This window comes from Lampetra planeri, chromosome 6, assembly GCF_965212315.1.
Source record: "Lampetra planeri chromosome 6, kcLamPlan1.2.h2, whole genome shotgun sequence".
NCBI lineage: Eukaryota > Metazoa > Chordata > Hyperoartia > Petromyzontiformes > Petromyzontidae > Lampetra > Lampetra planeri.
In genome coordinates this window covers 4,801,196-5,028,432 of record NC_136112.1, presented here as the reverse complement: position 1 = coordinate 5,028,432, position 227,237 = coordinate 4,801,196, and the positions used below count along the sequence as shown (strand labels likewise).

Sequence of the window (227,237 nt, the reverse complement as noted above, 5' to 3'; positions counted from 1 at the left end):
GAGGGGGGGGTGACTGACTTTTTGTGACGCCGTGTGACGAGGGGGGGGGTCAAAAATCGTCCAAAATCGCATGACGTCATTTATGGACGGCCCCTACTGTAATATATTAATATCACCAGCCATGGACAATCCATGCTACTGTTGGTGGGAACCCCTCCACGTAAAAGAACTCTGGACTCTATGGAACCCCTCTCGAATGTATTTGGCCTCCTCTTCCACGTCGGCCAGGCGACTTGGAAGAGGTGGGAGTCGCCACTCCAATTACGTCACCACCAAATTATAATTGCTGGGTGTTGTTGGACACGGTGATTTAAGACAGTTTCCGTTGCTTGATAATATGTTTTGCCCCTTTTTTTCTGCCAACAAAACAGGTGTTAAGATGTTAGCAAGGAATCACGTCTGCATTAACCACAATGCTTGTGGTTAGAATGCAAACAAAAAACGTACTCTGATAATAAAGGCATTGTCCTTGAAACTGATTGGTCCACACCAGAGACAGCTTTCTTTTGAGCCTCGTCTCAAACGGTGTTAGACCAAAGGACGCCAAAAGACATCTTGTGCCGCGAATGGAGATAGAACGGGAAACAGAGATTTGCACGTAGTGTACTTACTATTAAACTATAATATTTACACGATAGTTTACCCGTTGTTTTTTTATATTTGCACGATTGTGGCTGTGTGTTTCAGTCCATTCAGTTAACTTTTTTTCTTTCGAGTTCACATTTCGTTTTTGCAATCATAATAGTGAACGAGAGTGTCTGGAGTGATTAACCACTCCACATGATCTGAACAGTCAAAGGAAAAGTCTTCAGCTCTCGACCCGGTCATCACCTGCCCTAAACAAGAGAACAGGGCTGCCGATGACTCATGATAGTGCATTAGTAACCTTTGTCCTCCAATATATTTGACCCTCCTGTATCCTGTATCAAAGGCATTGTACAAAAAAGGATTGTCAGTGGGAAACATGCTGTAACAATGTGTATATGGCCGCAAGCAAGTTAGTCGTGATATACAATCCTATTCCACGGTAACATAATCCCAATAACAATGCGCCCATATGCACATCAATGAAATGGTGTTCATTTATGACACAACTGTTTATACACATTGCTTACCTTAACATGTTTTGATTCCAGGCACGGTATCTGGTTGTGTGTGTCCCGCAGAGGTGTGGACTCGAGTCATGTGACTTGGACTCGAGTCAGACTCGAGTCATGAATTTGATGACTTGCGACTCGACTTGGACTTGCATAACAATGACTTTGTCCCACCTATGAGATGTGGACTCGAGTCATGTGACTTGGACTCGAGTCAGACTCGAGTCATGAATTTGATGACTTGCGACTCGACTTGGACTTGCATAACAATGACTTTGTCCCACCTCTGGTGTCCCGTGCTGTAAATTCCGTCACCGTGAAACCACACGGCATGTGTCCCACTGCCGCACAATTCCTCTTCCGTGAAAGTGACCCATCAAAGCGTCACTGACTCTTTTTTGTTCAAGGAGGGTATTGCCAAGTTTATTGGAGCAGGGTGTGATGGGGGGGGGTTGCGATGATTACTCTATAGAGAGTACTACGCCAATTGAGTCATTTTCGGGTAAATCTTCAAACCTCCGCAAATTCGAACCGTAATTCCGGCACATCGTGGTCTCCCCCCCCCCATGCAAATGATCTTTGACATCCAGCGGCGTGATTAAATACGCCACGTGGGCAGTCGTAAAAACCGGAGTGGAAACCGCGACACGCGGGCACGCGCACGACGGCTAAAGGCCAATGCTATTGCACCTTCAAAGGTTTACCGAGCGAAAAGTTATTCCCCCTAGCACATGGAGGCGATGAAAGATTTAATATACATAGATGAGTCTTTTTGAGGCTGCTTTCCACGGTCAAGGGTAATTCCGTTATCACGGAAGCTGGCCATGGACAGGGGTGGTCCAGATGTCTCGTGACCCGCCCCCCCACCATTTAATGCTGCAAAACTTAACTTTTTTTCAAAACGGAAATTAATATGCGAAGTGAAAACCATGTGATGGCGTCAATTTATTGGGATCACAAGACATCTGGACCACGCTGTAGACGACTATAAAAAAAAACCTCAACAAACATGTCAATAACACCGTAACACGTACACAGAAGCCGTAGATGTGGACGTGAATTCGACGTTCTGAGTTGTTGTTCATCACGGGGAAGAGTCATGCCTTGACCATACAGTAGTAGAATAAGACTACGCTTGGCCAAAGGATGACTCATTCGCATGGAGATCAACTGATTGAACGCGTGGGTGTTTTTTGTCTTTTGCTACACGTTGCGGCCACGATGCGAGACGTCTCGCGACTTTCTCAAAAGTAAGAAAACATTTCGATTTAAAGCTTCTTTCGTGACTGCAGGGATTCATCTTCTTGGTTCTTTCGGTAAAGTCATCACGTAGAAGGGAAATAATAAAATAATAAAAATAAAACATAATAAAATATATTGTTATATTATTTTATTATTTTTCGGTAAAGTCACGTAGAAGGGAAATAATAAAATAATAAAAAGAAAACATTATAAAATTTCGATTTAAAGTTTTCGTGACTGCAGGGATTCATCTTCTTGGTTCTTTCGGTAAAGTCACGTAGAAGGGAAATAATAAAAATAATACATTTTTATGTTTCGATTTAAAGCTTTCGTGACTGCAGGGATTCATCTTCTTGGTTGTTTCGGTAAAGTCACGTAGAAGGGAAATAATAAAAATAATACATTTTTATGTTTCGATTTAAAGCTTTCGTGACTGCAGGGATTCATCTTCTTGGTTCTTTCGGTAAAGTCATCACGTAGAAGGGAAATAATAAAATAATAAAAATAAAAACATAATAAAATAATTCTCACGACGTTTCGGCCACAACGCAGGACGGCTGCTTGCGTTGTGGCCGAAACGTCGTGAGAATTATTTTATTATGTTTTATTTTTATTATTTTATTATTTCCCTTCTACGTGATTTTACCGAAAGAACCAAGAATAGTAAGAAAACAAAGCCAAGAAGGAAGGAGACGCGACTCAATAATTGCGAAAGCAAGATGTCAAGAGGCGACTACTGCTCTGCGCAAAACGGGGGTGGGCAGGGTTTGTTTTTTACAGTCGGACCAGTTTAACGACTCCAAAGTGCATCAGCGGAGGAAGTTGTGGCAAGAAAAAGACATCCAAGCTGTTACCGTACCGAGTGTTCGTGTTGTGTGCGCTGTTGCTTGGGGTGAATTAACGCCGCACAAATGCCCCACCGACTCCAATTCACGCCGAACCTGAGACACGAACTTGAAGTGTCATACGACAAGACACCCGTTCCATCGACCGTACGTTTATTCTCGTCGATCCGGTATTTTTATTTATACAGCAATATGCTGCTGTTTCCATAGCCGGGGGATTTTCCGCCGCCTACGAAAGCAACCCACGACGGCTTCACAAAAGCAGAACCAAAAGTGGGACACACAATGCGTGGTCGAGGGAAGTTTTAATTATATATTTTTTTAAATCGTCGCGTTTGTCACGAAAGTTCGCACACACTCACTAGCTCGTGTCTACGCGTCGCCACAACATGCAGGAGGATCACACCACCGTGAACTGATTTAAGGTCATCATACATCCATCTGTCCATCACGTATCCACGAAGAAGGGACAGCTACGAGTCGAACCCACCGCTGCCGGTTCCACCTTCAGCCCGAGCGCGTCTCGCCGGCCACACAACAACTCGAGCCAACAACGTTCGTTCAAATCACGACGAGGCCCTCGAGTCAGCGTCGTAGGGCACCGTCATGGCCATGAGATCGAACGAGCAGACGCCGTTACTGACCCGCAGGCAGCAGCTGCCGGAGAGCGGCTTCGAGGGCAGGAGGATCGCGTGCGCCGCTCTCCTCTGCGCCGAGACCCTGGAACGCATCGCTTTCTTCGCGATCACGGGCAACCTGGTGCTCTTCCTCAACGACTCCATGGACTGGGACGGAGTGCAAGCCGCTCAGAACCTCTTCATCCTCATGGGCATCACCTACCTGGCCTCCCCGCTGGGCGGCTGGCTGGCGGACGCATACCTGGGCCGCCTGAGGACCGTGGTGGTCAGCCTCGTGATCTATCTCATCGGTGCCATCTCGTTCCCCCTGCTGAGCGCGCACGGGTCCAGGAGGGCCATCTGCGGCGCGCGCGAGGGGGTCCCCATCGTGAACGCGTCGTGTGCCGACGGCGGGTGGCGGCCGGGATGCCCCGAGTTGCCGGCGCCCTACTGCAGCGCGGTGATCTACGCGGGCGTCGTGATCATGGCCCTCGGGGTGGCATCCGTCAAAGCCAACATCACGTCGTTCGGGGCAGATCAGGTGTGGTTGGTGTTGGCGGTGGTGGTGGTGTTGTTATATCGATAGGGATTTTTTTTTGCGTGCGTCTGTTGTTGTTTGGTTGGTTGGTTTGGTTGTTGTTTGTTTTTTTCGTGGAGAAGGGGAAAGTGTTTTTTTATCGACGGATGACGGAATGTGTCGCGTATTTGTGTTTGTAAAATAACCAAAAAAAACGCGTCTCGGCGTGGCGCGCATCTCGAACAGGTTGAGTTGAGTCTCGGGGTGGGGTCGATGCTTCGTGTGCGTTGGCGGATAAGAAGAGTGCCTGATCAGAAAACCTTGAGTCGTACCGTATTTTCCGGAGTTGTAAGACACCCGTTGTTGTTGTTGTGTGTGTTTGTGTGCTGCGTGTAGATCAGAGACAGAGGCGCCGAGACCTTGCAGCGTTACTTCAACTTGTTCTACTGGTGCATCAACGTGGGGGCGATCGTGTCTCTGGGTCTTATCGGTTACATCCAACAGAACGTTAGTTTTTTGATTGGCTACAACATGGCCATTGGAGCGCTCTGCCTCTCCTTGCTCATATTTGTTGCCTGCAGCCCAAAGTACATCACCACACAGCCCCACCCCAGCGCCGTGCCTTACATCTGCAAGCTGATGTGCCTCTCCTGCTTTAGCAGAAGGCGACGACGCTCTTCTGATGTTCACAGGTAAAACTCATTTCTTTAGAATTGCTTTTTGTGTTTAGTTCTTAAGTCCCCCCCCCCTCCCGTCCGCCTGCTGCACCTCCGATGAGCAACGGTTGGCTGCGTGCGGTGCGCACGAAGTTCAGCACGCGTACACCTGATAGCCGTTTTACAATTTGATTGATGATCCAGCACTCACCGATTCACTTCAGCCACCCCACAAGTGGCGGTTCCTCACTCACCTCCTTATCACTCTTCTAACGCTTACCGCCTTAGCGACTGATGATCCAGTGTAGGGCTGAACGATGAATCGATTTCAAATCGCAATTTCAAACAATGTGGTGAGCAAATCGCAAAGGCTGTGATTCTTTGCGATTTTAAAAGTCCTTTTATTACTTCTTTTTGGAATTGTTTTATTTTATTTTGTTATAATAACTTTATTTATTTAACTTAACAATTGTTCTATGTTTGATTGTTCTATTTCAATGAAAACATTTTAATAATACACGTTGGAAGCCATTCATATATTTTAAGTTATCATCCTTGCATTAGAATATATAGAGCAGTTCATATTTTGATGGTATCATGTGGTAATAATGCTCCATCACATCTTTTAAATCTATTACACAGTGAATACTGAACTGAAGCTTGACTTAATTTTGTTTTTATCGCAAATCAAATCGCACTCACAATATCTGTCAGAAAAAGCGCAATTAGATATTTCCCCCAAATCATTCAGCCCTAATCCAGTAAACTTCACTCTTTGATTCCTCGACCCACGCATGTTGAGGACTCGTTGTCTTACCAGACTGACTTTAAGCCTCGTCCACACTCTGTTCGACCACCACGGGGCAGGTCACAACACTCCTATGTCTGCTTCGTCTCATGCCAATGCTCAGTATTGGAATCCAGCTCCCATCGTCTGTTTCACCAAGTTCGCACGACCTAGCCTCAATAAAAAAATATAAACAAATTATCGTTAAAGGTTATTTATTGCAATTTAAACAGTGTTCTTTTGTTGGTCTGGGAAGACTTTGATCCAGCAGTGGATTGATAATGGCTGGTGATGATGAAGATGATCATCACTGCCAGGAAAATTTGAGTAGTGGCGAATTTGTGAAACATTTATTCCAGACCAGTTAATCCAGTTTTGAATTAAGGATAACAGAGCCTGGTCAATAAATTGTGTTTACAGCTGCATTACCATCACAAGGTTAAATGCCGACTTTTACATACATCACTGTGAATGAACATTCAAATCGGTCTGATTTGAATCCGTGAGTGCCTCGGCATTTACATCGAGACAGCTGATCCAACGGTGTCTCAGCGGGGGAGCGAGTGGCTCACGATAGGAAGGTTGTTGGTTAAAAAAAAAGCCTGGTTTGTCAGTTTACTCCGCTCATCATCCTTCCTCCGGGGTGACTGAAATAATTTCGACTTTTGTGGGGAAGTCCTTTGGATGTACTCGCCCTTGCCATAGACACGTTGAGTTCGCACCACTGGCTCAATGCTGTAAGCGGAAGGACCCAGAACCGCCTCGATGCATATTTTTGAGAAGATATCATTGACTTATTAACACTATTCTTCGGGTTGGTTTTTGTCTCAGACCGTACTATGCGAACATAAATTAGTTAAATAATGTGCTGGTAACAAAGTTATAAGTTTTGTTAAGAAAATAAAAATATTAGTTTTATCAAGCAATTGAACAGAATTACTTGGTACTGTATATCAACGCGAATGCTTTTTGGTTACTTCCTCTATATAAAGGGTCCATGCTTTTGGAAAGTGCCAGAAAGAGTATCTTAACGAGAGTGGTCTGTACAATGTAAGACGTGTATGATACAAGTGGCGAATGGTGTCGGCAGAGCTAAATAGGTCATGGTTGAACTTTTGTTGAAATTGGATAGATTTTTCCATGGACAAAGATTCTTCCAGAACGCCTGGTACAATCTGCCCAATAGCCATAGTGCAACGTGGGTTGGAGTTTTAGATAATGCTCATTATATCAGTTCGTTTAGCCAAGTAATGGTTTGTAATTAAATCCCACGAGTAATTACCTCGTGTAGGAATCAGGAAACATACCGAGTCATTGTTTATACTGGTAGGAACCTCCTGGTTACACCAACCCACAGGGGATTATTGTGTCCGTCCATCCGTCGTGCAGGGAGGGGCTGGGTGGGGAGGGTGGGGCTGGGTGGGGAGGGGAGGGTGGGGAGGGGCTAGGTGGGGAGGGTGGGGAGGGGCTGGGTGGGGAGGGTGGGGCTGGGTGGGGAGGGAGGGGCTGGTGGGGAGGGGCTGGGTGGGGAGGGTGGGGCTGGGTGGGGTGGGAGGGGTGGGGCTGGGCAGGGAGGGGCTGATCACCCCGTGGTGCCCTTATAAAACTCAACGTTTAACCTACTCACGCCGGCTTGTGCCCGCCCTCACAGTCGGCCATATTTGCGGAATACACCACGCCGCCGTTGACCCTGGCCATTGACCGAGCAACCCAACGTTCCTACCAGCTCCCTCCGCAGGAATGTGTTATACGGCAATACAGTACTGCAGTTCAGGTTTGAGAATTGTATTCTTTTCAATTGTAAATCAAGACTGAATTGCATATGTAAGTATATATTATGTATGTATGCGTGTATTTTGTTTTACTTTCCATGTCTTATCATGCAAGGGATCAGAGGAATAATTCAATTGAAGATGTACCCGATGTGTCTGAGAACGATGTCAAGAGCCTGGGTCGTATAATTCTGGTGTTCACAGCCATGATACCCTATTGGATGGTGTACTTTCAGGTGCGTCTCACAATGTCGCACACTGCATGGCCCACGCACAACAGAGTTGTCATTGCGAATGTCATCATTCAACATTTGATTTTGTTATTTCATGTTACAGAGGCAAAAACATTTCCTCGAAGATAACCGAAAAAATACGTTCCAACATGTTTACCAATGCGAAAGGGATCTTTTTATAATCATAATTAGGTAATCCACAGGAGAATGTGTATTTACGTTATCTGAACAAATGATGGAAATTCAACGTAGACTTAACGTTTTATAATTACATAAACATTCAGTTGGGCATGAGTAAACTGTTCATCTCAGCCTTTATTTTTGAATGTTAGTGTCATTGTTAAATCACTGATCAATGCAAATATGATTGATTTACCATACGATATTAATCAGGATGTTGCATTGGTGTGATGGTTAGCATGCTGGACTTACAAACCAATGGTCACCGGTTCGATCTCCTGCCGCAAAAGTGTAGGCAATGAGCAAGTGTCTCGAATGACCTCACCTCTGTCCGCCCAGTAGTTCGAATAGGATCGCCACAGTGAGTCGATCAGCAAGGTTGTACGTAGTGGAATATAATGTGTTGACTATTCCCACGCCTTCCGAGATGTCTGACCATTGTGGAAGAGTAGGCCAAATAGCTTCTCTAGGGGGCTCTGCGGATGTCTCTTTTGTGGAGGCCCTTCCACCAGCAGTGGCATCAGTGCAGGTTCACTGAACCGCCAACGTTGTAACTGTTTGGTAATAACGATTTATTGAAGAAGGTTGTGGCTCCATTGGTACCTCATTTGCCAGTAAAAAATATGATAATTGTTTTTTTTACCCTTTTATCTGGCAACAAAACTGACATCTTTTTTTACGAGGAGTCATGTTTGCATAGACCACAATACCTGCAGTCATAATGCAAACAAAAACATAACTCTGATAATGTATGCACTGTCCTTGAAGTTGATTGGTCCACACCCGAGACAGCTTTCCTTAGAGCCTAGTCTCACATGGGTTATGTTTTTTGTTTGCATTCCGACTGCAGGTATTGTGGTCTATGCAAACATGACTCCTTGTAAAAAAGGTGTCAATTTTGTTGCCAGATAAAAGGGTAAAAAAAAACAATTATCAAGGTTGTGGCTTTATATATTAATATTTCCAAAGCAGTTTTGTTCACGTATATTGTCTCCGTAACCTCCCATGTTCTTTCTACTCAGATGCAGACAACATACCAGCTCCAGAGCCTCCATTTGCAGATCCCAAAAATCTTCAATACCACCTCTTCTGGCAACTGCTCTAGTTCACCATCGCACGTGGTAGGTACGGGTGCATATGTACGATGCTCTAGCGAAGTAATTCAAGTTTAAATCGGGGGGTGGTGGGATCTTCAATTTCTGAAGGTGAACAGAAAATGTTTGCAGTAATTTCTCTCGCTTTGCTCAGAGCAACGGCAGTGCATCAAGAAGTGCACTGGATACGTTTTAACAGCATCTTGCAACGGTGCAATTTGAGAGGAAATTGCCTTGCCAGATAGGGGGAAGCTTAATCAAGCACATATAGCCGACAATCAACTGAAACGGCTCACACTCACGTCTAACTCAGAAACATCAGCGGGGTGTCGGGCAAATCACTTTCTGAAAAGCTCTCTAAGTGTGGCTGTAGTAATAAAACTGTTTTCAGTTGATTAGAGTATAGATTTTTTTTTTACTTTTTTGAGTGGCATAGGCTAACAAAAAAAAAGTAATCAATACCACAGACAATTGTGAAGAAGCCATGACAAGCTCTATCCAAGTGTTCTTGTGTTCTCTTATCGGTTGGATTTTAACGGGTGTTTGCTGTGTGCATTAGATAGGGTGTTTGAAACACCAATGCCAAAATAACAACTTGCACTCATGCGGATACAATCTCCAAAATGCACAGGATAAATGACAATTTTTATTAAAGCAGGTGTATGTTGTACATATAATATCAGTAATTTTAAAGTATAATATGGGGAAAATAAAGTTATAACATGAGAACAGTATAATATTTTACAATACTAGCAGCACGACTTGGCTTGCCGGAGGTAAATAACACAATGTATACACCAGTACAGACCGATGTGGCATAGAATGGCAGGCACAGACAAACATGTATTTGATGAAATAAGTAATTTAGACGTATGGTAAGACATTTTATTTATTTCTTAACAGCGCATACATTTAGAATTATACACTGTATTTCATTCATAACAGCGGTACGTGATTATTTTACTCCATGACTGAGAAATACGGTGTGAGGCTTGGGTCACATTTCGCCAATTGCGGTGTCGACAGCTGCTTCAGGGGAAAATGATCGGCGAACGAGAACGTTTTGCCAAAAGTTCCCAACTAAAAAATACAAGCCGTCTAATTTATTAGACGGCTTGCTATTTACAAGCCGATGTTGTTCCATGGCGCTGCCACTAAATTGGGTGTGGCTTTGGTGGTGCCAACAAGAAGAGTTTTACTGCTGGGCAGATTTACATTCCCTCTACCACTCCTCGTTAGATGCTGCTCTCATCTAATAGTCAGCACACTGGGTTTGCCAATCTCTCAGGTCGTTGGTTCGATCGAGTGGTTGTGGTTCGATCGGCACCTCCGATTAGCACGGTTGGCTACGTACGCACGGCGCGAAAGAAGTTAAACGTACTTACATACGTGTGTGTGTGTGGCAGTTGAAACAATGGGAAAGTCAATTTCCCCTCAGTTTCTTTACGCCCAATTGGCTGAAGATATACCACGATGGATCGGCAGGCTGCGTGTGGTGGGGCATCGTGTGGGTACTCCCACTTCGTCCAATTAGTCTGGCCAGCGTGGAATAATAGCCCAAAAATACCATCTAGAGCTGCCTCGAGTGGAGTTCCTTCTGCCAGAAGTGGTGTGAGAAAGCAATTGCAGGGCTGCACCTTTGTCTTTTCATCAAGCATACCAAGGCTGCTGCTTTTGGCACGGATCTGTGTTTGGCGTTTCTCAGATGTCGGTAAGCACTGCTGAGTCATACAGTGCTTGCGTCGTCAGCTATGTAAATGGCTACATTCATTAAAATGTTGTTCAAATCGTTATATAATCCGACTGAAAATTCAAAATAATAATGGATTATTGGGGAAGAAGGAGGGCCGGCACGGGCATGGGCGGTTTAATCATATGACGCGTTTTATCTAATGCGTATTCTCAGTAACAGGAAACGCATCGTGATTTATATAATACTTTATGCACTAAGGCCTCACTCTAGTATATGGAGAAGTTACATTCCGGTTACTATACTGCCGGAAAATATTCCTGAATTGTGTGTAATGCAACAGTATTTGGCTTGGTTTCAAATATTCATAGGGCATCTGCAGACAAGTAACCAGATTTATATGACGTTTTTTTTACGACTTATAAAGATTTGGCACCCAATTCTTGAGGCATCATGACAGCTCTTTTTAAAATCACATAAAGGAACTGGAACATGTATATTTCACGATTGTCTTGTCCCGCACGAATATTTGTATAAACTGGCACAGATGTGACAACATTTCCCATCTCGTTAAATATATAGGGAAGTGGTCACATGTGTGTAATATTTTAAACTGTCTGAATATTTTAACCAACAAAAATGTTTCCTTTTTTCAGGGGAACACTACACATTGATTATAACATACAGTAGATTTGAATTGTTTGCATGGCTTACAGTTTGATCTATTAATAAATAATATAATCTAATTTGCAGGTCACAATTAAACTACTGTGTTGTTATGAAGGAATGTTGCCTCCACTAAAACTGAATAACCACTAAAACTGAATAACCACTAAAACTGAATAACTACTAAAACTGAATAACCACACAGGAATTAATCGCGCCCCGTGATTAGACCGGGTTCTCAAATGAGGCAAGTTGATGGTCTCAGCTCTTTGATCAGTGACTGCTAAAAAAACATTCATTATAAATCTGGCTTTACACTTAATTTGGCAAAAATGTCACCTCCTGAGAAAAAAAAAACTGTTTGACCGTAATATGCCAATCTCATAGTCGGGTATTGTAAGTGAAACGCTTACTGTGTATTGCTGGGCTGGGGCACATTTCCCTTGCTGAGGGCCGAATAGGACTTTTAATTATTGTACCTTTGGCGGTCAACCAAACATGAACAAACACACCTTAATTTTTATTCAATAAAAATTATAAAAATTATTTTGGTTCACCTTTACCGCACTCATGCGATTCCTGTGCCTGCTTCTCATGGACATGCTGATGAACGGGGCTGCAGTTCCCAAGTAGACACACAGCCAGTTGAGTTGTTTGCAGTAATGGACAAAAGATCATTTGCGAGCCGTTTTTAACTATTTCACTTTTAATATTTTTTCTTTTACCAAGTAAAGCCCACTGAGCTATACTGTATAGCTCTTTTTCAGAAGCGACATGGCCAAAAATGATATCTTAACGAAGTGGCTTATTGTGTGGAAATCTATAGCAGCCAAATACTCTAAATACATGTTGATTCTAAATGTGGAGGGAAAAACCGGAGGACCTGGAGAAAAATTCCACGCCACCACGGGGAGAACACGCAAACCCCAAATATACAGCGGGCGTCAGGGTCGGGATCGAACGAACGACCTCCTCTATACCAGGAGAGGAAGTTAACATCTGGCAATCGTGGTCGACCTTATGTGGGCCGGAAACCATGTGAAAGCAAGTCGTGGACCATGCTAGGCCCACAGGAGTCGTAGGTTCTCCACCTGGTATAAAGGGGGAAAAAACAACACAAATCATTTTCTTCAGAAGCCCTGTGAAACATCTCTTCCGCAGTCATTCTCAATCGCATGGGGGGTGGGGTGGGGGGTCCCACTATTATGGCAGATTTGGATCCTTCATTTCATGACACGAAACCGTTAGCACAATTGGAATAGATTGGGAAAAGAAAAACACAAAAAGGATAGCATAAAAAAATGCTCAACAGAATTAGAATTGAGACCAAGCTGAAATTTATATTGATGGTTAAAGAAAATGTCGGGGGGGGGGGGTGAAACCACATTGGGGTCATTACAGAGCTTCAGATGAAGGTAAAAAAACACTCCCCAGGCATATGAATAACAGATAAAGCGAAATATGTAATGCATTATATCAAGTCTGTGAATGTATTATCATGAATTAAATTCATTTACACTACAGACGCCTGAAAAAATCCCAGAAAATATGTTTTGAGTACGTGTATGAGCTAAATGTAAACGAATTATTTAAATTTCGATTTAAAGCTTTCGTGACTGCAGGGATTCATCTTCTTGGTTCTTTCGGTAAAGTCACGTAGAAGGGAAGTAATAAAATAATAAAATAATAAAAATAAAACATAATATTATTATGTTTTATTTTTATTATTTTATTACTTCCCTTCTACGTGACTTTACCGAAAGAACCAAGAAGATGAATTATTTAAAATTAACCCAACACGATACAGTTCTGAAAACACGTTTACCTTCAATTTCTTCCTTTGTGTCATAAAGTGCCAAAGTGCACAGATTAACAGAAAAACATATGAAAGTGAATAATATTATGATATATGTTAATGATGGAATATTTACCCGTCTCATAATACCAGGAATTTGCGTGCATCTCCCTCAGCAGATATTCAAATGTATATTTCGTGTTAGACTTAAAGATACATTTTTTTAAAATATGTAAATATGTGCCGTACAAAGTTGGAATCTTTGCAATGTTGTTGTAAAAACCTTCGTGTGGAGCAATGTCCTCTGGCTTCCTAATTATAGATCTCGCCCTGACTGTGGCAGTACGGCACGACGCAGCTGCCAAATTGGCTGTCTGCTTCACATTCTCTCTTCGGAGGAAACACTGACATGCCAAGACGTTGACAAGTGCCTCGGTCAGGGATTGAGTTAACGTGACTTATTGGACAGTACAGACTAATGGAACAGGTGTGCGTGCATAACTCAAGCCAATGTGCATCTATAGGCCCTGCGAGACGAGGAGTGTGTATTGGTGATGAATTAATTGGTAACAAGTCGCATATAAACCCAAGGACACGTAACACCAATGTGATTAAACGGGATGAAGCCGGAGCTCGTGTTTTTAATTTGAACCTGTGGATGGGCGACTTTGTTCCCGTCTGCTGAGATCTCCTGTCACTCCCTTAAAGGGCCTCAATTCATTATTCCTGATAACTGAGAGGATTCTTTAACGTTACATTTAAGCAATGTGACATTCAATTAAACACCGTCAGGTGATGGACGTCTGAGGTTGCATAGTGGCCTTTTGTATTGATAGTTTAAAAAGTTCATTTTATGCAGCTCGGCACGATGGAATTTAAATTTTCGTCGAGAATGTCGCAAATAAATTACTTGGCTCCAATAATTTTTGCAAATCTGAGATACGGCTTGGACTTTTCTAAGCATTAACGTGTTTATTCCCCTGCAGTATTTTCAGTACTTTAATACCTTCACGAAAAATATGGTGTTACATAACATACTCCTTGGGGTTTTCGGTAAAGGTAAAAAATTTAAATAAATTAACTCACGACGTTTCGGAAACAACACAAGCCTCCGTCATCAGGTGTAACTGCTCCAGTAAAATTGCTGTAGCGTATGAAGAGAGCTATTCAGAGACACGTGTTTTTTTATATAACAACTAGCAGTAGTACCCGGCGTTGCCCGGGTGAAAAATATATTTCTTAATAACCTTACATATATACACACCCTCACCACTCACCACTCACCCTCACCATTCACCCTCACCACTCTCCCTCACCACTCATCCTCACCAATCACACCCTCACCAATCACCACTCACCACTCACCCTCACCACTCACCACTCACCACTCACCCTCACCATTCACCCTCACCACTCTCCCTCACCACTCTCCCTCACCACTCTCCCTCACCACTCATCCTCACCAATCACACCCTCACCAATCACCACTCACCCTCAACACTCACCCTCACCATTCACCCTCACCACTCTCCCTCACCACTCTCCCTCACCACTCATCCTCACCAATCACACCCTCACCAATCACCACTCACCCTCACCACTCACCCTCACCACTCACCCTCACCACTCACCCTCACCACTCAACCTCCCCTCACCACTCACTAATCACCACTCACAATCGCCACTCACAACCGGCCTCACCATTATATTTTTGCCCCAGTCAACGCCGGATATTTCCCATTCGTAGCAGTTTATATCAACTCTATAAGCAACTTATATTAAACAGGAAGCGCGATCCTAAAGTAATTTACAACCTTCGATTAGTCCTTTGTGCGATTCAAAGAATCGATTCGTGGCATGTTGGGGGTTTACATTTTGAATGATAGAGTTTTATTTTCATTGTTATTTAATTTTTTAATTTTGTCAGGAGTTTTTAATTACATTTTTGCCCCGGTCAACGCCGGATATTTCCCGTTCGTAGCAGTTTATATCGACTTTAACCAACTTATAGTAAACGGGAATCGTCCGAATCTAAAGGAATCTACAACCTTCGATTCCATTGCGCGATTCAGAGAATCGATTCTTGGCGCGTCGGGTTTAAAAGTAATTACACAGTTGTTTTTTCATTGGTATGTAATGTTTGAAAGTTTTCATAAGATTTTAAATGTATTTTCCCCCCGGGCAACGCTGGGTATATCGAGTTTATACCACAAAGTCGTGGCTTGACACGGGTGGGGTGTCGAGGCCTAGTACCGTGCAGAGCCTCCGGCCTCGCCTAGATTGCCCATTCGGCTGAGGCTGGGTACCGGGGCCGTTACCCCCCCCCCCCCGCGCTACAATAATACTGTGTAATCGCTATAATTTTATTATCTACCGACCCTATAATAGTAATTGCACACATTGTTGTGGGGGGGGGGGGGGAGTGAAGAGGACGTGAAACTTTGATGAATTTACCTCAGAGTCGCGTGGTGGGTGTCGAGGCCTAGTACCGTGCAGAGCCTCCGGCCTCGCCTAAATTGCCCACCCAGCTGAGGCTGGGTACGGGTGCCATTCCCCCCCCCCCCCCCCCCGCGCTACAATAATAGTGTGTAATCGCTATAATTTTATTATCTACCGACCCTATAATAGTAATTGCACACATTGGGGTGGGAGGGGAGTGAAGAGGACGTGAAACTTTGATGAATTTACCTCAGAGTCGCGTGTTAATGCGTGCGCATATTTTTAACGGGAATTAAAAATGTCGTCCACCCGGCAGCGAATGCGTCGCTACCCGTTGCCAGGGGCAACCGCCGTCCAATGAAACTGCGTATGGTCCGGCGACACACAGACACACACACAGACAGACAGACAGATTTGCGATTTTATATATATAGATTAGGACGTGATCCATATGTAGATACCGAACTTAAATAATACAAATAAATTACAGAGAAAACCGATCCGTGAATATCCATCCACGCCACCGTCTTCCTTTGCCGTGAGTAGCCATTGCTTTTTCAGTATTAAAAAAAGAACGTCATTCGACAGCAGTGGGATATCTATAAATGGTACGCCCTGTTTGTCATGTTATACAGGCACGCGGTCGGGCCAATTGAGCACATTGGCCTCATTAGCAGTATCCACGCAAGGCATTTGGAGTGCCCACCTTGAAGATTTTGTGCACGTATAACTCCTCGCCGCAACCCTACGCGTACGTTTGCGAGTCACGTTGGCCCACTATTTTTGTTTTAAGTGATCAATTACCCTTACCAATTACCGGTTCAATTGCACAGCTATAATTGGATTGACGCGAAAATTCTCACCTCCGTTTCTGCAATGTGCCGCTGGACGAGAGGTGATGGGCAGGGCTTGGTGACATCGTGGGCAGGATGTTGGGGGCGGCCACCAGTTTTAAAGGGGTGCCAATAATCTACAACAAAATGTCAATACTATTTTTAGTGAATTAATAGAGTTAATTAATGGAATACATTAATCGAATTAATTGATGTAATGAATTAACTAAGAATTCCAGCTCTAATATGGAATTATTCTTAGTAAGTGTGGTCGAGGATTAAAAGTATGTGCTGGTGGGTTGCTCGCTGCTAAGTTGGCAGGAACAATTATTTAAGATTTAGGATTTCCACACAACTCATGCTCAACTTCAAATTTAGCACTCTTTGGAAGAACGTAATCAACCAGGTAAAGTGTTGACTGTTGTGTTAGCCGACTCTCTGTGTTGCATTGCATTACATTTATAAGTTTACTATGTTTGTTTTCTCAAACTTCCAATTTCTCTCCCCCTGCCGCTCTCATTGACATGCAAATGTTTCTGCTCCACCCCCCTCTCTTTATATAAATGCCTCGTCACAGAGGCCTTGCTTCTCTGTGGGTCTCTGTGTGTGTCTCTCTCTCTGTGTTTGTCTCTCTATGTGTCTCTCCCCCATGTGTGTCTCTCTCTCTGTGTGTCTCTCTCTGTGTGTTTGTCTCTCTCTCTCTCTGTGTCTCTCTCTCTGTGTATGTGTCTCTCTCCGTGTCTGTGTTCTCTCTCTCTCTCTGTATATGTGTCTCTCTCCGAGCTTGCATTCATTCACACCTGATGACGGTTGCTTGTGTTGCAATTGAAACGTCGTATTCTATTATTTATTTTCTTTTCTTTCTACGTGACTTTACCGAAAGAACCAAAGAGTAATTATTTAAGAAATGTCAGCTCAATGCAAGGCAGCTAGGTACCACGACAAAATAAGTGTTGGGTCTACGTAGCCATATGAATGTCACGATAATTACATTTGCCGTTTGACAGGCAACGCACATCTGTGAATTCAATGTGTGGCATTCTAAGTGGCTTTGATATTCCAGAAATCCAAGTGTTTAATTTGCCTCAATAAATGTGAGAGTCAGACTTTACTGTGTTTGAATCCAAATGCAAGTTTTGGCATGCAGACTGAACAGAAACTAGTGAATTATTTTTTCCGGAATATATCTGACGGCTGCATACTATTTACAAACATGGGATGTTAACAGCACAAAGCGGACGGTACATCATAAGTCTGTAACTGTTGGCATACACCACGATCATGGTTGGCTGCGTACGGTGCGAAAGAAGTTCAATTTACAGTACATATCAAGGATTTGTGTACAATTAAAGATATGCATATAAACTTTGCTTGAGCATACCTTGACAATATCATTAGTCATGGTCAATACACTGCCGAATGAAGGCCTCCCCAAACTGCCATCATCTCTTACGACCGTGTGATGTAAGAATCCACCTAGCACATGCACACGAGCTGATTCAATTGCTCCATCTCATCAGCGGACGACCTCTCGGATGCATTCTGTACCTTAGTTGCTGCTTCATCATTATCTCGTCTTGCATAGCGTTACACATCGCCTTAGTCCAAGGCACTTTACGATAATTATAAAAAATGTACATCAGACGATGGTGGTTAAAAATAAAGAGTGGGGTTATTAAAAGTCGTGGCGTAGCTACGGTGACAGGACAGGTGGGAGTGGTTAACGAGGGGTTGCGGTAGTGATAGGGGTAGTGATCCTGATAGGGGTAGTGATTATCGGTGGGGTAGAGATAGTGATAGGGGTAGTGATAGTGGTTGGGGTAGTGATAGGGGTAGTGACAGGGGTTGGGGTCGTGATATGGGTAGTGATAGGGGTAGTGACAGGGGTTGGGGGTAGTGATAATTGTTGGGCTAGGCCTGACCGTAGCTGGGGGGCCGGGGCAGGGAGTAGCAGTAGGACAGACAAGGGAGAAGAGATGGGTTGTCTTCAGGGAGGAACGGATGCAGGTCAGTGAAGATGATTGCTTTGTGTTCGTGCCCACCGGTCATCATCCCTTCTACTGACGTGTCCTGCCAAAACCCAAAAACTTTTTCTTCACGGTTTTAATATCTTTAACCTGCGTGTGTTCTCTAACCCACGTGTTCTTCTTTGTAGATGTAAATCCAAGCGTGCATCTCTCTCCATGCTTCTTTGCACACTCTTTAGTTTGTGTTCCATTCTATTTGTTATTCACTGTGTGTCTGACATCTTCGTCAAGCACGTATTCTGTACTAATTAACATGACCTTCTTGGCCAAAAGATGTCCATTACAGTATGTAACATAATTATACTATAAATTAGTTCCTCTGCTATTCTCATATTGTGCCATCGCGGCTGTGCATTTCTGCAGCACATTATTTCGTCATTTCACTGCATTTACGTTTTGTTTTTGCGTTCACAAAAGCGATCAACGGTGTCCCGACAGACACTGCTTCCAGAATGAGGGGTTATACACACAACTCCACATTGCCCGACGGCCGTCACAAAACATCCTGGTCACGATCCAGTCCTCACCTGGCCTGACTATAAGAGTGGCTGTGAAGTCCCTATACCCTTGTGTTAAAAAGCTTAACTTGCACCCAGATGTGCCACGGTGGCTATGAGATGTTAACTACCTCGCCTGGTATACAGGAGGTCATGGGTTCGATCCTGACCCTGACACCTGCTGTTTATTTGGAGTTTGCGTGTTTTCCCCGTGGTCGCGTGGATTTTTCTCTGAGTCCTCTGGTCTTTCCCCCCACGTTCATAAACGTGTTTAGAGTATTCGGCTGCTATAAATGTCCACATCATGATAAGCCATTTCGTTGAGCTATTATTTGTGGCCAGGTCACTTCTGAAAAAGAGCTGTATCGCTCAGTGGGCCTTACCTAGTAAAATAAAATATTTATAGTAAAGGGACTTATCACCCACCCTCGAGGAATACTTATCACTCCACATTGTGCAAAGTAAGGTATAGTAGGCCCACTCAATGCACACAGGTATCAACTTTACCATATTAACATACGTACAATGTATTGAGCGCGAGGGTGATTGATTAAGAGAGTCACTGCATCACACGCTTTCGGGTGCGCTTTCAGGTGCGCTTCTGCGGCCGTCTGAAATGCTCTTCCGATATTAGAAAGCCACTTTGAGATACGCGCTTTCAAATCTGGATCGAAAACCCATTTCTCTCGACCTAATTTTTGTATTCAGCTGTGTTGTCCTTCCACTCGCAAAAAAGTTCAATATCCGTGCAAAATACTTACAATAAGTTGGTGCGTTTTTTTCTTTCACAGTTCCCCACCGCGTGGTTCACGCTGTTTGACGCGCTGCTGCTGCTGGTGCTCATCCCAGTGGCGGACCGCGTGGTGTTTGTGTGGCTCGCACGCCGGGGATTTCGCCCCGCTCCTGTCCTCCGTATGGCTGTTGGCATGATCTTTAGCCTCAGTTCTGCTGTGGCTGCAGGTCTGTGCTGAAGCCCCTTACACCCTCCCGAAAAACCGTGCACAATGGTATACTCGTGCCGTGCTGCAACAACAACAAAAGTGGGGAGGCAGATTCATTAGTGTAGCGCAGGGACCGCTGGTAAAATTGATTTATATTTGTTTACTTATTGACTTACCAGTTTACTTGCGATTGTGCCGGAATGCTCAAGAGCACCGTATAGTGCTAATTTAAAGAACATCTTTTGCAGGTAATTGAGGGTCCATGTTACATGCTGAGGGTGGCTAATTTTGGATATTAACAGCACCTCTCAATTGCGTTCCTTTGCAGAGTGGTGTCAGATCCGCATTGCTAGTCAGAGGATGCGTGCTGCATATACACAATGTGTGATTATAGATGAACTTTAAACCATCGAATTGATTGCGAATGCTATATTCAGACCTATTATAGATCCAATCTCTTTGTTTGAAACCCTCACCTGCCATAATGCATGTTTCAAGGACAGTCTTTCCCAAAACACATGCAAAAGACATAATCAAGATATAACGACAACATATGATCTTTTCAGCATAATTGTGAGATATGAGATATGATGCATCATCGTGGAATAGAAAGACTAACGTTTTTAAACACCAATCACTACGCTGGCATTTAAGTGCAGAAGTTTGAACGATTCACGTCGACTGATATGTAACTTGCTTTCTTTTTTCACACTTTTGTTATGTATGCTAGATGTTAGTTACAAACTGCACCTCTCCATAACAAAGGCTCAGTCCTTTGTTATGCAGTCTATTCTTAGTCTTAAGCCTCACCTTACCATATTAATAAAAAGTGTGCCGTTCCTGGCCCTTCCCCCCTCAACCATTATATATACGGGGTAGTATTTCTTGTGATCTCTCATTTACTTGATACAGCTGTCGTGGCTGTGACGGTTCCACCTGAAGACGGAAGCTTGTGTTGCCTCCGAAACGTCGTGATTTTTATTTTATTTTTTATTTTATTTTATTTTTATGAATTTATATTTTTTACCTACGTGACTTTACCGAAAAAAAACCTAAGAATATGATATGTAACGGTAACTGGTATTGGATTCGAATGTGATTTTCGAGCAGTGTTATTCTCGTGTGACTTTACACCGCATGCTGCTCGAGTGCATTGCCGAGCAAACTCGAGATGCAACGCGGAAGTTGCCGGTTCAATCTCGCGGCGTGCCGGCCAAAACAAGAGGCGAGTCCGTTGAACGTCATTGCCTCCCTCCCCCAGGCAGGATTAATGGATACCACCAAAGTTCGTTGATTGGCAGGTCGCGTGCAGTGGGGTAAAACGTGGGTTCTCCCACTTCTTTTTTTTAACAAGGAGTCATGTTTGCATTGACCACAATACCTGCGGTCGGAATGCAAACAAAAAACACATAACTCTGATAATGTATGCACTGTCCTTGAAATCGATTGGTCCACACCCGAGACAGCTTTTCTTAGAGCCTAGTCTCACATGGTGTTGGACCAGATGTGTCTTGGCTGGCGTGGAAGAGTAGGCTAAAAATGCCCTCCTAGAGAGGGACGTTCTTATAGCTTCCTCGAGAGAAGTGGTTCTTAACCGTTGCTGCAGTCTTGTACCCCTTTGGTTCTCAATTGTAAAAAAAAAAAGTATAATGTTAATAAGTACATAGGTTTGATGAAACCGATGAAGCTGTGCTTACGTGCCCGTGCTTAACTTGTGTTTCGATTATTTACCTTCTAAAAAACATCTGGCCATGTCTCCCACACCCAGAAAGGGCATCTCGCACCCACCCAGGCGATGCGTAAACCCCAGGTTAAGAACCACTGCTCCAGAGAACGCCCTTCTGCCAGCAGTAGCATGAGCAAAAGGCATGTTGCAGAGCTGCACCTTCACTTTCATGTAACCATCCGACGACGTGCTTTTGCTGTGCACGCACACAGGTCTGTTGGAGTCGGAGAGGCTAAACCGTGTGTATCGCAGAGAAGTGGTGACGCAGTGTATTGGTCACTCCGAGTACGAGGCGGCCAGTCTGACCGTCTGGTGGCAGCTGCCCCAGTTCCTGTTGGTGGGACTCAGCGAGCTGCTCACCAGCATTGGAGGTACGTGCGGCATCTGGTGGAAGGTCCATCGGCGGCGTTAAGTGAAGTCAACACCGTGATGTTCCGCTCAAGTGAGCGTTTAGGTCAGTGGTCCTTAACGTGGGGTGCATGCGCAAACCCCCGCCGAGGGTGTGTCATCAAAACCTATGCATTAGCGTTATACATCTTTGTAACAAATGGGAAGCAAAGGGGTGCAAGGCTGCAGTAAATGTTAAGAATCGCCGGTCTCTGCGGTGCTCATACCCAGTTTACAGTCCCCGAGCTGGTGGTGGATATTCCACATTCCTATGGCGGGTCCACAGGACGACCGTTGTTGACCTCCCCCCCCCACCCCACAGAGTGGCACTGATGATGGGCGGAGTCAACACTCCAATCAGGACAATAATTTGACACCTTCCAATTGCAGGCCGCTTGCTCGACCTCTAAACGACCAGGTCGGACGTCGTTAATTTGTTTACAATCTGCTCTTCCGACAGTATGTGGTCAACGTGTCTTGTGTTTTTTTTGTGTGATATGCCCTTGGAACGATTTACACAGCAATTTGGATTTATGTAGCGTCCAAGGGTGGAGCACAGTGGTGAGTGCACTCTGCTACGAGTTTGTTTACTGGCAATGGGCTAAGGTCAGTGGCAAATGATATCCCCCCCCTGTCCCCCCCTCCCATTCAACAAACCTGCATTGACTAGCATGGTGAAGTATGGTCAAGCAACCCCATTGATCCAGCAGTGAATTGGCAAAGGGCGCTGTAAATATGATTACAAGGAATGTCATTCTTTGGAGGAGAGTGGTCAGCCATGTGGGGTGTGTTGGCTGTTGTGTTGGCCGGCTCTCTGTGTTGTGTTGCATTGTGTTTCTAAGTTTACTATGTTTTTTTTTTCTCATTCATTCTTACCTGATGACGGTTGCTTGTGTTGCAATCGAAACGTCGTATTCTATTATTATTTGATTTGATTTTCTACGTGACTTTTACCAAAAGAACCAAAGAGTAATTCCTGCAGTCACGAAAGCTTCGAATCTCGTTTTTACAGTTTCATGAATAAGATACCGTGGAAACATTGCAATTCATTGAAACGTCACCAATTAACATCGCATTACTCGGTAACGTGAACTCTTTTTACCATGACTAAAGATGTCACCATCAAGAGGTGCATGGCTTTAGTCGCTTTAATTACCATCACATTACCACTCGTCATCTTTACGCACGTCACCGTAACATTCAGAACCTTTCTCAAGCCTCGTACTTGTCACGTGGTCTCTGCATAAATTTGAAGAATCACTTTCGTACTTAGACTCAAAACATGAAAGTGATAACAGCAATAACTTACTTGCATGCAGTGGGCTGGTGATGTGTTTTTGTTTTTTACGCGGCAATTTAGGGAATTTTTTCGTTTCTACTCTAATCTATAATTACGATCTTAGTCCTCCTACCAAATCACCCGGAATGCACCCCATCTTGTCAGATATCAGAATCTAAGTACGATTGAGCCTGGATATTGCTTTCATGGGTGACTGCCATGGATCGAACAGGTGCTATAGGCTACTGCAGAGTTACGTTGTGTACAGCAGCAGGCAGCGCAGCAAAAAATGCATTGTTGTAATCATAATTTAAACTTGTAACGGTATTTGCTCACTCTCGAAGAAAGAGAACAAATCAGAGGTGTGAGCAATCAAAGGCAAGAAGGCAGCCAGGCTGGTGAGCCTGCGCCAACAATTTCCCAAGCTTTGGAGTCCTCTATATATATCAAGATGTTTTCAGTCAATTAATGAAGTGTAAACATGTGGGAGGAAACTGGAGCACCCGGAGAAAGCCCACACAACGCGAGGGGGTTACACGCTATCCCATACAGATGGAACAGGTGGAGTCCACATTTGGTATACCGTACTCTCCTGGCAACTCAGGCTATGGCACCTCGACGTTCACGGCAAGGTAGTTTCACAACATCTGTGTGATCCCACCCAATCCTCACATCCACAGTGCTTGGATTACAAAGCATGTGCCACCATCGCCTGGCACTCGTACTACGCTTGCCACATCTATGCTCGCCCCGCCTCCACCGACCTGCATTGAACGGCGTGGTGAAGTATGTGGTCAAATAACCCCCAAGGCGCGCACGGCGTGTGGGAGACCTCGTCCAGCAGTGGAGTGACGAAGGGGCTTTGGCCTGCACGTCTACGCCCCCTGATTGCGCTCTCTTTGTTTCACGTTGGCATCGGTGGACGGCTCTAGGTTTGGAATTTGCGTATTCCGCGGCTCCGAAGCACATGCAGAGTGCCGTGATGGGGCTGTTCTTCTTCTTCTCTGGGATCGGCTCGTTCATGGGCTCTGGCCTTCTCAGCTTGGTGTCGCTGCCGTCCATTGGCTGGATGGACAGCCACAGGGACTCTGGTAAGTTGCGATGACTTTTGTGATTTGACAAGCACGGGCACAGTTTCGTCTTTTTTTTAAGGCAGACTTCGAGCTGTGTGGGTTTAAGCAAAGAAAGGTTGATGGGTGGAAGGTCATTAAGGTTTGCAATATGAAATTGCTTTTCTGAGACACTTGCTCGAGAGTAATTATGTTACTGATATGAAAGTTCATAACAATGGAGAGTGGCTGTATTGTCCTAAGGTCACCACATGCTGTTTGGACACACTCGCCTTTTCCCTATGACAGTCGTTCAGAAAATATTGTACGAAGGGCTTGGTAGGAACAAAGTGATTTAGTGCTAGCAATCACTCAGAATTAAAACACTGGAATAGATGGATGTATGATTATACTTTTTTTGTGAATGCAGCATTTAGATAATTAGTTCATGCGGACCTTTGGCCAGAAGAATATTGAATGGGTATACAATATGTTAAGAAAATAATAAAAATAATAATAATTGTATACCATCGTGACATATTATTTAAAAAAGTTTTGCTGTCTGGCTGGCACATCGGCGGGCAAGTCCGTGATGGTGACATCATCATGCACATCTACTTGATGACGTCACCCGCATCCCATAGTGTTGGGCCGGGTTCGTGCATCACTCCTCCACCCAAACTGTGTATCCCGTGCAAATGCGAGGGCAGTACTAGTTTAGTTTAAAAGTAATTGTCACAGCGTGACATGATGGAGTATGATAGCACAAGGGCAGTTACAAAACGATGAGTCGAGATGTCCTCCTTGTATTACTCCACCTGATTTTTTTTACAAGTCAGGGTGAACCTCTGCTTTTTATGTTCAAATATGAAGATGTTGAATTTACCTTTGTATAACATACTGTCCAATGCCAATGTACCCTTTTTTTGGGGGTTTCTTTTGAATGCATCCAGATTAAATTCAGCGTACTGAAAACGGCAAGGTTATTAATGTTGTATGCTGGCGCTGAGATTGGTGGCCTGATGGCTTATTGCTCAGAGTACAGAGTCAGCACCACTGAGTTCACAACAAATGCAGCTACAGAAAACCCTGCAGCCACCCGAGATTAAGGCAGGATCCCAGCTCGGTCACCGAAGACTCCCGAAAAGAGTCGTATTAGATTTGGTCTTTCACTTAATTTGCCAAAATTCCAGCTCGCAATCAGTCATTGTCGAAGTACTCTCTTTTCAGAATATGTCTGACAGTAGCGTCGTACAAACTAGTAAAGCCGGACCAATACTCTTTTCACTTACCCAGTCATGAATATTAAACAACAATTGGCATTGGCGTGCTCTTACCTTGCAATCGAGCATTAACCGTTATTTTAAAATAATCAGCTAAAGTGCAATGCATTTTCAGTTTGTTCCACATTGTATAAAGGTAGAGTTAAAACACATGACATCCACTGATGTGTCCACTTAGGAAATCATTATTAGTATTGGGACAGTGCTAATGCACGTGCCGATTATTTAGTGTGAGGAATTATTTTAAAACATGAGTTAATGCTTAATTTATATCACCTAACTCTCTCTCTCTCTCAATAAGCACAATGTATATTGATCAACGGCTCTCTAGATGTATAAATTAATTACCGTTCCTCCCTATAACATGGTCTAAACTGGTGTTTGCAATGTTGTTTTAATCAGGCTTGGCTGACAAATGAATTGAATTAATGCAACAGCACACATGACCTGCATTACCACAAGTGAGCTAATGGAAATGACATTAACAACTGTTGTTCAATTATACCTGTAAGACATGATTATACGTCCTGTTTGTGTTCTCCAAAAGCTCAGTGTGGCAATTCTGATTCTCAGAAATGTCTATTATTTTTCCACCTTGGACTCACTACTTAGGCATCATCGCACATTTAAGTTGTCATGCAAGACAGCAAAAGTTGTTACGGAGTTCAACGCTTCAGATGTTTGGTACTACAAACACGATGGCACTTACGGTCGCCGAGTTCTTACATTTATTCATTCGTGATGTTACACTAATGGCGCTGAAAGCATTCTTTTTCATGTCAGACAGCAGCTTAGTGGTCGTGTAATTCCCTACACCGGTGTAACGCTGCAATTTTCATTTGACGACAGGGCAGCGTGACCTACTTTTGGGAGATATGGGATATTAAGTCCGAACTTGTTTCACATTCCTGCGGGGAACAGTTGCATTTCCCAATGATAACAGTAATAATGACGTCATGTAATCATACTCATAGGTTGTCTGAAAAAGTCTGCAAATGGGTCCTCCATAAACATGCATCGACTTGTTTTAGGATTCATCTTCATATGCGGCACTCGTGGTCGAATCTGGGCACCAGCTGTTATACGGCACAAGGGAGGGTAGTTTTATTCAGATAGATTAGCTTAGGGGCCGTCCATAAATGACGTCACGCACCTAGGGGGTGGGGTGGGGGTCAGACATTTGTGCCGATGTGTGACGAGAGAGGGGGGGGTTTGAGAAATGTGACGTCACGTAAAAATGCGCAACTTTAAATAAATATAGACAACACGTTCTACTTAATTAAATAGACTTTTAAATAAATGTTTTCTCCTACAACATCAGCGCCACAATGACAATAGTTTAAAGCGATTTGAAGCATTTTGTTTTAGGGAGGGGCAGAGCTTTGTGCCGTCATATTTGAGGGAGGGGGGGGGGTCTGACTTTTTGTGACGCCGTGTGACGAAGCGGGGGGGGGGTCAAAATCGTCCAAAATCGCGTGACGTCATTTATGGACGGCCCCATGGATGTCTGCGAGACCATGCGTAGCTGCTGCGATCTCTGCACCGCCATTATAACCCCGGGCGCAACTCCACCCAGACACATTATGAATTAATCAGCATTGTGACGAACTGTATGCGATGCTGTTGCGCTGTAAATGGTTTTGCAACACTGCGCTTGCGATCGGAGGTGGCCGGTTCGATACTCCCAGAGTGGCAGTGGAAAAAATTGGCAACACTTCTCAATGGGCCCCCACCTCTGTCCACCGAGCAGTGCAAACGGGTGCCCGGCAGTCGGTCGACAGGTAGCGTGCCAGAGGCGTAGCTAGGAGGGGTGCAGGGGGGTACATATGTCCCCGGGCGCCAAGGTAGAGGGGCGCCAAAATGAGGCTTACAACGTTACTTTATAACTTATTGTGGCGGGCACGGCAGCCTGAAACTACTGCACAAATCTACACCTCAACCTAAAAGTTTATATATCCCGCCACACACAGCCTACATGTCATGTAATTACATTTTGGTATGTGATTAAACGGGGGGGGGGGGGGGGGTGCCAATTTTATAGTTCGTCCCCGGGCGCAAAATATCCTAGCTACGCCTTTGTAGCGTGCGCTGGGGCAAAAGTGTCTTTCCTCCCCATCTTTTCCAAGATGGCAGAGCGGGCCAGCTACCTATTCTGAGGGGCTGTCCAGAGCTCCCTCTAGTGGAGGTCATTCCATCGGCATTGGCGTGAGCAAGCAATCGCGGGTTGCTGAACGTTGACTTGCTGCCAGGCGCTAGATTCTGTTGCAGCGATGCTTTTTTTTGTGACCGGCTGCTTGCTGATGGAGCACATTGCAAATGACGTGGAGCTCTTTGTCAGACCACTGCTGGATGACAGCATCAGAATGCCGCGTCAATCGTGGGTGCTGTTAAATCGTCCTTGACCTCGCTCGCTGGCCAGTGCGAGTTAGTGAAACAGGTTGGCGGGTGGGGGGGGGACATGACTGTCCAGCGGAGTACATTTGCGCGTTGAACTTCTTTCGCACGGTACATAGCCAACGGTGCCAATCGTGGGTGCAAATCGGAGGTGAGTGATTTGAACTCAGGTCGCCCGGTTAACGGCACAGTGCGCTAACCAACTTTAATAGAGCTCAATGCTTTCACGTACTGTATATGGAAATAGTGTAGCTGGCGAGGGTCTGTTTATGGGTGGAATTGTGATAGCCTGTCTTTGTAATTTGTGTGAATTCTCCCTGAACTGCAGTAGCAAATGGCCTACATTTTTATCAGGGTGGATATAACATCCCAAGCTACGCCACGTGCACCTCAGGCTAAGATTTGGTCTAATTGGGGAAATGAATACACACAGGGCTCTAGTGCCAAATGTAATTCATTTTCATTGAGATATTCGTGGAAATATGCCATCACCTCTTCATACCAACAATAAGGACAAATCACCAAGGCGATGGCTATCGATTGGTCATAGCATAAATTTATCTTTCGCAAAATAAATCTCACAAGTTGAAGCGTGTAACGTGTTTCACGTTTTCCAAGAGAAACAAAATAATACAAATAATGGGCATTGTTATTAACCTGCATGGTTAAAATGAAAAGGCGTTTCGATGAATGCAAACCTCCGTAGCGGGCCAATTTAAGTTTTGATAAAACTAGTACTGAGCCAAACAATTAAGCGATCAGACAGAAATAAAACAAACCTAATTTGCATTTGGACATTTTTTTTGTAGTTCTGATTAAAATTCTGCAGCTGCTAGTGTTGTTTATCATCTTGCTTCGTGATAATTGGGCATCGGTTGCAAGGTCGTTAGCACCCTGCTTTATCAGCAGGCTGGCCTGAGTTCAATTCCCGACCACGTGTATAACATCAGTGACGAAATATAATCTGAGCTGGTTCTGAGCCCCCCTACGCTTAACCAAGTCGGCATGCTGAAGTCTGACCAAACAACACCCATAACTGACACGGTGTGGGAGAGATCCTTAATCTAGCAGTAGATTGAAATAGTCATAATCAACGTTTTTGGGTTTAGATCGCGTTATTTATAAATGTGTCGTAACCCTCCACCACCCGACACGGCCAATCAGTAATTCTGGCGAATTGCCCGATGATGCTGGATGCAATTACCAGCGAAACGTCGTACTCAAATTGTAAATGTTGTGGTTTCACGCTTCAACACATCGGTGGGCTAAAGCAGTGAACTATTTGTCTTTTGTCAACGTGACACTTTTTTACTGATTGGCCGTGTCGGGTGGTGGAGGGTTACGACACATTTATAAATAACGCGATCTAAACCCAAAAACGTTGATTATGAATAATATTGGTCGCGAAAACCTACGTGTTAAACAGATTTATATAGGCCTGTAACTTATTGTTTATTGTATTGTTATTAATTCATTTGTGATACTGTGCAATTTATCACGACACACAGGTAGCATAAATCACTGCCACTTGGACTTCTACTTTTTCTTACTGGCTGGCATCCAAAGTGTGACGCTGGTCATCTTCGTCTGCATGAAGTCCTGGCACACAAGCCCTGGGAATCCCTGAGTTGCGGATGTCAGCCAATGAGGAGTCATGGACAACAAACATCAACCACACCACTTGATCCTGCTGGTCTCAGCTAATCATGTTCGGATCTCTTTGCAATTTAAATTCCTTATAAATGCTGTTTTTGTGTTATTAAAAGTATACGAGCCAAAACGTGTGTAAAACGTCAATGAAATAACGCAGTTTTGTGCATTTTCATTGTTCGGGATAACTTGTGTGCAGCATTATAGGTATGTGTTTTTTGCGGATTTTTTTTTGGCATAGATGAACAACCCATGTACGACATTAAATAATCCAATTAATTGTATTGAGACCCGGTTTCACTAACTTTTCTTTTCATACAGATTAGCTTGGCAATTCACCATTTGATCAATAATTTAAGAGCAGAACTAGACTATCAGTAATTGTATTAACTAGTTGGAGGTAAATTGTGTAATTTCATTGAGGCGTATTGCTATCGTTAATCATTGTATGACGGGGCGTTTTTAATTCATATTACTACACAAATATGAACAGATTCCTGAAAATTGTATCATTTCAATCACACATATGCAACGGCATCGTTTATATTACCAACGTTTAAGACTATTGTGTGTGTTATAGGGCAATTTTATATTAGTGCCTGTGTACAAGGGCCATTGTTAATGTAAAACGCGTTTTTATAGCAGGGCGGTAGCGGCTATACACTCCCGTGATGAATGCAGCACCATGGTCTGGCTCGACAGGAGAAGGCAATACAGCAAGTGGAATAATCGCCATATCGTTCCATGTGTACGGGGATATAGCGTTGCCCCCTTGCATGTGTGTGTGTGTTTTTCCGGGTGTGCTATGGGCTTCCTCCCACATCCTTAACAACTCATTAATTTGCTGAAAACATCTTAAAATAAAATAAAAATCCAATGCGGGACCCTCCTGAAAAGAAACGTCTGAGGTCTCAGCCTGGCTCTCCTGGTTAAGTACGTGAAGTAAAAATAAAACACAAGAATTAGGAGTTGGAATTATATGTACAAAAGTGAAGCTGTGGTGGTGGGGGAAGCAGTGGCATGTTGCTTAACGCACTGCTCTGCTAACCCGTTGATCTGACTTCAAATCTGATCAGCAGGTTTAATTTCAACTAAAATGTGAGGTTTGAACCAAGTGGCAAGGTCAACACGATTACAACGGTGTGTTCATAATAAACGGGGTGAGGTTGCGTTATTTATAAATGTGTTGTAACCCTCCACCACCCGACACGGCCAATCAGTAAAAATAAAGTGTCACGTTGACAAAAGACAAATAGTTCACTACTTTAGCCCACTGGTGTGTTGAAGAGTGAATCTACAACATTTACAATTTTTGAGTACAACGTTTCGCTGGTAATTACATCCAGCATCATGAATAATTTTGGTCGCGAAAGCCTACGTGTTAAACGGTGTGTTATGTTGCAAACCTAAAGGTGGGATTTTTGATGAAAAACTCACATCTCTTAAGTGTAACATTGAGTCGCTGTTAAATGCCAAACTAATATGCAAACATTGTAACATTTTGATTATGTATTATCACTGCTGTTTCAATTTTTAATATTATTTTTTAAGGCTTGTGTTGTATTTCATGTTTTTTTTATTTCTTGAATAAAATATTTTTTATCCTGAAATATGCATTTGAATAAAAACACAAAATGGTTTAGCCATATTAAATACAAGAATGGTGGTGGGGGTGGGTGATTTCGGCACCGGTCTTCGGCACCAACTCTCACATCAAGACTCACACTGATCGGTGAGGTTGATGAGCGTTCAAACAAACCAGCATTGAGGACGAAATGCGCGCGAGAGGCTGTCATCCAGCAGTAGATTGGGGCTGTAATCTACATTTAAATTATTTTATGGGCATGAGTCAATTCTCCACTAGTAACAGGGGGTAGGTGCGTTCACAGAAACATGTATCTCTCTCCAGAAACTGCTGGTTTAAAGGCTACCCCCCCCCCCCCCCAAAAAAAAAAAGTTCCCAATCAAAAATGTAACTAATTCACATCTGGATAGTTAATTACCAGCCGATGCTGCTGGCGAATTTCCCCACCAAAATTGGCGTGGCCTGCAGACTCCTGACTCGAACTACAATCATTCCAGCTCCTCCAGCTGGCCGTCAAAGTTTCACCCAAGGGGGGAGGGGGAATCTTAATTTTAGAACTTTCGTGACTGCAGGAATTATTTGTTTTTTTCGGTTAAGTCACGTCTAGTTGACAGGCAGGAACACAGAGAGAGCGACCACCACGTGTCCCGGAGTGACGCGGGGGGGGGTGCCGGATTAAGCTATCGCGGGGCCTGTAGCACATGTTATAAAGGGGCCCTAAATATAACAAAAACACGTAAATATTAAAACATAAAATGTTTAACTTGCATACTAGAGTAATTGTATTTTTTCATTTGCTACACAGCCAGATAATACGACAACTCGCTAACCTTAAACACCCAGTCGTTCATAAAAGTGGAAGGCAGTATAGTACTATAATAATAGAGCAAGTGCAGAATCACTGAAACCGGAATTTATAGCTTGAAAGCATTTAGCGCGGGGCCCTTGAAAGTGCGGGGCCCTTAGCATAATTATGTTACTTTTGCTACTAGGATAATCCGGCACTGGGGGGGGGGGGGGGGGTTGGGTAATTACTGGCGTTCCAGTAATTACTGGCGAAACGTCGTACTCGGATTGTAAATGTTGTGGGTTTACTCTCCCAACAACCGGTGTGCTGTACTAGTAACGAATTGGCACGTTTTGTTTACGTGACAAACCTTACTAATTGCCTGTGTAGGGTGGTGGCGGGTTTAACGACACATTTATATTTACGCAATGCTAACACTTGTGCCTCACATCAAGAAGCGCCTGGGTTCGAATCCTGATTCGGGAACTTTTCTGTGTGGAGTTGTGTTCTCTCCCCTGTTCCACAGGGCTTCCCGCAGATTATCTGGTTAAAAAAAGCAGTGTAACTGGTTTTGACCAAACATTCCAACGCTGAACAAAAATTACCTTGCAAATTTATCATTTGGGATTACACATCGTGACAAACCTCATGAAACAAATCATCTTAGGCGAATAGAAGGGGGTTCCAACTGTTCTTCTTGGAAGAGGTAACCATCACCCTTAGGATGCAACAAGGGAGACTCTCTCAGACCTGATGGAATACGTCGACATCAGGTGGGGACCAGCTCCTGAATCAAAATGTACCGAATGTATGTTGGACTTGTTTCGCGCCGTACCTAGCCAACGGTTCTAACGGGAGGTGCATAAATGAAACATTTCCATAATTTGGCAAAATTAGATTCGAGACATCATATTGACTCTTGAGGAAAAGTGGGCGTGGGGAAGACATAGAAGCGAGATGGAGTGTGTCTTCATAAGACCGCGATAAGAAATGACGATGACATGGGAATGTATGCATCATGGCCGATGATAATTTGGTCAAATGTTTTGGTGTGAAGATGTTTCCACAGGAGAGGACAAACTTAAAAAAGACACCCAAATAAGCTGAACAGAGGGACTAATTTTGGCCATTGTCTATTTTTAAATCCTTTATATTAAGTTCGCTTGCTTGCTTAGGACCGTGCAAAACTTTCAGTCGTTTTTAACCCACTTCCCGTGATCCAATCGAGCTGACATTTTCCACACAGACTCGTTGTGCGTGACAATAAATGTTCGTGAAATTTTTTTTTAATTTTTTTACACTTTTTAGGACAAAAATATTATATTTAATTACCAATTGCTTAATGGTGCAATGCAATCATCTGACCCATAGGTGGCAGCCATCTCAAGCCAGAGGACGAGAGGACTCTAGCCGCCACGCATATAAAGGATTTATAGTGAAAAACTTTGTTTTTACGGGTTATACTTATTGTGTAATTAAAATCAAGTGTCCGGAATTGCTGTGAAGACATTTGATGTGGGTATTAGTTGCACTTATGCACACAACTGCTGTGATTAAAATCGAGTTGTCTCCAATTGAAAATGTTCGCCACAGGTCAGTATATATTTGTTCTTATAATTATGCCAAGAAGGAAAGACGTCTGCATTAGGGAGGATTATTTGCTTGTGATTGAGTTTTCTAAGGGGATTTAAACATCGCTCATATGAGAAATTGGCTCTTGGGTGAAATACAACCAAGATGGGGGAAATCTGGTGAATCTTACAGTTCGAAATAAAAAAAAATATTAGAAAGTAACGGTATGCATGTAATATTCTCCGTTACAGTTGCTGTTAATGCACATCATTAGTATTAGTAAATTCAAATGGACAGGGCTGAGCGACTTTTAAGATGTGCTTTCTTATTGGATGCCAGATTTACTTTGGATCCATCCGTTGATGCACCTGCTTTCCAGACACCATAAAAGCGACGCTGCTTTTATTAAGATTAACGATGATGCTCGCCATGCACGACACAGATAGAATTAATTTAGGAGCTTTCGTGACTGCAGGAATTATTCTTTGGTTCTTTTCGGTTAAGTCACGTCTAAAAATAAAAGAATAAATTAAAATAACATATTACGACGTTTCGATTGCAACACAAGCAATCATCATCAGGCATAAAAGAAATAGCAACAAAAATCTAACTAGAAAACTATAGACAGACATACAAGCAGACAGACATCACAACGGCACACAGAGAGAGGACACAAATCGGCACAAAGAGAGGGGTCGTTTCTGTGACGGTCCCTTAAATATAGAGAGGGGGGGCGGGGACGGAGAGAGGGAGGGGGCAGAGAGAATTAGCATATCAATGAGTGTACGGCAACGTACTGCTGTTGCAAGTAAGATGACAATGTGGAACGGGCACGCAAGCTTGAAAATTAGGAGACAGGCACACGAAAATTAAATAACCTAGCAAAATATCGAAATGTGATGTAATACAACACAGAGAGTCGGTTAACACACAATTAACGCATAGCCTGGTTGATTACGTGTTTCAAAATTTGCTAAGTTAGAATTTTAAGTGTGAAAATTCCAAAGAGAGGACACAGGCAGAGAGAGCAAATAGCCAGAAAGAAAAAGGATAAGCTTAAAACTTCCCCGTAGAAGTGGTTCAATCTTAATTTAGGAGCTTTCGTGACTGCAGGAATTATTCTTTGGTTCTTTTCGGTTAAGTCACGTCTAAAAATAAAATAATAATGTGCCTGTCTCCTAATTTTCAAGCTTGCGTGCCCGTTCCACATTGTCATCTTACTTGCAACAGCAGTACGTTGCCGTACACTCATTGATATGCTAATTCTCTCTGCCCCCTCCCTCTCTCCGTCCCCGCCCCCCCTCTCTATATTTAAGGGACCGTCACAGAAACGACCCCTCTCTTTGTGCCGATTTGTGTCCTCTCTCTGTGTGCCGTTGTGATGTCTGTCTGCTTGTATGTCTGTCTATAGTTTTCTAGTTAGATTTTTGTTGCTATTTCTTTTATGCCTGATGATGATTGCTTGTGTTGCAATCTAAACGTCGTAATATGCTATTTTAATTTATTATTTTATTTTTAGACGTGACTTAACCGAAAAGAACCAAAGAACAGATAGAATTGCATAACACAATCCGGATATAAAACTTTTGTTCTAAAAGCTAACATTAATAATTACGTGGTGATAAAAATCCACACTCAAGTTGTGGGGATTTTATCCTTCAAATTAATAAGTTATTTCATAATTCCATTTCTAAAATGTTAATTATGAACATTACCTTAATCCGCGTTTCTCAAAGGATGTTATGTATAATTTAAGTTTTGAGCATCCAGTCGATGTTGACACGGATACAACTGTGCTTCCCCCCCCCAAACATTTTGTAAATTGAGTCTGAACATTGCTTTAGTTTTGCGGTACATGCACATGGGCAGCGGCCATTTTGTTAAACCTACTGCTGGATGAGGAGGCTATCTCAACGCAGTTCCCCACGCTGGTCAGTGTGGGTTAGTGCAGACTGGGAGCTTGGACGTGGAAGCATAGAAATACAGTCCAGCGATGCATTTTGCTGCACGCCCTCCATTGGTGCCTACCCACGTAGTTGCACAACCTATAACATCCTCAGTTTAACACGTAGGCTTTCGCGACCAGTATTATATTCATAATACACGTTTTTGGGTTAGATCGCGTTCTTTATAAATGTGTCGTAACCCTCCACCACCCGACACGGCCAATCAGTTAAAAAAGTGTCACGTTGACAAAAAACAAATAGTTCACTACTTTAGCCCACCGGTGTGTTGAAGAGTGAATCCACAACATTTTCAATTTTTGAGTACGAAAATAAGTTCAACATTCACACATCTGATGAGATTGGGCGCATTCTGAGTGACTTGGTTAAAGGCACTTGTATAGTAAGCTTGGTAAAAAAAAAAGAGTCCGTTCTGTTAGGACAATGCACGTGATTGTTTACTACCTTTAGCCTGCTAGTGTCTTCTGACACGAATGCCATTCTACCCTCTGAGTTGCGAGTAGTGTGCGTCAGGACAATAACTTCACTGCTATTTCTTCCCAGGCTCTCTTGCCATATATAGCATCAGAGTGCAAAATCCTTCACAGGATACGTCAGAAGACGAATCTTCCGTGCAGCTTTTCAATATCCTCATAAAACCAGACAACTGCGTAACTAGTCAGGTCGGTTTTATCTGCATTAAAGGATACAATACAGTCTTGCATATGCTTGAAAAGGAAGCCATGCAGTTTATTGTTTCATTTCCAAGAAGCGCATCATTCAGTGCCTTGGGAAAATACAATCTTACATCAGTGTTTAACTCACCCTATTGTTAACGTAAAAAAGATGAGTATGTTCATAGTAAAAAAAAAAGAAATAATGATCCACTTAATATTCGGGTCACCCCTTTGATGATACCAGCAAAATTTGATGTGATCAGAAAATAAAAAACAAACTTCGACATATTTTTCTTTTGAACACCGACGCATCTTTTTTGAACGTATGAACATTTCAACATGAAAACGTTTCTCGAGTTCATGGGGAGAACTCCCCATGAACACGCTGCCTTGGTTCTGTGATTGAATACAATACATAGAAAACACGTCAAACAGAAAACATCAAAACAGTAATGTATATTAAAAATGGTGAATTACTTTGTTTTAGGCACACTGTCTACATCAACATGATTTTTTTTATTAGGGGGTTATTATTAAATACAAGTTAAGGGGGAGGAGAGGGGGGGGGCTTATCAGAATGTGATAGCCAATGAATGGAAAACTTGTATTAAGAAGCTTGCATCTTGAATCCCTGCCTCACTTGATGCAGCAAATCTGGCTGTGACGGTCCCACCTGATGACGGAGACTTGTGTTGCCTCCGAAACGTCGTGATTTTATTATTTAAATTTTTATTAATTTTTATTTAATTTTTTACCCACGTGACTTTACCGAAAGGACCAAGAGTATGATAATGTTAGAAATTAGCATGTAAATGTAAGATCGGAGAGCGGCCTCCTCGACGAGGGCACGGAAGTGGCTATGTTAATGTTAACAGGAGTCAAGTTGAGTAAAACCGTTGAACAAATACCGTGCCGACGTCTCCATAACCAATGGGTGACCAAATCGCCGAGCCACTCCGTTCAAGTTGCGAATGTGACAACCCGAGCCTTGCGTTGCTCTTTCAAGACAGCGAAGGAAAGACTGAGCGGGAGACGGCTTTGTAACTGGACAATGTTTATTCATTAAACAAAAGCCTGTACAGAGAATATCAACTACCATCCGTGGCGTTCACAGATTTACATCACATTGATAACAAACTGTATTTGGCTTCAAAATGACAATCGTGGCAGAATAAAGTAGAATAAAAAGAGCAGTAGCTAAAAGCAAGATTAATGGTTTATAATTGCTCTAGAGTTCTGTATTTACATATTTACAACAAAAGTTTTTTTCTTTATCAAATGCATGCAGTTGACATCAGTGATTTTTGTTTAAAGTGCTTTTAGTCTCTGTTCAACGTTTACTTTTGTACACGTGTCATTTCCTGTAACGTGCGATAATAATATTAATGACATTGCCATCCATTTTTCAGGAAGTTTCGCGCACAATTTGTCGCTGGATGTTATTCTGCGTGCTACAATGACACAGGCACAGAACTATCGCACTGAGACACTTGCTAATGCATAACTTTTCCACGACCAATCTTGTTACGCACTTAAAAATGTTGCTGCATACCGCATTTGTTACTTTTTTTTCAGCAGCAATACATTGCGTTAAAAAATCCAGTAAAAATTAACAAATTTTATCTTTGTGACACAATCTTTGATAGAAGAGGTAAGGACTTCCATTTTTCCCTTCCATGACTGCATAAAAGTCTGGAATTTTTTAAATTTTCAACGATTCCTGTTTAGAAAAACCTAAAACACAGATATTTTGAACGTACATAATGTCAAGAAATTGTTGTTATTCAATAAATTGTCTGTAGACTTTTATACGTACCATTATTCTTTACAATATCAAGCCAGCAAGTTGTAAAAATAAAATTACATGTTGCAACAAGATGAACACATAGCCTTTGAATTACAAATGTATTACAAGTGCGCACAACGCAATAAGCAATTTATTCTCTACAGTGTGTCGGTTAAACTTTGAATGTAATTTCTTAGATTTTCTGGTTCCCGATAGCCTGTGTCCAAACAGATCCATTCTATTTCACGCTCCTTCGAGGGCGGCAGGGAGCTGTACGCCTCGGCTCCGTGGACTGGACTGTGCACCGTCATGAAGGTGGTGAAAGTCACGCGCTTGCGCTGCGTCGTGGGAGAGCTCACCGCCGGCTCGCCCTTAACGAGCATCCTGTCCGACTGCCTCTCCTGCCTCCGCATCCGCCCCTGCAGCCTGCCTCTGCCCGTGCCGCCACCGCCGCCGCCACCGCCGCCGCTCGTGCTGGCCGTGCTGACCTTGTCCTTGAGAACGCCACGGCCACGTCTGCCCTCCCTCACTAAGCAGCTGCCCTGCTTGGGGACGGCGGCACTGCTGTCCTGTGGTTGGACGGCGGTGTCCGCGTTTGGGTTGGTCAGCTCTATCCATTCGTGCGAATGTGTCAGGATCTCGTCCTGGCTTTGGGGAGATTGCTTCCTTTTGTACCTTACGGTGAAAACAATGCAGTTTATCAGAAACACCAGAATGGCAAGGCAGAAGACGCTGAGAAGGACGTACATGCCAATCTGAAGATCTGACAGGCCAGGTGTATTTTGGGCCTGTAGCTCCTCATCCACCCGATCAGAATCGGTGGCTGTGGGGATGTTTGTGTCAGCGGATGGTCGGCTTATATCCATGCCTATTGGCACAATCATTATTTGATTCTTATTTGTTCCAGCGGTAGACTTCACGCCGACCCCTGCTTCAGTGGTAGTGCCGAGCCCATTGGGAAGAATGTCTTTCAAGGTCACGGAGCCCTCGTCAATGATGTCGCCGCCTTCCTTGGTGCTTTCGGTGCTCTGCTCGTTGCCGCTGTAGCCACTCTCCTCCGGCCTGGAGAAGCGAACGTGCACATCGGCCACAGCCGCCACCACCGTCGTCCTCCGCCGAGTCTTCTGGCAGGCTTCGCAGATCATGAGCTCCAGGCGGATGAGGCCACCCTCTCCCTGACCCTCGGCCACGATTTGGGGCCAAGCGTCACCCTCTGGCACAGTGACGGACACCACTTTTTGGTCGAGCGAGGAGACGGTGAGGAGATACTCACGTGGGCTGAACACGTCGAGGGGCACCACGGTGTCATCGCTGTACTGCAGCCAAATCATCAGGATGGCCTCCTGAAGACACAGTGAGGGGTGAGGAATATGTCGAGACAGAGAAATAATGAAAGTGATCAATAATATCAAGGATAAAAAGGATTGTGTGTGGGCAAATGAGAGAAAGAAAAGTTGGGAACAAAAACATTTTTTGAGTAAGAGCAAGCATTTTCAGACTTTTGTCAATCTACTACGAGATGAAGGCCTTCCCATGCCATGCCACTCATGAGAGTTTATCTTTTTTTTTAACCATATTTCACCCCACTGGATAATGCAGTCTGGAGTGAAGGTGTGAGCCCAGGACTGGTTCAGGTATAACTCAACACAAATGTTAGTCATGACCGGGAATTGAACTCGAATATCTTTTTTTTCACATCAAAGTGCATCCTAGTCATGCCTGTAGATTTCTGGATTCTAAGTCTGCACCACCAGAATATTAGTTACAATAAAAACGGGTTTCCCTTCACAGGGATTGCTGGTACCTTTATTCTCCATAGCAGTGTGGGAACCTCTGCACTGTTACATCTGGTTAATTCAGAAGGCTACATGGGTGCTCCTGCTGATAGGAGAGGATTTTTTTTTCATTGGAAAGTATTCATTCCTGGCCGTTAGGGCTAATTTGCAGATATAACCAGAGTGCACCACTCATTTGCACACGCATGTAGAATATCAAAGCGCTACGGTACAGCTCCTGGGCTATTTGCCAATAGCCTGTTGCGCCACTAATGTAGCCGATCCCTTGGAGTAAATCAGTGACTCTGGATCCAGGTGATGTACTCATTTGCACATCCACGTAGAGGATCAATGGCAGCGGGTGATCAAACCTCCCGACCCTAACAAGGCGACTACCAAAATCTAGTTATGGCCGAGAGCCACATGATGCTGAGCTGATTTCGTGGGGTGGTCACTTGAGGTTGGTCACGTGTGTGATGGTCACAAGGGGGTGGTGATGTGTGGTTGTCACAAGGGAGTGAGTGGTGGTCACGCGGTCGGTTCGCTCACACTGTTGGCTGTGGAGGGTTGAAATTAGATAACTATGGGAGCGCCTCAAGATTACTCATGCCTGGCTCTCATTATTTGAGCGAGTGTCTTGGACTACTTATGTTTCCACAGATTTTTCGTATTTCAAAAAAACTTGTTACGTTTGAAAGTTCAAGATTATTCGCCTCTCCATTGAGAACTTGGCCTGGAGCCACACGCAGCTCACGAGCCGCGGTTTGGCCATCCCTGACCTATGATATTGCTTCTTGGTTGTTCTTAGTTGTTATTGTAGCGAAAATCCTAAACGAGTAAATTATTCAATCTGAACTTAATGTAATATTCTTGTAGTACAACTGGGCTAGGATTGGTGAAATTAACATCACACGCTATTCCTTTTTTTCAAAGATTGTGTTCAATACATCCAATTAAAAATAGTTCACATGTCACATACCGTACACCTCAGCAAATGATTTAGTACTAAAAAAGGTGTAATCTGGTTTTTCAAAAATACAATACAGCTTTGTGCTGCTGTGGTGTTTCCAATGTGCTGCAATATACTATTCAAATAAGTTATTTCCTTTAGAAGCAATCTCAAAGTCTGACCTACCATTTCCCATCACTGTTGACAGCTTTGGTTTATTGCATGCATTATGTGTGAAATTCAAATGAACGAAATAAACTCGGTACCTTTTTCGGATTACGTAAATCCACAGCTAAGGAAACGTGTCACAAGAAAAGTGTTTTTTTCCACTGGGGATTGTATTTATTTTGGTGCTGCTTTTTATGCAGATAATAGCAAAACCATGTTTTTATTCAAATCCTTTACGAATTTCACAATAGTGCATAAAATGTCATCAAAGTTAAAAATGTGTACATTTTACCGTAGGATATAAAAAATATATACATAAAAAAGGAATAATTAATGTTGTCGGTGCAAGTGAGGCTATATGAAATCACCTCTCGTGCAAGTACATTATTATTATTTAAAATACTGTTGTGTGCATTGCACTGGAGGCAGTTACACATCGATACATCATTGTCTTACTTAGTGCCACTGTGGAAAAGGCAATAACACTGGCTGTTAAAATCATTGTTGTCACATAAAGGTTAACACTTTCTTGAAAAAAAAAGTTTAACACACCTCAATTACTTTTTAATACCGCGTATAAAAGTTTAAAGCCAAGCATGCCAGCTGTATGGTCAACGTCAGCATGAGGGAATAATGAAATTACTTTGAAGCATACTTAATAGTTTATCTTTATTGTAAATATAACTTCACGGACAGTTCCTGAAACTCATTGTAAAGACGAACTGTAGTCGAGTTATTCGATTGACTGGCTGCACAATACAATGATTTTATGAACGCAGCATTAGTGTTTAAAAAAAAACTTGTCTTTATATAACTTGTAAATGTAATCAAACAAAAATATTATTTTCTCTGGCGTATAGAAGCGCAACTTAAATGAAATCAGACTACAGTAAAAACTCCTTTAATATGGCGCGTCCCTCTCGCCCGCAAATCTAACAAATTTTGTCGTGCCATCCCACGGTCCACCGGAGCCCCCGGAAATTCGTACGGCAAAAAAGAACTCCCCTTCAAAACGATTTGCTGAAAATCACGGGAGAGGCGCTGTACCTCTGATATGGGATGATCTACGAATGGTCATTGACGCGGATTTAGGGGAATTCACTGCCCTTACATTTTAGTTTGGAGGGGCTATTGGCACGTGTAAAGTCAGTAGGAAAAATGGTACGTGCCAAACCGACTTGGCGGCCTTGTTAGTTTTACCCACAGGAGCGGCAACTGCACGCAGCTGCAATTTCATGTAAAAAGTGCGTGCACTGCCCTCTCCAGAGATAAGCTCTGCCACCAAATAGGCCTCCTGCCGCAGTCTTCATCCTGAATGAACGATTGGTGCTCAATGGGCCTTCTGCCGTTTTGCGGCAATGGAGGGCGAGAGTTGTGGTTCAGTATTTAAATACGTAATTTGCTGCTGTTGCTACAGAAGCTGGAGAAGTGGAGTGCGGGGAATGGAAGTGCGGCGGTTAGCGCGCTGCGCCATGAATCCGGCGGTCCGAGCTCGATTCCTGCTCACAGACACCAACAATGGTGACGATTACCTGAACCTGTCTTGGACCTCCTCTAGGTCGACTCGGCCTCAAATGAGTATCTGGTGTGGTGTGTAAACATCGCCACTGGGGCGTTGTGCTGGCCACCCACCCCCTCGCGTGCTGTGTCGGCCTTCCTAGGTGCTCGCTGACAGCACCTGCCCCAACAGCCTGTGAAGGCTATACGGGGGATCTTTTGTCTTTGGTGCAAGGGATTGCCGTGTGCCAAACAGTAAGTGTCAAACTCAATCCAGCTGGCTGATTAATATGTGCGTGTGTCTGCTCGTGCCACGAGGCCGCCACGTCATGGTCAAGCCACCACCACCCACATGCTGAGTAAGATTTCAAGACGAATTTGTTCTTTATCGTAACTATTAATGAAACGCCAAATAAGGAATGTTCCATTAATTTATTGAGCATTCTTAGCTTTTGGTGGCATCGCCTAAGACGTGAGAAGCCACGAGCAGAGCATGTCGATGATCAAGGCATCTGAGGAATTCACCGATTTCATTACAGCAGACAGATATATGGCTTTAAGGATTTCTAGTGGCACAATGCACACCGATTGTATTTATTTCAATGGTTGGGGATATCGTCTAACACTTATCTGTGTTGAAACCAGATCTTGTCTTTCCTATACAAGATTAGCATAGAGCTTTACCACCTTGCGAGGCTAATGCATGCGGATTGACTGCAGGATGCCATATCCTGCCGTTCTCGGTGTGTGACCAATGTAGTGAGTTCGAGTTATCGATTTTTTTTTTAAACCTATTCATGTAATTTTGGGTAACCTCTAGGCTTTGCCCAATTTCAGGTGTATTCGAGTCTGGCTTCGAGAAGTTGTACTATATTGCTCAGTCGTAGGCAAACAACACGTGTCTCTGTGCCTCAAAAAATACTCTGGAGACAGACGGAAAACTGAAGGTAAACGTGGCCTTGGATAAAAACAAAATGGGGACTTTAAACTCGGTGATGTTCTTGGTTTAAGCAATGCAATTTAAACGCGTCTGTTTATGTCTAGGAGACAACACTGCATCGCAAATAGTAAAACATGTGCGTGCTTAATGAGCAATATCCAACCATCACATATTTCCCCTGACCAATTATCCACCCAGATCCAGTGCAGTCTTTGTACATTTTTAAAAAGATCTTTACAAATTCGACCCTTTTCACAACCAATAATGTATTCTCAATGTCGTGTACATGTGCTTGCTTCTTAAAACACAGAAGTGTGTGTCTTCGCGGATAAAGCACTATGTGTCTTATTTTTGTCCAGTAGCCTATGTGTGTATGGCGTAATCGTAATCTTCCATAGATGCTCACTTATCCGATTTTTTCACATATCCGCCGAAACTTCTGTGCCCGATGTTGTACCGTACCGTACTACGAAGTGTAGGAGTTCTGGGGATTGGGGTAGATATATTGCCTGCGACATTATTACGATTACACGTGAAATCACCCACTCCATCGCGAACACTGACGATTTCACCGCATAGAGAGTACGACTCGCTTTGGAATGCTTCTAACAGTGACAGAATAGAAGCCATCCACCGTGCCAGACCCCTTTCTCTGCGAGGGTCAATAAGGCAGTGTTTTGTGGTGAATTCTTACGGCACCCTTTCCATGATGAATATATGTGCCAGAAATGCCTCGTTTTGTGGCGTGAAATGGATCGCCATGCCCAACCGAGAGCGGCCACGCCCCTGATTTCCGAGTGCCGCGATTCCGCAAATTGAAACTCCCGTCACGGATCGTGAAATGTATTCTTCGATTTAGCATCTCCCCGCCCTGGTTCCCGCACGAACGACTCCCACTTAGACCCATTTCACCGTGGGAACCGGGACAAAATGGGAAACGCAAAAGGCACTTGGAATTACAAATAATGATTAATCATTTATATAAAATAATTAATATGAACGCGAATTAAGTTATGCAATTATGAACATCAAAATATATAACTGCTACTTGTGGAAATAAAGGCTGACATTGTGTGAATATTGCACGGGTGAAAACAATCTGTTCATGAAGTGAGGCTTAGGTCGATGTCTCCTCACTGTTAATCTACTTGTAGATTTGTTTTTAAGGTTTTTCTCGTTTTGTTTTACCCTGTGTCATTTTTTACAAGTTCCAATTATATTCATGAATTCATTATGTTCAGTATTTCCATTTTCAAAGCACGTAAACATTTCGGCAAATTGACTATGAAGACTCAAAGCCAGCAGCTCTCGGCCAGTTATTTTGTGAATGTAAAATAAAACAAATTGAACAAAAGAGTTGACACATAGGTGATTTTGCATTCACATCACGCTTTCAATGGTCAAATCGCGCACTTCAAATGTCATACACTTGTTCCAGATAGAGATGTATAACTATACTGTGAATCTGAATGAAGTACCTACAAGATGGTAGGTGATTATCTAAAATATAATGGTAAGGTATGTAATGAAAACAAGCTGGATTTGTATTTTATTTAACACGTGTGCTTTCGCGACCAATGTTATCCATAAGAGATGTTTTTCGGTTAGATTGCGTAACTATAAATGCGTCGTATTGGCGGGTTTGACCACACATATATTTACGCGATATAACCTCCCCAAAAAAAACCTCATGGATTTTTTTAGCCAGGCAATAGTAGCGCACGCCTGTAGCGCATGCCTGTAGCGCACGCCTGTAGCGCACGCCTGTAGCGCACGCCTGTAGCGCATGCCTGTAATCCAGCACTGTGGAGGCAGCAGCCAGGGTTGGTGGATCACGCAAACGTTTTGAAATTCCCTTCCCATGGGTGTCGAGGAGGCGCCGTAGCCTGGCTCACCGAGTGAATGCGGTGCAGCAAATGTGGATTTTGTTTTCCAGACCTCAATTTGCGATGGCATTGAATTAGGTCAATGAAGCGTCAAAACAAGCAGCTTCCAGTGGGAATAGATTGCTCCTGAATTGACAGTTCTTGATTTTTTTACAAAGACATTTTTCCCGTTCAAAGGGTCCCTTCCATTATGTATAAAAAAACAAAGCATGTTCACATGGCTGGAATAAAGATAATAGGTTGTAAAAAAATCCTTTCGGATCACACTAAGGTCATGAGAGGCAAGGGTTGACTGATGAGATATTCAAATGGAAAGAATAATGAAATCTTGTCATGCGTTTATATTACTGTGGCTGGAATAAAATAAGAGCAGATGTAAACATGAGCTGTAAGAAAAGCCTGTGTTCAAGAAACCAGAGCATTGGGAGTACAAGAAAAGCACACAGTTTGCACATTCAATTTTAAATACACTTTAAATAAAGAAACACATCGTAAGTGCTTATCAGAAGCTTTACAATTGTACAATTAAGGTTAAAGCCTGAAATGTCTATGATTAAAAAACTCCAAGCACTTACAATAAAATCAGAGGAAACTTAGCACGGCTCAGAACATCTGGAAAGCGAGAAATAGGGACATAGGATAATAGTAATAGGTTTTTACCCTATTACTATATTTTGCCACTGGTAAAGGAGGTCTCATAACGTAGGATAATAATAATACTAAATGGATTAAACAGCGAGGTCAGATAAATCAATAGAAATTAATGTGTGGTGTTGAGACTTCTATTAAAAAAATTACATTTGAAGAGTGTTTTTGTTTTTCACGTTGTGTGGGGAGCCGGAAATGCAATCTTTAGAGGTTGATGGTGTGGCCTCCGCGCTGTATTCCTTCCCATTGTAACCGATGAACTAGTGCAACACGCCGCAAAATCACCTGCAATGGAGCGAGGGCGCGAGTGGCGTAAAATATGATGGCATTCTAATTGTGGCGCTTCGTGTGCAAGTAAAGCGGTGGATTTACAAAACGCGTAAAAATGTTGTTGCATTCAACCAGGTGTATTTAATACGTAGTATGATTGCCGATGAAAATAATTATTATTGTTATCATTTGTTAAAATAAATAAAATAACCCTGTGCCCTGACATGTGGACCACCCTGTAAAATATATATATATATTCATTTTAAGACCATGGTATTATTGATGAATGTGTTGAGTTTCTATTCTGTTCATTGTGCTTGCGCAACGCGGGCAACGCAGCAGCAGCATCACAAAATAATGTAAAGCCTTATTTGATAAGCATCATGTAAAACCACTTTTAATAGTAATTATCAACCATGATGATTGTTTGGAAAGCCGAATCGAGTTCACAAGAAGTCACAAACACCTCATGCAAGTCCCGATGCAGAAGATCAACGGCTTCGATATGCAAAGCTTATGGGCCAGAACCCTAAACCTCATCCACATACAACAACCGCCATTCGCCACTAAGTGGCGGTGACGTCACCACGACGCTTGTGCCAGGCTGTGTGTACTTTGTGAAGTGTCGAACGCTCGCTGGCAGGAGGTCTCGGAACAGACCCAGGTAGCCATTGGTTGACTCACTGAGATGACCGGCAGATTCACGATGCTGGCAAGAATGCGGATACTTCATGCAAAGAGTGGAAGATTAAAAACTCCTCAGCAGTGTGCGACTCTGGTCACCCAGAAGACACCATGCGGAACATCACGAATCGTCGCGCAATTCACAAATACGGAGGAGGCGTCATCACAACGATGCACCACTCCATGGCCCCTGATGCAAATTATCTGGCACGAGCACCTGAATGTGAAATCAAAGTTGTTGCTGTATCTTCTTGGTTTTTTCGGTAAAGTCACGTAGAATTGAAATAATAAAATAATAATAAAACATAATAAAATAATTCTCACGACGTTTCGGCCACAAAGTAGCCGTCCTCAGGTGGAGAACAGGACGGCTACTTGCTTTGTGGCCGAAACGTCGTGAGAATTATTTTATTATGTTTTATTTTTATAATTTTATTATTTCAATTCTACGTGACTTTACCGAAAGAACCAAGAAGATGAATCCCTGCAGTCACGAAAGCTTTAAATCGAAATTGTTGCTGTATATACCAACGTCAGCCATACAAAGAAGAAGAGTGGCAATACAGCACGGGACACAGAAGTCGGCATTAATGAATATTTGCCACCACCAATTCTGCTCCAGCCCATGGACTAAGAGGGAAGGGCGGTTGTCTGGGGGAAGGTAGAAAGGCGGAATGGAAGAAAGAGTAAAGTCGCTAATGCTGCTGCCTGCTTCATGGGCACATAAAAATGGATTTGTCACTAAAACATTTTTGTTAGCTAACCAGTCCCTGTGGGAATATTGACTTTTAAGTGGCTGCATATTGCAACTGAGGCGTTGAGAGCACACAATGCACAGCGAAGAAGAGGGAGGTAGTGCTGCGTTGTGCTCGTTATAAAAAAAGAGACCAAAAGTTTCCAAGAGTGGAGAATTAAAGAATTATAAGCAAATGCATATCGCTAACAATGCACTAGTAATTATGTACGGCCAATATAAACATTTGAAGCTCACGTAAAAAAAATATATGATTTTCATACTAGGTTGGTGTGTAACTTTTGCGCAAATACAATCTTAATGTTTTTAGATGCCTCTCCTGTGCACATATTAGCAACGGTATTTGCAACAGTGCTTTATTACCCAATTGAAAATACATTTTCGAGATATGTTGAGTTCATATATATGTGTATATATTAAGACCGAATAGGAAAGGTGATAAAGAGTCACGACTCAATACGCCAAGGTGGAACGCTGCACGGCGTTAGAGTAACACAACGCTTGCAACTCGCCATTCAGGAGGTCGTCGGTTCGATTCGATCTCCCGGGCACGGCAGCTGAAACAATGGTGCGTGTCTCTTAACTCCATCCCCTCCCGCCACCCGCCCACCCGCTCGCCCGCTCACCCGCCTCTGTCCACCACAATTAGTGTTTTGTGTGGTGGGGTCAAGTGTGGGTACTTCTATCTCTTCCAGGCCATCTGCTTAACATGAAAGTGTCAGGCCAAAGAACCCCCAAAGTGGCTCTCCAGAGCTCCCCCCAGTTGGAGGACCTTTCACCCGGAGTGGCATGAGGAAGCAATTGAAGGGCTGCACATTTTTACAATTCGCGCTGGAGTGAAATAACGTTAATTGCGATGCGCGCCGCTGCGGCTCGTACCTGCTTGCTGGCCGTGAAGATGCTGAGCCCCGTGGTGCGGGCGACGACGACACTCGGCTCGCTGCTGCTCGGCCGCAGCGACAGGGAGAGGCCCGAGAGCAACGTCACGTGCAGCCCGCTCACGGAGACCTTCTCCTCGCTCACCGTCACCGCGCGCTCCCCCAGGATCGAGTCTGACAGCGGGGACAGCACCTGGGGGCAAATTGACATTAGCCTCTTTAATTCTGTTACACGTCATTGGGCTGTCACTCTGTGCTCGATGTGCGGTGGGCTCACTGCAAGAGGCGTTCGGTCTAATTCCTTGACACCGGAACGTCTTGCACACCAGTTCTCAGGAACACTGTGCATCGCATTATATTTTACACTTTACCTTACAGAATATAGATGAAGTAGCACATATTCTCAGCCCTCCGGCGTGTTTTTTCAGGTGTCACTGCTTGGTTGTTTTTCATGATATCTCGCGTTTGGCTCCAGATGCTGGGAGCTTCCTTTAGGAAATGGATCCAGTTGTCGAACGGAGCTTCCGGTAATTGGGAGTGAAACGTTTGACATTGCGCAGAACGATGCGTGGCACAAACACATCGGAGCGCAATTTAACACAACCGCAGTGGTATTACCACGTGTCTCCTGTGTCACATCTCTGGGATGTTGAGAAAGCAAATGTGTTGGGTTAATACATTGCCGCATGGAGAATTCTTATGAAGGCTCTTTATTTGGTTTAATGGTCGAAAGGCAAATATGTGGGATCACAATAAATTGGACAGTATAATGTTAGAAACTCAATTTTGCAACGTTGGCGATTCGCTGCAATTGTTTTGCCGACATAGATTTATTTAAGTAGCATTTTGCAATTGTTCTGGTAATCACAATGGATTTTAGTTCATAGCCAATAATAAACTATAATTGCATTTTAAATTGTATAAATTATAATACTACAGGTTTGTGCTAAAGTTCACAAAACGTTGCAGATGCCCCATACACTATCCACTTAATAAATATATACATGTATAAATAATACAAAAACAATTCAAATGTTGAGATTTCCAGTTCTATCTTTGGTCAAGAATGTGTACATTTTCCTTCCTGTCTCACATTTCTCCATGTATTCAACAACAAACGAATATCCGATTTAGTTCATTTATTGATGGCTTGCTTGTGGCAGTGTCTAACCAGTGTAAGGCCAATCGGGTGATGCAGCATAATTATCAAAGCTGACCTTTAGGAGTTTCATTGTATAAAAAAGAAAGAAAAAATAACCCTGATGCTTTTTTTTTTACCTTTTGAAATAGTCAATAGATGATATTTAGTACGGCAGTAAAGGTACGGATACCATAAACACGGGCACCATCTGCAAATGCGGTTTGAGGTTGAACTATTATAGACCTCGCTGAATATATATTGGTTCGCAATTCGTCTTTTTGTTAGCTAAGAGCTAAAAATGTCTTTGAAATGTAAATATTTTTTCAAAAATCTGAAGCCAGCGATGTTGTTCTCCGTCCGCACGCAGGAAAACAAAAAGAACGCCGAGCCAACCACCGCTGGTCTCCATTCAAAACGCAACGTCGCCCCTTCTCCCCGCTGTTTACACAAAGCGAGCACGTGCCAACATAATTTGCTCCAGAAGCGATGAATCAGTGCATGAATCTTTGCATAAATTTCCAGCTCAAAAAAGAATAACGACTTGATTACAAAAAACAACGGCGTGTGCGTGTATATATATATTTTATTTTTGATATTGCTCAGGCCTTTTTACGTCTCTAGGTTTGCAGGAGAGATAAGAGCCGGTGATGCATCTCCCAGCTATCAGGCTGACCCCCCCCCCACACACACACCCCACCCCCCCTATGCTATCAGGAAATCTTCAAAAGTCATATAGCACTGCTGCTGCATGAGAGAGCGACGTGACTAGCGTCCTGATGACCGCCGTGGCTGCTGCTGCTGCTGTCGTCGTCGTATCATGAGGGTTGAATACAAAGGTACTCAATGGGGGGGGGGGGGGCGCTTGCCAATGCAGTGCAGTGCGATTAGTGGTGTTGCTTAGCCTCAAGGTTTGGCATTTGTGGTATGCATAAATAACAGTGCTCTATACATTATATATGTGTAGCATTTTGCGTTGTAAAAAAAAAAAGGATATTTGAAGAAAAAAATATTTATATATTTTTGCATTGGCTCTTAAGTCTCTTAAATATTAAAATGTTAACTCTAGAAGAAAAAATGCACGTATTGCTCCGAGAAGTAACCCGTCGTTACAACAATGTTTTGCAAAAAACAACAAAAGCTCTTGGTTATATAACACGGATAACTTTTGAGGTGTGCCCAAACCTGCTCCTGCGTATCACCTTAGTAGACTTGCCAATTTTGGCAAATCAATGAACCTTTGAAAATAAAAGTCTAATTCATACAGCGACGGTAAATTGATACCGCGTGCTGACCTTTTTGTTGTCAAAAAGTAGCATGGTTGGCTACGTACGGTGCGAAATAAGTTAAACATAAATACATGCAACATTCTGCAGTGACGAGCAACGTTTGTAGGCAGAATGGAGGCACTACTGCTCTGGAAAACTTATTTCAAGATACATATTTCACGTTGAATCAACCCGAATTCCCATAGCCTGGAATTGAACCTAGACAACTGAGAAGGCAACTCAGCGATTGCGAGCCACTTCAACATTCCTAAGTGACATAGGTGCTGTCTTAGGCAGCATGCCACGTGACCTTGTGTCAACCAATCACTGAGCTGCAGGTCGCTGCTCAATTGTCAAGAGTTGCTCCTAACATGTGCAATGGGGATCAGCCTTTGACTAAAAACATATTTCAAGAAGGTAATATATATTATGAAACACATTATTTGGTGATGATGTGTTGGCAGTGGTACACACGCACACTATGACAAAAGATGCAACACATTGAACACTCGTTAAGAACATCGTCCTTAGAGAAGGCAGTGTTGTTGACAGGTATTGAGGGTGTTGACTTTTTAAAATGAGATCACAAATATTTCACATCATACATTTGGGTAGTTTTTCATTTTAGCTTCTCGTTCAATTTCACAATGCATGTCGCATAACCCGATGCTACAATTTTGTGGGAGAAAAGGGTAAAGACTCCAAACAAAGGGCACGAAGGGAAGCTGTCTCCCCGACAGACCTGGTCTTCACCTGAGGACGGCTGCTTGCGTTGTGGCCGAAACGTCGTGAGAATTATTTTATGTTTTATTTTTATTATTTTATTATTTCCCTTCTACGTGACTTTACCGAAAGAACCAAGAAGATGAATCCCTGCAGTCACGAAAGCTTTAAATCGAAATTGGGCACGATGTTTAACACGTGAAGACCTTCCTCGGCTGTCCATCGCACACGATGATGACAGCGCAGAACAGCGGAAGCATCGGCCGCCACTGGTGGGCAAGGGTTTCTCGTCTGCTGCAGGGGATTGTGTTGTGGCGTTGCCGGTGTTGATGCTGGTGGGGTTTCCCCCCCCCCCCCCCGGATTGTTTTCTTCAGGTGAAGACCACAGACTCAGTGTGCACAGAAGGGAGAGATTGTTCTCACGAAAGGAAGATATTGTTCTCGAACAACTTACGTTGAGGCTCTATAAACCGAGACACGTTGTGAGCAATGCAGACAAACCACTGCACTACGCCCCCACCGTCTATGTTCCCCGCCTACACTTACCCGCACTGACCAGTGTGGTGAAGTACGGTCAAATAACTCCCAATTTCTGTTCTTAGGTTTTTTCGGTAAAGTCACGTAGGTAAAACATTAAAATTAATAAAAGTAAAATAAAATAAATATCACGACGTTTCGGAGGCAACACAAGCTTCCGTCTTCAGGTGGAACCAGGTGGAACCGTCACAGCCACGACAGCTGTATCAAGTAAATGAGAGATTGCAGGAGCTACCACTCCAATTTCTGCACGGCATGGGGAGGCCCTCATCCAGCAGTGGATTGACAAATGGGTTGTACATGCATTATAACTGCTGTACATTGCAAGGCATCTTCACTTATGGAGGTGAAATGTAAATTTTAACAAACCCCCCCCCCCACCCCCCACGATTAAGCTTAAACCCCCCCACTGTGAGATCTTGAATATACATTTCGTTCTTAGCATGATGAAGATTTTGGATGGGCCATGACGACCCGCCCAGCACGTGGTCACGTGATTCCTGGGTCATTCCAGTTAACGACTCATGCTCTACATCAACAATACCTCATAGGCGAGCGGGTGACAAGAAGTCATTGAAAATGGATGGCTGCACTGGGAGACAATTGGGGGCTCGCGGCAGAATGAGTGTCGCCATGAGGAGGATACGTTTCTTTGTGAGAGCATCAAGACGCAACGTAGATGCATCCACGCAATTAACGGGCACAAAACGATTTGACACCTCTTCAATCAAATGTGCTATTGGATTGATAACTCATGGAATGAAAGGGCAGGAGGGACACAATATGTGATTTTTAACAATACACACTTCAATGCTGTGGACTTTTTTTTCCTTTCATAATTTTGCTTTTGCAAACAGTCACAGAAATGTCTTTTTAAGATGGAGCATAATATAAGCGATGATTTACTGTTTAAAGCCCTGAGCCAGGAGGGGGACATTCCACATTCTAATGGAGGTGACAAGTCTGTTTACATAGGACAACCACTGTTCAATCCCCACATAGTGGTAGCTATTTTATCGACCCCGAAGGTGTGATGGGCTGTCGATCCCCAACCAGGATTTGAACTCGCAACCTTCCGACTGCAAGCCGATCACTCGACTGCTGAGCCACATGGCCTTTAAAAAAAAGTTTAAATAGTTAAGTACCGTATAAAAAAAAAATACGTAACGATTTACTGTGTTTATTGTGCGTTTTTTGCACAAATATAAATACACAAGCGTAACAAAGTACTGCTTTCTTTTAAATTCATTTGCTTTGTAAACAGGTACTCCAACTCGCATCACATTGTATACGTGGCTACACATGAAGACGGTTCCTATGGAAATTATTCACCTGAACATTTCGGAGAAGTGAGAGTCATTATGCAATAATTTAAGCAATTGTGTTGCAATATATTTTAGATGTTTTTGGTAAATAACTAGCAAAACATGTTTTTGCAGTAAATGACTGTCGCCATCTCTTTGGTATACTGGTTATAATGTTCTGAAACAAACAATTACACGGTAGCGGCTAAGATATATATGTATAAGAAACCCATAGCAATCAATTGCATGTCAAAATTACAAACTGAAATCAAAATGCAGCCCAACTGCTTTCCACCTAAACATTGCATCAATGCATTTCAAACCCAACTGTTTATATATGTTCCCAATAATTACCCCACAAAATTATCTACACCAAATCGGCACGTCACAACAGGTCACATAAGGTTGGGTTAAGACATCTGCTAAGCATGGAAGAGCAGACCACATACTCTCAAGAGGAGCTCTCTGAAACTGCCTCTGGTGCCGATGTCCTTTTTGCCAGCAGAGGCCTCAGCAAGCGGTTGCAGGGCTGCACCTTTAGCGCCTTTAACCATTTTTTCTGGTTCTCTACTGATTTAAGATGTGAGTATAAATTATTCTGCCAAGCTACATATCGTGAGGTGGTTGAGTGCCTGGATACTTGCAAGACATACGTAATTATCACTGCCCGTGAAAACGCCTGTGCTCTTTGCGAAAATGTGCTTTACATGAAGTTCGTGCCAATTATATAAAACTCGGAAAGATTATTCTCTGCTACAGTTCTAAAACTTTGGAACGGTACTCCGTTATTTCATGAAATGTGCTGAGGATATCGCTATGTTCAGCAGCAAATTAAAACCACTACTTTTTCAGCTGCACTTTGTGATGTGCCACTTGACAAACCACATGAGACAAGGCGACCGTGTAATTGGTGAAGGTGATTTTCAGTTAAATTTCGATTTAAAGCTTTCGTGACTGCAGGGATTGATCTTCTTGGTTCTTTCGGTAAAGTCACGTAGAAGGGAAGTAATAAAATATAAAAAATAAAACATAATAAAATAATTCTCACGACGTTTCGGCCACAACGCAAGCAGCCGTCCTCAGGTGGAGACCAGGTCTGTCGGGGAGGTCTGTCGGGGAGACAGACCTGGTCTGTCTCCCCGTCAGACGCTGTCTCCCCGACAGACCTGGTCTGTCTCCCCGTCAGACGCTGGTCTGTCTCCCCGTCAGACGCTGTCTCCCCGACAGACCTGGTCTTCACCTGAGGACGGCTGCTTGCGTTGTGGCCGAAACGTCGTAAGAATTATTTTATTATGTTTTATTTTTATTATTTTATTACTTCCCTTCTGCGTGACTTTACCGAAAGAACCAAGAAGATGATTTTCAGTTGTTATATCTTCCACGTGGTTGCGCTGTCATGGTTTCAATACTTTTCTGTGGGTCGCCATGCCCCACGTTTACAATTAATGCAAATGCACTGAATACTCCAAAACCTATTAACCTCACATTTGGCTCAGTGAAAATGCCAATGAAAGGTCGATTTACAAGCATGCTTCAAGATGACTGGAGGGAAGTTAGTGCGTTGACAGTCGATTGCGATGCTTCATACATTTCTTTAGACATCCAAAGATGTAAGTTGCACGATTCACATATTCCGGGCTTTAAAAATGGTACTTGAAAAACACCTTTAATTTCACAGCATGTAAGACACACTCTGATAAAAAAAAATGTATTTAAGAGTAGTTACCGGCACGATGGGTTATAGCGGGTCCCAATTATTATTGTGCGTACTGCGCTGTGAACCCAGCGACCCCAAATTCCATTGCGGGCCACTGCTAACATCAGTGTTGAGTGATGCCCAAGTTGGTCCTGGCCTCCCTTCATCAACCCACACTGAATCAGCATGGTGAAGTATGTTCAAACATCCCCAATGACTGACAAGCACGGGTTGAGAAAGTGCTCGACTGTACATTACTGTGAATTATAAAAGCAATGTAATATGAACAAACACTTGCCCGGTGGAGGCCGAACACTCAAGAAATTTGATCAAACGTCTCACTGGTTCTAATCAGAATAGACCGTATTTATAATCATTATGATCAGCCGTGATCAATCCACTGCTGGATGAAGGTCTCATCAAGACTTCACCATCCCGCACTGCTCAGAGATATAATATAAAATGTATCACAGTGCTAAATTTAATTTAAAAATAAAATAATTATTTTATTTCTATGATGATGTCTGTTATTTTTTATTATTATTTATTTTTATTTTTTACCTACATGACTTTACCGAAAAAACCTAAGAGTATGAATCCTTGCAGTCACGAAAGCTTCAAATCTAGAATGCTTTCTTTTATTCACTTTAAACTAATGACCTAACGCCAACAGAAGTTGTCCTATTAGGAGACTGCCCAGTGCCATTGCAGTAAGGAGTTTCCACCACTGGCTTAAAGATGCTCATATAAAAGTAATTTCAAATGTTTGAGCAGGGAGAATAAGGTTATCTGGCACTAGGAGCTACTTTATTAAACTATGTAGAATTTATTTTTGTAATTTTTTTGCCATAAAGGGTATACTGTGTGCGGATGATGCATTGCATACTATGCAGCGCATTTAATATTGGTGTAATATCGGCATGGAGAGATGCACACTTGGAATTGCATTGAGAGACAGATTGAGGGACACATAGCCTACGTAGGCTAAAGACATTTAAACTGATAAGAAAAGTAAATGGACTTGGTCAGGGCATGTCACGAGAAAGGGTGATGGGGTGATGGCCAAGAATAATGACGGAGCGGTAGCCTAGGAAGGGAACACATTAGAGAAAATGTCCTACAGGGAGAAGATGAGGCGAAATAATGTTGTGTGCAGGCACGAGGTGGATTACTTAAATCGCAGGTTCATCAGAGGTTTACGGCGGTGGCTTGGGTAGGCCTGCATTCAGCAATGAATTGGCCATGGCTGACGACGAAGATGATATATTAAGTGAATTCTGACCCATACTCTGAGGTTTTTTCAATAAAGTCACGTAGGTAAAAATAATAATAAATGAAAATAAATCAATTAAATCACTGCGATTTGATTGAGTTATTTCATTTATTATTATTTTTTATAAATCACTGTGATTTAATTGATTATTTTTCATTTATTATTATTTTATTTTTACCTACGTGACTTTACCGAAAAACCCTAAGAGTATGAATCCTTGCAGTCACGAAAGCTCCAAATCTAGAATGAATTCTAATCCATGAAGTTCAATGCTCGAGAAACACAATTGTAGACATTTCCAACCTAAAAGTATCCAGCCTCCTTCCACTACCCAACAAAAATAGTGTTTATATTTTTTTCTCTAAATAATAATAAGAATGCAATTAAGTCTCAGGGATTTTTAAAAATATATTTAATAGAAAAAAATTCGAATGTGACATTGAAAAATTCAATCAAGTAAATATAATGAACGAATCGCTCAAGTTTCTGGTGCCCGGGTCACCTTTTGGCGATGGCTGGGTGGTTCAGAGAGTTAAAACTGTGTCAGAGACACTGAGCTGGCACTGATGGAACCTCGAGTTCGAATCTGGCTTTCGGCCAAACGTGATTAAAGTGGGTTGTCAAGTGGAGGCAGTTGATGGCTTCGGTCCAGTCACCAATGACTGCACAAAACAACCATCGGTACATTTGGCTTGGCACTAAATTCGTCTTATTCGGCTCTGGTAATTACAAAATGTCCTGTTTGATTGAAGCGCCATGAACGTTCCTCGCATGGCACGTAAAAGACATGGAGAAACAAAGAGACCTACGGAATTAACTTCAGAGGTGGTTTTGTAAAAATCGGATTTCAGGTTTTGTTCTCTTTACCAAGGTGGTGTCCGACTTCGCCGCAAGAGGTCGGATTTGGAAATGTCTTCATCACTTGATATTGCACCATTGGAACCTCCTTTGCCAGTAGCAAAATATGATAATTGGTTTTAAATAAAAGGGTAAAAACCGATTCTCATATTTTGCTACTGGCAAAGGAGGTTCCAATGGTGTAAATGCTTCACCCGAGCTCTCATACTCTGATGGTGCATTGTCTTTGAGTTGTGCGCCTTTTGGCGTCATCTGGTCCAACACCATGTGAGACTAGACTCTAAGGAAAGCTGTATCGGGTGTGGACCAATCAATTTCAAGGACAGTGCATACATTATCAGAGTTATGTTTTTTGTTTGCATTCCGACTGCAGGTATTGTGGTCAATGCAAACATGACTCCTTGTAAAAAAAGGTGTCAATTTTGTTGCCAGATAAAAGGGTAAAAAAACAATTATCACTTGATATTGGTGAAAGAAAAACAAAACACCCACTGTATTACGTATCTGCTAATTTTTTGGAAGAAAAACTAAAACATTGTTGGTCTAATCTTGATTTGAAGCTTTCGTGACTGCAGGAATCCATACTCTTTAATAATTTTATTTTATACCCACGTGACTTTACCGAAAGAACCAAAGAGTATTGTTGGTATAACATAACAATTCTAAATATACTCTCTGCAAATTGCATACAAATAAATAGAGCTACAAGTTTGCCAAAGATCAATGGGAAGAAGTATTTGATAAGTGACGGAGAATAAATAAGGAAAAGAACAGGGGTTACTGATGCAACTGTTAAAGCAAAATAAATAAAGTGGAACGGATGGGCAATGTCATGAGAATGATCGACAAAAGACAAATGTAACTACGGAATGGAGGCCTGGAGAAGCGAAGTAGGGCGAAAACAGCGGAAGAGACGGCAAGACGGAATCAAAGAGTTTGGAGGTCATTATTCGACAAGAACAATGAAGGAGGGAAAATTATCGAAGAAAATGGGGGAGGCTTTCACCCCGCAATGGGAAGTTACATGCAGACAACAACAGCTCTGTTTAACACGTAGGCTTTCGCGACCAATATTATTCATAATCAACGTTTTTGGGTTTAGATCGCGTTATTTATAAATGTGTCGTAACCCTCCACCACCCGACACGGCCAATCAGTAAAAAAGTGTCACGTTGACAAAAGACAAATAGTTCACTGCTTTAGCCCACCGATGTGTTGAAGCGTGAAACCACAACATTTACAATTTGAGTACGACGTTTCGCTGGTAATTGCATCCAGCATCAACGGGCAATTCGCCAGAATGGTGAGACTCTGCTGTGTCTCCCGTTCTTATATAGAGCAGCAGCAGGGTGACGTCATCATTGGCTCTGCTAATGCGCTAAATACAGGAGTGTGACATGCTTCGCGTGCGAGAGGAATCACCTGAATGGCAGTAGTACCAGGTTCCCTGCCGATCAGCACTTTCCCTTCATGGAGCTGGGCAATGTTCGTGTCCTCGACGGCCATGTGATCAAGCACCAGCGGCGTGACGTCTGCTGTCCAATCGGGACCCAACATCGTGGTCAGCTGACCCAACTTATCGGGGTTGGCAGCGCAGAATTGAGCCCACACTCGCAACTGGGCATGCTGGGATTGCAGGAAGCAGCCGCGTCCTTTTGGCTCGTTGTCATCTTCGACAGTCTCCAGAATTGGCCTGCAAAATGAAAATGTCACGTACATACATTTTGTAGCACCGTTGAAAAATGCATTGTTTATATTACATACATCTCAGCAAGTCTACAATCGGAGTAATAAATAATATAACATGTATTTGTTGTTTTTCGTTAAGATCAGGTTATAAGATTGACAATGTGTAGTGATGTGTTCTGCAGTGACTCAAAATAACTGTTAAGAAATGAACAAAAAATAATGCATGCTTAGAATTCACATTCAGAGACGGAATGAGGAACATATGTATTTTAGAACATAAGCAGGCGAATGACATTCAAACTGTAAAATAAGGATATTGGCTTGGGCAGTGCAAAAAGGACCGATGGCTGATTGTCCCGAATAAAGATTGAGCGGTAGCCAAGGAAAGGAACGCGTCTGAGAGGACGTTCACCGAGGAGATGGAACGATGAAACCTGCTCGTGTAGGTGGGAGCGGAAATTGTTACATCGCGGGCTCGTGAGAGATGGTGATGGCTTGGGGAGGCTTTCATCCAGCAGTGGGTTGATCATGGCCGATGATGATTATGAAACGAAGAAATTACATCACAATCAAAATTACATTTTCAAACAAGAGCAGCCATTTTTTTCCACAGAGGGTCTTTAAAAAAATAATAATCCTTCATTGATTCACAATTTTATCTGTGTCTTTATCTGTCACCTGAAGACGGACGCTTGTGTTGCGACCGAAACGTAGTTGTTTTCTTTTGTTATTTTTTTTATCCACGTGACTTGACCGAAAGAACCAGAGAGTATAATTTTATCTGTGCTTTGGAATGGTACAGCTTACAAAAGTCGTGGTTGTGTTTTTTTCCTTCCTGGGGGGATTTAACAAGTAAGCTGATGGTTTTTGTGTGTAGTGTGAACATGCTGATGGCAGACAACAAAAAGAGAAAAATAAAGATAGCCAACAAAATAATATTTCAGTCGCGGAAACAATAAAGCGGCGAGATAGTATTTTCAAAGTACATTTTCAATGAAAACATGAAAGAAAATGTGTTTGAAGGAAGCAAGAAGTGATAGGAATTACATATCCTACTTCACCATTGGCAGTGGCTTATCATCACGCTCATAAATTGTTACAAGAGATCGATTTGTCTTATTTGTTTGAATGCAATATTAAGTCTTGGCTCAGTGTAGCAGCAGCAGCAGTGAAAATGTGAGTACATCAGGATAATTCCGCAGTGTGAAGAAAAAAATTAACGTCTGCATGTCTTGGCGATCACATTACAGATACGTAGCCGTGCTGTGCGCTAGACGTCAACATGCATTCAACAAGAAGCGAAGATGCATTTTAAAGACTCCAAGATACATATTACAACGGTCTGCCCAATACAATCACGATAACATTCTCCTTCCCTATCATGCAACTTCGGGTTAATGGGAAAAACTATTTTGTTTGCAGATTATATTTAATGAAGTTGGACATCCTACTTTCCTTAACGGACTCTTCCTCTGGTATACTCTCAGTACAACAGTGATTTAGTTAAATCGTGCAGTGGACACATATGCTATTGATTCTTGGTGCTATAATCACGTTAAGAAATATGTTTTTGGTATTATCCTTTCCACTTTGTTGTTATATGTATGTAACTTATGTGCACGTGGTTTCAATTATGAAAAGATACCAACGCTGTGCCGTTATATTGCAGTTTGAGTGACTCTTGTGAACACAATTAAATCGAGGTACGTCTGTTTACATTTGTTCATTGTAAAATTTACGTCATTCAAGGTTTTTTTTACTTGACCCTGCCTGGCTTCAATGGCTGGAATGAAACGGATGAATGTAATCACATAATGCATCATACGTACATACGTACAGATGACATTGTCATTCAGACAAAATACCATAAGGGGGGGGGGGGTTGACGCGGTCCATCATGCCTCTCGGTTGATAAAATAACGTACCACTTTGTGAGCAAGGAGCAGTGCTTGCCCCGCAGATAAACACAGGCCCCACCATAGAAATGAGGAAGTTCCACCACTGGCTTGGGGCTATAAGCAGGAGACGAACGCACGCTAATTTGAGCAGAATTACAACTTTGACTAAAGCACCAAAATGAAGCTATGCCTGAAAGTTCCTTACCAGTAGGTACCGTTATTTTGCAGAGCTAAAATCATAACAAAACAAAGAGCGGCCAATATGAAAGTCATTTATGTGGAAACCCCCCCATCAAAATGTTATAGAGCATTGGAGATTTTGGGGAGGCCTTCTCAGAATGAAATGGGTTCGGACTTGATTTGAAGCTTTCGTGACTGCAGGGATTACTCTTTGGTTATTTCGGTAAAGTAACGTAGAAAGAAAATAAATTCAATAATAGAATACGACGTTTCGATTGCAACACAAGCAGTCGTCATCAGGTAGAGCTAAATTTGAGAGAGAGACAAAACACAGACACGGAGACACACAGACAGACACACAAGCAGAGAGAGACAACAGAGAGACACACAGAGAGGGACAGTGTGTCTATGTTGTGTGTTCTATTATTTAATTTATCTTCTTTCTACGTGACTTTACCGAAAGAACCAAAGAGTAATGAAATGGGTGTTTTCATATCGCTTCACTCAACTAACATTCCAGGGGTAAATGAATACCGCTCAGAAATTAACCTTTTTCATTTCACCTTAGTGTAACTGTCATACAATGTTGATTAAAGCTGTGCGTTGCGTGTGTACACAGCAAGGCAGTTGGATGCTCAGGTGGACTTGTTACAGCTGTAGGGCTGTTACAGAGAGCCCGTTATGCATGGCAGCCTATGGTAAACAAGCACAGTGGGCGGGGCTACGTCAGTGCACGGGCAGGTGCCCTCTACGACGTCCGCGCTTCGGACGTTACGATCCCCCGGGGCCCCACCCCTCAGGGAGGGGGGTGTATAAAAGGGGAATGTATCGGGGGGCTCGGGAGTGATGTTTAGCTAAAGAAGAGGAGGCGGAAGACGTCTGAGATAGAGCCCTGGACTCCCCCTGGTACGCCGTCCTTATCAGGACCGCGCAGGCTCGAGCCAGTGGCGTGGTACCAGAGCCAGAGCCAGTGCTGGTCTGGACTCTGGGTACCGGGCCCGACTGACCAGTGTCGGGCCAAGATAGCCTCCCCTAGCCCATTAGTGGAGGACTCAGAGGCAGGCTAAGGTTAGCCTAGAGGTGTGTCCTCAGATAGACGGGTGAGGGGGCCGATACCCCCTCAATTGTGTATGTCACAAAGTTGGTATTCAAATAAACAAGTGTGCCTCCAACTCCGGTGTCAACGAGTCATAAGCGTTACTACACAGCGTTAAACCACAAGCAAAAACACCTCTGGGGGCCAGGTGTGTCATCACTGCTCGAGCGAGTGGCTTGCGATCGGAAGGTTGCGAAGTTAAAATGCTGATTGGAGGTTGACTCAGCTCATCATTCCTTCGGGGTTGATAGAATGGATACCAAGTCAACAGTGCTTTTCCTCGAGATATACTCGCCCCCGCCATAAGAATGTGGAATTCCCACCACTGGTTTATCATTGTAAACAGGCGATGAGCACTGCCTGCATGCCCATTTTGAGCAGCGATTTACTTTGCCTGGACTATGATACCTACATCGTTCGTTCCATCACTTGTTTTTTTGTAATGACTTAGAATGCACTTCACCATTTGACAAAGGTGATACAAGCTCTTGTTTTTTTCAGTAAAGTCACGTAGGTAAAAAAATGAAATTAAAATTAATAGAAATAAAATAATAATAAAAATCACGACCTTGCGTAGGAACCTCCTGGTTACAGATATACTCGCCCCCGCCATAAGAATGTGGAATTCCCACCACTGGTTTATCATTGTAAACAGGCGATGAGCACTGCCTGCATGCCCATTTTGAGCAGCGATTTACTTTGCCTGGACTATGATACCTACATCGTTCGTTCCATCACTTGTTTTTTTGTAATGACTTAGAATGCACTTCACCATTTGACAAAGGTGATACAAGCTCTTGTTTTTTTCAGTAAAGTCACGTAGGTAAAAAAATGAAATTAAAATTAATAGAAATAAAATAATAATAAAAATCACGACCTTGCGTAGGAACCTCCTGGTTACACACAGCAAATCTGGCTGTGACGGTCCCACCTGATGACGGAGACTTGTGTTGCCTCCGAAACGTCGTGATTTTTATTATTATTATTTTATTTTTATTAATTTTTATTTCATTTTTTTACCTACGTGACTTTACCGAAAAAATAAGAGTATGAATCCTTGCAGTCACGAAAGCTTCAAATCTAGAAAGGTGAAACAAGTTGATGTAACTAATCGGAAGCAACGTTATCAGACTTCAGCAGTTTCAAAATCGTCCGCAAGAATATACATTGAATTGGTAAACGGAAAATAGATTGGTTTAGTTGAATACTCTTCTATTGGTTTAGTACTGGTAGGAACCTCCTGGTTACACCAGCCCACAGGGGATTATTGTGTCCGTCCGTCCGTCGTGCAGGGAGGGGCTGGGTGGGGAGGGGCTGGGTAGGGAGGGTGGGGAGGGTGAGGCTGGGTGGGGGGTGGGAGGGGTGGGGCTGGGTGGGGAGGGGCTGGTCACACCGTGGTGCCCTTATAAAACTCAACGTTTAACCTACTCACGCCGGCTTGTGCCCGCCCTCACAGTCGGGCATATTTGCGGAATACACCACGCCGCCGTTGACCCTGGCCATTGACCGAGCAACCCAACGTTCCTACCAGCTCCCTCCGCAGGAATGTGTAATACGTAGGCTTCTCCACGAATCTGGCTGTCGTCTAATGACGATGCTAATTGTAATTGCTGGCGAAACGTCGTACTCGAATTGTAAATGTTGTGGGTTTACTTTCCAACACACCAGTGTGCTGTACTCGTAACACATTTACCTGCTTTGTTTTGCGTGACAAACCTTCCTAATTGGCTGTCTGGTGGTGGCGGGTTTAACGACACGTTTATATTTACGTGATCTAACCCTAAAAAAACCCCTCTATTATGGAACATAGTTGATCTTATGAAACATGGGATAAAAAGCCAGAAATGCATCATAATAAATATTTTTGACGAATCTAATGTGACAATTGGGAATTATAAGTAATATAATTAATCGCTAATTAACATTGTGCATATAATAAGATTATGCAAAGGTTAAGTCGAAATTATGAAAACAAGAATATCTTTTTTTTCTCTAGCAAAGGAAAGAATATTGTATTTTACCCAGATGGCCTTTTAAGTCTCCAAAAAAAAAATCACCATTGATGCACTTTCTTTCCAGTAAATGGAAAACAAATACCACATTTTTAGTTTAAACTGTGATTGCCTGAGGATTTGCTTTAACAGCTCTTTTTACTGACAATCATTTAAAACACATTTATTTGCCAAGGACAATATTGAATGAAGAGACTCCACATATGTTACATTTCTGCACTGGCTGTAGCTTAATAAGAAAATCGATGCATTGTCAATACGATTGTTAAACGTGCGAAATCATGATCATCATTAACATTGCCACGAATGCGACATTTTTCCTTTGCGGATTTTCGCGAGATATGTTTGCCTCGTCTGTATTCTCATTTTCCAGTATCCAGTGCAATAATCGGAAAGACCGATCTTTCAGCTACAATTCATAGAATTATTCTTGTTGGCAGTAAGTACGCCTTAAGATAAAACAGTCTTGTCACAGGAAAAAAAGGTAATTTTAGGTCATCTCGAGTGGTTGTACTTGCAAATGATCGATTAAGCTTCATTGGCTGAGCCCCACTTAGCTTTCTGACCCTCACATTAAACGATAGAGTTTTTGCTGCATTATCACCTACATTTCTGTACTGTGCAATAACATCGATCTTTAGCATCTAGCCATATATTGGTAAGCTACATTATTTTTGTTTGAATAAGTGCCGTCCATTCGAATAAATATTATTTCTAACATTTATATGATGGATACAAATTTTAAATTTACAAGTCTTTCCCACCAAAGATTGCTGATATAAAAACCCTTCTAAGACAATTTGGCTTATTTTTCTACTCTGGCCACACACGTCTTGGCGTACTCACACTTTAACCCACCACGTGTGACCTAAAAATTGACGAACTCTGGCATACTCTTCATGTCCCTGGTGCAGTGACCAAACAAATATTATCACATTTCACAGCACACACACGTCTATGCCAGCCGTTGCCATGACAAAAAAAAGCAACAATAATTTTGTTTTCGTACAATAAGTTACTCAACATCTACGGATGAAATGGGGATTCACATACATTATTTCTCCAACGTACTAATGGGTAACATAGCAATCGTATTTTCTTTTTCCTTCAGAGGTAACGCCACGTAATTGGACGACCTGCAAGTGTAATGTTTCCTTGGATAGCTTTCGTGCCAAGTGAAGAAAACAATCACCTAACACATTCTCAAAAAAACAATCCCACCTCTCCCTCCCTATTCCGTATCTTATTTCCTTATAAAACTCGAGTGAAAACACACATTATCTACCTTTTTAAAAAGCCGTATCATTCCCCCGTACAAACGGCAGACCTCTCCTTTCGTCATTTTCACACCTTGGAAAGTGTTTCAAGTAGAAATTACGGCTGGCACAGGAAAGCCACTTGGTGGTTCATTCTTGCCAAGCCAAAATGCACCCATGTCCCCCCCACCCCACCATTGGCGTTGCCCGATCATATCTGGATTCGAATAAACGGCGTCCATTTCACGTAGATGACTAATGCAAGGATAGCGATTAAGTGCACCTCACCTTTTTCACATTCCATTTGCACTGTCCTTGAGTGACTCCCCGTGTGTTTCGTTTACTCGACCGTTAAATACCTCGTTTGCTAGCCGTGCGATATTCAGCAAGGATCTGAAGCTCTTCCTCTGCAATGAGAACCCCTCTTCACGACGGTAATTGGTTCCACGAAACCCGCCGTGAAGTGATGTGGTCGTTAATCGAGGGCAGGCCATATTCACTGCTCGACGACGCATCTATTTTTACAAATTTCTCACGTTTATCAATTATTTATTTCTTAGTTAATAATCTTTCCTCACTTGGTCGCCTTTATTCGCTAGCACTTTGGGAGCCTTAATTGTCGATTCAATTAAAGTTTCAAGCCAAAATACACCAAGAATACGAAAAGAGATGTTTACACTTCAAAGCGCAACAGACACTGAATGTAATCAATGCCCCAACGCTCATGAATGGACGTTGCTGATTGGCCGAGGCCCGGTCAGACCACGTGGGAGCTCGCCGATTGGCCGAAATTGGCAGTCGCGTGTTCGTCGTAAGCCCGCCGTTAACAGGGGAATGGTCGTTAAGCGAACACATTGAGCTTCATGGAGGCACTACACAACTATACACTGCACTACTATACACTACCCACTATACACTACACATTGGGCTCTATGGTGGCACGCCGTTAAGCGATTAGTCGTTAACAGGCGTGGTTGTTAAGAGGGGTTCTACTCTACACTACTATACACTACACTATACACTACACTACTATACACTACACTATACACAACTATACACTACACTACTATACACTACTATACACTATACTACTACACACTACTATACACTACACTACTATACACTACACTACTATACACTATACTATTATACACTACACTATACACTACACTACTATACACTACACTATACACTACACTATACACTACACTATACACTACAATATACACTACTACACACAACACTACTATACACTACACTACTATACAATACACTACTATACACTATACTATTATACACTACACTACTACATATTACACATTGGACTCTATGGAGGCCCGTCGTTAAGTGATTAGTCGTTCATCGGGGTGGTCGTTAAGAGGGGTTCTACTGCACGGACATTTTTGTCCTGGTTTCGTTTCTCGCTGTGCTCACGCACGCCGTTGGACTTTTCCCTCTTAAAATGCCGGGAGTCTGGCTAAAATGGGATCATCCATGTCACAAATTGCATAAAACCTAAACCTAGTTATGTTTAAGGTAACGTTAAAATACATCAGAGGTGGGCTGGGAGAAGGCTCATGTAAATTATATAGTAAACCACTGCAGTCTGCGCTTCTTCAGTGGAGCAGGAATAGCAAAAACTACACAAACCCTCTCATGAAGCCCTATCATGACCAGCAGACCTAGTCATTGGCATTTAGCTCCTCGATATATTTCCACAGGGAGGAATTGATGTTGGCACTCAAAACAACTTCTTCTTTCAAATGGTTTCATTGACCTAAAAACAAAACCACTGCGTAAGCTATTTTCACATCGAATAAACTCGTGTATGTATGTTGAACTTTAGCACCATCCGCAGCCAACTGTACTAAACGAAGGTGCAGAGGAAGGACAGCAACATAACACAAAAAGTACTTCTAAAGAAACTGAGCTTTCAATATCGATTTAAAAGTACGTAGCTCCAATGGCTTCCAAATATCGCAAGGAAGAGCGTTCCAGATGGCCGCAGAACCGCATATGAAAGCGCGCGACGCTATGATCGTCTTTGTCTGATGGCTAAGCCAAACTCCGTTGGCTACTGCGAGGATGACCGGAGCGTGCTGGGACAGTGGTTTTGCACGCTGCACTTTGAATGCGCTCGCCTCAGCTCAATTCCAGGCCACGGGTAACATCAGTTGCGGGGACGACATCTGAACTTGTCCGGGACCCCCCGCCCCCTTCCATCAACTCACGCTGATCAGCGACAGCTTTCTTTATGGACAAAGCCAAAAGTCGAACAGTTCTCTGGTCTGCCACTGGTGAGACGAGGCCCTAACGAAGGCTGTCTCTGGTGTAGAACAATCAGTTTCAAAGACAATGCATATATAATTACCAGAGCATGTTTGTTTGCATGTTCACCACAATCACGTGTGATTAATGCACACTTGATTCCTTGCAAAAGGTATATATTTGGTGTTTTAACATCGTAACACCTGCTTAATTGCCAGAATAGGTAAAACATATTCTTATTTTTCATACTTTGATACTGACAATAAAGGTCCCACGCTGATCAGCCTGGTAAAAAAAAACATAGCTGAAAGGTGTGGAGAGAGCTTCATCCAGCAGTGTATTGAAAAATGGTTGTGAGTTATTATTAATGTTTATAATTATCATGAAAGATAAAAAAAAAATGATTCAATGTGGTGTTGGAACCCGTGGTCACAATGTCCATCACGATGCCACTAGGGCAGACGAACACACAAAAATGAAGCAATAATGAAATGCGTTACCCTCTCTTGCCAATGTTGGGCACCCGCCAGTTCTTGATGGGGTTGAGTATGGTGTCAGAGATCTGTATTTGCAGGGGCAGCTTGGGCATCCAGACGGTCAGATCCAGGGAGGCGCGCATGTGCTCGTAGCTGACGTGAACGCGAGCCCGCGTGGAGCCCTGTCTCTCCTTGCCGTTGACGTACGCGTACTCGCAGCCTGCTGACACCTGCACAGAAATACCGACCAATCTGGCTGCGACTCTGATAAAGCAGTCTTTTTTCTGGACGTTTGTGTAGTAATGCTGAAATTAACCCACGACGAACATTAATTTTATCCCATTATAACATAAATAAAGAAACATATTTTAAAAGAAGAATTCAAGCACAGTAATATGATTATGTAGGTTTTCGCAGTCGGGATGTGCAGCTCTCCAAAGTGTTTATTCTGATTTATTAGAAATACATTAAAATAAAACAAATTACGACGTTTCAATTGCAACCCAAGCAATCATCATCAGGCGGGAAAACCACAGCAAGAATTTTTTTTGCTGAAGTGGGAGCAAAACAAATAAAAAAAATATTGCTGTGGGTTTCCCACCTGATGATGATTGCTTGTGTTGCAATCTAAACGCCGTGATTTGTTTCATTTGAATTTATTTCTAATTACGTGACTTTACCGAAAGAACCAAAGAGTATGGATTCCTGCAGTCACGACAGCTTCAAATCAAGGTTGTACCACGTGTTATTTGGCACAATGTCCGACGTTTAAATTCCTGAAGAAGTTGCCAGCTTGTTGAGTGAAACATCGGACATCATGCCGAACAATACGTGGCACAGCCTGCAAACGCATCGCGATGGATTGGAGCAGATGGCCAGACATGCCAAACGAGCGTGATGGTCAAACGTGCTTTAAATATGCACATCGAGTTGACATCTGTTGGAGAATGAAACAATCGCACCATTTTACACATCTTACTCATCGGTGGGTGTTTTTTCAAGACAAGGCAAATAAGCACACGATGCTAATTCGAACGATGCGCTGCTTTTAGGTCATCTCGAGCTGCTCAAAGTTGTGCTGCACATGCAGAACAACTCACCGTGTACTCTTCTCTGGAAGTACTATTTTCCGTGTAGCGCATTGTTTTGCTCACATTACATCATTCATTTATTGATATGTTTCTTAAACATACTTTTTTAAAGTTGTGATTTTTTTCATATTGCTTCCATGTGAAATTGTGGGGGGGGGGAGATGTCCTTCCTGGGCATGAAATTTGTTCAGGGATTAAATTATGGTCTCTGCCGCACCTTATTCTTCAGAGTCATGAATGGGCCACAAGAGGAAATGTCACCAATTCAATAGACGGTGACCGTAAAAGAATATTGCTCTCGATGGCATTTTCTCCTCCGTGTTAAGGCAACGGTAACCTTTGTTTCAAGCAATATTTACATTTTCACGGCGATACTGCTAACTTCAGCGCACGGTCGAGATTTAAAGGGATATAAAAGAATTAGCGGGTGGTAAAAGAGGAGATTTATTGAGATTATAATACAGTGGCATACTAGCCAAATACAGTTTCGTAGACCTGCGAGAGAGACCGGTTGCATGAACGAATTCTGGTGCGTGGGGCTTCGAGAAAAAAACGTGCGTTGTTGTACGTAGCAGCCGGCATGAGTTTAAAAAAAATAAAGAAACCCAATGATTGTATTCCGTGGACCCGTTACTCTTGGAAATGGCTCGGCGCGAAAAGAATGATAACTTTCGCGTTATTATTTTATGACCGTGGCCGGGGCTGGTTAATAAGGGCTTGGGCACGTGCGACTGTTTTCTGGTCAGCTCGCAACGCAGCCCTCATTTGTAACGGGACGGAGGTGGCGTGTGGGGGCAGCAAGCCTCCTCCACGCCCACCGCCACGAGAAATGGAATGGAGCTGTTTTCCAATTTTTCATTGACACCTTGATCGACGACCCCGGCTGGTCAGACGGGCGAGGTTACGTCAGGCTAAGATTATAGCTGTGTAGTAAAGGAAACAACTTGATTCGGCCATTAATTACCAACGCTTCGGAAAACACATCCATGCGTTCACACACACACACTCATTTTCTCATACACGCACGCGCGCGAAATGTCCCATTTGACGCTGCTTATGAGGTTCATTATTGCTATTTTCATCACGACATGCTATTTCTAGTTGAGCTCTGCACGTGTGCAGTGCCTTAATTACTGACATTTCCGAAAATTTGGCTTGTGGCTTACGGGATGCGAAGTAGCAGCTGCATCGCAGAAACAATTGGCACTCGTTAAACGAACTGGCTTCAGCTCTTTCAGAGGGAGGATCCCACTACATTGGAGAAGCACTGGTGTGGAGTGGGGCTGATAATACGTTACCTTGTTGAATGGTTTCAATATAGTAGATGAAAGGATGGCAAACGTTTTAAGGAAATGGGCCCAATGGGAGTGGGGGTACGGGCATTTTTGAACTCGGTATGAAAAGTCCTGTTTACGTTCCAGTTAATTGTAAGAGGGGCCCATATGTCCAATAAAGAATTGGCTAAAAGTCACAAAACATTATTTTGAGACCCCCCCCCACCCCCGTGCAGGGAGGCTCAATATTAAAGTAGCACCAGATGCAACTCATACAAAATACAAGTTGTGGGGCGACCAGTGTGTGTGGCTCTTGCATAATGGGCTAGTTCACTAGGGGATTATTGTCGACATGCCGTGTTTCACTGTCCCCTGTTTAGATCAGACTTTGTTGCATTTAGCAGATGATAAAAAAAAGATTTTTGTTTAAACCTTGGACAATACAATTCTAAGGGGGTGATACATACATATGGCGCCTTTAACCCACGGCTGAAATCGAACACTTTCCACACGTTTGAAACACAAATCACATTATAAACAAAAAAATCTTCAGAATGCGTTTTCACATCGTAAAAATGTTTGAGAACTAAAAAAACCAGCAACAAAGCCGACCTCCTTTTGTGACACGCAGTTAGTTGTTGCTTTCTTTCACGTTCATTATTACAAACAAACCACACGATCTTTAAAATGAATCGTTCGTGGCAACACGTTAGGGTGTACACATGCGGTCCATCACGCGTGTGGGATGGGACCCCCCCCCATCCCGCTCTCTCTCTCACATCGTTGTGTGTGACACGCTGACACATGCAACAAGGATTCCAGCCACTGATTAAGGAGAAATGTCACCCCGCGCTTGTAGCGTTCAGATTTTATCAGCTCAAAGCAGATTGGAATTACTCGAGTAGGCTCCAAGATCACACTCGCCCAGTAAGTGCGATATTGATATACGAGCGGACATTTTGTCGCAGATAAAATGAAATTCAAACCTGTTGCCACCCAGTGTGCCACTGCATTTTCACAGTGTATATTGTTTATATGCAGCATGAAACATTACATATTGCCAAACTGCCGGCATAAAGCCGACTTTACCCAACAGCGTAGATAGATCAAACACCAGTATATGAAATATAGGGCGCCGTGTACTTCTGCAAGCAATGCGTACGAGGTAATGTATACATGGTATGACAAGCATTACATTCCAATACATTAATTCCTCGAAGCGACATGTTTAGGTTATGAAAAGAATCAAATTTGCAACAAACCGAAGCGACCTCACAAAAATAATAATAATAAAATAAAGCATTCATATCTGCAGTATATATACATAGCAGTGATATACATTTGAATATAAATAAGAGTGAAAGATAAAATGACACATTTCTTTGCTGCTCGTGTTAATTATACAAATGAGTCATTTGTCAATTTTAATGTACACGTTTTTTTAAACTAGAAATTACGCTTGCTATGAAAGTCACAGGCATGCTGTCCGCGTGCATACGCACTCTAACACACACATACCCACTCTAACACACACATACCCACTCTAACACACACATACCCACTCTAACACACACATACCCACTCTAACACACACATACCCACTCTAACACACACATACCCACTCTAACACACACATACCCACTCTAACACACACATACCCACTCTGACACACACATACCCACTCTAACACACAGATCAAAGATCAAAGATCCCCCATATAGCCTTAACAGACTGTAGGGCAAGTGCTGTTAGCGAGCACCTATGAAGGCCAGAACGGTACACGAGGGGGTGGGTGGCCAGCACCACGCCCGACCGCCTTTGTCTCCCTAGTGGCAATGTTTACACACCGCACCAGGTACTCATTTGAGGCTGAGTCGACCTAGGGGAGGCCCGGGACCGGTTCAGATAATCGTCACTGGTGTTGGCCGTGAGCGGGAATCGAACTCGTGTCGCCAGGTTCATAGCGCAGCGCGCAAACCGCTGTACTATCGCTCCCCACACACACACATACCCACTCTAACACACACATACCCACTCTAACACACACATACCCACTCTAACACACACATACCCACTCTAACACACACAACACCCTCTAAGACACACATACGCACAGATACATATAAAGATATAACGTTTGAGTGACCAGTTGTGTTTATCGCTAATATGTTTGGCGTGTTAGTTAGGGCCGAGGCAAAGGTTATGTTGGCTATAATAGATCACGCAATTGAAAGCGTTTGTTTATTTATAACACTTTTATTTATTTAGCCCCCTGTGACATTCTATTTACGTGTTTAAACAAACACAGAAATTAAACAAATACGTGTTTCGAAGCTTTAGCTCGCCTCAAATACTGCTAAATAAATCATGCATATTTCTTATGAACATTGAATAAAGAACGATGGCCGTAGGAAGAAATACAAATTGCTTTATTATGTTTTCAGGCATCAACATTTCGTAAATGGATGTCAGGTATAAGTGCTAAGTTATGCATTAGCGAACATCAGGATTACTCACAATCAATGCTGCTGCTTGGCCTTAATCCTCAATTCTCTTCTTGGTGAAGATAATGAGATGGGTGGAATTGTCTCTTCCACAGCTGTCAGCATCCAGTCTTTTTTGTCCGCTACTTATCTTCTCAGCTTTCAATTCTAACCTATCCAGGGTCTTAAGCACACGTGACTTTAATAATCTTTCGAATATTTCGCTTTATCTTAACAATATTTGTGGAAACTGTCTCAGTCTTCGAGAGTGAAAAAGGTGTAGGCAGGCCTTACAGACCTGGGTCGCCTAGCATCTTTAAAAGCTCTCTCAGGTCAGATATGTCTTGTCATGCACAAGACTAACCTACCTTTTGTCAGGTGTGTGTTGGGTCACAGGGTTTTATCTTCCTAAGGACCATCAGATTAGAACAGGTGAGACGCCACTCTGAAACTGCTTGAGATGGCTGCACATATATACGTGTATAAGCCCGATGATTAGTGTTGCAGCATTGCACGAAACTCAAGCCAGAAGAAGGTGAATTTTAAAACCTGTTGGCAGGAGTCAATGTAGCTAATGATGTGAATACACTATTATGCTTGCATTGAAAAGTTTTATTTCTAGTTGCTGGACCAAAGAAAAACGCAGTGAGTACATGAAATTGGCCAAGCCGGTGACAAGTTATTACATTTGTTGCAAAAAAACCTGACCCTCTGGCTTCAAAGAAATCATTGGTATATTTGGTATTCATGCCTTTATTATAAAGCAGAGCTATAATAAAAGTGCTATGTTTCACATGCTATGGAGATGGATAACGTCTCCAGTAGTTTCACAATATCTGGCTTTACCCAATGAAATATTTCACGAGTAGTTTTCAAATATTGCTAATTCAGACCGTGGAGTTGGACACACACATGGCCTACTCATTTTTTATTTACGTCACGGAATCTTTAACATCTGCGGAGAGCAGACAGCGGCGTGCGTTTTGCGGTTAATACACAGCGTGCCCGCTGTATTGGGGCACCGCGGTGTGGAGATGTTGACTACCTCGCCAGGTATACAGGAGATCGTCAGTTCAATCCTGACCCTGATGCCTGTATATTTGGAGTTTGCACGTTATCCCCTTGTTCGTGGATTATTCTATGGCTCCTCGGGTTTTCCCCTCCACATTTAGAAACAACATGGGTTTAGAGTATTTGTCCGCTAGAAATGTCCACACGCGATAAGCCACTTTGTTGACCTATCATTTGTGGCCAAGTCGCCTCTGAAAAAGAGCTACATAGCGCCGTGGGCCTTATCCTGGTACAATAAACCATAGTTTAGTTCATCGAACAGCGGACCCTCGCAACGAGCGGCTCACGCTCCGCCGAACCACTATCACCGTCCGCACCTTGAGCACGTCCTCGTCGAGCGAGTAGCACTGCGCCTCCTCGGAGACGTCGGTCACGAGGCCGCTCTCCTCCACGACGAGCACTCGCAGCGGCAGCGCCACGGTGCGGCCCGTCAGCACCGCCGTGTTGAGCAGCTCCTCCGCCTGCGGGGAGCCCGGGTCGTTCACGCGTCACACGCACGCCGCCGCCGCCGTCGTCACCACCGACGCTCTACAACAAAGGTTGTCCATGCACGAGCTCCGTCTGGTCTGGCCCTCCGTGTGTGTGTCTGTATGTCTGTCTATCTGCCTGTCTGTCCATCTGGCTCTTTATCCGTCCGTCTGCCTGTCTGTCGATCTGTCTGTCCATCTGTCTGATTATCCCTCTGTCTGCCTGTCTGTCCATTTGTCTGATTGTCCAGCTATCCATCTGTCTGTCCATCTGTCTGATTATCCATCTGTCTGTTTATCCATATGTATGCCTATCTGCCTGTCTGTCTGTTTATCCGTATGGCTGCCTAGGAAAATGGGGTCACGATAACTCTCATTTGAGTTTATTTGATTTGTTACACATCCAGTTGCCCGGCTATTTTGCAAGGGGGAATGTCAACATTGCAGAGAACGAGTACAGGGTCCTTAAGGAATATTGCACATGTGCATGAACAAACAAGGAAAAACTGAATGAGAGCAAGAGACGACAAAAAAAAGTTATGTGCAGATTCACGTAATAGCTATACAGGGTACTTCAAATAAATGTGAACACTTTAGAGAATTTGCAACAATACCACGAGGAAATGTGCCTCCGGGCTCTTGGGACCACCTGGAGAAGATTCCAGGCACGTGTTGACAATGATGGCGAACAAGTGGAGACTCTTTGATTTTTGTAAGCCATTAACATTACATTTGTTATAATGTTAAAGTGTATTATCCGCTGTTTTTTCATTTAAAACGATAGTCCCATGTAAGTGTTAAAACATTTTGAAGCACCCTGAAATTTAGTCTTACCTGGATATAAGGAGTTTAACACGTAGGATTTCTCGACCAATATCATCCATAATAGAGGTTTTTGGGTTAAATCGCGTACTAGTGACGAATTGGCCACGTTCTGTTTACGTGACAGCCCTTACTAGTTGGCTGTGTCGGGTGGTGGCGGGTTTTAACGACACATTTATATATTTACGCGATCTAACCCAAAAAACCTCTATTATGGATATAAGCACATGCGAATACAAAAAAACAAATGCACAACGTGAGAACAAGAGGTGGCAGAATAAGTTAGGTGCATGTGCAAATAAGCTCTCTATTTTGGTTTAATAGGGATGTGGGAGTGATGATGATGATCAAATATGAACCAAACTTTCCGACAGACTAACGATTTTCAACGAATGTTTAAAGTGTTAATGCATGGGCTCTGCTCGTCAAGTCTTTTCGTCTGTAGCATGGGGTCACGATAACTCTCGTGACGACCCCATATCAACAAAACATCACGACGGAACACCAGCAGTTTGTTAATGATGCATTCCAACTAAGGTTTTACGCATTAGCCGTGTCTGCCTGTCAGTCTGTAATGTGGGGTCATGATAACACTCGTAACTATTATGCAATTTGAACGTACATTTTTCGTGTAAAGTTGTGTTGCTATTAGGAACTTATCCCGTTGGAAAACCATACAAATTGATCAAAGGGTCACCCAGAATTATTTGGAGACATAACCATGCAAAAAAACAAAACACTATGAAATTTGCAAATGCCTTTTCAACTGGGCTTCCTGACTGCTCGTTAAATATTTCTGAAGACAAATATATGTTTGAAAGCATGACGTAAGTCTCCGGTACGCATAACTTTTTTTCCTCTTTGTTTTATTTTATTTATCTTGCAGCAAGCAAAGGCGTTCTCGCAAGTGATTGCATATTCTGCGACGCGACCACTGCGAGGGGAACAACTGGCGTGTAATAGCCGTGGGATGGAAATCGATAAAATCACCCACTGCAGATACCAATAACGGACACCTGAGAACAATAGGAATGCGGTGATTTCATTACGCGCTTAATGTTTGAAGTCTGCAGTGGCAATCTGCAAAGTTATCATGTTCCTGTCTGAAAATGTTCTTTTCCCTGATTACGTTTTCGACAAAACCAATATGCATTTGTTATTGTCTGGGGATTATGGACAATTTCTGAGTGCTATTATGCATTTGCCGAAAAGACTATGCGATGCATTTAAAATGTTTTCAATGGTTTCTTGTCACAAGCAGAGTTCACATCTTATGATAAACAAAACAGTATAATACTCCCACGGCTAATCTTTACTGGAATTGTTCGCAACGGTCAAGAATTATATATATATAAAAAAAAAACTAAATCCCGAGAGGCAAACTGTTACAACACATTACAGTAATTTAATATGCAGCAAATAAAATTAGGCCAAGTCAAATTATGGCAATTCCTTTGTGGGACGTGGGACATTTACGGGAAAGGAACGAGTGCAGATGCATCTAATTTGTGAGGGCGTTTCACTTGTTCGCTTGACCGTCAGGCAAAAGTGAACACAACAACGCACTTCAGATAAATTAGTCGCTGAGAGAAATACAATGTGCAATCATTAAAATGTCTATTAACAAAAGTGTTTCCATTTGATTTTTCATGATAATAAAATGATGTGCCTAGCATTATTGCTCGTAGATCTACAGTACACAACTATCTGCTTCTGAGAATGTGTTAGCAATCTATGGTATTGCTCTACTCATGTACAAAGTTATAGCATTTATCATACATGCCTTTCTTTGTACCAGTATTAAACAAAATGTAGTATTCTAATCCTGAGAGACGACGAGTTGTAATAGCTATAAAATGTTTGAAAACATTTTTGAAATAAAATGATATATTTGGCTGACATGATAAATATCCCATATAGTCTTAATCATAAAAAATACAAAAACATTACAAATTATACATCGGCACTAGTGATGGATCAATTTCAAGTAAATACTACATGCTGGCATTGATCGTAACGGTAGAATACCATTGCATTGGTAAAGTGGGTTTCCAAATGACGCTGCCTTGTATGTGTTGATTAACGGTAATTAAGCGGTTCTTACAAAGTTAGATAACAATTGACCATAACGAGGAGCACATTAAAAGTGATTTGAGGAAATGTCAGGTCTAATGCCGCTAATGACGTCTTTCAGGTCAGTGTTCAGGTAGAATTAAAATTGTCCATTTTTAATGAGTAGTACAGCCTCTACAAGTGATCGGCACTGAATGCTAATGAATGTTTCGAGAGAAAAAAAGGCACTGAAAGTACAATTGTATTCTTTGTTTCAACGATGCATGTAAATTCGCGTTCAATTGCTGGCCCAAAAACAATGTATATAATAATTTTAATAATTTAAAGGAAGAAACATCGTAACAATGAAACGCGATTCATCTCAAACTTTACAAATGGTCAGGGACATAATTAAGAGAGCCTTACATCAGTTAATTAACTCCAATAAGATTCAAATTTTCAATGGATAAAGCATGCGCGTGGAAGAATTATTATTGTATAATAAACCTATAATATAAATAAATTATCCCATTTCAGAAACACATTAACACTAATCAGCTTAAAGCAAATGTGCAAAGGATGGTATAACAGGTCCTGCTATTTAGTGGAGTGTGTGATCTATACAGCTAACCTGATAGCGTAGCATTAATGCCGATACAAACCCTCACCACGTGCCACTGATTTGTGTGCAAATGATCTTTAAAAAAGTATTAATTTTATGGTTTGACAGATTACAATGGACAACGTTTACCAAACCACCAGTGTGATTATTGATGCGACTGTAATTGCATTGATAGAAAAGCATTCCAATTTTAAATCATGTCTCGTTAAATATTCGAAATAAATCAGTCTGGCAGATCAAATTTGATGTTGCATAGTGATTACATTTATTGGTGACCTTAAATAAGTGGTGAAAATATAAAAAAAAAATGTCTTAGTCGTGTTGTAGAGGAGTCAGTATTTGCATCCTTAGAAAATTAATTGTTGACTTTTTATATCCTGCTACACAGGGGGATGATATTATTACGAGCATTGTTATGCAAGTCCAAGTCATTGTTATGCAAGTCCAAGTCGAGTCGCAAGTCATCAAATTCATAACTCGAGTCTGACTCGAGTCCAAGTCACATGACTCGAGTCCACATCTCATAGGTGGGACAAAGTCATTGTTATGCAAGTCCAAGTCGAGTCGCAAGTCATCAAATTCATGACTCGAGTCTGACTCGAGTCCAAGTCACATGACTCGAGTCCACATCTCATAGGTGGGACAAAGTCATTGTTATGCAAGTCCAAGTCGAGTCGCAAGTCATCAAATTCATGACTCGAGTCTGACTCGAGTCCAAGTCACATGACTCGAGTCCACACCTCAGAGGTGGGACAAAGTCATTGTTATGCAAGTCCAAGTCGAGTCGCAAGTCATCAAATTCATGACTCGAGTCTGACTCGAGTCCAAGTCACATGACTCGAGTCCACACCTCAGAGGTGGGACAAAGTCATTGTTATGCAAGTCCAAGTCGAGTCGCAAGTCATCAAATTCATGACTCGAGTCTGACTCGAGTCCAAGTCACATGACTCGAGTCCACACCTCAGAGGTGGGACAAAGTCATTGTTATGCAAGTCCAAGTCGAGTCGCAAGTCATCAAATTCATGACTCGAGTCTGACTCGAGTCCAAGTCACATGACTCGAGTCCACATCTCATAGGTGGGACAAAGTCATTGTTATGCAAGTCCAAGTCGAGTCGCAAGTCATCAAATTCATGACTCGAGTCTGACTCGAGTCCAAGTCACATGACTCGAGTCCACATCTCATAGGTGGGACAAAGTCATTGTTATGCAAGTCCAAGTCGAGTCGCAAGTCATCAAATTCATGACTCGAGTCTGACTCGAGTCCAAGTCACATGACTCGAGTCCACATCTCATAGGTGGGACAAAGTCATTGTTATGCAAGTCCAAGTCGAGTCGCAAGTCATCAAATTCATGACTCGAGTCTGACTCGAGTCCAAGTCACATGACTCGAGTCCACATCTCATAGGTGGGACAAAGTCATTGTTATGCAAGTCCAAGTCGAGTCGCAAGTCATCAAATTCATGACTCGAGTCTGACTCGAGTCCAAGTCACATGACTCGAGTCCACATCTCATAGGTGGGACAAAGTCATTGTTATGCAAGTCCAAGTCGAGTCGCAAGTCATCAAATTCATGACTCGAGTCTGACTCGAGTCCAAGTCACATGACTCGAGTCCACACCTCAGAGGTGGGACAAAGTCATTGTTATGCAAGTCCAAGTCGAGTCGCAAGTCATCAAATTCATGACTCGAGTCTGACTCGAGTCCAAGTCACATGACTCGAGTCCACATCTCATAGGTGGGACAAAGTCATTGTTATGCAAGTCCAAGTCGAGTCGCAAGTCATCAAATTCATGACTCGAGTCTGACTCGAGTCCAAGTCACATGACTCGAGTCCACATCTCATAGGTGGGACAAAGTCATTGTTATGCAAGTCCAAGTCGAGTCGCAAGTCATCAAATTCATGACTCGAGTCTGACTCGAGTCCAAGTCACATGACTCGAGTCCACACCTCTGATTACGAGGATAATTATAATGGAATAAGTAATATTCCGGACCAGGATCTGAACTCGTGATATTTCAACTTTATTGAATCACTGCGAATATCGCTGCTTCAATACTGCAGATGTTGCTAGATTGCAATAACTAATAGTTTCACCAATATGCTGTCGCTAAGCCCAGGTCACGTGTTTAGAAATGTTACACAAAAGCCTGCTCACGCGGTCTCTGCCAAACGGCAGCGGTATCTGAGCCACACGAGAGAATACAACATTGTTGGACCAATATTACAAAAATCTGCTCAAAAATCATCTTTTGGCTCAAAGGACCATGTAAATGCACAGACTGTTATCAACTCAGCTACGTAAGCTACCTAATTGGATTGCTCAATAAACAAGACCCCTAAACATTCTTTGGCGATGTCAAAGATGATCCTATTTTAAGATGGATTCCACGTTCGAGCTACGCATGCCTATATGGCCTGAATGGCAATGTGAGCGAATGGTTCTTACGCACATTGAGAAATGCAAAGTAATGGCTCTCCTCTCTCCCTGCACGAGAAAGAACAGGCTGCAAGCACATTGAGCATAATTTAGCATGGGAAGTCACCGAGCTGAAAGGCAGCCGCCACTCAGGCTGAGGTTTGCTTTGGGGGTCGATGCAACGACGCTCATATTTGCGACGAAGCCAGATTAATATGTGCGTGCACGCATCTCCTCTTGCACGCCTCAACACATCCTACCAAATAAACCGGGGAAATGGGGGTAAGCAGGTTGCTACACCCGGGATACAGCGGCTACCAATTGAATGGATGATTGACAAATTAGAGGGTTAGCCAATTTACCATCCGAGCCGACACGCAAACTACTGTACGTGAATACGCTGCACTGTTTTACAATCTCACACCTCTAGAGGGATTAACTTAATCACCTATTTAGTCAGGAGATTAAAAACGAAATGTAGTGTGTGTTCGTCGTCTTTATAAGGGCAGAGCTGTTCCTATCAGCAACGGATGGGTCCCGATCGTGTTTCCTGGCTCGCACCCTACGTGGTTTCGGCACAATGTTCCGACGTTCCGTTCCACGTTGTTGGGAAGCTTATTCAGGAGCAACACGCGGTAGAACACAGAGCGCGCATCAGGGAAAGCGCGTACAGCACCTCCGATTAGCACGGTTTTGGCTACGTATGGTGCGAAAGAAGTCCAACGGTATATTAGACTTTGAATATTTATACTGGAGGAATCCGATGAGCTCTGAAGCTCTTTGCACATATGTTCAGTATCCATTAAAACCTATGCAGGTAGTAACACAGTCTCTATTTTGTTTCTTCTCAAGGAAATATTTGTGGAGTCAAAGCTCCCCCTCTCTCTGCGGAAAATTGACAACTCCGCCGTACTGTGCTCCATCAATGCGTGTTTGCATTTGGATTGTGTGAGCAATGATGTGCACGCTGGTCATCAATAAACAATAACACCCTTAACCGTAGTTGGTTAATAGGATAAATAAAATAAAGTCAGGTATTTATTGGTTCTAAAGTAAATCTAAAAAAAATAGTTGTCTTAAAGTATATAAATAAGTAAATAGAAATTACACGCCTTCGTTCAATGAAAAATATTTGCCAATATTTGTTGTAACTAATGTTTCGTACGACGTCATTAATAAAATGGTTAGGCTATTGAAAAAAAACCAAGTCCACCCATTTCATTGTGGTTGATGAGATCAGTTCTATCTTACTGTCACTGAAAGGGTTTTTTAATTGAAATTCATTAGGAGGTATTGATGTCATTAAGATAGTTCACGACAGTCCGCTATCAGGCCGCTATGTAAACACATTGTCTCATTTATAAAGCATTTTACTTGCCACCTGACCCATGAAGAACTAATTTTATTGTCTGGTTATGGATGAATTTATATAAAAAAAGCCACCATTTCAATTGGACGGTGTGTGGAATAATTTACAATTCCTCAAAATGAGGGGATGCAAGATATGCGATAAAAATACATCCTTGCAAGTATTTGCAAATGACTTATTACAATAGATGGGTTTCAAGGCATGCAATTAATGTGGGCAATTAATTCGAAAACGACAAAAGGATTAGGACAACGTAACAATGCACAGCAATTATGTAACTTTCGGAACACGGGACGCCCTTGCAAAAGAGGCGATGTTTCACGTGTCTCAGCCGGTTTATTTCATCTCATAGCTTATCAGATTAAGTACAAATCTTCGTGTGTGCAGTCATTGGTTACCAGCCTGAGAAAATCAAATCGCGAGACTTAAGGACGTGACATAATCGCGGGCAGCTGCTAGGATTCAAATCCAGAATATGAGCTGTGCCTGGTTTAGTGCTCTGGCCACAGAGCCACCCGGAACCACCTCTCGTTTTGTGTAGGTCCAGAGACAGTTTTGAAAATTCCCCATTGTAGTTGCTAACATTAATATCCCCATAAGATAAGGCCGTAGCCATGGAGTCAACATTGGGGGGGATCAAATCTTCCAGGGTGTCTGGGGGTCCCAACCCAGAAAAATATCTAAATTTGAAAACTAATTTCCTGCCTAAAATATTACAAAATTTACGAACACATGGTATGGACTTTTTTTTTTTTACAATGTCTAATAGTGTATTGTATTACATTGCTCTGTTTTTACTTTTTTACCATTTCTTGTTTCATTATATGTAATGGCAGAGATTAGGGATTAATAAAGTACCAACATAACCACAATCATACAAACAGAAATATATGTATTGATTTACATGAAGACAAGTCCAGATATTGTGGCCAAGGTTCAGCAAATTGTTGTTTTCATTTACATAGCATAGCAACATTTTTTTATAGCAATATATTGGGGGGGGGGGGGGGCATTTTGAACATATTTGAATATGCTCAAAATGGGGGGGATGTGTCCCCAATATTAAAATATGGATGTGTCCCCCCCAATATATATTATATTTACGGCCTTTCCATGAGACAACCTACAACTGATTTACCAGCAATTGACTTCAAAGTGGGGTACTTATTTGATTGACCTCCCCTTCCCTGGATGGGAGGCAACTTTCGCTTGGAGACAACTCGCGGCTCACAAATTGGAGTCCTGCACTCTTTGGTTTGGAATAATAAAGTAGCGTCGCGATTTTGATGTTCACGCTATTCATCTTCAGTTTACAGCCCTTTGTGAATTAAGGCCTCAATGCTGGATTAAAGCCATTTCATACCGTGCCAGTCATGGGGATTTCTTTACCGCAATAATCTGCATGTTGTATCAATATGTTTACTCATTCGGGCATTAATGGAGGCACTAACCAATGACAATTCACTTTTCCCATTCAATGATTGGTCAGTGATGTGCAGTCGACCAGAATAGAAAAAAACCGCAAAAAGACAACCGTTCTATATTTTCTAATGAAGCGGTGTGCAATACTGAAAACATTCACCTACCATGGGCAGTGGCACTAGGGCTCGGATATCCCGCTGACTGACGGCAATCTCGGTAGACAGGCGTTCGCTCTCGGGACGCGAGGAGTCTTGTCCAGTGTAACTGACGTGCCACAGCAAATGCCGGAGTGGAGCTGTGCCATTCTCCAGTTCTACCTCCAGCAGGGCCACCTCCCGGCGACCCATGGTACTGCGGGAGGTAATGAGGAGTATATTGAGAAAAGAACGTGCGATAAGGGGGGGGTGGGGGTGGTGGGGGGGGTCCGGAAATAAATAAGTAAGTAAATAAATAAATGGTGACAAGACGGACGGAAGAAGAAGGTAAATATCATGCAGGAAAGTCAAGGAAGGAAAGGGTAAACATGGTCGCGAAGATGAAAATGGAAAGGTGGTGAAGAGGGTAAGAGAGCGAATGGATGAGACAGACGGAACACGAGGAGGAGGAGGAGGATAGAGAGAGAGATACGGAGCAGAAGTGATGCGGCGGCAGACGGGCAGATATTTGGAGAAGGAAATGGGAGAAAAAGGAGGGACAGGAATAGGTCAGTGGGTGAATTCACGCGCCAAAAGGGCATAGACACAACGTATAAAAGGAACATTGATCAATCGTGTGATGTACGTTGAACTTCTTTCGCACCGTACGTAGCCAACCGTGCCAATCGGAGGCGTGGCGGAAGGACAACAAACTAAGCATGAAAACCAGTTCCAAAGAAAAATGTTGTACGTTCATATCCAAAAAAATATTGTAAACGTCCCACTATTGAGTGCTGTATTATTATCATCGTGAATACGTCGGATCTAATATCATAAAATTAAATATCCTCAAGGTTGTAATTTTTGAATAACGCTGAAATGAGAGGTTCTATGTGAAATTCAGTGACCTCTGAGAATGAATTCATTATGCTCTATAAATCTAGCTTCTGTCTCTCCACAGCTGGTCTGCTCGTCATGTCTAAATTAGCATTCACCCCTGCAGACATAACACACTTAATTAATGCTAATGAAATTACAGCATGCCATTAGTAGAATGAGCGCTGGCACATTTATGGCGGAGGAGACCAGTGTTACTTGCCGTATAATTATTGTAACCGAACATAAAAACTTCCGCTGTGTCCCTTGGTTTTTACTGCTCCCACTTGTTCTCCAAAATAGCACAATGCAAAAAAACATGGCGAGAAAAAGCATCCCTAAATCACACGTAACCTTTGTTAATTCGCCATAATAGAGGTTTTTTTGAGTTCGATCGAGTCAATATGAATGTACTCTTTCGTTCTCTCGGTAAAGTCACGTAGGTATAAAATAAAATACATTTATACCTACGTGACTTTACCGAAAGAACCAAAGAGTATGGATCGCTGCAGTCACGAAAACTTCAAATCTAGATTAAATATGAATGTGTCGTTAAACCCGCCACCACCCGACACAGACAATTAGTAAGGTTTGTCATGTAAACAAAACGTGTCATTTCGTTACTAGTTGAGCATACCGGTGTGTTGGAGAGTAAACCCACAACATTTAGCCTTCGAGAACAACGTTTCGCCGGTAAGTACAACCAGCATAATCAGGCGACAGCCAGAGTTGTGGAGAAATACTACTGTTTCGGTCGCGAAAGCCTATGTGTTCAACTTTGTCCATTCTCCTCATATATTTATTTTTATTGTATTTTAATAATATTTAATGGAGTTGAGTTGAAACGAGAAAATGTTGCCTATTGCGTTGCTGCTTTCACTGCAGTCGAGTCCCAGTCTGGTATAATGCATACTGCAGTGCACTTATATCATGATGAGCAATGCACCGGGGGAATGTTATTTCCCCCCCTGACCTCATTCGTTTATACTCTACCCCCATCCATTGGCCTAAATCCCATGCCTGACCTCTCCTCGCTCCTCATCACTGCCACCTCCTCCTGCCCTAATCCCGGACCTCATCTACTGCAGGGATGGCCCTCAAACTCGTAGGTGTTGCTACAGGTGCCCCCTGCGATTCTTAAAAGTGAAGGGTCACGGCACCACCCCACCCGCCCCCCTCGTCACTTAAATACCCTAGAATGAGCCATTGTTGTCTGAGGATGCCTTGGCCCTCAATAAAGGGCCCCATCTCCCCCTGTGGGTGTCCTTTGATTCAATGATGACGGGGTATGGTTCTGCCACCTGCCTTTGGTTTGAACCACTCGGTGCCGGACACTGGCACCCGTGTTCCTGTGGCAGCAATAGATTCGTAGAGAGATCTTGGCGGAGGTGTTGTTCTGTTGGAAGTTTATCACGGTATTATTGCACAGCTTTGAAAGCCTCAACGCTGACTTGAGATATGTACAGTAGAACCCCTTTTAGAGACCACTCCTGTTAATAACTAATCACTTAACGACTGGCCCCGTATGTTCGCTTACCGACCATTCCCCTGTTAACGACGGGCTTACAACAAGCACGCGACCGCCCATTTCGGCCAATCGGGGAGCTCCAAAGAGGTCTGACCGGGTCTCGGCCAATCAGCGACGTCCATTCATGAGAGTTGGGGCATTGTTTACAATTAGTGTCTGTCGCGCTTTGAAGTGGAAACATCTCTCTTTGAATTTTCGGTGTACATGTATTTCTTATGCTCGCTAAATGACCGAAACACTTAACGACGGGTTCCGTGGAACCAATTACCACCGTTAAGAGGGGTTCTACCTGGACGTTTGGGTTTTGTCCGCGGTGGAATAGGTGGCAATCCCCTCGCGTAGGGCTGACCTTAGGGACTCGTCGGTGCTGTTCTGGCTGCCCCTGATGTCTGTAGGCCTCGTTTCTCGCCGGTGCTGCTTGGGGTGCGACGTTGCTCTCACCCTGTTCCCGTCTGTGTTTGTCTTCCCTCCTCCCACCTCCGCCTCCTCACCTACACACCCTTTGATCCCCTTCCCAGGCCCCTGCCCCCGCCCCCCTTTTCTGCCTTAATGTAGTCTGTTCTTGTCATCTGTGTCAAGTTTCTTGGGATAGGATTGCAGTTGGACGATGCAGTATGTCCGCTGACATTGCCGTTGCTTTTATTTTTTGGCCACTGAATGATTTTCGACACATTTCGCGTAAAGTATCTTGGGCTAGGATTGCACTCGGACGATGCAGTATGTCCGCTGACATTGCCGTTGCTTTTATTTTTTGGCCACTGAATGATTTTCAACACATTTCGCGTAAAGTATCTTGGGCTAGGATTGCACTCGGACGAAACGTCGAAATTGTCGTTGGTGTCCCACTCGTTAGAAAGGCGCCGTTTTAACATCCTTCGTTATATTGCGCAATCACGTATACTGCTGAATGGCACATTTAATTATTCAATTAAAATCAATACACATTGAATCTTACATTTGTAACGTATATTGCCACAACTTATTTAATTGGAAATGCGACTTGTCACCTTTTTGTTTAAATTGTGCAGTAGCATATGTTCTGTTCCTTTTGTAACAAACCATATATATGTATATACGTATATTAAACCTCACGAATGGCTGTGACTATTTAATAGCCCTCCACTAATCCCCAGTCACCTCGCCCCCCCCGACTTGCCAGACCACTCATCTGCATCCCCGGCTCAATTTGTGGTCTTCACTGTGCACGCTCCACTTGCACCCAGGCATCCTGATGGCCTGTCGCCTCACTCACCCAAAGCCTCACTCACCCCACGTGTCACTCACCCCGCGTGTCACTCATCCCACTCCTCACTCACCCCACTCCTCACTGATCCCATTCTTCACTCGCCCCACATCTCACTCACCCCGAGCCTCACTCACCACACTGCTCACTCACCCCACACCCAAATCATCCCACTCCACACTCACTCCGCGTCCCACTCACCTCACACTCCACTCACCCCACGTCTCACTCACCCCGAGCCTCACCACACTCCTCACTTACCCCACACCACACTCCACACTCACCGCACTCCTCACTCACCCCGTAACTCACTCCACACTCACCACACTCCTCACTCACCCCACACCTCACTCCACACTAACCACACTCCTCACTCACCCCCGTAACTCACTCGCCCGATGCCTCACTCACCCCGCACCCCACTCACCCTGCAGCTCACTCAGCCCCACGTCTCACTTGCCCCGACTGCCTTGTGCTGCCAATCTCCGTCTCACACCATGCACCGTCGATCCACCTGCCACTACGTGATGAATCTCAACTATTCGCAAAGGCGCCCCCAGCATTATAATAATTTCTACTTGTAACACGGTGCCGCACAGTAATTCGCTCACTATCACAGAGAGAGAATGACTCAGAGGTGCGAGGAGCCACAGACAAGCAGGAAGGCAGCCACACGGTGATCCGGCACCAACAATTGCCAAAGCTCTGCGGTCCTTTCTATATTAAGATGCCATCGGCCAATGAATGGGTGGTTATGTGTGGGAGGAACCCGGTGCGCCTGAGGAAAAAACCCACGCGCGATATGGGGGTACACACCATCCCATATAGACGGATTAGGTGGAGTCCAAAGGTTTTTGTCTGTACCACATTACCCTGGCAAGCCAATGTATGGCACCTCGACGCCCATGGGAAGGGAGTTTCACAACATTTGTGCGATCCACCAATCCTTGCTGTCTCTACTGTGCTGGATTACAGGTGTGTACAGCCACCGCCCCCGGCTAAGTATATGACTCATTTGTTTTGCTTGTTCATGGGTCTTGGGAGAAAAACATTTTCTGTAAGAGGAGCATCTTGTGGGTGTTGGGAAAAACATCAGCAAATTTGTTTGATCGTGAATAGCTAAGTGATTGTGGCACTTCCGATTCGCACAGTTGGCTACGTACGGTGCAAAAGAAGTTCAACATTCATACATACTTAAGGCAATGAGAAGTGAATTGTCAGCCACTTTAGTCAATCCTAAGTACCATATTTCATATACATCCCCACACATCACAGTGAGTGATGTTACAAATAACTCTCATAATTTTAAAAATGCCCTTTTAAAGTGTCACACTTTTACACGTGTTGGTTTCATAATAGGGAAATAAAAATCCTATTTTCACTCGGCCAGACCGAATAGAGATATGATTAACTATTGAAATTACTATGGCTGAAGCTCTGGGATACTGACCTCCCAAAAGAAGACTATAATTTAATCCATAAAAGCGGACCAGAATACATTTTCTTAAAAAATGTAAGCCCACTTAATACTGCAATGAAGCTCCATATTTCCATGGCCTTGCACATTTTCAGGGACACTGTTCCCAAAATGTGCCCAATATGCGCGATTACCACGACCGTATCCGCGTTAATGACGAGCAGTCAATCAATTGGCCCGTCTTGGTTACTATGGGGGGGCGGGGGGGGGGGCGGAGAAACATTGCTCGCCCTGCAAAGGGCTGTAGGTACGTGTCACTTCCAAGTTGCAAACTGCTAAAATGGTAGTTTTTAAAGCACGGACATGTTGCAGTTCTTTTGTCAATCCACTGATAGTTGGTCATTGATGCAGGTCATCGATGTTATTTGATCGTACTACACGCTGGTCACTGCGCGTTGGTGAATGCGGGGAGCATAGGCATCGGCGTACAACAATTTTACAATGTTGCTCTCGACTAACGATGTATTTACTCATATAGATGATATTATCTTCATCACAACGTTAGAATTTGCAGAACAAGTTTTCATACCTATTTGTCCATGTTTTGTTTAATCTTATCTCCTGATATGTACGCGCGTTTCCCTCGTACATCGATGCACAAGAAAACAGAAAATACATATTTGTTAAATGTCCCAAGGAGAGCCTACCTATAAGAAATCCTAGGAGTCATTGAAGCTTTCTTTGTTAACATAGGAATATCTGAGTCATATTCATCAACTTGGCACACAGCAGCAGCAGTGGAACTTTTCATGGAGACGCCTCTGAGACACAAGAACCATTAATACTGGTAGGAACCTCCTGGTTACACCAGCCCACAGGGGATTATTGTGTCCGTCGTGCAGGGAGGGGCTGGGTGGGGAGGGAGGGGCTGGGTGGGGAGGGGAGGGTGGGGAGGGGCTCGATGGGGAGGGGAGGGTGGGGAGGGGCTGGGTGGGGAGGGTGGGGCTGGGTGGGGAGGGGAGGGTGGGGAGGGGCTGGGTGGGGAGGGGCTGGGTGGGGAGTGTGGGGAGGGGCTGGGTAGGGAGGGTGGGGCTGGGTGGGGGGTGGGAGAGGTGGGGCTGGGTGGGGAGGGGCTGGTCACCCCGTGGTGCCCTTATAAAACTCAACGTTTAACCTATTCAGGCTGGCTTGTGCCCGCCCTCACTGTCGGGCATATTTGCGGAATACACCATGCCGCCGTTGACCCTGGCCATTGACCGAGCAACCCAACGTCCCTACCAGCTCCCTTCGCAGGAATCTGTTTTGTGGCATTGTCAGTGATCCATATTACAGACTTGTACGTATGCATGTTGAACTTCTTTCACATCATACGTAGCCGACCGTGCAAATCGGAGGTGCCGGGGAAGGACAACAAACTAAACACAAAAAGCAGTTCTAAAGAAATCCGTTTTTAATCTAGATTTAAAAGTGCATAGCTCCAGTGGCTTCGTAATACATGGCGGGGGATTGGGGAGGCCGACGTGGCTGCTGGCGGTGAACGAACCATATTGTGAAGATTTACTTTTGCAGGTACACACTGGATTTAGAAAGTATCTAAGGAAAATATTCATAGATGCTCGAAGGACAGGTATGATGCACTTAGGAATGATTATAAAATCAGTAACAAAGCACTGTGAAACAGTTTACACACTGTTAAATTGTTATTGAGTTAATCAATCATTACCCTTTGACAAAAATTACTTTTCATAAAAAAATTAGTTGATGGCAGTGAGGCATTAATTGGAATAATAACTATTAATCTTACGTTTGCTCAAATGTCTCGAGATTAATGGTTTCTCATCATGTGCGGGGCTGATTACCGAACAGTGATCAATTTCCTTGAGAATTGAACTGAGCCCATCATTGAAAGTAATTGCCACATCTAATTGTATCAAAATTATAGTGTGACACGGTATATATTAGTGCAAGTTGAAATCATTAAGACCTGCATTTTTTTTTATTGCTGGCTGAGCAATAGCACTTCACAACAGAAAGCTCACAGTGGCCACCACAATTTCAGGAAATTAACAATTCAAACTGAACAACGCCTAAAGTTAGGCCCCAAACGTCCACAATAGAAAAGGAAACTAAATTAATAATGCCTCTATCGTTTCTCCTATCAGGCATACGTTATAAAATGGCTACATCAGAAAATACTCAACCATTATTAACTGGAGATTCATGTTCAACTTCTTTCACACCGTACTTCGCTAACAGTTCTAATTGGAGGTGCCGCGGAAGGCCGACAAACGAAACACAAGAAGTTATAGGTGTGATTCGATCTCCTGGCATGGCAGTTGAAACAACGGTGCAATTTTTAAACACCCCCCCCCCCACGTAGCCTCTCTGTCCATCCAGCGGTACAAAGAAGTACACGACCACAGATAGTCGATCTGTAAAGTCGCGAGTGTGGTGGGGTCAAGTGATGGTATTTTAAAATCTTCCAAGATGTCTGGGCAGCGAGTCATAGTAGGCCAAATACCTCTAGGGAGGCTATCTCAATTTCCCTCTGTCGGAGGCCCTTCTGTGAGCAGTGGAGTGAGCAAAACAATTGTAGTGCCGCAACCTATTTGCCTTTTAATCAATTATTAAATTAATGGACGAATTTGTTAATAAGCATTAAAATACTGAAATAATATATACATTTCCCCATCCCAGGGTTCTGTGGTCACTGAGCCTGTGATTCCCATCAGAGTGCAAACACACACGCACAAAGGATTATAATCCTTTATGAATAATTATTCATAATAACGTTTTTTTTGGGGGGGTTTATATATTGGTCACCCGAAAGCCTACGTCTTAAACACACCGACGAGTATGTTTGCAAGCAAATGTTGAGAGCTGAGCATTAATTGACCTATCTAGTACCACACTGTTTATCCACGCAAATGATCACAAGTCATCGGAAGTTAATTCTAGTAAAAAAAGAAAATCAACTCCTTTCCCTCGAGAACCGTTTTAATGTCCAGAGTACACAGTGTGTTTTGGTGCCATCTGTCCATCTGGACCCATGCCATTCAACGTGAACATACGACCCTGACATAATGAGACGCATAAATCTGGTCATTATATCTATCACAAATGGTAAATGTTTTAGAGCGTGCTCTATGTTACGTGTGTTTGTTTTCCACTTACAAGACTGCAATGATTAAATAAGTCATATAATCTAAAAAATCATAAACTCATGTTGTTATCCAAATAGAATTTATTCTGACAGAATATCGGTATTGCTAAACTGACCTCCACGTGCTCTGCGATGTTTGCCGTCCCAATGTACAAAATTGGAAGCCGAGAAAAGCACGTGGATGCCTGAATCCCAGTAGGTTTGTTTACATCCCCAAGGTCAGACAACAGCACTCAACATTTTCCCTTCCATTCTTGTTGCACACCAACAATTTTTAATAACTTCCAAGTCCATCCACGAAAGGTTAAATACACTCGGAAACTTGGGTAACCTCCAATGGAGACTAAACTGAAAACATCTCTATGATAAATTTCCAGAGGTGATGACAGTGGTCGCTATAAAATCATGACTTTGTTTTCTTAGAGGAACATGTTTATTTTTGCTTCTAATAAGGAGGGCTTGAAATGTTTTAATATGGTGCATTTCTCACTTTTCAGGTTGACGACCCCTTTTTAGAAGTAAAAATTGCTCATGACCTCTCATCCCTACTTAAATAAATAAAGAACCAAACTCAATCAATGAATGCACACATACGCGGCCATATACCGAGGGACACTAACACACACACGCACACACAAGCAGACATGCAAACGCATACATATGAGCACTTACGTGCACGCTCAAACACGTGCACGTACATAGTCAAACACGCATACATATGCACAAGCATAAATCATACGTACAAAGAAAGACACAAGAGGAGAGACGTAAGCAGACACGAGGGCAGAGCCAGAGAAGGATGTGAAGGGACAACAGGACACAGAGAGACAGACAGGAGGAAAGAGAGGAGACATGGGGAGAGAAAGACATGGGTAAAGCTAAAGGCACGAGGAAAGTTGGACACGAGTAGACAAGAATATGATCGAAACCAAGGAGAAAGATACGTAAGGAGACAGACAAAGAAAGACGGAGGGGAGGGGGGCGAGAGAGACGAACAAATGTGCATAGAGAGATAGAGAGGATAGACGTGAGGATAGAGATACACACTGGGAGATAAACACACGTGGGGAGATAGACATACATGGGTAGAGAGAGACACACGTGGGGAGAGAGAGAAACGCGGCAAGAGAGAGAGAGACCTCCTATAACCCCACAGATTGCCTCTGGGGTCGCGACCCACCATTTGAGAAACACCGCTTTAATCTACGTGCAGTTGTTTCTCGAGCATTTTACACTGCTAAAAATACTCTTAAATGTGGAGGTTTCACACAAACCAATTACTGTGTATTATCTTAGTGAATGGGCATAACATCTTCAACAAGATTTTTTTTTACCAAGTTCACTGGCACCGGAATATATATATAAGATAAAGAATATCGATCATCTACGGTTATACTTGAATATTTAGAATTTGCGTCCAGGAAATGTTGTCCATTTAAATTCGCTTCGATGCCATATGGAAATAACAGTTACATAGATCACAGCGAGACTATAGTTGCAACGTAAACAGTATACACCTCTGAAATATCTAAGGGTAAATTTAATGTGTCTGATTGGCATGCTGGCAGATGAGTCTTCTCCACAAGGCAAAGCACTGTTTTGGTGGAGTTAAAGGAAAATGCCTATGTAGTGACATCGGGGATGTCACTGTATGGTGCCGGCCCAGGAGGGTTGTGGCGTGCGATGTTCTTACGTCGCGGACAGCACCGGGTGGGTTGCTGTGTGATGCCGGCTTTAGCACAGCACGGTATGCGATGCACCATCATCGCATACACCACGTAGATGGGTGTAGTACCAGCCCTAGCAGGGCTTGGCGAGCACTGGGATAGTGCAGGCACCACGCATAGCGTGTGGTGGGGGCTCCCACAAGGGGGAGCGGGAGAGTGTCAGCCCAGGGGCAGGGTTGCTCCGGGCCATGGCACTCTGGTTGACCCCGTAGACACATGATCCAGAGTGTCGTCAGAGAAGGCCCCAGGTGGGGGGGCTAGGGGATGATCACGTGTCCAGAGAGAGCTCTCGAGAGGGATCGAGAGGGAGCTAGAAGGCTCGAGAAGGCGGGCGGGGCCGAGGGCGGAGCCGGCCCCGACCCGGGAGGATAAAAGGTGGGTCCCAGTGAGGGACCGGGGTCGCTTCGTTCTACAAGCTGGAAGCTCCACGTCTACAAGCTGGAAGCTCTACGTCCTACGAGGCATCAACACGTGCCGGGCACCCGAGTGAGGATCCGACCCTTAGTAGCTGTAACTCCTACGTATAGTGTCGTTAGCTGGGTGGTCACCACCCCAGGCTGTATCTGGTACGGGGAGAGTTACCCCTTGTATATACGTGTTACAATAAATGTGTTGCCTCGGAAGAATAACGTCTGCGACTCAGTTGGACTCACTACACATAGATAAAAAAATGTCCACCAGGCAATATTAACCTGTTTAGTATGATAAAAAATTAGGTTAAACTGGGGTAGGAAAGTAATACGGTAACTCTACGGTTTTATATGGCATTTAATTGTGAGTCTTGGACTCATTTTGTTTTCAGATTTGTGGTCCAGAAAGGCATGACATGCCAGCTATAGTGTGCGTCAACTAAGAGAGGTAGATGGGGATATAAACATTTGTAATGGCACCCGAGTCTCTGCCTGACGTTTATACAGCATCAGTGATCATAGCTGAAAGCATGAACTCAGGCTCTGGATCAGAATGTTTATATCTACTGGAGGAATCCGATGAGGTACACAGCTCTTTTTCACATATGTCCAGTAGCTGGGTGACTGTGAAAAGGCCGTAGTGCTGTTGAAAATTCAGAAATTTGTGCCAGCCTTCGCCGAAAGGAAAAGAGAGTGGTGCAAGTTAAAGACCAATCATCTGCATGCAAATTTTTGACTGGCAATTTCTCAACTTTTGTCAGTAAACCAAACGCGAACTTTAATTATTTCAAGTTTTACAAATATAATTCTCGTGTTTCAGATCTATAGTAATCTAAACACATCACTAAAGAAATGGAATTACCATGGACCAAATGTTGGTCTGTTACATAAACTAAAAAGCAGCTTTCGGTCAACACACTCACAAAATTACATTGAATGGAAATGGATTAATGGTGAACACATAATAATTGATTACAATACACACAACGTTTTAATTCCAAGATTATGTCATTTTAGTAATGCGATCATACTGAATCTTGAGCATTTTAATTAAAATCGACCAAAATATAAAAAGCTTGTGACTAGACAATATATAAGCAGAACTACATTGTATCTCCACATATCAGCCTATTGGCTTTCCCAACAAGATTATAAAGCAACAATTGTTTATGTAAGCAACCCCTGAACCAGTTTAAATCTTCTCGGTTTCATCAGCAGTCAGGCTTGTTAAACAAATGCCTCTGGATTACCAAATGTTGTTTGCAAGAGCATTCCAGAGTTTTGCTTGTTTAGACAAATGCTGCATGATCTTATTTGCCAATATGGTAGACTAAAGTCAACATTTTTAGCCCATCATGGAAACAAAATAGAGTTTGCTTATATTGCTTTTACCCATAATGCTCTCTGGCTACGCACGCATACTGAGTTTGCGTTGTGAAGCAACGCTCGTGCTAAAGAGGAGCAGTATACGTCACGTGTATTTATGCATGTAATTGCATGCACAAGTAATTCTAATCATGCTGAAGTACAAAGACGCACGTACGCGTAAAACACCTCCACACAAACATGCAGAGAGCGGACCGTATAGAGGAATGTGCATTAACAATGCCTCTACACCGTTCTTATCACAAACAACTCGAAGCTATTATAATGATTCACATTTCACAAACGTAACGTTTGCCTGACATTGTTTTCCTTCTATCGCATTCTTCACTGCAATCTTGTTCTCCACGTATGGCTTCGTGAATAGCAACTGAAAGATCTCTATCCAGATTTGGGTCACGTGGGGTTAATGAATTGCTGCTGCTGCTACGCTTCCGTCGAATTAGCAAAGTTGGCAGTGGTTTCGCACAATGCACTCTACGGTTTGGTAAGCGGGGCTCCGCAGTCACATTTTCCACTTAGGGGCCGTCCATAAATGACGTCACGCGATTTTGGACGATTTTTGACCCCCCCCCCCCCCTTTCGTCACACGGCGTCACAAAAAGTCAGACCCCCCTCAAATATGACGTCACAAAGCTCTGCCCCCCCCCCCAAAACCATATTTCCATTTTGAAAATAAAACATACTTCAAATCGCTTTAAACTATTGTCATTGTAGTGCGTATTTAATGTGGCGCTGCACTGATGTTGTAGGAGGAAACATTTATTAAAAAGTATATTTAATTAACTAGAACGTGTTGTCTATATTTATTTAAAGTAGCGCATTTTGATGTGACGTCACATTTCTCACCCCCCCCCTCGCCACATATCGTCACAAATGCCTGACCCCCCCCCCTAGGTGCGTGACGTCATTTATGAACGGCCCCTTATGAACATGGTGACCGGATCTGGCGTGGGTCGTGCGGATTCGATTGAGTCGCGTGCTGCATCGTTTTTTTTCCGGTAAGGTCGGACACCAGGTAGTCCATTGATGGCATCCGATGATATATGTTTGTTAGGGATGTCAATTATGTTGCAATTTTTCTTTGAGCATCGTCATCATCATGAACATCAACATGTGCGGCATCGTGTCAGGAAGCAAATAAACAAATATCCATTCAGATCTCCCAGAGCAAGAAGTGCTTCTGGGTGACTTAAACAAAGCCTCTTTACTCGTATCAAGGGCACACATTTTCCCTCCAAACAGTGTATTCCCTCCAAACAGTGTTTTGATTGCATGCCAATCAAAGAGAATTGAAATCTCAGCGGTGTAATAAACCAATTTAAGTGGGAGGGGGAAAAGACGTGAATTTTTTTTTGTGCAGTCATTAGTGACCGCATCAGTGGCTGCGCGGATTAAATCAAAGGTGGCTGCCCAGGTTTGAACCCGGCATCTCAGCGGTGCTGGTTCAGTGCCCCGATCCCTGAATTATCCTACCAAGTAATTCATCTGACCTTTATCGTTACTCTTAAGATTAAATAAAACCAAGGCAACAATCCGGTAGTCAAGACAGTGGTGACGTGAGGCATAACAAAAACAAGTGCAGGGCTTTGTGCCGCAAAGAGCTCAAGGGTGCACCAGATTCATGAATGAAATAAGGATGCATCAAATTTCAGCTATAATTCAAATACAAATAAACATGACGAGCTCATTAAATAAGTAATATACAAATCAGCTATCATATTTCTATCCTGTCTGCATCTCTCTTCTCTCATCTGACTACATCTCTGTTTGACTCTATATTATGAATCTTTTTTAGCCGACATTTCTCTCATCTCCCTGCATCTATTATCTCTTGTCTATATCTCTGCTGTTATCTCACTAGGATTGTATAAGTTTAAAGGGGGGCTCCCAAATATGTTTTTGCTGAGTGCCCCCCATTGTGCTAGCACCACCACTTACTCCATATCCAGCAAACAGCAACACATGTTCTTAAGAACAATGATTTATGAAAATAATTGTCCCATTCAATTTGTCTCAATACACGGCCCTGTGTTCGATCCTTACTTGTCAGGAATGCTGCTCTCCTTTCTTAGAATATTCATGGTGGCCACAGAGAGCTTGTCACTATTGATGATCTCCGAGTTGATCTCCCACTGGCTTGGGTTGCTGGGCAATACAGACAGCAGACCAAGGCCATTCTTCCCTTTTGCCCTGCACACGTTGCAGAAAGAAGGTGGAATAGGAGTTAGCAAATGCAGTGCACATTACCCATCGTATGCAGTACTGGAGTATAAATGCTACAAACATAGCCACTGATCATCGAACAGAGATGGTCACTGTATCGCGTGCTTTCAGAAGCGCTTCTGTGGCCGTCTGGAACGCTCTTCCTTCTGATATTAGGAAGTCACTGGAGCCATGCAACTTTTAAATGCAGATAAAAAAATTATTTCTTTGGAACTGCTGTGTTGTTGTTTTTGTCTTCCCCCCACACCTCCGGTTAGCACGATTGGCTACGTACGGTGCGAAATAAGTTAAACGTACGTACATACATAGTATATCGCTTGTTGCAGAGGGTCGTGGTGGTAATGCTGGTAGCCGCCCTGGTTAATACTGTAGGCCTATTCAACATGAATATGTGTCGTCTACTTCGCGATGGATGTTAAAGATCTTGTTGCGTTATTACAAAAGAGTCGGCCACATGTGCCGGTGTCGCAATCCAGATTTGCTAAATTAATCGCAGGTGACTTAAACATTGCAAAATCGTCTCCTACTGGCAGACTAAAATACTTTCATGTGCAACATCGCGAATACCAATAATATGTTAAATAATTATTCCCATTATTTCCCACCCCCCCATATTTACCAAAGAAATATATCATTCTTGTCACAATTTCAGAAGTGTCTACATTTTCCAAGCAGTGAGACAAAATGCAAGAAAAATTGTTACGTAACCTTGAAAAAAAAAGTGTAAAGAAGTTACAAAATGTTGTCTAGTTTTATATGGAAAACACATTTTCTTAAGTACCAATGTGCAATATGGTAACAAAACAGTGAGACAAATCATAAAACTGGATAAAATGAGGAAAATTGATGCACTTAAAATAAATAAAGAGAAAATTGATTTTTCTTGTAGTTTAAAACATTCAAAATTGTGTTCTGTTTATTGCCAGCAACAACAAAATATCTTTTGAAAATAATTTGTTTGATTTGCAGACATTGCCAAATACTTTTTTTTATTGGCCTTTCCATTTAAAGACGTTACATAAGCACGGACACGCACAATGTACACATACAAAACATTTTTTTAAAATGCACGCGTAACGATATTCTAAGACATGATGCAACACAAGCTGTTTACATTATTTTAACATGGTCCATCAACAGGAATCAATAGCCAAAACAAGTATGAAATCGAATTTGATATTTACATCCTGAGCAATTTATGTGTCAGTAAAAAATACAAATGTATCCGAAGTGTAAAAGTGCAGTTGACAGCTGAGAAAAAGATACCGTTTACATATTTGTCAGTTCCAAAACATGTGAATGTATTTGTTATTCCACTCATTGCCGTGTCGTCAAAAGCTTGGGCTGGACACGGCAAAAGTTAGAAGGGATGATGGCCGATTCTTAGGTTTTTTTTCGGTAAAGTCACGTAGGTAATACATCAAAATTAATAAAAAATAAAATAAAAATCACGACGTTTCGGAGGCAACACAAGTCTCCGTCATCAGGTGGGACCGTCACAGCCGGATTAGCTGCATCAAGTGAGGCAATGATTCAAGATGTAATTCCTTAAAAGCAAGTTGAGGGGGGGGGAAGCTCATCAGAATGTGGTAGCCAATGAATGGAACGTATCGGGAGGGAAGGGGGCGGGGCTCAAAGACGGCACGGAGTGCCACGTACAACGCATCGGGAGGGGGAGGGGGGCCAAATGGATGGGCGACGGCTTGGACGCGGCCGATGTTCACGGATAATCACAGTGGGAGCCAAGGAAGGGAACGCGTCTAAGAGGACATCCACCTAGCAGGTAGAGTGATGAAATCAGTTCTTGTTAACTATTAACTATGTTTATTTTACTAGGTAAGGCCCACTGAGCTATGTAGCTCTTTTTCAGAAGCGACCTGGCCATAAATGATAGGTCGATGAAATGGCTCATCACATGGAAATGTGCAGCAACCAAATACTCTAAACGCGAGTTTCTAATCCTCAGAACTTAGACTTTATCTCAGATAGTATTGCACTATTGAGCTAAACATTTTACAAATACGACCAGCTCAAGACCATCAGCAATGGAGGCAATTACAGGACATGAATCCACTCCTCCGGGTGACATTTACAAAACTACGCGGTCTTTCTTGTTCTTCAACTGCTCCTTTTAGCATCGACATTGTAGAGCAAGGACAGCTACTCCAGGTTTTCCCATCATCACACAAATAATTAAGTGTCCAATATGGTTGAGCACAGCAGTCGCCAGTTGGATTTCGGACTCGCAGATAGGCAAGTTTGCGAGAATGGTGTGAGTTTGTGAAATGCCTCCTGCCCTCCCCACCTCACCCACTGCCTCTGCCCACTCAGCAGTAGAAATGGGCACACCGCCGTTGGTCGATCGGCAAGTCACGTGTGGTGGGGTAAAGTGTAGGGACTCCCATCTCTTCCAACGTGTCTGGTCAACATGGAGGAATAGGCGTGTGAGCAAGCAATTGTCGGACCTGACTTTTGCCGGAACGTTTGCGGTAGTAGATGCGTTCCGAAAAAATTAAAGGGGCGCATAATGCGAAACCACACGAGCAGGCGGCTGCCTGCCGAGTAGCACACACAGTACACACACACAATGTATGTATGTTGAACTTCTTTCGCTCCGGACAATATTGTCCCACGTCCAACCACATAGCCGCATATCCGAGGTCGGGACCACGGATAAACAGGGTTATTCGACAAATTCTTTCAATTATCTCGGGTTATCTGTGGTCACACCCCCACCCCGGATAAATGAGCGAATCCCCGGTTTGGACCCTGGATATTTAAATGGAGTTTGACCGTAAGTTTAATATTTTAAGCTATGCATGGAAGTGTGTCTGTTTAAGCCCTGCCAGATGTAATAAGTTACAGCACAAACATGTAAGTTGCCCTCTAATTGGTCTCGATTTGACAAAAAAAACTAAACTTTTCAGGCACTCGAGATCTGCCTACTTTTTAAAATGTATTTTAACGGCTTATTTGAAGTGTGAAAACATCGTGATGTGTTTTCTCTTTAAAAGAATGCAATGCGCATTTACACGTATAATTTGCTGTTTTCCATTTCAGTGCAGTGCAGTCAATAGCTTAACCCTTTAAAGACACCAAAGGATAAAAGGAAAGGCACACATCCAATGTTCAATTGCTCTTGCAAATCACATATTAACTTGCATTAATAAGCACATTAATGCACTCTCTATGCTCATAGAAATACGATGCCTTCCTGATTTACTGACAATTATCTCCAGCCATTTCAATTCATGTTCAGTTTTTGTCATCCTACTCCTTTACATTCTGCCTTCCATCATCAATTTCTCGATTTCTGTCGAAATTGCGCACATGACCCAAAAGTGCTTCAGTTTTCAACATCTGGCAACAATTTCTTTCTTTCGCCCACTTGTTCTGGGTAATCATTCATTTTTATTTCCAGCCACGAAATGCATAAAATGCTTCTCCAAAAACCACATTTGAAAAGCCCCAGTCTTCGTTTGGTGTCATTGATTTGGCTACGTAACACAGGCATTTTGGGAATGAGACATTTCACCGTTCTGATCTTGGGCGTTCTTAAGTCATCTTTACAAAGCAGGGCTATTGTTGAAATCGATTTGACCACGTCTTGTATGCATCCACCTTTGTGTTGTGATAAAGGATCCAAAGAATATATTGAACTTTGGTCCACAATTTTTTAGATTTCCGATGCAAATTTCTCCTTTAGGATCTTCTTTACGATCAGATTTCTTTCTTTTCTCTAAAAAAAGTTATTTCCCCCAAACGTTATCCCAATTGTGCTATGGGTGTCAGGCCATGAGATGAAGAAGACGTATACATTCAGATCTCACATGGCAGTCCAACCGATGTTTAGTGCTCATAGCTGGAATTGATCCAAATGCCAAAAAAACCCCACAAAACACAAAAAAAAATTGTTCAGTTTGTTGGCTTTCCCCCGCACCTCCGAATAGCACGGTCGGTTACGTTCAGTGCAAAAGCAGTTCAACATACGTACACATACAATGCAAAAACTGTACTTCAAAACCAAATCCAAGTACATTTTGAAAGAAGAGGCAGAGTTATCTGGTTTCAAGTAAATTTGTATTGTGACGTGTTGTATGTTTACACATTGCGCATACAGTCATCGGCTCACTGCACTTGGGAATCCGATTTAATGACAAGCGACTGTTTGGGTTCAAACCTAGGCTCTAAACAGCAGTGCCAGCTCAGTGCTCGGACCTCTGAGTCACGCGGCCACCTCTTCTTTAATATATTTACAGAGGGGTCAATTTCCATTTCCATTTTTCTTTCCTCAATCAACTCGTCCAGTCCCACGACATTCTTAGCAATTAGTGTGGTGAAGTCGTAATATTTCAGAAGGGGCTAGAATACAATAATACAGCCATGGAATCGCTAACATCAAAGTCCCACTGTATTTTATAAATAGGAATAAATTATACCAAACCCAGGCATGCAGCTGTGGTCCATATGCTTGACTGTTATCAAGGCAATTTTTTTCATTGGATCTGAGATTCAATGTGGATATGGAAGATTTGCTGTGGATTATACACAGAGAGATGGAGCATCGACCGGCATGTGACGCAGATGCATGAATGCCTCTCTAATCCCTGTTGCACACGCACACAAGTGAATGCCCTTTTTGACCTTTGCATCGAGTACCATATATATGTCGCAGGACCAAAGAAATATGTTCCGTTTATTCGAGGACATTATGGGAACAGAGATACCGCTGGCAAAACCCAATTACTGTAGCCGTGTCTGCGTTTGTAAATGTTCATTAACTTGAAACGCAATCAACAGCAGAGTAATTTTGTGGATTTACATATTCCCGTCACGTTGAACGATTTGAGTCAATAGTCAGGTGTTGAAGCAATAAAATTCAGATTTTCTTAATTAAGGCCACTTAAAAAAAGTAACATTTGAAGAAGAAACATCAAAAATTCCAAAATGTTTTCATATAAAGAGTTACATCAAGTTAACCTGCTCCAATTGTGGTACTAGACTAACCAAATGGGGGGCCTAAGCAGAAATTATTATTGGGGGGGGGGACTTTTACATTTATAAAGTGCGAGTGAGATGACGGAAAAGAAGAGAAATTTTACACAAAATATACAGATGTAGTGAAATGAGAAAATAATTATACAGACAATGCTTGTGGCCCTAAACATTTGCTTAGTTTGTTTACATTTAAGCGCCGCCACTGCCCTGCTAATATCAAAAAAGGGAAGGCCTCCATCTCTGTACGAGGCTCTATGCTGGTTCTCACTCCCTCAAGGTATTGGCCAAGTCTCTCAGACAGGGGCAAAAGTCACCTGAGATGAAACACCTTATTTGCAAGCGTGTTCAGCGGTACAACGTTGAAACGAAACCGATACTTAAAATGCAATGTATCGGTGGCTTTGAAAACCATAATGTAAAATAACATGAATTCAAGTTTTGTATCAGTTATGGAATAGATTGTTTAAAGCATGCAAATGCACGTTTTTTTTCATGGTAAGAATGCGAGCCGCAATGCTCGAGCAGGTGGCGTTAATACAAGCTGTACGTTTTAAACATCAATAAAATAAGTACCTGCTTCATTGGAAGTCAACAGCGGTTGCCTTGCATTGAGAACGATCCCTGCTATGGGAATTTAGAATGTCTACATATAACTTTGGGCCGCCAACAGAGATAATTCGTTTAGCACTGTTATACTTTGATTTTAAAGAATGCATATAATTTTTTTTTAACTCACTCACTGTAAATTGAAAATACAGAGCTGACAATGAAGCCATATGCATGAAAAGCAATTCGAGGGAAAAAATCCATAGCAAAAAAAAACATTGCGACATCGATGTTTCTCAAATTTTAAAAAAGTCCAGTCAAAGAGTTTCCCTGTTCACATGAACCACGGGGAGGTGTTCATCCCAGTTGGTGGCTCTGAGCTATTCCACATTGCAAAGGCAATAAGCAACAGTTTATCCACAGAAAAAGCATCGTTGCTTCTTACAGATAATAACCCCTGCTACGAGGATCTGAGAAGTCTAGCGCTAACTCCGGGCCACCAACAGAGATGGCTGCTCAACACTTCTTTGAGCAGGAAGACAATTTGAGTATATTTCAAGAGTGTCGAAAGGCAATTACGTCAATTTTAAATCACGTATTTAAATTCAGGTAATTTTAAATATCGATTTAAAGCTTTCGTGACTGCAGGGATTCATCTTCTTGGTTCTTTCGGTAAAGTCACGTAGAAGGGAAGTAATAAAATAATAAAAATAAAACGTAATATTGTATTTTATTTTATTATGTTTTATTTTTATTATTTTATTACTTCCCTTCTACGTGACTTTACCGAAAGAACCAAGAAGATAATTTTAAATAGTTGGTCATCACATGCAAATGTATATTTTGATCTTGGATGAAATATCACATATTTAAAATATATTATTTTCAGAAACAATGCTTATTTGATATGTGTGAGGAGCAGTGCCACACTGAATCTCGCAACGCGAGTTGCATTCTCAACCACGGCCAACATCAGTGATTGAGTAATACATATCTGAACCTCTGCGAGGCACCCTCTTTACAAACCCTCACTGAGCAGTGTGGTGAAATTTGGCCCAAAAGGCTCCATGATTAACATGGCACGGGGAGGCATTCATCCAGGAGTGGATCGACAAAGGGATATTTCCCCCCCCTTCATATGAATCATAGTTCTCTTTGAAAGACAATATTGTATCTCAACAGAATTTTGCCTGGTTGAAAGAAAAAAAGCATCAGTGTAAATATCAGTAAGTCAGTTGTTTCACATTTTCAGTTGTACTTAAAATGATAGAACAAGATTAGAAGCAAATCCCAATGGATGAAGGCCTCCCTGAGCCTTGTCGGTCATGGGATGTTTTTTGACAATATCTCACCACATTGATCAGTGTGGGTTGGCAAAGGTAGTACTGGTGGGGAAGGGAGGGGGGAAGGTGGATTGGGGCAGGGTCGGGTCGGTTCTGATATCATTGTCTGCTGATGTTAACCATGGTCGGGAATCGAACTCGGGTTGCCCAGAGATGGAGCACCCTCCCCCTCATTAATAATCATGAGCAGGTGACGTCACTACAATTCGAACAGCCCCCCTCAGTAATAATCATGATAAGGTGACGTCCTCCAAATGGACTCCCCCCATTCATAATAATTAGCGGCTGACGTCACTCCACGTGGGAGGGTGAGGCGCCTCCTCCCCCCCCCCTCGGCGTCAACTCACTACAAAGGCAGAACCCTCACGTCACGCGATCTCCGTAACGCTGTTGAGACATCGAAGTAAAAAGGACGTCATAATGAACAAGATATTATAACCTTAACATGAAATAGGTCTGTGTCACCGCGCCCTTTCAAATTGCACACGCATTAATACAATGAATATAACATCGTGGTCTGCTTTTCGCTTGCAAGTTTCATATTGACTGTAATACACTCGTCCTTGGACGGGCGAAAGGCTAGTGTAAAATAAATGGCTAAAAGCATTGCTTATACACTATGTAACACAATTTTTGTTCCTGGGTAGTAAGTGTTATTTCCTAATTGCGTATGCCTAAAAAGTATGTAAATAGCTATTATTCCCCACAAACTTTGCTTTTGTGACCAGAACAGTGCTATTTTGAAATGTACCTATTTTCAATGAGAAAATGGGCAAATTTGTGTCTTCGTTTAAATAAAGTCAGAAAAACCAACATATGAATACAAATTTACATGTATTTATACTAAAGTAATACAAAAATTACTACAAAAGATTCAGGAGTAATTTTTCGAGATTTACGATTATACTGTAAATCACTTTCACGAATCAGCCCCCATCATGTTATCGTTATACTATCCTTGGTAGCGGCGTTCCAAGTCCAGTATATCCTGGTGGAAGCGCTCGCCTTGCTCCTTCGAGAACGCTCCCATGTTCTCCTTGAATTTATCAAGATGAGCATCAAATATATGGACTTTGAGGGACATCCTACAGCCCATTGTGCCGTAGTTCTTCACCAGTCTCAATCAGTTCCACGTAGTTTTGACCTTGTGATTGCCCAGGAAGCCACGAACCACTGCTACTAAGCTGTTCCAAGCCGCTTTCTCCTTACTATTGAGCTTCTTGGGGAATTCATTGCACTCCAGGATCTCTTTATCTGTGGTCCAACGAAGACACCGGCTTTGACCTTTGCCTCAGACAACTTAGGGAATACGTCTTGAAGGTATTTGAAGGCTGCCAACTCCTTATCTACAGCTCTGACAAATTATCTCATAAGGCCCAATTTGATGTTCAATGGTGGCATCAGCACCTTCCGGGAGTCCACCAGTGGCTCCCACTTGACATTGTTCCTCCCCACAGAGAACTCGGTCCGCTGTGGCCAGTCCCGCCTGAGGTAGTGTGCCTTGGTGTCCCTGCTGTCCCAAAGGCAAAGATAGCAGGGAAACTTGGTAAAACCGCCTTGGTGACCCATCAGGAATGCCACCATTTTGAAGTCTCCGATAACCTCCCAGTCGTACTCATCATACCTCAAGTCGTCCCGCAAGGTCTTGTTGCTGTTGTAATTCTCTTTGAGGTGCACCGAGTGAGCCAGGGGAAGAGACGGGTACTTGTTACCATTATGGAGCAGCACGGCTTTGAGGCTCCTGGATGAGCTGTCAATGAAGAGCCACCACTCATTCTGGTTACAAGCGATTCCGATTGCCTCGAACAGACTGGTCACATTGTGGCAGAAGCAGAGCCCATCTTGACGGGTGAAGAAGCTGCAAAAAGATTGGTGACGCTTCCTCTGATCTGCGACTTGCACACTTTCATCCAACAAGTTCCACTGCTTGAGCCTAGACGTCAAAAACTTGGCATTGGACTTTATGAGACCAAGATCTCTGATGAAGTCGTTGAGGTCTTTTTGGTTGAGGTAGTATGGAATTCTCTCCTCAGCTCCACCTCTGAAATTGTCATCTGGATCTACAACGTCTTCCTCGCTCTCTGACTTGCTGCTGTCTTCTAAAGACGGCTGCTCTCTCTCTGGAGGAGTGGGTATGGGAAGCTCATGGCAGTGCGGCACCGGGGCGATGGATGAAGGAAGGTCCGGATACGTGATTGCAGGTGCATTCTTGCCAGTCCGACGTTTGGAAGGGTCCACCATGCATAAGTAGCATTTTCTTGAGTGGTCAGTGGGTTCCCGCCAAATTCTTGGGATAGCGAACTTCATGGCTCTCTTCTCCTTTCTTTACCATCCTACAAATTATTTTTTTTTTCACCCATGACTAATGTGTAAGAGATTCTCGCAACATTTTTCATGTATGATATATATTTTCAATAACATTGAAAATAGTAAAACATTTAAAATGTAAAAACTTTTACAATTTTAAAAATGTTAACAAATTTTATAACATAAAATTCCAAGCAACAATTGTCCATCTTACCTTCCAGAGTTGTTTTGCATTGCTCGCAGGTGAAATTATGTGCCCAAGGTTTGTCTTGATCCCCAACAGTCATGCCGAAATATGCCTTGTAGGCCTCACACATCTTAGCAGATGCTTCCACAGAGTACTTTTTCGCTCTTGTCTTGATAAATTGGCCGCAGACATAGCAAAATGCGTCTGCTGGATGCTTGCAGCCTCTTGATGTCATCTCCGAAAATGCAGATATGTATCCACTTAGGCAGCTGGAACTCAGCTGAACTGGTCTGCTTAAGGCCCCTGTATTTATACTCCTATTCATATTACTGGAAAGTTCTAGAATGTTCTAGAAGTTACTCCAATTTTACTCAGCACTGAATCTATCTAGAATGTTCTGGAAAATATGTAAATTTCAAAATATCACTGTCCTGGTCACAAAAGCACAGTTTGTGGTAAATAATAACAATTTCCTGTACTTTTGAGGCATAAGCAATTAGGAAATAACACTTTATACCCAGGAACAAAAATAGAAACATTTTGTTACACTGTTTTTTTTTTAAAGTTCTATCTTCGTGAATAGGTCTGCAGTTAAACGTGGAGCAAAGTGTAGTGTTAATGCTCAAACCTTGGTTTGAGCATTGCAAAATACAAGATAAACATTGCTCCCGCAAGACTCACATTTTTCTGATACCGAGGAGTCGTCCTGAAAGCATGTTATTAGCCTTTAACGACCAGTTATGCGGAACAAGTTTCTTATCGATATGCTGTGTTGAAGAGTGGAGGAAGCAAGCCACGTTTATGGAAATAAGACTTGCAGCTTTCCTTTTTTTGTATCCTAAGGGATAAAAAAAATCCCTATGCACACTATATTATACTGCACAAAAGCACAGCTTCCTGTGAAGCCTGCGCATATGGCTGTGATGAGCCGGGAGTTAAAATGACGACACAAGCTTAATCAGATAGACAGGAATACAATGGTAAGAGGAAGAGATGAAAGAAATACACCAAATTAATATTGTCGCGTTATATTCCACGGGTGATCACATACACAGCCTATTGTCAAGAAGGTGTTGGTTTCTGGTTAAAAGCGGTGAGTTTGAGCAAACTTGTCAAACGTGGCTCATCCTTATCAGCGATTCACATTGGTAATTGTGTCCCATGTTAACTTTTTCAAGTGTGAAGTTTTTTGCTGTACATCATTGACATGACCATTAGCACAAAGCCGGTCTCTTCACTATATGTCAGTTCTCTTCATTTACAATGCATTCGCAAGTCCACTGCCACTTTGAATACGTTACGGTTTTAAAGTTAATGCATGTACTGTGTGTTGAACTTCTTTCACACCGTACGTAGCCAATCGTGCTAATTGTGGGGTGCGGGAGTAAAAACCTGCTCATTGGAGGTGCAATTTGATCGAACTCACAAAACGTGTAGCTCAACTGCATTTGATGCATGTGTCGGTTAAAAAAAAAGTTATTCATTTGTCCAGGATGCGGGGTAGAAACTCCTATATTGTCCAGCGGAGGGTACCATGGGTACTATTGGGTGGCCCTTTAACACGAATTCGATATCTACATTTTGCATTACATTTCTAGTGCAGGGTACTAATAATATTTGTATATTTAGTTGATGCTTTGGCCACGTGAGTCAGGCATATGTCTTCATATGGACAGTTAAGACTGATCCTGTGTTGGCATCGTTGAGTATGGGGTGCCAGATGTAATGATGTCCAGCAAGAGTCACCTGCTGTCCACGTGGACATTTTCAAGCATAACTAGGACTTAACTGCCATAAATATTATTATCGTGCGGTAAAAATTAGCTCATCGCTAACCTGGACACCGTACCGAAGCGGGTGGAATCCGGAATGTTTATGATGTGTAATGGCCATTTCCATATAATTATGAGTGACTCATGATGACATTACTGTGAAAGTTACTCCCCCAAAAAGGTTGAGGGAGAATTATCATCCGTGCCTGTGTCTCATTCATTCAACATGTGGAATTTACAATTCGCTCTCGTCTGCCAAAAGAGTAATCTGACATTTTTATCTGTGATGAAGGGTTATGCTCTTGATTTATTTTGCAAAAGCAGAGCCTAATATTAACATCTATATGAACATTTGTGGCATTTACATATTTAATGGCTTCATCAGCTATCCCCCTCTGCATATAATTCCGTAATTATATGCACAGCACCTAAGTTTATACTCTTAAAATGTCATGAACACAAAGTGGCTTGTGGTAGTTTTCAATGGGCATCTTCCATTCCATGAGTCTGATGGCGAGTGGGCTCATGTGGCTAATGCTCGTGTTATAATACTCGGGGTAAAAGCGGTATGTATGCGTGTACGTTGAACTTCTGCCACGCCGTACACAGTCAACCGTGCAAATCGGAGGTGCGGGGAAGGACAACAAACTAAACAAAAAAAGGCAGTTCTAAAGAAATTCGTTTTCTGTCTCGATTTAGAAGTGGATAGCTCCAGTGGCTTGCTAATATCAGAAGGAAAGATCATTCCAGACAGCCGCAGAAGCGCATCTGAAAGCACGCTATGCAGCTACTGTATTTGTTCGATGGTTCGCCAAAAGCTGTTGTAAGGATGACCGGGTGATGGATTATCCTCCTTGACGAGATCAACAAGGTATTGTAGTTCAGGTGTAATGAGTTTGTGGTCTTAGCTTGTTGATAATTGCATAAAATCCAATACATGATGAATAATAATAATAATGTAATTGAACAATAATGATAATTAATTTGTTGCTAATATTCCCGATATACGTAGGCACATACATTTTTTTGACATGGCATAAATCCCAAGGATCCTGAGAGAAACCCACACACGTGAGGAGTTAGCGGTCAACGCACTAGGCCTGTGAAGGCGACAGACAATTAAGCGTGTAAAGATTCAGCCACTCGAGATTGAAGTCGCTATTTAATAAAAAAACATAGTTTTGTTTTACATTGTGGTGAGTAGTATCCCTACAATGGCATACAGAAGTCCTCGTAGTACACACTACATACACGAATAGAAAATAATCTTACACGCACCGTTGGATACTTGCGTTGTGAGTGTAATAATCAATTTTAATCGAATAATTTAAACACTGTTATACATGCCTACAGGAAAACCACTCCCTGGATAACATAAAGGGAAAACAGTCTCAGGGTGAGCATCAGGAATATAATGAAAAGGTACTGGAAAGGAGTCTATCGCACCATTTTCATATATTTGTTCCCTTTTGATAATAAGTGTGCTGTTAGGACATTTATATGATCGTAATTGCATAAATGTGATAATTTTAAAAAAACGAATATAATTTAAAAAATGTCTAATGGTGATAAAGAGGCTTATGAGTTCAAATGAATTCCGGAGAGACACAATTTACGGGAAAAAAAAAACCCAAATCAAATGGCATATTCAACATAACGCAATAAAATATGGAAAAAAAAAATTAAATGCCGAAAAAAAGGTATGCAAAAAAGCACCATTTGTGGACGGAACCTGGGGGAATGAGAGTCTTTACGAACCATGGCAGGGGGATTGTTAAAATATTCATGGATTTCCCCCCCCCCCCCTCTCAGGCTGCTGTACAGATCATAATTCACTGCCCTGTTACACTGCAATGATCTGCCGGCTGTAATGAGCCTTCGTACAGACATTGCCTGGCGATTCAATTACCATGCAGCTGTAGTTAACATTTAAATTGTGTTCTCCAGCATCCCGATGGCATGTGCCGTATTGTTTAGGGATTGAGCGCCGCAGGGATGGCGGCACAGATCAATGTGGCAGTTGCATTTGCCCGAGACGCTGTCTGCATTCAACGGGGAAAGCGGTCGACATTTGGCGATGCAGATTTGGAAGAAAAACAGAAAGAAGGGAACTTAAAGCCATTTCCTACTATTTATGACTTACTGAAGGCTGCGACTGTATTATTTGAATTTACAATGCCTTCTGGCATTTCACGATATAATATGCTTAGCCGCGATGCTGGCCAATTTTTTTTGTTAATAGCAAGTTTCTGATTGGGTGCTATTTTAAACATTTGGTGGGAAAAAGATACTCATGCTCATCATGGCTATTGATATACAATAGCTCCATTAGGTTTTCGGCCCCGATGTTAATAACAATAACGATGACGCCAATTATTTACCCAGGCAATGCTCACTGAGTTGTAAGACTCCTTTTCAGGAGGGCCCTCCATTGGGATTTCTGGCCAATACCATTAATAAGTGGCATATGGCGGGGGGGGGGGGGGCGACCAGAGTACCTTGAGAAAGCCTACCATGCATATAAAGTAACACCCAATGACTACCATCTTCTGACCACCACCTTGTGGTCCACACCTGGCTAGCCCCGGGGCGGTGGTCGTCCAGAGAAGCATTGCCAAGCTCACTCCAGGTCTGCTCTCTCAGATCCAATGAGATCGGGTGCATTCAGGGTTATGTCGTCAAAAAGCAAAACAGTTTTTCTTGAAATTCCTCAGCATTGCACTAAATTCGATTGCGTTTCAGTTTTAGATTTTGTTTACGTACACTGCACATGCTTGTGACTGTATGTTTAATTATAGTTCAAGTGTGCATGTGAAATGTGTATTGTTGTTGTGGGACGCATATGTTATTTGTCTCAGTGTAACTCCAAGGGTGTACCCGTCCACGCTTCTTTGCCTACTTGAGAGGGATATCAGCTGTTAAGTGAGTGGACATTGGCAAGACACAACTCCAGAAGGTAATGACAGCCAACGGTCGAGATTGAAGACAGGGTGGCCGCCAACGGAGAGAACCTGCCTAAACGGATGATCAGATTTTAACTGATGAGATCAGCTCATGTGCATGAGCTAGATAGAATGTTGCAACACACGGCTTGAGGGATGGCTATGACTCGGGGAGGTCTTCATCCAGTAGTGCATAGAGCATGTCTGGTGAGAGTGTGCAAGATGTTACATAACTTAAATAGGTAACTGTAATAATATGCATCAAATTCTGCTGCACTATTTCAGCAGCTCTCTGGTTTCCCTTAGGTTATCATTCTTAAACAACTGCAGTTTTGAAAGGTTCCAAAAGTTAGTCTAACGATTTCCAAATAGAACATTCTGGAAACTTAAAGGTTAATTCACAACATTGCATTATCCCAATTGATCAGCCTGTCTGTTTTGTAGATTTAAAAAAACGGCCAGATATTATGTCATTCACCAAGCTGCATTTTGACTTGTTTACCTTTCGTCAGCTTTCTGGCTTTTAAAATGGAAACATCATTAACGATTTGACTTAAGTAGGTTTGAGTATACTAACACCCAATCACATTCAGATAATCACAAGTTTAATATACGCAGCATTAATACCACTGTTCGGACACAGACAGGAAAACCAGTTACTACCGTATAATGTGAGTGATTGCTTCTATATTCTAAGATAATTGATCTTAAAAGTAGCTCCCTGTATAAAACACGCGCCCAAGCACATACACTGTTATCAGCTGTGTGCTTTAGAGTTAGCACTGAGTGTATTTAAGCATCACCAGATGTAATTATATTTACTTGAATGGACAACTAAACAGTCCTAAGATGCAATAAAGTAAACAAATGCAACGCATTGATAATCATCAAATGGACGTGGACTGAATGACTATCTGTCATTGTTATGCAATGCTGGCTAATTAAGCGCGTGATGAGAATGTACTCTCGTAGCAAGAATTAACGTGGCAATGCCATATTCATTTGCAGTTTTTATTGTTTTTATATTAGATCTAGCGTTATGAATTTGGGTGTAGCAGTTCATATATTGCACAATGAACCTGGTAACCTGAGTTCTATTCCAGGCCACAGCTAACCCCAGTGGTGAGTGACATTAGACTAGACTGGCTTGAGTTGGCCCCCTCCGCCCCACCTGTTCTCCTGCAGCAACTAGCACGAACCAATTATCCAGAGGCCAAAAACTTATTTTCTTAGAAACTAAACTTTTTATTTCATCAGGTAAGGTCCACTGAGCTATATAGCTCTTTTTTCAGAAGCGACCAGGTCAACATGTGATATAGTTCAACGAAGTGATATTTAAAGCAGACAAATACGTCGTAGTTTTTTTTTGTTATTTTCTTTGAACCTATCTACGTGACTTTACCGAAAGACCCAAAGAATAGTCAAATACTCTAAATGCATGTTTCTAAATGTGGAGGGAATAATTGTAGAACCCAGAGAAAAATTCACGCGACCATGGGAAGAACATGCAAACTCGAAATATACAGGCATTAGGGTCTGGATTGAACCCACGACCTCCTGCATACCAGGCGAGGGAGATAACATTATCTTTTGGGAAATCAACAGTTGTCTTAATGTAATATGGATAGGCTCACTCCCATCATAGGAACATGGACACTTTGCATTGCTTGGCTCAGGGCTATAAACAGAAGTCAAGAATCAAGAATCATTACGCTCATTTAAGCATGAAACCATTTTGAGTTTTTGACTGGTGAAATCCGGTTCATTTCTGCGGTGAAAATTACGTGATGTGATTACAATAATTATCTTTTTTCTCTCCATTTCATTATACCACTGCGGGCCAAACATCTACATATACAATGTGAAGCGAAAGGAAATATATATCTTTAAGGCAATCGCCAATTGTATTTTTTTCATACGAAATAACACAATATTCAGACAATTTGCTTTCTTCCCATCACAAAACATCTGCAGTACACATGGAGGTTCTGCCATATACTGTTACAGATGTGGGAAACGTTCGCACTCTTTGTGGAAAACTTCTTCGACGATACCCATGCCAATGTTAAACTCATAAGAGCCTGAGATGATTTCATAACAATGGAATAAGTAATCTCAAGTATCTAATTGGGATAAGATTTAATTTTAAATAGTTAGATTTCATATTTAATGGACAATTTTGTACGTTTTTTTCCGTCAGATTTTTTATATAAATTGACACCGATAATAATTATCAGCATATATTTATTTAGCATAAATGGCAATTTATTTAGTATAAATTATAATTTAGCATGCCTAACAAATGTAGCGTCAGCCAATGGCAAGATAACCCACTGTCGGTGGGAAAAGAACGGATGTTATGCAATGTAAGTGACATCACTTCCGGTGATGTCATAAGTTCGGATCATTGACTAAAAGAAGAAAATTCTAGGCACCAATTTAGGAATTTTGGGATGAATCCAAAAAAATCTGGAACACATCCGTAGTACGGAAGAGATCTTGCGCTCAGGATAGCATATACCTACCGAGTCTGAAACGAGTCACTGTGTTGGCTGTGAGTGGGAATTGAACTTGGGTCGCCACTCGATTCGCATCGCAGTGGTGTTTAACCAAACACAACAACACCCGCGGTTCACCACTGAAGTGGCGGGCGGACTTCACCCACGGCACTTCTGCCGGGCGAGATGCCCCCTGAGGCCACTTAAAGTTTGCCGACAAAAACTTGCGAGCAGCAGGTCACGAGACAGACCTTAGGTGTTTTGGGTTGACTGGCAGGTGCTAAGCAACGCTTTTCCACACCGCTGATTTGTGCGAGTTAACGCCACCCTGAACCAAGCCGCAGGACTGAGCTCTCACCAAAAGACTGCTCAGTGTTAATGAAAAGAAATGACGACGGTGGTGATTATAATGATGATGTATTCTGAAAACGATAGTGATCACAACAATGTAGATTGGGGATGATTATTTTTTTTTGATAACGATGTCGAAGATTACAGCGACGATGAATTGTATTGTAATATTAAACAAATTACAACGATGTGATAGAGTGGTGGTGATGATGGTCATGATTACCATGGTAGTGATTATAGATGATGGATGATGACAATGATAACAATGCCGCTGCAGCTGATGATAATCCACAAACACCCAATCCACTAACCCACACCAACCTCTATCCCATGGTGATCCACAAATACTTGCCTCCACAGCTCAGAATTCTAGATGTGCACCAATAATTTGCGCAGGGCACACCAGGCAGCCAATCTAAGGCTGTCGCCCTCGGGAAGGCTCTGAACAGGTGTCACGGATGTTCCCCGTGGCCGAGAATTGAACTCAGGTCACCGGAATTGTAGTGCAGAGCTGAGATTTATTCGCGAAAACCGACTCCACATGAATTTCAAAGTGTGAAAAGGGGGCGATTTTATGCAAAAACGGTCATTCCACCAAAAAGTGGCAGAATTATAGCTAAAATATCCCCGTGTATCTAAATTCAAAATTAAATATTTAAAACTACTTTGGTGCATGAGAGCCCTGTTCAAGGGAATCACACACTTAGAGCGCATCATCATTATCACTGGATAGCCATGATTTATCCACTGCTGGATGAAGGCCTTCCCACATCGTCACCATCCCTGGGACCCTTGCCATGCCATAATCGACGTCACTTCTGAGGTACATATCTCCAGTTTGGTCCATCATCCATCATCCCTTCTAGCAATGTCCTGTACAAGCCCGCTTATTTTTTTTTTATGAATAGTCGATATGATGTCCCTAACTTGTATATTTTCTCCAATCCACATGTTCTTCCCTCTGTCTGACTGTCTCTTGGTGTAATTCCTTTCTTCTTTGCATACTTTTCATACTTCTGTTTTTTATGCCTCATGTTTCTTATTCACTTGTCATAGGCAATATAAGTTGTTTGTTTGGGAAGAAGGGTATGTTGTGTTTCATTATTAACAATTATAACTGAATATGAAATACAGGAAACAATGGAATAACTTAATAAAGAAGGCTGCAAAGTTGGGCTCCAGATAAACATGAGCTAGACGAACGTCATGTACAACAAGTGCAATACAACCGGGAAACACAACCGAGCATGTAGAGTATGTACAGGGCATTTATTGAAAATGTACTGGAATGAAATGTATGAAATAAATATGTGGACGAGATTAGGATGGAATGCTTTTGGAAGAATAAGCAGCAGGGACATGCACACTTAGAGGCATTTATAAAAATGCAATCCTTGTCCAACATGTAAAGAGGAGTTAAGAGCATTTTAACATTGAGCCTTTGCAACAGTTGGTGAAAATATCACGCTTGTGAACACACATTTACAATGTGCCTATATCTGTGCAGTAGAGTGCATAGACGGGGACTTGAATATTAGATAGGAAGCTATCAAAGTCATTCAAGAAAGAGGCTTTGCATAATTTGAAATTCTGCAATGGTGACAGCATTTTCAATATACATATTTACGTACACGCTTGCTTTCCAAGCATAGTTTCAAAATGCCACCAACATAAATTTAAGGGTGGAATAACTCACAAAAGCAGGGTTACTAAGACAGTGAAATTCCTTTCTATAGCAAACACTTACTTCCTGAGCTGATTCAACCCTGACTCGTTATCTCACTGGACTTTGCATTTTAGAGGATGCAGGTTTGAACTCTCTGCACAGCAGTTGAACATAATGGGGAAAGTTTCTTAAATCCCCACTGCCTCTGTCCATCCAGCAGTACATATGGGTAAACCACAATTCGTCGATCAGCACGTTGCATGTGGCGGGGTAAAGTGTGGATTCTCCCACCCCTTGTAAGACATATGGGCAGTGTGGAAGAGTAGGCCAAATACTTTCTAGAAGGCCTCAGCATGGTAGAGTTGTGAGCAAGATATAGCAGACCTGCACCTTTAAAAAAAAAAAACCTGATCTGCAGAAAATGACAGATAAAAAAAAGCCCAAACTACAAGGCCTCCCTTTTGTTGGGATGGGGTGGAGCTGATCGGGTCGAGTGTTGGGATCGTGGCCTGGGCCAACCTCTCAGCCCCATCGTGTCGCCAGAATAACCCTGGCCCGTTGAACATGTGCGAGTTCTTGTTTTGCTGCCATGCAAGTGGCATAGCTATTGTGTGCGCAAGCAATGCAACTGCATTGTGTTTCACGAGCCACAGCGGCCACGGCATCAAGATACAAAGAGTGGAGAAAATTGTACAGGGAAGTGTGGAAGGGGTGAGGCATATGTTATTCATTGCAACAGGCCCCATGCCAACCATGCTATACCACTGCCCTTGTGTATATGTTGTCCTTGACGATATTTTTTACATCTCTTTACGCGTTTTTTCTTATCAACTTTGTTCCCCATTTTTTTGCCCCGGTTATGTTATGTATTTTTCACAGTTTTGTGCTAAGGTTAGGCACTTAAGCGGTTCCGGGGAATTGGCACCTCTCCTGCACGTAAGAGCGTGCCCGTCCACATTATTTCTGCTCTGTTAATTATGCATATGTGTGATCAGCCCGACCTCACTGTTAACTGAATTCACAAAAATGCGGAATCTATAAGCAAAAGGAGTTTCACTGCAAACGCTGTTTTACGTGCTTTTTAAACCAATCCCAGATATCTGTGAATCAATACTTTAACTCACATATTGTATGGGAATATGTGGAGAGTCCTATTTGATCCAGGGTGCTTATTTATTACATTGTATCTCCGTGGTTCTTTCAGCAGTGGCAGCTTACACCACAAATCACGTGTGGAATGGGCAGAATGAGTCAATTGAGTGCGATATTGCCAATTTACTCAATTTTGTACATTCAACATCCAATTTCACTGGCCACCACACATTTATCAACATCTGCCACTACCCCACATTAAGAATCACAGTATCTTTGTTACCTTATCCATCATGGGCACCTATGTGGACCGAGGAAGTAAACTGTAGATTTAAAAATAGGTAAATCCATATTGCAAACGGGATGTATTGGTGGTGCAGTGCTTAGAGTAGCAAGCTATACATTTGGAGACCCGAGTTTGATACCTGGCCATGGCTAACTGACATCAGTGTTGAGTGATACCTGAAACGTGGTGAAGTATGGTCAAACAATCTCCATGACCAACAGGGCGTGGGGAGGCCTGAATGCAGCAGTGGATTGACAAAGGTGCATACATCATTATTGCTATCACAGCTATAATAGCCTCTGGGGTGATCTGTAATAATCTTGTCTTTCAAAGTGCAATATTGTTAATGAACGGTAACGTTGAATTTAACAATATGATATCGCATTGGTTTTCTACATTTAAAGGTTTTGAATGCAAGATGTGGTAGTTTGCATAATATATGCAAACATTTTATTTTTTCTCAGTGTGTCTTTAAAGAAATATCCTGAAAAAATAAAGTTGTCACCCTTTATTTGCTGAGTAATGGGAATTTTAAAGCCCAATTGCCACTTTCAAACTATTAAACTGAAAAATATCGTATGTCTTTAGAGATAGGTAAACATTAAGTGTTGCTCCTTCCATATCATGCTCGACTAAGCCACATAATGCCAACCATTACCATGTCTATTTTGGTATTTCAGCTTGCGATGCAAATAAGGAAATTCATTATTTATTTCCTGTCTTCAATAATGTAACATTGTTTCCACAATTACATGAATTATTAAAAAAGGGAATATTTTAAAAACCAAATTCAAAATGCAACCTCGAAATTCACGTGAACAAGGTCTGAAGGTTACGAGACATTTTCTTTCCCAACATAAGGCGCATCTCAAATTTGTATTTTATCGTGAACGTATTATTTTGAACAATTTTTAAAGAGTGATGCATGTATGTACAGCCTACTAGACCAACTAAGGTTTATATCGCTATTTAACATACACTACAGAACAATAATAATGCTGTGGTTTTCACACCTGATGATGACTGCTTGTGTTGCAATCGAAACGTCGTGAGAATGTCATTGTTTTATTTTTATTATTTTATTATTTCCCTTCTACTTGACTTTACCGAAAGAACCAAAAATATAAATCCCTGCAGTCACGAAAGCTTTAAATCGAAATTTTGTTAAATATAGCTAAAAAGATAAAGGTGCAGCCCTGCAATTGCCTCGCTCATCCCACTGCTGGTGGGGAATACCTATGCTAGAGGGAGAGTTCTAGAAAGCACCCCTAAGAAATTAGTCGGCTTCCTCTTCCCCGCTTGGCCGGATGTCTTGGAAAAAGCACCCACACTTTATCCCACCGCGCACGATCTGCTGATTAACTAACTGTGCCGTAACCATTTATAATTGCCTGGGTAGCCATAGGCAGAGGTGGGGAATTTAGAAACGTTCCCAATTTTTCAACTGCCGTGCCAGGAGATGGAACTGAACCAGAGACCTCTGGATTGCCCATTAGAGTGTGCTGCTAAGCATTGCGCCGTGGGAGTATTCTGCAAACTATTGTTGTAATTTGAAAATGTCGCACGGCAAACATTGCGTAAGCAACCAATGAAGCAATGATCAATGTCGTTGTAAAAAATATAAATGTTCCCTACGTATTTATACGAACTTACTTCGGCCATTTTAAATGGGAACATTATTATGAAATAAAAATGTCTTCATATTTTTTTTTATATCCACAATGTGAACACAAAATGCACCAACACTGCCTACCCCATCAACTGAAAGAAAATAACTCGCATCCCTTTGTGAATCCACTGCCGGATGAAGGCCTTCCCACGTCGTGTCAGTCATGGGAGTTGTTTGACCATACTTCACCACGTCTGTCAGTGCAATTTAGTGGAGGAGGAAACCAAGGATTGGTTCGGCTGTCACTCGCCACGAATGGTCTGGAATCAAACTCGGGTTGCCAGGTCCATAGTGCAGTGCGCAGATCCCTTTGTGCAAGCTCTCCAACCAAAGTGAAATCATAAATAAAGAGTTATCTATTTTAACTGCCATGCATTACAGAGTATTCTCCAGCAAGCTAATGCATACTTTTTTTTTTCAAAGTAAGAATATATTTTAGGAAATTTACACAAGACAAAGATCCCCCCCATATAGCCTTAACAGACTTTTGGGGCAACTGCTGTTTGTGAGCACATATGACGGCTGGCATGGTACACAAGGGGGTGGATGGCACCATACCCGGGCGCCTTTGTCTCTCCATTGCTGATGTTTACACAGCACCAGGTACTCCCATTTAAGGCTGAGTAGAACTCGGGGAGGCCCAGGAGCGGTTCAGATAATCGCCACTGGCAATTTACACACCCGCACACACACAAGCTTAATATCTATTTCTGAAAATAAAAATCCCACCGATATTATGAATAAATTTCACAGCTTGCTCACATAAACCTAAAGCAATCGGCTTATCCTGGAGATTATGAACACTATATTAAAGTTGCGTTAAGTTAAGCAGAAACAGTGAGGCATGGATATACCCTATACAATTCCCTTTTAACTACACCAGCCACACGTGGCGACGAATATATTTCCAATGCCTGAGCTTGATTATGTTTTCACCTAACTCGGAGTCCTCTTAATGATATAAAAGTCTTACCAAATTGTGAATCGATCCACCGTGGAATTCGGCAGGAGGCAGATGGGAATGCTGATGACGTTTTCAGGTCTCAAGGGCCTCATGGGAAGCAGGATCGCCACGTCATTATCCAGCTTTACCTCGCGAGTGGGGGGCAGGTCAGGTGCCCGATACAGCACCAGTTTTCCCACCCAACGAAGGTTCTGTAGCAGGATTGACAGCTCTTGTGCCTTCCAGGCATGCACCTCCGTATTGTCCTCCTTTGCGCACTCGCCACCCCACTGCATGGCACAGTAAAGCTCCACCTCTGCGTATGTCAGCAGAGGGCTGGGAGGCCAAAACCACCGCGATGGAAGCACAACCTCTGCTAGGCACATTGCCAAGGTTCCGGACAACTGGCACGAACTCCTCACTTCTTGCGCATCTTGGAAAACGTGCAGCCTTATGCAAGGCAGGTCCCGCATCGAGTCAGGGTCCAGCCAGTCTCTTCCAGTAATGTAAAACATCACTTGAGCTTTGGGCCTATCAGAAAACATCATTTCCTCCGTTAAAAGTGGTTGCAGTTGCCAGCTGGACCTCGGGCCAATTGAATCAGGCTGAAAAGAGTTTCTGGTTCGTAGGAGATCAATCGTGACTGGCTTTGAGGCTGAAAAAGGTCCAAAACTGACGTTCATGATTGGCGGGCCATTGGCTTTAAGAATAACAAAAGGTTGGGAGTGGGATGTGAGGTTTGCATTTGTTGCAATTTCCTGGTTCACCCTCTTGAGGAGGTAGGATGTCTCCGTGTGAAGAAGCTCGTATCTTGCAGGTAGATAGAGCAGTGGTGAGTAGAGGTGCTCATTGTCCAAACTCATGGCCACTGTTGACATAATAAAAAAACAACACAAGTTATGTATTAAAACAGCAGTTGTATCGATGCAAAATCCACCAAACAAAACGATATTCCATTAAAGCAGGACATATTATTGTTCAGATTGCACAATTTAGTATCATCGTCATTGCAAGTCAGGTTAATACTAATAATTATAGCTGCTATTATTCTATCATGTGCAAATAATGTCGCATTTATTGTAATATGTTATGAAAATTGAATGGCAGATAGCAATCTTGACATACATTTTGAAAAGATACATGTTTTAAACAGTAATGATTGTAAATTTTGACTTAAAGCTTTCGTGACTGCAGGGATTCATATTCTTGGTTCTTTCGGTAAAGTCACGTAGAAGGGAAATAATAAAATAATATGATATTAATATTATACCAATAATGTGCAAAAATATTATATAAATATTATTTTATTATTTCCCTTTTACGTGACTTTACCGAAAGAACCAAAATAGTAATGAGTGTGTTCAACTTCTCATTAAATATTGATATGTGACATTAAATGCTACACATTTTTGCACATTATTGCTATTGTTATATGTGTAAGAATGTAAAGCAGAGGCTGAAATCTCAGCAAGTCATGGCTATCGCCACAGCAACCCATTCATAAGCTAATTGACGTCAAAAGAAATGGAATTCTGTGTCAAAATAATACAAAAAGTAAACACGAGTGCATAAAGGGAATTTCATTTCATCATAATCATATTAATTCATATGCATTTTTTAATATTTCGTTTTTATATGAAATGACAGTCATTTTATTACGTGCCTAAGTTCCCCCTATTAATCTGCACGCACATGCCGATCACGCAGTCTAATACAGAATTCCCTTGGCGAGCCGTATGTTACATTAACCCCAGGCGACTTCGTAAATATGAATAGATATAAAAATGTCATTTCTTACATTTATTGTGCTGCATGTAAAATTTTACACGGCTGTTTATGATGAACACAATTACAAGAAGATTGTAATTATACATTTAGTCATACACCAAAAATAGCAACAAATATACCAACAACTATGAATATAAAATTTTCATTAAAAGAAAATTAACTAACTGTTTGAAAAGGCAGCATGTCTATATAAACTTAAGTCAATTTTAAAAACTTTTAATGCCTGAATACTGAAATAAAACGACATGCTGGCACCACATATAGATACTATCTAGTGAGCGAGGCAATTTTTTGTCAATTGTCATCTAAAATGACCCAACTTACGTAAATAATGACTCAATTTTCAGATGATTGATAACAAAAAAAGCACATTGCTATTTCTTATTCAACAAAATTATTTTTCTTAGGACAATGCTTAGGAACAACATATCACAATGTGTACTCTTTGGTTATTTCAGTAAAGTCACATAGGTCTACAAAAAATCACGACGTTTCGGGCGCAACACAAGTGTCCGTCATCAGGTGGCTTTACCGAAAGAACCAAAGAGTATGGATTCCTGCAGTCACGAAAGCTTCAAATCAAGATATCACAATGTGTGATAATAACAATAAATGACGGGTCCTTTTTCAATCCACTGCTGGATGAAGCCTTTGAAGCCTTTCCATGGCAGTCTGAGTCATTGGCATGGTTGACCGTACGGTACTTTATCACGCTGGTCAGTTCTGGTTGGTGAGGTGGGGCCTCAAGACTAGTCCAGATATAACTCCCCACCGATGTTAGCCGTGAGCGGAAATTAAACTCGTTGCCGAGTTCATAACGCAGCAGTGTGCCAACCACTTTACAGCCATTCACCCCAACGATGGATAAAAGGTCATCTAAAATCAGGCAAGAAAGACAAAGGGATGATCCTTATTTGACGCAGAGACATTATAATGCAATAACAAAGGAATAAAAGTGACTGTGCTCACAGAATCCTACGGATAATGGCTTGGCTGCATGCTCGTGCTGTATTTTCAATCTTCAACCTGATTATTTGCCAATAGGTCCAACTAAGGGGTTAGGATTGGGAGCAGTGAGTCACTGATCGGCATGCATTTTCATTACTCCGTGACAAGAGGCCCGAACTAAACCATCTGAAATTTCCCGTTAAAAATAATTCGGTTGAGTGCAACGCTGCATCATAATTGCATTATTACGGCGGAGAAATGCGAATTCCGTTGTTTCTATATTGTAGATGATATATTTCCCCAATAGCCGATCCTGTTATAACATTTGGATGGGGTAATTACCAAGCTGAAATGTATTATTTTAAAATCTATTCATAAAAATTTCCTGCAAGCACGCAACGAAGTATTCTGTATTGAGTATAATAATTTGAGCTTAAATTTCGATTTAAAGCTTTCGTGACTGCAGGGATTCATCTCCTTGGTTCTTTCGGTAATGTCACGTAGAATTATTTTATTTTATTATGTTTTATTTTTATTATTTTATTACTTCCCTTCTACGTGACATTACCGAAAGAACCAAGAAGATTAATTTGAGCTTATTTTAATAAACCTCTCTCTTTGTCCCTCTGTTGGAGACCGCTCCACGAGCAGTGGCGTGAGCATACAACTTGCAGGGGCTGCACCTTTATCTTGATGTATCGTAATACAAAATATCCACACTTTTCAGTCGATGAGTCTTCATTTGTGCTTAATGCTTTTTTTACAAAATGTTTAACGTGCACATTATATAAAACTTGCGTTGCATTGCCCAACAAAGGTAGAATTTACCCCCCATGATCTCTTACAGCCTGTTGTGTCAAAAAGGTAAGCTTGCCAAACGGATAGGATCTATCTGTCAGCTCATAACCAAAATCGAGAATGTCACTGACAGAACCTTGCAGGAATCACCTGGGGCACCTCAGCTAAGCAGAGCTGAGCCTGGATAGTGCCTCGATGGGAGACGACCGGCAACAGAAACACGCCATTATAGCATCGCTGCTACATTGTGTGCAGCACAGAGCACTGCAGCAACAAAAATTGCTGTATATTACAAAGACCGGCAACAGAAACACGCCGTTATAGCATCGCTGCTACATTGTGTGCAGCACAGAGCAGAGCAGAGACATCCATTGTACTGCACCGTGCTCACAACAACTCAGCTCTTCCGCCTTCACCTACCCACACTGACCGGCTTGGCGAGGTTATGATGTAACGACCCAAACAGCATCAGGACAGCCCTCATTCTGGCAGTGCATTTCCAAAATGTCTGTAGGTGCACGTACTAACCCCCCCCCCCCCCCCGACTGTTCCTGCACCATACTTAGATGTGCAAACAGCGCTTTGTGCTGACTTGTTTAGAGTAGCACCTCTCTAAACACTTTGCTCGGATTCGTACGTCAACAAATTATGGCTCGCTGCTTGCTGGCGGCTTCAATGAACGCTGCGAACGTTGCATTTGTAGCCCGTTTGGATGTGGAGTAGTTTCCAGCCGTTACTCAGAAAATACAAAAAAATCACAATGAATGCCAAAATACTGTCAAGATCGTATGCCGTGTGAAGAAAATGCTTCTGTGATGTCAAAATTGCCACGTAGCCCGTGGCGCAAGTATTTCGAAACTGTACCTCGGCTATAAAGCTATTACGGGGAAAAACATACTCACCGTTTGCTAATAGCACATCGTTGGCAGATAATAAAGTAGGATTCACCATCATCATCTTCAACTGCTCCTCCCCACGTTATGGTATCCTTCATGCTCCTACAATGCCACAATCCATCGTGTTTTTATCCCTGTGTTGGTCATCTTTTTGTGAATGTCCCTTCCTTATTTGTACTTAAATGCGATATTTATAGTTATTTTTAGTGGCTTGCTTACCTTTTCTCTATTTTGCACTCCTATCATGTTTTTCCATTGTTTGTTGATGTAACTTGCTAACCCGTCCCGACTAGAAATCTGTGATAAAGAGCTTCATAGCTCATCGGGTTCCTCCAGTATATATATCTAAAAAAAAATTCAGATTAAACATTTTCTGACATTCCATCGCCAGTCTTGTGGAGGTGATGGTTGGTGGGTCACACAAATGTTGTATAACTCCCTTCCCGTGAGCGCCGTGGTGCTATAATCCTGACCTGCCAGGAGAATGTGATATCGCAAAATGTGCACTCCATTTCTTCCATAAAGTATGTAGTATGTTGAACTTCTTTTGCACCGTACGTAGCCAACCGTGCGAATGGGAGGTGCGGTATAGAGTGTTTCCTCCTTGCATCAATGTGTTTTTTTTTTTACGGGCGCTCCAGTTTCCTCCCACTAGTCAACACTCAGTAACTGGCTAATGACACCTTTACTAGATTAGAGGACTGCAGATCCTCTTAGGACGTTTGGTGCCAGCTCACAAAACCACGTGGCTGCCTTTCCCACTCTGTGGTCCCTCGTGACTCTCATTCGTTCTGTGTGGCACGTGAGAAGTTTAAATGATAACACTGGTCAACACACTTTTTCTGGCATAAGGTATTCCAACGGTTACAAGGTAATTAAGGGGTGCTGATTCCAAATCTGGCATCAGTTTTTGTCTATCACATCAGGTTTTTGAGATACCAGATATTGCATTTTCAATAAAAACTGCGGAATAAAAATGTTAAATAAATGTGGATATCTACATAAAATGATATTATAAACACACTATCCTAAAAATACAGCACCATATTTTAACACTAAAGCAGTCACTGACTCGCAACAACTTGCAATCATAAGTGACAGAGTTAATTTCGGGTAAAATAAATGAAAATGGGGTATGCCGATGGCATAAAAATGAGATGTGATAGAGCAAATCTGAGATCAGATTTGGAATCGGCACCCTGAAATTAGTCTAAAACAGCTGCAAAAGTCCAGGCCAGAACAAAAAGTTTTTTTGTTGTTGACCAGTATTATTTGTCGGCCACCATCCCCACACACAATGCTTCTTTCACAAATTAACTTATTCATCTTAACGGTCAATACACCTTTCTCTAATATGCGATTGTTCTCTGATCAAAATGTTTCCTCTTCCTGTCCCTCAGTGTCGTTGCCAGAATGTACATTTCGACGCGTGTTTGGCAACGTTTCAGCTTTGGTTCTATGTTCCCTTGTCAGTGTCCATGTTTTTCATCGCATGCCGTATGAAATGTGTGAACACATTCCTCTTCACGGACACGTGGTATGTTTAGTTTCATTCGCAAATTTTTTTTTTTTCAAAAACACTCCATCCTGCTCATATGCTTCTTTACGTGATCATTTTAATCCTGATTTGCATTAAGTAATTGCCCTGGTTACACACAAGTTTTCCAGTTGTGTCCCCACAAAAACAATTGGTTCTTTGTCTACCTTCAGTCCCACTTTGAATGCTTCTTTTTGCTGAGGTCTTACATCTTCCTCAAGTTCATTCCCATTGGTTCTCATCATGACTTTTATCAGCAAATGTGACGTGGTAAAGCCTATCACCATTGATTGTTATGCGTCCACTTCTACACGTTACTTTTTGGAAAAAAATATCTTCCGGCGTCGCCGTGAGCGCATGTCTTCTTGCGTAGCTCCTGGTAAGAATGTTACCCGATGAAATCTCAGTGTGGATGTTTCATCTTTAGAAACGGTCGCAATAATTTTGTATATATTTTCTGAAGGCCTTGACTTGTGAGAGCCTAGATGAATTCTTCCTTTTCCACTTATAATCTAGAAAGGCTGGACATAATGTCTTCAATATTCATTTTTCTCTTATAGAATCTGATTTATAGCATGCAGTTAATGGAGGAAAAAGTTTTCTAAAACCAGATTATTCTCTTGGTTCGTTAGACACTAAATTGACCATTATTCGATTCTCTGTGGTTTTTGTGAAAATGTAATAAATGCGTGTGATAAGAGGATAATAGGTGAATAATTTTTCAAATCAGTTTTGTCTCTCCTTGAAACAGACGCGCGATTGAGGCATCATCCAAGATCCAGATATTTCACTTCGAGTTATACGTTCAACAAATTAATTAATTAGGCTCGTGTACATGGTGTCTGGTGGTATTGGTGGTGCATATATGTAATTCGGTGCTATTCCTTACGTGAACTTAATGATACTTCAAGACATTGACATCTATATTTGTTGCATAATACTATTGTTTATTTTTTACTTTATTCCAGTGATATACCACTGCTCGTCTCAAAGAGGCATGAACCAGACCACGTGGAAAATAAGTGTGGACAGGACTCGTTCCATACTCTTTGTTTTTTTCGGTAAAGTCACGTCGGTAAAATGTTTTTATAAATTAAATCACGACTTTTTGGAGGCAACACAAGCTTCCGCCTTCAGATGGAACCGTCACAGCAAAATTACTGTATCAAGTGAAGAGAGATCTAAGAGACACGAGATTATATATAGGTTAAGAAGGGGGGGAAGGAGCCAGGATGGGCCGCGGGGGGGAGGGGGGGTTCCACGTTTGTTTTCTTCATTTTATTTTCGCTGTACAAATACAATAATGTAAAAAAAATTCTGGCTTGTGAGCTTTGTTTGCAGCCCGGACCTTGCTAAAGAAGAATAAAATGTTTGCCTGGAGAAGTTTACTGACCAGATTTGCAGAGGCAAATGGAAGCTCACTGAATTATTCCAACCTGGTACATAGACATTCAGAATGGCAATACATTTTGCTGGATTTTTACAAATGTAGCGCTGGAAGATTCCTGCAGGAATCATATTTTGAGGGCACAATTTTTTTTAATGTATGAGCAAAACATGTAACCACATTTTTCATTAACCATGCCCTGTAGCAGAAGAACCTCATAAAATGTTTCATCTTTTAACACCCTCCCGATAAAGTTTGTCCAACATAGATGTGGCTTTCACCATATTTCGTCACGTATTGAGAAAAAAAGCAAGAGGTTAATTAGAAACCAGTGGGGGATATCTATAAATGGGGGTCATGTTTAGGGCAATGGACCTTATTTGAAATTACTTTTATTTTGCTTTTACTACTTTCAGCAATTTGCAACGTTCAGCATAATCGTGTGTGTGTGTGCGTGTTACATATTTACACGATGGTAATAAACCCTTCCATTGCATTTTTTGAAACTGAGATCTGTGGCACAGTGGTTAGAGCACTGCCCAATGACCCCAGTGACCTGGGCGAGTGATGTCTGAACCGGTCCTAATCCCCCCTACTTCAACCCACACTGCCCAGCTTGGTGAAAACAACCTCCATGCCTGACAAGGCTTTGTGGAGGGTCTTCATCCAGCAGCGGATTTACATGCGCTGTAAATCATGATAATTTTTTGTCATGTAAATGAACAGGTAAGAACTTATTTTGATACGTAGGATATATTTGGCAAGCCAAACTGCAGGTAATAAGTGGCATATTTGTTAGCACCATTTAACATTTACACAAAAAACAAGGTACGAGAGTGCAATTCAAATCAACACATGGGGCAGTGGAGAAATTACAGGAAAATTATTCGGAAGTTTTTTAAAATTCAATGTGACAATTGAATAAACATGGTATTAAAAATAGCAACTGGATTTTAAACACGTAACTTGACGTACAAAGTTAACTTAAAGCTGCAGCCCTGCGATTGTTGCTCATGCCACTGCTGGTGGAAGTGTCCACTGGAGGAAGATATAGAGAGCTTATTGAGAGGGTATGTAGGCCTACTCTTCCCCACTGGCAAGAAGACTCGGAAGATGTAGGAGTACTCACACTTCACCCCTCCATGCACGACCTATTGATGAATTAACTGTGGTTCACACGTTTCTACCGCTGGATGGAGAGAGACTCGAGAATTTATAAAACAAAACGCCCTTCCTCGTGGAAGAGATATGTAGATGACACGTTCGTCATCTGGCCACATGGCCTGCCAGCTCTAAACCAATTCTGCAACCACGTCAATTCTATACACCTAGCCATCAAATTCATCATGGAGGTGGAAAAGGATGGCAAGTTACCTTTCTTGGATGTTTTAATCGAAAGAGACCAGATGACTCATTAGGACACTCTGTCTACAGGAAAGCCACCCATACGGATGCCTATCTAAAACCTGAATCTCACCACCATCCAGCCCAGAAAAATTCCCTCATCAAAACACTACACCATAGGGCTCGTTGCATTTCCGACCATCACCACCTAGCCAGTGAACTGGAGCACGTACACCAAGCCCTCAAGATGAATGGATATTCGGACCACACAATCTGTAAAGCTGTCACCCCAACCGTTGGGAGAGAACCACCTGAGGACCCAATCAAAGCCATCACCTTGCCATACATAGCAGGGGTCACCAAAAATATTTCCAAAATCATGAGCAAACACAAGATCCAGGTCTGATTCAACACAGGACATACAATTCGTGATCTGATCCCATCTGTGAAGGTTGTGATCCCTGACATGCAATACCTCGGTGTCTACAAACTAAGCTGTGCCTGCGGCAGTAGTTACATTGGGGAAACTAAGCGACATGTCTCGGTCTGGGTTCGCGAACACAACGCGGATCTGAAATACGTTAGGACCAACACCTCTGCCACGGCTGATCATTGTTTTAACACTGTGGGTACACATGAAATTGATTTCTCCAAGACGAAGGTACTTTGCAAACCCATTGGCTATCAACAAATATTTGTTCATGAAGCCATCCAGATATGTCAACACAGACACAATTTCAACCGAGAAGATGGGTACAAACTGAGCAAACATTGGAAGGACGTTATTAACCAGGTAAAGTCATAACTGGCTTTGATGATTCCATCCTACCTGCCTATGTTAGCAGTTATTTCCGACTCTCTGAGTTACATTACCATGTTAAATGTCTTTAAATTAACAGGCTAAATGTCTTACTAACATTGTGTTTAATCGGCTGAATGTCTCTCATTAACACAGCCGCTGCTGCGGGAACCGTCTCACATCGACATGCTAATCTCTAATCTCGAGCAATACAATGGCTTCTTCAGCACCGTAATCGTGGGGTTACATTAACAGATTGACATGCTAATCTCTAGCAATACAATGGCCGAAGTATAGCTAGCTCTGCGATCTTACATTTACTTGCAAATCCCATCTCTAGCCCCGCCCACTTACCGTTGGGGTGGAGCCACCTCAAACGTATGTAACCTTTGGCTGCAGTAGCTCTCTCGCTACATTTCTTCCTGCCTCAGCAGCCTGCCTGCTGTATTTTTTCACCTGAAGACGATTGCTTGTGTTGCGATCGAAACGTCTTTTTTTTATCTACGTGACTTTACCGAAAGACCCAAGGAGTATAAAATATTGTTATTTTACCAGCTAAGGCCCACTGAGCTTTATAGCTCTTTTTCAGAAGAGACCTGGCCACAATGCTCAATTAAGTGGTTTATCACGTGGAAATTTACAGCAGCCAAATACTCAATGCATGTGTAGTGACATAGCGCCGACTGCTGTCCAACAGCGGCAACTGCAATGGACAGTTAGCGCACACGCTGTTGAGAATATACACGGTGTGTGTGCCGGCAGGGCGGAGGAACTGGGGCAAGGGTTATTGTAGACCTCATCTGGAAGCCCCTGGAACCTGCTAGTGAGTCCGAGAAGGGAGGCATGGAGCCAGGCTGTGCTGAGTAGGATAAAAGTGGCAGAGAGTGAGAGCTCTGGGCTTTCGGTTCTGGGAAGTGGACTAGTCTCATCGTCGCTGTCGTCTTCGCCGCCTTCGTCGCTGCCATCTTCACTAGATCATTGCGCGGCCAAATAGTTTTTGGCTGTCTCGGTCGACGCCGTCAGTGTAACGCGGTCAGGGTTGTGTCGAGGCTGGGTTATACGACTTGGAAGGAACGGGGGCGAACCTGTGAACCTAAGTGTCAATAAAGAAGGTGCCTCCTCAAGAATCCCGTCTCCCGCCCCCCGCCCCGTCGACACTACACATGTTTGAAAATTTTGCACGGATAAACCGGAGGATCCGGAGTCAGGGTAGAGATCGAACCCACGACCTTTGTGTACCTGGCAAAGTAGTCAACATATCACCAAAGTGGTGTCCCCACAGTGAAACTTGCGCCACTGTCTTCAGCTGCCGCTATAGGAGATGGAACCGGTGACTTGTAGAATGCAAGTCCAGGCTAACTATTGCACTGTGGCAGTATATTTATTTAACAATAAAGTAAAATTGCTTACGAAATGTCACAATGAACAAACCTTGTGTAGCAATAACCTGGATCACTAATTCAATCTATTTTTCCCATTAATTATGCTCCTATTTTTTTAAATAAAAAACAGACAAATGTGAGTGGCTTACTCAAGACCCACTCAAGCTGTAAAAGTAAATTGAAATGACATTATTTCAAAAGAAGCGAAAATATCAAAAGAATATGAAATATAGCAAATAAGGCGAGCTAATTATGTTGATAAAGATCAAAGTGTTCGTCGCACATTGGTCAATAAATTTGGGCAGCATTTTTTTTAACAGCAGGGGGAATTGCACATTAATCAACGTAGTAAAATTCATGTCATCTCACTCCAGAAATACAATTTAAAGTGCATAATTAAAAAGGATATACCGCACATATTTGTATATTAGTATAATGATAATTTACAGGCCTTTGGCAAATGCATTGCTCGATTCAGGCTTTCCCATTGCCTCGAAGTCGTAGGGGGGATATTTGACTTCGCTTTAACCATGCTGGTCAGCGCAGAAACGAAGGAGGCATCAACAATTGATGCACTTTCAATTTTGACTTAAAACTTTCGTGACTACAGGAATTCATATTCTTTAGTTCTTTCGGTAAAGTCACGTAGACAGAAATATAATAATAATAAAATAAAGTGAATAAAAATAATACAAATAAAACCACGAATGCAGACACGATACACTTTCCCTTACACCAGACACACTTATCTGACTCAACCACTTCAATTCCAAACGACAGTTGTTGTTTTTCTACACCGTCAAAGCTGACGGACGGACGGAGGGGGTGGGTGGGTGGGAAGGGATAGGGATCGTTTCAGAGATTCCTCGCTGCTTGCTCATCGTTATCCGTGGCTGGAAATTGAACTCGGCTAACCGGATTCATAGCGCAGCGCACAAAGACCAATTCGCCGCCCCACATAGGGCTTCAGTCCGTGTAATTATCCAGGAATGAGCTGAATTGTCATAAATCATGAATGTCTGATTGTGTGGGTGGCCGTAATCGCCATGTGGACCTAATTATTAGGGGGTGCTGGCAAACCTAAGCCACACTTGGTTACATTAATGGGACGAAATTGTCACAACCATGAATGTCTGATTGTGCAGGTGGTAATCATTAGCGAAAGGTGAGGGAGCAAAACGCGATATGTTAAAGTAATTAGGATGTGATCGTGGGGGTGGTTATTTACCAAAGGGCGCTGGAGGGGCCTCGTTGTCTGGCTTTGAAGGAGAGGAGCAAACAGGTTGAGTTAGGCCTTGGCTTGACGGCGAATGTTACGCGGTATTCGTACACGTAGATATGTTAGAGGCAAAGGTGCACCCCTGCAAATAGATTGCTCATTCCATTGCTGGCGGAAGAGCCTCTACTTTAGAGCTCCAGTGAACTTATTGAGATTATCGTTTTTGTGGGCCTACTCTTCCACGCTGACCAGACATCTTTGAATAAGTGGGATTACACATCTCCCACCTTCCGATTAGCACGGTTGTCTACGTATGGTGCGAAAGAAGTTCAAGGTACATGTATGCACGTGACCTGCCGACCAACAAACTTGCATACCTGTCAACCCCTTAGCAGTGCCTACCTTATTACAAACTAATTCAGACTTTATTGGTCACCCCGTACCCCATAGAAATCTCAACGTTCACCCGATAAAGTCCCATCATCGCAAGGGAGAAACACAAATCGTTTATTTGTTTGCCCGTATAGAAACGTCTGTACGCTGTATGGACCTGAAAACGCAATCCCTGTACAAGAATACGGCGTAAACCGTATGCGTTGAACTTGTGCTGTACCTAATTCATACTGCTGGGTGCAGAGAGACTGTGGGATTTGAGAAACTGCCCTCACACCCCCCCCCCCCCCATTGTTCCAACTATCGCCAAGCTACATCCGAGCGTGCTAACCACCACAACGCGGCAGCATCCCGTAGTCGTTGTGTCCTAATAGAATGTTCAAGTAAATTGGAGTAAAATGAGCACGACCTTATTTCGTCATTCATCCCTCCCAATAAAAATGTTACAAACAAACTTTCTCATTCACCAACATGTTCTAGATTTGAAGTTTTCGTGACGGCAAGGATCCATACTGTTTGGTTCTTTCGGTAAAGTCACGTAGATGTAAAAAAATATAATAAAATTAAAATAACTAAATTAAATCACGACGTTCCAGAGGCAACACAAGCTTCCGTCATCAGGTAGAACAGCCACAGCAAAATTACTGTAGTGAATAATTTTGCTGTAGTGAATAATGATAATTATTCATAATAATTATTCACTACACCTGATGACAGAAGCTTGTGTTGCCTCCGGAACGTCGTGATTCAATTTAGTTATTTTAATTTTTTTTTCATCTACGTGACTTTACCGAAAGAATCACCAACATGTGTTTTTAACAATGTGTGGGACGTACGGTGTCTTGCTCATGGGTTTTCAGCAATGACAATGTATTAATATTGTGCCTTGGGAAAGCTTGCCCAAGCTGATAATGATGACGATGAAACGGTGGGCCTGTGAAGGAGAGAGCTGCTCCCCCCTTGCGCTCTAAAATATACTGTTGGGGGTGAGTTTTTTTTAAATAAAGAGGAACCGCTGGTATCAAATAATTCGAATGTCTGAATTCATTTCAAGGCATCGCAAAGCGCAGCTGTGTTTGTAGGGAGGCAATGTTGCAACTATTACAAAACACTAATTTTCTGTTTTTTTTATTTGTATATAACAGCAGGGTTTGTTATTAGTGTAATAGATTAAAATAACAATAGAGTCGTTGAGGAAATTGCCAGTATCGTAAAATAATGTGAATACGCATGGCTAAGCATATTAAAACATGTATATGTATTAAAATGCATTAATGCCTTCAGGACTTAACTCAAGTTGGGAAATTAATATCCTATGAGAAATCTGCACCAAATTAAGGATCTAAGAAATATTATAAGTGCTCTTTAATTATTTTACCATGTGCAACAATACTTGACAGGATAATGGAAACCATTCAAGTATACCAATGTAGGCGCATAATACATTTCTTGTGAATTGATATATCAACTGAGGGTTTGTTTCCAAATATTTCTTGAATGCACCGTCTAGACATTTTTTTTCACCATTGTACTTTGACATGACATTAATATTTTTCGTATTATCTTCGGTCATCCACAAGTAATGTGCTCTGGAGAATGGTGGAAGTTAGGCTGTTTGTCAGTAGCTACTTTTGAAAAAGCAATCTTTAAAAATACAAAAAAGAACGCCGAATTATCCAGTACATTTAACCTTCTGATTGTCAGTCTTCCAGTTTGACAATTATAACAAACAAGCCCAAATAATCAAGGAGCACGAACAAATTAAAGCAAATTTTCACATGGGAAGAGTGTATGAATATAATACAACTATCCTTTTGCCCGCCCAAGGACGGGTGTATTTCAGTAAATCTGAAACTTGCAAGCGAAAAGCAGAACACCACGTGATATTCATTGCATCAATTCGGGTGCAATTTGTAAGGCCGCGGTGACACAGACCTATTTCATTTAAAGGTTATAATCCCTTGTTCATCATGACGTCCTTTTTACTTTGATGTCTCAATAGCGTCATGGACATCGCGTGACGTGAGGGTTGTAAGTTGACGCCGAGGAGGGGGGAGGAGGCGCCTCGCCCTCCCATGTGGAGTGACGTCACCCGCTAATTAATATTAATGGCGGGGGTGGGGTGTTACATGTGGAGTGACATCATCTGCTCATGATTATTAATGAGGGGCGGGGATCCATCTGGAGGACTTCACCTGTTCATGATTCTTTGGTTCTTTAGGTAAAGTCACGTCGGTATAAAATAAAATAAATCACGACGTTTTGGGCGCAACACAAGCGTCCGTCATCAGGTGCGAAAGCATAGTCTGCTGCTGAGGCAGACTGTTTAAAACAGTCTGTATAAATTTCTGCAGTCACGAAAGCTTAAAATCAAGACTGTTCATGATTATTAATGAGGGGGGCTAGCTGACGTGGAGTGACGTCATGTGCGGGACACACAGACATTCTTGGCTCATTATAGTAGTAAATTAACACAACATCAAAACAAGAAATTTTTCTCAAATGTCAGTGTAAATGCTGCTCCTGAGTACCCCGAAGACTGCCTGCTTGTCATGCCATGCAGTATTTTACAAAGAGCCAATCATCTTGAATAATTGAATGATGGTGTCCACATCTTTTTCTGTACTCTGGAGTAGATTATCACGTTGCTGGCTTCAAAGTGCCTAATCAAATGGTTTAACATATGTATGCAAGACATGACCAATCAACATTGCTTTGAAGTGGGCGAGGGATTAGGGGGGAAGTAGGGGAAAAGTTTGCACCCAATGCGACGAAGCCACTTTCCTGAGTTCGAATGCCAATCGTAGTGAATGTCAGTGGCGAATTGATAATCTGAAGTGGTTTGGTAAAGAGAGGTAATAAAAAAAACCACGATGAACATGGGCAAGGGGAGGTCGTTATCCAGGAGCAGATTAACACAGGTCTGTGTTAATTCATTTTTGGCATTAACCATTTCGATCATGTAGTCCACTTAAAAAAGAAGTGATTAATTATAAAATTTATCACACGCAGTACATTCCAATAAGCTTCGTTTGTTTTGGTGATCTCCGGATATTTTTGGCTCATTTGAAAAAACAAATATTTATTGACATCATAGAAAACCCTGGGTCTAATGAATTAACATTATAATTTATTTTGAGCAAGGCTTTAGAAACACACTTTTTTCCACTTACCATATTTGTCAAACTTATTGCCAATCTTTCAAAGGAAATTTTATAACACGAAAGGGAAAAACGCAGCCATTACATTTAAAAATGTCATACAACCAATGTAGCTGCATAGTGGGTTTTAAAATATTGTTGAGTGTCATTTGGTAGATCTGATAAAAGGGTTCGTTAAAAAAACTGCAAATGTTCAGAAATGTGAAATGTAAGTTTTTAAGACCACTAAGAAAACCTGTGGTACACAGCTGCGATTCAGCCAGGGAGTGTGGGACAGCTGCTGGATAAGTGGTTGATCATGACAGAATTATTTCTCCAAGTTTGTAGTTTGACATTTTTAAAAATTATTATTTCTGTATTTATATTCATGGCTTTTCTCTTGGCGCTCCAGTTGCCTTCCACATACAAATAATATGATAAAAGCAACTGGCGAAACATCACATGAAAGACCCTGCTTAAATAAATCGCAACACTTGCCAAGATTTATTCAATCAAAATGAACTATTAATATCAAATTGGCTTAAATGCTACATCAAATCTCCTCGTGTGTTCTTGTGCGCCCACGTTATGGCTCGAAACCTTGTCCTCTAAAATTAGGTTTCAAATTGGAAAATGGATTTGTGCTTCGTTGGTGTTAAACAGTCACGATACAGATCTGTCCAGCCGTGCGATGCTTCCAATCTAACACAAGGACTGCTAAATGCCAACACATTTAATTTCAAATTTGCATGCAAATTTAGTTGTTTGCATGTGACCAGTTAAATAAATATATGGGATGTGAAATTAATTATGAGGTTCAATTATTGTAATGTGTTTGTTTTTTGTAAAATTGTTCAAAACATATTCCTTAAAGGAATCAACATAATGACTATAATTCTACACGGATGCATTTTCATCAAACTATGTCCAAAATGTTGACACTTATAGACATTTAGTAGTTTTACTAATAATAGTGTAACAGTACATATGATGGTTCAAGCCAATTTAAATTAACAAGTTGCTTGTTGTTAGTAAATGATACTTGTTTAAAAGAAATTAGTGATGCATGCCATTTTCAATATATACATGATAAGCCTATCGTTATTACCAGTTGACAATTTAGGCCACGATTGTGTCGAGTACAAAGAAACTAGCAATACTTCTTGTCCCTCACTGCATGATGTGTTATGATTGGCACAATCGAAACAACATTCGGTACTCATGAAAGTTAATCTTCTCGTGCTCTACCACCAAGAGTCATACGTTTATCCAGTATTGGGCAAGTGGTAGATGATATCCCGCAGTTTGTAGCCATGGTGCAGCCCTCCCAAGGCGCACGGATCCTCCGGGAACTGACGGACCAAAAGATGCTCCTGTGTGTCGCCACACAGTCGCCTGTTTTCGCGTCAAGTTCACATTTTTTGAGCTGCCGACACCTCTGTTCGAATGAGTTGGTGGGTGAGTAAAGTGGTTGAGTGGGTGCTTGTGGGGAGCGGTAGTGTAGCGGGTCCAGCGCGCTGCACTACGAACACAGCGACCCGAGTTTGTGTTCGTAAATTACCACGTGACGATTATCTGAACCGGTCATGGGCCTCCCCTAGGTCGACTTGGCCTCAAACGAGTACCTGGTGTGGTGTGCAAAATATCACCCACAGGGGAGACAAGGCCGGCCGGGCGTGGTGTTGGCCACCCACCTCCTAGTGTGCCGTTGTCGGCCTTCATAGGTGCTCGCTAACAGAACTTGCCCCAACAGTCTGTTCAGGCTATACGGGGGGGGGGGGGGGGGTTTGGGGGGCAGGGGATCTTTGTTCTTTGAGTGGGTGGGGTAAGTAGGTTGCTGGAGTAGCTTCACTTCTGCACGTCGACCGTTGTATGCTGTAACCTTCCTTTGCTATCGCAGTCGAGCCGTGTTCACCACATTTCCAGTGTTGCGTGCAGAGCCGGCCCAGCCACTAAGCGACCCTTGCAATTGCAAAGGGCCCCGTGGCCAGCAGAGGGCCCCCTAGAGTCACTGCTAGCTAGTGGGTGAAAAAAAATCATACATCAAAGGGGCCTCCAACCAAATTTAGCTTAGGGCCCCCAAAGGTCTAGGACCGGCTCTGTGGCGGTGTGTTTGTGTGTTTTTTTTGTAGGTGGTTCTGTTGTGGCTAGGAAGCTTTCGTGATTTCAGGTGACCTGGAGCCACAGTGTGGCCATCCACAACGATGTCCACTGTCGTCAATCTGAACGCGACCACTCTCCTGATGTCCAGTTGGGGCGATTTCGAGCAAACGTGCACAGGCTGAGTTAACACTTGCTGCTATTCTATGGCAAGTAAAGTCAAACGTGCTGATCTTAAAACGCATTACTCTAAGAAAGGCTCTGTTTTAGTAGATTACCACAGTTTATTTTAATTTTTACAAATCAGACCTACTGAAGCTCAACTATGAAACAAAGTTATTCATTTGTATCTTGTTGTGCACTTTATTAGCTCTCCAAAGGAATATGCTACCCAAGTCGCTAATAGCAATTACTGTACTGGATCTTGTTTATGCTTCCATCGGCCCTGCCCTAGGGAGTCTAATGTGAGCACAACGCTTTGGTAAAAAAAACAAAAATACTTCAAAATGCCACAATCGAGCACCCATTTAACACTCTAGTGACATCAAACGTGTCTTGCACACGCGAGAACACATCGATACGGTGACGTCAACAGAGCACTCGTGATACATTTGAAGCGTCTATTCTCTCAATATTGTAATGATGCCCCACATGCTTTTCAGACAGCATGGAATGCACAAACTAAACTATGCATCCACACGCTAAGGTAAAATTTACGTGACGTATTTATTACACACTACGTTATATATGTCATGACGTAACAAACACTAACATACATTACATATTGCTCCAGGTTTCCCTCGCTTTATGCGGTAGCTAAGTTCCAAGAAAAGGGTACAAGCAGCTGCCTGCCAAGTAGGACATACACGCAATGCTGTCCCACGTCCAACCGCATAGCCACTTCTGGGTGAATTCCAACCACAGTGAATTTTGGGTAGAAATAGGTTAGCCGCATATGTGCGAAATTGCACAGATCGAACCAGCATAGAGTAATGGAATCCTGTTTACTACATATCCCGCATGAGGTCTTTTAAATCATTCTACAATGTGACAAACACGAGACACGGGAATCTTACTCCCTTTTAAAGCCGCGCACGCACACGGAGAAAATGATCCCCTGTGTAGCCCACAGACTGTTGTGGAAAGTGCCATTTTTGTCGTGAGCATTCATTAATGCCGGCATGGCGCCTAAGGATTGCTGTGTCCAGAACCACACCCAACTCATAGCACATCAGCAGCGCTGATGTGCTATACACCAAGTAAGCCCTCTTCTTCTTGGTTCTTTCGGTAAAGTCACGTAGAATGGAAAGAATAAAATAATAAAACAAAACATAATAAAATAATTCTCGCCACAACGCAAGCAGCCGTCCTCAGGTGAAGAACAGGTCTGTCGGAAAGACATTCAGACGCTGTCTGTTCTTCACCTGAGGACGGCTGCTTGTATTGTGGCCGAAACGTCGTGAGAATTATTTTAGAATGTTTTATTTTTATTATTTTATTATTTCCCTTCTACGTGACTTTACCGAAAGAACCAAGAAGATGAAACTCGCATTCATTTAGACTTCCAAGCATATCGCACAATAGCATATCGAGAAGCAAACCGTTCCTGCTGGACATCTACAGATTACATTTCAAATGCCTGCATTCCGTGGGTGCATATATTGCAGATTAAATGCAGATGGTAATCAGGAACGTTTAATTTAAAAAGTGCTCTTTGGATTCACTTGTACGCTTCAAATCCTTGCGCAAAACCATCTGTCCATCATTTGTCAACTTATCATGATGTGCTCTGCACAATCCCGACCTGCCAAACTTTCACAGCATTGCTGGTTGCATATACTGTACGTACAAACGTGTCGTCAAGGGAAGCTATTTAGGAAAGTGTTTATTTTATTTGATCTTATTCTCCAATACCGTTGCTTTTTGTATCTAGAATCGGTAAGGTGGGTAACAAATTACGAATTCAATGTAAAACAGTGGTTGTGAAACGAAATGGAAAGTAATTCATCACAACCGCGATACAGATTACATAGAGAACGCAATTTGCGGCACTGGTGCCCCATACCCGCCAAACAAAATGTGTAAATACGACCATTAAACTTAGAAACAAACAGCTTAACAATTGTGTCACGTTTAACAGAAAAGATCGACGCTCTTTCATCTGCACAGGAGGTGGAACGAAGGCGACGAAGAGAAGGGAAGTGGTGTGAGAGTTTGCCTGCCATCGGGCCACCGCCGATGAAATTGTTGACAATTATTATTTGACAGCCCGTAAAATGGGTTCACGATGCCGAACTTACTGCATAGGACGACGAGAGAGGGCAGGATTGGCACCGAGAGAGAGGAAAAAAAACACACACCAGCCTCTCCTATTACGCTTACAGAAATGTGTAAATGTACACGTTCCCTCTGAACTTGCACTGAAAACGCATTGAAAAGCTACAAGCGTAACTTCTGAATTTACCCTACCGTCTTTAACTGGTTCTCTCGTGATGTGACTTCTCTTCTTTGAACATTGTGTGCTCCCCTCGACATTTATATTTTGACCTCCTCGTAAAGTCTACCACTTCTGTTGTCGGTGTTGTTATCTTCAATGCATTCGTCACCGTTCCAGTTTAATGCACACAACTTGTACGGACCATATGTGTACGTCATATATATATATTTTATAGAAGATATCTGCGTGCAATAACGTCAATACAGTAATCTGTAGAGCTGCGTGGGCTTTTTTCCAGCACGGTGCAGGGATACAACACACGATGCACAACACTCTTCTGCCCACGCGCCTGCCCATGCAGTGTTCACGTAAGCTTTTTCTTTTTAAGATTTTGCAAACGTGCATTAAATTTCAATTGCAATGGGCTATGCAGTAGTTGGATAACTATGAAGGAACAAAGTTTGCCAATGTGAGGTGTAACTTTCATCCTTATTCCATGCATCGATTGTTACATTTTAATGTGCTATTTTACTTGCGGGACTGTGCGTTGTCTTGGTGTGGTCCAGGACTGCCGTTGTTTTGCTGCCTTGCCTAAGCTTGGAATACTTATGTAATTTGAACTTGTATATTTCGATTTAAAGCTTTCGTGACTGCAGGGATTCATCTTCTTGGTTCTTTCGGTAAAGTCACGTAGAAGGGAAGTAATAAATAATAAAAATTAAACATAATAAAATAATTCTCACGACGTTTCGGCCACAAGACCAGGTCTGTCTGTCGACAGGTGAAGACCAGGTCTGTCTGTCGACAGACCTGGTCTTCACCTGAGGACGGCTGCTTGCATTGTGGCCGAAACGTCGTGAGAATTATTTTATTATGTTTTATTTTTATTATTTTATTACTTCCCTTCTACGTGACTTTACCGAAAGAACCAAGAAGATGAACTTGTATACTTTTCATCTAAGTTACGTATTTATTTGGAGTGATTGGGGTTCCTTTTCCTATACTTTGCACCCCAATAGGTTTTTGTTGTATTGTTTGTTGTAACGGTCGGACCCACCCCTGCTGGACATCTGTGAAAAAGAGCTTCATAGCTCATCGGATTTCTCCAAGATAAATAAAGATTCTGAGCTACAGAGCACTGCCTACTCCACAGTCGTAACAAAAAAAAGTCCCTTTGCCTCGTCATTTATAAATGCAATGGTCTATTTCGAAAAGAGGTTGCAGCCACAAAATAAGTTGACAATGCACCTCGACTCAACGATCCCTTTATAAAAAACGCAGATTTTTACGCCTTCTGACAGCCCATACGACCTCGTGGGAGTGCATCATTCCAGCAGAATTGGTTAGAACATAAGGAAACACGACCACATTTTTATTTAAAGCTTTCGTGACTGCAGGGATTCATTTTCTTGGTTCTTTCGGTAAAGTCACGTAGAAGGGAAATAATGCAGTCGAAACTTCGTGAGAATTAGTATTTTATTTTATTATTTATTATTTTAATATTTCCCTTCTACGTGACTTTACCAAAAGAACCAATAATATGAAACACGACCAGTGAGGCTTGCTTGAACCAATAAATCATTTTTTTGCAATGAACTAGAACCCACATCTTAACAGAGAGGATCCTTTTTTCCCTACAAACATCTGGCAGTTCAGCAGCATTGGCAAGAATCAAGTGGAAAACAAAACAAAAATCTCAGCCTTGCCCGAGTGTATATAAAAAACCCTCGTCTACAGTATCAGGAATGCCACTGATGCTTTTGAAAGCGAAATTTGCGTCACCCCTTCCATAATCATAATAGACGAGGTCCAGACTGCACTACACATAAGCTAATTGCCTCTTGACCATTACTAACTACTAAACACACATTGACCTTTTTGCCATAGCTTTGTTGTCAGTTTATGGCAGGCTAAATCCATTCCCTTATGTTAACTTCCGCGATTATGCGTCAGTCCCTTTATAAACTGCTCCTGAAATGGCAGATTATGCCATCGTCGTTGCTAATATAGGCAGTGCCTGTTTTATGAGCCATTCTGCATGATTTCAAAGCTGAACATTGTGTACATTTTAGTCACAAAACGTTGTTTTTAGCATGCGTTTCTTTTTTGCAAATTACCTCTTCACAGCTCAATGGTTTCGGCTTGGTTTTCTCAAACAGAAGTATGCAGATGCCCACAGGTAATGATCTAAGGAATAACCATGCTTATGAATTATTTCAGATGTGATCTTTTTAGTTTTTTTTTTTTCTCACCACGACTGCAGAATTGCAAATCACAGCTTTTACCCATAGGGTATGCTCAATGAACTATTACCAATAGCCCTGCAGCATAAACAGAAGATTAGTCATTTTTTCCCATTTATGGTTTTGGTATTCACTTCCATGGCAGTACTGTACTACCATTATATTGCAGTATATTACAATTTGGCATGTGTGGTTTCGAAATCATGGCATGATATACATTTGTAATGGCATTAAATTTCAACTGGCTATAACATTTGCCTTTCTCACCAAAATGAGCATCACAATCTGTACACAACGTTACTCTCGATTCACCATTGGTCCTTTGGCTAAAGAGAAATGTTAAATTTGTACCTACGTTGCAATACACACAGAGGTGACCTTTGACATCATTGTAATGAAAAAAGCAATAAGTAAATGTGGCTTCAATGATGTGTATGAACGTTTTTTGTGGACCATTAATAAATATACTTAAAGACAACCTTAATGGAAGTCATTTATTGATACTGGGCACCCTTAATGAAGCATTTCAGAAAATGTTAATTGAGAAAATGTAGTTTTAATGGCTTTATTGCGTTTTGTGTTATTCGCAAACAGGGTATGAATGAGGTCATGCGTATGGTTGGTGACCAATCATCCATTTTCTACTCCATTGGGGTCATCGGCATCCACAAATGACTGCAGTGAAGTCTACGACAAGAACCATGGAATAAAAGGGCTACGTCAGATAAATAATGTTTTTCTTTTTTAAACGCATAATGGTTAAAGTCACGATAGAATACCACATCTGTAGTATTTGACATCATAATACACCACATACCTTGGCGAATATTGAGAAAATAAATACATGCTGTCTTTACACATCTCAGAAGTGCCATCGTGAAGCCTTAAAAATGCATCCAAATGTCTGCCCAAAAAACGCTTGCTAACTTACAATAAAGGGGCATTCCTTATGCATTGTTGCAAAGTCAAGCAACTGAAGCGTAGTAAAAAATACAGTAAATCATATACTGAAACCTTTCCAACACCTCCGAGCTAATCCTATACCCTGCGAGGATTCTACAAATGTGGATGTGACTTCAAGGCTCTTGACGGATAACAACGAGTACGCAACTCGTTGAGCATAGCTTTCTTTCTCGAGTTAGTTGGGTATGATCCCCATATTTTTTTAGAGAGATGGATACCAGGTGATGGATGCTGATCGTCTGTTTCTCTCACCACACAGACCTCCCTCTCATCAGGCCACCGTGAAAGCGTGTGGTCTGGTTCCTACTGTGTCGTCTATGCAAATAGTCGTATACTCTGAGAATGGAGCCATGTTTTTACCATTGTCACACGGGTTCTTTTGAAGCTGCCTAGCTAACGCAGTGAGCAATAGTTGTACCGTATCGCAAAGGTGCATCCGTGTAATTAAGGTGCGTAACGTGTTACCACAGGTGCACAGCTGAGAACAACTACTGTCTCATCATACCGTAGCTTTGATAGTTCCACGCTCGTCAAACAGCACAATCGCCCCAAAAACTCCTTCGTTAGAATCTTTATACAGCGCGAACGTTTAGGAAATGGTAGCACGGGTGCGTTTTTTTATCAAATCATTTCAGTTGGTCAAAACTTCCCTGGTCTGCTCTGCCTCGCGTGAAGACCACGACTTAATTCTTTGCGAGCCAACGAAAAGGAACGCACGCAAATTGCCAATGCGAGGCATTCTCTGTGGTCTGCTTTGCTTTGGTTATCGCTCATTAAATACACCATTCGTGGAAGGCCAGGAATTGCACCACTTGCCGTAATGCGTGGGGCACTTTGGCGACTTCTGGTTTATATTTGCAGCTAATAACTGCAAGTGCATTTTTCTCAGTCTATCCGAATGACTATTGAGCATGGGATTAAACATACTTGCATCATCGTGTATCCAGCCAAACTGCCACTTAAAGCCGCCAAGGTTATGCCCATTAACGTTGGGATTGGTACCCAGCGAGATGGCACCCGATTAAATCGCTTCAATCCAGCTGGCATAAAAAAAAAACCATCTACACGTTTCCTCCACGGTTGTCTGCCAATATCCACTATCGATGTCTAATGTAGAGCAGTTTTGCATACCCACCAGACTATCAATGCGTTTCTCTACGTTCAATAATGGATACATATGCCCAATCACGACGCTATTCAGATGACAATAATAATCTACGCAAGCATTGCAGGAGCTCCTCCTCTTCATGGACTGTTGAATTGTATTAATATATTTTCATGTGACATCTCGTTTATGCATTTGTGATGCTTTAAATTGACTCATCTGGCAAGCATTTTAAACAGCATCTCTATATTCATGGGATACCGTTTTAAGGTTGTATGTTCAAAAATTATGCGACCCATTACTGAACAAATCTGAAATGTCTTTCAAGGTCATGTAATACAGCTCCCTCCTTCTCCAACAGTTCTTCCTCGTGGCGCCAGATCTTTCTAACCAATCTGGCAAAGAGCCCCAAATAATTCCCCGTCAACACCCTTTTGTGTTTCTCTCAACCATAACTACGCGACAACGTTTATTTATTTATTTAAAATTTATCCACAATTACATTATATTCTTAGCCCATATTCGCCGCTCCCTAACACACATTGTGCAAAAATACCCCAAACTATCCCGCAACCAACTTTCCTGTCCTATCCTGCAATCGTCATTCACTCAAATGAACGCCATCCATCCATCTCCCTTCGTCTCTCTGGCTTGTGTGCGTGTGTGTCTCAGTCGACCTCTGTTTCACCGTGTTTGCCTCTGTCTCTGTGTGCGTATTTCTCTCTCTCTCTATTTCTGTCCGTCTTCATTCTCCATCTCAGCTCCACACCCTTTCTTTGTGCCCGTGTTTCACCCTCCACTTGTGCTCGTGGCGAGAGTTGTTATTGCCCTGCTCCCACCGCAGGCCGTCGCGATCACGTGGTAACCGGCTGCCCGTGGTGATAAAAACTAATATTTCTGCTTCACATTCTGTTAATGCTCCAAATTGGCTGAATGCGAAAATAACCCTGCAGTGTTTGAGATAATTCGTATATGAAGTGTATAATGAGTACGCCCATCGTCGACGATGATCAGGGCGTTTTCATCGATTATTGTTGCTTGCGGATCGTTATTTATTGTAAATTGTTTTAAAACAACCTCTTATCACATGACTCGTCGATCACCTGCTTTTTGTTATTTTCCTCGATGACTTGGTGGATCCTTTGACCTGTGCCAAGCCACACAAAAGGATTCCACTCAACCGTGGTATTACAGATAAATGCAGATACTTGGATGACATTGCCGTTTGACGAATTTATATATCCTGCAAGACAACTTATGGGCGACTTGTTCATATATAAATGCTGACAAGAGGATGATGAATTTTCTGAAACGTACGTCTAGAATAACATGAATGGCAGGTAATATCGATGTGGGAATCCCAGTAGGGATTCAAATTACGGAGACTTTTTAAAAATGGATTTGAATATATTTTTTCCAGAGTTTATTTCCTATTGTACTGCTGCCGATTCCAAACATTCTTGATAATATACGTTTATATATTATTGACATGACTTCTCGCAATTTACATGAACAAACTTCGCTTGTTTGTTAAAGTGGTGTTGCATAATCTTTACTAGAAAAAGGCTAGAATAACATATTTAATAGGCATCAATTGATCCTGCCATACGAACTTTCGTGGCATAAAACATTTTCAAAATCCTCATTTGCATGAAAATTTAAGCATTGCAACATTCCAATGACCATCTGTTGCCTTTCATAATTATGGCTACTCCAGAGACCATATCTCTCTATGGATACCGTTTATAGCCCCAGTAAAAAAAAACCCTTAGATGAAAAATAAGCATCACATAACTAATTATTTAGGCCTCTTAAATTATTAAAATCTTAATTTTCAAAGACTTTTTAAAATGTATTCCTTTTATACGTTTCTATAAAAAAGTGATTAAAAAGATATATTGAATGCAATTTAAGCATAACCCACCGTTGCTTTTGAATACGTTTAAAGCGACATCATAATCTGCTGAAGCAAACTACCAAAATCGTTCAATTAAAAAAAAACTTTTTTCAGCTTGTGATATTTAAACTGTACTTGTGTTTAGCACCGGTGTTATGGGCTCCAGATAAATAGTAAATTCGGCTAAAATATAGCAGATGCACGCAATTCTATCACATTGTAAAATATTCCCTCCGGAAAGTGATTAGAGCAGAAAGGGTGACTTTCTGTAGATCATTTTCATCGGTTGATATACGGTTATCTTTATATGAATATAAAACATTAATTATTCTGTTATGAAGCCAAATTACCACTTACCAATCAATCGGTCTTTTTATATACAGCACATTTGCACATCCATCGGTGTCTCAGAGCGCTTGACATAAAATAACATTTATATGAAAGCTGAACACTGAGCATACACAAAACACAAAGCATTTGGTTTATAATGACAACACAATGTACTCTCGGCAATTTCATTAAAAACTAACAAAAGCTTGTTATATATGTAAGACCAGCTTACACATATACAGCAAGCTGGTTCAGCCGTTCCACTGCTGGATTATTTTTCTGCCTGAGGACGACCGTTTGCGATGCGATCTAAGCGTCGTGTTATATTATTTTTTGTTTTATTTTATTTTTCTGCCTACGTGACTTTACCGAAGCTATTAAAAATCAAGGGATAACTCCGTCAAAGCAGAAACCATACTGGTCTCGTGTGTTTGGCCTGCATTACCGATGCACTGGCGGTGAGATTCTACTCGACATTCAAGATAAACGTCCGCAAAGAGATTGCAATACCTTGTATAATCCCACAGCATATCTGGTGTTAGTGTGCAATTAGAACAACAAATACAGAGCGTATACGTAGGCTTTCACAACCAATATTATGCATTCTGTTTAGTTTATGTCTGGGTTGGGTCGACTTTGTATAATAATGTGCATTTTACAAAATTGTTTATTTTGCAAAGTTCTCTTGCTCTTCAGTGTTCTGGTTTTGCTAATAAAGCAAATCAGTTGGCCTGCTTGCACATGACATGACAACTTGATTTGATTTGGCTGTGTCGAGTTGTGGTGGGGTTATAGTTAAACGTTGACATTATACTTATACTCAAGAGAAACGAATTATGATTATCACAGAAGGGAGGTTCATATTGACCGTAAGCTGCAGACAAATGGAACAGGCATGATTACATTAATCAGACGCTAAAAATCTACATTCCAATCCACGGTCATTTTCTTCACGTGATGCGTGAATTACAAAAAGCGATGCACAGCTGCATTGTGTACCCATGTAATGACTTGTCCCCGACTTGGTGAATCGTCATGATTAAATTGACGGATAATGTTTCCCACTATCTCACCACCTTGGTGGTAGAATCTCCCACGGTGTAAACATATATGATTTATAATTACATTAAATGCTTACATGCATCGATTCATTGTATGTCCAGCGAGCAGATGGAGTGATGAAATTAGCCCGCGTGTGTGCACGCGCTGGGTGGAATAGACCAATATGTGACCGTAAGAGATGGTGGCATCTTTGGGAGACCTTCATCCAGCGGTAGATCAATCACGGATGATGATGATGATGATGATTTTTGATTGAATTTTACTTTTAACTCCCATCCACTGTGTATATGAGGAAAAGGGAGTACCAACATATTTGTCCTGGACTATTAGAATTTAGAAGGAGGGGGGGGGGCTTTGAGTCTTCCACAGTAGGGGGTAGGGGGGGGTGTACGCAGCCCTCCCTCCACCCCAACAACCCCCCGAAGGTACAGGACTGTCCCCCCAGCGAGGCACACTTTATTGGCGCACCTGAGCGCTCATGCACTTGATTATACCAAAGGCCTAGGCTCCCTCCCTGCCAAGGAGCAACTCGAGGCCAAGTATCCTGGGACCATGCATACACGTCACGCGCCACCAGGCATTGAGGGGGGGGGGTTGCAGAAAGCACTCGCCGATTACACGCTCCGCAGAATCGGTGCGAAGAGACACATTTACAAAAATGTCATCATTTTTTGACATGCTTACGACATTGAAAATACATTACCCTATCCTACACCTTGAACTATAATCACTCGGGACACAGCAGCCAGGCTGTGTGATACTTCCGCTCGAATCGAATGTATCCCTATGCCGAGGCAACTTTTGAAGAAACCACAAACAAACAACTTGGGAAATGTTGCTTGATAGACAGGTCATAAAAAGTCAAATGATTTCCTGCTCAAATGAGGACTGATGCGGTGCGAATTCCAAATTCCGTTAGTGGGGACGGGTATATCCATAGTGCAATTACTGTTGACACCCCCACAAAGTAGTAGATATTTTATCGACCCATGAGGATGATGTTCTGAGTTCAATCCCCGGCCAGGATTTGAACTGGCAACCTTCCGAATGTGAGCCACTCCTTCTGCTTCTGGGCCATCAGGTTGAGCTTCAACATATACGTAAACAACATTAATAATTTACAGATTTTTTTTAATCTACTGCTGGGTGAAGACCCTCCCATTCCACGTCAGTCATTGGTGATTTCTCCCTGGCCTCCTTATACTTATGTTGCTATTAGCATGTGTGTACATTTTTGTGCCAATGTAAATTAGCGATGACACCTTGTGGTGTTTTTTGTTTTTGTTTACAATAGTTTGGCTTGTAAAAACAAAGCCTGTACTGCATATCAAAACGTGTTCTTTCCTATTTGTTTCACATTCTGAAAGAAGATGCTTAACCATACTTCACCACGCTGGTCTGTGCGGGTTGGTAAAAGGGGGCGGTGCCCTGGATCAGCGGAGATATCACCGGGCACTGGTTTTAGCCATGGCCCAGGAATTTAACTCGGGGTTTGTAGCACAGTTGTGCCAGCCAAAGTGCACCCCTCCACCCGCATACAGCATCTACAATAACGAAGGGTCCATCGTTTGTGTTTTAAAATATGCTGCTGTTTCTCCAGTGACTTTACGCATGTTGAATAAGAACATTTCTGCTGTTTTTTCAAGTAAACATTTCCAAATGTGTACAAATACGCATTTAAGCAATTACTTTTGAGTAGTGTACCGTTTTGCAACATGAGGACAGTCATTGGGTTAGAGCGAAAGCGTATGTTTAAATCTGTTGGTGATCAAAGCAGCTGCCTTCTTTGCCGAGTGTCGGGAAGACGCCTTCAAGAATAACCCCGGCGATCATTTTTTCCCGTCGTTGTGCTCGCTATTGATGTTGTGTCAACACGTTTGGCGCCAAGTTCCCAAAGCCAATCCCCCCATCTAGGTCCCTGTTGTGATATGACTGATAGGGATCCTTACCGAAGCCCATTCTAGCAGAGGTCCCGTGACTGCATACATCCCCGTGTCCTTGGCGATGCTTTTATATAGTCCACATGTTCCGTATGAAAATATTAAAAGGCCCTCCCGCCATTCCACCCTCGTCTGCTCATTCCATTCTGCCACCACAATAGCAAGGACAATATGACTTCAAGATGCACCTGCCTTCCCACGATGCAACGATGTCAATACAATTTTTACTTTAACCGTTTTGCATGCTTAAATATCGACTATGAGCAGATTCGTTACCATACTGATACACTGTTTTTGACCATTAATATGTTTATCAGCAGGAATGTTTGATCATTTATTGCAGACAGATTAAAAAATAATGTCCTTTTTTAATATATATATTAAAACACATGTGGTGGTAAAAATACCAAAAGGAAGGATTGTTTATTGAAGGGTTACAAAAGTGGGTTGCTATGTTTATCACTCAAAATACATTCTCAAAGAAATTGCCAAATGTTTTTTTGTGTTGTAGGTGTAACATCCACACCGCCTTCACTGCACAGGCCAATCATAGGTTAGAGACATGGCAAGGGAGACCTCTGCCACAGCAACATAGTGCCATGGTAATCTTTGCCCAAGGACACAGTCAGCCAATCAGGCTGTGATCCATCAAATACAAAGATCCCCCGTATAGCTTTAACAGACTGTTGGGGGCAAGTGCTGTTAGCGAGCACCTGTAAAGGCCGGCACACACACGAGGGGGTGGGTGGCCAGCACCACGCCCGGCCGCCTTTGTCTCCCCAGCAGTAATGTTTACATTCCAGACGAGGTACTCATTTGAGGCTGAGTCGACCTAAGGAAGGCCCAAGACCGGTTCCAATAATCGTCACTAGTATTGGCCGTGTGCAGGAATTGAACTCGGATCACCGGGTTCGTAGCCCAGCGTGCTACCGCCCCCCCCCCCCCATCTGACACACACACATACACCCATCCACACACAGACCCCATAGTCTGCTCCTCCATTGGCACCATGTGTGTCTATAGCCTCTGCCCCTTGTTACACAGCTAAACTGCCTCCTGCCAAGGTCTGCCCTTAGTCATCGCCACCATCTGGAGTTCGATGTTCTCCTTGGTTGCTCACCTCTGGCTGCCCATTCCAACGCCTGCCCTTGGTGACCTATGACCCCCCCTCCCGTTTCACACATTTCCATTCCATCACCACCTCTGCTTTCGCAGGACAAATATATTTTTTCCCAAGTGGCGCTGCTGAATTTCTCACCTCCACAAGGGATGACGATGATGGGTTCCGTCGACCCCTGAGGTGCGGGATTTGAATGCCCACAGCCTCGCGACTGTGATGCGAGCACTCGAGTAACTGCGCACCCGCTCGGGCGAACAAGTAGTTACGGCAGTTGTTGAAAATGGCTCTCTTAGTAAATCGCTCTCCTGGGGGGCTTTTGGTAGCACCGCAAGACGCGGTTCAACTAAAAATAAAATCCTAACGGGCAGGCTCCATAAACGGCGGAATCGAGTTTACAAGCCACCGTCTTGCTCCGACTCCTCCCTGCCCCCCTCTGCGTAGTTGACATGATAGTGGTCAAGATGTAAACCTGGGAAACTACTGGTATTCATTCTCATTGACACGTGTACATTGGAGGCAGACCAATTAGGATGGACACAGGCGGCATTTCGAGGTGCGGTTTTTTTCACTCTTTGTGCTGGAATTGACCCAATTGTAACACTTTGCGAAAAGCACCAAATGCTATTTACACCCATGCCCCCTTTGTGTTCCATCGTGGGTACGCCTCCCAAATGTGAGATACCTACGGTTCAGCTGCTTAAATAGCGGCCCACGAATTGCAGAGATGCTCTCTCATTCTGTGCCCCACCCCCACTCTGCCCACTTTGGTTCCATTCTGCCGTGCAAAATAAGGCACAGTGAATATGCATTTTACAAATGGCTCAAAGTGAGTAATTTGATAGAATGTGGCATAAAAGTGGCCATCATTTCACCAAAAGGATGACATAAACTTTCCAGAAATTGTATGAAGTGTTGGGTAGGAATTGGGATGGTGAATGGTATGCTCCAGCGTACGTGGTAACAATTATATCGCATCTATTTAATTATTTTTCAAAAAAATTGCGAGTCTAAACGGATTTAAATGTACCAAAGTACAGCATGTACTACATGCACCCTGTGTAGCAATATCTCTGTATTTGCTGAAACTTGCATTGACTTGACATGCTGATACACGTGTGCATAATTTAGTACCATTGGTGGTGTTCCTGTCACTCCAGGCAACAAGTCGTTGCATACTAATTCGAATTCCGAGTTTTATTTGCTTTTAATGGCTATACAATATGACGTTGCCTGCCCAGCCAGTCAAATGATAAGGTCAGAACTGTGAAGATAATCCACCGGGCAGTGCTGGCAGTGCACGTGGTTTGTAATCCAGCACTGCTGTGGAGGGAGTGAGGGGGGGCGGTGGATCACTGCACAAATGTTATGAAACTCCATGCTTGGTGGGCGTCGAGGAGGAAGCCATGCCCTGGCTCTGTCGGGAGAATGCACTGCAAGCAAAAACTGTGGACTCCACCTGCTTTCATCCGAATAGGAGAGCGTGTTGTCCCTTCTCGTACGCTTTGGTTTTCTCCAGGCGCCCCGTTTTGCTCCCACATGTAAAAACTCATTAACTCTCTGATAACACCTTTAAAATATATAGAGGACCACTTTCTGATAACACCTTTAATATATATAGAGGACCACTTTGCCTCTGAGGAGTTTGGTGTCGGCTCGCAATCACGTGGCTGTCTTCCCTTGCTTGTCTGTGATCCCTGGCTCCTCAGAGTTGTTTACTCTTCACGAAAGTGCGGTGCGTTACAAGTTGAAATGATTATTATTCGTTTATATGCACGCATCAGACATTTGTATCCTGACATAACATGCACGGTGGGCCAAGAATGGAACGCGTCCGAGAGGACGTAAAATCTGAGGAGATGGAGCGACGAAATGATGGTCGAATTAAGATGCTGTTTCGGATTGTTACTTAAGGAGACCTTTAAGGCAGTAGTGGATTCAAAAATGGCCGATTGATGACGGCAGTGATAACACGCGCCTGCATTTGTTGTGCATGATATGCTGTACAATGCTCAGGGCCGTGCTGGCTTGGTAGTTTATGTCCGCATGATTGACCCTGTGTGTGTCTGTGCGAACACACGTCGTGTATTTTTGGACACGAGTGGGAGATTTGTGCTTGTATGCGTGCAAAGTCCATATGGCTCTCCGGGATAATAATAAAAAAAGTGCTTTTGGGCACAGCAGGCCAGTTCGAGGGGTTGAATATTTTTAGCTGATGATGGTTTTCACTCTGAGCTCAGTTGTGTTTTTCACAACTGAGGCTGGCTGGCGCTGTGCTTAGAAGACGTGAATTCAGATGTCCGTTTGAGGTCAACTCGGACGATCATCTCTTGGGCTCAACAAAATTTGCATCACCTACGGAAAGTTACCAGCCCGTGATTCTATTGAGCACAATGGGCCTCGTTAACAAAATGTCTATTTTATTTGAAAGAGATGTCCAGTATTTAAACTTAACTCGATAGCAAAATCAAAATGCCCCATGCCTGGATTACAGAGTTTATCTCCGTCTGGGTTCAGAGATTTCACATTTCTACGAGGATGGACAATCGAATGGGACGACTATAGTTAATTGAAACAAAAAAAAGCCCGAAATGTCCTTGCTCACACCATTGCTTGCGGAAAGGGCCTCTTATCGAGAATGTTCTAGAGAGCCCCTGTAGAGGGTTCATTGTACTACTCTCCCATACTGGCCAAACATTTCGAAAGAGGTGAACACCTATGCCAGAGGTCGCAACCGGGTACCCGATACCCGTACCCTACCCGATACCCGGCTACCCGTACCCGGCCGGGTACGGGTACCCGTTTGCGACCCTTGTGCGGCCGGGTACGGGTACGGGTAAGCCGTGAGTCACTGGTGAGTAACCGTTTGTCACTCATTTCCCAACGTCTTGTCTCTTCTCACAATTCAAGTTCCTAGAATCAACCCACTCGCGCCTGCAACATGGCTTCATCCCAGAGGTCGCAATCAGGTACCCGATACCCGTACCCTACCCGTACCCGGCTGGGTTTGGGTAGGGTACGGGTACGGCCGGGTACGGGTACCCGTTTGCGACCCTGGTGCGGCCGGGTACGGGTAAGGAATCAAAACCCGTTTGCGACCTCTGACCTATGCTTTCACCCCACCCACACGTGACCTTGGCAATCATTGGTTAACCGTGGTGTGACCATTAATACTGCTGGGTCGACACAAGCGGTGGGATTTAAGAAAACTTTGCCCGTTATTTCAACTACCGCACTGGGATAATGTACCGGCGACATCTGGATTGTAAATTTCATTGTACTGAGAATACATTGCACCGTGGCAGCAACCCTAACTGGAACTAAATTAGCAATCCCAAGTTGGTCCCATCATATAATTCCCCATAGCATGGCTCTGATGTGTGGACTTCTAGTAATGACTGTTTTTAATGCTTAATAATTATTGGTCGCTTATCACTGCTCCTAGAACAATCGTGCAACCAGGCATTTCAACACACGTGTGACTTTAAACAACCACACCTTGTTGCTTTGGCTACAATTTGGCCAAATGTCGATGTTGCAGGAGACTTCACGGCTTCAACGAAGTGAAGCGTCTTAACTGAGTATTGTTCTGTGGAAAGACCAGCTGTTGGCCACAGGAGTATAGACTTGCCACCATTGTCATAGAGCTGCCAATGGAGAGAAGTACATGTCTCGTACTTGTTTGAGCAGGGAAGCAAATTCATGTTCTATTACATGGCATTTATTACTTGGACGCTTGCACGTGTGTAACCTTTGTTGTTGCAGATTAAATACCAGGGTTTAATTTCACATGGAATAATCCCCCTTTCCCCCCAATGGAGGGGGGGGGAGGTGGGGGATATTTTCCAGAGCTCAGCCCCAGAGAACTGTGGCTACAATTTAAGTCCCATTGCATCCCATAAAATGTAATCACGTGCATAGCAAAGATATACCTAGAGTGTTTTAAATGCTTTAAACATCTGCCAAATGGACTTTAAAAAAAATCTCATGACTATCAAGTGCTGTATACTGCATTTACATGCATTTGTAAACGGACTCAAGTTTAGAAACAAGGACAGTTGTTTCGTTACAAGACTGTGTGTTTTGCTTTTTTGGTTTGGCATTACATTAGTGAGTTTATTCACGTTCCATTTGCTGCTTTCGGTGTCTTTTGCTTCCCGTGTCATAGTTAGAATTTGTCCTAAAAATAAATATTATGAATATCACTTTCCTCATTGTTGCACACCATTACATTTTTTCAATCGGCGTAAACATTATTGAAACGGTTGGGAAGATTAGGCAACGTTTAATTCCTTATTGAACTTGGAATAATAAACCCACCGATGAAATGCCTCCATCTTGCTTGTCCATTCATCATACATTTCGTGTTCCCGTTTGATTTCGTATCAACCCTGAATGCTTTGGCGCTGTATCCAAATGGCCACTCGCGCAGACGGATAAATACTGCACCACAGCCCACCATTGTACGTGTCACAGTGATCGTTTTCCGCACAGCATTTAATTTATCCTCGAATGCATTTACCGTTCTCGCACTGTTTGCATTGCTATTGAATTAATTCCGGCATGTAAGTAGCCATTCATGCGTTCAAAATGCGAGGATTTTCAGTCACACTCTGGTCCAAAGGTCTAGTGCACATGCCTCCTACCAAAGACATACAGCGTTCACCAATTCCATCGCTGATGGCAGCAGTCAATCTCTTTTGATGAATAATTGTTTAAAAAGCATTCCATCTGTCACATTATTCTTTGCAGACTGAGGCCATTATGAGCCAGCACTGTATCCACATTATCCAGTGAATAAAATCACTACTGTATGCTAAAACACAACACAATCTTGAAACGCTTAGCTACATTGCACCGGCCTAAAACAAATGCTAAGTAAATATTGTACAGCATACTTAAGCGAACAATTGTACTACATTACATACATACAGATTAAGTGTTTATACGAGTGTGTGTGGGTATGACTCAGGCACGTGAATGCGTTATTGCAACAGATACCTACGATTTATGTGGCTTTTGCTGTCAGGATGCTGTGATCTCGAATTCTGCCTCAATGAGTGAGGTTATGTTCTAAAATCAGATTCAAATTTAGATTATTCTAGTCCAGGCTATAGGGAGGCTACAGTCCAGTACAGAAAGAGGGGTTGACCCCAAAGAATTGGTCAGATGACCTCTAGCCCTCCATGTTATCACCTGCCCATTTTAGGCAACTGGACATTATAGGCAACTGGACATTATAGGCAACTGGACATTATAGGCAAGTGGACATATGTACAATTTGGGACCAACAGCATCAGTTATTTGGAAATGGCAGACTGCTTGCATGTGATGAATAATGCTTTGTTTAATTAGTTAATGGTGTGCTTTCTCACATGCCATCATTTTAAGTTATGATTAAATACGGGGTAATGTGCAGCCAATATTCACACAGTGTTCATGCATATGTGCAATAACAAAGCATAAAAAAAACTGTTTGTCAATGTTTAATTATTTCCCAACATTTCCCCAATGATAAAATGTTCAATGGTACATTTCACAGACTCGAATATCCCAATGCAAGGTCCTCCTGAACGTCTAGAGAATCGGTGAGGCATTTTAAGGGTATATTATAAGCATTATTATAATTTGGCATACAAATTATTCCAAATCTAAAATTTGTCAGAATTTTCCCCTGAGAACACAAAACCCGAACCATGTTACTCTATTAGCTGTTCTGCAGATGATCTTCAATGTTGTGTATTATTAAATAAATCACATCTGCCATGAATGTACTGCTAGATAAAGGCAACCCCAGTTCCCATACCTATCTCATTACGGGGGTCACTTGACCATACCTCACCGTTATGGTCAGTGAAGGGTTTGGGGGCCCAGAAGCAGTTCAGATATTACTCGTCAATCATGTTCGTCCCGTTGCTTGGGTCACAGTGCAGTGCACTAAACACTCTTGCAGTAGGTCGTGGGATAGATCCCGACCCTAATGCCTATATATTTGAAGTTTGCATGTGTGGGCGCAGAAAGATAAAGTTCCCGAGGCCAACCGCAATGAGTTACTCACAACATTGGGGGGAGGGCGGAATATTAAGCAAGAAAAGGCGCAAGAGCCCTTCCAAACAATGGGCAATGAGGAACAATTGGTGGTGACCGCTGCCGCGGACTACAGCAAGGACACGGCAACAGAGGGGAGGGCGGTAACCACAGGTAAGTGCACAATTGGCTGCGCGGGACAATAGCACCCCAGGCCTTTGAAGTTAAGGGAATAAAAAGAGAAGCCCGGGACGATTTTGGGCTCCTGTCTTCAACCTCCGGGCCGTCAAGACCCCACTACTAGGGGTCGGCACGGTTTGGCTCAAACCACCAAACCGCGGTTTGAACCGAACCAAATCGGTTTGGTTTGGCTCTGTTTGAACTGGTTCGGTTTGGTTTGGGGCTACGAAAACCGACTCGGTTTGGCTCGGACAGGGTGGAACCGGCTCAAACTAGTTTGGTTCAAGCCAACTTAAGAGGTTTGGTTTAGCTTAGTTTGGTTTGGTTTTGGTTTGGTTTGGTTCAGTCGTCGCTGGTTTGGTTTGGATTGCTCAATTTGAAACCAGTTTGAGTCGGTTCAAACCGTGCTGACCCCTACCCACTACCTGCCATCCTGCCTCCTCGAGCCGCTCGCAGCATCCGTGTGATGCCAGCGAGTGCTGCTACGAGGCAGTGATAGGTAACGTTTTCTCTCGTCCTTCTCCCTTCGACTCTCACAGCGTCCGTGCGACGCCGTGAGTACAGCTTCTAGGTACGTGGTAGGACGTTTGAGTGACTGGGTTCGTAGGCAGAGTTGGGCTAAGCTCTTCTCGCAAAAATATTCCCCCCAGGTAGTGTGTATGTGCGCCGTTAATGAACTTTAGTACAGAGTATCGGTGCAGTGTGATGTCTGTGTGTGTGTGGGTAGAACATCGGCGTGGTGTCTGCGATTTGCGCGTGGTGCGACTGCGCGGGGGGGACGGTGTGCGCGAGGGAGTGAGCATGGAGATCGCTGCGGGCGTGACTGCGGTTGTGCCGTGGTGTGCCGCATTAGGGTGAGTGACGGTGTGCGCGTGGAGAGCGAGCGCAAGGCTGCAGCGTCGGTGTGGTGTTAGTAATTTGAGCGTGTGTGTGTGTGTGTGAGGCGCGCGCTTGTATTAAAACATAAGCAGCCTGCCGCGCGAGTATTAGGGTGGGTGCGGGGTAGCGAACGACCACCCGCTGGCGCGCATATTCATACAGCCGCTTTAGCGCGAGCTTTTGTGGTGGTGTACGTGGGCGTGCGCGGAGTAACCCCGTGCGGCTGTGAGTCAGCGCTGCAGCAATGCCCCTCAGAGAGAGTGCCAGCACGGGGGGCGATCACCCGGTTGGTGGGGACCCGGCGGCAGAGGTCGCAACCGGGTACCCGATACCCGTACCCTACCCGATACCCGGCTACCCGTACCCGGCCGGGTACGGGTAGCCGTTTGCGACCCTGGTGCGGCCGGATACGGGTACGGGTAGGCCGTGAGTCACTGGTGAGTCACCGTTTGTCACTCATTTCGGGTAGGGTACGGGTACGGGTAGGGAACGGGTACCCGTTTGCGACCCTGGTGCGGCCGGGTACGGGTACGGGTAAGGAATCAAAACCCGTTTGCGACCTCTGCCCGGCGGGAGCCAATCGACGCGGTGGAGGAGGGAGTGGAGGGGGCAAATGTTGTGCCCCACCTGCCTGACGAGGGTGGTGGGGTGGACGTCAGTCCCCACATATGACACACGTGCTGTTGCATTTTACAGGTAAAGGACCCAAAGGTTGTGTTTGATCGTTATAGAAATGTTCTAGACTTGTTCTAGACTTCAAGCTTGGATTTGAATTGTTAGTTTGTGATATGTTCAATAGGACGGGTTTTAGCACTGTGCACTGTAAAGGATGATGTACTGTACTTGTAATTCTCTAACCCTAATCCTGTTAATTCTATAACCATGCCCATGCACCCAGAGTATGATTACTTGCAGTGCTATTGAGAATAGAACACATGTATAGGAGTAAATCGTACAATGGTGACAAGTACAGTACGTATACTGTACACATACAGTACAGATAATGGGTGTAAGATACCGATATAAGTGGATGGTATAGATGGACATGCAGCTTAGGATTAAAGTAATATTCGAATAGTGAAGTGCAAGGGTTATTGTCAAAGACAAAGATGGTGTATCAGTAGTAGAATTGGATTGAAGAGAAAATATCATTGATTAACCGTACTTGTACACCAGTCACGTGGTTAATGGCGACTCGGTTGAGGATTGTTGTGTGTGACACACGTGCTGTTGCATCTTACAGATTTACCACAACCAATTTACCGCGGTGCTGTTCTTCACAAGATTACTATTGACCACAATAAATGTGTTTGCCCTCGATTTGGAGCACCTGCTCACGTCCTTCATTTCGAGTGTGCAACATGTGGAACAGGTGGCAGTACCCACACTTTATTTCCATCACACGTGTGCGGCCAATCAACTACACTGGTCAACACACTTTTTCTGGCATAAGGTATTCCAACGGTTTTAAAGTAATTTTGGGGTGCTGATTCCAAATCTGGCATCAGTTTTTGTCTATCACATCAGGTTTTTGAGATATCAAATATTGCATTTTCAATAAAAACCGCAGAAGAAAATATTAAATAAATGTGGATATCTACATGAAATGATATTATAAACACACTATCCTAAAATACAGCACCATATGTTAACACTAAAGCAGTCACTGACTCGCAACAACTTGCAATCATAAGTGACAGAGTTAATTTCGGGTAAAATCAATTAAAATGGGGTATGGCGATAGCATAAAAATTATGTGATAGAGCAAATCTGAGATCAGATTTGGAATCAGCACCCTGAAATTAGTCTAAAACAGCTGCAAAAGTCCAGGCCAGAAATTTTTGTTGTTGACCAGTGTTATCTGTGGTTTACCAATTGTACTGCCAGGTGGACTGAGACTGGAGAGGTCAGTTCCAAGTGCAGCGACGGGAAATCCTACCACCAAGCTCAGGATTGTAAATCCAGTCTGCGAAAACCATTGCATCGCAGCAGTATCTAGAATAGATAGATACTACTCTATATGCTGTTTACTGTGTATATATTACTATATATACTCTTTAAATATTAACATGATGCGCACATGATATTGTTTTTTGTGCAGGGTCCAAATGCTCTGTATCCTATTGACTTATTTTGGAATCCACATACCTGTTTTGAACAAAATCTCTGTTTACGATAATCAGTCCTTTTTTCTTACCCAGCATAACCTTACCGAGTCTCAAAACTCCTTTTCAGGAGGCACCTGCATTGGGATGTTTCGTCAATTCCAATCGTGAGTGTTCGGCACGTGAGCGGAAACTGGAGTACAGTGCCTGGACAAAACCCATGCATACGACAGGATGACACTCAAATATCCATACAGACAGATTCAATAATCCATTTAACTGTACTTCCATCTGATGGCCACCTCACAACTTGACTTTTACAAATCTGCAAGATCTGCCAACTCATTCTTTGGAAAGCATTGGATTGCAGGCGTATGCCACTGCACCGCAACTCTCAACGCCAAAGCGCGTTTTTTGCCAAATCCCATATTTTGAATGCAAGGTCCTCACCACATTTTTAAGGCCCCCGAATGATCTCATGCCTCTAATTTATTTACATTTGGGTGCTGCTGCCGATGCCCCCAACGTTCCAACAAGAGCTCCGAGGTCGGCACACTTGGATCTCGTCTGCAGGCCCAGAATGAAGCTCCAGTCCCATGGTGGGGGGAGAGGGGGTGGGGGCAATCCCTGGGCTTCTGCTCTCTTTAGCACCTGCACCGTCGAAAATGATTCGTCTACTTCGGGGGAAAGCGTTTTCTCTTTGAACCTGGCCACTTCTTACCCAACCCTCCCGCCCCCCTTGTCGTTAATATATAGCGCCTTCACGTTTTATGATGTAAGACACACTGCAAGCTGTAATTTGCTCTTTTTTGCATCTACTCCTGGTTTTCGGTCGGTGCTCTTTTGAAACCTCACATTTATTCCACCTCTCGACCTCCTCTTGTGTTCGTCACCTCTCCTCATCTCGCCACGCGAATTGTGTTTATTTGCCAAGCCGCCACACAGAGCGTTTGGCCTCATCCATCACACTCCAAACTCCGCGAGACTCAGGGATTCATTATCCACCTACGTCTTTCTACCCATTTCATTTTTATATTTGCATTGCCGCCTTTGGCTGAGATTTCGGGTTGCACATAAGTACTGGTTGCACGGAATAATATTTATTTGCTATCTAGCTGATTACCAAATACGTAATGAAAAACGGTATGTAGTACTGCACTGATATGAAGATCCGCGTGATACATGTATTGAATTGTAGATGTAAGAATTGACTAAATATGGATGGATGCAAATTCTATGCAAAAATGTTACATTTTGTATACTTCAGCAAATGAAGCTGTACAAGAAAAATACAGGACAAATGGAAATTTAATACAAATGCAATGGATAATTTATTCCGAATTGTGATCATTCATCAAATGGTTGTGCCATAACCGTTGGATCTCGCCCACATTTGGTATCCAACCAGAATTTAATTTAAAAAAAATGTCTCCAGCACAATTGCGGGTGGAATAGTTGCACAGTGATTCGCATAGTCGGCTATAAACCCAGAAACCCTAATATGATTCCCGGCCATGGCTAAAATCAGTGGCGGGGTGAAATCAAAAGTTATCCTGTGCGCCCCTATTAACCAAACCAGCATTTAAATAAACTCCCACTGACCAACACCCCTTTGTGAAGCCTTCACCCAGCAGTGAATTGACCAGAGGGCTGAAAATGATCACCGTTGTTGAAATTGTGCAATTAAAAAGCCTTTAACTAAACCGCGCAGAATGCACACGATCTTGTCAAATCTCCGGCAGCTAAGCAAGTTTGAGCCTGGGTATAGTGCTTAGATCGGTGACCATCGTGCACGGCCGATCGTCATAGGCTGTTGGGATATGGGGAGGGCAGCGAAATCCATTGTTACAGAGTACTGTACTCTCTATGCTCCCGCCATAACAAAACGCACAATGACCAGTGTGGTGAGGTATGATCACGTAACCCCAAACGACCTCCAGAGTGTGGGAAGGCCCTCATCCGGGCAATGGATTGTGTGTGTTCACTGAGCAGAGGACGGCGAGATTCGTAAGAACAAGGGAAGACGTGAATTCGGCAAAGACGAGGGATACGAGAGAAAAATTGAGTCGCGAGCGTTAAATGACAGACTACGAAGATGCAGTGGCAAGAAGCTAAGTGTGAAACGCATTAAGAGCTCGGAGGGAAATGTCGGCCAGGAGTAGCGTGTGGTGGGAGGGGAGAGGAGAGCAATGTGGACGGGAGTTAAAAGATGTTGTAAGAGGAGAGGCTGAAGGATGGAGGCAAGGCGAAGAGGTGTAGCGCGACCTAAGACGTAGGGGATGCAGTGAGATGAGATGGACAAGTGAGATCGTGGTGTGCGGGAGGTATAGTTACAAGAACTAGAAGGGCCGGGGATGTAAGGTTGAATATAGATGCAGTCATAAAACGGAGAAGAATGTGTTCAGACGAGATGGAAGAATTACATGATGGGAGAAGCTCGTGACAATTTGGTGAACGGGTTGGCCTTTTGCTTAACCAGTGAGACGTTTTCAATTTGAGCAAAGGGGATAGTGCCGGTTGTGCTGAAATTTCCCGCCATCACAATGAGCTAAAGCAGACGCAGAACTATAGCGGGGAGGAGAGTGTGAAGTTGCTGGGAATGTGGTGGACAGGAATTTATACAGTTCAATTTCAAATCCGATCCGAGAACCACCACAGCATTCCTCACACCTGCCGGAATACAGGCTTGTGAATTCGCATTTTCAAAGCTCAGGGTCGGGAAAACGTGACATGGGTTTGTGTGTGTGTGTGTTAAGAGTTACATTTGTATTTGCAAGCTCATGTCTGTGTGTGTGCGTGGGATTACACACATGTCACCCACCCGCCATTTGGGGAAAACAAAAATATGCTGAATTGCATGCGTATGTGCGGAGGTGTCTGGATGTGGTCGTTTCTAGATGGGATTAGACATTGAGCTCTGTATACATTCGTCCACCCCAGTTACCCTTTAGCCGCTAGCGTCCTAGATGGGTTGGGCGTTGTAAGCCCATCGCGATGGTGGGAAGCTTCAGACTGATGGCTGCAATCTCCTTGCTTGTAGTCATATTCCCAGCTGCCCAGCTGTCTACTCGTATGACAGGAAATGTATCCGGACAAGATGGAGAGCACAAGAGACAAAGGGATCCAAAGGAGCTATGATAGGTGATGGGAAGTGTAATCGGATGACATGTAAGAGTAAAGCTACCGAATGTCCTGGGTTTGGCAGGTGCAGCCCTGGTTTCAGAGGCTGTGACGAATACCCAGAGCAATTGAGAAAATTGGGATTTTGTTTCTGTTAAGATGTTCCCGTTTCATGCTAAATTCATGATGAGGAGGGGGAAAGGGCGGGACCTACCTGGGTAGCGGATAGGGTTGCCGGATGAGTAGGTGGGGTCTATATATATAAGGAAAATTTGTGAATATGTGTGTGTTCGAAATGTTTAGCATACTTCCCAACGTGCAACAAACTTGAAATTTGGCATGTGGGTAGCTTCCAGACTGTACACAATGCAAAAAGTATAAAAATAGACTTTTGTATGTGGGGGGAGGGGGGGGCGCAATAATGGATATATTGTGCACGGCAAGTGAGCGGTGACGTCACATCTGTGATGTCACCCGCATGCGGCAGCGTCACGCAGTGTGCCTGCTGACGTCACGCATCCCCCCCCACCCTCCGCGTCGGCCGTGTATTAATCCAAGACAAGAATCCAAGTCTCGGGCGAAGCCGGGTAGTAGAGCTAGTTGAGTAATAAGCGGAGGCAGTATCCATAAGAGGGTGGGGGGGGGGATAGTAACTGAAGTGGGAATATCAATGTGAACATTGGCAGGGCTAACATCTTGCCATGTGTGTCTGTGCTAGATTTGATATGAGCGAGATATTTTTTGAGAAAACAATGGAGCAAAAAAAAAGCAGCTTATGAATACTCGCCAGAAATATGTATATTGTCTGTTTGCAGTGCAGAATCTTCAAGTCTTAGACTTATCCCGTGCCCTCTACTCCAGGGAGTGCCTTATGTAACCACCAACACCGCACCACGTCTGCCGCTTTAGCTTTCATTTGACGGCGCTTTGTGCAACGACCAAGGCCACACGCGGCACAGGTTAGTATTCATTTAATATTTCACAGGCACGCAACTGTGTGCGTGTGAAATAAATAATCGCAAGGGCCTTTTAAAAAAAAATAGATTATGCGGCACTTAATATGCTGTCACGTTTACTCTTTGGCTGATTAAACAGTGTAAACAACGGTATTATTTTCACCAGACCTGCGTAAGAAACAATTATTCAGTCACGGCCTATGTATTTCATCAGCAACTTTTAGAGAGTTAACTAACTGATTTAAGCAAACGAAAGATATATTTCTAGTCTTTCTTGTCACCAAGGTGAAGTTCCGACTTTTTGTTGTTGTTGCAACTGTCAGTACTCTTATCATGACTCCAGCCCGACTAGATTCAAAACTTGTGCGAAAACTTGCTGTTGGATGTGACCTTTCATCCAGCATGCTGACAATGGCCCCACTATCAGCGTGTGAATCAAGCCCAAGATAGTCTGGCACAGTCGGATTTGGACAGCTTCCTGCCCTTGCTTTAGACAACATAGATTTTTCAAGACGGCTAAGAATATCCTAGAAAATAACTCCACGCCCTGCTATTAATATTAAGTCAACATTTTATTGCTTCTGCACACACGATGTGAATCATTGATACACTACTGGAAACTGACGCGTTGTATGAAATGTAATCCATATGCATTTTTCACACACACTCTTCTCGAATAAGCTATGACAGTTGCACTTTTTTTTAGTGTCAAGAATAAGATGTAGCACAGCTGATTATTGCGCTGAGCTTATTCAAGCAGATGACTACAGAGCATAGGTTAGGAGGTGGTGTCACATCTGTTTTAATTGTGGTTAAAAAGACTGCATTATTACAAAAATATGGTGGTGGAGAGACAATTTCATTCTTACAAAACTGTTTCTTTTCATCTAGAATAATCTGAGAAGACAAATATAATGCTTCTTATCCAAGTGCAGCTTTATGTGTTAGGCTGTGCTTCAAACAACCTCAGAAAAATTGCTATGTTTGACCAACTTCTTGTGGAGCATTTTACGTGTAAGAGACGACAGGAGTTTCCTTTCTAAAGTCCATATAGACAAGCGGGGGTCCTAATTTATGCACTGATATTACGGTTAGTGGTGGTACTAGACAAAAAACTGAGAAAAGGCTGAGGAACCCCGGGAAGTAGCAAGACCCCCCCCCCCCCCAGGTTCACGACAAAATGAGTAGACCACAGTTTGTCCATCGGCAATCAGAATCAGAATCAGGATATTTATTCATACTGGAGGGATCCGATGAGCTATAAAGCTCTTTCTCACAGATGTGCAGTAGGGGCGGGTAAGAACGTTACAACAACAAACAGTACAAACACATGACAGTAGTGCAAAGTACAAGAGAGAGAGGCGAACAAATCACCCAAACGGATACAAATTAACCTAAACCATCTCCATCCTACCAGGCAAAGCCCACTGAGGTATTAACTTATTTGTCAGAAGTCTCCTGGCTGCAAATGATAGCTCAACAAAGTGAGCCATCATGTGGACATGTATAGCACCAAAATGATCGAAATAATCTCAATGCATATTTCTAAATGTGGAGCGAAAAACCGGAGGACCCGGAGAAAAAAAAATTCCACACGACCACGGGGAGAACATGCAAACTCCAAATATGCAGGCGTCAGGGTCAGGATTGAAACCCCAACCTCCTGCATAGCATGTGCGGTGTTCTTCCCACTTCTTCAGAGACGTTTGGTCAGCCTGAAAGAGTTGGCATAAAAACCATGCCCCCCAGAGGGACTCTTAGAGTACTTGAGCGACGGCCATATTTTACCTGCAGTGGCATGAAGCATAAATTGTAGGGCTGCACCTTCCACAGTTTTTAAAGGGGTAACTGCCCACAGTGTAGCAATGTAGATTATCTTGTGGGCAGTTAAGGGGGCTGTACAGAAAAAAATAATAATTCATTGTACCATACTTTAATGCTCCCACACCTATGCCCCCCACCATCACTAACCTTTATTGACTATGCTGGTGAAGTATGGTGAAAGAACACCATCAGGATTTCATCGAGCAGTGCCTTGACATGCAAAAGGAAGTACATATAGCACACATGTGTTTCCCCTTGTTGTGTTTTGTATCATTTCAGATATTTTAACAAAATGTTGCTCACTTCAGAGGTCTCAATTGTGTTTTATTCCCCGGAATTCTAAGTTACAACACTGAATTATTAATACTGCGTACATGCTATCAATCAGATTCTGAGAAAAGACAAATGAATATCAAACACCATTATGCCAAGCCTTTGTGGACTACGAAATGCAGACACTGATGAAGTCACCCAAGTTTTTTTGCAGAGCGAGGCCTAAATAAAATAAATGTAGGAATAACAGAAAATAAATTTTCAGAAGTGGAACGCCTTCAGACTAAGGTTGCATGAAGAATGAACCACAAAGGAATAAAGTATTAGACATGGAGACAGATGACTTTGCTTTCAACCAAGTTATTCACGGAGACATTGGAAGAAGTAAAAAAGAAATGGATTTGGGGAAAAATAAAATCCCGAATGTAAATGGAGAATAAGAAAAATAACCATTCTAGATTTGTTGATGCCTCATAATTATACCAACCAAGACGAAAAAAACTGTAGGAAATTATAGGATGACTTATTTCAAGAGGAATACAAAGTGTGGCTCAAGATAAATGAGCAAAACAAAACAAAGTCTGCACTATGTTACATGTTTGCCAAACAATAGCAGATATTTGTTTGAAGGACATGATTTGACAAGGTGCATAGTTTGAAGGTTGATCAGGATCAAAGTTAAGAACTAAAGAGACAGACAACAGCTGGTCGTTGGAGTACTTTTGGAGTAAGCCAAATTTAATCGTGTAACATCCCAATGTGCCTAAAGAAAAATTAGATTTTATTGCCTGTTATGGGCGTCTGGATCAAAAATATGTAAAATTGGCAAAAAAAGTGAAAGCAAAGCTAAATAGTGTTTGAAAAGCGTGGAGAGGCGCTTGCTTGGAATGGCACCTCGAGACAGAATTAGTAACGTATGGATTAGAGGGCAGGTGCAGGTTAGAGACATCCGTATCGACTGAGAAAATTTCAAGTGGGCTTGGACAGGGCGCATTGCCAAGACACGTTGAGAGAGGAAACGGATCCGAGAGGTTATCCTCCGCGGAGATGGAGCAATGAAATTAGCTCCTTCGCACGTGCAAGATAGATGCGAGATTATGACTGCCTTGGAAAGGCCTTCATCCAGCGGCGATCGATTATGGCTGAAAATTTGTTCACGGCAAATGTAAACGCAACTATCCTCGATGGCTTCTTTTGCTCGAAATAAAAGCATTCTAACATGTAAGGTGGAGCTCAATATTCTCATTGAATACAGAAGAGTACTCAAATTGACGTAATAAAGAAAGTAAAGGTTAACAATTATTTCTCGATCTCGTATGACATATGCTATTTGCAGGCGTTGATGTTTTATGAAAACTACGGTGCCAGGCAGGGTGTCGCATGTAAAAATGCAGTGCTTCGGTGTGGAATCGGTGGACCGCACATAGAACAATGCTCGTGGAATTACCACCTAGCCACAGACATACACAAGGCAACCAGTAGACAATGGTGGCAGCACCAGCCGACTGGGAGCCCGAAGCAGAAATTATTTTGAGGTGCGTCACATGACATGCTGGATAAGCGACATAACTCAATTGTGTCACAGTTGTGTTGAAATCATTACGCGAACAGACCAAGTGCTTACACTTTATATTTAAGAGTGTTATTACGCCGGCTGAAATTTATTGTTAATAGGGACCTGGGTTGGAGCTGATATTTTGGCGTAGCTCTGGATTTTTACTGCCATGAGGACAGGGGGTGGGGAGTGGGGATTTAGCAAACGTATCGTTTCAAATGCCGTGCTGGAAGAACAAGCCGGCCAACTCTGCATTACAAGTCCGGTGCACAGCCACTAACACCACTGCGGCATCCCAATTTACCCCTTCACGGGATATTGCATTCGTGAAATGTATTGACGTTCAGCCCTCGTATGTATCCTGCTGGAGAGCGGGTTGCTCTTGTAGGTCTTATATTCGTTATAAAAGTTCCAAATATTGCGGTAACTTTTTTTTGTTACAAATTACTTAACGCCAAGCCATGCTGTCCATTCCCCGCGTCATATTCGCTGAGCATGCAAAGCCCTGCGCGCATTCTGCGCCGAGGCACGTGCGCACAGCACAGATGAAATGACAAGCTCACGGCAGCAGAGCAGAACAGCATGGATCGATTTGTGCACTGCCTTAATGAATTGAATAGCATGCGCCTTTGTCACTGTCAGCTTACAATGCGCGTCACATCATCTCAGCGTAATCCACTGCCATTATGCATACAAGCAGCAGGGTTGCTACAGTTACCCTTGTCGAGCACCACCATCTCAAGAGTTTCGCTGCTGATTGCTTCGAGATGCATTGCAGAAGAGCCACTTGCAGTAACATCTCCGTCTTCCTTCATATCGATAATGCGAAATTGCCCGTTTTTTTTTACCCAATCGCCGAAGGATTCTGATGCGTTCACATCACCGATTAAAAAAAACTCGAGTGGCCACATTGTTTTCCCCAAATGTTTTTCCCAACGTCGATGGCGCTTCCCCACGAATGCTGCCAGGGTCTAACTCTTGACTCCACACGAGCAATCAGTATGGACCGGTTCTGTGCACACTTAATTATTTTCCCACGTATGCGTTTGACCGCGGTCTGATGTTCGTTTTATGAATGTATATGTGCTGTATAAGTAGCAGATGAAAAAGGTTGTGCTGTATTTGCGTCATTACGTGCTTGCTTTGTATGTTATCCCTTGGCACCCTGGACACACTTGCAAATGAGATGTTCCATGCCAAGAGTATTGTCCAGGGAAAAGGTTTTAATAAAAAAAATAAAAACCTCAAGGATGTCTAGTTTACTAAACACTGTGTGGTGAAACACGCTCAAAATTTGGGGAGGTTGACATGACCCAGCAGAAGTGATTTTTTACACTGTTTGCAGCGGTTCGTGGTTCAAACCAGGCAGCCTGCCCTGGTTATTACTGCAGTAAAATGACCGTAAAAAAATAAGTCGTCCATTTAACAGTAGATGTTTTGAAGATCCCAGATAGGCCATTGTCTGCCCGTGTCATGATCCAAAAATTGAAAAATCACCTTCAAATTTCACGTTTGGGATTAAAAACAGCAGCATCACCCCCGACCGTGAAACTGCTGCAGAATACGTCTATGAAAGAGCGTCTTCGTGAAAGCGTTGTACGATTAAAATGATGCGAATACCACATTTGATAAATTATTATTAAATCAGGATATGCAACCCTCACAAAATACACAAATACCTTCCGAAGTTATATAACAATATTCAGTCAATTGTTGTATTTAACTGTTCACGTCAGTGAAGAAATATTTGAAGGAATTTTACTCTTCATCTCGATGTTTTGGGGGTGTTTTGACTCGAGATAGCGGTGTATTTTTGTCGAGGTAACAGAAACAATTGGTACAATGTGATAAACCTGCTGAAATGGCCCCTACCTTATTACCGTTCTGTAGGGCACCCCCTCACCATTCACAGGCTAATATGTATGCTCTCCCCAGAGTCCAGCATTCCCCCTACTGCTTCAATTCGCCTCAAATAATAGTGGATATTGTTCATCTCAGCTGGTCTCCAATGTGAAATACTGAATTTTCTGCAATTCCAGAAAACTGGGCTCATCACTTTCCCATGCCCCCCCCCGCCCCCCACAATAGTAAACTCTCATAAGCAAATACCGCATTATACAGCGATAGGTGACCTTGATGGCCTCATCGCACTTTAATATGAATCTCTGTGCAGCATTTTCTGCCTGCTTAATCCGAGGAGTGCATTTGTTGATTACGCGAGCCATGGAAACAATTTTGGAGGCATTTAACGCGCAAAAGAATTGGCTGAACATTGTGCTGCTTGCTAAATTATTTAGTTAAATTGGTTTATGAGATGCTAGCAGGATGTGGAGTGAAATTGGGGGGTTTTAGCGCTGGGAGAAGGGTGTAAGCGACAAATCTATCTTGTTCAAACAAGCAATTGATCAATTAAGACTTCTGCGAGGTGGAACGTTCTATTTACGATGCAGCAGAAGTCAAACTGAGCGTTGTGTGTGTTGGGTGTTGAGTACACGGAATCGTTATGCCGTCGACTATTTATTACCACGCTCCCAATATATGATCACAATACAAGTAAGTCATGTTGTGCTGCTACTGCTGCTGAGTTGGTATCCAGGCACAAACACACATTACAAATTCAACACATTCGTCGATAACAGTGGCCTTGAAAGGTAGAAAAGAAAAGTGTTTTTTTGGAAATAGCCCTCATTAATTACAAATATATATATTTTTAAAATGTTCATTCACAGCCCTTTATCAGATACACATCTGGATAAAGGCCCTCCCCACGCAATGTCAGTCATGGGCGCTATTGGGCCATACCTCACCACGCTGGTGGCTGGTTGGGTGGGAGAAACACACGAGACCGGTTAAAAATACGACTCGTCACTGGCTTCGGCTGCGACCTGACATCAAATTCGGGTCGCGCTGGCGCGCTGCATAAACACACGGCAAGCAAGCTAAGTCGGTATAACGATGTGTCGACTGCCTGCTGGGCGGAGCGGGCGAGTTGCACCACGTTTCCAGTACAGTTGTGAATGAATAAATAAAGCGCTCGGACGTTGCCATTGACAACATGACAACCGTCGTAATCCACGTAACCTTATTTTAGGAGGCGCAAAATAAACAAAACAACAAACAACAGCGGAATACGGACTGACAAGACACGGCGGACAACTTTTTATTTTATACATTATACCGCGTACCGATTCGCTCGCGTCCCGTATCACAAATAGGGCATTAGGTTTATGCATTGACATTCACGGTGGACACTTAAAGTAGCAAAAAGATGGGACGTGAGGAGAGTCTAAACGCACGCTTTAACCCATTCTCCCCGTTGCACAGGTGGGTAATGAAGCGACTCAGATTATTTTCTGTCCCGCGGTATAAAACGCTATAACAGGGGGGGACGCTCTCTGCGCGAGCCACCCCTCGCTTTGCTGCAATCCCTTGCGTGAAATTCAGCTCAGCGTGTCGTGTACTTATTCCCTCCTAAATAATGGTTATCATCCCTTCGCCCGTTGGATAGAGAGCTCTGTGGTTCAGTGCGATTGGTGATCGAGGAAAAATGTGAAAAACCCCAAAAGAACCAAAGAGTATAGTAGTGAAGACCTATTCTTGGTTCTTTCGGTAAAGTCACGTAGAAGGGAAATAATAAAATAATAAAAATATTAAACAATAAAATTCTCACGACGTTTTGACTGCACCTAATGATGATTGCTTGTGTTGCAGTCGAAACGTCGTGAGAATTGTATTGTTTAATATTTTTACTATTTTATTATTTCCCTTCTATGTGACTTTACCGAAAGAACCAAGAATATGAATCCCTGCAGTCACGAAAGCTTTAAATAAAAATGTACTAAAGACCTATTTATATTGACCTCCAATCGCAAAGCAACAACAACGTATATACTATCAGTTCAACCTTCGGCTGGTTAAGCACTTTACGCTTTCTAGGACTGTGCTTACGCACCCGCAACGTTAGTATCTGCATCCCCTAAATGCTCTGATTATAATTATCAAATCAAAATTACGAGGCACATTTGGTATTGCGTGTGCCTATCGCGAAGGCTCTATGTTGTCAAGACGAGCATCATCTGCAAGCAGTTTTCACAGTCGGGGGCTGATGTTGCTTTGTGCCTGTGCCCATTAGCTAATTCGAGTCTTTTTTTTTGTCAACATTTCGATTACGATGTAAGCGCACACGACCCGCTCTTGTTTTTGAATGATTTCGCAGGATCTTGTACATCCACTGTGAAGCAGATGGAGCATATATATATTTTTTGGGTTAATATACCTGTAGTATTAACCAATAGGTAATAACTGGCAAATGTGCAATGACACCGCAATGCCAATGCCCCCCAGGTGATTTTTTTGTTATGGAAAAGAGAAATTGTGAAGCAAATTCATGCTGATATCCGTGTTTTGTTTGCGGATAAGTCACCCGTCTGACCAGCAGCACTAAATTAATCATTATCCACAATGCTCATCGACCAGAGAAATCCTGTGTAAAATGCATCTTTATTATCTGTATTTATCCACAGCCGTAAGGAAGTGGCCTCCAAAAAGGGATACATTAATGCTATTATCTGTAAATCTTTCACATTTACCAGAAGTCGTGCACCAAATGTATCTTATTATCTACGTTGATTCAAAATTCAAAAATTTTTTTGCGAAGAGTCCCTGCTGATGGTATCCACAAGGATGTGTTCCACTTCACCCCAATTGCGTAACAATTGTGCGATCAGCGTCACGTCACGATATGTAGTAATCCTCCCATTCAGGACCCTGCAGCTGGCAATGCATCATCCTGTGTCGGGGGGGGGGGTCTAAGAAGATGTCACAGAACGACTTCTAAAGTTCCTGCAATAGGCCTCTTTTATCCACACTCGGGTCACATTTTTTGTATCTGATGATAATAATAATAATGATGTACGTTATAACACGCACAATATTTCATGGACGCAAATGGCCGGTGACTGAGACGCAGAGCCAAGTTCCGAGTCGTTCGAAAGCCAGGCAAAATGTGTTGGGGCTTTTAAATATCTCTCAAAACAGTTTTTGTTTAAATGCCATCCAAAGAGAGGTAATCACACATGTCAATCAAACGAAGACGCGTACGTCTCGGAGCTGGAATGAAGTGTGGAATAAAACAACGCGGAATAATTTGTATGCAGCCATCGGTGGCTGGGCTGAGGACCATCCGCTCACGAAACTTGAGAGGCTTATTGCAATGATGGCTGTATTGCCAAGATTCGAACCCAGGATCTCGGTGGAACTGGCTCTCTTGACCCCCGGGCCCAGCCAGCCACCTCTTAACCATTGATTTAAGGATCTGCAGAATTCCTCACCACAAATGTAAATAAAAGAAGGGCTCTTTGTTGTGAGCAAATGGGTTATGGCTTTTTGTAAAAAAATATGCAGTACGCAAGATCCATAAATCTATCAAAGCATAAATTGTGGTAGTGTTAATTATTTCCCCCTTCTACCTTCAAGACTCAAAACCTTTAAGGTGCAGCAACCCACTTCATACAATATTGGATTTTAGTTTTGCCGAGCCACTTATCATACCAGAATCCATTAATTTAAGAACGGTGATTGTATTTTATATCGGAGACACAACTCATTAATGTGCTCATAAGAACGTGAGTAAGTATTACAATTCTTTCTCGACTATAATCACAGGAATAAACAATGGAATTATAAATGCCATTAATTTAAATCACTCATTGTATTTACGACTTCCAAAAATTCTGAAAGATGGCACAGTTATATTTTATATCGGGGACGTGGGTCACGAAGGCAATGGTAGTGAACGTGTACAACTATGTATGTATTTAATTTAACACGTAGCAGGCTTTCGCGACCAATAATATTCATGATTAAGGTTTTTTGGGTTAGATCGCGTAAATATAAATGTGTCGTAACCCTCCACCACCCGACACAGCCAACTCGTAAGGGATTTGTCACGTTAACAAAACGCCAAATAGTTATTACTTCAGCCCACAGGTGTGTTGGAGAGTAAATGAACAACATTTACAATTTGAGGAGTACGACGTTTCGCTGGTAATTACATCCAGCATCATCGGGCGATTTTCCAGAATAGTGAAGCCATCCATACTTGAGTATAATCACAGTGGGGAAAAAAAGAAACAATCGAGTTGCAAATGCAAGCAATGTAAACCCACTCGTGTTGTAATTACGACTTTCAGACAAAACAAATTATAGAGTAGCGGTATTCAAACAATGCTGTGCAGAATGGAAGCGTCGCTGGGTGTATTCTTGCAATGAAATTCCTCTTGTGTATTAGGGAGAGAAATAGGAGGGAGGGCGGATAATGTATGGGCATGTCTCTTCAGGCACACTCATTCATCTACTATATGGTGAACTTGTCTTGAATAACAAATTGACCTGAACTAATGCAACATTTACAAAGGCTCAGTATGCGTTTTAAAGCGTTGAACATTCCCTTCAGTTATGCCAGACTTTACCGAAGGACTTTCTGCACGCGTTAATCTGGCCCGGTCTCCTGCAAAAAAATAATTTGAAGCAGATTTCACCAAGACGCGAGCACCGTACAACAACTCAATTCTCCAGTCTTGAATGAAACATCCGATGGGTAGGATACACACATGCTATGCTAAAAAATAAACTGTGTGCCACGCAAATCAACACAACATATATTTGAATTACGCATAACTTTTGGGGGCAATGTGTTTGTCGTATGTGTATTTTTTATGCACAACTTGAGTTCTGGTAACAGAACAAGAGCTGACACGTGTGCAGTGAAGGAGTCACGTGGCCCTCAAAGTGGGCTTTCGGTAATGTGTGCTGCCTAAATTACGCTAGTTCGTTTGTCTTTCAGATAAAAAACGTCTTTGAAAGATTCCCATTGAAGAACTTTCTCTGGTTTTACAAATGATTTTCCAATTTTTTTTTTATCTGCGGTCTTTTTTTCTCTCCTAAAAGTCCAATTTTGAGTGCGGTGCTTCGAAGTGATAAAAAAAAATAAGCGGACGATACGTCTCCTTCGTATATATGTCTCGCCACATGAAATAGAAGTATTTATTACGCAACCCATCAGCCGCATGGCCTTCTGGGAGTACTATTTTTCAAAGGAATATATGAGTCAAAATGAAAGGCACTAGTTAATGCAACCCCTATCTGTTAACATTAAATAGAGTACCGTGTTTATATAAAATTCTCCGACGTCAGGTAACTTAGCATTTTGGATCGAGAAAAGACATTTTACTCTGTCAAAATTGGAGGGTAAGTTACGTATAGGCCCCCAAACATTATGGAGTTCTGCATGCGTCGAATTATGTGCGTACGAATTTATATTTTTCTATTCGTATGCATTGCTTGTAATGGTTTCACGTGACCTCTGCTGCCACGAGAAGCGGCTGCATTCACTGCCACATGTATTAAAAGCAAATATAAGGATTCCTGAATTGAATGACAATTGCTGAATCTTGACAATTCATTAAATTGCAATGGGGCAAATCGTTACAGACTTAAAGGAAGTAAGTGGGCGACCGGCCACGGGGTGGTCCGCAGAACTGCTGCAGATGCTCCAATTTGTTTTAATTCACGACGGATCGTATTCCCCACCCCTTACCCACCCATCCCCAAAAAGTAAAAAAAATCTATTCTAGATTTGAAGCTTTCGTGACTGCAAGGATTCATATTCTTAGGTTTTTCGGTAAAGTCACGTAGGTAAAAAAATCTAAATTAACAAAAGTAAAATAAAATAAAAATCACGACGTTTCGGAGGCAACACAAGCCTCATTTACTTGATACAGCTGTCGTGCTGTGACGGTTCCACCTGAAGACGGAAGCTTGTTTTGCCTCCGAAACGTCGTGATTTTTATTTTATTTAACTTTTGTTAATTTTGATTTTTTCACCTACGTGACTTTACCGAAAAACTTAAGAATATAAAAAAAAAATCAACACATTCGTCAATAACACTGTCTTAAACAAATATATACTGTATATAATAGGTGGCGTTGTATGTGCTATGAAGAAGGGCCATTATCCAATACGTCGCCTATTATATATTTCATTATTTTAAGGTTAAGGTGTTCTTGATGAATGTGAGTTTTTTTAAATTAATTGTGCTTATGCACCGCTGCCAATGCAGCATCAGCATATATAATTTGTAAACATATTTTTACTCCTCGTTGTGCTATCCATTTCGATTGTTCGCAAAGAAGTAAGTGCATACATTTGGTATTCAAATGTACATTTTACCGCTATTTTAGATTGATTTGAAAAACGATGCTCCAGAAAAAATATTCTGGTCTGCAGCAGGTCCAGAAAGGTTGGAAATCACAATCAAACTAAGCTTTAATTTAGTCTGGTATGCATAAATACGTATGTACAGCATGCATTATGTGTGTAGCCAATTGTTTACTGAAGCATGCTAAATAATTGCTCAATCCGAATATTTTAAGAGAATAAAAAGTTTGTTTCTTTTACTCAATTTGTATTGAGTTTCATTGCACAAAGACTACATTGTCTGAGAAAATCATCGTCTTATTTTATGACTCCCCATTTTTTTACCATTAAATCCACAGTAATTCGAGATGCTAACTCGTTAAGACGAAATATATGATACGTCTGCAATGTTTTAACGCAAATGTAGAATTTTCAAAGCCGTTATTAATTCATCCTAATGTTTATTTATAATGTGAACAATACATAAGTAATATTGCTGTTCTGTCCAAAAACATTACTGTACTGTGTGAAGAAACACTATTGGTTAGCATTACATTCCACTTGATTAACAGAAATGGTGATCCATGATAGTTTTGCAACACACATGATAATGTATCGACTTAATATGTATTTTAAAATTAAATTAAGGTGTTTACAGTCTTCCTCTGATAAACCTACATGCTAATGTGAATGTTACTTGGATTTGTCAGTTTCAACTGTACACAACAATGATTACAGGGTGGCTCTATTAATCTTTTCGTGTTTCCCATGCTATCCAACTTATTAACACCATTACAGCCTCTCCGTGAATATAAAGACGTACAATAATGTGAAATCTAATTTGTATGTTTCACACTTAAACCAGTCGCAATGAAGATTGCAAGTTACGCTTTTTTTGTCTTTGAGTAATATCTGACTTATTAAATCCGTAATCAATAAGCTAAGCTTTTGAGGTTTCTCACAGCTCGCCATATTGATTGCAGCATCGCTCTTAAGGAATTCACTGCTGTAATGCCTAATTCAAGTGCCTCTAATGTTATTTTTTTTAATGATCCACCCTAATTAAACCTGGTGTTAAAGTTCATCTTCCTATCATTATAAAAGGTAAAGATGCAACCCTGAATTGTGTTGCTCATACAGCTGCTGGAGAAGGGCCTCCACCAGAGGAATGTATAGAGGGAGTTTTTTGCCTACTCTTCCACTCTAGCAAAACGTCATTGCTGATTTAACTGTGGTGTATCCATATTCTTAGGTTTTTTCAGTAAAGTCACGTAGGTAAAAAAATCTAAATTAATGAAAGTAAAATAAAATAAAAATCACGACGTTTCGGAGGCAACACAAGCTTCCGTCTTCAGGTGGAACCGTCACAGCAAGCGTGGAACCATCACAGCAAGCGTGCTGTGACGGTTCCACCTGAAGACGGAAGCTTGTGTTGCCTCCGAAACGTCGTGATTTTTATTTTATTTTTATTTTACTTTTATTAATTTTAATTTTTTTACCTACGTGACTTTACCGAAAAAACCTAAGAATATGAGATTTAAGAAAATAATAATTTTGAGAGCCCTTTAGTAATCCACTCCTGAATAAAGGCTTTTCCGTGCTGTGACGTCCATGGCAGTTGTTTTACCATACTTCACCATGCTGGCCAGCAAGGGTTGGTAAAGGGATATTACCACTACACATTGCCATGAGTGGGAATCAAACTCAGATAATCGGGTTTGTAGTGCAGTGCACTAACCACCGCACGTCTGCTCCACGCGAGTCAGTATTATGCATGATTTATATCTATAGATAAAAAGTAAGTTTAAGATAACTGATACTGTTGTAGAATAGAAGACAACTTCTAGAGCCTTCGAGTCATGACAATAATTTAAACCTGACATTGTGAAAAAATAGCTTCACAGTTAATCGGATTCCTCCGGCATAAATGAATATTCTGATTCTGAACTTAGAGTCAGATTCTGAACTTGTAATGTGCACAGTATTCGCTCACTAGAGAAGACAGAAACCAACTCAGAGGTTTCGATTTAAAGCTTTTGTGACTGCAGGGATTCATCTTCTTGGTTCTTTCAGTAAAGTCACGTAGAAGGGAAATAATAAAATAATAAAAATAAAACATAATAAAATAATTCTCACGACGTTTCGGCCACAACGCAAGCAGCCATCCGAAACGTCGTGAGAATTATTTTATTATGTTTTATTTTTATTATTTTATTATTTCCCTTCTACATGACTTTACCGAAAGAACCAAGAAGACAACTCAGAGGTGTCAGGAACTACAGACGAGCGGGAAAGGCAGCCACGTGGTGAGCTGGCACCCCCCCTCCCCCCCAAACAACAAAGCTCTGTAGTCCTCTATATATTAAGGTGTTATCAGACAATGAGTGTTTACACGTGGAATGAAACCCACGCGTGTGAGTAGGGAACACTCCAATCCCATACGGATGTTTGTTGAACTTCTTTCACACCGTACGTAGCCAACCGTGCGCATTAGAAGTGCACCTGAAAGCGTGCGACGCAGTGACTCTGCCTTTGTTCGACGGTTAGCCAGAGTCCGCGTGATAGTTTATGCTCCTCGATGAGATCAGCACGGTGTTGTGATTCATTTGCGGCAAATAATGGGTGAAGTCCACAATTTTCTGTACCAGCTTCTCTTGATGCCCACAAACACATTGGAGAGTAAAACATATTTAGAATGATGATAGCATCTATAACTATACTTTGGAGCTTGGGACATTTTCGATAATACCCATCCAGTCGGTATGGGGAAAACATAATATGTAACAATGTGTTTTTATTAAAAAAAAAAAATTTGAATGAATTGCAGTGTTTTAGTAGATTGATCAATATTTATTTGCAAAAAGGTTGAGTGGATAAGGGACAAAAATAAAGTGGGACTCAGCGCCGAAACATTGTATCCTTCGCTACATATTCTCAAAAACTGATGGACGTTTATAATATAGTTTTTTGGGGGGTTAGATCGCGTAAGTAGAAATGTGTCGTTAAACCCGCCACCACCTGACACAGCCAATTAGTAAGGTTTGTCACGTAAACAGCCTACGTGTTCAACTGATGGACGTTTATTTTGTCAGATATGAAAAATGTCCCTTGAAATTAAGACAAGATACTGTACAGGTCAGGCGTGTGCTGACACATATACGATGCTTTTTCTGGAAGACTTTGCTGTTTTTTCCTGGATTTTTCTGTTTGCGCATAGTCACTTTAAGATGTTTCTTGTTCATGTTTTTGTTTGTTGCGGTTGCACCCGATTCATGAGCCGAATAGCTCACAGGGCTATACCTAATACATGAAAACTGAAACATGACGTTTTTAGAATGTTGACACATCACAAGTAGAACAAATGAATACACATGATGGAATATATGGAGATCTAGGAAGTACAGTAAATGCAATCTAGAGCTTGCATTATTCGGACGTGAACACCTTTATACAAACACAGCATGATTGATACCTGCATTTACTTACGCAGAGCAATGAAAACCATTTGACTATACTTAATACAAAATGTAGACTATACTTAATACCTTAATAAACGCACATGAGCAGAGTGGTGGCAGAGTGGTTCATGCACTGCACTACGAACCTCGGTGACCTAATTTCGATTTCAATCTACGGCTTCGCACAGTCGTGAGTAGGATGTTCCTCATGACGACCGCTTGTATTGCGTCATATTCTTAGGTTTTTTCGGTAAAGTCACGTAGGTAAAACATCAAAATTAATGAAAATAAAATAAAATAAAAACAAAAATCACGACGTTTCGGAGGCAACACAAGTCTCCGTCATCAGGTTTTTTTTTTTAGGTAAAGTCGGTCCCACCTGATGACGGAGACTTGTGTTGCCTCCGAAACGTCGTGATTTTTGTTTTTATTTTATTTTATTTTCATTAATTTTGATGTTTTACCTACGTGACTTTACCGAAAAAACCTAAGAATATGATGCCTTGCAGTCACGAAAGCTTCAAATCTAGAATTAGCTTGTATTGCGATCGAAACGTCGTGATATTTTTATAATTATTTTTATTCACTTTATTTTCATTTTTATTATTTTATTGTAATGATTTTTTTCTATCTACGTGACTTTACCTAAAGAACCATAGAATAGGATGTGAACTCGTGTGATCAAACAACACCCATGACTGACAGACACGGCCTTCATCCAGCAGTGGATTGAGGTTGATGTTGCCCACCATATCAAATCTTTCTGTCTCCCATGGAAAGTTGCCATGCAGCTGCTTGCAATTTCCCACTAAGTGAAACCCATCTCCTCCCTCTTTTCCTTTTCTCCTCCATCTCCCCTCCCCTGAAATGAATCTTCAAAATGATTCCTCCTTATTTATATGTACGGACACGAATATTATTAGTTTATAATATCGATCGACAAAGCGGATGTACATGTTTTTATATATATATTGTAATGTACTCTGTTTTTTTCGGTAAAGTCACGTAGGTAAAAAATATAATAAATGAAAACAACTAAATTAAATCACGACGTTTCGGAGGCAATCACCAACTCAGTGATTTTGGCTGTAACGGTGCCACCTGAAGACGGAAGCTTGTGTTGCCTCCGAAACGTCGTGATTTAATTTAGTTGTTTTCATTTATTTTACCGAAAATACCAAAAAGAGTATGAATCCTTGCAGTCACGAAAGCTTCAAATGTATAATTAAATATTGCGATGTGTCTGCATTCTATATTATATATATTAATAATGTACATCCCACTTTCTCAATCCACTGCTGGATGACAGAATCCCCACATGCCATGTTGTCAGGGGGGGAGGGCCGGAAGTGATGTCAGACGTGGCCGGGCTGCATCGCGCTGTTGGTGAACTACTCAACTGCCCCCGTTCTCTCCCAACGACGTTAATTACAGGGGTTTACGAAAAAGCATTATCCTGAACTGTAGATTATTTACCGGTGGTATATACAGTGCATTATAGATTGTAATTGGTTGCTTAAAATAGGGCATCCACTGAATTATCCTGCGCTGTTGAAATTGAGAAAACGCTGAGCCTAAAGGTTGGGTTTAATCGTGATATATTTACTTGTGGTACACACACTTCATCTCCATACATCCAGAGAATCTTAAGGTTATTGGGGCCCGATTGATTGAATTACTGTCTCCTAACACCTGATTGTCAATGCTCACTGACATTTGGGAGAAAAAAATGATTCCACTTATTTGCAGCCCATGTAGCGAAGTGTTTTCCCCGCACAATAATTTTGCTTCTATTAAATAAATGATGTATGATATATGGCATTTGTGCATCACTTTCTTCTTTGACAGAACCATTGTAATGCTACTATGGAGGATGGATGTGAGATTTTGAATGTCATGATGTATCCACAGCTGGATGAAGGTCTCCTCAAGCAATAACCATTAATTCCTTCTTGGTCAAGCAATGCATCAATCCATCTAAACAAAAACGATTAAAATAAAATATTATATTTTACCAAGTAAGGCCCATTGAGCTATATAGCTTTTTTTCAGAAGCGACCTGGCCACAAATTATAGCTCAACGAAGTGGCTTGTCATGTGGAAATATATAGCAGCCGAAAAATCTAAACGCATATTTTTAAATGTGAAGGGAAAAACCGAAGGACCTGGAAAAAAATTCACGCGATCACGGGGAGAACATGCAAAGTCTAAACATACAGTTGTCAGGGTCGGCATCGAACCTACGACCTCCTGTATACCAGGTGAGGTAGGTACCATCTCGCCACAGGTCTCACACTCAAGCTTATTTCATCGCTCCATCTCACGGCCACCCTCGTGAGGTTGTTAGTCTCAACCAATAGCCATCATCCCTTCTGACGATATGAGGAAACTACTGGAGCAATGCACTTTTAAATCCAGATTGAAAACTTATTTTTTTAGAACTGCTTTTTGTTGTTTAGTTTGCCGTCTATCTACCCGCACCTCTGATTCGTTCGATTGCCTATATAGAGTGCGACATATGTTCAAAATGAATACATATATGCTCAAACCTACTTGCTTTTTAGATGCAAAACAAAGACGCTCTGAATCGTGCAAGGAGTCGATGAACGTCAACATTCAAGGTGAATACAATACAAAAATGCGACCACTCTTCTGCCATAGAGTGGATCATTGTAATTATAGCAAATACCCGCAGTCATAATTTAACGCAGCATATGTTCAATATTGTTAATGCATATTAATTGCGGAAAAAATTAAGCACGATTCCACCGCAACATCCAGACATCGTTCAATATAATCAGTTAAAGTCTAATCACTTTCTGTGCATGGGAAGCTCAATACAGTACAATGTATTGGCCTGTCAATGGACTCTGACTTTTGGCCTTGTCATGAAACAATGCTGTCAATTAATATGATTAAATATTGCTCTTACGTCAGTTGCCCTCAACGTCCTGCTAAAATTATTAATCTTGTACAAGTAAAATGAAAAAAAATAGCAATTTAACTTTCATGGGGGCACGCGGCGAGAGAGAAAAGTGGACGTTTTGCAAGAGAAGTGGGGCTACAGCGATGAATGGACTTTAGGCTATTGATTGCTTTAATTAAATACAAATCCTGACTTAAAGCTTTCGTGACTGCAGGCATTCATATTCTTTGGGTCTTTCGGTAAAGCCACGTAGATAGAAAAAAAAATCTAAATAATAACAATATCACGACATTTCGATCGCAACACATGCAATCGTCTATTTTTCACCTGAAGATGATTGCTTGTGTTGCCATCGAAACGTCGTGATATTGTTAGTTGGATTTTTTTTTATCTACGTGGCTTTACCGAAAGACCCAAGGAATATGTAAATAGAAATGACTGGGAAATGGTAGTTAAAGCGTTAAAACATTTCTCCAGAGGCACTCTAACATCGTGATATATAAATAGAGAGAGTAATGCTACCAACTGAGGCCGAGCAGCATGATGCTCATAATGGTTATTTCCGCTGCTGAACCAAAGATGTACGATGGGCCTGAACTCGATTCGACACAATCGGCAAAGAACACACACGCAAACAAATGAATAATATGACATCTCAGTTATGCAATTATTCTCGTAAAATTTCGTATTTATACAAGCAATCCGCGGAGAATTTTAAACCAGTGGAATTAAAGAACTTCCAAATTCAAAATGTTTTAATATTAAAGCAATGTAATTCAGATATACTATAAAAAATAACTTTGCTGTACATAGGTAATCCACAAAGGAGTGTTTGATTGTGTTTGCTGAATAGTCTGTAAGACGTGATAATACAATCCCACCGGTTTGTTTACAGTTAGAGGTCTAAAGTAATCGCACACGAACAGCATTGTACTGCAATGTCCCCACACGAAAAGCTGTTAGTCGTTTAAAAGCAAGGCTCCACTCTGCGATAATGATAATAAAACACGCTGACTATGTCGGCACAATGATCATCATCCATAATCGGTCTACTGCTGGACTAAAGCCATTCCCCCGTCGCCTACGTTGTCATGCAACCCAGTCTTGCAGTGCCCATTGGTTTTTCCTGGTATGCAGAAGGTCGGGGGTTAGATCCCCTACCCTGGCGTCTGCATATTTGGCCCTTGCATGTATCTCGCCGTGGTCGCGTGGATTGATTTTTCTACGGGTCCTCCGGGTTTTCCCTCCACATTTAGAAACGTGCGTTTAGATTATCTGGTTGCTATAAATGTGCACATGATAAGCCACTTCGTTGAGCTATCATTTGCGGCCAGGTCGTTTCTGAAAAAGTTCAAAGCTCAGTGGGCTTTGCTTGGTAACATAAAAAAGTTTAGTCTTGTTTTACTCCATTTTTAGCGATTTGCTTACTTTTCCTATACGTTGCACTCTTATCGTGTTTCGTATTGTTCGTTGTAACTATCTGACCCGCCCCTACTGGATATTTGTGAAAAATACCTTTCTAGCTCATCGGATTCGTCCAGGTATAAATACATATTCTGATTCCGATATGCGCTGACCTCATCTTCATGGTGGTCATCTTTTTAGGCCTCACACTCTCCTTTGGCTGCCATTCTGTCCATTCTGGCCATCATTTCAGCGGTGCCCTGCCAAACTCCACAGACTTGTCTTCGCAGTCAATATGATGCTTCTAGTTTGTGTTTCATCCATCCGTTCCTATTTCAATGTCTTAGTTCAATTCCCATCCTGTATGGGAATTACGTACTCCGTTAGGTATTAAACCTGCGTGTGCTGCGCAGGTACAATTATGGGTTAATCGTATGTGTGTGACACGCGGAATGTTGTTTAATTTTTAGTGTTTTTTTCCTTCATATTATTGCTGCTCTACCTTTATTTTAATGCACTCTCTGCGTGTAAAAAAACGATGTGGTGGCAGCCTCATTTCTACAAGGATATTTAGCGATGGTGCCACGTGCACAACCAGACACCAATTCTGCAGCGTTAACGCCATCGTCGGTACAAGATGTGTTGGGCAATGGTAGACGACACACATAGACCTATGCTTGGAATTGCTTAGAGGAGACGGCACGAGGAATGAATACTGTGCATGGAATCGAACACACACGTGGCTAGTGGCATCATTCAAACTGTTGAGAAAAGTGAGTGGGGCTTGGGCGTGACAAGTGACGTCCTGAAAGGGAGCGATGGACGATCGTTAAGAATGACGATGGAGTGGGAGCCAAGGAATGGAACGCGTCTGACAGGAGGACGTTCATCCGGTGAGATGGAACGATGAGTTAATCGGTCCTCCAATTTCACACTCGTCTCATTGCATATCGAGACAATTGTAGACCGCATATACATTTATAAGCCCCTATTTAAGCCACACATGGAAGTGCCAGCGTAGCACATGATGATGAAGTATCCTTTGTAAACAAATTCCACCAGCATCACCATTCCTTAAAAATAACATTTCACGGCAAGGCAATTCACCCGCAGTGCGATACTCTAATGCCTCGCGGGGTGATTTTTTTTTTTAGTAAACAGCTTCGAACTGGGACACACGGTTCACTGAAATGTGGTTTCAAGAGAAGTCCACGTGGCGATTTGTCTGCTGGTCAATTTGCTTGACGTTAGCAGCGGTAGAGGCCCCATTGAACGTCGCGGCGTTTCAAAGCCGTGCAGCACAGCCTTGATATGAAATGAGAGAGAAACAAAAAATGAAAACTTCACCAAATTCAGGGCGGACACTACAGGTGTTTGTTAATCCATGGAACAGGTTGTTTACAATGTGTGGAGTCGGCGTTGACGTCCCTCAAGAAGTAGAAGACACCAGCTGTTCGAGCTTTGTACACTTCAAAAAGCATATGGCACATATCAGTTGCAATAAACTGTGCAAACAATTGGAATGCACATCTAAGCCGGTGTTTGTTTGAAGGTTAACCTAAAGACTGCACGAGTCTGAATTGTATTTGTTTTCCATAGGGCATTAACATGGACACGGTTTAATCTGAAAAATAAAAGAAGCTCAACGTTAAGCCTAAGGTTTACATTTTGTATACGACCCAGACATGGTTTGCCATTCCAGTGAAGTGAAATTTATTGCAAGGGTTATTGTCTGTGTAATAGAATGACACACTGTAGATAAAATCACGTATTTCATTAACTGCACTAATAGTTACAACTCTACCCTACTAGAATGCAATTGCCCAGAGCATTTGTAAATGCATTTCAGAGAGCACAACTAGAGCTTACAGAAGGTCATGGGATTATGTTAGTCTTAGCAAGAACTTCATCTGTATTATCCCGTTGGTTTATAAAATGATATTAAAACCCCATACAAGGAACAACAATGCAGGCCAAGACATGCAGCAAGATTTAATGTGTGTGTTGGTCGCTCTAGCTAACGGCCACATCCGCACTAACGTTGTCCAATAGGTCATTTAATTAGATTCACACTCTAATAATATTTCGTGCAATTTGAATTTGTCGTTGCTTCGCAACACCATTTCATCCTGGGCCACACATTGTTCTCGCGAATTCCCTCGTTGCACCAAAGTTACAGCCACGAAGCAAGGTCGGACCATTAAACATCTATAAACCACATTCTAAAGAATCCCATTACACGCAAGCGAGTGTACCAACTCAGCAACGGCTTAAGACTCATAACAATAAATATCTGCCGCGTTGCTTCTGATTTCTGTTGTGCCCCTTGCCCACCCTCCCCCCCCTCGGACCCCACCTATTGCCAGCAATATTAAAATAAAGGTAGAGCAGCAATAATATGAAGGAAAAAAACACTCGCACGCGCACAACGTTAGCGCATCAAATAGTGAAGCCCACTTTGTATTCAAAGGCTGTCGCAACAATTTTTCTGTTCCCCGTCAAAGCGTTCGGGTCAAGCGCTCGGACTGGTGCGGAGATAATTTATAAAGTGCGGTGCGAAATGAAGCGGGGGGGGGGGGGGTGCTTCTTTAACGGATGCCCTCTGTGAATGCCGATGCAAATTGGTGGTTCTCGCGTGCGCGCCAAGCTCTTCTCATCCCCCTCCTCCTCATTCACAAAAGCCCACCCACCCCTCACACCCCAACAACTTTTTGTTCCAAACGCATCACACACGGTCGCGGAAAGAGGGATGTAAACATGCCGTGTGCACGTAATTAAAGACGCGCGGTTACATCGTTCTCAACGCCACCGGCGGTGCCACTTTTGTTTGGTGACGATTACGATCGCGACGTGCGATTGGCCGCGGAGAGGACACTTTGACGTCGGTCGCGAATTTCGACAAACGAAAAGTCTCGTCAAATATTCGCAACGAAATCTGGACCACCTCCAGCCGAAAACAAGCACACTTCTGTTATAAGCAACACGCACGCTTGACACCACACTGGTGGCCCGGATGGCAACTTCTGATACAAGCACACATCGGAAATAAGAACGCACGCACGTCCTGTCTCCCACCGAGAGGTGTGTGCTCGTTCATATGCAAGCCTTCCACGGCTTACGGGAAAGAATGCGGTAGCAAAGTTGCCCTTTTATTGTGATGCAAATTTCTCAACGATGCGCAACGCGTCTCGACAGCTCTGGCACCTTCACGCGCGGCACTCCAAAGTGCCCCATTTTGACAAGAAAAACACAGCGCGCCCGTCGCAATCGCAACGGCAACAGCCGACAGATGAACACCCACACACACACACACCCACCCACACACACCGGGCACAGCAGTGAATGCCTGCCTGCCTGCCTGTCTGCGCAAGTTTCAATCTTACCTCGAGCCAAGATCAGCAGCAGCACGTGCAGCGTGGCAGTCGTTGGGACACAAGAGCGACTGCAGCAGCAGCAGCGGCGGCGGCGGCGGTAGCAGCCCAGCTCCCTGCGTGGCGGCATCGTTCCACCGCCTCCGACAACCGTACCGAGAATCATCATCACCACCACCAACCACCAACCACCACCACCAACCACCACCGCCACCACTCCAGCTACCACCGCTAATCCAGCCCGCGCGAGCTGCGGACGTGCGGGCTAGCGCAGCGGACGTCTTCGGAGAAAGGGGGTTCGCATGCACGGGGTTCCAGCACTCGTGCAGCGCAACTCCGGCTACACGCCACTTCTCGTTGTCCGCTTAGCGGCGGGATGAGCGCAGCTGCGGCGAGAGAGGCGCGAGTTCGTCCTTGCAGACGCCCACATTGGGGGGGGGGGGGGTGGTGGTGGTGGGGGTCCACGCTCGCGTGGTGGGCACAGGGCGAGCTATTGCCACCTCCCCTCCCTTCACTCCCTTCCCTTCCCTGCAGCAATGCGAGGGAATGGAAGAATCCGAAAATCTCGATATTAGGCTGGCACAAGTCGCGATGAGCTACTTGATACTCGGAGGAGTTTGCGCGTGTGTGCGTGTGTGACGGAGTTGTGTGCGTTATGTGTGTCGGTGCGCGCTACTCGGCTTAGCTGTTCCAGAGATTGTGCGTGTGTTGTGTGTGTGTCGCTCCTCCGCCTCTGCTCTTCCCTAGCGCGTGAGAGCGCAATGAGATAGCAGCGGTCTCAGCGGTGCCGGCATTGACCTCGGGCGCGCCGCTAGTCCCGCCCCGGCCACACGGAGCCCGCAGTCAGACTTAGTATTTTGAACCTGACCGTGAATTCCAACTCTCAATCAATGCATCTCCGCTAAAGTCGACGAGATGTAATAAAAGCGGCCCTGCGGTTGCTGTTGGGGGTTCCCCCCCCACCACCACCCCCCGTTACTATCACAATGCTTTCATTTCACGCCGGGATATTCCGAAACGCTGTTTCCAAGAATAATGTTGTGGCACGACATATTCATCTGGCCATGTATTATCTTACTCTTTGGGTGTTTCGGTAAAGTCACGTAGATAGAAGAAAAATAATACAAAAAATCACGACGTTTCGATCGCAACCAATCGTCCTCAGGTGATTTTTTTGGCTCTATTTTAGAGTATGAATTCCTGCATTCACGAAAGCTTTAAGTCAAGATGTATTATCTTCTCTTCATAAAACAGTGGATTGCAGTAGTATTGGAATACAGGGTACAATCATCCAGGATTGCGGGCTTACCTTGTTACTCTAAGTGCTAGTGCCTTATGCCGATATAATCCTTACTCCCACTGCAAGCCAACCTTTGCTGGCAGAATTCTGGAAAATTTCGAGTGAACAAATTAAGCCAAAGGCATCGGGGTGCACAAACGTGCGCGTGTTCCAAAATCACTACCATTGTCTCCATCATGAACAATTCGCGTATTATTGAATCAAAATAATAAAAAACGACGTTGACAGAACGAGAGGAGTGCGTGCTCATCGACTCCGGGCATTCATTCAAGCCGTGCTTCGCGAATGCATATGCATAGAGCACCCTGACCGCCGCGCGTTCACTGGATCGGCTCGGACATTCTCTGGAGGGATGGGTGAAGAAGAGGGGAGAGAGAATTTGGATCTGAGGCAGCATTCCATCCCCCCCCCACGCCGTCCACTTGAATCGAGTGCTCACAGCTGCACGTGCAACGCTGTCATTTGATCGCACGTGCATTGATTGCCGCTGCTTCGCACGACACACATCAAAGGCCGGAACTTCCGATTCGCACGGCTGGCTTTGTACGGTGCGAAAGAAGTTCAACATACAGAATTGCATATACAACAGCAATAGTAGTAATCTTAGCGCATTCACCGCCTGCATTATAGACATGCTACCGTTTTAGATTCGTACTCTGCGGTATGTTTAATTGCATGTTCGGGTTTCTTTTTTTCCTTCCAAAGCAATTTATTATCGATCAAACATGGAATTCACTTCCGATAGACGTTTGCTCTGCTGACTCCCTCGTTTTATATGAATCGTGCCAAAAGACGCACTTATTTCTAATGGCCTTTTATATTTCTTGAATCCTTTGCTTCGGGGTTTGATTTTATTTGGTGTAGGCCTGCACGTGCGGCTGTGTTTTGTACGGCGCCTTATTATATCTGAGTTAAAGGTGCTTTAGAAGCGTAAATTATTATCGCAACATATTTTGTCCAAAAACAAAAAAAACATCTACCACTTAGATCACATGTATGGAGATCGTACACATTTGTGATCTATGCAATTTATTTTTTTACTTAACTAATAGTTGCTACGAACATTTGTGACCATGGGTGGAGGTGACGAGCCCCCTTTTGGACCAATGGCTCAATAACTATAAGCAGTGCATGGACAGGGACCAATGATTTGGGTAGCTAATGCAGGTTCGCAGCTGCTGCGAATGCAGGCTACAAAGACAAATACCCTCCAGTATAGTCTCAACAGACTGTTGGGGCAAGTGCTGTTAGCGAGCACCTATGAAGGCCGATGCAGCACACGAGGGTGTGGGTGTTCAAGCACCACGGTCAGCGGCTTTTGGTGATATTTACACATCGCACACCACGTATTGGTTTGAGGCTGACTCGACCTCGGGGTGGCCCAAGACTTCATACTCTTAGTTATTTCGGTAAAGTCACGTAGGTAAAAAATAAAATTAAAATTAATTTTAATTTCATTTTTTACCTACGTGAGTCACGAAAGCTTCAAATCTAGGCCCAAGACTTGTTCAGATAATCATCACTGGTGTTAGTCGTGTCGGGGAATCGAACTTGGGTCGCCGGTTTCATAGCGCAGCGTGCTAACTGCTGAACTGCTGCTCCTCACATAATGCAGGCTACACCACACATACCTATCCATTGTTCATAATGGTTCACAAATATGGGGTTTGTAGTGACACAATATTAGCAAAATGAAAAAAATGGATTTCATTCGCACACTCCGCTTTGAAACAACATGCAGTTAATTTTGGGCCGTGCTCATCTCTACCATGGGAATTCCACATTACTATGATGGAGCAAGTATTTAATTCAGATAACGGCTTTTAATTCTACTCCCCCCCCCCACCTCAATATGCTTTTGAGATTAGTCTTACGTGAGCACTCGTAGCACAAAACTCAACACATTTGTCAATAATACTGCGGCCTTAAACGTGAGAAACAATATACAGTGAGGGAAAAAAGTATTTGATCCCCTGCTGATTTTGTACGTTTGCCCACTGACAAAGAAATTATCAGTCTATAATTTTTATGGTAGGTTTATTTGAACAGTGAGAGACAGAATAACAACAACAAATCCAGAAAAACGCATGTCAAAAATGTTATAAATTGATTTGCATTTTAATGAGGGAAATAGGTATTAGACCCCTCTGCTAAACATGACTTAGTACTTGGTGGCAAAACCCTTGTTGGCAATCACAGAGGTCAGACCATTCTTGTAGTTGGCCACCAGGTTGCACACATCTTAGGAGGGATTTTGTCCCACTCCTCTTTGCAGATCTTCTCCAAGTCATTAAGGGTTCGAGGCTGACGTTTGGCTAATCGAACCTTCAGCTCCCTCCACAGATTTTCTATGGGATTAAGGTCTGGAGACTGGCTAGGTCACTCCAGGACCTTAATGTGCTTCTTCTTGAGCCACTCCTTTGTTGCCTTGGCCGTGTGTTTTGGGTCATTGTCATGCTGGAATAACCATCCACGACCCATTTTCAATGCCCTGGCTGAGGGAAGGAGGTTCTCACCCAAGATTTGACGGTACATGGCCCTGTCCATCGTCCCTTTGATGCGGTGAAGTTGTCCTGTCCCCTTAGCAGAAAAACACCCCCAAAGCATAATGTTTCCATCTCCATGTTTGACGTGGGGATGGTGTTCTTGGGGTCATAGGCAGCATTCCTCCTCCTCCAAACACGGCGAGTTGAGTTGATGCCAAATAGCTCCATTTTGGTCTCATCTGACCACAACACTTTCACCCAATTGTCCTCTGAATCATTCAGATGTTCATTGGCAAACTTCAGACAGGCATGTATATGTGCTTTCTTGAGCAGGGGGACCTTGCGGGCGCTGCAGGATTTCAGTCCTTCACGGCGTAGTGTGTGACCAACTGTTTTCTTGGTGACTATGGTCCCAGCTGCCTTGAGATCATTGACAATATCCTCCCGTGCAGTTCTGGGCTGATTCCTGACCGTTCTTATGATCATTGCAACTCCACGAGGTGAGATCTTGCATGGAGCCCCAGGCCGAGGGAGATTGACAGTTCTTTTGTGTTTCTTCCATTTGCGAATAATCGCACCAACTGTTGTCACCTTCTGACCAAGCTGCTTGGCGATGGTCTTGTAGCCCATTCCAGCCTTGTGTAGGTCTACAATCTTGTCCTTGACATCCTTGGAGAGCTTTTTGGTCTTGGCCATAGTGGAGAGTTTGGAATTTGATTGATTGATTTCTTCTGTGAACAGGTGTCTTTTATACAGGTAACAAGCCGAGATTAGGAGCACTCCCTTTAAGAATGTGCTCCTAATCTCAGCTCGTTACCTGTATAAAAGACACCTGGAAGCCAGAAATCTTTTCTGATTGAAAGGGGGTCAAATACTTATTTCCCTCATTAAAATGCAAATCAATTTATAACACTTTTGACATGCGTTTTCTGGATTTTATTGTTGTTATTCTGTCTCTCACTGTTCAAATAAATCTACCATTACAATTATAGACTGATCATTTATTTGCCAGTGGGCAAACGTACAAAATCAGCAGGGGATCAAATACTTTTTTCCCTCACTGTATGTAATAGGTCATGTCTCAAGCAATGGCTCTTATTCATAGCACATACATAGATGCGAGACATATAGTGTGTTAATAGTTGGAGGCTGTACTTTAACACCACGGGGCCGTGATTATTTGAGCGCTGCCTTGTTGTGACACGAGGAATGGTAAAACAAAGAACTTGGTTCCAGTAATTTTACACATTAGCACTTTGTCTCTGCTGAAAAATACAGCAACTCCTTCGCGAAGAGATTTGATGATAACAATTTGGAGGACGGTCAGGCAGAGGGGTTATGATGCGTTTCCAAAGCCTAGTCGTCAACGTTCCATGTGTTGAAAACCTATATTTGTGCAATACGAAAGCAGGAAAATTCTATTTTGTCGTTTTATATACGTCTAGAAATGTATTTAATGAAAAGGCATGAGCACAAGGGAATGTACATATCTCACAAGGGACTTTTTTCTTCTTCTATTAATCTGCTGGAAACGAGTCCTTGGGCTGAAATTCCTAAGCAGAAAAACACCCAATTCAATAAAATTATCTCGAACAAAAAAAAACAAATTGACATCCGTGCATATTTAAGCACCAATTCCAGACGTTTCACAATGATAAAATGAAAAACCCGACGTTTAAATCCATAACATACAGCACAATAGCACTCAAGGTTTAGGGTGGTGTGAACTTATAATATGAATACAAAAATCGCGCGACACATATCGGGGTGCCTCTTTATAGCGACATCTAGTGGTTACATCTGGCGATTACACGCATCGCCGTTTAAAAGACGCCTCAAGAAAACCAACGAAGGCACACCCTCCTTAGGTGGATGATATTGTGGCTCAAGGCGTAATTATAATTTATATTGGGGAGGACACATCCCCCCCCCCCAATATTCAATATTCAAATATGCTAAAAAAAAATCCCCCCAATATATTGCTATAAAATAGATTTCTGTTTATATGATTGTGGTTATGGTTGGGCTTTATTAATCCCCAATCTCTAACATTACATACAATGAAACAAGAGAAGGTTAAAAAGAAAAAACAGAGCAATGTAATACAATACACTATTAGACATTATTGTAAAAAAAAGTCCATCCTATATGTTAGTGAATTTTGTAATATTGTAGGCAGGAAATGGCAGGAAATTCGTTTTCAAATTTATATTTTCTTTCTGGGGGGGGGGGGGGGGGGAGACCCCCAGACCCCCTGGAAGATTTGGTCCCCCCCAATGTTGATTTCATGGCTACGGCCTTGTTGCGGCTCATGTCTGTTTCATTGCGGTGCAGCAGGTGATCAGTTGATGTTTCTGGTGAACAATAACATTGTTATTCCTTGAAGCCAGTTGAACGCGTAGGAGGCTTTCAGGACCAATATTATCAATATAAACTGTTTTTTCGGGCGGGGCGGGGGGGGGGTTTGGATCGCGTAAATATAAATGTGTCGTAAAACCCTCCACCACCCGACACAGACAATGAGTAAGGTTTGTCACGTAAACAAAACGTGCCAATTCGTTACTACTTCAGCACACCGGTGTGTTGGAGACTAGACCCACAACATTTACAATTCGATTGCGACGTTTCGCTGCTGATTACAACTAGCTTCATCAGCCGATTAGCCGTAACTGTGAAGAAGTCTTCCTGTTTAGAAACAACACCGGTGTGCTGACGTCATAACTAATTGACACGTTTTAGTTTCCGTGACAAACCTTACGAATTGGCTGTGTCCCGTGGTGGCGAGTTTAACGACGTATTTATATTTACGCGATCTAACCCCGAAAAAAAATACCTTCACCATGAAGAATTTTTTTTTTGCTTGGCTATGCCACCACTGATACTAAACCACATGATTCGTAACTGTTAAATACTTTAACGCACAACGCAGGCGTATTCTCTTCCGCTTGAGACTCACTCCTTTGCACATCGTGCCTAGTTGTACTTGAATACAGTACAAAAGAACACATCATTAATATGTTTAATCACCATGTGTTCCATACACACTTGCACGACTTAATGAATATATGGAGGGAGTAATTAGAAACACGTGATGTAATCTAACTGTGTATTTGTGTTCTTATCAGTTTGAGCGTTATATTGATTTTCTTTCACAGCCACATGCTGTGCTTCATATTACTGAATATCACGAGTTTTATTTTGCAGCAATTCAATTAAAATGCTTCTTTAATGAATATAATCACATGAGTATAGGCTTATTTGATTACAGATACTAAATTAATTTAAAAGGTGAAAAATAACCGTTTTACCTTATGATGTAATTTGTTATAATTTTAACTAACATTACTTTTTCCTCATTATTAAATTACATGTCACAATGATAACCAACGAAGAATCTGAATTTAGACGGATTCTAATTTCGTGGGAATAATACGTGCTGTTAACATTTCTACATTCTGCATTATGCTGTATACAGTGGCGGCTCCTGCAAAATCTCTCAGGGGGGGCAAATGTCTGGATGATTGATAAGGATAAGGTCCACCCATGCAATGGATAAATTAACAGCTTAAGCATGTAAAGGCAACTTCACTTCTTTAATATTAATGAAAAATAAAGTGACTCTTAGAATACATCTTGTTTGTTTCTATACTCACTATTAAAACAAACCACTCAAATTTATTTTATTAAAGATTCCACTAGGTGGCGACAAATTATATTGTTGGATGAAACGTGCTTACGTATGATGATGTAAGCACGTATGATGACGTAAGCACGTTAGGGCGAGCCCTCCCGGAAGCCATAGAGAATGCATTGCAGCGCCCCCGTTCGAAAAAAAACATCTTTGAATGTAAGTCTATGGGGCCACTCGGGGCGATTCTCAGCCGTAGTGAAATCGCCCAAAAAGAGACGGTACTCCACAAAACGTGACATGACGCTGATTGGACTATATCCAGAGGCACAGTGACGGCTAGCGTGACTCTGTGGTTGAATGACATTGGTGGTGCGTCGCCCAATTGCCCTAATGAAGAAACCGCCCCTGGCTGTATACAGTATCCATAATTTAAACTGAATGATTTCCAAAAACAACTGATACCTCCCTATATATTTTATGTTCGACAATTGAAACCTAATGCTACAGATATTCTTTATCCTCATGTATAATAATACACGCAATTATTATACACGAGGACAGCGATATTTTACCATGCGATGCATGTTGTATTTGTTTTTTTTCTTATGAAATGCAAAGATAAAAATGACTGAAAAGTCAGCGCACAAAACCAAGCATGCTTTATCCACTGCTGGACGGAAGGTCTGCCCAAAGTCATCGGCATCCCTCATGGGCCTGCGATGCAACAATCCATCTCGTGTCTGCACACAAAGCTCATGTCATCACTCCATCTTAGCTTACACACATATATATATGTCCTCACAACAACCTGGTTTAAATATTCACGTTATTTATTTTTGGAGAAAAAACCCCTGAAATGTAATATTTATGATTTTGAAACAATGTATTTAATTTTGTTTATGCACACATTTATTGCCTTGGTGGAACTGTATATGTGTGTGTGTGTGTGAATAACAAATCAGCGGTATCTATTCAAATAGAGCCAGTGTGCAATAAACACAATTCCAGGTCAATAAACACAAATTCAACGCGTATTTTCAGTGCCTAAGCCTGCCGACAAAGCCACCAGCAGAAGGTTATTTTCCATTATCAATTTCTTGTCTATTGCAGTTTTCAATATATTTCCCAAAGATCTATACATGTTTTGGATAGCCCCGTTTATTAAACTAGGACCCGCATTTTTTAAATTATATTTTGTGAACTCGTACGCGTTAAATAATAGTCAAAGAAACTCCGCTGGACATCATCGTCATCATTAATCTTCAGCCATTATCTATTCACTGCTGGATGAACGCCTCCCAAAGCCGTCAACATTCATCGGTCCCACGATGCCACTATCTGTCGAGCTGCTGGCACACGTCTGTGAGTAAATCTGATATGCTCCTGCAAACAATACAACTCGTGCAAAATGGCTGGCTAGAATGTACAGTCTGTTAAAAGGACGTCTATATGTTAATATCAAACCAAGTTTTGAAGAACAAAATTGATTTATTGGATTACAGCAACCACATGTGAAACTACAGCCATGGCCACTGGCTATAAAGATGTCTCAACAATAATGCTAATGATAAAAGATACCCGGCAGTATGACTGCATGGTTTTTAAATAAATTAATCTCGCAATGTTTCAATGTGGTGATTTATTTATTTTTGTTGCTGTTAATATATGCCCTGAAAATGAATGCATTTTGGCTTCGTAACACTTGCCAATTTTGCTACTTTGAAGTATTGCTGCCTCCATCGATCATGGATCCTGTAAACAATCCCTGCATTCCTATATTGGCCTTGCCGAACACATGTATGCATACATTAACTACATTGTCTACCGTTCGAAACACCTCGTATCCACATGTCCGTAACATTTTTACATAATCATCAGCCATGATCAATCCTCTGCTGGATGAAAGCCTTCCCAAGTTGCTGCAAAAATCTTCATAAACAAACGCCTACGTGGTTGCTCAAACAGGCATTGAGGCAGTGGTCATGGAATTTTCATAGCCCTGAGGCCAGTACTCAGTGGTGGAAATTCCTCATTATTATGGCAAGGGGGGTAAGTGTCGCCATTGGACAATCGTCGTTAACTTTCCCACAAAGTGATTTTGTTATCAATCACAGAGGGATGATGGGCTGGGTCAACTCACCTCCCACCAACAAGGATTTTAACTCAAACCTTCCAATTGCAAGCGGATTGCTCTCACACTGAGGCAACTGGCCCGGGATACATCTCCTTACAGACTGGGATATCGTAAACTAGTTTTCGTATTCTCTCATTGTATTTTGTCTCCAGTTTTTCATTATGATTGCTGTTTGCTTTGTTGAGTTCACTGATTTTAGCATACGTCTCCTGGATAAATGTTTTACCTTATGCCGTACTCTCTTCTCCATGTGTACTCGATATCATATTGCAAATAGTTTTTTGTTATATATTTCTCACTCAATACATCTCTTTTATGAATCTATTTACTTTGTTCATATAGTGCACCGTATATGGATTCATATGGTTTCATATATGGTGCCTATCTGAAATTAGTTACAGAAGCTCGTTTTCAGACCACAGTTAATTTTGGTCATGAGTAATATTAGAGTCTTTACTACCCTCCCTAGTTCAACGTCACCAACTATACACTGACATGAATTATAGTAAAACAACTTCCATGATTAACATTTTTTTATATTTGATTGTCTGTAATTAATGCCACAAATTGAAAATTAGTTTCACAATTACAGTTGTTTTTCTTTTCATTCCATTTGTAAACTTTACCAAGTTATATTTGTACACTTTAACAAATTTAATCTAGTCAAAGGCAGATTTATTCTAATTTACATAATTGTTTTACTGATGGTTATAGCGTGCTGCTTTTTTTGTTCCTGAATATTTTGGTACATGGCAATTTTTTTTTTGGAACTTACATAAAAGCAGATCATGAAGTTTTTTTAGTACCTTTGCATTATTCCAACATGAAACATTGATGATAACGACGAAGAGATTGATATCAATGAATGCATTTCTCGTCGTAATGTAGTGATAACATTTATTTGTTATACTTTTCATTTATTTCACTTTACCCATGAAATTGCCTCCAAATGAAAACGCTGCATGTTTTAAAATTAAAGGTCCTTTCTTTTTTTTCGAAAAAAAATCTATCATTGCTTCACATATAAACATATTTCACCAACTGTACACAAAAAAATTACAAGCATAAGTACAATTAATCATGGGTGACAATGGATGTATTTTCCAAGAGTACAGTTAAATTCATCATGGGACCTCCCTTTCCAGTATCAAAATATAACAAAAGGTGTTACCCTTTTTGACAATAAAACAGGTGTTGAAATGTTAAAACACCAAACTGAAACCTTTTGCAAGGAATCATGTCTGCATTAACGACATATACTTGTAGTGAGCATGCAAACAAAAACATGCTCTGATCATAGATGAACTCGTCCGTCTGAACAACCGCCAGTTGCTGTCTGTGGTGCTGACGTTAAGAAAAAAACGCCACTTTTTTTTATTTTCTTGCCGTGGGTTTCACACCTGATGATGATTGCTTGTGTTGCAATCGAAACGTCGTGAGAATTTAATTGTTTTATTTTTTATTATTTTATTATTTCCCTTCTACGTGACTTTACCGAAAGAACCAAGAATATGAATCCCTGCAGTCGTGAAAGCTTTAAATCAAAAAGTATATGCATTGTTCAATTTCAGTTGAAGTCTCGACGAATTCATTAATTCACAGATGTGCAAATAGTACAGTGAGCACCATCTGTTTGCCAAGCATGAGATCCCTCGTGTTGCCTACTCTTGAGTCTTTCGAAGACGAGAACAATATACCTGTCCTACACACATATTGAGCAGACACGCCAGCCCCATCTCAACCAGTTGACTGGTCAGATCACCGTGAGCTGGTACACGTTCAAGCGCCTGTCCCCTAAGCATGTAAAATACAGATATCAATAAAGAAGCAGGAAGGATTCTGCATATTTTCTCTCAAACATATGTGTATACATTACTCCTCACTGTCATCACAGTAAAGCCGACAACAAAAACGGTGTCCAGTAATGCAATCTTGAACATGTGAGGGAACCCGCTTGAAAACGGGATAAATAATTTAATCATATGTCATCCCCCTTGTCAATCCACTCCTTGGATAAATGCCTGCTCCATAGCTTTCAGTCATGGAGGTTGTTCCATCATGCTTAATGACGTTAGTCAATTGCAAGTCAGAGATGTGGTGGAGGGAGGGGCGAAGTGGGTGGTGGTGGTTGGTGGGTGATTGTTGAGTGAGGTCTGAGCTGCTTCAGGTAGAAACCCGCCACTTGCTGTACTGTGCTATATGACTCTGAATCAATCCCAAGTCACCGGCTTCTCAGCGCTAGGCACTAACTGCCCCCCTCCCCTCCCCCAATCCATCGGCCCCCATCTCTCTCCACCGAAATAGCTATTGCAAAAAAAAAGATAATAGAAGCTCCCAAGGTTGGCTCGAATTTTAGCCCCTTTCTCGTTTAAGTCCAAAAGCAAGTGACTATGGAATAACTTATGGCCATGAAGCATAATTTCTTGTATCCATGATTCATTGCGTTTTATCTTTTGTAAAGCGAACGGGTCAAAGATATACTATGCCTGTGAAGCGAACATGGCTCGACTATAAGGCCTATTTACCAAGTGTTGTTTTAGAATCTGCAGTATATTACAGAAGAAAATGCAGGAATTTTACGTTCTATTAAATGGAGTTTCACCAGTAAAAGCATAATATATTTGATCATGCCAACGCGAGCAGTAAAAATGTAAATATATTCTTGTTATATGGCCATTCACCTGTACGGTACCTTAATCCCATATATACTTTGATCCCATCATACCCATTCATGTATACAATGGGGCTTCATACTTCACTTATATTGTGGTCATTATGTTTCGTATTCTTTTTCACAGGAGTATTTTCGCACTTCGGAGGCCCGCGTTTATGGATGGGATATATATTTATAACGAATTGCGACACTCCAAAACCTGCTGGGCCACAAAGTGCCTCTTTTTCCAATGTGCAACTGAGCCAGGCGGGGGCCATGCCAAAGCCAGCCTGGCACAACTCATGGAGGCGCTAGATTTTTTTTTGTCCACCGCAGAAGCCGAGCCATCCTGCTGACGTCACACGCAATGCACGACTCGAGACGCATGTAGATGATGATGATGATGTTTCAGATGTCGCGTGAGGCCAGCTTATCATGGGTTGGTTTTTGCTCGTCTCGGAAAATATATCTAGTGAAAAAACTACCTGTCCCGTTGAAGACCCCATTCTGGCCCGCCTCGGATGTACCAGTGGAAAAAAGGTTAAAGGTATATTCAAAAGTTTGGACTGTTGAACATTACCATCATGTATCTTGTTGTTCAGGTGCAACAGTTTTCTCCCACACGCAAAACCCAGTTTTATTGGAATTGGCCCATCGAGGCTTTCTTGAATAAATAAATTCTATCTACAGTCATCTCTTCAACTCACTGCTGGACCAGGTTCTGCCCGTGCCTTCAGCATGGGTCATTGGCAATTAGTTGACTACAGTTCACCAAGCTGGTCGTCAGTCGGTCAGTGAAAGTGGTAAAAATATAATTTGGAAAATACCGGTCTAAAGCCAAAATTCTTCCCGTAATAAATGTAATCCAATCTTGCTAATTCTTGGTCACTGAGAATGAAATGGATGCTTAAAATTGTTGATTGGCTCTAGTTTTCAAGATATGCTACTGAGTCAGTATATACGACCCTTGACTTGGGAATGGCAGTAACTCAATTTAAAACAGCAATGTCTAAAATACATCTTTGACTGGATATATGAATAAATCTATGACTGGGTTTGGACAGCATTTGTTTTTTGAGCAAAACAATGAATGATGCAATCTGAACCTGATATTGCATCATACATGATATGCATTGCATCATGTTATTCCTAGAAGTCATGGATGATGCAATCATAACTAGGCTAACATCCCTCTGCTGAACAAATTGCCCTATATCAGCTCTAGAAATAATACCGTGTCGTGTTCTCTTATTTTTCAGTGTTTGATTTTGCAAAGGGACACATTTATTTTCAGCCAAAGTGAGCAGAGATGCCTCGTACTTGTGTGAACAAAGCAGATAACTTCTGCTAGGTTTGTGGTGAAGTGAATTTTGCATCACAAAAGTGCAGTATAACCACTATGGTTAAGAAAGCCTATCACCTTTATTCTGGCTGCAAAATTGGCGATCAGGACAAGATGTGAGCCCCACACATATGCTGCAACACTTGTACAACAAATCTTCTCCAGTGGCTGAACAGGAAAAGGAAATCTATGCCTTTTGCAGTGCCAATAATTTGGAGAGAGCCAACAGATCATATCAGCATTTGTTACTTATGCATGGCGCCTCCCGTTGGGAAAGGTATGTCAAAAGAAGAAAAAGTGGACTGCGCATTATCCAAACATTCCATCAGCTCCAGACTGCAGAAGTGGAATCTCCTGGCAGGTGATGTTGGGGTTTCCATGTTCCGTGACCGTCAAAAGGATCTTGTCCCATTCTTCATGGAAGGTGATCTTGTAGCCTGCAACAACATCGATGGTGTGATGGCAGCCCTCAACATCGTTCATGATCCAGATGAGTGGAGACTGTTCAATGATTAATCGAAGATGAGTCTTAAAGTTGTTTTGCTGCATAATGGAAATGTGTTCCCATCAAATCCAGTTGGTCATGCAGTCCATATAAAGGAAAGCTATGACAACATGAAATAACTTTTGAGGTGCATAAACTATGACCAACATCAGTGGCAGCTTTACGGTGATTTGAAGGTTGTTGCTCTCTTACTTGGTCTGCAGACTGGATACACAAAGTACTGCTGTTTTCTCTGTGAAAGGGATAGTCGTGCGAGAGAATCCCACTACATGAAGATATATTGGCCACTCCGACAGTCATTGGAGCCTGGGTGGAAAAGTGTTCAGCATCCACCACTTGTTGAATCAAGAAAGATTTTGTTACCACCCTTTCACATCAAGCTGGGTCTGATGAAGAACTTTGTCAAAGCCATGGACAAAACACAAGCAGCTTTCAAGTATCTCCGTTGAAAATTTCCGAGGTTAAGTGAAGCTAAGGTAAAGGAAGGTGTCTTTATTGGTACTCAGATTCGTGAACTTCTTCGAGATGATGCATTTGACAATGCACTGCATGACCAGGCAGACAACTACAGGGAGTTGGTGGAAAACCTCTTCAAGGTATACAAAAGCCTTGGTTGCAACATGTCACTAAAGATACATTTTTTGCACTCATCTAGATTTTTTCCCAACGAACTGCGGAGCAGTGAACGACGAGCATGGCGAGCGATTTCACCAGGACATTGCGACAATGGAGAAACGCTATCAGGGCAAATGTAGCCCATAAATGCTTGAAGACTATTGCTGGACAGTGACAAGAGATGCTCCATTTAATTAATACAAGAGACAAGTCAAGAAGTGCCGAGTAGACTGAATGAGGACTAAACTATGTACTTATATATATACATACTAGTTTTTTGCCTTTTGTTTCATAATACATTTTATGTATATAACCATTTTACTGATTTTTTTAAGTGTTACATAAACAGGACAGGTGACATGTTATCGTGTAACGCAACCATAACCACATGAAAAGACCTAGGTTTACAATTTATGAGTAAAACTCATAAATAGACATATAATTTTTAAACTTAAATATCTTGGGAACAGTAGCCAATCAGTTGTTTTCATTGTCATAGTTGAATTCAGCACATAACAATCCATAATAAACAGCACATTTAATCTATAAAGCAGATGTCTAAAGAAGTGTAGACCAGTGTAATCAAAGTACATAAGTATGTTGAACTTCTTTTGCACCGTACGTAGCCAACCGTGCTTATCTGAGGTGTGGGGGAAGGACAACAAACTAAACACAAAAAGCAGTTCTAAAGAAATGCGTCTTCAATCTAGATTACAGTACAACGATGAATTTTACTGCAACTGCCCCTTGTTGACACGTGTAGTCCAAAATGGCGGAAGTAGTGACAAATTACACGTGTACAGAGAAATAAATAAACAAACGTGTAAATAAATTACCAATATTTTTTTTTTATCACAGACAAAAATGAGAGAGAGAGAAAGAAAAAAAACGATACCTGAAAATAATATCGATCCGTTCTAATCCGCCAAAACATGAAGAAAATGCTCGGCAGCATTAAACGGCGCTCATTTTTAAGACGAAGCATTTCTGGTGGCAGTGATGTACGACGCCGCGTGGCCGGTCGGAATGCGCTCGTGACACCGGTGCACAATGGCCCGCGTCCCCCCCTGTCTTGTAAAGAGCATCACGGAATCTGTGAAATATGTAAAGTGGGATACGACTACATGATTTATGCACCCCCCCCCCTTTAGCGCACTGTGAGCTCATCGCCGTCTCTATCACGCCAGGAGATGGAGTCAAGGTGTGTTGCGGTTCGCTTCTTCAAATGCGAGAGACGTAGAATTTTGTATTCAAAATGTGTGTACCGTACAAAATGCTTTAATGCAATTCGCAGGTGGAACATGCAGTGCCCCTGTTCCAGCAGAAGTCCGCGTATTACCTAAGGCATTTAATCTGCTGGCACTGATTTACTCACGAGATTATCGGCTTGTTGATGCTGGTTTCGCAGTTGCTATAAAGCAGCTACGCACCGGCATTACCTTTTATGTGATTAGGAACTCTTTTTTTACCTTCAGGTAATTAAAATGTACTCTCAGAGTTACACACATGCATATTGCGCCTAATAACTTGCCATCCTTTTAGATAGAGGTAAATTATTTTATCATTAACTGCTTGAGTGATTATTTTAAAACGACCTTATTTGAATTCGCACCACGTTGTAAACCACCGAGCACTCCCGTGTCAAAGCTATATGTTTTATTAGGAATTATCAATATGCAGTAATGTGTTATGACAGCTTACTTTCTCAGAAATGACACATTTTCCCATGACAAACAATACCCAGTGACCCAGCCTGAAGGCAGTCCCCGATATGACCCAACGGGTGCATTTCTTGACAAGGGGAATTATAACGTTACATCCAATTGTGCGTATGCACGTTTTGGCCCTATTACGCGTATAGGTGCACGTGTGGGTGTGAATAGAAATTTCACTGCCGAGACAAATTTGAACTTTGTAGGAGATAAATTATGCGTATAATATGCACAAATGTAATGTGATACATTATCATGTGATCTTTTGACCCACTGCAACGTACGAAAAATTAAATCATCATAAATCTGCAGGGAATTCACGTGTCATGGACTGTAGTGTAATGACATTTAATGCCATTAACGTGGGCCCAAATATTGACTAGATTTTCCAAAAAGCAATACAAGGTCAGAACCGTTGTGGTTTATTTCTGCTAAATAACCACAGTAGTTGCACCGCAGACATCAAACATAATGGAATATTATCAGATTGCATGCGAAATTAAAGTAAATAAATTTTTTTGTAATCTAATTATAACACAGCATTTCACATGCACTCATAAACTGGATGGTCAATATTGATTGTTAATAATATAATGTCTCTCCCCTAAAACAGTTTTATATAAATCATTGCTGATTGCCTGTCAATGGGGGTTTCTGAGTCTGGTGAATTTCCTCGCCCCATAGATGAGACAAGAAGATGCAGTGAATGCCCCCCTTCCTCTTATGTATACAAATTATAAAATATAGAACTTACATGCACCTGTACCTAACTTTTGAATATCACTAGTTTTTTTTTTTATTAGCGTGTATTTCGCTTACGACCTTCAAATGTTTCTTTTGTGACTAGTGGTGTATTCCTTACGGAACCTGGACTCGTTCTCTGCAATATTGACATTGTGGTTATTGTTTTGTGTTGTTGCGCTGTTCATGCACCACAGATCTCTGTTGTGAAATGGCCGTGCAACTGGCTAAACGGGACCATCCACGCAATACATTAACATAAACTAAAACAAAGCTAAACTGAAACTAGTAACCTACCTTTAAAAAACATTTGGTCATAATTCAGAGGAAATCACCCACTATTTATTTGCCTTCGTTGCTTTCAATCCTCGAGATTATGTTTATACAGGCACGAATCCCTTATTTTCAAATCGAGTGTGATTAAGATAACATTGAATGTTTGTATGTATGTTGAACTTCTTTCGCACCGTATGTAGCCAAACGTGCTAATCGAAGGTGCGGGGGAAGGATCACAAAGTTCTAAATAAATTCGTTTTCAAACGAGATTTAAAGATGCATGGCTGCAGTGGATTTCTAATATCGTAAGGAAGAGCGTTCCAGACGGCTACAGAAGCGCATCTGAACGCACGCAATTCAGTGACCGTCTTTGTTCGATGACTAGCCAAACGCCGTGTGATTGTTTATGCTCCTTGAGGAGATCAGAAATTTCGATTTAAAGCTTTCGTGACTGCAGGGATTCATCTTCTTGGTTATTTCGGTAAAGTCACGTAGAAGGAAAATAATAAAATAATAAAAATAAAACAAAATAAAATAATTCTCACAACGTTTCGGCCACAACGCAAGCATTCAGACTCTGTCTTCTCGACAGACCTGTTCTCCACCTGAAGACGGCTGCTTGCGTTGTGGCCGAAACGTCGTGAGAATTATTTTATTTAGTTTTATTTTTATTATTTTATTATTTTCCTTCTACGTGACTTTATCGAAAGAACCAAGGATTTTATTTTTCGATTTAAAGCTTTCGTGACTGCAGGGATTCATCTTCTTGGTTCTTTCGGTAAAGTCACGTAGAAGGGATGTAATAAAATAATAAAAATAAAACATAATAAAACAATTCTCACGACGTTTCGGCCACAACGCAAGCAGCCGTCCTCAGGCGAAGGCTGCTTGCGTTGTGGCCGAAACGTCGTGAGAATTGTTTTATTATGTTTTATTTTTATTATTTTATTACTTCCCTTCTACGTGACTTTACCGAAAGAACCAAGAAGAAGAACCAAGGAGATCAGAAATGTATTGTGGTGCATTTGTGGCAAGCACATTGTTTGTAATGAGTGTGACCTTATAAGTTGGGTTTGAGTCAAAACTCCTTCAGGCAAGTATGATTAAAGTATGTTCAAACAGACTTCACTTTTTATATGTTGAAGGAAATCAAAAGTATTGAAGGCCAAGTTAATAAGAATACCAAATCATCATGGCCTTTGAAATAAGTATTTTCATTTGAGGAACAATCATTTGTGTTTCTCCATTTACATTTGTATGCCTTCAAATATATGAAATAAAATAAAAAGTTGTAAATATATTTTCATCCAATTTTTTTTTTTTTACAAAAATGAAGTCTAACTCACTGACAAATATTTCTGCATTCAATCCCTCATCGTAAAATCTACAGGGGAATTATAGAGAATATATATAGCAGCCTAAGTTTTAACAATGTCAGTTTTAACAAGATATGAAGAACACGGGCCAATGGACTGCAAGGATGATACAACCAGAGTGCATTAAAACTATCACATTTCACGTTTAAAAAAAACTCAAGTTAACGAATATAAAATATCAACATTCTAATTCACTGGCAAGCGGCAAATGGGATCATGTCGACACTTTTCACGTAAATGGGACTTTGACAAGGCAGCTTATTTCATGCAGAGAGAACACTGCAAATTAGTACACTGTATTGTATGATACAATAAAATGCTAAGATTCGGGCAGCAAAAAAAAAGTGAAAACAATTATGTATCGCATTAAAAACGTCTGCACAAATATTGGTAGACAATATTCTTAGGTTTTTTCGGTAAAGTCACGTAGGTAAAACATCAAAATTAATAAAAATAATAAAATAAAATAACAATCACGACGTTTCGGAGGCAGCACAAGTCTCCGTCATCAGGTGGGACCGTCATCAGGTGGGACCGTCACAGCTTCAAATCTAGAATTGGTAGACAACATTTATTTGATGAGCATCAGCATTTAATACTGTAGGTCATAATGATAAAAGTATGTTTCCAAATGCGTTTCTAAATAAATTTCTTTATTTGATTGCTTTTTTAGGAAACGAACATGATAAAGTATCCAAACAGATAAACATATGGATCATTCTCATGCCGCACTCCGTCGTATAATTGTGGGTTTTGAATTTGATTGTTTTTGTTTAATCTAAATCAGAATATGTTTCGTTAGCCGACTACTGTGTTCATTGATAGACGTATTTATTTATAAATCTATTTTTGTTTTGCTACCCAATATCTGATCATGTAAAACAGCAAGTGCCACCGAATGTTCCAGTCAGTTAAATGCACCTAAGATGCAAAGTATGTCAGTCGAAAGCGTATTTTAGACACCTATCCACACCGAAGAAGAGCCATTGTCCAAAATTCGAACCCACGAGAAATATTTATGTTATGTAGCAGTATTATTGATGACAGTCGAGAAAAATGGTGGCAATGCAAAATATATTTTGTCGCTTTTTAGTGGGGCTGTATGTGTGACAGAGAGAAAATCTTTCAAGATATAATTCGCAACACCATCCTGTAGTCTTTGCAGATATCCACACAATGTAAAAAAAATATATCAAATTGTGATTTATGTTGTGTGGTGCCTTTGAGACCGAGTGGAGGCATGGATGGGGGATACAGCAGCTCTGTTAAAATTCAATGAGCGGGTTCATCTGAATTTTGTTTATGTATTCTGTAATTTTTGACAGTGGGAAGGACAGATATTTAAGATTGTGGTCAGAGAGAGTTTCGTGGATAATTTTCATGAAAAGAGGTTACAACGGCCGTTTTGTTGACATATTTTGGAATAATGCCAATGATAAGGTAGTTAATTATAGTGGCTCACCATTTTTTTTTAAACCAGTTATCCGATCGGGAAATAGTGTGGTATATCATTAAACTTTGCTGGGAAATGTATCTGCAATGCAAATAACATAAACGTTCCTCGTGAACAGAAATGGAAGTATGAGCATAACATGGTTATTGGTTGGTACACTACTCTTTGGTTCTTTCGGTAAAGTCACGTAGGTGAAATTAATAAAATAAAAAATTAAAACAACTAAATTAAATCACGACGTTTCGGGCGCAACACAAGCGTTCTTCATCAGGTGGGGACCACCACAGCGAAAACAATCGCTGAAGTAAGCCAGAGAAATGGCTGTAACAAGGGATTATATAGCTATATAATCCCGAAACGTCGTGATTTAATTTAATTTAATTGTTTTAAAATTTTATTTTATTATTTTCACCTACGTGACTTTACCGAAAGAACCAAAGAGTATGGATCATTGCAGTCACGAAAACTTCAAATCTAGAATTAGGTTGGTATACTTTTCAGTGAAAATATACTGAAGTCAATGTCAAGAGATCACCGTTGCTACTACCACTGCTGACACCAAACCTTGCCATCATTTTTATCCTTTCTTCTACTTGATGACATGTAAGCTCAATGCCCAACTATCACACCCCCCCCCACCCCTTCTTGATTGCATCTACAATACTTTCTTGCCAAGTTTTTTTTAAATTCCAACTCTCCGTCTCATGCAGTAGCGTGGAAGTTACCTGCGAAATGAAGTTGCCAGCAGTGGTTTGGGTCCCCTGCACCTTTATCAAGGGTATCGGCAGGATATGAGAGTGTCGAGGTAGTGGAAGACGTTGTGTAAGTAGGCAGAAACATGCACGACGCAGGGAGTTCTGAAAAGGAAATGAAAATGCCTCGCATTAGCAGATGTTAACTTTAATCTTCAAATATGTTTTGTTTTGTGAGACAGGCACATTTGAAAGTGTGAAGGTGTTTCTTTTAATACAAACTGAATTAAAATAAGATGTAATTTGAGTCGTGTGAATGAAACCAACATCTAAGGCACAGTTTGAGTGCATGTTTTATTGAGTGATTTTTGGAGGCGTTAACATTCACATTTACGTTTGTGCAAGTGAACATATGTATTGGGACACTCCAATTCTCCAGCATTTCAAAGAAACTTACCACCACATTTCATTTCAATCTTTCCAATGTCCAGCTGTTGTTTTCTTTATTTTTTAAAAAACATTTCAGCCCAGGGAGATGTTCCTGAAGACAGCCAGTATCTTTGCTGCACACGTGTTGACAGAGCACCGAGCTGCAGGTAGGCATTCACCTGCAATTTTGGCCATTGTAGGTCATATGACATGTGTTACTATAACTTGAGGCGTACAATCTATTTATTCGGCGTGTTTGCACCCAGTTGATCAGGGCAGCCACAACGAGGCAGTTCAGGATGGGCCTCGTAAATGTTACACTTTGCTGCAGACTTCAGAAATGATCCTGCCTTGAGAACTATTGGGAAGGTTGGCTTCCGTTTGGTGCAAAAGAAGTTCAACGTAAAACACTTACCACGATGCCTTCTTCATCATCATTTCATGCAGTGAGCTAATGAACAATCATTTCAGAACCACTCCCCCCCCCCCTCTATAAATATACATTTTAGGACATTTAAAATATTTGCAGTATCTATAGGATTAAGCATGAATGCATGACACGGACTAGCAAGAAAACCCATCTTCTATCACCCACAACTTATTCAACATATTGAGGCACTGCTGTGTTCTGAAGCTTTTTAAATGTAATAAAAAAAGAATTATCTTTTATTCGCATTAAAAGTTCCCATGAAACACAGACAATTCTTGAAAAAATATACAATTGGTTTTATGATGGAAGGACACACTCGGCACACTGGGCAAGCTAGCTCGGTGAGATAAAGAATAAACCCTCATGCCACCCTGCTAAACTGATCACTCTTTCATTCGAATTTAGCACCCTCTTAAAATTGTGGTTAAAAAATAATATATTTTATGCTCAAATGCATTGATCCATGCTTTTAATACTATATGGAATTACTGATTGTGACTACATAAGTCATGTGGATGACAGTCCTTCCTAGTTCTATACTCTTGATTTATAGTTGAGTGAAATCTTGAAATTTAACTGTGATTCTCTGCATTTTTCAATGCAGTGTGATGAACGGTCATTCAATGTGAGCCTTTTTGCTGTGCACAATCAACTGAGTTTTTCTGAAAATGTGATTCTATTAACTTTTTTTTCTACAATGAGTTTAGTTGTGCCTTCACAGTGTTGATGTATTTGTGAATATCTTAAACACATTCTTTGCACACGCTCATTGCTGTAACACATTGTATGGACAAAAAATAGCACAGACAATAGCCATTTTGTGATAGAAAAATAATTCCCACAAATACAATGCTATCAACACAAAATTATAGATAGATGTTTTTTCCATTATTTCAGCAGCAAGGGCCTAATAGCCCTGCTAGGCTCTATTTCGTGAGTGTCCGGCGATGGTACCGGTGTTGTACGGTACACATCTTGGTGACACCGAAAGACCCAAAGAGTAATGTTACATAGATTGCGATACTCGCTATCGGTCCGTGGCACAGCTATTAGAAAGCATGAGGTGAGATGGGCTTCATGGGCATCACGTGCTGATTTACAGCGGTAAAAATAAGAGATAGCTTTAGATGGAGCGTATATTGAAAACCATAAATACCATATTTAGTCTATATAGTAGTTCACATTTAGGAATAGAAGCATGCTGTACATTTCGTGTTAATTCAAGGCATTGGCGATGAACAATGACATCGCTAAATGGCTATCTGGAAGGTCAACCCGGTGCAGTTAGTACATGTCACCAAAGATGTGTCAATTGAAATGAATTTTAACATCCATCACTGTCCGTGCAAAAAATGTACAGCACGTATGTTCAACGTGCGCACAATCCTAAATGAACGCGTTATTTTGTCTTTAGCGCTATCTCATTGCTATTCATTTACGGCAGTGGTCTTCCTGTGCAGGTCTCAGAGTTTCTCCCAGTCTAGCTTCTCATGCCGACCTATAAATAGCTGTAACGAATGCATGACATCAGAGACACATCGTCTGCTTCTTGACCATCACAGGTTATAATTTAGGGGGGGGGGGGGTGGAGTAGGGAATGCTGTTCTTCAGGCGGAGTTGAAAAGGTCTGCTATGCAAAGATGCATAGAGCGTTACTGCCCTTTGTACCAAAAATAGGACCTCACTCCCCGCCCCCACCATTTTTTTGAGGGATGTTTGACCCACTCTTCTTGAAAGCGTAAGAGTCATGCAAAAATATTCACGCCTCTGACTCCGTTTTCTAAGAGATTTTCGTTTTTCTAATGCAGTGCAACTGGGGATCACGAGACGCTTGTGCAAATTAAGACGCACCCAAAACTTGCGGCAGGTTTCAATGATTAATACAAAAATAATGATCGCATACACAACCTACCGTGTAATAAAAGCACCCCCAAAGCGATTGCTTAAGAATACAAAGTAAAAACAAAACTTTAAGAATACAGTCATTCTGTAACCGATTTCAATGTGAATAGTAAATGGTCCTTGACCCCTTTTTGACTGACGTATCATTTCCCCAGATTTTGTTGCTGGATATCTTTGTTTTTTACCACTTAATCATAGATAGTGATGCCCCTGCACAGCTGCATATTGGAAGATCAGGGAGCTGTCATTTGCATTTTCGTCCACTGAGTTGTGTAAAGGCAAGTGAACAATGAAGCTGCAATGGTGACGATGTGTAAACATGTGTCAACACACACAGACATTTGACGTGGCTGCACTGACGCAGTGATTCATTATTTACACTTGTGTGTATTGCCAATCAGGCAAGAAACACGCGTTTCCTGTTTGCTTCATGGTCGTGGGTTAACATTGTTGGCACCCACAGGCACACACTTTTGAGAAATTCACTTTACTTTGGATTATTATATGAAATGTCCTCGCACTTATCCCTACAACCACTGACATGTTATTAATTCCGACTTAACTGTCATTTAAAGGGTGGTGCAGTGGCTGATGCAGTGTTATGAACCCAGCGATATGAGTTACATTTTTGCGGCCACGGGTTAACATCAGTGGCCCGTGACACCTGAGATCGCTCTGTCAACCTCCACTCCGCTGTCCCTCTTCACTCCACCAACTGTCATTGACCAGCATGGTGAAGTATGGTCAAACAACCCACGTGACATGTCTTGGGGGAGGACTTCATCCAGCATTGGCATTCATCATTGAAAACTAGTCACCCAAAATCAAACGCTCGACTCGAGCGACATTCTCTTTGGTTCTTTCGATAAAGTCACGTAGATATAAAACAAAATCAATTAAATCACGACGTTTCGGGCGCGACACAAGCGTCCGTCATCAGGTGGAACAACCACAGCACGAATCAACTGCTGAGGTGGGCGAAGTTGTTTCGTGCTGTGGTTGTCCCACCTGATGACGGACGCTTGTGTTGCGCCAGAAACGTCGTGATTTAATAGATTTTTCTACCTACGTGACTTTACCGAAAGAACCAAAGAGTATGGATCCCTGCAGTCACGAAAACTTCAAATCTAGATCGAGCGACATTGGCAGGGGTTGAGGCTCACCCCACCTCCCCTTTCTGTCATCATCTAAAACATGCTCACGGTTTTTTGTTGTTGTTGTTGTTGTGGTTGCCATCAATTCATCCAGTCGTCGCCGTTAAAACCTCATAGCCGTGGCACACCACAAGAAGTGGAGTCAAGAAGGACAAATAGGGCACAGCCCAAGATGAAGAAAGGAGGAGCATTGAGCAGGAAGGGGGGTGGACGGAGGCGGAGAATGAATGACCGGGCCAAGATGTTGGGGATGGAAGTGTGATGAGCGGGGAGAAACGAGAGAGAGAGAGAGGGGGAGAGAGAAGGATTGAAGCGGGCAGAGGTGAGATGCGCGGAGCAGCATCTGTTTTCACAGGGGGCGGGAAAAGGGGGAGGGAATTCGGAGGTTTGAGCTGATTTAGATAAATATGTTGCAACTCCATGGTTCAACAAAATAACTGCGCGTGACAGTTGCGTAGGAATTAAGACCACGTCGGTGGTTGTAGTGATAGGTTTGAGGACATTTCAGAGGACAAAAAAAAATATGTGTGCCTTGCTTGTACTTATCATGTTGAAGTTGTCCGAAGATACCACTTGCCACATCTGTCGGCCAACAAAATATTGCATGCAAGTATTGCGCATTTGAATCCTAGGATGGAATGCACATTACACATTTGAATTATGATTACTGTATTACCATAATGAAGCTCAACGCGCTGACGTATCAAAAGTGTCATTACATATTAAAACACCCCCATATATACTCATGAAATGGCAGTCTAGTATTTGTATTCAATTCAAATTTTAGAGGAATAATATATCTTCTTGGTTCTTTCGGTAAAGTCACGTAGAAGGGAAGTAATAAAATAATAAAAATAAAACATAATAAAACAATTCTCACGACGTTTCGGCCACAACGCAAGCAGCCATCCTCAGGCGAAGAATGAAACACCCCAAGCTTGGAGCGTATATTTAAGCTGGGTTAGAGGGGGGGGAGGTGGGAAGAAGAGCGCCTAAACAAAATAATTTGCATATTACCTTAGAGTCGCGGCATCTCTTCAGAAAGGTGAGAGACTCGATTAGCTGAGCCTTCTTGTCCCGGAGCTTGTTGAAGGATCTCAAAGTTATGTGGAAACCCTCCCCGTAGAGGCGGTTAAATTTCGATTTAAAGCTTTCGTGACTGCAGGGATTCATCTTCTTGGTTCTTTCGGTAAAGTCACGTAGAAGGGAAGTAATAAAATAATAAAAATAAAACATAATAAAACAATTCTCACGACGTTTCGGCCACAACGCAAGCAGCCATCCTCAGGCGAAGAATGAAACACCCCAAGCTTGGAGCGTATATTTAAGCTGGGTTAGAGGGGGGGGAGGTGGGAAGAAGAGCGCCTAAACAAAATAATTTGCATATTACCTTAGAGTCGCGGCATCTCTTCAGAAAGGTGAGAGACTCGATTAGCTGAGCCTTCTTGTCCCGGAGCTTGTTGAAGGATCTCAAAGTTATGTGGAAACCCTCCCCGTAGAGGCGGTTAAATTTCGATTTAAAGCTTTCGTGACTGCAGGGATTCATCTTCTTGGTTCTTTCGGTAAAGTCACGTAGAAGGGAAGTAATAAAATAATAAAAATAAAACATAATAAAACAATTCTCACGACGTTTCGGCCACAACGCAAGCAGCCATCCTCAGGCGAAGAATGAAACACCCCAAGCTTGGAGCGTATATTTAAGCTGGGTTAGAGGGGGGGGAGGTGGGAAGAAGAGCGCCTAAACAAAATAATTTGCATATTACCTTAGAGTCGCGGCATCTCTTCAGAAAGGTGAGAGACTCGATTAGCTGAGCCTTCTTGTCCCGGAGCTTGTTGAAGGATCTCAAAGTTATGTGGAAACCCTCCCCGTAGAGGCGGTTAAATTTCGATTTAAAGCTTTCGTGACTGCAGGGATTCATCTTCTTGGTTCTTTCGGTAAAGTCACGTAGAAGGGAAGTAATAAAATAATAAAAATAAAACATAATAAAACAATTCTCACGACGTTTCGGCCACAACGCAAGCAGCCATCCTCAGGCGAAGAATGAAACACCCCAAGCTTGGAGCGTATATTTAAGCTGGGTTAGAGGGGGGGGAGGTGGGAAGAAGAGCGCCTAAACAAAATAATTTGCATATTACCTTAGAGTCGCGGCATCTCTTCAGAAAGGTGAGAGACTCGATTAGCTGAGTCTTCTTGTCCCGGAGCTTGTTGAAGGATCTCAAAGTTATGTGGAAACCCTCCCCGTAGAGGCGGTTAAATTTCGATTTAAAGCTTTCGTGACTGCAGGGATTCATCTTCTTGGTTTGTTCGGTAAAGTCACGTAGAAGGGAAGTAATAAAATAATAAAAATAAAACATAATAAAACAATTCTCACGACGTTTCGGCCACAACGCAAGCAGCCATCCTCAGGCGAAGAATGAAACACCCCAAGCTTGGAGCGTATATTTAAGCTGGGTTAGAGGGGGGGGAGGTGGGAAGAAGAGCGCCTAAACAAAATAATTATTATGTTTTATTTTTATTATTTTATTACTTCCCTTCTACGTGACTTTACCGAAAGAACCAAGAAGATGAATCCCTGCAGTCACGAAAGCTTTAAATCGAAATTTAACCGCCTCTACGGGGAGGGTTTCCACATAACTTTGAGATCCTTCAACAAGCTCCGGGACAAGAAGGCTCAGCTAATCGAGTCTCTCACCTTTCTGAAGAGATGCCGCGACTCTAAGGTAATATGCAAATTATTTTGTTTAGGCGCTCTTCTTCCCACCTCCCCCCCCTCTAACCCAGCTTAAATATACGCTCCAAGCTTGGGGTGTTTCATTCTTCGCCTGAGGATGGCTGCTTGCGTTGTGGCCGAAACGTCGTGAGAATTGTTTTATTATGTTTTATTTTTATTATTTTATTACTTCCCTTCTACGTGACTTTACCGAAAGAACCAAGAAGATGAATCCCTGCAGTCACGAAAGCTTTAAATCGAAATTTAACCGCCTCTACGGGGAGGGTTTCCACATAACTTTGAGATCCTTCAACAAGCTCCGGGACAAGAAGGCTCAGCTAATCGAGTCTCTCACCTTTCTGAAGAGATGCCGCGACTCTAAGGTAATATGCAAATTATTTTGTTTAGGCGCTCTTCTTCCCACCTCCCCCCCCTCTAACCCAGCTTAAATATACGCTCCAAGCTTGGGGTGTTTCATTCTTCGCCTGAGGATGGCTGCTTGCGTTGTGGCCGAAACGTCGTGAGAATTGTTTTATTATGTTTTATTTTTATTATTTTATTACTTCCCTTCTACGTGACTTTACCGAATGAACCAAGAAGATGAATCCCTGCAGTCACGAAAGCTTTAAATAGGAATAATATACTTACTAATAATTTGAGCATTTAGATAAGTTGAAAACAGTGAAATTAACAAAACATGCCTATTCATATCTCCTTAAACAATTACATCAGTAGAAGATGTAACACATTTTCACACATATACATTACCACCAATATAATTAACACTGCCTTATACAATTTAAAAAATATATACAGTGGGATCATATTTTCGGTAATAGCTCGTCTTTTAGAGCGGATAAAACATGTGCATACATATTTAAAAGAAATATAACATTATTAAGCACGAGACAATTAAATCATAATTCTATTATAACAAAAACAGTAGTGTTTTATTGTATTCTAACATGGGTCTAAATAATAATCACATGGATTTTCATACAAATAAACACAAACACTCTATTCCTAATCCCCATAGCATACGGTACTGATTTACATCAGGACATGCAATATACCATATATTAAAGATATTCATTATTAAAATAAGCTCATTGCCACTAATTATTCAGACACTTGACACTGATGAATATGATGACGCATGGGAATCTCATATGAGTGTAAAAATATTTCTCAAATGGCATATTTGATTGGACGGAGCTTCACGTTAATAAACCGTCAGTAACATCATTGCGTGAGTATTTGCTTAAGAGCACTTTCAACGCATTAATCAGAAGGTGAGAATCATTTGTTACATCCCAGAACGGATACCGGAGCACATTGCTACTTGGATCACCTAACCCATGGAGAGCAAAGAAGTGGTGGGTAAGCAGTGGATGTGTAGATGTGAGAGGAGCGAGATTTGGAGGTTGCAGGCAGGTTGATACGGTGCTGAGGGGGGAGAAGGGTGGGCACGTCTTCTGCAAGTGGAAGGCCATGTCTCTCGTCTAGCAGAAACATACTCTGTTTCTGCTAATTCGAGATTTGAAGCTTTCGTCGACTTGCAAGGATTCATACTCTTAGCTTTTTCGGTAAAGTCACGTGGGTAAAAAATAAAATAAAAATTAATCAAAGTAATAATAGAAATGAAATAATATTATTATTATTTTATTTCAAAGGAATAATAGAAATAAAATAATATTATTATTTTTCGGTTGAAAGCTTTCGTGACTGCAGGGATTCATCTTCTTGGTTATTTCGGTAAAGTCACGACGTTTCGGCCACAACGCAAGCTTGCGTTGTGACTTTACCGAAAGAACCAAGAAGAATATTATTATTATTTTATTTCTATTATTACTTTGATTAATTTTAATTTCATTTTTTACCTATGTGACTTTACCGAAAAAACTTAGAGTATGAATCCTTGCAGTCACGAAAGCTTCAAATCTAGAATTAGCAGAAACATGCTTGGGGGATCATCCAGCCGATACGTGCTACTAGCGCAAGTTTACATTTCGAAAGGCAGCTTGGATACCGACACGTACTGCACAAATCGTAGACTATTGCCGTTGCGTTAAGCGTGTAGCTTCCCACGGCTGGATTGAATGCCCGTCACAGTTTCGTCCGTTCCTTTTTTCTTCTTAGATGTTCCTGTCCAGTAGTGACCTCCGCACGTTCAGAGATGTCATCTCGCCGTCGTCCTCTGCTTCTTCCCCACCCCCCCCCACCCCTCTCGATATCCACTCTGCAGCTAATTTTCTCCGTCTCTCTCGTGTTTTCTCATCATCCTTTTGTTTCAACAAATTTGTTTTCCCCCATCACCTCCGTATCATTACAACTGAGTTCATCACAATAATAATAATACGGTATTCATTATGGAAATCCACAGCCTCTTTGTCAATTTCCACCGTACCTGTCAGTCGTGGTTGTTTGTTTGATTATAATTATATAAATTATTAATTAACTACTAATTGTTTTTTCTAATTATAACCAAACAAACAAATGATTGAAGCATGCTTGGTGAATGTGGGTTGATGAAGGAGAGCAGTCAGCACCCAATTCAGATTCCACTCACCACTGATGACAGCTGTAGCTGGTAATATAATCAAACTCTGGTTGCAAAGGGCACAGTGCAGTGCCCTTAACCGCTGTAACATACTTGCTCCTGTCCTAATTTGTGAAGGCAGTGATTACATTGAAAAATCTGATCATAAATATAAGCATCTTTTATATGTGGTATGTATATGTAAAAATAACAGTTTATCGTTCACAAATATTATATTCACTTATGCATTGCTTGAGCTCTTCAACCAGAAAACAGCTTCAGTGTCTCAATATCTGGTCACGAGTTTATGGACACAGTGGAGAGGTATCTTCACCTCTCTGAATATATATTCCTATCTCTCCACATATTTTGTGCTCGTTGAGTGTTATAGGGTCACACGACCTGGAATTTGCTTTTAAAATTGATCAAAATACCAAATATATCTGTTTTTTTCGATTTAAAGCTTTCGTGACTGCAGGGATTCATCTTGTTGGTTCTTTCGGTAAAGTCACGTAGAAGGGAAATAATAAAATAATAAAAATAAAACATAATAAAATAATTCTCACGACGTTTCGGCCACAACGCAAGCAGCCGTCCGCAGGTGAAGAAACAGGTCTGCATTCCAACGACAGACCTGTTTCTTCACCTGAGGACGGCTGCTTGCGTTGTGGCCGAAACGTCGTGAGAATTATTTTATTATGTTTTATTTTTATTATTTATTATTTCCCTTCTACGTGACTTTACCAAAAGAACCAAGAAGATATCTGTTTTGATTGTAGCAATTTTTAATTCCTTCCTTTTTATTTTAATCACATGTGTATATATATATAAGCATATATGTACGTTGAACTTCTTTTGCACCGCACGTAGCCAACCATACTAATCGGAGGTGCGGAGTAAGGATGACATATTATGCATTCTGTATGCTTATTGTATATACATACTGTATACGCATGCGTGTATCGAGAGAGTATGTGTTGAGCATTGGCATGCTCTGAGATCATGAATTGTTTGCCGCTCGCAAAAAAAATGCAATTTCTAAATTTAGTTGCAGTCAATTGAGTTACACAAATTGATTTACAACACTGTATGGCAAATGTGCACTCAATTCCCTTCAGCAGTGCATGGCAGCGGTAACAAGGAACATGTATGGCAGGTAACAGTGTCATGCCTGAAACAATGCCGTTGCATTCCAACGACGACGATGATGATGACAATTATAATCATTATCATTATACAATTCATAATTTGCAGAACATTGCTAAGCCATGAAGGTAGGCCTTTTCCACGACACGTTGTTAATAATTGGGGGGGGAGCTGCGTCACCGTACTTTATGGCTGCTTTTCAGTGTGGGCTCAGGAAGAAGGTGTGCTTGGAGCCAGGTTATAAATAACTTGCCACTGATGCACGCCTCGGCCAAGCGTCGAACTCAGGTCACTGGTTTCTTCGTGCAGTGCCATAATTGTGGCAACCCATCGCTCCACGCCAATTGACCACCAGGACTGTGAACTCTGCACAACTTTGAAATTCACTCATTGTGAGTTTATTCTTTACACCGGTGAGTTGCATGTAATTAAACAGCGCGTTTGGTAGATATACAGAAACAATAACCGTGATTTTGCAAATGTAGCAAAGGCTGACATGAAAATTTAAGAAATAGATGCATAATTGCACGTTTAATGCGAATATACACCCTTCAGTAAGGTGCTATATTATTATGACAAAGTGTAAAACTAAGAAAAGAACGTAAATTGCAGTAATTGGATGGCTAATACTCAAGTCTGCGGAAAGTCGAGCCTGGAGGTAAATCTAAAATAGTGTTGTCATAAAATCACAGCAGTTGCTTTTAATATGCTTGCCTGGTGATCATGAAATGAAAAGAAAATTAAATTATCACAATGCAATTTAAACATAGCCATTGTGTGATACAGATTTAGGTGTGTTTTAAATGCAGTCCATCAAAACATACTCGGCAGTACAACAGTCTATCAAAGATCGATCTCATGTTGCATTCATCACATATTTGCTGCACGCGAATTAAAACAAATTTTTGATTAAATATATTTTAACACTAACGTGCATATTTAGTCATGTAAAACAACAACGGTGATCTTTTTATTCTATCAGGTTAAGTTTTAGCTCATGAACACTAAACGCAGCGAGCGATTTAATTTACCGAAGAACCCGTACTGTGCAGGATTGCGCATCTACGCTCCCAAATTGCATATCACGATTCTTACCAATTCAATGTGTACCCTTAAAGAGCTCCTGATGCCCTTCCAATGAATGACATATATGTTTGGAATGTTTATATACGAATGTATATTACCTTGTGTACTGGATTCATGAATAGTGTATGGTATATACAATTTGCTAAGTACTGCCATACAAAGCACATCTCTTACACAATCCCTCCCTTGCTATTTTGCCTATAACCCCCCCACAGTAATAAAATGTCAATGCAATACATTACATCTGTACTCCCTGCAGAAACTGTTGATTATATAGATTTTTACACGACCAAAGGGATAGCCAATACATGTACCGCATTTCTACATATATGTATTAGCATATGTTCGTACTTGCAATTATAAGTAGAGAGTAGCGATGAGCAACTCTCCTGAATGCAAATGAGTTTGCGTTGAGATGCGGGCTATCTCCGCTTGCAAATAGATAAGAGGATCGTAGGAGTGGTGTCACATGGAAATCTGCACAAGACCTGTGCCTTGCAAGTGCCAGCTGTCAGCTTTTCTGGCCTTTGCAGCTCACGAGCATCTGAAAGCCCTGTAGGCAGCCTTTAGGCTACATTGTACGTGCCTTGCATAGCAATGCCCCCAGTGTCTACTCTGTTACAGAACCAACAAGGACATGGGCAACCAGAGGGTATTTGTATACCTTGGTATTGCTATCGTTATCATCGTCATCATGTTTATCCCGCTACGGAGAAAAATATTAACAATAATGGAGTGCTGGCACGGTAGTAAGTGCATAGTACTTTTGAACCTGGCGTGTCTGAGTTGCATTCCCAGCCACGCCAACAGTTGAGCGTGATAACTGGGAGAGGTCCTGGATCTCGCCCTCTTCACCAACCTGCACTGACCAGCGTGGTCAAGTATGGTAAAAAAAAAAAACCCCAAGATCGATGTGGACTTCATCAACCAGTATATATTAATTTACAAGGTTACGTATTATTTTTCTTCTTCTTATTATTAATGACGCTTATCATGTTACAATATATACGCAATAACGCATGCACGTTATTTATTTCGACGTGAATATATAACGAATGACTTTAAGGTATTGTGTATATTGCGGGAAGCGATAAATAAAGGTCATACTTTAAAATCGAAACAGATGACCTTTTCACAAGGGAAGGCTCTCGGTCTACATGTAATAACTTATCGATAACAGAAAAAAAAAATGCGCGAGTGAAGCTAAATTAGCCGACTTATATACGAGATGTTGAGGCAGAAAGACATGCCAGCCGCACGACTGTATAATGAGTATTCAATAAAGTATTCTCGTCAATAATAATAAAAATACATTCCAGACACAAAAATCATCGGAAATTGAAACACAGGCATCGTAGAGGTCAATCGATTATGTACGTAAACTTGATATAGGAAAGGGTTTTCCCACCCCTGACCATGCACAAAGTATCACACCAAGGCTTTAATTAAAAAAAACCCACATATCTTCTTCAGTTCCGATTTCATCCACTCAATAACCTTCTGCTGTTTCCAGTCTTGGTAGTATTATCGCTGGATAATTATTGTCCTTTTTTTTTACTTTTCGATACTTTTTACTACGTAAGATGCTGCCATGGTATGAACTGTTAGCGTGCTAAACTTTGCAGTCCAGAGTTCACTGGCGTTTGCAATCCTGGCGCGGCAGTTGAAACAATGGTGCAAGCGTTGTCCATCTCTCTGCTTCTGTCCACCAAGCTGTATTGTTAACGGCTACACCCACAGGCTTAATTCTACTGTCATATTTTCAATCATATATAAAATAATGTAAATTATCCCCAAAAAATTACCTAGACTGCAGTAAAATAAAAACATCTGTACAAGGTGATACACCGCCAACAATATTATTCATAGCAACATTGATAAAAAAACAATTCTGGAATTTATATTTCACAATTACATACATGAGCATTTATGAAGAATGTTTATATCCATCTCAGATATGGTGGAAATATGATGATCACATCAATAGACAGCGCATTAAAAGTATTGATTTAAAGCTTTCGTGACTGCAGGGATTCATATTGTTTCCCTTCTACGGGACTTTACCGAAAGAATCGAGAATATAAATTAAAAGTTACTAAAACATACATTTGAATGTGTGCAAAGAAGCATGAAAAGTAAAGGACTTGATTTATAAACTAAGTAAAATTCAAGTTGCATAGAAAATAAGTATACAATGAATTAAACTTGGAGAGACCCAAATTGAAAGCATAGTCGAGTAAGTAATCCGAAGGCAATTTCACACCAACAGACAACAAATTAAAAGTAACTAAAGCATACATTTGAATATGTGTGCAACAAAGAAGCCTGAAAAGTAGAAGACTTGATAGATAAACTTAACAAAACTCGAGTTACATAGAAAATAAGTATACAATTAATTAAAAATTAGAGAGACCCAACTTGAAAACAGTCGAGTACGTATTCCGAAGGAAATTTCATTAAAAGCGAATAAGCACCAAAGTGATTAAATTAACAGGTCAAATTAGAACAGCAGGATGGAAGCGCTTCTCATAAGTTGAACTTTATAATGAAAAGCAGCGGCATACCAATGTGCCTCCGATAAAGGCTGTTTTCAATCTGTGCAACAATGCCAGGGGTGGTCACAAACACGGACGCTGACAAAACAAAACAGAGAGAACAAAAGCTCGAAAGGGCACAACAGAAGCGCGGAGAGACGCACCCCCTGAATTACGCCGCGGGACATGAAAAAAAAACTTTAAAAAGGGGGGGGGGGGCAAACACAGACTAAGAAATAAACACAAATGAGATGCACAGGATTGTTTCGTTAGTGGGCAGGTTACATAACACGAGAGGATGACCACTGTGGAGATGAAGTGATGAGAGCAGTTCATGTGCAGGAGTGAGATGGATTGTAAAGTCTACTCAGGACTTGGACTCTTCTTGACCGTGTTGGGGAAACCTAAATCCAACTGTTGGAAAGATAATTCATACTCTTTGGTTCTTTCGGTAAAGTCACCTAGGCATAAAATAAAATAAATCACGACGTTTCGTGCGCAACAGAAGCGTCCATCGTCATGTGGGAAAGCATGGTCTGCTGCTGAGGCAGACTGTTTTAAAAGGTTTGGAATGGGTGTAGCCCAAGGGTTATAAAGAAGTGGCCGGGGCTCGTGATGTTAATGTGAGAAATTAGCATGTAGCTGTAAGCTAGGAGAGCGGCCTTCTAGACGAGGGCACGGAAGTGGCTATATTAATGTGAGAGATTAGCGTGATGTTAATGTGAGAAATTAGAGGGCACGGAAGTGGCTATGTTAATGTGAGAGATTAGCATGATGTTAATGTGAGAAATTAGAGGGCACGGAAGTGGCTATGTTAATGTGAGAGATTAGCATGATGTTAATGTGAGAAATTAGAGGGCATGCAAGTGGCTATGTTAATGGGAGAGATTAGCACGATGTTAATGTGAGAAATTAGAGGGCACGGAAGTGGCAATGTTAATGTGAGAGATTAGCATGATGTTAATGTGAGAAATTAGAGGGCACGCAAGTGGCTATGTTAATGGGAGAGATTAGCACGATGTTAATGTGAGAAATTAGAGGGCACGGAAGTGGCTATGTTAATGTGAGGGATTAGCATGATGTTAATGTGAGAAATTAGAGGGCACGGAAGTGGCTATGTTAATGTGAGGGATTAGCATGATGTTAATGTGAGAAATTAGAGGGCACGGAAGTGGCTATGTTAATGTGAGAGATTAGCATGATGTTAATGTGAGAAATTAGAGGGCACGGAAGTGGCTATGTTAATGAGAGGGATTAGCATGATGTTAATGTGAGAAATTAGAGGGCACGGAAGTGGATATGTTAATGTGAGGGATTAGCATGATGACGAGGGAGTGCAACCCAACGGGTGCAATCCAAAGGGCCTGTGAGCATGCGAGTACAATCCAAAGGCATGAGAGGGCAATGCAACGGACATGTGAGCATGGGAGATCTAAGAGAGGCATAGAGAGAGAGACAGAGAGTCGAAATAACAACTGACATCGGCAGGTTGGATGGAAACATCACAGTTAATACTTTATCTGGTTAATAACGTCCTTACAATGATTGCTCAGTTTGTACCCATCCAACCTGCCGATGGGTACAAACCCATTCAGGATGGGTATGAACCCCGGATGGGTACAAAACCATCCAGGTTGGGTACAAACTGAGCAATCATTGACGGTTCCACCTGAAGACGGAAGCTTGTGTTTTCTCCAAAACGTCGTGATTTTTATTTTATTTTACTTTTATTAACCTAAAAGTATGTAACCAGGTAAAGTCTTAACTGTGATGTTTCCATCCAACTGCCGATGTCAGCTTTTATTTCGCCTCCCTGTGTCTCTCTCTCTATGCCTCTCTCTTAGATCTCCCATGCTCACGTGTCTTTTGGATTGCACTCTCATACTCACAGGCCCTTGGGATTACACACGTTGGGTTCCACTCCCTCGTCGAGGAGGCCGCTCTTCTTCCCCTTCTTTTCTACAGTTACATGCTAATCTCTCACATTAACATAGCCACTTCCGTGCCCTCTAATTTCTCACGTTAACATCATGCTAATCCCTCACATTAACATCACGCTAATCTCTCACATTAACATAGCCACTTCCGTGCCCTCTAATTTCTCACATTAACATCATGCTAATCTCTCACAGTAACATAGCCACTTCCGTGCCCTCTAATTTCTCACATTAACATCATGCTAATCTCTCACATTAACATAGCCACTTCCGTGCCCTCTAATTTCTCACATTAACATAATGCTAATCCCTCACATTAACATCATGCTAATTTCTCACATTAACATCACGCTAATCTCTCACATTAACATAGCCACTTCCGTGCCCTCTAATTTCTCACATTAACATCATGCTAATCCCTCACATTAACATCATGCTAATCTCTCACATTAACATCATGCTAATCTCTCACATTAACATAGCCATTTCCATGCCCTCTAATTTCTCACATTAACATCATGCTAATCTCTCACATTAACATAGCCACTTCCGTGCCCTCGTCGAGGAGGCCGCTCTCCTATCTTACAGTCACATGCTAATTTCTCACGTTAACATCACTAGCCCCGGCCACTTCTTTATGACCCTTGAGCTACACCTATTTCAAACCTTTTAAAAGTCTGCCTCAGCAGCAGACAATGCTTTCCCACCTGATGATGGACGCTTGTGTTGCGCCCAAAACGTCGTGATTCGTGATTTATTTTCTTTTCTTCCTTCGTGACTTTACCGAAAGAACCAAAGAGTATGGATTCCTGCAGTCACGAAAGCTTCAAATCAAGATTAAGAGAATGAATGATGATGATGATCTTCCAAATAATTTACATAGTCAACAAATGGGAACTGCCAGTATATAGAAACTGCACATCCAAGTTGCGTGATGAACAAATAGTAAAAAAAATCATTCTTCAAATAAAAATGATCGTCGCATAGGGAAGTGGGTCACAGTGGCAGAGAACAGCATTTGCTGCATCAGGTGAATTTAAATCTTTAAAACTTTGGAAACATTGGGCACGTTTATTAAATCCACCTCGCCTCCATTCTTTCCAGGCAGTATAAATGGGTCCTAGATTTGAAGCTTTCGTGACTGCAATGATTCATATTCTCAGGTTTTTTCACTTGATGCAGCTAATTCGGCTGTGACGGTCCCACCTGATGACGGAGACTTGTGTTGCCTCCGAAACGTCGTGAATTTTATTTTGTTTTGTTTTATTTTACTTTCATTAATTTTAATGTTTTTACCTACGTGACTTTACCGAAAAAACCTGAGAATATAGTATAAATGGGTTTCCACACATTTACGTCGATCGGTGGGGTAAAGTGTAGGCACTTCCACTTCCTCCTGGCTAGTGTGGAAGAGTAGGCCAAACGTGCCCTTGAGAGGGGCTCTCTAGAGCTACTTGTAGTGGAGGCCCTTCCTCCAGCACTGGCATGAACAAGCAACTGCAGGGCTGCACCTTTTCCCACCACAAACCACCACCACCACCATCATCAATTGCATATGATTTAGTTTTTAGCTGCAGACTGCAGCGGTGAGAGACGAAAAGGATGTCACTGAGCCAACTCTGTTCCCCAGCTCATTTTGGTGAGAACTATGTTGCATGTACGTTTAACTTCTTTCACACCCTACATAGCCTACCGTGCTAATGTGTGGTGCGGGGGTAAAGGTTATTCGATAAAGAAATATCCGGCATATTTGTTTTAAGGAACAGTTTAAGTCATAATCACAAGGAGACATTTTCACAACAATATGACAAGAATTTTCTTGGACAATTTTGCTGTAAACAGAAGAAATATACAACCATGCTGAACCTGAAGTAATCACATGGACATTATTAAATTCTCAATTAAGTTGACATTAAAAATAGTCGAAACTAAAAGCTAACAATGCAACAACATGGTTGACATTTAGAGCTGTTTAAGGATAATAACTCATTACACGCTTCTTGAACTTTTTTTGCTGATATATGAAACTGTAGGTTAATAGCAAACCCCCTCAAGCTGCTCACTGGCACAAATGTCGCTTCGGAAGTAATCGATGGAATTAAACTGCTGACATTGATTTTAAGGGTACTCTCTTTAACCAAGGAAAGCAAAATGCTGCCTGTGCAAATTTGCGTTATATATTTCTTTAATATGAGATACAATTTCAAATGAACCAAATATAAAATTTCAGAAAAATTAGTCATACGTAATTAAATGTTATGCAAGATCATCATCATCATCAGCCATGGTCAGTCCACTGATGGATGAAAGCTTCCACAAGCTAAGCCACCTCTTCTCATTGTGGTCACGTAATAATGTTCCATCTGGCGCCTGCACACAACACCGATATTAAGTTGTGCAATTTTAAAGTCACACACGCAACAACCTCTTCAAAATTAACAAGAGGCGAGAGTCACAACAAACAAACACAAATTTCGCGTACATATTAAATTTGTGTTGAAACTTTCTCGAAAAAAAAGAATGCTGTAATGGGCCAGCTGTGCCATGAGCAATACATTAGAACGCTGTCCATACGCACATGGGATCATCTGGACTTATTATGGAATGAGCGCACAACAAACGAAACAAAATATAACGCACAACAGTGTAGTCTCGATTTAAAGCTTTCGTGACTGCAGGGATTCATCTTCTTGGTTCTTTCGGTAAAGTCACGTAGAAGTGAAGTAATATTATTTTATTACTTCCCTTCTACGTGACTTTACCGAAAAGACCAAGAAGAACAGTGTAGTGACCAAGGCAAGCGGTGCTCTCGCAAAAACCGCCAGCATCCCAGGACGGTGACCTTTGATGTCGTGACCGTTTCCAGGGTCTGCCACGTGAACCTCGCTGTGGCTGTCTTGCCGCACGGAGCTATGGTCCGGCTGCGGTTGAGCCCACCACTGACATTAACAAGGCCGCTCCCAAATTCTCGGAGATAAATTGGCACGGCTATAGCTCCGGATGGGGGCCGCCTCTGTCCTGATAATGAAAAATCGGTTTCTGGAGGTGTAACTAGATTGAGAAAAAAACGAGCGCTCTTCAGAGATTCATCGTTGATGCTAACAAGTACAATACCGTACTAGCAATAGGGTATCCTTTCCGAAGTGCACATATTGGTAAACTACTACTTACATTCATAATCATCAGCAGCAGCAGCCATGGTCAAACCACTGATAAATAAAGGCCTCCCTAAGAGATGTAATACTCCCCCTAGCACCCGATTTCATCGCTCCATCTCCTCAGTGCACGAGCTTTCGTACATGTCACGTTCCGTGGCTGTAACTTCATCATTATACTGGTAGGAACCCACTGGTTCCACCAGCCCACAGGGGATTATTGTGTCCGTCC

General features: G+C 42.2%; 2 protein-coding genes across 3 annotated transcripts; one reads left to right on the top strand and one right to left on the bottom strand.

Moving 5' to 3' along the window:
• The first annotated feature begins 3,009 nt into the window (after positions 1-3,009).
• Positions 3,010-31,306, top strand: LOC144719430 (solute carrier family 15 member 4-like). Of its 2 annotated transcripts, XM_078595331.1 has the most exons (9): positions 3,010-4,342; positions 4,715-5,010; positions 7,649-7,769; positions 8,969-9,067; positions 19,779-19,947; positions 21,867-22,025; positions 24,253-24,411; positions 26,055-26,113; positions 29,555-29,644. In XM_078595331.1, the coding sequence occupies exons 1-8, from the start codon at positions 3,791-3,793 to the stop codon at positions 26,069-26,071; spliced, it is 1,572 nt and encodes a 523-aa protein (XP_078451457.1). In that variant the 5' UTR covers positions 3,010-3,790; the 3' UTR covers positions 26,072-26,113; positions 29,555-29,644. The 2 variants fall into 2 exon arrangements, with proteins under 2 accessions (XP_078451457.1, XP_078451456.1); XM_078595330.1 differs by lacking the exon at positions 26,055-26,113 and having other exon boundaries at positions 3,019-4,342; positions 29,555-31,306.
• Positions 31,307-37,303: 5,997 nt separating this feature from the next.
• LOC144719429 (transmembrane protein 132C-like) lies at positions 37,304-120,844 on the bottom strand. Its single transcript, XM_078595329.1, has 8 exons — positions 119,997-120,844; positions 97,187-97,333; positions 83,424-83,610; positions 74,404-74,547; positions 68,192-68,397; positions 58,715-58,985; positions 48,497-48,688; positions 37,304-39,389 (listed from the first exon to the last, which is right to left on the bottom strand). The coding sequence occupies exons 1-8, from the start codon at positions 120,842-120,844 to the stop codon at positions 38,205-38,207; spliced, it is 3,180 nt and encodes a 1,059-aa protein (XP_078451455.1). The 3' UTR covers positions 37,304-38,204.
• Between the last annotated feature and the right edge of the window lie 106,393 nt (positions 120,845-227,237).

Coding starts and splice junctions, on each gene's coding strand:
- LOC144719430 (XM_078595330.1), top strand. CDS start 3,791: ATGGCCATGAGATCGAACGAGCAGACGCCGTTACTGACCCGCAGGCAG. Junction 7,770..8,968: donor ATTGGATGGTGTACTTTCAG/GTGCGTCTCACA, acceptor CTTTCTACTCAG/ATGCAGACAACATACCAGCT. Junction 24,412..29,554: donor GGACAGCCACAGGGACTCTG/GTAAGTTGCGAT, acceptor CACGACACACAG/GTAGCATAAATCACTGCCAC.
- LOC144719429 (XM_078595329.1), bottom strand. CDS start 120,844: ATGTCAACAGTGGCCATGAGTTTGGACAATGAGCACCTCTACTCACCA. Junction 48,689..58,714: donor CTGGTACTACTGCCATTCAG/GTGATTCCTCTC, acceptor ATTTGCCCCCAG/GTGCTGTCCCCGCTGTCAGA. Junction 39,390..48,496: donor TCTTCACGGCCAGCAAGCAG/GTACGAGCCGCA, acceptor CTGTGTCTTCAG/GAGGCCATCCTGATGATTTG.